Source organism: Aptenodytes patagonicus, chromosome 1, assembly GCF_965638725.1.
Source record: "Aptenodytes patagonicus chromosome 1, bAptPat1.pri.cur, whole genome shotgun sequence".
Classification (NCBI taxonomy): domain Eukaryota; kingdom Metazoa; phylum Chordata; class Aves; order Sphenisciformes; family Spheniscidae; genus Aptenodytes; species Aptenodytes patagonicus.
This window is the reverse complement of record NC_134949.1, coordinates 212,212,682-212,501,039: the sequence shown is the minus strand read 5'-3', so window position 1 is coordinate 212,501,039 and position 288,358 is coordinate 212,212,682. Positions and strand designations below refer to the sequence as shown.

Below are 288,358 nucleotides of genomic sequence, written 5' to 3'. Positions count from 1 at the left end.
GTCGGTCTCTGGCCCCTTGAATCTTTCCTTCCTCTCTGAACAGTGGCCCAGCCATGTCAGATCAAGGGATTTTGCCAAAAGAATGAAAGGTATGCAGCAGCAGGGCTAGACGTCCCTCAGGGTGACTCAGGAGTTCATCAGAATATTGTTCTACACAGTGACCTTATGAAGAATTTGAATAAATAATAGCAGGAGATAGCGTACCTCCACATGATCTTTACTGAGGGAATGATTAATTAATGAGAAGAATCATAGTAACAGATAGACATAACTATAGTAACAATTAAATTGTTATCTTAACAGATGCTGTATTTGTATCATTGGTGCACACATGCACTAAGAGTTTACTTCTAATTCCTTTGTGTGCAGTTGATTTTTACACTATGTCAGTATTATTCAAACATTTACACTAGAGATTTTTCCCACAGCATGCCTCCATTTCCTGTTTGAAGTCCAGTGACCTTAAATACTGAGTAACTCTTTAAATAGCTAGTGGTGAGCGACACAACCTCATGTTTTTATTTTAATGAGAAAAGAAGCATATCTAATGAGAACCATCTACTCATGCAATATGAATCACTGGGGCAAAAATGTTCCAATTTACCAGCAATACAAAATGAAGCGAGTCAGGTCTCATGTTAAGAAAGTAAATCCCTTTTTTATTGTGAGAAAAATGTCAAAATCTAACCTTGGTTTTCTTCATCCACTCTCTGTTAGCTACCAGAGCTCAAGATCTCTGGGTAGTACATATTAAGGCTTGCTTATTTTTTTATTTATTCTAATTGAAAAATCATTTCTATTTTTCCAGCTTTCTTTCCTTTATGCATAAAATTAATAACCATTTCTACACTAGTGTCTACCTATAGCGTTGAGATCTCATATCTGACAATTGTATCAAACAAATGGAAAGCAGGATCCCAATTTGCCAGTGAACAACATCAATCTTACATCAGTGTCTCTTCTTTGAAATTGGTGATGTGACACCAATGTAAGGTCACAATCAGATTCTCTCACTTCATCTGCTGAAAATTAATAACAACAGAAAATCACAGGAAAGATCAACTCCATTCCCATCACTAGGTGTGTGCTATGGAGGCAAATGGTGCCACCAGCACACGTGGAAAGTGAGAAACTGCTGCAAAACTGTCTTCTCACTAGTGAATTCAGCAATGCAATCTCTGGCCTGATTCTCTACTCCTTAAACAATGATGAAATCATAACTGTAGAGATTTTTTTATAAAAATACCCGTGGCCAGGCGAACCAGCCACCCATACTATCCTCCCCGTGCACCCACTGGTATCAGACACTGGGCTGAAGTTTCAGTAGAGCTAAAGAGTGATGAGAAAATGGGACAGGCATGTGTTAAATGATGCTGCAGTTTGCCTGAAGAGGACCATTGCCCCCACAAGAGTAAAAGGGAATAGGAAGTAAGTCCTTTAGTCAAACGTTAAATGATTGCCCTAAGTTCAGCTGCAGTTAAGGTACACCAGTGTGCCAACAAGGGAGAAATGCTGTGACCAGAAAAAAGGAAAAATGTGCTGTGTGTAGTAAAACCATAGCAAAATTCCTCACAACTCTCCCGCACCTGCCCTGTCCCTCTCTCTCCTTCCTTCCAGGGCCTTATCCCTTCCTTCATGTTTGACATATCATCTTCTTAAGGAAAATTCCTGTCTGGCTTTTTGGCCTCAGAGGTGGTGTCACTATTAGGTGGCTTACTCGGCTTTTGTTTTACACCCTTTTCTCCTCCTCTAGGTAGAGCTGTCCACCCAGGCAGGCGTTGCCACTGCTCCACCTTTGTGCCCTGCCGGAGGCCTGCCCTGGCTGGGCAGGTCTCCTGACTGGCCTTTACATCACACACTTTATTGGCAAGTCCGTAGATTCAAGTGATTCAATTCTCTCATTCTCTGTTCTTTATTTTACACAAAGGGCCAGATTCTTTTTCTGTTTTCTATCAAAAGTATGTTAAATGATAACAGTATATCAGATGGAAAGGGGCCATGTCAGCCCCAACAGGTATGACAGCTTGTGGTGTCTTACATAGGACAGTCCTACTAATGCCTACATTAGACCTCATAACAAGGCTTAATGCAGTGGTATCACGCTGTTAACTCGTATGTAGTTTGTTACTTCTTCTAAACAGTGCATCCTGTTCTGCAGCATTGGTGCACAGCCCTTCTTTGTACATGCACAGTATTTAACTGTCTAGACCTCTGTCATTTTGCCAGTCTTCTTCCCCTTTCTTCTCTCTCTGTCCTCCAAAAATTTTTAAACCCATTGGTCAACTTCAGTCAAATTCAACAGCAGTAAGAATCTCACAGGTATAATAAGTTTAAGCAGCCAGGGATATAAATTGTATTAAAACTCTCACTTCTATAAGAAAAAGTTCTAATCAAAACTTATTTGAATATTTTAGGACTTATTAGAGCTTACTATAATTCCCATTTCCCTCTGTTGAGGGAATGGCTACAGGCTCAGTCCCTCTTACAAATCTGAGGACTCACACAGGAGCTCAGCCTCCAGGCACAATTTTGCATCAGTTCCAGCATTCACGGAAGGACCTTTTTGTTTAAATCCAAGTGTATAAACCAAAATCTGCAAGTAAGCTGGATAAGGAACCTGGACCCAATGAAATTTTGTGAGTCTCCCCTTCTTTGGGGCAAAACTACGCCTGATGATCCAGTGATAAAGGTATGACAGTGAATCTGGAAAACAAAACTCCTGAGTCCTTATTGTTACCAAAAGTTTCTTATGAGATGGTAGTTAAGGGCCATAGTCAAACAGCTTCAATTCCCCATGACTAATTTTCTAGTTGTTTGGCTCTAGATGGCTTGATGGCCTTCAGAGACATCCAGTAGACAATATTAAGATCAGAGATCCAAGAGAAATTTAAGCCTTCTAAATCCCGTGTTTTCTTTTTCTCGTGGTTCAACTTCCCAGTTGGTAAATTGTAGACAACAGCATTCCTCTGTTTTACAGGTAAGGAAGAACATATTAAAAACTGCAAGGCATTCAGATGTTACCCTAGCGAGAAGGGCCATATAAATACCTATAAAACACAAGTAGTATTCCCAATACTAACACTGACTTAGTAGTTTGATTCACTGTTTTGTTCTTCTGCATTAAAATCTCCCACCCTTCCCCAAGAAAGAAAAAAAACAGTGTTTAAAAAATAATAGTAGATACCAAGTGCTAATATGTTTGTTGTTGCAACATCAATATTTTTCTATTTGTGATGTAAATACTGCTATCAATGTGTTATATTTTATCTGTATAGCATAGCCTCTGTGTGTTTGTTTGCATATATATATACACACACACATACACACATATATATTGCAAAGATTTCTGTCTTCAAGAATCAAAGCAATGTTACATAAGAGTTTACTCAGTTTAAACTCACTGGTAGTATAGTCTTAAAGAATAACAAGATGTGGATATAAATAAATTAAAGATGTCCTTCTGGAGCAATTTTTTCTTAAAAACTGAATTACTATCCAACATTCACTCAGGAGGAATCAAAGACATCTGTTAAGAACCACTATTTTTGTGTTGCTTCCAGCCTTATGTGTTGCTACTGTTCTGGGTGGAAACAAGAGAAAGCATGATACTTGTACAAATCATAAAGCAATTCACTGTAAATCAGAGTAGGTATATTATTATGCAGAGTCAGAAATTGCCCAGTTTACTGGGTATCAGTCTTCATAAAATTACACTATTGCTACTTTTGTCAGGAAGTGAAAGCAAAGAATAATGCTCTGTAGTACTTACTTGGTATATTCAGGAACTACTTAGCAAGAAATGGGGCCTCATTAAGGCATTGACCAAATTTGTAAGTGCAGTTTGTCACAATTATGATGAAATAGGATAGTGGTCAATCCAATATTGTTGATTGGTTAAGTAAAATTTACAGAAGTGTGAGACCACCAGAGTTACTCAAGAGTTATTTAGAACATGAATCTGATGAAGGTGACCTTGTAAAAGCTAAAAGCAAGTAAACAGTAGGGTGAACACAATGGATATTGTTGGAGAGAAAATCAAATTTTACCAGAGCACAAAAAAATTCTCAAGACATTACCAGTAATCAAATCCTACAATTTCCAGAGGTCCAGTAAATCTTTTGTAAACCTTTGGCAGCTTAGCCAGTAACACTAAGAACACCAAGAGTGGATCTTTCCTCCCCATTTTTTTAAGATTTAAACCCACCTCTTTTTTAACCTCCTTTTACAGTAAGAATAAGTAAGCAAAGGATAGGATCCCCTGGGTATTATTAATTCTTTTTTCTTATTCACACGATAGGAGGACTGTCGCAGCAACGCTAAGAACTGTGGACTTAAATCGCTGTAAAGCCAACAAAGTTCAGAATCGTGCCCTGTGTATTTCCACGGTGCACATTAGCAAACCATTACAGTAGGAGATCTATCCAGTATGGGTTACCCTCAGATGTTTCCTCCACCTAGTTCACAGTACAATATTAGGCAGGGCAAAAGCTGGATATGTCACATTTATTTTCATAGAAATCTTACTTAAAGCCCTCTCATTGAACATCTTATTGGTCTAAATGTGCTACTGATGTATTTACTGGGGAGTTGGTACTCTGTCCCTACAAGAACTGGCTTAGATTCTTACACAAGGAATTGGTATTTCATTTTCAGTTGGGCCAATTCAGCTGACCAAACACCAAATTCAAGTTTACATGTATGTTTATCACTGCTATTCCTTTAAATAAGTTACCAGGCTGAGTGAAATCACTCATACAGGATGCAACCAAAAGCTAAATGTCTGTCCCCACTGAATATCATCTATGTCGTCCCATTCTTCAGCAACAGAAAAGTAATCAAATGATGTAGCAAGTTGTTCCCAAAACTATTTGAATGGCAAGGTCCACACAGAGTTAATGATCAAGGATCTGACAAAGACCTGTGCTCCTGTTGTAGGCAGTAATGATGTGAGGCCCTAAGTAACTTGTAGCCGTAAGAACCTGGACAGCCACTGTCTCTGAATGCGTCCCACAGTGTTCCTGAATGGTCTCATCCATGTTTAGCGATGCTTATTAATGACTACAGTAACTTGCATTGATTTGATGATAGAGCAAAGTGCCTGACCCTGCACAGAGAGTGGAAGGGGTAAATGACTGCATCCCTGCATCAATTTACTGCTATGAGCAGGATTAAGGACCTGCACAGGTCGATCCTTTTACAGGTTCCAGATACAATGAACTGAACGTTATTGAACATTAAAGCAACCAGTCAGCAGCATCATTCCCAGACTGAATGCATGTGGATTTGCAGTCCATCTGTGTTACACATAGTTATCATGAGGCTGAAGCAGTTTACATAAATTGTTTATGTTTAGATTGAGTTAAAGAGCCCTCTTCTGCATTCCTTCTCTAAGTCTCTGTAGATGGCTGTCCGTTTTGCTAAGATACTGTCTCTCCTTACAAAGAACATCTTATATTGGTGAAATTTTAAATGAAGCTTCTTTCTTCTGTGACTACCATGCCCCAGCTCATCTTATGACTGTACTCACTCCTGGCATTTTCTTGGAAGCCGCATGGCTGCCATAGCCTCGCCGCAAAACTTGGCTTAGAGGGCTTTGTGTTCCTCTCATCTTCTACAGAAATCCCCTTGACATTCAACATTTTTGCTGCAAATACTATCTCCAGTGAAGCAGGATCCAGTATGAATAAATAATGTGTCATAAATTTCTTTGGGATATTTATAACCATCTCTCCTATTCTTTCTCATTTTTCTTTGTTTATTTCTTCCCCTCACCTCTCCCTACTTGTCTAGTCTGGTCTCTATTGTCTGATTTACCATACCCCTGGATTTTGTGTGTTGGAATAGTGATCAACTACTTTTCCAGGCACACAGACCTACACCGGCCTCAACTGGAGAATCACTATCATTATTATTATCACTGCCATAAGCAGCAGATATTCAAAGCAGGAACAATCTCTTGGGTGACTGAGTTCAAGCTGAAACAGAAGCTCTAATGAAATATGAAATGTTGCCTTTGGGTACATCATCACTTAATCATACGCCTAGTGGAAAACGGAAGCTTGATCCCTCTTAGGCTGGAGAGTGCAGCCTACTTTCTGGAGCTCTCCAGTCACTTGTTCCATCCTGTAAAAAGCATCTGCCATTCAGAAAACAAAGTATGAGCTAGTTGTCTACAGTTCAGAAGACAATTAAAGCACCCAAACCAGGGATAGGGTTGCAAGCTGTGACTCCCAGTCAGTCTCACATGAGAGAAGGAGAAATACTGAAGTCCTCCCCCTTTCCACCTCAACAACCCTTCCTCCTGGCTGCTCTAGATAGACTCTAGAGAGGGGACACCCTCTCTAAATGCACAGGAAGGAGATGGCACCAAGGCTGGGCCAGGGATGTGCAGTAGGAGCCCCTCCTGTTTCTAAGAGCTTGTCTCATGCACCGCAGATGCCGAGTGAGGAAAGGTAAAGCTGGTCTCAGAGATCAGCTCAATGATTGGTCTAAAAGACTGATTTATTCCTGAATCTGCCTCTGAATGCCAATTTGATTATGCATAACTAACTTAAGATAAGATTTTCATGAGGTGGAACTAAACTGCATGTTTCTTGTTTTCTGGATACCTGACAAGCAGCCCCTGGGTCTATTTTTCTGAAGCACTGAGTGTTTCAATGTGTTATATAATACAAAGTATTCTGAAAAGACTTCATATTTAGTAGACGTCTCTGTGTGCCTCAGTTCCCAACATGTGCAATGCAGATAAAAACAGTCCTTCATCTAACAGTATTTTTGTGAAATTAAATTAGTATGTTAGAAAGTCTTATATTCCACACAATGATTGCCATGGAAACACCACAAGGAAATTATTAGGTTTTATTTTCAGAGAAGCATATAGTAAATAAAGGACAAGGACATAGCTTGAACAATGAATACAAAACAAAATACTGGCCAGTGTAACACGGTCCATCTTGTGCACTGAAATGAGGCAGTGCACCTCTGCAAAAAGAATATGCAATCATGTCATGAAAAATTCAGTCATGCACAAATGTATTTTCAAGTGCTTTGCTCTGTAACTTCCCCACTCTTTGATTGACAAAATTGTTCATCTATATACACACTCTCATGCATACCTATATAGAAAAGTGCATGTGCATATATATAGGTACATATATATACACACACACATAACTTTCTATACATATATATAGGAATATTTCATAAAATCTTTGCATTAATGACTTTTAACAATAAAAACTACCTCCTTTTTTCCTGTCCTATAACATTGCTATTAGTATACCAAAAGCTTCCTCTGCTGGAACTCCTGGACGTGCAGTGGCATTTCCATTTTTATGCATCAGCTCTGCTTCTTTCCAGGTGAGTTCTGAAAGCATTTCTTTTATTTTTTCCTATAACATTTTAATAGTCAAGTGGTGAGAAATGAACCTCACAATTTTGCTGTTTAATGACACATAGCATATTGAGATAATCTTTTATTAAAGCACTGTTGAAAAAAAAGATTAATTATATATATTTGTGTCCTAATTTTTAAATGCAATAAAAAATAAAATTCCCATTTTTTAACTTGTTTGCTTCAGGGACCTGCTGCTTTTAAGTTTCACCAATCCTACCGCTGATGTTGCATTACTCATTTGAGTTAGGAGTGACTCACATAAGGTACAGGTATCTTCAAGTTATCACTGGCATTTCAACAAACCAGCGTTAGCTGGGATGTCTTTAACAAGATCCTCTGTTCACATGATCCTACTGTCTGGGGGGTTCTGGGATTTGATGACAGGTTTTGTTCAAGTAAATGAGTGAACATATAAAAGCTTTTATTCACAGCAGGCATAAATCTGGTGGACAGGGCAAAACAATCCCTCAGGGGAAAATGACAGCGGCAGGCAAATCCCTCCCATTTGTGCAAAGTCAAATAAGAACTCGTGAGGAATATTTTCCCAGTCTCAATAATTTTCAAAATGGCAACTTGTTTATCATACACTATAAGAAAAGCATAACAGGATATCATTTAACTCAGAGTGTGTACAACTGACACTACTGTATTGCTTAACCATCTTCATGGCAATGCATTCTTGCTAGCTAAGCTTTCTTGACAAAGACAAAATTTGGTTCTCTCTTTTCTGAAGCTCTGTGAAAACTTCAGTTTAGAAATCAAAACAACATCCTGCATCTATCTAACCATCTCCTGCCTTTTCCCATGCCTGCACTGGCATCCTCTCCATTTTTGCAACAGATTCAAACTTCCTGACCTCACCTTCTTAATTCTTCAAGGATGGTGCTTCCTGTAGTCTAGTTTCTAATTCTGCTTCATCCTCCACCTCTCTCCATCTCTACCTTCCGCTCAGTCCTCTCCTCGACTACCTCTGCACCTTCTCCTGTCCTTTGTACCTGTTTTCTGTCAACACATGGAACAGATTCCTAGCCCCTCTCCATTAGGTAATTTTCTGTTTCTGCATATTAGTTCCTTAAAAATTCACTGCCTCATGTCTCAAATTTACCTCATGACTCTCCTTGGACTCCCAGGGTCATGATAAGCCCCTTATGATGGTCTCACTTCTATCTGTTCAAATGAGATCATCATCAGCTCGGAGCTGTCATGACGTTAATCCCAAGGTGCACATCATCCAGAATTAGCCAATTTCTGGGCTACTCACTCTGAGAGGATACAGAAGAGTATCTGAGTATTGAGACTGGGGTCAGGTCAATAATCTTGGAAGGAAAAGCCTACCTTACCTCACTGACATAAATATACACAATTCTCCTGTGACTTGTTTCTCCAGATACCACTTCCATGCTCTCCCTTGAGCAGGGACTGGCTTTGGGGGTCAGGCTGAGATCAGAGATGAACTAGAAAGATTCGACAAGATAGCAAAGGCAAGAAGCAGAGCTAGCGACAAGCAGGAGATGTGCATCAGATGATTTCAACATTTGGCAGAGCAGGGGGCGGGGGGCACAGAAATGAAGAGGGCTCCTCCTGGGACAGAGATGTGCTAGGTATCTAGTGAACACATTTAGTTTCATGCCAATGCAAACATTTTAAGGGAGTATGCTTGGACAAAGATTAATATGACATATGTGAGGAAGCAGGATTCCCTGACCCTGTATGAATCAACAAACTGTCAACAGTTTTCCTTCCTTTTCCCCCTCCAGGTATCTCCGTGCCAAGCTCTAGCAAATCTTATCCTGCTCCGATTCAGCCTCTCCTCTCCAAATCCTCTTCCACAGGAAATGCTGGGGGTGGGAAGGACATGGGGTCAAATTAATTTGGAAAACAACTGCAAAGTCAGCATTTCAGAATATCCTGCTAGGGAAAGCTCTTTCTGCAGCAGGGACTGGGAAGGCTCGGAGGAGTGCTGGCTCCCTGAGCCCCCAGCCCCGGTGCTGCCAGGGGACAGGGACACACAGGGCTGGGGCTTGGCACAGGGTAGTGCGGCCACGCACGGGGAGCAGGGCTTTTGTTTGATCTCAGCTCTCAGCCAATTGCTCCTGGGATACAGCTAATTTCCTTGGAGCAGAAGGGGTGCTGCTGGGCCTGCTTGCTACTGCTGTGCTTTTGCCACCTCTCAGATAACTGCGGACTCCCGCTCCACACGCCAAAGGAGATTTTTGGATCTCCTGGGGGGTCCCAGACCTCAGGTCACACTGAGCTTCTGAAGAGCAACTGAAGAACCCAGCTGAAAAACTAGCAAATAAATAGAAACTGAGATAACAAACAAGCTTCCAACAGCTCCTAAAAATGGCATTTTTCAATAGAAAACTGTTGGTCAGAAAAACTTCTGACCAGCTCCACTAAATTTGCTTATTTATGTTTCCCCAGCTGTAAAAGAGAATTTGTTTTTTATTTCTCTAAGAACAATGTACAGAGGTTCAGCTAACAAGCAAACACCTTAAAATGCTTTCAGTACTTCTGGAGAAATCATTGCATAGGTGTGCAAATTCAGAAACAAGGAAACATCCTGCTACCTCAAGAATTTAATCAACTCATTATACTCACAGCTGTAAAGAACTCAAATGATGGATATTTCATAGAAATGCCTTCAAAAATTTACATAATATTTTTGGTGTTTTCTTTATATCTAAGGAACTTGAAATTTTCTAAAGATCAGTCCCTTCAAAAAAGCCTTATACAATGTACAAATATACCTGGTCCAAACGGATCAGCTGAGGTCTGCCTATCTAGCAACAAGAATAATCACATATTTCTACAGCAGACCTGATTCCAGAATAATCCCGACTATTATGAACTATAGAAAAACATTCTCTACTCCCAGTTAAAATGTTTTTTGAAGGTTTTCTTTCAAAAAAAAAAACCCAAACATTTCTTAATCTAAGATTCCATGCTTCAGTGCACTGCAAGGCTCTCTACTTTTCCATTCAGGAAGCACAATTTTTTTCTTTTTTTCTCTTTCCCAAGAGGATTTTCAGAAGGAGATCTGCATTGCTCTGCTTCACTTGTCCGTAATTACAAGTCTTCAGGAGTATCCTGTGAGATGAGAGCTTTAAACTAAGAGCGCCAGGGAAGGAAGACAACAAACCACTACCAAGTGAGGGCACGGTGGCCTGGCTTGGCAAGCAAAGGGGGCAGGTTGACATGGACAAGAGAGACCTCATAATTGGCAAAACAGGGCTGAAGGGGGCCCACCTCAAGCATATATACACAAATACAGAAGTGGTGAGAGGACAGGATGATGGGGGAAGCTCTCACATCTTTTCTGAGAAATCAAGAAGAGTGGGCACTTCTCCAAAATGCATGGATTTATGAAGGAGAAACCACACTTGACCAAGCTGGTAGCTTTCTACATGGAGATGACTGGCTCAGTGCATGAGGGAAGAGCCATGGATGTTGTTTATCTTGACTTCAGCAAGGCTTTGGGCAATCTTTCCCATCGCTGCTTCCTTCAAGACAAGCTGAGGAATTACAGACTAGATAAATGGACAACAGTGAGGTGGATTGAAAGTTGACTGAACTGCCAGGCTCACAAGGCTGTCAACAACCTGTTCCTGGATCTGCTGAACACACAAAGTGGTATTACACATACATACATTGTACACATATGGTATACAATAAATACATATATTATACATACACATGCAGACACAGAAAGAACTGTCCTTCCAATTTCCCAGTGCAGAAACAAATAAGCATCTGGGAGAAAATGTAGCTGGCTCCAGGTAAACCCAATAGGTGTATCACGGGAGGATGGCAAAATACGTTCTATCATTATTAACTGGAGAGGTAAAACAGCATTTATCAGGCAGCAGCATTTTATCAGGCAGCACAAAGGAACTCCAGCCAGTAAGACAGTTTCAGTGGGGGCCCAACTTAAATGCCTCTATGCAAACACACGTAGCATGGGGAATAAACAAGAGGAGTTAGAGACGTGCGCACGCCTGCAGGGCTACGACCTTATTGGCATCACGGAGATGTGGTGGGATGGCTCCTATGATTGGAGTGTTGGGATGGAAGGATACAGGCTCTTTAGGAAGGACAGGCAGGGGAGACAAGGAGGGGGTGTTGCCCTCTATGTCAATGACCAGGTGAAGTGCATGGAACTCTGCCTGGGGATGGATGAGGAGCCAACCGAGAGCTTGTGGGTCAGGATTAAAGGGAAGGCAGGGACAGGTGACATTACAGTGGGGGTCTGCTACAGGCCACCTGACCAGGAAGACTGAGTGGATGAGGACCTCTATAGACAGATAGGAGCAGCCTCATGCTCACAAGCCCTGGTCCTCATGGGGGACTTCAACCACCCCAACATCTGTTGGAGGGACAATACGGCAGGGCATAAGCAATCCGGAAGGTTCCTGGAATGTGTCGATAACTTCCTTCTCCAAGTGGTAGAGGAGCCATCGAGGAGAGGTGCTATGCTGGATCTTGTTCTCACCAACAAGGAGGGGCTGGTGGGGAATGTGAAGCTCAAGGGCAGCCTGGGCTGCAGGGACCACAAAATGGTGGAGTTCAAGATCCTTAGGGCACTGAGGAGGGCGCACAGCAAGCTCACTACCCTGGCCTTCAGGAGAGCAGACTTTGGCCTCTTCAGGGATCTGCTTGGCAGAGTGCCATGGGACAAAGCCCTGGAGGGAAGAGGGGCCCAAGGAAGCTGGGTAATATTCAAGGATCACCTCCTCCAAGCTCAGGAGCGATGCATCCCAACAAAGAGGAAGTCAGGCAAAAATGCCAGGAGGCCTGCATGGATGAACAAGGAGCTCCTGGACAGACTCAAACACAAAAAGGAAGCCTACAGAGGGTGGAAGCAAGGACAGGTAGCCTGGAAGGAATACAGAGAAATTGTCTGAGCAGCCAGGGATCGGGTTAGGAAAGCTAAAGCCCTGACAGAACTAAATCTGGCCAGGGATGTCAAGGGCAACAAGAAAAGGTTCTATAGGTATGTCGGGGATAAAAGGAAGACGAGGGAAAATGTGGGCCCTCTCCGGAATGAAACGGGAGACCTGGTTACCCGGGACACGGAGCAGGCGGAGATACTCAATGATTTTTTTGCCTCGGTCTTCACTGGCAAGTGCTTGAGCCTCACCGCCCAAGCCGCAGAAGGCAAAGGCAGGGACTGGGAGAATGAAGAGCTGCCCACCATGGGGAAACATCAGGTTCGAGACCATCTTAGGCACCTGAAGGTGCACAAGTCCATGGGACCCGATGAGATCCATCCGCACGTCCTGAAGGAACTGGCGGATGAAGTTGCTAAGCCACTATCCATCATATTTGAGAAGTCGTGGCAGTCCGAAGAAGTTCCCACTGACTGGAAAAGGGGAAACATAACCCCCACTTTTAAAAAGGGAAAAAAGGAAGACCCGGGGAACTACAGGCCAGTCAGTCTCACATCTGTGCCTGGGAAGATCACGGAACAGACCCTCCTGGAAGCTATGCTAAGGCACATGGAGGACAGGGAGGTGATTCAAGGCAGCCAGCATGGCTTCACCAAGGGCAAGTCCTGCCTGACCAACCTAGTGGCTTTCTGTGATGGAGGGACTACATCAGTGGACACGGGAAGGGCTACAGATGTTGTCTGTCTGGACCTCTGTAAGGCCTTTGACGTGGTCCCCCACAACATCCTTCTCTCTAAACTGGAGAGGTATGGATCTGATGGGTGGACTGTCCGGTGGGTGAGGAATTGGTTAGATGGCCACATCCAGAGGGTAGTGGTCAACGGCTCAATGTCCAGGTGGAGACTGGTGACGAGTGGTGTCCCACGGGGGTCCGTATTGGGACCAGCACTGTTTAATATCTTCATCAATGACATAGACAGTGGGATCGAGTGCACCCTCAGCAAGTTTGCAGATGACACCAAGCTGAGTGGTGTGGTTGACACGCCAGAAGGATGGGATGCCATCCAGAGGGACCTGGACAAGCTTGAGAAGTGGGCCCGTGTGAACCTCATGAGGTTCAACAAGGCCAAGGGCAAGGTCCTGCCCCTGGGTCGGGGCAACCCCCAATATCAATACAGGCTGGGGGATGAAGGGATTGAGAGCAGCCCTGCCGAGAAGGACTTGGGGGTACTGGGGGATGAAAAGCTGGACATGAGCCAGCAATGTGCGCTCGCAGCCCAGAAGGCCAATTGTATCCTGGGCTGCATCAAAAGAAGCGTGGCCAGTAGGTCGAGGGAGGTGATTCTGTCCCTCTCCTCTGCTCTGGTGAGACCCCACCTGGAGTACTGTGTCCAGCTCTGGAGCCCTCAGCAGAAGAAAGACAAGGACCTGTTGGAGTGGGTCAAGAAGAGGGCCATGAAAACGATCAGGGGGATGGAACACCTCTCCGGTGAAGAAAGGCTGAGAGAGTTGGGGTTGTTCAGCCTGGAGAAGAGAAGGCTTTGGGGAGACCTTCTTGCAGCCTATCAGTACTTAAAGGGGGCTTATAAAAAAGATGGCGGCAAACTTTTGAGCAGGGCCTGTTGCAACAGGACAAAGGGGAATGGCTTTAAACTAAAGGGGGGTAGATTTAGACTAAATAGAAGGAAGAAATTTTTTACGCTGAGGGTGGTGAAACACTGGCACAGGTTGCCCAGAGAGGTGGTGGATGCCCCATCCCTGGAAACATTCAAGGTCAAGTTGGACGGGGCTCTGAGCAACCTGATCTAGTTGAAGATGTCCCTGCCCATGGCAGGGGTGTTGGACTAGATGACCTTTAGAGGTCCCTTCCAACCCAAACTATTCTATGATTCTATGATTCTATGATTTTAAATCAACAGGATTCATTAATTTGCAATATGACTTACTGGTATTAAATTTTAATACATCTTGAAATATGAGGGGACTAAAGGTCTGCAAAAGTTGTACCAATGCTAAAAAAAGGGAAGCAGGTTGTCTGACAGAATTAGATGACAGTTTACCTGATGTTAATCCCAGGCAAAAAACTAGTAAGTTCTACAAGAGATATGATTAATACAGAAGTACAAGAATAGCAAAATACCAGCCTGCATGGCTTTAAAGGAACCAGATCTCATCAAATGAACTAGGTTTTCTTTCATGATCAGACTATGAACCTGATTTACACAGGCAGAAACAAAAATAAAAGAGTTTATAAGGCATCCATTTGCTACTATTTAATATTGCTAAATAAAAACTAGTACTCTAACATGTCAATTAAACAGTCTAGCTAAAAAGCGGGTGCAAAATCTGCTAGCTGATAACTGGAGAATCATTCCCAAATGTACATATTTCTGTAAAGCTTCCTCGGTGATTAATATTGATTCACAGATGTTCTTCATACCCAGTGAAAGGACAAGCACGAGCCCCACTTTATTCTTTGCCAACATCTTTCTGGAGAGGGTCCAGCCCATGGCTCAAAGCAGGTAATATGCCCTTGCCCTTCACTGTGATTCCAGGAAAGGCTGTGATTTTGGGTCTTCCTGTTGTCTAAGATCACATCAGCTATTTCTGTTTCTTTTCTGAGATGCCAATCTGTTCCCTAAACCATAATCCTTGCAACTCTGGCTATTAATATAGCTTCACCAAAGGAATTTATTTTTTATAGACTTGATTTTTTCGCTGACTTCAATAGGCTGTGGATTCACATCCAGTGCATTTCCTGGACATATACTGTCCTTTCTTGCCCTGCTTCTTCAACACACAGGTCACCGATGTCTGCAGCTGTACTTGCTGGCTGCACTTCCGTAGCAGGCATTGTCAAACGGCATCTCTGCTCTCAGCAAATGTAAACTCAAGAAAGTACTCTAAGAGAGATCCTGTCACAGTGTCACTCTGACTGACACACAGTCCCAGATAAATACTTGGCAGGTCAAAAGAAACCTGGTGACAAAATGTCTTCATCCACTCTATCCACTTCTTCTAAGAGATGAAGACACAAACCAGTGGAAGAGCTGTCTCATAAATACAGAAATTGTTTGGGTATAACATGTTCCTCCTTCTCTGCTTCTAAATCACAGGAAAGCTAATATCAGAAAACAGAGTTGGTTATATCAGAGTTGATAGGAGTTTCTGAAAACAACTTTGGGTTCAAGTTTGAGGAAACTATTAGATGTGTTACATCAGCATGACTAAATCAACATCTCCTCTCCACTGGCTGCACAATTTCACGGTTGTTTAAGCAACAGTTTACAGACAACTTTTCTGCCACCAAAGGTGTAACATTATCAGGGCATCTTAAACCATGACAGAAGCATACAGTGTGCTATAGACAGTGGACATAAGTGTGTTTTGCACAGTATTCAATGGCCTTTGAGAAAAGAAATGTCCCAAATCAGTCACTCCGTTGCATATTGTGCCATCAGTTTACTGCAAGTTCATCACGCATTGAGAGTCCATCCCAAAACAGAACTGTCACCAGTAGCTCATGGTAGGTAAACCCCAGCAGGAGCATGGAAAGCACTAGCTGACGCACCAGCCAGCCCCTGAATTAAATGTGCGATGGCGGATGAAGATTTAGGGTGGCAGAGGAAGAGGTGTTCATCGCCGCTGTGCCGTACCCAGCCATACGCACAGCCACAGCCACAGCCCCCAGCACGGCTGGTGTGGGGTGCTCTGGTGCATTCCTGAAGAAATCCAGATGCAGCTCTGAAGTTATTTAAAGAGGAAAAAAAAGCTCTGCAGCAGGGGTTTGGGCAGCGAGCGGTGTTTTCCTTCTGTCACCCCACCAATGCATTGCTCCACAGGTCTCTTCCCCTCTCTGCCCTAGTGCCAGCCTGCAGCTGCCGAACAATACCTCCCGCCCGCTCACCAAGCGGTCCGTCCCGCACCAAGTACAGCCGGCAAGGCCTGGGTCTGCCATGCAATGTGGCTTAGGCACAGCACCAGTGAGTGCCACAGCACTTGTCTGTAAGCTTCAGGTCCCTCTCTAAGATCCCACAGCCCTGAGTACCCTGCCTGCACGAAGCCCCAGCACAGCGGGATGCCTCCAACCCGACAGCGGGGAGCCAACCAAGGAAACCCTGCGAAAGAGGGCATGGCTTAAACCTGGCCCTCCCCTGGCTTTCCTTGTGATCCTGAAAGCATGTCCCCATTCTCCAGTTTTCACTCAGGAGTGGCTTCCCCAGGAGGCTTGCGAGTGGGGTCAGGGGGGCAGGTGGCCCCTGCTCAGTTTGGGGGCATTTCTATGGTAGCTAATTTACGTGCCTCTTTAGTTGATGTTTCTATTTTGTGGATGATGCACTCAGATACCTAATTTTTGCCAGACACCATGGAGCAAGCCTAAAGCAGACTCGGATATCCCTCCTTTGTATCCTTGTCTTAGAGAAATTCCTTACAAGGAAGAGTCCGAATTCCACAGAATTTTTTCCCATAACTCTAATCAGGAGTGATACATATTTGGCTTTAGGTAGTGATGCATATTTGTGAGCTTTCCTTGCTCCTGGCTGACTTCTAAAAAAGTCGAATCCAGAATTTGAGCACTTCTTTTTCTGATGTAATTTGAGAAAGCTCAAGTTTGTAAATAATTGGACTATATCTGCTGTCTTAATATATCTTAATCTCAATGACATTAACTACATCTGTTAGTGTAGTCATACATACAATGACTGTCTTCAGTAACTCTGTAAGTAGTGATGTAGGAAAAGATAGAGTTTTTCTAATGAACAGCATCAACTAGTCAATAAAAGTATATTTGATTGTCTCCGAATTAACTGTGGAATTTTCCTATCCTTTTAAATGTTCCTTCATTACAGACCAGAAAATAAATTAACCCGAGGCTTTCTCCAAGTAACACCTTAAAAGTTATCCACAAACTCACTAAATCAAAGTTTGTCATGTACATTCTTCAAAGTCAACACAAACATACAGCCTTTTAGGTTTAAAATTATTGTATAGTTACTTCTTTGAAGGAGCTTAACCACCGTTAATTCAATTCAATAGAGGTTTCAATTTATAACAAAGCAGAAGTACACTCTATAAATGCAACTCAAAGGAATGCCTTGCACCAATATGTCTGATACTAAATTTAATTAAAGATTTCAGCTAAAGATCTTTTGCCTTGATTGCCTAATCTTGGGTCCTAAACTGAGACTTCAGCTTCCAGAAAAACGCCACACACCGATTCTGGTAAATTAATAATTAACTCAACCTGCAGCTAGTTTGGGTAGGGGCACCCAAGCTGCAGGAGGACCAAGGAGCCCCTGGAGGATGCAGTCACTCCCACCCTCTGGTCCCAGTGGGGCCCTGGCTGTGCGGAGGGAAGATCCATTCCCGAGGCTCAAATAGGGAAAACCAGGGTGCACAAGTCCAGGTGTCCCCAAATTCCCAACATAGACATATCCAATGCAAGGAATGAGCATCTCCCCAGGTACCCACCTTCATCTGTCAGACCCCAGAGGACACCAGAAGGCTGGCTCTGCTTTACTGGCTGTGTTCTATCTCTTAATTTCACTCAGGTTTATACTTCATTTTAGGAGATTGGGGCTGTAACTGCAATATGGCAAAAAGACTCAACAATTGTCACACCACAAATTTACACCCCCTATTTTTTTGCCACACTAAAGATGAAGAGAAAAGCTTCACTCAATCAGGGAAATTAACAGTGAGCAGGATAGATTAAAATCTAAAAGTATAGGTATTTTGTCTCAAGACAGTAACATAAAAAAGTGATATTTATAGATCTCACCAAGGAATTTTTATATGTGTAAATCAAGAACTTACTTACATTCTCAGTGCAGCTGGCTGCAGGCTTTGACTATTTTATATGGCTAAATCACATTTGTCACAGAAATTAAACTGAGGCAACATGACTAAATTTCCACCTGCAGTTACAGCAAAATAACTACAAGAGAAAGTTTTTTTAACTCACTCTTTTTTACTATTTATTTATCTGTCATTTCCAATGCATTTCATATTCACATCCAGTTTTCTTAGTGGTATGGAAAACAAGTCCTGAGCCTGAAGCCATTTCTTTTATTCTCTTAAAAAATGTAACTTAAATGTAGGTATTAATATCCTATTAATCTATACTCTGAGATTGTTCTCCCCCACCTCCTCCGCCTTGATATCTTAAACTTTGCCTACGAATTATTATTTATTGCTGGGCCTGACCACACTGCAGGTGCTCCTCAGCCCACCACAGCAAAGGACAATCACTTTTGAGGTCAGAGACGGACGCCCCTTTGCAGAGCCTCTGCCCCATGTCTCACTCCAGGTATATGTCGGGGAAGGACACTGCTGAGAAACAAAATAATTCAACGGAGACGGTTTTGTGAAATCTGTTTACCTCATTGTGCTGCCTCTTTCTTTGACAATCAAAGTAAGTATTGCATGGGAATACAAACTGATGGAATCCACACACACCAGCACAAAATGGCCATAAATCCTCTCCATAATCACAGGGTAATGGGAAAGACGCTAAGAGGAGTTAAGACAGGGAACACTTCTGAGAAAACCTCTCATTAAAAAAATATCCAGCACTGGGAAAAAACAGACTTACTGGGAATTTACATAGATAAAATCTAAATTCAATTAGTATTTCTCTGGTTCCTCTCATTTTTGTGCTTTCAATAGCATTTTTAAATCCTATTATGGTTAAGAACCTTAACCATAAGGAAGGCTTCTACCTTCCAAACTTACCCAGTCTAGTCCAATGGAGAACCTGAAAGCAGACCTCTCTCTAGTCCTTACAAACACTTACAGAATTCTCCCTAAATGTTCTGACCATAGTCATATTTCATTTGAAGCCAGTGAGATTATATTAAATAGGAGAATGGGATTTGGTTACTGATTTTTACTCCTTTCGGAGTAAATAGGTTTACGGACTATCTCCCCCTTCACTTTAAAGTCCCCAAAAAATGCAGCTCATCTGCCCAGATGCTCCCCCAGACAGAGGGGAGCTTGATGGTCTGTAGGGGCAGCTTGGCATGTGGTGCAGGGGCACCACCTCACTAAGCTTTTGCACAGATGTGAGAGTGAGAGAAACCTCCAAAGGAAAAGAAATTTCATAGAATCATAGAATCATAGAATCATTGAGGTTGGAAAAGACCTCTAAGATCATCGAGTCCAACCGATTTCTTGAGAACACAACAAAATGATAAAGATGTGTAGAAGATTAAATCCACACTGATTTTTAAAATAAGAGTTCCAAACTAAAAAAGTTATAAATAAAAGGGTTCAAGCATCTCCTGTGTTTGGAGGTGGATTAAGCACAGCCTACCCCAACAGGCCCATTGTTACCATCTGGGTCTGGACAGACCCTGGGGAATTTCTCAGCTGAGAGGGAAACTCCTTCCACAAAGCCAGACCTGACAGCAAAGCCGCCCCCAGACCCGTGGCAGTTTGTCAGCAGCCCGATGGCTCAGAGACTGCAGGTTGCAGCATAGTCACAGCCTCATTCTGTACCCTCACATCCTTCTGGAGTGTGGGCTGCCCAAGCCCACCAAGCCAGCACTGAGACAGCAGGGCAGCAGCCTTTTGGGGCTCCGCGGGCTCCTGCGATGCCTGTCTGTTCAATCACATGTGAGGAGCACAGAGGAAGATGTTTCCCCAAAAATAAAACTCTGACTTTTTGTCAAAAAAAAAAATGGAAAACCTGAAAACTTTGGCTGAAGCCTCGGAGTCTACATTTTCTTTCATACAGCACTTTTGATACCTTTTTCCTGCCAGGCCTATTGATAAGCCAAGCTCTGATCCATCTGCTGTCATTAAAAATGTGACTGTTATTTTTAGATTAATTTGAGCACTAACCTCAACGTCCAGCAAGAGACGGTATTGTGCCCACCTACTGAAACCCCCAGTATTTTGTGCCTTATATGCCAGAGCCATTCCATCACAGGACTGACAGCTTCCACTTAGCCCGTAGAGTACTCCCTAATGACAGTGCCAGCTTTCCTATTTCCAGCACCTCCTAGAAATGTTATTTTTTGTACATAGAGGTTATGCCATTGCAGAGGGGTTTATGCACACCATCATTTCTAAAGCAGGGAGAGCATAAAGGCAACCCAGGAGGTGCTCTCTCTTATAAGACAGATCCCCGCTGAACACATTTGAAACCCCGTAGTATTTGCTAATCCTCATTGCCAGAGCCGAGCTGTTATAAAATGCTCTGGTGCACTGCCGGCTGCAAATCAGGTGCTGCCTACCTTGAATTACCAAAGTCAGGATCAGGCTACTGAGCAGACTGTTTTATGTCACCTCGATGGTATCTGTATCTCACTGGGAATTAAAGTGCTTGTTTGATACACACCATGCCAAAGCAGTGATTTGTACAATAGGTCACACATTAAAAATTTTTTTAGATCCTCTAAATAAAAGGTGGATTAGAATGATAAGCACGAATCAATCATTCATTTTCATTAGAATGAAGGAGTTATTTCTGCTTCTGCCTTTTAATTATTAATTAAAAAGGACAGAAAGGAAGTGGGGACAAATTGTTTAAGCATCTAAAAAGATAACAGCAAAAGGATGTAAAGCAAAATCTCAACAATTAGATAGCTGAATTCCTTCAAATGTTTCACTAGAAAATAGAGTGTGCTTTTTCTTCTGATTACAATTTTCTAGTAAGAAAAAAAGTTATTAAAATTGTAATATCTAACATGCTTTGTATCAAAATATTCTTTTATATTACTTGGACCTTCTCAGCTTTTGTACTCTGGTCTGCTGAATTCTGTTCTGTTTCTTTCTCAGCATTGTAGTGGACTGTCAATCTATGATCAGGATTAAATCAGAGCACTAGAAAGGTTTGCAATGTACTTAACCTTGCAATAATGCAGGACCTTATTGAATATGATGAGGCAAAAATAGCTGCAGGAGGCATACAAAATGAACCCTTTTTTTTTAAATACTTAGTTTTGTACTTGTGTGTCTGCGCTTTCTCAGTTTCATAACTCATGTATTTACTTTTACAACCAAAAAAACACAGAATAAAAAATAACTTCTATTTTATATCTGCTTGTTGTAGAAAATTAATTGGTTAGTAACATTTTTTATCTGCAGCTACATACCACAAAATAGCTGAGACCTGGAAACAACTGCATTTTCCTGTATATCTCATAGTTTCCCAATCCCTGGTTCTGTTTAACAGCTTTGTCAGAAGTTTGTTGTCAACTGAGTGTTGAAAGAAAATATGAAATTACAATCTGCAAGAAAGGTTAAGGGGAAAGCAGAAAAAGAAGTTGGGAAGAAATCATTTTATAAAGAAAATATCTTCTTGTGTCCATTTATAAATTCATATTTGCCATATTCAGAATACTCATGAAACAACTTCCTAAAGTGATCTCTTCTGGCACTGGCAATTAAACTGTTTCCTGATTTGCAGTTCAAAGGCAAAAAAAACCCCTATTAGCTGTTTCCTAAATTCCTAGCTGGTGAAAACTTACAAAAGGTTTTGCATAAGCCTAGTGCTGGCGGCTTGAACTGTGCTATAATATTAATGAAGATTCAGGGATTGCTGTCTCAGAATAATGTGTCCTGTGATAGTTTATGGGAAATGACACGGTTAAATACATCAGAAACAGAGATGACTCTCAGAAGTGCCAACTAACCTGATTACCGCTGCAGTCAACAGCATCCAGCCGTAAGGCTCGCCTGCAGGGAGAAGTTAGCACGCACAAAAAGGTACATCCTCATTCACAGCACACAGGCATCACATCCCACATCAGGGTTCCCCACACCATCTAGCTCAAGGTGAGCATCAAATGCCAGCTTGAACCGGAGCACCGAGGCACAAACCTATGTTTTTGTATGTGGTCCAGGAAAAGAGGAACAAGGAGGGAGAGGGTGATGCCTTCTCCCTCTGCGCTTACGTGTGGGTGCACAGTGAACTCTGAAGTCCTGGTCTGCCAAGTGCTCTGACCAGCACCTGCTCAAAGTGTGCTATAGCACCTGCCTAGGAAATGCCACGTGTTACTCCTGCATGAAAACCCGGGTGCATAAGAGGAAGAAGGGGCTGGCATGCACCCAAGCATGAGAGGAGTTAAGCGCAAGAGGTGTTAAGCCGCTGCCGAAGCTTACCTGCCCCACCCTAGGAAATGGGAAGTGCTTCCCATATCTATACTATAAATGCAGCTTATGAGCACTTACAGAAGGAGATTACCCACCCCACACATTCCTATTACGCAGTCTTCATCCAAAGGTCCACCTAAGCAACCCCCACATCTGATGGGAGCCAATGGCAGATGCCTGTGGAAGCTATAAAGATAAATCAAAACTCAGTCAGCCTCCAGAAACCTCTGGTGCAGGGGTTTCCTGATCTAGTGTCAATGTCTGTGAATGTAGCCGCATACATTCGACTTCCATGAATCTGTCCAAGTCCTTTTTGAATACATGCAAACTTTTACTGCCTTTTTAGCAAACTCCAAAGCTTCACTAGAAATTGTGTGCAGACGTACTACTTTTTGTTATTTTGAACTTGCCACCTGCTGATTTTATTTGCTAGGTCTTGGTTTGGAAGAAACCTGACAGCTGTTCCCTCTTCACCCTTTCCATGTCACTACAGATGCTATAGATCCCTTTTATATTCTCTGCTCCCCAAGAGGGTCAACTTATTTAAGAGTCTTAATCTCTTTATTTGCTCCCACACGGAAGCCATTCCCTAGTTTGAATCATCTTTGTCTTTTTGCTTTGTATCTTCTTTCTTTGTAGACATCCCACAATGTCAAACCAGACACATACCATATGCAGGCAGGCGACATACTTAACCCACACTAAAACAACGTCCATACTGCAAAAACGAGGGTTTAGCACCCTAAACCAAAAAAAGCAACTTGCCTTTGCCACTGCTTACTGTTTGCTTGGACTCGGAGTCTCTGCACTGCTCTTGCCGATTCTACATTTGAAATGTGTGCTGGCAAATGGACATATTTGGCTCTGTCCATGCTTTCCTACACCAGTGTTCCAATACACAGATGTCTCCCAGCTTGAGAATAGACTTGCACCCAGTTTCCCAGATCTTACTGGCTTACCCTGAGAGCATTGATGCAGGGAATTAGCAATGGAAGAGCTAAAGTGATGAAAATCCATACCCAAGTTTACACTGCCTGGCCTGTATAAATGGACTTTATGAGTCTGAATGGTAAGAAAATATCTAGAACTGTTTGACTGAGTCTTTCTTGTGCCATTTTGTTTATCTAATAACTCATTTCAGAACTGTCTACAATAGCTGTCACCACCATGAGTGGAAGAGGGTAAATTGGATGAACATTGAGGCTACTGGACTGCACAGCTTCCCATTCTTCCCTCTGCCTCACCACCAGGGGTTTTGCTTGGGCTCTGAGAAAGTTTAGCAGTGACTTTATTGTTTTCTTGTTTTGGTTTTTTTTTTTCTGGTTTCATTTGCCAGATTGCCTACAGAGAGGGGATCATTATTTTTTTCCCAGCCACTCCAGCATTCGCCCCCGAGATCCATCACCCACCCAGAAGCAGGTAGTAACCACAGCTGCCTCCATGCCATCCTGTAGATGGATGCTGTGAAGATGCCCCAGGGACTTTGGTTACCGCAGTTTGAACACCTTGGAAACATCCTGGGCAACTACACTTGTACCTTCTATTTTACTGTTTAACATTCCGTGCCTGCGCTATATCCTGCCCCCGTGCATCCTGGGCTGATGCAATGCAGGTAGGTAACAAGTGACATCAAAGCTGGAGGATATTGTGTGCCCAATACACTCAGGGTTAAAAATAATAATAATAAAAAAAAAACAAAATAAAATAAAAATAAAATAAGAAACATTTCTTGGAAAGCGGAACCAGGGTGGCTGGGAAGTACAACTCCTCCTCTGCCTCCCCGAGGGAGCCCCTCCCGGCGGGTCACCGCCTTCCCAGGGCGATGTCAGCGCCGCGGAGGCCCGGCCGTGTGAAGCGGGAGGCGGCGGGGCCGCCGTCCCGGGGGTGCAGCGGGGCCGGGGGCCGGGCCCGGCCGCCGCCGCTGCCGCCCCGCCGCGGGGGAGGAGACAGCGCCGCGACCGGCGCTCTGGCGCCCCCTGCCGGCCCGGCCCCCGCAACCGCAGCGCCCGCGGGCGCCGGCCCCGCGGCGCGCGCGTTACCACGGCAACGACGCAGGCAGCCCGCCCCCGCGGCGGCGGGTCCCGGCGGGGCCTCGGTCAGCGCGGTCCCGCCCGGGCGTGAGGGAGCGCACCCCCGGGGGCCCCGCGGGGTACCCAGGGCCTGCCGGGAGCCGATAATCCCCGGTTTCGCGGGAGTTAAGCCCCGGAGGCCGACCTGCGCGGTGGGAGAGAGCCGGCGGCCCTTTGGCGGGCGGCCCCGCGCCGCCCCGCCGCCGCCACCCGAGCCGGGCGGTCCCGCCTGTTTTGACTAAGACTTGAAACCAGTGGGTCAAAACCAGGCGGGCATTCCCTCCCGTCACACTCCTGGGCTTTGAAATCGAGTGGAATTTAGGCGCTTGGCAGTCCTCCGTAGTTGACAGAAGAGGTGTACCTGGAAAAACTCTCTTAAGTTTCGAATGTTTTTTATAACAAAGCTCTGCTGGCCTCAGAGCTGAGCCTGGTATTTGCTTCTGAGGGCTTGTTTTTGTTACACAGTCTTGTCCGCAAGCTACCTGCCAAGGACAGTCTTCTGCAAAAATAAAAAACAGAACTGTCAGACCATATGAGGCTGGGGAAAAGCTGAGGCAATGGAGAAAAGCACATGGAAAATAAATGCTTGCAAGCCCATTTTATACTGGTCTTACCAGACTTCTCTCTCACTGAGGATTGCATTAGAAATACATACCTGGGTATGTCTGCTCATGTGTGATTTCTACATACGCGCTCACACTCAAAAAGCTAAAATTTGAAATCATGGAGCAAAAAAGTTTTCTTTAATGAAAGGACTATTCCCTTGTTTATATGAGTTATATCTTTATACAATACTGCACAGTACAGTGTCGTTTGCACTGTTCTGTGTAACAAATATTTATTAGACCATGTTGTAAAGTAAGAACTTAACTTCTGGTTGATTAATATAGGACATGTCAGCAAAACCTGCATCCACTGAAAGCCAAGGATGCCTTTCTTTCCTCAATTTTAACTCATTTTACAATGAGTTGCAAAATGAAGTGCAGCCTGTCTTTACAGATTAGAACACATGGCAGATCAATACCCAGACTGGAAATGGGTGTGCATGTTTCCAGTACCACTTTTGTAAATAACTAACGTTCTCTGTACAGCCATGCAAACAGAAATGCCACAAAGCAGTTCTTCCATACCGATGGGTTATCTCTGCTGGCTTCTAGGTCAGTAATGGGGCTCCTGCAGGGCATGCTTCAGAGAGAGCAGTGCAAAACAAAACTAAAGTCACCAGAAAGGTTTCTGATTCACTGATTGTAACTGTAAAATAGCTCCTATTCCTCAGGTTTAGGTGTAGTAAATATAAACCTAGTTGCAGTGGCTGCATTTAGAAAGGATCTAAGTCAAAAGTAGAATTGATGTATGTGCAACACTTAGTAACTCCCTGATTATGTATGGCTCAATGCAGTTTGCCAGCTTGAAGCTCATCTCCAGTCACGACACCAAATACATCTGTGGCAGCATTTCTGGTATGAACCACCACTGCAGAGATTAAAACAGAGAACAGGTAACATCAGTGTGTATCTCATAAGAGCTCAGGGGGAGACAGTTTTACTCCCATGGAGACCTGTTTTATACTGACCTGCCCTGCCAGGATGTCACTATCAAAGTTATTTCTAACCTTTTTTCTGTCATTGCAGACAGCCAGACCTCTCCTGTTGGGAAGGGTTCAGGCATCTCAAGCCATCTGAGGTGTCCTTGGGTATCCCCTCTGGCCTCCACTGCAGCTCCAGGGCAGCCAGTGTCTCCTACAGGACCCGTGTGAGACACGTCGGATGTGCTAGGACATTTCCAAGGGCTCTGATGCCTCTCTGTAGGCAAATGAATCCCTTTCTAAAGGTCTCCATGCACCCAAGACTTGATTTGTCCTGCCAAGCTCCAGGTGCCCTTCAGGGGAGTTCAGGTAAGAAGTGCAGGTTTCCTTTGCTCCCTGTGTAATCAGTAGAGACAATTTGACTTTCCTTAGGGCCATTAAGATCTGGCTCAAGCTCTTGATGTGCATGCCTTCCACTGATGAGATGGGGAGCACTGAGTAACTACACTCCCAAGTTGAAAGTCTCAGCATGTCAGAATTTAAACTTTTTTAATTTTTGTTTTTATTCCAGTGATGAGGCCAGCATAAAATTCTGGCTGCTCAGATGGTTATTTGTTAAACCTGAGCACTGTTCACAAATTCAGAAAGTAAGCAACAAGGACTTCAGGGCACTTGCAGGTGGAAGCATCTGCATAAGCACAGGTTCAGTGCTGGAGGAGCACCACTCTGATGTAGATTCCTTATTTTACTGACTTATCACTAACACAAAATAACCTTGATCCATACAAAGTCATGAGCTATAAGCAATACTATCCTGTCCTGAGGTACGCAAGTTTAGAAAACTTGGTTAATTTATGTTAAGGCTGGCTTTCTGACTTTTGCATGTGGAAAGTATTGGTTTATTTCTCTCTTCTGCAACTTCTTATCTGCAGTATTTTCCAAGTCCTACTAATCTTACTAAAGCTAAGTTTAAAAAATGCTGCCTATTGTTATTCATATTGGGGGAGCAGCTGCTCAAAAGAGAACTATGTTACTATTTCCGATATCATTTTTCTGCAATAAAAGACTAAGTGATAGGCCTAACCAGGTCAGATTACTGTTTTGAGCAAAAAAGTAATGATTTTGTTCTCTGTTTTAATCTTGGAAAAATTCTGATTATATGGTCTCCAGATGTAATGAATGTGTGTTTATTTTATCTCACTTCTTCTTAGTGAATTCATTCTTTTTGCCTACAAGGAGAAGGACCCACACGTCAAAATTTCCTTATCCACTGCAATCTCCTCTTGGTGCCGAATGCCAGCTTTACACAGTGGCTTTATTTTTATTTTGATCAAGCAAGAACCTTCCAGCCTTCGCACGTCTCTTTCAGTTAAGCCACAGAATGTAGTGATTTGACTACTTAAGTGGTCTCTTCCCTTTGCATTTCATAATAAATTCCTTAGTGTGCACACTTACCCTTGCCACCCTCTCTACTTTCATTGGTTTCAGAGCAAAAAAAGCAATCAGTTTTCTCTTCCTCTGTCTTCTCCCTCACAGTATGTGTTCTTCTTATATCTGTAGTATCTTACTTATTCTTGATACTTTCAGGTCAAATTTCACTTCTTCCGAAGAAGTGCTTGGCAGCGTTGCTACCTACTTGTCCTTTTGAAATTTAATTCTTCTTTGTTAAAAAGAGGTCTTTCCCCTGCTGCAAGATAGAAAATCCATCACTGTTATGCACTGAGCACCAGACCCTATGCACAGCTCAGAGACATACCCAGCCTGATACCACATCTTCAACTTGGCCTGCAGTGGATGTTTCAGATGCTCCAGGAATCAGTGTGAGATGAGAGCAGTTAAAGAGTGATGTCTCCCTTATACCTTCCCACCTTCTGGAAGTTTGACGTTTAGGAACTTCCTGAACTGGATCTTAATTTGGAGTTTGCATCACGTTTAACAGTGCCTACAGAGTCATGATTATGCCTTGTCCCTTCTTGACCACAGTTGTATTTTTGGCCTTCACAATACATGATGGCAATGAATCCTACAATTTAATCACATATATGAAAAATATTTCCTCTGTATTAAGCCAGCTGCTCGCAGATTACCCTGGGAGCCACTTCACAATGAGCAAGGTTTCATCTTCTCCATGACATTAACAGTTAATCACAGATCTCCTAATCATACCCTTGTTTTATTAACCTAGAGAGTTTCTTTCCCTTTAGTTTATCTAACATGTGAGTCATTCTTGTCACAGTTCTTTGTACTTCTTCTTCTACTGTGACCTTTCATAGGTGGAGTGGCCAGAGCTGCATGCAGTGTTCAAGATGCAGGCACACCATTTGTATCTACATTATTTCTTGGTCCCATGAACTCTTTGGTAGGTTTCTTAGTAGTGATGTGTTTGAAAAGCTATTATTTGTTCTTTTATCTTTAGTACGTTTCTCCTGAAAGTTGCTTTTAAACATAAAGCTACAAGTTATCAAGCCAAGTCACTAGAGTTTGTATTCTGTCAATTTTCTTCATTGCAACACAACTTCAACCTTTATTTTTTATTGGATTCTTCTCTTAAATTTCAAAACAATTCAAAGAGAAGACAAGTGCCATGCACTTTATCTGCAGCTGGAGCGTGCCTTCAGTAATTAAAATAATTCTGCCAAGGAAAGAGGATGTCATTAAACATTTGTGGTTTATGCCTATAGTCTATTTTGCAGCATCTAGCAAGTTCAAAGCAGATATTATCTATCTTTCAAAATGTATTTGTCTGGGACTGTGTTGCACATCTAAATATTATAAACTGCAGAGTCAACAGAAAATTAGCCTCAGTTCTCAAAAATCGTGTCAAAGTATTCCATGACACCTAGGTTAGCTTTTTTAACGGTACTCATATCTTGATTCAGACTAGCAAAATGCTAGCAGATAGCATTCATTCTCACCTTCTTCATCCCATCAATCTCATTTACATCACAGGAGTTGGAAGCAGTTTGTCAGGGCCTATCACAGCGTTGCAGAGCCTCTGCACAGTTGTATTCTAAATGTCTGCTGAAGTGGTATAAATTTGAACTTTCTCCTTTATGCACTGGAGTCTCTTCAAGATTCAAAAGCATTTATTAGCAGGGAAGAGTGGCAAAGTTGGCAATCTTCTCTTTTTTTTTTCTCACATAGTCTAGCACAAGTATATTTTTTATTCTTCCAGTGTCATCTTTACAGTCTTACTCTTGAATATCTTTCATCTATGAGAATTCTGTAATTAGGCCTCTCACCCCTTTATCAACTTTCTTGTGTGACATTCCAACTACCATCATAGGAATGTTGCATACTAGAACTTTCCATGCACATAAATCTCTCCTTAAGTTTGAACAGTGATTCAATTACTGAATCATTACAAGACTTAGTCCAGTAATACTCGTCTTACCATCAGAAGCCAATTATATTTTTTCTCTGTAGGGAACACATAGTTTGAGTTCATTCTCTTTGCTTTTAGTTTAAGATATGGTGTTACAAAACCTAATTTTGTCTATTACTGGGAGTGAAATCACCTATTGTGGTTTAGAACTGTATTTCTCAAAATCTAGCTATGTTGTAGTGCCAGCTCAGAGACTATTGTTTCCTACCATTTTTTTAAAAGATTCATTGAAGCATTTTTATCATGACATGGCTTATCATGATGACAACTATCTTCTGCCTACCAGATCAGTGGTTAGAGTAGCCACCCATGAAATGGGACATCTAGTTTTAGGCAGTCTTCAGCCTGAAGTCCAGCAGAACCAAGTTCTATCTACTAGACTAGTTTCTAACTGAAAGCAATCTCTACCTCGTCCCTTGACTCTTATGTTCATGACTGTTGAGTGGCCAGTTCCAAAACCAGGTAGCCCTAGAGCTTATAGCCAACATAACCTCCTACGTACAGGTGATCTGATATAAACCCTAAGCTTCAAGTTGATCTAAACTCCTACTTCATGGCAAATATTGTAGACACTGAAAACTGTAAGCCATTATGCAAACAGGGAGCACTGCTATTATCTTTTTTTAATATAAAATCCAAATGTATCCTCACAAAAGGGGAGGAGTTAGGATCCTGAGTGAATGAGGGCACTAAAATGTCTTCTTTTTTACTGTATAGTCAATGAAGGGAATAAAACATTGGAACTGTCTCTGGAGGACTTCAAAAGGTGGATCTCTGGAAAGTGGAAAGCACTTTTTTACTGTGATGGTGGTTGAACACTGGAGCAGGTTGCCCAGAGAGGTTGTGGAGTCTCCATCTGTGGAGATATTCAGAATGCGACGAGATATAGTCCTGGTCTAGGTGACCCTGCTTGAGTACATGATGTCAAGAGTTCCCTTCCAACCTCAGCAATTCTGTAATTCTGTGACCTCTCCATTGATTTTATCAAAAGTTGCAACAGTACCCCCCCAAAAAAGTGTCATTGTCCTTGTTCAGGACTAGGCAGCTGAATTTCAAGTGCATCTGGGCCTACGCTGTGGACACTGGATCCTACCTTAAGTTCCTAGTTTAGGCAGAGATTCAGAAAAAAAACCACCACACTGCAATTTTAGTACTTATTTGAAGAACCTAACTTCTACCGGGTGGATATTTTGTATGACAAAGGCTTATGTTTTTGCCATTGTCACATTACTTTTCAGTTGCCTTTCAACTTTGGAAGTAGGGAAAAACAAAATTACGTGAAGAAGTTCTAAGGATTTTTTATTTTAAGTTTGAAGAAAACAATCCTATCCTCCTGCTTCATTACTGGCAAAGTAATTCAATTTACTATTATGACAGGAAGAGCTCACATGTATTTCCCTATGCATTAGAGACTTGCAGAAACTTGACTTTACAAAGAAAAATGATGTTACTGTTTGCTGTTGGTCTGTAGTTCTGTAACCGGGATGATGTCACCACTTTTGTAACAAGTAGTTGCACTGCAATGAACTTGGGGGGCTTTTTAATTGAAGACTTAGTATATACTATGCAGAGCCAGATTTTTCTCCAGAAAGGGGAGTAATCAATTCTTAGAAAAGTAGAGTTCTTGTAGGTGAAATGTAGTGATGCCCTCAGGCCCTGGTCCCTGCTCTGTTGTAATAATTGCTATAAAAAAACCCACACAATAAGAATGATGATCATTGGAGAGCTTTAGAATCTAGATGAACACCCCAAAATGCATACATGTGTTTATCCATTCCAAAGAACAGGAAGTCGAGCAAGCATGACAGAAGGCCAGCATGGATGAACGTGGAGCTCCTGACTGAGCTCAGACACAAAGAAGGACCCAGAAGGTGGAAGCAGCGACAGGCTATTTGAGAGGAACAAAAAGATTTTGCCTGCACGTGTCAGAGTAGAGTTTGCAAAGCCAAAGCTCAGCCAGAGGTGAAACTAGCAAGGGAGGTGAAGGGCGACAAGGAAGGGTTTTATAATTACACTGGCAGCAAAAGAAAAGGTAAGGAGAATATTGGGCCCATTGCTCAAGGGGGCAGGGGACCTCATGACCAGGAACATGAGAAAGTACAAGGTACTCAATGCTTTTTTTGCCTCAGTTTTCACTGGTAAGGCTTGTCCTTAGGCTCCCCTAGTCCCCCAAGCCTACTAGCACAGTCTGGGAGTGAAGCAGGACCCACAGTAGAGGAAGAGAGAGTTAGGGACCACTTCATCCACTTCAGACATACAGAAGTCAGTCAGTCGGTATAGGACAATAGGTAGCAGACACAAGATGGAACATGGGAAATTCCAATCAGGTATTAGAGGGAAAAAATCACCATGAGAGTGGTCAAATACTGGAACATGTTGCCCAGAGAGGTTGTGGGATCTTCATAGTTGGAGGTGTCCAAGATTCGAATAGAAGAGTCTCTGAGCAACCTGAGCTAATTAGATGTGCTGTTAGCAGGGGTCAGGACTAGATGAGCTCTGGAGGTCATGTATGATTCTATGAACTTTACCTTGGTTTATAGCCCCATATAATGAATACTTCTGTCTCTACGTTCTTTACATGCACCATGACAAAATGTAACTAGAACAGCTAGAACAGATGAGAGAGAATCAGCACTGTAGTGAAGGTTCCCAGAAAATACATGTTAAAGCATCAAAATCACACACACAAATCTTCTAAAGGACATAAGCTTTTTACGCTGGCTTTATATAAGCCTGAATGGAGTCTGGTCCCTTAAACAGACCCAGCAAGATTGTCTGACCACAGGAGTCACAAGGAGCTTCTAGTACCTATTTAGGTTTCTGTTAAAGGTAAAGGCTGATAAAAGGAAGTACCTGTTGGGACTGATATTTCTGGATGACTTGTACAAAACAGGATCACAATTTGCTCTGAACATCAGGACAAGTCAGGACTGTCTCTATTGTACTGGACCATCCAGCAACCTTGGTGAGGAAGAATGAGAGCCCATGCTTATTAGACTACCTATGGGCTTGGTTTGTATACTTTCAAGTAAGCCAGAAAACTAACCAGCTCTACACAGACCAGTCACTGAACAGAGTTTCCAGATGAAGCTGTGGGCATTTACATGATGAACTACATGTAATTGATAGTTGCAACCTTCATGAAAGGAATAGTGGGCTTGGACATTCAAAACAAGCAGCAGTGGGGAGATCTTGAATTTTAATCATCTGCCATTACTTCTTCTTTCTTGTCTTCAAAATGCAGTCATGTACAAGTTAAACTATAGGCCCAGTCTCATCTCACCTTTCATTCTTCCTTCCTTGCTCACTACAATGTTGAGTTCACGTTGAGCTCTGCATCCCAATGAGCTCATATTTACATTAAAATCACCTCAGGTTCTGTTCAAGGGAATCTACAGATATTAGGGTGAGGCTAAAGGGAACTTTACCATGTTACTGTATTTGGTGTTTTAGTGTTTTATCTTTTACGTATCAGATGGGGAGGAGGGAAAAGCAGATATTCCTTCAGTCTCAGAAACTTCTTCATATAGCTTTGTACTATCACATTGTGCATTGGCAGTGGAGTAGCGCACTCTGCTTTAACCCACTAGAGGCATGCATCAGAATTTCTTGGTATCATGCTTTTCAGGTTGCAGCATCTTCATGTCAGTGATCATGCTGCCAACATTGGCAGAACATCCAACATAATAGATTTCAAGAAAGAGTTCTTGAGATGGTAGTTTAAATAATTGCATGTTAATTGTGCATTACATTAGCGATCCTTAAATAATTGGGAAGACTTATGGAAACTGTTGCATGCAACCAACTAAAATTTAGAGTCAAACTATGAATCAAAGTTTCCTACTTGCAACTTGGAGTACTGCACGATGTACATAAACATGCTATGTATTTTGTAGTGAAGCATCAATACAATGTAGTGTTAGAGTATTTTTTCATAAATATGTTCCATAAGAGAGACCAGTAATAAAACCAAGATGTTTTTTCATGTTAATGAAACATGGCTGATTATAAAGTTTTAAATACATGCCAGAATTTACAATTTAAAAAAAAAAAGTAATCTAAGTAGTTTAGAGGATCTTTTACTGTCCAATTAAGGATTTTCCAAGTGGAAAGTAAAATGCCTTTGGTTGTACTGTTTTGTTATTTCCAGATGTCTAATGCACTGAACCCTGCACTGCCACGTCAGTAGTACTCAGGCTATGGAAACCATGTTGTCATTTATTTATATTACTGTAGCATCATAAACTGGGTCAGATAATTTGAGTTCACCAAACTGAGATTTACAAATTGAAGACATACTCTTGGAAAAAGAAAACAAAAGAAAGAAGTTTCATAACATCAGAGATTACATGTCCTTTAAAGACAATTTCTCATCGTCCGGAGTATCGTTCCTGGAATAGATATTAAGTGTGGTTTGACCAAGCTACTTTTTATTTGGAATACTCCATCGGTTTCTTTTAATATGCTACACCCTACAAGTTCCTTTTTATTTAGTTGAAACAAGACTGTTTGGGCAATAACCGGCTGATCACCAGTCCTAAATATATGGCCACAAAAATCTTATGTATGGTGGTTGGGAACCATCAGCTGTAAATATAGAACACAGGCCCCTGGAATCAGTTTAATGTCCTTGTAAATGTTCTGTGTTTAACTAAAAAATTATTTGTTTTCACAGTTGTTTTATTCTTAGAGAGGAAATGGAATGAACCTTTGAAGACAGTAGCCATCTATCACATGGAAAATGTTCTATTGTCATTGCTGCATTTCAGATTTGCACCAGGCAAGCTGCCAACTAATCTCTAGCACTCTGCTTTTCTAAGCATACGCTAAATTTTAAAACAAAACCAGACTATACCAATATTCACATTTCAGCACACTCAAATGATGATAAACTATGAGATTCCCATGCTCAAAAGCTTTTCATAGAAACCTTATTCAGATCCTCTCAGCTGCTAGACTCCATGAAAGGAAATAAAATCATGAAATGATATTAATTATTATATAATTACTTGTTTTGGTGCCACAGAAGCACTAAGTGTGATCATGACTAGTAGATAATATGGCAAATACAAGAGGAGAAATTCATAACAATCTCTCTTTTCATATATGGTTTCTAATCTGAAAAAGGAATAAAGCATTGTCCATCTTTTGCTTAAGAACACTATATTGAAAAATCGTACCTGAATGATTTAAAGGAGTGAAAACCTGACTAGTATTTGCAATTTGAACTTCGTCCCGTTTGCAGTTTACATTGCAGATCGAGCTCTCACAGCACAACTAAGACAGACACAAGGCAAGCCTGGGGCAAAATGAATTCATTTTACCTACAATCTAAGCCACAGAGAACACAGTATCTGTGACCTTGCTAGTAGAGCCATACTTAATGGTACTAAAGCATATGTATTGAGTTCAAAGCAGTCTCTGCAAGTAGTCTTGAAAATGCTTTTATCTTCCAAGGAACAGTAACTATTCCCATGTCCCCCCAGTACTGATACTGAGAATTCAATTCATTTTTTGTACAGGTTTACAATTTTACCTTAAGATCCAATGTCTATTGCAAGAATGATCCTTCAAGCTTTAGTTATCTTTTCAGGCCCATCTCCTCTGTGATTTGTTACTGCCAGCTAATCTAACCAACGCTGACAAAGGAGAAATTAAACCTGGTAATTAACTGTGGTAATATCTGCCAGTACAGATCTACAATCTTCATTTTCCACCTTCATTTTTAAGCAGGGATTCTAATAAAGCCAAAAGGAGCCTCAAGGTGTCAGTAGACTCTAGCTCTACACTCAGCATCCAGATTCCCTACTTAGACTCTTCCTTTCTGCTCACAGGCTTGCACCTGGTTGTCAGAGCAGAGGTCCCACCATCAAAGTTTGAGGCTTTCATCAAAGCCATTAAATTTCCGTGAAATTTAGCCACTGGCATTCTCCAGTAGCATTGTTGTACTGCAGCCTGGGGACTCTTTCTGACATAATAGCCCTAATACAGTGACAACATCCAGGCTTGCAGCCAGAATTAATACTCTTTAAACAATCACATACTGCTCTAATGCTTGTCTGACAACAAAATCCCCCCCACACTCAGAGAATTCAGTCTCCCCCAAGAGCGTTAGCTACCGCCTCTCTCACAATCCCTCTACAGGACCTGTGATCGCTCTCTAGCAGAGAGAAACCTTCTATTTTTAGCAACTTTTCACCTCCAATTGTTAAGGACTTGTCAAGCATCGAAGAAAAGAGGAAATTTTTCTCTCCCTTAACCTTGTAAGGGTATACATACCCTATCACAAGCTTCATTTCCTCCAATAGCTACATATATCTTTGGAAAGAAGTTCTAAAACATGGTGGTTCTGAACTGATGATGGTTTCTGCTCATTGTATTAATGTTTGGTCAAAGTGCGAGACAGCAAAGAGGAAACCCATAGAGTTTTTAACTGCTTTCATTCCACGTTACTACAGAGCTGATCCACTGAAACTGAAGCAGAGGTGAGAAATACCATGCCTAGTTGCTACAGAATAGATGCCAGGTTCCAGAAACACTGCTGTACTGACAATATTCACATTTTTATTGATACTATTCTATTTTTACTGACAGAAATTCAAACAATTCACACTACTTAATTTAAAATGTACTTATACAACTCAGATTGTTTTTGTTCATTACCACATGATCGTTCACAAAGTGAATGCCAATAAGAATGAAAAACATAAGATCAGGCCCATATATCCAAAAATTAAAACTCCAAAGGTTATATGAAATGTTGTACATTTTCTTTGGAAAAAAGTGTTCATTTGTAGTGAATTGTGAAATAGACAATGGTAGAGTAAAAATCTGATTATGAAACACATTGATTGCAAAAATTAAATACAAAACAGACCATAGTTCTTGCATGTCAGTATCTATCTTGTATAAAAATCAGGCCCTGAGAGTATACAGAACCTTACATACGTGTTGAAATAAGTCAGTGTTATCTAGCCTGATAAGGAATATAGAAAGAAGAGCTGATTCTGGAAAATTAACCTAAGGTGAAGAAAAGGTATTTTTCCAAAACAGAATGATGGAAATGGCAGGTATATGGCTTTTTAAAAGAAAATTTGCTGAAATTTCTTGGCAATTCAGATATGCAGAGAGCATAGAAAAAACACATTCAAAAGTCAGCATTACACTCCTTTTTATAATTTTTTCCGCTGGCTCTGAGATTGCATAAGAGTCAGTTGAATAAAAGCTGACAAACACTAAGCTTCATCCGTTTACTGAAAACCCTATTCTTCTTAGGACCTTCTTACTCAAGCAGGAACGCTACAAATGCTGACATTTCATAATAAAAATGAGCAACTGTATTATGGAAATATCAAATGAAGTTTTAAGACTGAACTGTTCAAGTGAAAATGAAAGGTATTTATGATACAGTGATACATTATCCTACATAATTGCAAGAAGAGATATATTTCTGTTTTCATAGGTTAATGGAAATACGGATTATAGGTTCTCCGAATTTTCATTGAAACTGATTTAATTTTGACTGGTTTATTGTTCATTGTCCATGTATCCCAGTGAATCTCAGTTGCAAGAAATCTACCTGTGTAGCGATGAACACCATTGAGATTTGCAAGGCCACACTGGTTGAACCACCATCCAGTGTTATCACTGAAGTTACTGCAGCTCTTTACAGGCTGTTCTTTAATAGTGCATGTTGGCCTGCATCCATCATTATCAACATCAAATGTGCTGAAAGGCATTGAATTCTGGTTATCTTCTTTCCTATATCCTCTAAATGCATCACCTAAGTACAACAGATAAAAAAGAAGGATGAGAGTTACTTATGGAGAAACATAACATTTCTTACTTGTTGCATACCTCACAAACTTTTCCTCTGAATTTATTAGAAAAATAGATTTCTTCAAAAGCGGTTCAGGAGCACCAAATGATGAGCTGGCAATGTGTTAAAGATGTAGGAAAGAAAAAGTATGAAATACTGAGAAGTATGGAAGCAGTAGAAATTTGATGAAACACCTTTATATTGTTGTTGCTTTTAGTGAACCACACCAGCTATGAAGGTAAAGGCTTCTGTCCTCAAAGACAGTGGAAGAAAAGATAAAAGAAACAAAAAGGTTGTTAACTTCAGATTTTCCAGTGATGTGCCCAAAGCCCCAGAGTGAGTCATGAGATAAAATGGAATTGTTAAAACACAAAGGTCAGCGATTACTGGTTCGGTTGTCTTACTAAAGAAATAATGTTTCTTACAAATACAGGTAGAGTAAAGCATCCACACATTTAGAGAATAACTATTACATTGGTAATAAGGAACATTCTTGCATATTAGTAAACGAGGCAAAAAAAAAGGAGTAAGACGGTGCAATACTTAACACAAATCTTTGCATATTTGGTATAGCTATGATATTAAGGGAGGTCTGGAATTGTAAATTAATTTGTGTCCATGTATCAGCCAGTAACTGTTATATACTGTAGACCTAATTTGTTCCAGTTGGTTTCTTTCTCTGTCCTTTGTATGCCACTGTCTGGGCACTTCTGAACTAACCAAAGCAACAACATCAGGAAGACTGCCGCTAACATCAGCAAATTTGGGATGAGATAGTGGACATCTAAAGAATTGGACCATTAGATAGATATACACAAACACACACAAAATCCCTTATGTATTATATATATATTCTGTGGACTTGAATCCGTTAAAGTTCCTTTATTTTGTTTATTAATTTTCTTTATTAAAGGAGTGTTTATTCAATTATTCCATTAAAGACCTTGAAGCAATAGAATAAAATGATTTCTTACTATGTAAAGATTGATGTTGGCATAACCAATCACTACATCATTAACCATTTATCTGCATACGTGTTCATTATGCACCAAATAGAGAAAAACAGGTTAGAAATAAACATTTTTAAAGTTATCTTAATTAAGTATTACTCTTTTGAATGCACTTTTTCACATTAAGAAAGGGAACAGGTATCTTTAAGTACTTTAAAGAAGGATGTTCTTACCAGCGTTTCCTGAATAACGCCCCAAATGGATCTTAAAAGAACATGCTTCATCCTCTATCCAAAATCCATCATATGATGCATAGGCATGCTTGTCATTTTCTGATTCCAAATCCACATAAAGACTGAAACTAGTGGCTTTTTGATTTACTATGTGAAAAATCTTCCTCAGTCCAAGCCAAAATTCCCCTAAAACAGAAATATATAGTCAATGAACTTCTAGAAACAGAAAGTGTAAAAGAAAAAATGGATTCCTCTGGTTTTTGTACTTTCCTTCCTGAACCAAGTGTAATAAAAGTTGTCTGATGTCTTTGAAAGACTAATGAAGGTACAGAGTAATCTTCCTACTTCATTGGGAAGTCCATGGAAAGAATTCCCATGTGTGCATCATCTTTTTTCTCTGTGACGTTTTTAGAAAATTGTCAACATGATAACTTTCAAGCATTCATCTTCAATATACCTTAGAAGACCACAAAAACTGGATGTGCTAAAGATCCACTTGATTAAACAGAATTCAGTAGTGTTCCTAAGGGCAGTACTGAGAAATGATAAGTTAGCAGTCTATGAAATGCAACAAAACTCAAACCCTATTCTCAAGATTTGCTGCCTCTGTAAATCACACTTTTTTTCCATGAAAGGTTGCTCCGTATGAGCTGCGCTTTCTTGTACAGTTGAAAAGTTGTGTGCTTCCATTGCAATCCCAGATAAACTTCTGAAAAAGCAACTGGTTTTAGACTTGCTGAATGAAAGGTGGCAGTAAAAAAGTAATATCACAGTTGTGTTGGTATTAGCTACTGAAATATTTCCATTCTGTTTCTAACTTCACATGCTCTATGATGAAATATTACTGATTTTTCTTGGCTTTAAGGAAATATTTTGTAAATGTGATTAAAACCAACTAAGGCTTTTTTTTTTAATCCGAAAAAAGGGGAAATACAATTTATACATTATTTCAGGAAGAAAATATCACAACATTTTAAACACCTCTTGTGAGACAGGATGCACAGTGGCTAAAGACTCTAGCAGGGTGATAGTCATTATTGAGAAGATCACACAATAGATTTGACGAAAAAAACCTCAGGTTTAAATAAGACTTTTAAGAAACAAGAACTTTACCCTCTATACTACTAAAAATCCCACACAATTTAGTGGAATGTAGCTCACATAAAGACAGCAGAAACGTTGGGTCCAAAGCACTTTAGAGTATTTAAAATTAATACCAGAAAGGTCACCAAATCCATCCAGATACTCAGACCATGTTCTCTGAAATGGAATGATTCCATCAGATCTTTTCTGAACCACAGTCCATCCACCTCCTTGAAAATCCATGTCACACAAAACCTAAAATAGACATCGATATGATTAAGCATTCTTGAAGCAGCTGTTATGAAGAAAACATTTTAATTAAATAAAGGTGGACTATTCAGAGTTTTGCTAAGCAACATACTTTTCAAATGTCTTAACAAAAAGCTCAAAGAAAATAAAAAATGAAGCTGCAGTATTTTCTTATATGTTCTTGTTGGACTGCTTGATTTGGGTATTTCCTCAACCAGTAGAAACTGTTGTGTGCAAATGTCTGCTCATTTATATGTCTGCTCAGATATAATAAATAAGCTTTGATAAATGTTACTCTGTATTAATAATAGCATGAAGTGGAAGCAACATGCAACGTTATGTATTAGTCATGCAAAATATTACAGATACAGGCACTAACACTGAATATACCTTTATTTCAGCAAAGCAAGATAGACACAACTTCTTACGTGTTCTCCCTCACCATCATACCTTCTTCCCCAGAAATACTGTGTTTGTGAAGCCTGGGAAATGTAGAGCCCTTAATAAAGGTGAGGAAATGGAAAAAGAGATAGCAATAGCCCAGTATATAATAATTTATGCTGGAGCCACAAAAAACTCTACATAAGAAGGGGCCCCAATCCAGGGAAGTCCCAATGTGAACATTTAACAGCCTGCAACTGAGCAGTCCCAACTGAATACGTAAGATCAACTCTCAAATTTATAAGTCTCTATGATTCTTTGCTAAAATTTGTGCCCAACGGCATGTCAAATGGCAGTGGTCCAGCTGCCCTCTGCTTTGCTATGGAATATCACATTATGTGGCACATTTTCTCTTCAGCCCATTTAACTTTAGACACGAAATTGAGTTCCCTAAGTTAGGCATCTTATTGCCCTTGTCTCCTCTGTAATCCCCCTTATACAAAGAAATGTGCATGCATAGCGTGGCTCTGGGAAACCAAGATCTAAATCACCCCCTGCAGATGTCAGTCACCTCCACTGTCTACAGAAAGGGCCCCTAGACCCTTGGTGCTCTCTAGGGATTTCAGCTAAGTGCTTAAAGTTAAGTGGAATGTATCCAGGTCACTCTGGTATTTTTCAAGTATGTCCCCGCTGCCAGTTCTAACAGGGATTAGAAAGTCTGTGCATCCTAATGTAGAAAGGTGCACATTGCATATTTAGACACTGTACCACCTAAGCTGTTCAAAGTAGCTCTAGGGGATACTATGCTTGATTAGTGTTTAAAAACAGAGGCTCATTTGTAAGTGTCTTCCAATGTGACTAAAGTCAGGAGAATTAACCTGGAAATTGCTTATAGCTATGGAGTCATTAAGCTACTTGTGATAACAAAAGTAAGTTCAGAATATAATGTTAGCTATCAGTAAATCATAACAGTAAGCAGATGCACAAGTGATGGAGTAAAGTAGGAATTTTTTGTTCATGTTACAGAGAATGTACACAATGAAACATGTTTCAGAAAAGAGAGATTTGCAATCTTAGCCAGCTGCTAAAAGTAGAGTCTAGGTGGAAGTCAGTTTAACCCTCAAAAAAATTGTGGCAGTCTGAGCTTTGTATGTTGCACCCCCATTGCCTGTACCAGCCAGATATTTTTCATGAAACCGAAGACTTGTTCCTTGGCAGGAACACATCAACATCATATTCAGAACCTCTGTGACTTAACAACATCTTCTCTATGAACGACAAGAAAGCAACAGGACAGAGCTGCGGTGTGATCTAATACAACCTGGGGAATCTTGGATCTTCAAGTAAGTCAATGCCATTGGATCCTTTGAGCAATCCTTACAACACAAATACTGAATGAATCATAGTAAGGGCCATGTGCATGAAAGAAAATTATGGGCTTTATTGCCTGGAGAATCACATGCTTATTGCAGTCACCCAAGGAGGGTGGAACTGGAATAAAAAGAAATACAGAAGATTCCAAAATGAGTATTTAGACGCAAATACCTAAAACTCATTAAAAATAATGCCATTGCCTCATCTGCCGTCTTGAGAAGATGACTGCATGCTTGGCTACTCCTCTCACTATGAGTCAGAAATACAAAGAGGAGCCCACTTGGTCACAACATCAATCTTCAGTCCAATATAAATCAGTGGGAGTGTGGATAATTCTCAGAAGGAGCAGATTTGGTTCTACGTGAAAGGTCATCAGCCAATTAGATATGGCACTAAAACATACACCAGCTAAGTAAAAATATGAGATAGATACAAAAAAGCCAGTCATCACTGTGTAGTTTCTTAATCCCTTATATGCTGGAAATGATGCAATTTTCTTTCTTAAAGCCTTATAATAGTTAATCCACTTTACAGCTTGTTCTATGTCTCATATTGTGCAAGGTACGAGGGGCATGACTGTGTCAGGTACAATTTACATTAAATGAGCAGGAAGATGCTTCTAGTGAATAGAATAAGTGTGAATAAGAGGTAATGTGAATAAGATGCCTCTCTGCCTCAGGACTGAGTTATAATGATGCTCAGACAAGAGCTAATAATAGTGAATAAGAGGTACATTCCAAACGACTGTTTAGTTTGTCTGACCCACCTTAGAAATATCATTGATCTAAATTTACTTATTGAAAAATGTATCAGAAAGTGATCATGATTCAGTTTTCCAGAAGTAAAATTGCCTCATGTTTGAAAGCTGAGACAAAAGCCCATTTGGGACTAGTTTTCTGAGATGACAAGAACCTGCCTCTACCACTGAAACTGGATATTCTTAGAGCTCCTGGAATTCAGGTTTCAACTGGCCTGAGTTAAGCATCAAAACCTATACTCGCTTTTGAAAACATGAGGTTTCAAACATGAAAACCTGAGAACAGGATCAAGTTGTCTAAATAGTTTTCTTCATTTATCTGGTATCTTTATGGAAATGATTCTAAAGACATTTTGGGTTAGTTTCAGTTACATTTTAAGGGCAGCTTATTACTGAGAAGGTCCTCATTGAAATAAATTGTTTCATGCTGGCTTTGTTTTCTGTTTTTTTAGTTTCTTACTATGGTTTTTTGCCTTTTTGTATTTTTCTTATTTTGCTAGTCTGCAGAACTTCCAGAACTCTTGGCTATTAGCCCCTTAAAATGCATTACAGTTTCTTGTTTATGTTTTAATGTCTTGACATTTTTGTTCGTCTATCATTTCTCTTGTACCCTTTTTATGCTTCAAAACATGGAATAATTTGCATTAAACAGTTTTCCTTAAAATAACATTCTTTATGAAACACACATATTTTAGATATTTTTCTCTGAGAACTTTTTGGCACTGTCTTTTCAGTTCTGTGTAACATCTACCAGACAAGAAATGAGACACTCATTTCATGAGTGCAGACATTTCTTCTCATTATTTATTGTTACCTTGTGCTTTTAATCAAATTATTATGATTTTTCCTTTTGTCTCTTGTTCTCCTTAAGGAACCTTTCCACTCATATAACTGATTCTCAGATTCTGGCAGTAACTTTAAATGTGGAAAAGTGTCAAAAATACTTTTGAAGTGAACGGAACTTTATCATTTCAGGTTTATTTGCCAAAAGCTACAAGTGAACTGAGAAATCACTTTTCTTGTATAGATAAGTCACACCATCTCTCAGGAAAAGTAATTTGGGTGAGGTACGAATATTTCCTCAATGGAATCCCCCTCAATCCAGAATAAATTCTGAAACAGATGCATTTTGTGCTACGGTTCATCCTGGGGTGAGGCAGAGAGCATTTTCTTCATACTATAAATGCGGTTGTTCTGTGAACACTTCTACCTGTCTTTGCCTTTCTTCTACCTGGAAGGAACTTGCCGATGAGTTACAGATCTTTTCCCTGAGCTCACTGCATTGTATAGAGAGAATGATGGTTTTTTCTATCAGGGGTCTGCAGAACCAAGTTCATTTTTTCTTTTGAGATCCCAGCATACTTCCGAAGCCTTTTCATAACCAGTTTGAGCTCTTTTTTGTAGCATTTTGTAGGGTTCCAATTGGCTAAAGATAAAGGGATTCATCCTTCCTTTGTTATATATAAAGGAAGACTATAAAGTTTGATATTAAATTTTGCTGTTTATTAGCTGGCTTAAACGCCATATTTTTTCTCCAAAAACTAATGACCCCAGCATGTACTGCAAAACTAAAGGTTTGAAAGTGCTGTATCTGTCTTTCCACTACGTGTAAAGACTTCCCTAAGTAGAACAGCCTGAAATGGAAATAAACAGACAAAACAAAGTATTCCTTGTGTTTGCATGGATCTGAATGTCCTGAGCCTGAGGAAAATAATCCAAAACTCTCTTCTCCTAGATGAGCACTCTAACTCCGAGCAATTACAGAAAATGCAGGTGGTGATAGGAAGCATGACTGCTGCAGTTCATGCTGAATTTCATCCTTTTTTCTTTGTCTTAAGAATGTATATCCTGCAAACTGGATATGAAGACTAAATGTTTAGATGCCTCTCTGCCTCAGGACTGAGTTATAATGATGCTCAGACAAGAGCTAAGCACCTGCTCCTCAAACTAATGTACATCTGCACCTGTATTTTGATGACTATGCAATATCATGGTCCAAGCTATAGGCATCAGCAGAGTCACCTCTCAAGAGAAGGCAATGGTATACAGTCATCCAGCAGAATAATTCAAAAAGCCAAAGGTCTCATTTTAGGAGCCAAATGGATCAGTCACTTGGCTCCTCAGTTTTCCATCTCTAAAATAGAAAAGAACAGCACTTCTCAGTGTCCAAAAGGGATGCTGGAAAATATCTTGGGTTTTCCTTTTTGGTACATTTTTCACTGTATATGAAAACTGATGATGGGATCTTATGACAGAGATTAAATTTCTTTGTAGAAAATGAGAAACTTGTCAAAATTATAGTAATGGCAGACACATTTGGATGATTTAATACATTTCTTATTCATCTGTTGAGAAATTGTCAAGGAAAACATTTTAAATCTATTAAATATATTCTAAGTGCATATTCTCAAGCAAATTGTGACTATCCTAAGAGATAAATTTATTACCTCAAAAGGATAATTTGATCCTTCTGGATGGATAATGTACAGACCAGTTGGAGTTTTTGAAACTGAACCAATGGTATCTTTAATATCAGTGCAATCCAACCCTAGAGAACAAAGTATTTGATGAAGTTCGTTAGCAAAATATGTTAAAAAAACCAAATACAGCTTAAGCACAGAATATTACTTTTCTTGGTGACATATGAATGATCTCAAATAGCATTTCCTTGTCATGCAAATTTTAAAATCATGTTTTGTCATGAATTTACCTTATAAATGAAAATTCTCTGAACTCCATTAAGCTCAGAAAGAAGCGTAAATTATATTGTATAGAGAAAGTTCTTTCTAATCTTAACGGGTATGATACAGAAATTAAAAATTATGTATCTGTGTCTTATTTTACAGATTTTATTTGGGTAACACTTGTACTGAGTAAAAAGACATATTATCTGGGGAAGGATGTCTTCTTCCTGCAAATATTTGTATGTATACTTGTAAAAGCATTTCTATCATATTGTATACATTAAAAACCCTTTGGTTCTAAGTCTTAAGCCAGGTTTGTGTTAAACACACTCAAGCAAGCAGTTTCTACGGCCAGTAGGACTGCTTAGAGGTAGTTTCCTTTAGTTGGGATGGACACTACAAAATAGATTAACTGTCCAGTGTTCAAGTGACTTCCATCTCATTTGAAGAAGAATATTGCAAATGCTGAGCACACTTTATTTCATTACAAAAGAAAGTGCCATTTAGCAACATCAGACCGCTTATGAACAGGATGCCCAGAATTATCAGTTGCAAATGATTTAAAGCAGTATTTATGACATTCTTAAACAGTTCACAAATTTTCCAGAGTTTATATGTGCATGCTGACACAGAATAAATACTGTAAATATTATAATTGCTTACCTTTGCTTTAATTAGTTTTTTGTCAAGATACAAAGATAAAAAGGGAATAGGTCAAGACTAAATGTGAAAAATACTTACCATGAGATTGAACTGCTTTGTAAGGAAGTGGATCCAAATGCTTTCTCAAAACTTCTGCATTCAAAAGAAGAAGTCTGTTCATGAGTTCATTTACCTGCAAATTCAAATAACAGATCTTTAAGTAGGTTGCAATGAGGAATTTTACATTCTGAAGTTGTTCTTTTTGACTCCTGGTCAAAATCTGAAGTTAATTTTTGTGATGTGCTAGTGATTCATACCTTCATTTTGTGAATTGGTCTGATTTTTTACTTTCTGCATCCAAAATCATTTGGCACAATTCCACTGAATTCAAGAAAAGTCCTTCATTTTGATTAAGGTTTTTTATCTGTACTGAATGAGTGCACAGTGTTTGTAAACTACTATCAGAGTTAATGATAATATAATATGTAGTCTACACAAATATGACAGGACTGCAGTTAGGAACCAACGTGGAGGAGTGGTCCGTCACTTGCCCTACTGCCATGTATGCCACTGAGTTATGGACCAGGTGGTGCTAATCACTCCTCGTAGAAATGGAACTCACACCTTACCCAAGGTACAAGGAATGGTGATAGAGACTGTAATGCAATGGTTTTAATGACAATATAAATGCTTAATTTTCCTCAGTTAGACAATACCCGTAGCACTAAATAATAAAAGTCTGTACGATGAATAAAAAAGTACCTGATTAGAAAGGTAATCCAAAGAAGACTGTTGATCATCCATCATGTTTCTTACCAGTTTTTTTGTACTTCTTGCATATTCAACAAGAGAGTTCTGCAAATTTCCTTTAAAAGAAATATGTTCATCTACTTTGTTATCATAAAGCTAGAAATATTCTTGACTGAATAATGACACATTTATTTATGATATCTAAGTGAATATTGAAGGTGTTTAACCTTAGGGTACCTAAAGTGAAATTAAAGTAGTACAGAGACCACAGATTAAATCCAAAGATGCTAAGAACCTCAGCCTCACTGGTTGCAGTGAAGACATCTTAAGAAGAGATGGCTCTTCGTAAGATTTGAAGAATTTAATCTTATCCTTGGGCAACTTGGATAACCAGTTAACGGATACCACAGAAATACAAATGCAAATGATAAAAGACAAATACATAATGTTTCCTGTCATCCTACATTTACTCATTCACTCTGCTACTTACTCATGCTCCTCTTTTTTGCCTAAATATAGGAAAAAATGCCAAAAATACAAAAATTAAACTTGTCAGGTAATTAATAATACATATTAAAAATCATATGGGAAAGACAAGAACATTGACAAATTTTTCTGAGGCTGATTACATCATTTGTTGTGTAGTTTGTCAAGGCAGTGAATAGAGAACGTCCTGTTCAGATAGCTCTAAAAGGCAAGCTGAAGTGTAGATTTCCTCCCACTTAACTAACTCCCACACACCTAACTATGATGTTTAAATGAGGGACAGGCACCCTACTCTTCCTCTCTGATGGAGAGAGCTACCGACATTGAGAGGGTAACAGAGACTTAGGTGGGCCGAGCTGCTGCCTGGATTTGCTTGTCCTCACCAGTCATTATGAAGAGAGACTAGCATGATTATACTCTAACTTTGTCACACCAGCTGCACCCCCAAAACACAGCACCCCAAATTTTCTGAACAATACTCAGCCTGGGCAGCAGGGACAAAGGCTGTCACATGTGCTCAAGAAGATTAAAAAATAAATTAGCACAGCATAGCGTAGCATAGCAGAGGATTGCATAGCATGGCATTGCACAGCTTGTCGCTGAGAGTATTCTTTATGAATACATACTGCACATGTAATGTTTTTCCCCTCGTAAAATTTTAGCTTGAACATCACATGGTACAAGGCATTGTTCTTTTTGTTTTGAAATATCTGCAGATTTATTTTTCTCTTCTGCCTTGAGTGGTTCCTCCACAGCTCCAACATTCCTTGTGCCCTGTTGTACCAAACAATGGAGGAGGAAATAAATTGATCATAAAGTTTATATAACATAGCTCAGTCTGCCAAAATGAAGTAGATTACTCCATGGATCTTCCTTCAAAACCTGCTTTTTTAAAGCTTTATCAAGCAATAATTGACAGAGCTGAGACCAAGGTCTGTTAGGTGTCTTCTGTTTAGCCATACCTCACGAGAGAGTGTCAGAGGTAAAGAATAACCTCTATAAATTTAAAGAATATCACCAACATTTCTGGCAAAGTATTCTACCTGTGAGCACTGTGAACTGGAGGCAAGAACTTGCAAATCTTGCATTTAAGAAGCTCACATTTTAGGAATCAGCACACCCAACAGACAACTCAAATGCTAACAAAGTTATTTTCACTGGAAAGGAGCAGGCTTTTGGATTTACTACATATTAGCAAAACACTTTCACTCTTCAAAGTCCCTAAATCAATTAATTAGACTCCGATCATGGAAATACTTGCACAAGTTATTAATCTATGCACACAAGCAATCCCAAGCAGATCTGCAGACAAACCCAACAATGAAAAAATATTTTAAATGCTCTTATAGAGGAAAGAATAAAGGGATACTATTCACAGGTATACAATTATCTGAAATAGTAACAATGAAAACATTGGTAAAAGTAGTTACACCTTTTAATGTTCTTTTAAAATAATAATTTCATATTTAATATTTTTTCTTCCATGGTGCCATTTGACATAAAATAAGGGAATGCCTCTGACTCATCACTTAAAGAAATGCTAAAAGTAATTCCTGAAATATCTGTCATTGTAAAAAGACTAAGAAACATATTTTCATTTCAGTCTTTGTTTTTTAATTCCATAATCTCAGCAAAGCATTGTAGTATGTTCATATACTGTATTTTCAAATGTAAATAGGACCCTTAGAAACGTAAAGATTTTAATGAAAAAGAAAACTTATTTAGACTTGAATATATCTTCAACATAATTTTCTCCTTTCCTGCTTCAGGTTTCTCTTTCTGGTATTGGCACTACACAGGAAAAGCACTGAACAGTTTTTTTCCTGATTTCTGCTTTTAAAAAGTGAAAGTAAAAATTACATAAAACTGTTAACAAGGAGATTTTTTAAAAAAAAAGGTTTCTGAATTATTAATGTAATTGCATTTTGTGTCTGGAGGTAAATGCTAGAGAACTAAAAGAACATGTTTCTTTAATTTTGAAATAAGCACAAAATAAAGAAAAATTCTGTAAGAGTTATAAATAGATCACTGGAAACTTATAAACAGGTCACTTGAAGCTATGATTTGTTCCATGGCTTTATCACAGCTACTCACCAGATGTCCAATTAAATACTGTCAAGCAAATATTTTTAATCAATATTTATTTTTAACAAAAGTCAACATGAAAACAGGCAATTAAATCTGACCTCAGCAATTCAAGCAAAAACCGTGACTCTGCCAAAAACAATAGTTACTCTGCATTTACAGTCATGCAGATGAGATTAGAAATTTGGCCTGACAACTGAGCTGTGATGAAGGACATTATGACAAAAATGTTCTAATATACTGAATTCCCACAATTTCAATGTAGTTTCTTTTCTCTATCTGAAAATACCTGATTCTTCTGTATTTTGGTATCTATCCTGAATAAAGCAATCTACATTTTAAAAACATCTGTCACTTTTCTGAGAAATCAGTTACATTCATTATCTTATCTAAGCAAAGTAATTGAAAATCTTACCTTAGATGAACAAGGCTTGACGTTACTTATGACAGTCTCTCCTAAACTGAACAAAAAAATATTAAGACAAATCAGAGAAGTTACCCTAAAGCAGTTCATCTTTTACTTGAAGAAATGCAAACGTTTTGACGGGTTTCAAATTTCCGTGGAAAGGATTGTACGCTATGAGGTCCTGAGCTAACTATTTGGGAATGTCTACAGCACAAAGAGCAGCCAACACATCACTCCTTTAATGCCTGAATTTAATAAACCACATTTCAATTGCACAGTAGATTTTATATACTACTGCTTGTATCCTGAGAGCAATTACTGCTTATCAACTTTACATGACACATCAAACATATATATTTTCATTGTGATAAAACTGTGACAGATTTTCTTATATGCTATTTTTCAGCATTGGTATATATTTGGTATTGAGTAGTCTGGGCTACTTGAAAGAAAAACAAATATTAATTGATGTTTTCATCTTTTTAGAAAGGTTTTTATCATTAAAATGAAGGTATTTACATTGGTGTGGTGGTAGCGCACTAGAACTGGCTGTGGAGGCAATTTTAGAATATGTCCTAAAAGCAAATTCTAAATAGAAAACTGAAAAATATTACTTTAAAATAATATTTTGTGTTACATTGAAAATTGTTTACCGGGAGGACAACAGCAGTCTCTTGGTCTCACTGGTAGCCCATCCTTAGGAACAGAAGTATTGAGAGTGGGACAATCACTCAAATACAATGATTTTTACCCCTGAAATATGTCAAAGTACAAGAGAATGTCCTGAAAAAGAAGATTAAATGTAGTCTACAGAAACTTAATTAAAGCTATATAGCAGGCACTTACAGTTTTCATTCACTCAGATCCACTATTTTTGTATCTTAAAAACTGGATCTGACATTTTAACTGAAAAGCAAATTATTTGGAAAGTTTACTTGGAAAGTTCATAAAGGTCCAACAGATTTTCAACTCCTCATGCACATTAGAGAATTTAAATTGTTTGTGATCTGGCTGAATAAATGAAACCTCAGCTTCTAACGTCCCCCTGGGAGATAGACTGTCTAAAGGATCGTCAGAATACACTGTTCAACATCACCTTATACTGGTACAGCCAATGTTCCAAATTTGTCTCAGAACTGTGGTTCATCTCCATCCCTGTCTGAAGTTGGCATACATTGGAAATAGCTTTTGCTACAAGGAGATCTGAAAGCAGTTGGGAGAGTGGAGTTAATACAGCTTTAAATCCAGATTTTAATCCATTTTTTTAATCCAATGTTTTCTTTCAAAATTAATAGCTAAAGGGCACTAAGAACCTGTACCTGGACTCTTCCTGAAAGGAGCACATTCAACTGCCTGTGAAATTTTTAACAACTTCGGTTCTTCAATATCTCTTAAAAAAACCCTTCTAATTTGTTCCAGAATACTGCATGGCACATTATCGTTTTCCAAGATAAGAGGTACTAGAATTTAACTAGTGCATCAGTTGGTGCTCTCTGAAAATGATGCAGGTTGTGACCCATAGTACAGCCTCAGGGAGGTAAGAGGGTTGAAAAGATTTTCATAGCTATCCATATGTGATGTTAAGGGGGAATGAACAGTTTTTATTCCTCTTCCTATGCACAGAAATAGGAAGAGGAGACAAATTTCAGGAAGGAATAGTTAAAATGGTCAGAACCTTGGCTGAACTCCTTCTCCCGTGCAGTCGCCTACACAGTTAAACTGAAGCTTGGAGGAAAGCTAAAGGGCATTAGCAGATTAATCCCCCCTGGAACAAGAAGGAAAGAAAAATGTGTTTCTGCAGCAGCATAGCTATGCTCCAGCCTTCAAATAAGATTTGTAATAAATTCAGAATCTGTCTCACAAAGATTTAAGAGCTGATCTTTACCCTTGACTGGAATATCAGTCTCCAGCCCACAGTAAAATTTATGAAACTTCTTTCAAACCAGCTGCCAGAGTGGGACCTTCCATTTTGCAACCACTTGAGATCAGGCTTCTTGCTGTCCTAGAGTAATCATACAGTTCTGAAATACACGGTCCTCAGCTAGTCATCTTCTCATCCCGCAGTCTGAAAGATGTGACGTTACTTACCAGGGCGAATTATCTAATAACCCTAAAGGAGGGCTATGAAGAAGTAAGAAAAAGGAAAAGGTAAAAAAGGGAAAGACAGGAAAATATATGAAGACTATTCTTAATTCTGAATTTCAGAAGGTATCTAAGGTGAAGCTGCAAGTTGCGCTGGATAAGATCAAAATTTGCAGTAACTCTAAAGAAGCTCAAATTCTGCCAGCATGAGTTGACCAAGAACTTCAATCTTCCCAGGTATGACATGGGCTCAAATTCTGCAGTTGTTTCCCAGCTCTGCTTCAGTCCTATTTGGGTGACTCAGTTCTCCATACTGATAAAGCCTTCCACTGCATCCTAAATGAAACACTGCATTTTATCAGGCAAACGGGGATTTTAAAAGTGTATGTGGGTTGAAAAGCACATGGTAGTAAAGTGACAACCGGTCTTCTACCTGCAACACAGAAGAGTTCAGATTGGGCAAAGAGGTGATGACTTTGGGGCTGGTATTCTGAACTAGGGGTGAAAGACTTCCATCTTAGCGTCATCTTCTCAACTGTGGTAACTGGGATATTATAAATATTAAGCACATTTGGCAACCTGAGCATCAGTGGTCTTTACTGTAAAATGGTAATAGTAACACCTACTTCACAAGCTGTGCTACAAATATGTGGGGGGTTCTGGGCAGAAAAGTATTTTACGAATGCTGAGTGCTATTTTTACCCTCCTAGTCAAAGACATAGAACAGCTGCACACTGAAAAAGAGAAGAATTGGTTTAAGCTCAAATACAACAGCCAAGAAATGTCTCGCCAGGAAATCACCAAGGCATTTAGCCTTCTGCTGACAACTCATCTGAGGCATGGCAATATCCCAAGACAACACACCCTGCTTTGCCTGAAAAAAAAATGAAGTTTTTCAGTCTTAAGAACAAATCACTTCTTTTTTTTACTTTGTGTAACTTTACTTTTTTATATACTTTTTATATTTTTGTATAACATTTTATACAATTTTACGGTTTGGGGTTTTTTTGCATTGCCATTTCTACACCCTGTGGTTAAAAAAACGTTTATCCTGTTAGCTCCAAGTCTTTACTGTCAACAGATTTAACAGACATCTGCAGAGCACTCTGTAAACCCACAAGCGGCAAACGGGCTCAGGGAGGTGTTTCGTTTGCCCTGCAAAACTAATGAGAAACGCGTTTGATCGGATACAGGTTTTTGGGGTTTTTTTTTAAAGAAAAAAAGCATCCTGTTATTTATAAAAGTGCGGAAAGGACGGATAGCCCGGAGAGAGCCAAGGACCGTGCCTTGGCGCGGAGTCCGGCAGCGGTGTCCCTGAAGAGACGGGCAGACACGGAGGGTGCCCGGCGGCGGAGCGAGGTGCCCACGCCTGGCTTCCACCCTCGGCCGGGGACCTCCGGTCCGGGCCCGGGCCAGGCCGCCGGCGGCGGCAGCAGCAGCAGCACTCCCTACCGGGCCCCACCCGCCCTGTCCCTCGCGCCTCGTTTGAAGTCTGGTAAAGGCAGCGCCAGCCAAACCGCCGCCTTCCCCTCAGCCGCGGCCCCGCCCCGTTGCGAAGGAAGCGGCGTCTCCGGTTGCTACGATGGCGGCGGCGCGGGCGGGCCGCACTGAGGAGCGGGCAGGGGCCCGGCACTGACGGCGGCGCGCTCCGGTATGGGGGCGGCAGGCCCGGGGCGCTGAATGGAGCCCAGCGGGAAGGGCGGCGGGGCAGCACGGGGGAAAAACCTCCCCGGCGGCCTCCAGGACTGCGTGTGTGGGAGGCGGCACACTGCTGCGTATCCTTCCGCGTATGCGTCCGCGGGCTCCGCCGGGGCCGAGGGGCTGGGGCGGGCTGTCGGGGCGGGTGGTGAAGCGGCCGTGAGGGCGGCCCTCAGGCGGCCTGCCTCGGGACTGGCCTCCCCGCAGAGAAGGCAGGGCCCGCGGGGCGCCCGGGGCCGTCCTGCGCCCTGCGAAGGAGGGGAATGGCGCCGCATGGGGCCCGTGTGGGGCGGGGACGGTGGGGTAGGGGCCGTGGTGGCACAGCCCCCGCCCTGCCCCGCAGTCAGGGATCGCCTCAGGAGTGGCTTGAAATAAAACTTGTACGTTGTTTTTTTAAACTGCTGTAGAAAAGTTGACTTCTCAGGCAACTTCGGTGTTTTCTTGTTTTCCCTCTTCTAAGAGATACTGCCACAGGGAATGTATTTTCCATCCTAACTTGGGGATCCTTATTTTCCTGAATTTAGGTAATAAGAGATACTGACACAAGTTCTAAGCTGCACCTGTACGGTGCTACTTAAATCATTACTTCAGTGAGGCAGGACTGGTCTTGCTCTGTGGACAGCTTTTACCTAGCTGTATTAATGAATTTCAGTGTAAACAACTAATCCTTTAGATTGGGACAGGGCTGTTTTCACTATTGAAGCATTTTCCCTGTGATAAATGTATCCCTGTGTTACAGATTTAGATAACAACATAAGATGTCTCTTCAAATAAACATAATAAAGGTGAGATTTTTCATCTGCTGTGATAGAAAGATGAGTGCAAAACCTCTGTTAAAATCCTGCAAACAGTAAAATGCAATTAAATTTTTTTTCTAGGTGAACATGAAGTTAGGTATGACCATAATATACACTTATGGGACCAACTGTTGCGTACTTTGTCAAAAGGCATATCAGCATTTTGTATGTCATGGGTAAAGTTTGCCCTTTCCCAAAAAGGTATGTAAAGTCAGTCAGACAGGCTATATCTTTTAATGAGCAGTTTGATACAGTTTCCATTGTCCTTAACGCAGTACTAGGGATAGAGATTTAACATTTCATTTTGAACGGGATTTAGAAGAAGAACGTCAGGCATTGAAAGAAGATCAAAAAATATGTCGGAGTAGGGCACAGAAATATTTGACAGAGACAAACAGAAGAAGAAGGTAAGTAACAAGGGTTTCTTTGGTGGGACATTGTAAAAAAAAAAAAAAAAGTCAAAACCTTGAGACGGCTCACTATATTTTTACTGTTTGTACGTTCACATAGTTAAATAGCCTCACTGCTTTGTTCTAGAGGAATCTGGGCTGAAAAGTTTCACCAATCCAGTTTCTTGCTATAGGACAAAAATATAAAAGGAACAATATTCTGAGTTACTCACTATTTTTTGGAAACTCACTGTAGTCACCTCTTATTGTATAAAGTAAAGGTAAGTGGTGCTTTCATTTTATGGATCTGCATTTCTAGTTTTGTTCTGGTTTTCATTAGCTTCAATGGATGTGTGAAAAACATTCAGTTGTACAGTGTGGGTCAGCAGGCAGGCAGTTGTTGTTGGCTTCTGAAGTGTATGCTTTTCTGTCTGCATGGCATAACAGCTGCACAGCCTTCCCTACGTGGTGGTGCTTTGTGCTCCCACCTCCCAATAAACACAGTGCAAAGTCTTTCTAGGATTATGTTTATAATAGTTACTCTGCACTGACATTTTAAACAGAGCTTTGAATATTCTGCCTTTCTGCATACGTGACAATGCAAAGTCATGAAGTATTCTGTGACAAATGGATTAAGTAAATTATACATTGAGATGTTTCAGTGAAGTGCTGTAAATAGTTTAATAGGCATAGGGGGCTTTTCCCTAGCATTGAGATCGTACTTGCACATACAGGATACTAGGCTCTGTATACTGTAGAGGCAGCTGGGTTCCTCCCTGAGACAATTCAGACCAGCTTCCTCTGCCTAGTGTTAACTCGTTAACACTCGTCTCCCATAGTTTCCGTATCAGATGATTTCTGTTGTACAATGTTTATTTATTGAAATATGTTGATAACTCATAAGAGAGGCAGTAGATATTGTTTATACTGCCATTTTAGCTTGACTGTCAGCGTATGTTTTGAAATATAAAGAAAAATGGAAGAGGAAGTGTAATCACCTGGGAGTGATTTAAGACAGCATGCGACCCACAACCTTTGCAGATAATAAACTGAGTCTCAGCTGCAAGATTAAATACCTTATTTAGTTTTCTGGAACAGTACCACTGTAACACTACGCATCTCAGATGAACACTGTTTATTGTATTACTGGTCTTGAAATATTATACTCTAATGTAAAAGCAAATACCAGACAGCCTGTGTATTTTTGATAGACTGGTATAGTTAAACTAATACTCATTGTTACATAAATACATTTCCATATGAATTCCATTGCAGCCTTAAGAAACACAGTATAAATCCAAGTTACTCAGGTGAGCCAGTTAAAAATTTAGGTACGATATTCATAAAATGAAATTGTTTCCATTTGTGATAACTGAGAATGGCATAACTGTAAGCATAATAAGCAGTTCAAATGGAAGTCTGTAGTGACAAGTCTTCCCTTAATAACTGAAAGGGAGTTAGTTGTCTAACATTAGGAAGGTAGTAAGTGCATACAGTATTAATAAGCTGTGAAATATAATTCAAAATTAAGGCTCATTGCATATATGGAGGAAAGTAATTTGGAAATAAAAAGTTCCTTGAAATTGAATAGGTTTTTCCTGACAGTTATGCAGGTAGGAAGTGATTTATGTTCTAATGGATCAACCAGCAGGTCATGTCTCAAATCCGTGTATGAGCCAAGCTTTGTATCCATTAGCTTTGTAACACATGTGAAGGTGTTAGCTATGATCATGGTTTCTCAAGGGTAGCATGACTTTCTTAAGCTCCACATTCTCACCTGGAAGCACCCTAAATTCTCCTTGACAGGGCTTACAGGCATGTGTCAGAAGTTATTCTTGGCACTGCTGTTTTATAATTTCAAAACTGAAATTGTTTCATATTTTTTTTTCTTTCAAGATATGGAGAGTAGACATGAGTGCACTGTGAAGTATGACAGTCTGTTTTCTACTTCTGTCCTTCACACAGAATGGTAGAAGTGGGAAGGGACCTCTCAAGGTCATCTGGTCCAACCCCCCTGCTACAGAAGGGCCACCTAGAGCTGGTTGCCCCAGACCATGTCCAGATGGCTTTTGAGTATCTCCAAGGATGGGGACTCCACCACCTCACTGGGCAACCTGTGCCAGCGCTCAGTCACTCTCACAGTAAAAAAAAGTGCTTCCTGATGTTCAGAGGGAACCTCCTGTGTTTCAGTTTGTGCCCATTGCCTCTGGTCCTGTCACTGGGCACTGCTGAAACGAGCCTGGCTCCGTCCTCTTTGAACCCTCCCTGCAGCTACTTATAAGATCCCCCATGGCCTTCTCTTCTCCAGGCTGAACAGTCCCAGCTCTCGCAGCCTTTCCTCATAAGAGAAGTGCTCCAGTCCCTTCATCATCTTTGTGGTCCTTTGTTGGGCTGTCTCCAGTCTGTCCATGTATCTCTTGTACTGAGGAGCCCAGAACTGGACACAGGACTCCAGGTGTGGCCTCACCAGTGCTGAGTAGAGGAAATGATCACCTCCCTCGACCTGCTGGCAATGCTTTGCCTAATGCAGCCCAGGATACCATTTGCCTTTTTTGCAGCAGGGGCCCATTGCTGGCTCATGTTCAACCTGGTGTCAACCAGGACCCCCAGGCCCTTTTCTGCAAGGCTGCTTTCCAGGGGGTGGCCCCCAGCATATGTTGGTGCATGGGGTTGTTCTTCCCCAGGTGCAGGACTTTGCACTTCCCCTTGTTGAACTTCATGAGGTTCCTGTCAGCCCATTTCTCCAGCCTATTGAGGTCTCTCTGGACGGCAGCACGACCTTCTGATGTATCAGCCACTCCTCCTGGTTTTGTGTCATCTGCAAACTTACTGAGGGTACACTCTGCCCTATCATCCAGATCATTAATGAAGGTGTTAAATAGGACTGGGCCCAGTATTGACCCCTGGGGTACATTGCCAGTTACTGGCCTCCAGCCAGGCTTCATGCCATTAATCACCACCCTCTGGGCCTGGCCATTCAGCCAGTTTTCAGTCCACCTGCCTGTCTACTAATCCAGCCTGTACATCAACAGCTTGTCTATGAGGATCTTATGGCAGACAGTATGAAGTGCCTTAGTGAAGTCCACATAGATGATATCCACTGCTCTCCCCTCATCTTCAAAGCCAGTCCTTTCATTGTAGAATTTTATGAAATTGGTCAAGCAGGACTGAATTTAATGTCAGCCTTGAATTTATAAAGCCTCTGCTAAAAAGTAATAGCAGTGAATTTCCTTTAGCAAATAGATCTAGGGAAGATACATCAGAGCTTCTGCTCTGTTCTCAATCTTGTGTCATTTAGGTTCATTCTTTTTGTGTTGCATTGTGAAGGAAAACTTTTCTGTGGGGTTTTTTTGGTGTTTTTTTAAAGAACCACCACCAGCCTACCTTTAAACAAGGTTATACCAAGGCCGAGTCTAAGTCTGATAGCCCCTAGTGCCCAGCACTTTTTAAGCTAATGAGAACTGCATATACAGAGAGCTTGTAGATTGAGGTCTTCTGTTTTTTCAACCTTTTCTAAATGTACTTGTAATGAAATTTTCCCTGACAGTGTTGTATTGATCTGTTGTCAATAACTCTAAAATGCAGCAAGTTCAGCATTAAAAATACTCAACTTCTGACAAGGTGTGCTCAGTTAATTGGTTTATTAGTAAAAGACAAAAACATCATTTGCACAGAAAAGAGCAAGTAATAGCTTTGCAAAGCAAAGTCTCAGTAACTTAAGTCACAGATCTTTTTCAAAATGAATACTTAAAGGAACTCATATTCCTATCCCATCTGATGCCATCAATTTATTTGCATCTCTGGTACTGACCAAGCTCCTTAGTTTTGTGTCAACAGCAGTGCTTCAACACAGTGAACAACCAGCCTACTGCTTATCTTTACACAAGTTGCATGAGTATCAAGGAAGTCATTCCTTTATTGAATCACTAATACATGAAGTTGTGATTTCAAGATCAGCTTAAGAATTAAATGTGCTCTGGGGCAGTAGCTGACAGATATTTTGTTTAAATAACAGTATTCCGGAAATAAGAGCTACTGACTAAACACATACTTGATGTAAATGAATAGGATATCATATTTTGTGTTTATATACCACAGTACTTTTTAAATACCAGCTGCCGATTTGCTGGGGACTGCAGCCATCCTGCTGTTACTGCTCAATGCAAAATGTGTATCCCATTTTACTGTGATGTTACTGGTTGCAGGTAGTTAGTTTGTTGTGGAAATAGAATATCTCCTCATGCAATTGTCTTATGTGCATTTTTAAATAAACGTTACAGTCAGCTGTCTTGGTTCAGCATTTTGAATTACCTTGAAATCTGAATAGCTAATCCATCTGTGTGTGTATATATATATATCTATATCTATATCTCAGTTTCCAATCTCTTCCCATTATTGCTGGTTTTTCAAAAATACTCTCTTTTCAACATATGCACAAGCTTTGTGCTCCACCTACTGGCTGATTATCATTGATTATTTAATAAAGCTCTAAATTATTCATCAGTGTTGTTGATACAGAACAAAAAGCTGTCTAGTGCCAGAAACGGGAGAAAAGTGTTAGCACTTGGTAAACAGAGAGTGCAAAGTGTTAAGAATTTAGTATTGCTTTCTACATCAGAAGGAAACTATGAAAAGTAGTGGTCACTGTAACCGTGTAGACCTGCAAACCAGTATTGCCACTGCTGGTAATGGGCCACAGGATTGTGCTGAATTTGCAAGGCCTCAGGACGGATGCTTGCCAAGCTTGCGCTCTCTGAACTTTTCTTGACCTGCCTGCAGCTTTGTTTTGCTTGGTTTAGCTGTAACAGCAATTTCTCTAATTGACCAGGTGTCTGTGGCTAATTTATTTTGCCTTCGTTTATCTTTTTATGGTATGACCATAGTTTTCTATAGATAGCAGTAACAAGCAGTTATTCTGTGTAGAGAATGAGATATTTATGACTGTAACATAATGATGTAGTGTAGGGAAATACAGGCCTGGTACGATAGCAGAGGCCCTGAGAACTGGAGGTGCAGTATGCGGCGTAGGGGAGTACAGGCAGGGGGTGATAAGAGATGGCGCACAGGGTTGGCACTGGAGACCCCATGGCTATAAACAACTCACCGATAGTCGGTTAAAGAAATGCAGACCTAGATCTGACAAACTGGCTTTAGGAGTAACAAAGAGAACAAAAGAATAGTATGTAGTATATGTAAAAGGCACCATGTATGGAATATTTGGAGGTAATGTGGAGCTGCAGGTTGATAAAGAAAGAGCAAAGGTGTAAAAGTGTATTAGCAAATATAAAAATGACTCCAAGTGTATCCTGAGGTGAGGAAGAAGAAAGCATTAACATGAACATCATATTGTTCCTGGTGAAGGGACTCCAGATGCTGACAGCTCACCATAACACCCCCGAACCACCAGAATGAAACTACCAGCCTTGGGATGCAGAAGAGCAATGGAAGCGTGAGCATCGGGAAAAGTGTAGAAACTCAATGTGTGAATAACAGTTCAAACTGTTTTATCACTATTATTGAGGCTTTCTCTGTATAGAAGTATTCTAACTATTATATTTTTCGGTAGCAATTATATCTGGATTAATAATGATTAGACTCTTAAGATTTGAATTACGCTAACAAAAAAATCCTTGGCTTTATATAAGGTGTGCTTACTTTTTGCCTATAAACAAGATTTGGAGTGTAACAACTGGTGGATAGTGCGGGCAGCCCTCCTGTGAACCTTTAGGGCATTTTGGAGGACAGCTCTCTGTAAGCCCTTACGGCACTGTAAGAGTCGGTCCTTCTGAAGTCCTTACAGCAATCTGGGGCTGTCCTTTTGTATTCAGCATACAATAATCAAAGAAGATGAGGGAATAGAGTTAATATGTGTTCCTATGGTCCTGGTAAGTATCGCACTTAAATAAAAAAATTTATTTATGGGCAACGTTCGCAGATCTTTTTAAGGCTGTAAGGCATGTTTCCTGTTTGCCCATGGAGGGGATTTTGAGTGTGACACCCCGTTCTAGCCTTTTCTTGATCTTGCTGTAGTCATCAAGTATACAAATACCCTCTTACCTCAGTTTTAAAATTACTGTGCACTGGTTTGCAAATGTGATATGGCAATGGATGAATAATATCAACTCGGTATCAAAAGGTTCATTTCATAGCATTCCATATGCGCTGTATATATTCCTTTTTTTATTTTCATCCAACGTAGTAGTAAGCATTTAGTCCACCTGGGAATGTGGCATCCATCACTTCACTGTGAAGATAATTTAATAAAATTAACCAGGAAATAGTTCCACCATCTAGTCATACTGTTTTTAACATAAAAATACCTTCTACATAATGTCTGTATATGTGAAACTGCTAAATATTTTAAGTTTCGTATTCCAAATTCACTATAAACATTTTGGCAGCCGTTTCAAAAATTGCTGCACCACTGGGTTGTTTATAGTAGACAGAAAAACTGGGTTAAAAAAACACTGGTCAGGAAATTCTTCTGCTAACTCTCCATCTTAAAGCCATACTCTTTTGCCAATGTTACATCTGTGATATGAACCTAAGCTGGTGCCTTAAGGAGAGTAGATGAACAAACATTTGCTTTAACTGTTTTTCTGTAAGATGTCAATGTGCATTTGTAAAATTATTTATTTTACATAATGCACCTGGGTGTCACAATTTACAGTCTGTGAGATCAAGAAGTTAATGATGCAGGCTTCACTGAATATCTTCAATGCATTTCCTTCATTTAAAATAAGATCCTTTTTCTCCCTCATGTCTTAATCCAAACCAAATAGTGATCATGATGAGCTGTGCTGAAAAAGCCCTCTTCCATCAGCATTTGGACTTGCCCATTTCCAGCTATATGGAACAACAGTCTTTTTTTAATGCGTGTTATTAGGAATGTGGAAAAGTTCAGCTAAGTCATACTCCAAAATCATTTAAAAAATAAATAAATAAAGACTCTGCAGAATTTACTCTTTCCTTTTTGGAGTTAGGCGCTGGAATTACTCCAGGTGCAAAGTTGTAGAATTTCCCACATATCTGAATTTAACAACTACAGTTCAACTAAAGGCCTTCTTGAGCAGCTTCTAGAAATATTAAGGGGATCAAGAAGAATGTGTTTAAAGTACTTACTAGGATAAGCAAGTCTGTTTCCTCTGTTGTGATTTTCCTATTTCTTTGGTCAGGATAAAGATGTAAAATATTGCAGATTTCTGTATCAGATTTTAACGTGAGTGAAATACAGGAATACTGAAAGTTGACAATGAACTCTAGTTCTACTTTTTTAGTTCTAACTTCTGACTTGTACGAACAGTTAAAGTTCCTATGAAATTTTAACCAAATTGCAGTAAGACATTTTATGTGGAGAGAGTTCTCTGCAGATTTTTTCTATTTTTGGATAACTGCTTGTCTGGCTTCACCTCATGCCTCAAGTGAAGCCATTCCTGCTTGCTGACAAACTGAAGTTTGCAAATGAAACTTGCAGTGTTGGGATCATATTTTAATTTAACTGTTTCTCTTTGCATAAGTCAATTTTCTGTCTTATCCTTCATTTGAAGCTGTAGAGTTTTATAACTTCATCTCTAGAAGAAGAGTTACCTTGAATTGTAGAAATTCACCTGGATTTTGAAAGTGTAACTATTAAGTGTCATTTGCAATAAACAGGTTGTTAAGATAAAATGTAAGCTACCATCTGTATACACTACAGAATGTAGTCTCAGCAGTTCTTGTGATCCAAGACAATGGTGAGGAATACTGCTGCTGGGAGATATGGAGCTTTCTGAGGGAAATGTACTTCCAAAGTAGAAGCAGTAATTGCTTATGTTGTTCACTGGCATTTTGATTTCTGACCTTGGAGAACATTAATCCAGAGTGCTACATACATTAGCAAAAGCAGTGGATCCTTTTGCATATTTTGTCTCTCTTCTTGCTTTTGGCTTTTCATATGCTCCACCGCTTTCTTTCTTGAGCTTAACATCGGTAGTACTGGAGGTGTAGTGTTGAAGACAGGAAGATTAGATGTTACACAACTTCTAGTTTCCCCTTATGATATGGGGAGGAGTTTTAAGGTGCACTCATAATGATGGCAGGAATGCAAGTACGTAGTCTTCGTGATTTAAGGTTTGAATAGCTGCATGGAATCTGTTTACAGTGCATTGCCACTTTAAACAAAATAGTATCTATTTTGTCTTCAGTTTCTATTAATGAAATGTTATAATTTGTCCATAAAACTAGGAAATCTCAGTTATTAGTTTCAGTATGTTTTGACAACCATGCATGTATGAATTTTCAAAATAGTGAAAGTTCCTTATGTCTCTCTCTGCTACGCTTCGGCTTCCAAGTGGATTAGAGTGGATATTTCTGTAAAAGTGTGTACTTGGGAATTAGTTGGCAGTTTTCCTATTTTTTACTATTGTGCAATTACAGCCTTTAGAATTTCTGAAATAAAAAGTACCTATTTCAAACTATTTTTCTGTTTGTTTTCACAGGTGATCAGTCAGCACTTTGAAGGGATACTAGGGAGGGTCATGTTGAATATTTGAGTTTGAACTTTTCCCCTGAAAAGCAAAGGGAAGAATAATTAAAATAGCTTGAGTTAAGGAGTAGCTCTGTTAAATAGCAGCTTTGCTCCATTAAGCAAGAAGATCTATGAAGCAACTGCAAGTGATTAAAGTTACGGGAAGGTATCTTATTGTGATGAGAGAAACAAAGAACATATGGCTAAACATTACTACCTTTCTTTCCACTAATGCTGGCTAGGAGTGGGACCCTACTTAGTGTACTAGTGACCTGTCCAATCACATTTCTAACACACAGAGAACTTAAAAGATGGGAAGCTACCAGTTGTAGTGATCCTTGCATGGCAGGCTTTAGAAGTTCAACTTGCAGAGTATTACTTTTACAGTATTACTGTATTTAGAATAGAATGTTTCCACAGATGGGGCATCTACCACCTCTCTGGGCAACCTGTTCCAGTGTTTCACCACTGTCATTGTAAAAAATTTCTTCCTTATATCTAGTCTGAATCTACCCTCTTTTAGTTTAAAACCATTATTTAAATATGACTTGCCTACATAGGCACTGTGCCAATAAATTTACTGGGTATATTTCACTCAAGGAGCTAGTTTAAGTTTGTCAGTAAAAGTTGATGATTTTGTCAGCAGAAATAAAAATTCCACATAGCTTCATCAAGCTTGTGCCTACTGAAGGAAAGCTTTGTGATGATGGTTGTTTTTGATTAGAGCCTGCTTTGCTTTCCAGCCAGTAGAAGGACACGTTTAACATATTTGATATTAACAACTGATTCTGTCAGTCATAGTTTCACATTACACTTCAATCCCATTTTGTGGTACTAATCTGATTGTCTTTCAGGAAGCTTCTCAACAACTAGAAGTTGATACTAACTGTTACATATTTGTAGGTAAAAGCTGTAGTTCCTTTGTGTTATTTCTGAATAACAACTTTTAAACTGTTACTATTTCCCCGACAGCTCGTGAAAGGCACACACAGAGAGTGTTTTCAGTTCACCTTCCTATTGATCTGCCCACTGTGATACATTTACATGGTAATGTAAAGACTGTGGTGAAAGTCACATTGGTGACAAGAACTGGTTGAGTCTGCATGTTAATTCATGTATAACAAAGAATCAAATCTCTGCTTGAGGCTAAAAAATAAAAAGATTATGGTGTGTCTCTTCTTCACCACCCACTGTCCCATTTACGTTCAGACAAACCATAAAAATCCAGCTGTGCTGAACTTTATAGCATTTCATTTATGGACAAGCAAGCTTTTGTACTAAAATTGCAAATGGATAAGTAAGTAACTAATATTTTGGTAAATGTAATTAGAAAACATAGGGATCATCTACTTTTGCTTCTTAAATACAGAGCCTTTGAAGAAAGACGGAAGCAAGAAGAAGAAAAAGAACAAAGGTTTAGAGAACGAGTTCTGCAGCAGAGGAAAATTAAACTTCAGGAAGCAACTGATAAGTTCCAGCGTGCTCATCTGCCTTTTTCTCAGCACAAGCAAATAGGTTTGTAAATTAAAATTTAATCATTATTCACAATACAAGTGTTTTTCTATTAGTAGAATATAATTGAGGCAGTGTCATGCACCGTATAGTACCAAAAGAAGGGGGGGGAAAATGACCACTACTCAGACTCCACAGTCAGGCGGGTACTATATGGTGACAGTTTATTGAGAGCCAGAATCCTTAAGCAAGCATACAGGTTCACGAAATAGTAACACATAACACGACACAATTACATACACAGGGAGGGTAATACGACCTGTCGATAAGGATCAAGCCAGTGGTCACAGACGGTTCGGGGATCTCAGTCCAGCTGACAGGGAGCTCTGAAGAGCCTCCTCCAGTCCGCATCCTTTATGCTTTGTTGCCACATGGTCTCGGTAGATAAGCCCTTGGTTGGGTCTTATCTTTTACTCAAATGTGTCGTCTTCTCCCCTTCCCTCTTATTTTGATAATGAGGAGCCATAACTGCTATATCACTAAACTAAGTGCTCAGTATCACAAGTTGGTTTTATTTCTAACTTTATGCAGGTGAGGTTCTCCTTTTACTTCCCTGCCTTAGGTTTTCTCTCTCAGTGGGTTCAAATATGTTTCAGAGCCTGGGTCTTTAGGCCCTTGACATAAGTTTAGGCCTCAGAACTGCGAGAGGTGTGGCAGAGGCAGACTTACCAAGGATGACAGTGTCCAAACAGGCGAGAGCTATGGGGCTTTCGCTCCATCATGTCCCCCGTTTCTGCACAGTCATTGCTCCCTTGTGTCCAGCTACATGGGGGCATGGGCATCACAAACAGAACAATTAACTTCACTCAAATGAATTGAATTCATATAAGCAAAACTTAACTGACAAGAAGTTCAGATCTGATACATATGACAAAATTGGGTAGAGGGAATCAAAAAAAACAACATTTTTTTTTCTAAAAACTGTATTGTGAAATATTTCATTATATTCCGGTCACAGTAAGTACATCACCTCCTTGGGATATTGTGGCTTCCTGGGTTTTCCCCACTTCTTTCACTGCTGTGTGCTTATTGCTTACAATACTGTGCTTTCACAGCTGGGGGTGAGGTGTTACAAGGCCACTGAAAGTTACTAGGATAACATGATCCGCTATTTGAATCCTTGAATATGAAATATTCAAGAATGTTCATTTTGTTTGTCATTAAGTAAAAGCAGTCCTAGCATATATTAATGTATTACATAATTTTTGCTGAATTAGTCAGCTTTTTAAGCTGTTCTCTAGCTGCTGAGAAGTAATGATCACTTCAACTCCGTTCCTGCTTTCTTGGAATCAGTGCAGATTGGCAGGAGCTTAACAGCATCAGCCAAGTCTGATTTCCAGTCAACTTTCCAGTGTTGAAACTCTTAAGATATGGTATATTACTTAGGTATTCTTTAACAGATTTACTCTCCCAACTGCAGTTGCGCCAACTGTGAGGTAATGTCTCTGACTTCAAGATCAAATGTCAGATTAAAATAACAAAATAGAACAGTACTGTTTTAGGGCTTCTTCATGGCTCTACTGACAGCCCAGACTGTGTAGCAGTATAATGAATCACAATTTTTTTTCTTGGGTTTTCCTTTATAGCAATTCTGCCTCTGCCAGTTTCTACCCTACTTTTACTTACTTGAAAGAGGCAATACCTTGTGCCTGTCTGGGCTCTTTCTTTCTCTGCTGATTCAATTATTAAGTTACAATTTGGCCTCTATAAAATATCTGCAAGCCATAACTTTGTCTTAGTGCATGAGCAGAATAATCATGATGTAAATACAAAGTTACTGCTGGATTTTTTAACCTCCTGTTTTTTCAGCAGTGCAGTCTAAAAACAAATAGCAAAACTATTGAATACGTGTTACTGTAAAGACTTAAATAGACTAGGGTTTTGTTTCAGAGGAACTAGAGATGCTCCAGCATGTCTAATGATGCTAAACCACTCAGTTTATTTTAACAGTCTGGATTTAGGCTTCCAAACTTCAGAAACTTAACCAAACCATATATGGTAAAATATTCCAATTTTTAAAATATTTTTTTCCATTGTGTTTTTTACTCTAATCCTTCTAGTCCAGACAAAAGCAGCTTTTCAGTTAGAAGAAGCTCTTGAACAAATTAAAGGATCAGTTTTAACACCAGGACTGTGCTTGCCCAGCAGAAACAAAACCAACTTCAGGTAAGCATTTCTGTTTACTCTGATGATCAAAGGAAGTAAATTGCTTAGTGTTTTCAATAAACAGCAGACAATTACTCTTTAAGAAATTGTAGGCCATTTCTCTCATGGCAAAGAAAGCATTTCTGTGAACTGTTCCAATGAAACATTATGAAACATCCTTGAGTTGGTTGTGTCCATTTGGTAAAACAGCAGAGGAGATGACACAAACCTTTTCCCTTCAGCAGAATTCTGGGAGTAGTTGGTGCTAATCCGGTCCCCATCCAGTTATAGCCTGACTCAGATTGCCATGGTTATCAAACCATCTGCTGTTCTATGAATAATAAAGTATTCTGTCTAGATGATTTCTTCTTCTCATGCAGATTTTTTCCTTTTGACATTCAAGGATAGTTTAGTCTGTATATTCATCCCATGATCTTATCTTCTTTCCAGCTGTCATTCCTTTAAATTTCTCATCCTCTATATGTATCTTGAGCATCCTGATAACAATTTCACCTGCATTTTCATTTGATATCACATACAATTTGAATTGCATACTTTTCACTCTACCCAAGCACTTTTTCTAAGATACCTTGACTTATCACGAATGTTTCTTCATGCATAGTTTATCTATATGCTGTATTTGATACTCCTTCCTGATTATCCCCTTCCTAATCTCTCATTTCTTTAATGTTTCAGTTCAGGGTTTTATTTTCGTTGTTGCTGCTTTTGTTATTACTATTATTATAATTATTTTCTGCATGCTGTAAATTGTGCAGATGTTCAGAATAGAGATAAATTCTGTCTAAAAGGGGTCTCCCTACTTTTGAGCTTCAGTGTGTTCTTCATTGTGATGTTAATATTCAGTTTGATTACATATCTATTGCTGATTAATACATGTTTGCAGGCGATAAACTGGGCAATTAAGAAAACATTTCATACCTCTTAGAGCTAAATACTCATGCTATCTGCCAGTCAACACACATACAGTTCTGCAGCTACTACACTGGATTGACATAATAAAGGACGATTGCAGCCATAAAAACAAAAAAAAACAAACAAAAAATCTACCTGCTAAATATAAGTTGAAAATACGGCAAAAAAATGTAGATGTTTCTAAACCCTGTCTCAGGGTTCCTGATCGTTTGTCTCGTTTCACTCATAGGCTCAATTAAGGACAGCAGCTCAGTGCCTCTTCCCCGTGCCTTTATCATTTCTTTCTTTATTTTTCATCTTTCTTCAAACTGCTCCTTGTGCCCTAGGGGCTCACATTTTTCTCTCAGGACCTCTTCAAATCACTTACCATTTCTTACAGTATAACATTGCTGTCACTCCATATTATATTTGGATAATTTTAAAAATTCCTGTAATAATGATAGTGTGTTCTTTTCCCGATTTTCATTTTTATAACCTGATTTCCTAACAGAATTAAATTTATACGTTCATATTCTTTTACAGTTTGTGTTCCCCTAGTAACCAAGTTTGAGAGAGCGCTAAGAATCTCAAAGATAATTATATTTCTACAAGTTTGAAATTCGCAATTGGGCAAGGAAGAAGTTATTCAAACAAGTGACCCCAGCATGAAAAAGGTTTAAAAGTTGAGTCCACATTGACCTATTGGCAGGTCACAAGCCAGTTAGTACGGATAAGACAGCATACAAATATCTTGGAACCTGCCACAGAATGTGCTGCTTCTTCCCCAGCTGGTAACTAGGAGGCCTGAGTAGGAGCCATATGGGGTGGGTGAGGGAGGATGTAGAGAAAATTGGCAGTGTGGTAATAAGGGAAAAAGAATTAAGTTATTAGAATCATAGAATAGTTTGGGTTGGAAGGGACCTCTAAAGGTCATCTAGTCCTACCCCCCTGCCATGGGCAGGGACATCTTCAACTAGATCAGGTTGCTCAGAGCCCCGTCCAACCTGACCTTGAATGTTTCCAGGGATGGGGCATCCACCACCTCTCTGGGCAACCTGTTTCAGTGTTTCACCACCCTCAGCGCAAAAAATTTCTTCCTTATTTCTAGTCTAAATCTACCCCACTTTAGTTTAAAGCCATTACTTGTAGTACAGGCTTCTGTATAGGGGCAAAGTATACAAATTAATATGAAATAAAGCTTTGCTTATTCTAATGCTAACAATTTGTCTTCCTTCCTTGTGACAGAAAATATTCTATGCATTTTTGTCTGCATCTCACACAATCCCTTACTAAGCACTGAGATTCAAACTGAACATGTGTTATGCAGCATGGTCTGCTGCTGAAGATGATAGTGCAGGGTTGTTCCCTTTAGTTTTGGTCTCGGAGCCATAGTTTGTGTGGGTCATAAAAGTGGCATTTCTGTGTTTTCAGCCTTAGTTCCAAAAATTGTGCAAAATTCTCTTAGAGGGCAAATAAATTTCTTGCAAATCAGTACAGCAAAGTAAGCTTTGGTACAGAAAAGCATTTTGAGAAAGTTCTCAAAGGTGAAGGTTCTTCAAAATGCACCAGTTCTGAGCTGTAAAGCTTTAAAAATGTGTTATAATCCCTTTAATTGGAAATTTTGGGACAGCTAATAACTAACTCAGATAAGGTAGTAGATCCCTTTCTGTATTTCTATCTCTTCTTACACTTCTATAAACACTCAAACCAAAAATCTCATATCATCTTTAGAATTTTCCCTTCCTCATAAATAGAATGTATAGAATTCATTGACAGTCCCCTTTTAAAGGAAGAAATGAATACTGCATTAAGTATTCAAGATAAGTATGGCTGCAGACCCAACTGGATATAGGTGAATTTTATAAGGTTCTAGAATTCTCAATGTCTATGTTTAAAAAGTTGTAAAAAATTGAATTAAGCAATGGAGACATATTACCTCCTCTTGGAGAAAAGCAAAAAATCCTGGAACACCTAATGATTGAAAGATTGTAGTCTGTGCTTGCAGTAGAGCTACTCTGCTTCTAGTAAGGTTTAGTTATTAAATGCTGAAGCAAAGATTTTGGTCAATTCATTAGCCACCAGGGATTGGGATGTGCGCACATGAGGGATGTAAATGGTGTGCTGCTCTTTGTACAAGATATATTTCCCTGTTTGTGTTTAAAAAGTTGTATTTGATTAGGTTCAGTCTTGGGATAGAAACTTGATTATGACAAATCAAAAATGTTCTCTGGAAAAAGTTGGAATGTAGGAACTTTTATGAATATAAATGGTCTAAACATCCAAATATATATCAAGAAACTTCCCCCCCCCAAAAAAAAACCCCAAAAAACCAACAGATTTTTTGGGGGCCAGGTGTATATCAGTCTGGTCCACAGTAACAAAGTCTTTAAAAGTGGATAGGTACAAAAAGTTTTTGGATAGGGAGGAATGATTCCCATTCAAAAGGATACAGAATGCAGTTTTCTGAGTTCTATAAATAAATATGAGAAGTTGTTCTCCCTTTTTGCTATCAGCCATCTCATCAGAAATAATAAATTCTTTTTTAGACTCTGCCAAATATATATCTCTGCTTAGGTCAGTGCAATTAAGCCAACCTTTTTGGAATATTGTATAAAATCTTCTGAAAAATAACAATAATCTTGATGGGATGAAAGTTTTCCGTTGTCCTAAAATTGTAAGTGTTATAATAAATACAGAAAAGGTCTCATTAGACTATTTACCCATTTGACACAGATGTACTAAAAAGAAAAGGGATTGATTTTAACAGGAAGTATAATTTCAGATACAGAAAGAGGATGAAACAGATGAAGGCTCAGAACAAGGAACTGTGGAAACTTAAACTGAAGAAATGGAGAGAAATTAAGGAAAGGGGTTATTGAGTTTCTGTACATATATTAGACATATGGTAGCCATCTCCAGCTAGGAGCAATACATGTTTCTTAATAATGCATCTCTGCTGGATAAGCAGCAGAGGAGGATGAGGTCTGTGTACGTATTGTGTGACTACACTGTTCAAATTTGCTCAATGGGGTGCCAGCTGTTAAGGAAGATAGCTTTGTGTGGCATGAAGTAGTCATATATTCTTACAAGTTCCTACACTGCATATTGCCCATATCTGAAAGGAACCATCATCTTCACCATCACCTTCACTGAAAATGAGGAAGGGTAAAATGTGAGTGGTGGTTCATCTTGTCAGGCCAGATTCTAATTATTTAAAAAAAGAGGGAAATATGTGGAAGTATGATTTTCATATTTAGTTGCATATAGACTAAAAGTTCATTTTTCCCACAAATTTCACTAAACACCTTCACCCAATTTAGTAATATTTAAGGGATTGTGTTGATGCCACTAAGGAACTATGTATCAGAAATGCATCCTGGGAATGTTGGAAAGTATCTGCATATTGAATGGACAATAAGGTTTGGTTTGTTACTCAAAATCCAAGGATTGCTGAGACAAAGTATCATTTCAAATATTGGACCTGATCAACCTGGTAAAATAAAAGCTGGATCTCCCCTTTTTAGTAACGGTATACATGTTTTACAAATAACTTCACTGAAAGTTTATACTGATAATCTGTTTCCAAGGTCTATTCTCCTTCTACCACCATTTGTAATCATTGTGGAGTACAACAAATACTTGATCCTAAAATAGTGAGACATAAGCTTGGCTTTCTAATCAATTGTAAGGGTTATGGCTCTACTGAACAGATGTGAGAACTTAAAGCATGGATCTGGTGAGAGATTTCTGTAAGTGCCACTTTGAATATGCCAGACTAAGGGCATTTAGGGCCCTGGAACCAAAAGGCAGGATCAGTGTCCTTCACTAAACTGTTCTACCTAGGCAGTGAAGCATAGCTGGCAACCGGGTAATAGTTATATTTCCAGAAGACTAAAGCTTGATTGACCTATGAGCTGGTGGGTTTTGGGGTGTGGGTTATTTTGGTTTTTGTTTAATGCCTACCTTTCTTGTTGGTTAAAGCTACTTGTTTCTTGTTTTTGTCATCCTTGATATCTACCTAGTTCTTGCTTCTTGTTTTCCGAAGCTTGGTTCCTATTCCTAGTGATCTTACCCAGCCTTGTTCCAGTTCTATCTGCTTTTTATTCTTGAACATATCTTGTTACGCAGTCCCTGCCTTCCTGGTCTCTGATTGCACATTTTCCTTGTCATTTGGCTTCACATGCTTCTTGGCTTCTTTGATTCCTGGGCGTCAACCAGCCTCATGGTTCTTGCTAATCGTCATCCTGTAGAAACCTGTGGTTTCCTCTATCTTAATTTGGGCTCACCGTGACCACAATACCCAGCTACAATAGCTACTCCAAAGTTTTTTTTCTCAGGTAGCAAATACAAATTCTTTAATGTACCACATTACTGCCATTACACATCATCAGTAGAATTGGGCTCTCTAGATACTACAAAGCCTTCCTGCTATTTGAAGTAAGGGAATATCTCACAGCATCAGTATATAGTTATCCTCTATAGAAGCCAACCTTATGGACAAATAAAGGCCATTTTGCTTGGTTTTTTTAAAAAAAACCCTCCGTGTTCTATTTCTGTAAATGACCAAACTGTTGGCTGACATTTTCCAGAATAATTCAGCCTGAGGCAGTCACCCAACAACCCAATCACAAAAGTCTGACTATTTATAAATAACAGAAGAGAAGGTTTAAAATGGAAAGTGTTGGACAGTTTTAGATAGTACTAACAGTACCACCTGTAGTTACATATAGTATAGCTGTCCTTCACTTGCCAGGCATTTATTGATGATGTATACTTTTGGAAAGGAATATGTTTAAAAGTGTACAGTTGATGCATAGAAATAAGCCAAAGTAATAAGTTATTTGCTTGCATCAAGAACCACAGATGACACTTCATCCTCATCAGCATCTAGAAATGGTTCTTTCCATCAGAAGCAGATTTCAGCAATGGTTGGCTGGGATGAAACAATACAAGAGAGCAGTAGAACAAATGTGGATAGTAAGCAACTTCTCTTCCAGAAAAATCTGAAAGAAATGCAACAACTCCTTGAAAAACAGCATCTCAGCAACTTGGAGGTATGATATTTTCATGTGATTCATTAAATGATGCTTCTTAAATGTAATAGAAAGTTTCTTGAATGTGATAAAAATGAAAGGTCTGTTAAGCACACTTTACCAAGTAGACAACTGAGGGCAGACTGCATTGTGCCTTACCAATAGATTATTTAAAGTAAAATTATACATATTTTTCAGTAAGAAATCAGAAATCTTTAAAAATGTTTGTAAGAATAGTTTCACAAATTCTTCAAAGATATCTGTTGTGTTGTCTTTCTTTCTGTGAACGTAAGATTTGTGTCTTGGAATTCTTGGCTCTGAAGTTGCTAGCCATTAGTCTATCACAAACTAGCTCGCTCCAAACTTAAATTAGCGGCTTGCAATTTGCAGTTAAGTTTCTGCTTTGCTGATTGCTACAGCTCAGCACAAAATGCTATAGCAGTATAATTATGATAGGTCAAATGTTGGGATTTTTTTGTTTCTTGGTTTTTTTCCCAAATGTGTGGTGATTTCTTGGGGATTGACTTCAAGTCTCTTGAGATCCTTTTTTGTTATCTTTGGAATAGATGCAGGTGTTCCAGTAACAAGCCCATTAACTTTCTGTCTAAACTAACTTTTGGACCCAAAATCAGTTTCAAAAGTCATCTTAGAAACACAGTGAAAATCAAGAAGAACTGAGCTCCAAAGTGATTTCTTATAACTATTTTTAAGTGTGATTTTAGGTCTGTCACTCTTGTCTTTGATTTTGGAAACATTGTCTTCAATATTACATCTTTTGGAAACAAGAGGACATAATTCTGGATTCATTCTTTTATTTTATGATATCTACTGGTATCTGGACTCGTGGTGTCTAAAATGACCTTGACACTATGAAGCACCATCCCTTTATATTGGTGATGGCTAGAGGCATGGGATCATTGGTGGCAGCAGAGCAAGGGCTTTTCCTTTTAATACATCTGTATGGATAACTTTTGAAAGACTGTATACAGTTCAGATATATTTTGAGTTCTTTGATATCGATGTTTTCAGGCACATTCATCTCTGTCTTAGTACCTCCTTTGTTCTGATGGGTATTCATGAGAATCTTGAGCAGCTGATGACTAACACAGAAAAATCTCACTCAACTGGAGTAAATTTCAAAAAGGTTGAGGAGATAGAAAGTACAGTTTGTACTGGCAAGGTTGTTGATTAGTGTTCAGTCTTATTTCCAAGCATAAAAGAAGGAAGAGCAAATGGCAATTTATAGAAGACAGCTGATAAAACCGATTTCTAGATAACCACTTTCAAAAAAAATACAAAAAGGTCTAAGCTTTTTTTTTTTTAATACCATGTTGTGCGTTTCATTGGTATAATGTTTGCAAATCCCTCCTTAAATGATGATGCTGAATTTTGCAGTAGCTGCATTAGGACATCTTAGAATTAGGAAAATAATGCAATCTTTTTGAGAAAAATGTATAAAAAGATTCTTCTTAATATATTGTAAGACATCTATGTTCTAGTGTATTTTATCAAACACAATTATCACATTCTAATTGAATTCTAGGGAAAAACTGCTGAGTCATGCATGATTTTTTACTTATAGTTTTTTCTAAATGTTCTCATCAGCTTTGGACACTGCATATAATACAGGAATTTGTGTTTACAAATTAATGTATTTTTGAAAATGCTTTGGTCCTGTAAAAAATTTTGCTTTTTTTTCCAGAATGTATTTTTCTGCTACCACTAGGGGTTGCTCAGCTTCTTCCCTCTGATAAATAGTTTCAAATTATAAATATTTATACTTCAAACATTTGGACTTTCTTTCTTGAAATTACATGCTTTGGACTCTGATTAGAAAAATAATCAAGAAAGCTATTGTCATTGTTCTAAAGCCTGAGTTTTGGAAGATTAATACTTGGATTGTGCTGCTGTGCATGTGCATTGTGATTTCCTGTGATGTGAAGTAGTATTTATAATACTAATAAAATTTATAATTTATAATTATTTAAAATACTGTTACTGACATGAATAGGCTTCAGTATTCTTGTTACTGTCTGTTGTCCAAAGTCATTTCAACAGTGCTTGCCTTTCTGAAACTAATGTCAAAGTATTTCACTGTGCACATGCTTTGCAGTCTAACCATCCATTGAGATCCCTTGACCTCTCTTTGTTTCTGTTTTTACAGGCCCAGCAGGATTATAAAGATTCCTAAAATTCTTTTCTTTGCTATGGGGTAATAAAGTTCTATGTAGGCCCTTACTGGTAGATACGGTGTGTTCCCTGCTTTCCATCCCTAAAAATTTGTATAGTTTCAGCAGTAAGCCAAGGTTTTTAGTGACCCTTCTACCATTCTCCAAAATTATTTTGCATAAAGTATTGAGAGCAGTAGATTTTATTTTGTGCAACAGTTACATCTAAGCCAGTACATCAAATTATTATTTGTTATGTGTCCATAAGTATGTTCCATTTTGAAGAAATTCATATTGTTAACTTCATTCGCAATCAAAGGTTTTGTTGCACAGTCCTTTCCTGGTTTTGTTGCAGGCATAAATAAAATCTTTAAGGTGGAGCTGGTAGCATGGTCTTTAGCTAAAGCTGCATGCAGCTTTTCACCAAAAGACATTACTCTCAAGTGTTTATCATTTTTCCAAATGTTAACTGTTTATGATGAAATTTTCCATTCTGGCACCTGCCTTGAACTGAATAATTTAGAAAACTTCCATTAAAATGGTTCAACTGTGACACAGAATAGTATTACTCATATATCTTTTTTTCTTTTCACCACTTCTTTAATTTGGTGGCCATACAAAATTGTTTTTGTCAGTGCGATATTTTTATGCTATTCCAGAAAAATACATTATGCTTAAATTAAACTGTTTGATTGATGTAACATTTTATTGTTTCACTTTTTAAACAAAATACTTGGAAGCAAGAGCTAATTCACAGACAAAACAGGTATAGATTACAACATGGAGACTGTAGTTTCCTCTTCCCTCATTTATATGACCTTAATTAGGTTATTCAAGTGGTATCTGTGAAATCCAAATTTAAATCCCTTTCCGATTTATTTGAAGCAGGAATTTTACCTTGGTTCTCCTTTTTTTCCAAGCATATTGTGCAGCCATTGAAGTACTCAGTATCAGTCTTTCTATGGATACTGTTCCCCTTGGCAAAAAAATGCTTCAATATTTATTGAAACAGGGACTGGAACACAGGTAGCATTTCTCAGAAATTGCAACCCAAACCATGAGGTCAGAAAGTTATTATCTCAAATACAATACAATTTTGTATCCTATTATACTGTGTGTAAGTTTATATATGTTACATATAGAATTAAGTCACTGAGAAATAATGAATAATATTTTCTAAGTGATGTTTCACTGAATGAAAGCAGGAGATGCTGCAAATACATAGACATGGACATAGCCTTACTTTCATGAGTGAGTTGACCTGTATGACCGTTAGCTGATTGTGTTACTATGCTTTTGAGGTTGGACTGTGTCTATGAAATGAAGATGTTTCAGGTAACTGATGGAAAAACTGAATTCATTTTCAAGTGCATTTGTAGTATGACTGGAATGAGTTAAACAAGGGTTCTTTCTGCAAGGTGTATTGTATCAGTCTAACTCTTCAGAGGCATAGACAAGACCAGTATGGAAAAAAGGAGTGCCCGTGTACAGTCTCTCCTGAGTGTCAAGAACGTGTAGAATGCTCAGGGCTAGTTAGTGGGAAAACAGACTCTTAAGGGGAGGGTTAGGATGAAATGGCATTGGAACTGAAGTCAGATCTGATTTTGAAGAGACCATTCAAAGACTTGAAATAGGTTTCTACGGTCACCTTAAATCTAGAAACGTTGGCCATTTTTTATGTATAACGGTGAACATTAACAGCTTTTATGTTGATCGCTTAAATTATATGACAAACTTGAGTGATTTCCCTTCTCATTTTCCTTTTGGCAAGATCAGGGGGGGTCAGTTTTTACTGGCTTTCAACCAATATTGCAACATACCACTATCCTCCATGTTATTTCACCAATCCAAAATTCACATTTGCTATAAAGGCAAATTGAAATGTATCGCCAGACTAAATTATTTTACCCAAATACTTGAACTTGTTTTGATTGTGTATTCCTCAAGAGTAGGGTTTTTTTATGTAAAATAGTGGTTTATTCCAAGCCTGTGCTGTATAAAATAGCATTACAATCTTCATATCTGGCAATCTGGATGTTCAGTCATTTGAAGAGTGTCTTGCCTCAATTCAAACCCCTACTTGAACAGGTGATAATGTAGGATTGAAGCTGAAACAGCATTTTCAGTACAAAATAGTTTGTTTCACAGGTAGATTAATACGTCAATAAGACTTTGCTTGTGGATAAGTTAGGATTGTTATACATACAGCATAGCTCACAAACCACAGAAACAGGGAAATTGAGAACTGTCATCTAATATATATCTGCTCCTCCTTTACAAGCATACATTTTTTCATAAGAATGGCCATACATATTAACATGACTCCATTTTTGGTTTTACATTCATACACATATATCCATATACATATATAAGTATCTATGAAATATTTATAGATAGCTATGCACTAAATTATTTCTGTCATACTTCATAGCTATTTTTAAGTTATTTGTTTTACTAGAACAGAATAAATTGTTTATAAATGTAGTTAAAGGAGAGGAACAGGGGAAAAAATAGCAGTATCTGATCTTTAGTTTACTGCAGTTATGGTAATAATAAAATGTTTGCTTGCAGGAAAGGAGTGGAAGATACAAAAGTTTGTGCGTACTGGTCTGTCAGGATGCTATATTATATTATAATAAATTGGCAATGTCAGAGATAGTATATATACTAATGTCTCAAGGGGTTGTTGGGAAGTCTATTGCTTTCTCATCAAGATTAAAGTGTCACTGTCCAGAATAATTCTACCCCCTTGAAGATGGCAGAGCTGTGTTTTGCTTTTTAAAGAGATAAACCTCTTTTTGTGAAGTGGAAAGCAAAACAGAATTTAACTACTTCTTTCTTCCGGTGTTCTGCTTCTGTCCTAGCAGGCTCATGGTGGCCTGGGTGCACAGAAACTTAGTCACTTTTTTCAATTTTGTACTGCATTAATTTTTATAAATCCCCAGTGGCACTTCTATGGGATTTAGTAGCTTGAGCTTTGCTGTGCAATTTATGCCCAATACTGGCATATCTCCATAAGGAAGTATGGCTCACCAACTGGGAAATAAAGCATTAAACCAGATGCCCAGAATTCCGAGGACAGGAATAAGCAGCGAATAACTGGGACCCAGGAGAGTGAAAGATCTTGTGACAAACAACTTAAAGAATTACACTGTTTCAAACAGTGGCAAGAAAAAAAAAAAACAAACCAGCCTTTAAATTCAGTAGGCTGTTTAGGGGAAGGTAGATGCTGAAATCTTGTACATGTTCTTATAAATCATGTCTGTAAAGTTCTTAAGAGGAATGTATGTCTTGAAAAATATCGGCTCGAAAAAATGGAATTTGTAAAACAGGTAACATGTAACAGTCACAAAATATTTTTTTCAAGACAAGTGATTATATTAATGAAGCATGCAGTGACTGTTGGCAATTACATGAAACTGTCTCATTAGAGAAACTTATTTCTAGAGAGGTATAAATATATATTATTCGACAACACTCTTGGATATATGGTTTAACTTTTAGGTTGCCCTGTGTGGAGTCAGGATTTGGACTCAATGATCTTCGTTGGTCCCTTCCAACTCAGGATATTCTATGATTCTTAAAGTATTTCTGTATCTGACCTTTAGGATTTCCTGATATAAATCCACCTTCTGCCTTGGTTGCTGCTGTGCAGTGCACAAGATAGAGTGGAAACATGTTAAAAACTGTTCCATCCTTGCAATGTGTTTACATTGCTAAAAGAAAATGTAATGCTCTTTACACTGCAAAAATGTATACTAATTTTTTAGCAAGTCAGAGAGACCTGGTAGGATAGTTCCTCAGCTGAACTATGGATTATTTTAAAAATTATATTCACACACTGTATAGTTGTGGGTCTTTTAGGAGGTGTGTACTGGTCAAATAGTATTAATAATTTTTTTCTGATGCTACAGCTCCAGTTCATTCAAATCTGTCAACCCTAATGCTTTGCCTTATTTGTGTATTTTACATCAAAATCTGAAGAAGAATAAACCAGAAAGACAGATTCTGAGTTTTCTAGAAGACGAAGAAATAGTTTCCTCCATCAGTTATTCTTTCCTTCTTTCCCCATAAATCAGACTTTGTTGGAAAGCTTTTCTGAAAAGAATAATTTCAGGACTTTGCGTCTCATCATTCAGACCTTAACCATCAGTGAGAGGGAGGATTATTTCTTTGCTTTAAAATGGAAAAAAATCTCTGAGAATTATTTCCCCTTCATTTCTGTCTCTAAAGTATTGTCTAGAAATAGCTGCATCTACTATTATTACATCATTACATCATTACTATCTAAAAATATAAAATATTTTTAAAAACATCATATCTCCTACAACCTGCAAATTCCAAAAAAGTGAAAATGGATAAGTTTTAGCTGATCTCCTTTATCCTTTTATGGGATAACCAAAATGACATTGAATATAACATAGATTGTAAATAACTTAATTTGCTCATTAAATTATGTCATTGCATTTTATATATAACGTTAAAATTATTATTAGTTAAGCAATTAAGAACTTCTAGAATTAATATTGCATATGCATGCCTAATTTTTCTCCATGTCTGTTTGCCTCATGATGGTTTTCAATTATGCAGTCCCATGTTATTTTTGCATGACCCCGTCTCTTAAATGTGCAGGGTGGATGGTGCCTGTTCAAAGCAAATTTATTAATGGGTTAGAAACAAAAAAGGGACTAATACATTGTGGTGCTCAGTGCCCCAACATTTAATAATTTAATGATTTTAATAGTATTTAAAAACTAGCATTATGAATTCTACTTCTGGAGCTGAATGACTAGGTTAGTTTGTGAGAGAGTTAGGCACCTGGAGTAAGGATCCTGAGAACCAGCACTCTGAGTACTGAGATGCTAAATTAATTAATAGAAAGCAACAGAGAGAAATGTTTAGCTGAAAACCTGTTTCCTACACAGTTATGTACATTTAGCTCAGGACTTCATTAAAAAAGGAAGTCAGAGTGAAACCCTGACACTCAGTGTTCAGATCACTTATTTTTAAAAATCCTTCATTACAGCTTACTGAAGTACTTGAGTGCCTAAGAAATTGGAAACTTGAGTTCTTTTTATCCCAAGGAGTTTGAACCTGTGTTTCTAGCATCCTGTAATAATTTTCAAAACAAGCAAATCGGGTACTTTTAAATAGTCAGGTTCATAGATAGCTAGTTTCTGTATCCTAGATAGCTTGGGGGGAAATCAGGCACCTAGGAGTTAGCCTAGGAAAGACAGGGGTGTTGGTAGAAAGCTTTATTCTCGTCATCCTACACCTCCGTAGCTTCTTTGGTGGGTTTGGCAGAGTATTCTGGATCTCTTGTGTAACATAAGCATCAAAATCCTGCCTCAGTGACATTTGCTTTCTTGGGTCTGCCCAGATCTCCTGTGAAATCAGTATTGTGTAGTGCCATGTACTTTATGTTTTCCAAACTTGCATAGGAAAGAGATTATTAATTTTCTAAAGGACTTGCCCATTCCATAGTTGGTAAACTCAAAACCAGTAAAGGTGTTTAGGTACCTCACTGGCTTTGAGAAGTAGCTTTGTATCTGTGTGAACATTGGTGTCTTTTACTTCACAATGAATGTGAAGTATCTCATTATATATACACACATATAACACACAAAGAAGTCCTGTAAATAAACCAGTCAAAATGATCAAAAAAAGCAAGTAGTGTGAGAGGTGAGGGGCCTGGGTTTTCAGAGTAGGTAGCATTTTTCTAGCATTTATCTTCAGAAGAGTGTTCCCATTCACCTCTTGGAATTGTGTACAGTCAGCAATTCGTTTGCAGAAAATGTCAAATATACATATACCAGCTCTTTAGTGTGATAGCGTTCTGACAGAGTCCTTTGGCAGAAAATTCACTTGTGAGGTTCTCTAAAATTTTACTTGTTTCAATGTTGTTCTTTCATTTGCTTCGTGAAAGATTTCTTAGGATCATGTTTTCTCTTTGTTTTAGTGCTTTACTGAAATGAAAGTGTTTGACACAGCTGTTCTAAGTCTGAAGACGTATAAGTGACCTCTTTAACTCCTCATAAGTATTTCCTTTTCCAGAGTACCAAGTATGTGGACAGGCTGGGTTTAGATTTCATGCACTAGGACATAAGATAATGCAGGCAACAGGCAATACAATAAATTGTACTTTTATAACAGAAACAATATGCAAATCCAGAAAATAAAAAGATAGTACACTCTATGAACATTTTTATTTCCTTATCATCCTGTAATATTCTCACAGATTACATCAAATTAAATCATTGGGATTTCCAGGTTTATTTCCCTGTAGCTATTGACCACTAAAAAAGAACAAATAATTGTTGAATGCTTTTTGAGGTCTGCATAAGTAGTTCTAGTTATGCATTTTTACAAGAAAATGAGACATTCACTTTTACTACAGAGTAGGCTAGAAAGGGAAATAAAATATTTAAATATTTTAGTGAGGATAAGCATCTTTAATGTGTGAAATGATGAAATTGTATGATGCAACAAAACAAATGTAAATTAACTAAACTTGCATGAACTAAGTAAAAGTTTGTATGTGTTTAAATGGGGAATCCTTCTTTATCCTTTAGTTCCCAACTTATTTCTGGAGGTTGCCTCAACTGAGATTTTGTGTTCCCATGAAGTTTTGTTTTACAAGGAGAGTAAAATTATGTATAATGCAGGATCAAGTCTACTTTCAACCTCTGGAGCACAACTGGATACAATTTTTTTTACCTTAATTTTTTTAAGTTGCAACTTTTCTTGCACCCTCCAGATTTACCAGTTTAAGCTAACCTGCTATCGGAACAGGTTTTTCAAAATCAATCCTTACAAAATTTTTCCTCTATTTAACTTAGTCATTTTAGAAACACATGTTTAGCTATACAGGTGCAGTTTCCAGATTAGACAAGAAGTAAGCCTGACACCTATAATTTCTTTGTACTGTTTTTTTCCCATCTGAAAATCTCAAAGTTATTTCTTAAATTTGGCCTAGTACAGAAAACTCTGAGCATATGCCTTTTCCTTGTTTGGTGAAGTTCAAACAGAGGTTAACAATATAATTTAGCCACACATAAAGGTTAATAAATAACTAACAAAGCATTATTTATTCTTTTCTATTAGAAAGACACCAGTTTGTATAGCTTTAGTTTGAAAATGTTCCCTAAAGGGATCTTTCCCCACTCTTTGTTCTTCTATTTAGTTTCTTTATCTCAGATCATAACTATAATGGAAGACTGTACCAACCTCTGAACATTTAGTGCAAGATAAGATTTAATTCAATCATAAAAAAACTTCCAGGACTCACTAAGCTTTTTTTGCTGCAATTTAAAATATTTATACAGCTATAAACTATGCAATATTATGGTATAACAATTTTATTAGAATAAACAAAGTTTTACTATAAAAATATGTTCTTATTCAGTAATTAATTTTATGCGTTCTTTAGTAAGTTTTCAAAATATTAATTCTATTGCATTTGCCAGGGGATATATAATCACTTACCTAGGTTAACAGATTTTGCTACTTGAAACATGTTCCATTTAAAGTCACTAATAAAAAAAAAAATCTTAATTGCATAAGATTACATATCTAATGCAGCTTCTTTTAGTTTTTCACCATGATTTTTTCCAACATATGATATAAAATCACTTAGCTGCTCAGTTGTGTGGAAGTGGCAGAGAGAGAGGGAGTGTATGGGAATGTGAAAATAGTTGATGTGCATGTTTTCCTTGATGTTTATGTGTATTTTCAAACCTTGAACTTAAAAAAAAACTATGTATTTAAAACCATGTCAGGCATCTCAGTGTTTGAGTGGAGAAGTATTAGTAAAGAAAATGCCTACATAGTGCATACATAAAGTTGTCTCACTGGCAATTCATGTGGTGCCTGTTGCTCTTATTCATCACTACATCAGTGTTTGACAGAGAAGTTGGGGGAGTGGATGAGGCCTTCCTATGCCCTTAGATCTGATCTGTCCTCATAGATCAGATGATATTTTCTTCTTTCTGAAAGATGAGAAGAGGGGCTTTCACAGGGGGGGTTGTTAATCACTGTGATTATCATAGCTGAGAGAGGTTTTCTGTGTTTGCCATGACAAAGTTTAAATCCTCATCACTCAAGGCACTTTGTATGAAAATAAACATATTAGTGGAAATTATGGAAAAATTCCAGTTTGGGGCAGATCCACTATCAAATCTGCATTTTTATGGATTCTCTTTAATTTTGTAAACTCCCTTACATGTTAGAGTACAAAACCCATCCTGTGCCATAGGGCAATCCAGAAACAGTAGTGTTGTTTAGACAAATCTTGTTCCTCTTTTGATATGTAGAATTGATATAAAACTATAGGATTAAATTTGTTGAACTATGCAGCTCTTTTCTCTGAATTTCATGCCCAAAGCACATCATTTTCTTTTGCAATTGAACACAGGTGAATTTTGACTTGATGGAAACATTCATGGTGCTACAACCCCAAGCTGTAAAAACACCAGGCTCAATATTGATTGCATTTTAGCCTAAGCTCTCATTAATGAAAAATTACCATCAGCAAAAAAACATTTCTGATAAATGTAACAGTCTAGTTTTATGCCTGTATTTCAGAATTTTCATCAAGAGGTCAAGAAAACAGATGATTCAGAAAGCTTGTCAAGCCTTGACAGTCTTGAGGCTGGAGAACAAAATAGAAATTACACAACACCAAGTGAATCATCTTTGACTACACAGTGTGACTGTGCCCTGTACAATCCAGAAAAATCACAGACCAGGAATAATGGTTTGCTTTATGCAGCTCAAAGTACTTCTAAAAATATGCATCTAAATAATTGTCTGAGAAATGTAGATTCCCAAAACAACAATAACTTACCTATTCGTGGTCTTTTAGCTGAACATAATGTTCTGACTCCTGCTGAACATGTAAACAATTCAGAAGAGGAATCATCTGTTTCTCACAGATCTGAAAAAAAACCTGCAGAGTTCTCTGCCTCTGGTAAGCAATCTCTAAATAATGCATTTAGTTTTCTGCAAAATATAAAAGAAGAAGGAAGCAAGCCATCTTCTGGAACGGCTAGCACATTAGCCACTGGTCATCCTGTTTTCAATCCTAGCAAAGCCTGGGCCAGCCCTGACTCTATTCCAGGAGAAAGAGTTCAGGATCTGATGCAAGATCAGAGTTTTAAAATGACCCTACAAAAAAGAACAGTATCTGTGCAAACCTCCAGTCAACCTATTGCAACATCTGTAATCTTATTTCCTAATCAGGGATGTTCCACTGGCATTCCCAGCACAGCTGATACATTACCAAAGGACAAAAACATCAGTATGGAGTTTTTAAAAAATACCTCAGGAAAAATGATTGAAACAAAAGAAAATATTAAATGTATTGATGACATTAATCCAGGATCATCTTTATTCCAGGACATACCAAACGCCTCAGTTCTGTGCGATGTTAAGCAACAGAGTAACAAAGAGGAAGAAAAGGGAAATATGGTAGAAACTATGTCACTGGTGTCTGATACGGAGTTAAATTCTGGCACTCCTGCACAACACAAAACCCTGAAAAACAATATTCTTGAAAGAAAAAGAGCACAATTATTCACAAGTATCTTAAAGGAATCTAAATATGAACCCGGTCGTTTCAAAGCTGTGGTTATGAATCACGGGATCAGTTTTGGAACTCGACCTGTGTCTTCTATAAGAGACAGTTTAGAACTGGCAAAAATAAAAAAGAAAATTGCAGAAAATGAAAAATACAATAGAAAGCTAAGATGGTGTGATCAAATTAACCAGATAATAATAGAAAATAATGAAAAATGCTATGAAAAAACCGCCAGTGAAATATCTTCTGAACAGCTGCAATATGTTCAAACTACAAATAATGCTCCTAAGACTAATTTAAGTATTGTTGCTCAACCTTCAAACCCCAAGTTCATGAAAAATCATCAGGAAAACTCTCATATATCAAAACCAAATGTTAATACTGGAGAATCAAATAAAGAATGCCCATCTCTGAATATGTTTATGTCTACTGGATCCTTTTCTGCTAAAAAAGCTTGGATGGTATCAAAAGACAAAGAAAGTAACCCCCCAGTATGTAGTAATAATTCTAAAATTAATGAAGTTAATCAACTCAAAAATAAGGCAAAAATAACTAGAAGACCAAGATCTGTAAGAGCCCAGCCAAGTTTTATGCCCAAGAAGAGAATAGGCACTACAATCCCACCACAGTCAGCCACTGAAGCCAGCAAAACTCTAAAAGCTCCAGGGAAATTGTTAGCGCCTCACCCACCATCCGCACCTCTGCTGGGAAACAGAAGTGGCAAAAACACAGCCAGCCCTGGGTGTCAGCCACTGCTGCCTTCAAGTCTTCAAGCTACCACTACCAGCGGGAATGATTTAAATGAAAGGCATGTTTTGTTAGCAGATCAGGTTTTAAATAGAAACAGTACAGAAAACAGTGAGAATATTACTTGTTGTTCGAACTTGGCCACTGTGATATCTACACCTGGCTGCAGCACAGCCAAATATGAACCTTGGGCAAAAAATACTTGTTCTGTAAATAGTGTTCAGACAAGCGCCTGTCAAGATTGTTCAGTAACCTGCACTGAAAGAAGACCTGCTAACGCAGAAAATGGATTACATCTCCATCATATTCCAGCAGCTGGAAAAACAAGTACCTCCTGGCAAGGAGTGCATACTGCCCGAGCTCCAAAAGACCCTGCTACTGGTAAGAGTCATGTTTCTGGGTTTGGGGTGGGGGCATGTTCAGAAAAAAGTCTTTTTCAATTACATCACAAATTTGGTTTCAGTTAAACACCCAGCCTTTCATCCATTCATACAATATAGCCAGTTTTAACAAGTTTTCACCATTTGTCACTGTCATTTCTATTCTAGCAGTGCCCAGAGGCCTCTCAAACGTCGATCCCCATTTTTAATAGCTCTCTGCAATAGTAAATGAAAAGGAAGTATTTTCCCTGAGATGATATTCCTGACTAATGAGCAGATGTGACAGGTGGTCTAAATAATGATATAGGAGGAAGTGAGTAAGTTTATATGAGCAAGTTTTACAAGGTAACTGGGAGTCACAGCTTGTTGTCCGTCACTGCCACCTGAGAGTGAAAGAAATGTAGATCTACCATGTTTTTAAATGCTGACACTGTAAATGCCTAAAATTATTAAGTTTTAGTCCCAGTAATACAGTTAATGTTCAGAAAAATTAAATTAAATTTAAAAATAAAGAGCTTCTACCAGACAAATTTTGCTGTGCTGCAGAATATGCCTGATTTATAAAGAATTTTAAGAAATTTTAGGACCAATCCTGCATTTTATTAAAAATTAACCTTGGGAACAATATGATGCAGAGGTTGATTGGTAAAATAGAGGAAAGATGCATAAGAAATTTTGGGAGAATAAACTTTAATCTCCTGTTATTTACATTTCAAAATATGTTTCATGTTTTTTGATTTGTCTTGTTTTTCCTCTGCAGCCTAGCTATATTCTGTGCCTTGGGCACTGATGGCATCCTTGTGCTTGTAATTTGTATGTTGTGTGCTGGTTTGCTTCCTATTGAGGGTTGCAGCTGGAGGCAGAGCTCCTGAACCTGTAGACCCTGCTTCAGGTACAAGCAGCACTCCAAACCACTTAACGTACTGAGATCACCCCGAGGATTGGCCATGCAGCTCAAAGATACTTTCTAGCAAAATAAGTAATTCCCATAACTTAAAAAACCCTAATTTTCTAGTTTTATCTACAGTAATACATAGTTTTAACTATGGAGTGATTCAGAACAGCTTTGTTGTGTAAAAGCAGAGGTAGGTGAATATTCTTGGCCTAAAGCAGGGGTGGGAAATGAGAAATGTTATCTGCTTGTCCATTCCAGTTCAAAGTCGAACAGATGAGCTTAAGATATGTGTGACTTCAGTTAACCTATTTGATTTTACATTGGAAATGAATGAAGTCTTGCATTACCATGCCTTGCCTCCAGCAGAGATACTTGCCTCTTGATGTCCTTATTTGCACATCAGATCAATGAATCGGGAAATTTACTGGGTCAAAGTTGTGTGCACTGCTAATACTGTCTTCACTGCAACTTTAAATGCTACATCCCCAGTGTCACATAGCTCCAGCTCCTTTAGAGGAAGAGCTGAGTAACCTCTTTTTAAAATTTGGGTGGGTGGCCCTCTCTCAGTATCTGCTTAGAATTTGTGTTTTGAAAGTCTTCATTTTAAATACTCTAGATAACACTTAATGACTTACTATTATTTGTTCTATTGCCTGCAAATGCACATAGATCACCATAGTCTTTGTCCTGAAGTGCTTGTTATGAGAGACTGAATACTGCATTGTTCTTGAGTAAAATATCTGCTGTGGCACTATTACAGAGTTCAGTGAGGTCTGTGAGGACAGTGTAGAAAATGTGATCTGTTGCAATGGTTGGCCAAATGTACAGAAAGAATAAGTGAGAACAAGATGAATAAAGAAAATTGTTGTCCATGAGGGTCTTCCTTTAATTGGGCTTCCAGGCTTCAAGTGGTACATCTTCTGGCTGACACATATTATACTGTAGCTGGATATTATCATTATTTTAAGTCCTTTGGTGTTCAGTCAGTAAAATGCTGTAAAAATGTGTTTAACATTTAGCCTGTGACAAATACGGGACTAATTCACATGCTTATAGTTAAACAGGGGTAGACTTCTCAGTATCTCATGCCCTTAAAGATACTATTGCTTATTGTATTTTTGTCTTACATTTCTCAAAGGAGTCTTTTCCTAGGCATAGATCTAGCATGTCTTGCAAACTAATTGAGTTGTTGATCTGTATCAATAAAGCAACTTTGGATTTTATTTTTCAGAAAACATTATGTGATTATTAATACAACAAGGCATTTCTTCTTTGCTTATTTTTAAATTTTCCCCCGTATTCAATGGGGGAACATGATCACATTTCCTTTTCTTTTCAGGTGCTATTCAGCACTATGTGTCACATTATAATAATTCACATAAAACTAAACGGCAACCTTTTAAAGCTAATGTGTCCCATGATACTATTGATGGCAGCATCCAGATGACTAGTTTCAAATCTGCCTCTAGGATCAATGAATTGGAATTCTGCTTTGTTAAATATCACTGTAATAACAACTAAAGAAATAAAACTCTGTTAAAATCACTGAAAGACCTCTTGGTCTAATCATGAACTGTACATTAAACTGCACATGTAAATATTTATTATGTAAATAAATAGGTAATTTATCTTCCCAAGTATAAATCAAGTAACTGCATTTACAAATGAGAATATAGTATCTCCTTGGATATGTAGATTCCTGACTTGCACATGAAAATGCTGATTTGCATCTCCAGTTTGTAGGCACGAAAGTGTAATTAAGAACTTAATTTTAATTTTGAAACTTGATGCTTTAATTTTGAAAATGTATTATTACACCAGACAAAACTGAGATAAATTTGAAGTACAGTGTCTACGTTAGGCCTCTCTAGCCAAGGGAAAATACTATACAGCAGTACTGTCATTAAAATTAGTATACAGATATATAATTTAGTAAGATTAGCTACAAAATCCCAAGCTGTAGAACTAAGGTTTTAAACCATGACTTTGCATTCGAATCACACCTGTGAGGCCACACCTGGAGTCCTGTGTCCAGTTCTGGGCTCCTCAGTACAAGAGAGACATGGACAGACTGGAGACAGCCCAACAAAGGACCACAAAGATGATGAAGGGACTGGAGCATCTCTCCTAGGAGGAAGGGCTGGGAGAGCTGGGACTGTTCAGCCTGGAGAAGAGAAGGCCATGGGGGACCTTATCAACATCTATAAATACCTGGAAGGAAGGTGCAAAGAGGACGGAGCCAGGCTCGTTTCAGCAGTGCCCAGTGACGGGACCAGAGGCAATGGGCACAAACTGAAACACAGGAGGTTCCTTCTGAACATCAGGAAACACTTTTTTTTACTGTGAGAGTGACCGAGCACTGGCACAGGTTGCCCAGTGAGGTGGTGGAGTCCCCATCTTTGGAGATACTCGAAAGCCATCTGGACATGGTCCTGGGCAACCAGCTACCTCTACCATTCTGTGATTCTGTGAATCAAATAAACTGTGTGAACTATTACATGTTTTCTGCATGGTGTTACGTAATCTTAACAAATGTTGAATCCACTAAGATATAAGATGAAGCATCTTGGCAACAGGCATTTACTGCGTTGGACAATTAAACTTTAGGATTATTCTCTAAATGCAACTTATTTTCTAAAACACTACTTTTTGGTACATTATTCGGTATTTGTTATATCATCGTTCACTGTCTGTTCATTCTCCCTCTTACTTGGTAAGGCCACCTTGTATCTTTGTACAGACCATCGTTATTATCTGGGATTCAAAGTGGGGCTTCGCTTAACCTGCTTATAAATGTCCACATACAATCCACATCTGTATCCTATAGTCCTATGCTAACATGAAATTAAATGTGCCTTAGAAGTGCCTGTTTCTCTCTTTTCACTGTAAGAAAATACATTTAGCAAGATCAGATGTAAACATGTACACAAGGTAAACATCTAAATTTGGACAGAGACATTTACTCACCATTACTAGTTTTACTACTACTGTCTTTATCATGGTTTTACACATTTTTGGTTTATTTTTGTATGCATGTCATTTAAGGTGTTGTTCCTGTTACAAAAGAAAAGCAGATTTTTGACAACCACAAAAATAAACACAGAGCTTTTTCAGAACACAGAAGACAAAGTGTAGCTTCTAAAAGATGGAAGCCTACTCATCATGCACAGGTAAATATTAAATACTATAAAAAATAAAAAGCTTATTTATCCTCAAAATGGAAAGAGTTTCAGGAACATCAAAGATTTGTTCAGTGTCACACAATTTTGAATCAATGTGCGTAGTCAGCTTGCAGTCACTGCTAATGAAAAGAATAAAACCAACTAGAATACATCACTGTATTAGTATACACTAATATTTTTGCACTTGAAAACATTTAGTAATATGAAATAATAAATAAAAATGTTCAGAAAGTAGTATAGTTACCTTAAATTACACTTAAAATATTCTTATAATATTTTTGATAGAATTCGTTAGGTACTGCCCAGCTGAGTCCTGTTCAATCTGCATTTGATCCAGTACAAAATATGAATAACACCTATAAGTCTGATGAAGGTATAGTAACACATCTCAATCCAATTCTTTGTTATACATAAAGTAGTGACCTAATATATCCACTGTGTAACATCACTTGTGTCTTTTGGCATCAGTGATTTTAAGAAAGAAAGGGTAGTTCGTTGTGTAGACCTGATTTTTTTTTCACAAAAATGTAAGATATAGCATCACATGTCATGATATTGATGGTTTTATAAATGCATTACAACTTATAGTCAAGTTTCATTCCATTCCTGTTTGTATTTAACTGTATGATAGCTGTATGTATCATACATAACTGTATGATATGGACAGGTATTGCTTGCTATATATTTCCAAAGTCTGTAGAACTTACTCTGGTGCCAATTGTAAGATGCATTAGTGATCTTAATTATGTCATTTTCTGACGTATTGTGCTTCTTGACTTTGCCACCTTTTTAATGTGAATTTTGTGCGTTTCGCAGACCTATAGTCATGAAAGCAAGCGGTATATTTAAATGTCATGCGCTCTTCTCATTTGAAGCTACCCCTGTAATCTCTTCAGTTTCAGAAAGTACTGTTCAGTTTCTTATGGCAGAAAAACTAGCAAGTACACCAGCTGCAGAAGATGAAATCCTGGCAGCTATGGAAAGTGTGCAACAAGCCAGACAGCCCTGGCTGCTTAACAGGGCTCCGTGTCTCGGCATGAGTGCACTTTCAATAGAAGAACAGAAGATTTTCCAGTCTCTTGGTCGTCTCAATCAAAGGCTACAAAGTAAGTTTGATAATAAATAGGATCCTACATCAAGTGATTACATAACTTTATATTTTGTTGTCATGGATTAATTTGCATTAAAAACATTAATCCTGTGATAGAAATATGTTTCTTATTTTCTTATTATTATTCTTTACTAAATGTAGCAAACAGGAGATCAAAATCGTGAAACCTTTCTTAGAGTCAATGAAATGAATTTAAAATAATGGTGACTGCCTTGGTCAAAAAAATTCAAAATACGACTGCAGGACACCTTCAGAACCTGTCTCAGCCCACCTGTAGCTGTTGTTTCTAACAGACGTTTGTCGAAACTGTTTAAAGTGTACAGATACAGATGTATCAGCCTCACTGAGGAACCGGTTCCAATGTTTATCCATCTTTTTTTTTGTAATTATTTTTGCAAATAATTACCCTTTATATTATACACCCTATATTTTTGCAAATATAACCCTTTATAATGAATGGCTTTTCATTTCCTTTCTTCTAGTCTTTTAGGGTGTTCCTCTTCTCCATGAATTCTTAAAGATCACAAATACAGTTCTGAGATTGCTGCAGCCAAATCTGAATGTTTATGTGAATATCACTTGCACAACTATTTTAAAAATCTCAAACTTACCTGAGCATTCTGTAACCTATTCTCTCTCTATGCCAGGCTGATTTCTTACCTGCTTTGTACAGGTGCTTTTATATGAGCTGTCCCATCGCAGCTGACATTTTATTGAAGAATGTGGGGAAAAAGTCTGTACTTGTTCTTGGTAATTTTTTCTCTCCAATGATTAGTTAGCCAACACTTTCATTCGTCATCCTATTATAACTAACATTCATAGAACAAACTTACTTTTGGGGTCTCTGGCTACTGTATGTAAAGGTTAGTATTTGCTTTGACCTACGTGATCATACAGGTCTTTCATAAAAATTCTCATTAGTTTGACATAGTTTCTGCATTTTGTGTGCTCCATCCTGTTTTTGAAATCAATGGGGACCTTGTGCCTTAGTCCACATGGTCTCTTCACTGGACTGCTTGGCTTTCCAAATCATTGGAATAACTTCTGCTTGCCATTTTTGCTGTTTATGGAACTGCCAACTCTTCTGAATTTTATGTTTTCCTTGGACATTTTTGATATAAAATTTTACATGCCAATTATTTGATTTTATAAGTCTGCTTTCTTGAAGTCCATTGATTTTATTTTACTATTCTACTTCTTTTGCTTGTGGACTGCACCATTTCATGGTCAGGTTACCCACGTTTACCTCTCTGTTGACTGGAATTAAACTAAACCAGGACTTGTTAAGCTCCTGCACGCTATCCATATGTGTCTACATCAGGTGGTGGATTGCTTGACTTTGAGGAAAAAGGCTTCAGTTTCCTGTAAACTGCAACAGCAGAATAAAAGATCTTTGCAACCGCTTAGAAACTTTCTGCGGCTGTAGCTTACAACTCCTGCTCCCATCAAAGAGTGGTTCAGAATTTCATTATATCGTACCTCATGGTTATTGCTTCCAGGCAAACAGAAGTGAAGAATTCCGTCTTTTGTCAGACAGGACTTTTAGTATGATGTGCTTGGGTTAAGAAAGTACATATGAAAAGAGAAATACAAAAAAACAGAAAATAAATTGCTGTATAAATAACAGAGAAATAACAAAGAAATAGAGGCAAAGGTAAATGCAGCAAAGCAACTGGGAGCAAGAAAGCTGAAGTTTGTAAAGTGTGAAAAGGAAAACTATGAAAACTATAAGAAAAGTACATAAGGAAATTAAACAATGAAAGAATCATAGGAGTTAACTGATTCCAAATGAAGTAACTGCGAGAATTAATGTAATACATACACATATATGTATCTTAGAAATGTAATTAGCTTGCCTAATTATTTGGGGGTTAAAATTGGTAATAAGAAGCTGTGAAATTTTACAGGTAGACTTATAGGACATGTAAGTACATGTAAGTACGTACCTGTAAGTAAGTAAGTAAAGTGTTGTAAGTACTTACATGTCGTGTAAGTACATTGCTTTTTTAAACCGTGACCTTTTTGAACCCCTTTTTTTGGCTTTGTTTTCACACGTTACCAAATTAAGTGACTAAAACTGTGTACCTTCATAGCGGTCTTTTTAATGAATAACAGTTAGTCACTAGCCAATCTAAGTCTGGAATTTTTGTTGCCAGCTTAGAGTAGCTGGCATTCTTTCCTCTAGCTTTAGATTTCTTTATTGACACTAAATTTTTTGTTCAGATAATAATATCTAGCTGCAAATTTTAAAAATACAGATACGGCATATCCTTCAGCAGCTGTTGGTAGGGGAAAAAAGAACAGTGCTACTAAACTACACTTCCACAACCTTTGGGAAGTTTTGTGTTGAATATTTGACTGTGAATCACATTTCTATTGTAGTAGTTGGTTTACATAATTTTTATTATATACTTTTATGCTATTTTTAGGTGTTCAAGAAGCCATTACCAGAAACCCATCTGCTTCAAATGTTTTGCAGATAATCACCCCTTTAGTAAGTATTTAATTTAAATATGTTCAGCCTTAATTCCTACAAACTGACATTATGGCTTATTTTATAGTAAAAATATAATTGAAAATATTGACATAAATCTGTTCAACTGGCTTGCCAGATTTTCAGATTTCTATTTATGTTAAAAAAAATACACATATGAACTTTATAGTACTGTAAACAGCTTTAACAGTTTATACCAGGCTGCCTCATCCTCTGGCTTCATTTTCCTATTGGAATCTGAAGATACTTGCAAAGTCCAGGAAGTTCCAAGAACTTTTAAGGACTAGTAATTTAGCAGGGTCCATTTGAGCTATATATAGCTCATAACTAATTTGTATTTCTTAATAATGTAGAGAGGAAAGGGGGAATGATGCATAGTAGTGCGTAAAATAATTGGTAATACAATGAATTCTTACTTTGACCTGCAGGTATGCCATGCTCTATAAGTGACAGGTATTACCTTTCTTCAAGAAGTGTTTGTATTTTGTTTCATATATTCCAGATCTTGTCAGTTTGAAACAAAATAATCATGATACCTGGAATATAAAGAAGTGAATAGGCAGATGAGTGTCCTAAGTACAAAATTTATGTTTCAAATGTTCAGTTTATAATGCAGGAGTTAATATTTATAATTCTGTATTATCAGTGTCCTCCTTTACTATATATGTACTGAGGAAAAAATATAGACAGATGAGTGTATACTTCACATACTTTCACATACTTCATATGCTTTACTGGATAAACTGTTACCAAAAGTGTTAGAGAAAATACGCTTTATTCAGAAGGCTTTTGCCACTTACTGAGTTTGAGACTGAAAAACCCCAGAAAGTATCCAGGCTCCTAAATTCAAAATGATTGCCTGGATTTGAAGTGGGACCGTGAAAAGAACACAGAGCACATCATTACTTCTCTTCTTGTGAATCCTAGCAGTAGGTGTGACTTGGAACCTCAGCTTCCTCTCTTCTGCCTCCTGTCTTACAAATTTAACTGTTTATGGCTAAACAACTTGTAAATTTTGTATTTTTCAGCAATTGATGTAGCATAGCTACCTTTATGGGATCTAACTGTGTTTTACTAAAGCATTTTTGAGCTTGTATGTTCTCTGGGGCTTTCTTCATAGGCTGTCCTACTTAAAGAAAAAAAAAAAGCTGTTCTCCCCACCAATCCATTTTCCTGGCTTTCAGTAGTCAGACTTCTTGGCTGGCTGGTCTGTGACAAAGCTTTCTCCCACTAATTCTTCATCTACAAGATTTTTGTTTCATGAGTTAGATATAAATACTAGACATTACTCAGGCTGTCCAGTCTCTGGAACTTTAAGTTCTCTGATGGACATTTAAGACCCTTCTTTCCCTACAAGTATATACTTAAGCATTTAAGCAGGTGCCCAGCTGTAGATATACATTCAGATCTCAGGCACTGGCTTGGAATTCTTCTTGATGATAAGAGTGAAAAACTGCCATACAAGTTCCCAGCTGCAGAAAAAGTATAGATGACTGAGATTTCATCAAATCTTCTGCTATGAGAAGTGATGGGATTTTAAATTTTTGCTTCACCAAGAGAACAACCTGCTTCAGCTCTCCTAGTTTCAGAGCATCCAAATAAAGTATGGATATTCACTCAGTAATTCATGTGAATGACACTGTACCCTGTAATACCAACCTCTAAATCCAGATGAAGGTTCACAGTTGTTTATATAATGGAAAACAGATAACATATCATCATCAGATTATGTTTCTTGAATGTTATATTATACATAATCACATTTCTGTTTATATGCATGTATATCTCATTATTCTCCATTTTATTATAGAGTATTCAGCAATGTATATCCTTCCCTTTGGTGAACACTACAATAGCCTCACAGCAGTACCAGAATACCTCAGCTAGCAATCGATTGCAATTGTACCGGAGATACTGACATTATCTGCTCCAGGACATTGCAGCTTTATGTACTTCATATGTAATGTATACACTATTTGACACTACAAAATTAGCAACAAAATAAAGATGAAAGCAGTAACTCAAATAATGAATGTCAATTGACTGGTAAGCATTTTTAGGATAATTAATTCTATTTTATTATGCACTTTATTGTAAAATTAAAAGAATGAAAATACTTCACATTTTTAGTGTGTGTTGGTTGTGTAAATTTCCTGTACCCCATAATTCAAGTGAAAGGAAAACAAATATTTTGCTACTTAGATTATGTGTAAACTACCTTCCTAACTTCTCATGTTTTTTAAGATTCACTAATAGATTCTATTACAACTGTAAGAGGTGTATTGTAAAAGTGATTTGATTATAAGTAAATAACACATGGAGTTTCACCTTTTATCTTTATATTGGTGGCTGTATTGCAAATTACTGCAGACCGTGTTTTGCCCTTATTCAGTTGCTACATCTGGTGACTCTAAAACTGACTGTGCTCCCAACGTCATACTTCTCCTAGCGTATGCTCCTGCAGTTCTTGTTGAAAATGTTGGAGATTCCTGTTCCAGATTTTCCCAACAACATTTATCAACACTTGCACTTAAAGAGGAATTCTTCCTCAGCTCCTCATGTAAAGAACCCCAGGCTGAAATTGTCAGGGAATTAGAAAGAAAGGTGCATCGGAAGGAAACGTACAACTAATGGTATGTAGATGCACTTTCACTGAAGCACATAGAGAAACCTCTCTACATCAATGTCAGCTTTAGGCTAAAACAATTATTCTAGAAACACAAAACCGTAAGCACCCAGCTAGCTCATCCGCAAAAGCTGGTTTCTGGTTTTCCTGATTGGCTTTACCTTTGTAATCTGTATTACACAATCTCTATGTAATGAGAGTTACAAGGAAGCAAAGTGGGGACAACAGGCCTGGAGATGAGGACTCCATTCCTGTGTTTAAGAGACCCAGATGGAGCCAAGTATTAATATGTTCTGCATAAGGGCGTATGTAGTCTAAGAACATGTCTGAGAGTCCTTCTGCAGAGCTAGATGCACTTGCAGTTGTCTTCGCAAGCGGTTATTTTGGAGGGACAGATTGGTTTTGGCAGTCTTGGATTGGCAGATTATACATTGATCCCTTGACTTTGAATTCGTCTGTAGCATGACGATTAACATGTCAACAGATTTGACATGTTTGGTGATAAACCTGTCTGCATTGTTATGTCAGTTCTAGATTAAAAGCCTTTTATTAGTTAATTAGCATGATACCTAAATCTGTGAAGTTAGTTAATTGCTAAGGAGCAATAACTTTTAAACTTCCTCTCTTCTGCTCTTCCTCTGCTGTTTCTGTACAAAGTAGATAAACATTACAACAAGCTGTAGAAGGTATATACAATGCACAGAACTGATCAAATCTAAGCTGGTAATTAGCTGCAAGAAGCAATAAAAGCAACTTACTAAATCTCTGGATTTTTAACTCCGTATTAGATGCCTGATTTTCCCTTTGTATCTATACAGTAAGAATTGTGGCGTTAGTCCAGGGGCTTAAGCACTAACATATATCCGCCAGAGATGTGCCTGAACCCCACACAGTGTCATTGCTAGCCTTTGTTAAAGTGTGTGGGAGCTTAGGAGAGTTGCGGTTCAGGAGTGGGCTCAGTGCCGTACCAGTGCAACCCTGGGAACATGCCCTCAGAAGGACACTGGCATTTCTCTGAATGGAATGGATCTTCCCAAAAGAAGCCATCAAATTATTATTTTGCAAAATTATTCTTAAAACACTGTTATTCCGCATCATAGCAAGATCATCATACCATTATCTGTAATAATTGCTTAGGAGGGAACCAGCCTGTAAACAGGAGAGAAGAGGAAAAGGTGCCCATCATAACAATGGACAACTTATCAGGGGATCCGAGCTACCTGCTGGTGCGTGGTGTCAGCCAAGACTAAGGCGAGCTTACTTATGTAGCAAATAGTTAGCAGATGAAACTTTACAAAGGAGGTTTAGGGAAAGACTGATTTTTTCAAAACAATGTTTTGAAGAATGGAATAATGATACCTTTCTCCTCTAGCTAGGCATTGCAACACCTTTGGAGGAAAAATCTGATAGCCTCGAAGGGGCTGACTTCAGTCTGGAGCCTGTTAGGATAAACTGTATTTAAACATCAAAATTGCAGAAACTTGGTGTCTTATGATCACTGTTGCAGTCTGTCCTGACACTGCTGCCAGAAAAGGGAAACTATAGCTGCAGTCCACATGCCTGAAGGATTCTGATGTGTGTCAGTACTTATTGGGTCTTTGGTGCTCAAATACATGTAAAATTCCCAGCAAAAGACCTGTGTGTATTCTCAGAGCAAACGAACAAAGGCCTTCTGAGTTGGAACTCAAAATTGGTTTGCACTGAAAATACTGAGCCCTTACATCTCTGTTTGTATGCAGTACACCGCGACATTCCAGTACGGCGAGGATTTAATATTTAAATATCGAGGGAAAGTTTCCCCACAGAGATTAAGAGAGGGGAGAGCAAATAATCCAAATACCAGAGGCCATGGATCAAAAACAACCCTGCTAGTCAGCAAGCCAGAGCACCAGCTTAACCAGGTTTCTTCTCCTGTTAATCGGTTTAGGTGGCAAAAGCACGGCCCATGAGTCAGCTTCCTCTCTTAATTACACGGAGAGATTTTTTTTTCAAAAACAGGTGCCTGCATTTAAGTTTCTAGGAAAATATTTTCAAATTAGTTATTTGATTTAGGGTTACAGGCTTCAACTCAAAGATAATAACCTTGTTTCCTAGACCACTTTGGCCCTTTTGACAATACTAAAGTATGGTTTTTGTTTAGGTGTCTAAACAGCGTGACTCTCAGACATCAGGAATGTGCACTACAAGTGGACCCAGAGGCAGCTGCTGGATTCTGAGCACTAGTGAAGAGCCAACAAGTTCTTTTGTTCCCATTAGCTGATGGTTATTCTTCAGATTGATGTTTCCAGGCTTTTCTAGTCATCACATAGAAATTAAAACAAAAAAAAAAGGCTTAATTTTAAGGCTTAATTTTATTTTTCAAGTATGAAGAAAAGTAACTATGTTAAAACCAAGAAGCTTGGTTTAGACATGAACGTATTAAAATTCGGGTACCTTAGATTTCTTTCCAAAACTCTTCACTCTGCTACCATTTTTGCTGCATTTTAAAGAAATTAGTCCATAGTCTTTTTACAATAAAATTTTAGTATGAAAAGAAAACATGAAAACCAGGTTAAAGTTATGGTTTCCAATACAAGCCTAAATTAAAACAAAAACCCAAACAGAACACAAACCTTCTTTAAACATGCACCTATGTGCCTGAATTTCAACTTGATTCAACACCCTGAGGGGTGGTTTCAGGTGCAACTGCACCTCAGTGCTTTTACAGAGAATGACGTGCAAATGGTCCCAAAAAATAGCCACGTGTCCGCAGTACATATCCTTTCCCATGTGATGAAGTATACTTTAAGCAAAAGGCTAAAGACCAACAGGTCACATGAAGTCATACAGGGGAGCCAGAGCACAAAATTAAATTTTCATTGATAAGACTAAACCTTCACATTTCACAAAAAGCAAACATGTCCCTCTTCTTGGAAATAAATTTGCTGCTTTAAACTCAGCTTCCCTCTTAGTCTAATTTGCTCCTTGAACCGCCACAACACTCTGAGTAAATTGGCCCATCATGGATTTATAAATTTATTATAAATCATGGATTTATAAGACAAATTAATTTCTTTATAACATTTTGCTTACATTACTGTGGCATAATATTTTCTTTATATTACTGCAATGCCCAGGCAAACCTGATTGTGATGAACACTCTACAAATCAGAGGTCTGCAAACAAGCTGAAGGCTCCAGGGTCAAATGAAGGCAAGATTTCAGCACGAGATGGCAGCTCCACAACCCCTCTGTGGCTGTATGGAGGGTGTAACGATGTAGACACAGCATTGTCTTCAGCCCATCAGCTAATACAAGGCAGCAGCCAGGGAGAATGTCCCAAATCCCACTCTCCATCATTTATCAGCGGTCCTGGTTAACGGGGGAGGTCCCGGACGACTGGAGGCTTGCCAATGTGACACCCATCTACAAGAAGGGCCGGAAGGAGGATCCGGGGAACTACAGGCCTGTCAGCCTGACCTTGGTGCCGGGGAAGATTACGGAGTGGTTCATCTTGAGGGCGCTCACAAGGCATGAGCGGGACAACCAGGGGATCCGGCCTAGCCAGCACGGGTTCATGAGAGGCAGGTCCTGCTTGACCAACCTGATCTCCTTCTATGACCAGGTGACCCGCCTAGTGGATGAGGGAAAGGCTGTGGATGTGGTCTACCTGGACTTCAGCAAGGCCTTTGACACCGTCTCCCACAGCATTCTCCTAGAGAAGCTGGCGGCTCACGGCTTAGACAGGTGGACTCTGCGCTGGGTCAAAAACTGGCTGGACGGCCGGGCCCAGAGAGTTGTGGTGAATGGAGTTACATCCAGTTGGCGGCCGGTCACGAGCGGTGTTCCCCAGGGCTCAGTACTGGGGCCAGTCTTGTTTAATATCTTTATCGATGATCTGGATGAGGGGATTGAGTGCTCCCTCAGTAAGTTTGCAGATGACACCAAGTTGGGCGGGCGTGTTGATCTGCTTGAGGGTAGAAAGGCTCTGCAGAGGGACCTGGACAGGCTGGATCGATGGGCCCAGACCAATTGTATGAGGTTCAACAAGGCCAAGTGCCGGTTCCTGCACTTCGGCCACAACAACCCCATGCAGCGCTACAGGCTTGGGGAAGAGTGGCTGGAAAGCTGCCTGGCGGAAAAGGACCTGGGGGTGTTGGTTGACAGCCAGCTGAACATGAGCCGGCAGTGTGCCCAGGCGGCCAAGAAGGCCAATGGCATCCTGGCCTGTATCAGAAATAGTGTGGCCAGCAGGAGTAGGGAAGTGATCGTGCCCCTGTACTCGGCCCTGGTGAGGCCGCACCTCGAATACTGTGTTCAGTTTTGGGCCCCTCACTACAAGAAGGACGTTGAGGTGCTGGAGCGTGTCCAGAGAAGGGCAACGAGGCTGGTGAGGGGTCTGGAGAACAAGTCTGATGAGGAGCGGCTGAGGGAACTGGGGTTGTTTAGCCTGGAGAAAAGGAGGCTGAGGGGAGACCTCATCACTCTCTACAACTACCTGAAAGGAGGTTGTAGCGAGGTGGGTGTCGGTCTCTTCTCCCAAGGAACTAGCGATAGGACAAGAGGAAATGGCCTCAAGTTGCGCCAGGGGAGGTTTAGATTGGATGTGAGGAAAAATTTCTTTACTGAAAGAGTGGTGAAACATTGGACCAGGCTGCCCAGGGAAGTGGTTGAGTCCCCATCCCTGGAGGTATTTAAAAGACGAGTAGATGAGGCACTTAGGGACATGGTTTAGTGGGCATGGTGGTGTTGGGTCGACGGTTGGACTCGATGATCTTAGAGGTCTTTTCCAACCTCAATGATTCTATGATTCTAAATGGGTTGCAAAGGCAGTGGAGCAGAGCCAGATGAGGGTGTCATCCACAAGCAGCCTCCTGAGCGCAGACATGGCCAGGAGAATGCCAGGGTTAGAAGAAGGGGGCTGAGATTAACACAATCTTTACACCCCATCAGGAGTTTGCAGGACATGAAAGCACGCCTGCCAAGGTCCACCTTCTCCTCCATCTCCTACGCAGCAGCCTCCACTGCCAGGAAGAAGATTATCTACCTCTACATCTGGGAGGGCACCACAGGCTAATAGCCACCACCCACAGCACCTGCAGCTAGGTTTCAGGGTGGCAGGAGGCAATGGACCTGAGGCCTCCTGGTCAGGGTGGGAAGGGTCCCTGCCTACTGTTGGCACTGGAGGCAGTGGTGACAGCCATGAAGGTGCTGTGGATGTGAGGGATGGGTGAAGCTGCAGCCACATGGGGACTATGCCATGTCCACAGTGCTGGTGGGGACAGGCAGGGTGACAGGGACTGGCTGGGCTGCAGCTGGAGCTGCCACAGCAGCCCGGGGTTTCTGAACAAGACTCTGATTCTCCATTCTCTTCTGGAGCTTTCTGCCAGCCAGGGGCATCAGGCAGCAGGGTCCTTGCCCGTGCTGGTTGATAAAGTCTTGGTGGTGGCAAGAACTGCAGTGGTAATGAGAGGGAAGAGGGGGCCTGGGAGAGGCCAGAGACCTTCTTCCTCCAGCTACTGTTCCTGGCCTATTTGCTTTCATGGGGAAAAAGTATTTTCTGTAGCTACCGGATTCACGGGAAAACAGAACTGCAGCCTTGTGAAGGGCTGAAGGCCTTTACAGAGCCACTATTGACAGCTGTACTCCATGTTTCAAACATTTTAAACACTGTGTTTTGCAGCCAAAAGGGGCACAAGTAAACCTTTACTTTATGACAGTGTTTGGAGGCAGCCAACTTTTGTGTAAAATTGCAGCAGTGAACACCGTTGTTCTATATAACCACAGGCTATTAGGACTGAGGGTACCTGAAAGCATTTGAGACTAAAAGGCACCCTTGAAATCTGCATTTTCCTGTATTAGGCCAGTATTTAGTACACAAGTCTTGTGTGGCAGAAGCTGTGGTAAAGCTCCTTCTGGAGAGGAGAACCTGACTGATGCTGTCAAATTCTGCAGACAAAATGGGAATGACAATGCACATTAGAAAAGAAATCAGCAAAATATGGGCAGAGTGAAATACGGTGAGCGACATCTAAAACGTGGCTGTTGGTGTGTGGGAATAATCAGACTCACTTGTCATCAGATACACTGAAACACCTAAATCTGCTAGATGAAGTAGATAGAAGGTTCCACATCCTTTAATCATCCTCATCAGAATATTCATAATAGTCTGGCTCATAATGATTCCTGCTTTAACACCACTGCTTTTATAAAAGAGAATTCACCCAGAGTGAATTTGACCCCATATAACTAGACATGACTCCACAATGTTTTTGGAATTGTATTTCAAATCGTAGCCACAGGATACCTTCAATATTGAATATAAATCCCAAGCCAGCAACAATGGTGGCAATGATCCAGGTGACAGAAGTGGCTATGGGTGACACAAATCTACATATAAATTCTCTATTACTGTATATATTAATTTTGTGTTTGTTTGGAGAAAGAAGGAAGAGTTCGATGGTTTTATTTAATCTATATCAAATAGTTCATGTTCTTTCAGAGTGGCAGAAAAAGAAAGGAGAGGAGAGGAGAGGAGAGGAGAGGAGAGAAAAGAGAAGAGAAGAGAAGAGAAGAGAAGAGAAGAGAAGAGAAGAGAAGAGAAGAGAAGAGAAGAGAAGAGAAGAGAAGAGAAGAGAAGAGAAGAGAAGAGAAGAGAAGAGAAGAGAAGAGAAGAGAAGAGAAGAGAAGAGAGGAGAAGAGAGGAGAGGAGAGGAGAGGAGAGGAGAGGAGAGGAGAGGAGAGGAGAGGAGAGGAGAGGAGAGGAGAGGAGAGGAGAGGAGAGGAGAGGAGAGGAGAGGAGAGGAGAGGAGAGGAGAGGAGAGGAGAGGAGAGGAGAGGAGAGGAGAGGAGAGGAGAGGAGAGAGGAGAAGAGAGGAGAAGAGAGGAGAAGAGAGGAGAAGAGAAGAGAAGAGAAGAGAAGAGAAGAGAAGAGAAGAGAAGAGAAGAGAAGAGAAGAGAAGAGAAGAGAAGAGAAGAGAAGAGAAGAGAAGAGAAGAGAAGAGAGGAGAAGACTTTCCTATGCCTTTTGTCCAATTTTCAGCAATGTCTGTTCATATTTAATCTTTCCTACCGGTGCTGAGACAAGACTCTAAAAGATGCTGAATCTCTTTAAGTTCGTGCTGTCATGCAGTTAGGTAAAAATGCCAATAGAAGGGACCATTGTCTGTAATTTGATGGTCGCTAAAGAACTGTGCCATTAAACAAACTAAAATAAATAGAAACATTTATTTCTAAAGAAGGAAATGCTCCTGAAATACTTCATATTCAGCAAAGAGTTTTGGTCAAAGGAAAAAAAAAATCAGTAAAGTTGAAATATTTCTGTTCATGTTTAGAAGTCTGACTTTTCACTTCAAGATAAGGTTTTGAGACTAAATTTAGCTTAAGCAGATTAGTCGAAAGCTATGTGAAATGTTTAATTTCAGGTCCATTTAAATATTTTGGTCATGTCTTGCCAGTGGAAATTATTTCCCCTTCTGATTTCCCAGTTTTGCCATCTAATTAAATTCAAAAAGTATTTGCATGATCTATTCAAGAGGTCTGAACTCTGTTCTCACCTGTAGGGAAAGGGTTTGGCACTAGAGAACATGGCCTTCAGAGACCATATGGTTGGTTTGCTGGAGTTATTTTCTCTTAGTTATTCACGTTGCAACACTTATCTCTGTGTTTTCTAGTCAGCCCATGCCCACAATCTCCCTTTGGAGAACAGAGCTATATGGCACTGCTTTGCACAGCTGCTGTGGCAGTACCAACACAGACGTTCTCAGTAGTTGAGAACAGCACCGGGAGGTTTCAGCTAGCAGGGCTATGGGGGGGAGGATGAGTATTTACACATACCTTTCATGATATTGCCCTTACCAGCAGACAGAACTAGGGAGACAGACCACAGGTTGCTACGGGTGAACTTCTTTCCCTTCCCGGAGTGCCTTCTTGGCCTGAGTCCTACCAAAAATTAAAGGTGACTTGGCTGACCCGAAAGATTGTATGTTTAGGTTAAGTGTATAACGACCTACATTTGGTGGAGCTGCAGAGTGATCTTGGGATTTCCTAGACAGCTCCTAAACCAGTAACAAATATAGTAAGTCTTTCCCCTTTTTCTTGGATTGTTAGAAAGCTGGATGAAAACATGAAAGCAATTATGTGCTTCAGACCTCTTGAAATTACTGTGCCATTTGCACCCTGTGATGAAGTCCCTCTCTGACTGTCTGAAGTGGTCAGAAGGGATCTGCTTTCTGAAGCAGAATGTGCTGTAAGGTCTTGTGGGACGGCAGAGGCTTTGCAGAGACAATGCGCCTTTGCAGGCACAACTAAACCTTCCTATTCAATGATCTTATTACACATGTGTGTCTGTTTTCTAGAGGGATGGACATATATAGGCCATATATAAACAAATTCTTAATCCTTAGTAATTAGCACTGCTTATGAGAGTGATAGACATAATAACTTTTTCTCTTTTGCTTTTAGATTTCAGGATGTGGCACACTATAATGCACGCTTCTGTGTTGTTGCTACAAAAATACCCTGCTGCAAGGGAGGGGGGACTCGTCTTCATTTGAGGGGGGGTTGTAGACCAAATATGTCCCCAGCCTGTTTGATAGTTCTCTTGTAAATGAAATGATGACAATCCTCTTGTGACTAGGAAACATTCCAGAGCCGGGGTGTAGGGTTACACAATGGTACAGTGTCTTGCCCCTGATTTATAATTTGAGAAGCAGATTGCGTTCAGACAGAATGTGAGCTGAACAATGAGGTTTCTAGTCCTGATCTCATTAACAGAGATTTATACCAAGAGGCTATTGTATCTCGTTCTTTTGGTTTGCCATGCCAGCAAACATTCATAAAGTTATTTAAAAAAGAAAGCTTCTGTCACACACTTAGGTCAGAAATTTCTCAGGAAAATAGCTAGTCAAATATAGAGTGGTCTTAATCTGCACTTACTATGGCTTATGTTTCTGGCCTTAATAAGTCTCAGAATGATTACTGGATCAAACGTCACACTCAAGCTTATTACATGTAAAGATTTGTGGAGACACGGCTTAAAATGCCTTTTCACGTATTTATGTTTGTTCACAGTTGAGTCACTCTAAGATAGCTTATTATTTGCAAGTCATACATAATCACCAAAAGAATGTTCTTCCAGTGCAGAAGAACCATTAGTAGGTGGAACAACAATAATATCCCGAGAGCTACTTTCCCTCCTGCTGCCCCCAGAGTCTCTGTGCTAAATGAAAAGTTTTAAAGACATGGCCTGGAACCTGCTCTTTGCTGAGAGTCAAGTAGTCATTGTGCACGCAGAAGAGGATGCACAGCACATTAATTAATGTTTCAATACTGCTGCCAGGCAATTTGGCCTGACCACCAGCAAAAAGAAAATGGAGGTCCTTTTCCAGTCTCACTGCACTAGAAAATAGACTGGCCCAGCCGCATGTGTTGACAATGCAGCTCTGAAGCCTGCAGACCAATTCTGCTACCTCAGCAGGAGGCTGTCTTGGAGTGTCACGGCAAGAGATGAAGTCACACAGAGCACAGCAAAAATCCAGCACGGCTCTTAGGAGATTAAAGGACAGCGTATCTGCAATACAGGAGGCATCTGGCTTCAAAGTAACTAAGCGCAACCCAGCCGTCACCACCACTGTTTCATACTCCTGTGAAACATGGGCAGTTTATCATTACCAAGGCATGTGACTTCCCAATTCCACCTGCACTGACTTCTGTGCTGTTGCTGGTATAAATAATCATCCAGTGCAATTACCCCATTATTCACAGTCCTGACACATATTGAGTGCTGTAGTAATACTCCCGTAAGCTATGTTCTCCCAGACAGCTGATGCACATGTCACATGAGAGGCCACTCAACCCCAAATCTGATGGCTAGTTTACATATATTAAACAGCTGAGAGTAGGTGAGGAGACAGGGCAGCAGAAACACATTAGGCAAATCTTCAGATGGCAGCCAGCTCCACATCATGGAAAACTGCTGCTGAATAGCATCTACTGTTGCAAAGAACATGGATCAGCCACATCATGTGTAGAAAGAGAGTAACGCTGCACAGTGCAGGGGCATGGGGGAAAGTGGGTGTTGAGGAGATCGACAGCAATGTCTGCGGTACATACAATTTGTACTGTGAAAATAGGACGTGTTTCTCCCCAGTAAAGGTGCAACAGCTGAGTCTTTACATGCTCAATCAGCAACAGAGATCATCCTTCCATCCTATTGTGGGACTGTAGCTAGATCTTCCTTTTGGTATCCTCTGCCTGAACTCCTAGTAGAGATTAAAAGAAATAATGCAACATCCTCTCAATCAGCTCCTGGCCTCACTGTTATAGAAGAGAGTTGCACAGTATTTTTAACCTTTAAACAGATTTTGAAATGGATTCAGGTTATCTCAGCTTCATATCGTGTACCTTTGCTCTCTGGTGAGCCTGGGGAAATAGGAACATCCTGCTCACTTTTTCTGTGCTATTCATTGTTTTGCAAGCTTTTTCCAGAAGCGTTCAGACTGTACTGCAATAGCAGCTTTTCTATCTTGTTAATGACTTGTCACTGAATGCCAGACAGCCCAAATATGGAATAATTAGGATAGTAAAGGATGACATTTTCTAGGCAATATGTGAATGATAAGCTTTAACTAACTTTGGCAGTCTTTGGCTTAACCCGTACCTTTTTTCCTTTGGCAGAACATTTGGTGTTAAGTGACAGAAAAATGTGAACTGTTCCTTCTTTTTTTCTCCCAAATATATCACCTATTCTTTATCTCCCACAATAGCCACACTTCCCATAAATCTTATTTTCCGTCAGGGAAGTTCTCCTTTACAAGCTTCCTATCCGAGTGCAATTGATTTCTAGCATTTTACACTTCCTTTAGCATGAAGAGCTGGAAAAGACAATCCAGAGAGTTTGTTCTACTCCAGCTACTAAAGCTCTGTCAAAGTGTAACAATCTGACAAGGCAATGCTCAAAGCAATGCATCCTTTGTTAAATCTTTGCAACCAAAAAACCTTTTCAAGTGTCCTCTGTGTTTCTCTTCTTGGAAAGCTCTCTCAGCGCCACTCACATCTTCTTATCGCAGTACCTACAGCAGGCTCACCCAGTCTTCCCTCTGAAAACTGCACTTTTCATGTTTCTGAGGATCTAGCCCCAGAGTGGGAAAAGCAGGGCTGGGTTTATGCAGGAGGACACTACGCAAAAGCTTCTGGCCTCAGCTTTGGAATCACACGGTGGATTCTTAAAATGTATTTTGTATTCACACACTCCATCAAAATGATAAAAGAGCCACATCTTTGGATCCACACACTTTGATTTTGAAAAAGATAACTTGACAGAAAGGCTCCTATTGGTAAAAGCAAATCCTTAATGCAAACTCACTGTCTGAGGGACTGCTCTGACCATTAGACCCCTACACAAAAGGTAACCAGGGCCACCTCCTCCACCCCTTACCTTGCTGTGATGTGTGCTCCATGGTACCTGCATCTTTTAGGTGTACTTTAAGGGTACCTCATTTTTTAGAGCACATATATTCAGGGACATGTAGATTTGGGCTCCCAAATGCCTTAGACCTAGGACTGATGCCCAGATAGTCTGTTAACCCGAGGTAATAGCATTTCCGTGCATGGGCGGGAACCCAACTTTGGGTATGGATTAGGCACTGGACCATTGCCCTAATCTTATTTATCCACTTAGATATGTGCATGTCATTCTGAATCTTCCCAGAGGTTAATATCCCTCAGAGAACTTCTAGTCACTCTAATATATATACCAATAATCATAGCAGTTGTGCTGTCTCATTATCGCAATTAATTAGGACAGAGCAGGGGAATATAAAAGACTTCTCAAACCTTACAGAGGTTACGTCCTACTCTAATAAACATACAGCTATCTCCAGAGTCTTCCTTTGCCATGGTCCAGCTGCATGGTTCAACCCCAGTGCTGTTGAACCCCTATTAGGCCCCTTGCTCGCAAGCTCTGATAACTCATGTTGGGCCACTTAAGGAGTCACCGCCCTCATCTGTCCATCCTCCCCATCTCTGGAGATTTGCATCCCCATGGCTCAGCTCCAGTTCACAGCCCAGAACGTGTCAGTTAACACCCGGGGCTGGGACCTGGGGCACCTCGGGGCTCTGACGCACAAGTCTCACCATGGATAGCACTGGAAGTAAAAACACTGACAACAGGGCTGTTGGCCAAGCTATCCTCCAGTGATATCAGACAGGGAACATTCAAAGAAGAAGTGATTGGATAAAAAATACGTACTTGCAAAAGAGAGAGCCCCTGTATGCTCACAATACCCACCCACCTTCCCCTCTTTGCAGGGACCTGGGAGATGTTTCATGCTCTTTCTGGCTGTGAGCGCATGACAGGAAAGGAGAGGAGATGGCACTATAATAAACAGTGCACAGAGACCATTTCCAACAAGGAAACTGCACCTGGCACTGCATGTCTTGACAGTGGCCACACAGATACATAGATGGTGGCTACATAGATTAATATCTCGAGGATTTCTGATTGCAGTTAAAATAAGCTTGGGCTTTTTTCAGTTTAGGCCTATTCTTTTTTTTTTCTTTTTTTTTCCTCTGTTATTTTCTTTAAATCCATTGCCAGATCAATACCTAAGGAGAATGGTTGCAGAGCCAGAGGCAGAGACTTCTAGATCCAAGCTTCGGCAGGCAGGGAAGGAGAAGAGGAAAGGAGGAGGAGTTGCAAACTGAGCTAACTATGGGCAGCACCGTTCCCAGGAGACCCTGCAGCAAGGTGCAGAGCTTGCCAAAAGCCCTTTGGGCACATGTGGTACTTTCAACAGCCAGATCTACTGAACTGCCTCCAGCACAGCTGTGGTCTAAATGTATTACTTTATTCACCATGTAGGGTCCAATGTAACATGTCCTTCATGCATAGAGAGAGCGTATTGTCCCTAGCTTTGTGCTACTTTTTATTGGCATTTATAGAAGACTCTGTCTCATCTCTTCTTTCACCTGATTCCTGAGAATGCTATGGGGTACATATTGTTTGAGAGATTCTGTACAAATATAATTGCATAGTTTTGCATTATAGCAACCCAAATGAGAACAGCACCAGGGCAAACTTTGCCTGAACAACGTACAGATAGTTATGCTGAAATTGTTTCAAGAGCGGCTCATCTCCATTCTTCATCCAGTACAAAAAGAAACTTTGAGACCAGTTCTAAGTTGTTCTGCATCTGCCGTTAGTGGAGGAACGGAGACCCCATACAGAAGAAAACCCCTGTACTTTCACCCCAACACCAGAACAGCATGAAGGAATGTCAGTACCACGTCTGTGCAGGAGGTGTCAAGGGTCTGTTTTCTAAGGTCCTATCTGGGCTCACTTATTCCAACAAGAGCCGTAAATACTAAGATTCTTTCACCTCTCTTTGCAAGTGACCTTTTCGGCTGGTAGCATTTACACAAACAGGCTGCTCCAGGAAAGCACTTTTCAAGTTCCCTATTGGTCATGTCAAAGGTTTTTAAATGAAACTGTATACAGGACAAAGTCTCTTGCTGAAAAGTTTAGATGAAGATGATTATTGGGAGACACTAAATCCTAATGGCCATTTGTTAAGTGTGATTATATTCTAGAATAAATTGGGTATAATAGATCAGATGCCATTTGGGGAGTCAGATATCCCTAGTAACTCAGCATGCTGATAGTTCAGAATCTGTTACTCACAGATTTTCAAAATGTTGGGGATCTACACCACAGGGAGGGGAAGAATTATAAAAGCTATTCTGCAATATTCTTATATTATTATATAAATATATATGTAGTATTACAGTGTATATACTATATTGTATACATATATTATTATATGTTGCTAATAATGTCACTACATACTTATTTTTATATTGGTGTCTTCAACAAAATGAGAAGCCAAGAAAAAGCTTGAGTTTTGTGGCTTGCTGCATGGAGCTAGGAATATAGAAAATATAGGAGAAGATTTCTTTTTAGTGTAAAAGCTAGATGATTCTGAAGAAAAGTGGCACTAGTCTCTGCAGAATACTTTCATTTGACTTTTGTGTTACTGATAAAAATTCAAATTCAAGACAAATATGTTGCCATGAAATCATCAAAAGAAGCACTTTTTTTTTCATTTTGAAAGAAGAGAAGGTGAAATAATGTATTCAGCATAATGAAATGAATAATTTTTGTACAATGTTATAATAGTCCAAGGCTTTAAAAGGCAGCTTCAGAAGCTTTTAGTGACATCTGAAGGGACAGGGTTCAAAGTTCCGTTCATTTTAATGAAAATTGGGTGTCCACATTTTTTGAAAGATTTGAAAATCTCAGGTATGATTTATAAACCAAGTAGAAACACAGCATTTGAACAGCACCCAAAAACAGCAATAAAGGTACAGAGCACATTGCAGCAGAACAAGGTGAATACAATGGAAATGCCTAGTCCAGTTCCTGAATACCTGTGCTGGTTTCGGCTGGGGTAGAGTCAATTTTCTTCATAGTAGCTGGTATGGGGCTATGTTTTGGATTTGTGCTGAAAACACTGGTGATAATAGAGGGATGTTTTCGTTACTGCTGAGCAGTGCTTACACAGAGCCAAGGCCTTTTCTGCTTCTCGCACCACCCCACCAGCAAGTAGGCTGGGGGTGCACAAGAAGTTGGGAGGGGACATGGCTGGGACAGCTGGCCCCAACTGACCAAAGGGATATCCCATACCATATGACGTCATGCTCAGCATATAAAGCTGGGGGAAGAAGAAGGAAGGGGGGACGTTCGGAGTGATGGCATTTGTCTTCCCAAGTAACCATTACGCCTGATGGAGCCCTGCTTTCCTGGAGATGGCTGAACACCTGCCTGCCGATGGGAAGGAGTGAGTGAATTCCTTGTTTTGCTTTGCTTGTGCGCACGGCTTTTGTTTTACCTGTTAAACTGTCTTTATCTCAACCCACGAGTTTTCTTATTTTCACTCTTCTGATTCTCTCCCCCATCCCACCAGGGGGAGTGAGCAAGCGGCTGTGTGGCGCTTAGTCGCCGGCTGGGGTTAAACCATGACAACACCAAAGTGTAAATCCTTTCCAGAAGTCATGTAGAAGAGACTCCAAAAAATAACATAATTCTTAAAATCATACAGATTTTCCCTGTCTGCGTGGATCAAAATTCTCTTTCAGGGGTACGTAGCTGCCAGCCATGTTACCCTTCCCCTGAGAGCTGACTACAAACACATAACTCTGTGGCACAGCACTTACAGCCCTGAACAGTCCTATCAATTTAGCCTGGCACCGTATACAACATCTGGCCCATAATTAATACAGCATTTTAAGATCCTTCTGGTACTATTAAATGCAAGGTATATTAAACCCAATGAGCCTAAAAGTTACTCTTATTTTTTTCTGGGGAAGAGAAAAACTGAAGGGTTAAGGAAGACAGAGTTATACTTTAAAAAGCAGGAGTACTACGTTTCACATCTCTGCGTGTTCCTCAGATCTCGTTTGTCATTAATAAGACAGTACTCACACATTAGCGTGTGGGGTATCAGATGGCCCTTTTGTGCTTATTCATTTCCTATAAAGAACATAACTACTGTGGCCGCTCATGTTTCCTTTGGCAGCTGAGTAGGCAGAGGTTTAACATGCTGTAAATCTGCAGCTGTAGCAGAGCCCAGGTCCCACCAGGTCCATGGCCGCTGTGTTTGCTGTAAGCTGAGGAGGGCCCCCAAGCTGCCCTACCAGGCCACCGTGTGTCACCCACATCCCACTGAGGTCTGTGCCCCTACCCTTCACTCCCTGGCCACTATGGGGGGATTGGACGTAAGCCGAAAGCTATCCCTTGGTGGCCTACTGCTGCTGCGTATGGATTTATTCAAGAAGTTTGAAGAAAATGTTAAAAAATAATTGTACGGTACCATTGTAGACTGAGGAATTAGAAGTTTCTTATGTCTCCTGTAGATGTGTAGAAATTATGTGTGAGATAATTGCCATGTGCTTCCTTTATAGCAACTGGAGAGAAACAGACAATTTTAAGGCACAGCTCATCTGTCCCTAAGGTATATATCTAAAATAGGTCAGATGAATCAGTCCCTAAAAGTACCTATTTGTCTCTAATGACTTGAAAGAGAGCTTAGAGACTAGCTCAGACATAAGCACTGTGTAGAAGGTAGATGATATGAATGCCATTGTAGACAGACCCAGAAGAGGTCTATTGACTTCTTTTCTTCACTTTTTCTTTTGGCATACTGTTTTTTGGTTTTTTTTTTTAACTAGATCTCAAGCTGAGATTACAAAAGTTAGCTACAAAAGGATGTATAACATGAGAACTTGATCATCACCAGTGCACCCTGTGGCACATTCTGGCCAAACTGGTCATGTCCCTGTAGATACAACTTTGCTCACTTGCAGTCAATTCTCCTTTATCCACATAACTGAAGAGTTGGGATTCCACAAGTAAATGAAAAAATGTGTTTCTAAACCTAACCCGAGGAAGTCTGAAATCTCTGCATCCTAATTCCTAACACATCCGGTGCAACTGGTACACTGGGTGTGCAGAAGCTAAGCTGACTCTCTATAGATCAGTTTGGCTGTATCTCTACCAGTAAATAAAATGGACCAGAGCCAATTCTCTAGCTCCAAAAGCAAGTGGCATGCTACAGCTTGCAACCACACAGCTAAACTCTCTTTCCACCTAGAGCAGGTGGCTTTGTTCATATTGCATTTGGGAAGAGTCCCAGGACTGTGCCAGGCCCTGAGCTGGGCTTGGACATTGGGAAAGTGCTAGCTGGCACAGGGCATACCATGCCAGGGACTGTGCCGCCAGTTAAACTGTATAGGCCATTAACAGGTCAGTGCCTAAACCCACCCCTGCGTTACTACATGCTCCTGGTGTAGCTATAGAGGTGGTTTAAGAGTCTAATAAAGTACATTGGCTCTGACATACTGCTGTGTGAATGCAGGTTATGGTTTCCATCAGGCAGCCAGATCATACATCTCTGTACCTAGGACATGGTTTAACTTCAACAAAGATAATCGGGCCATCAATATTGGACAATTGGCTGTATATTCAATATCATATCACTTTGTGAGCTTATCAAGGGAAAACAATGTATTGCAGTAGCATGCTCAATATTAAACTGGAGTGGAGTTTTGATATTACACCTCCCTAGTCTCTAGACTCAATCTTTCAAGGCAGAATTTTCAATGTTACCTAAATAATTTTCCCAATCCAACCTGACCAACTCTGCTATAAAGGTTTGAGTTACTCTAGATGGAAGACTTCACACATAGGAAAAAACCTATTTCAAATTTAGTAAACAAAAAGTACGTCTATAGTGTCTTGTTGGTATCTGCTAGAATTTTGTGCCCAAGTCTTATCTCCTGAATGTCCATGCTGCGTAAGTGTTAGTTCACTCTTAAGCTCCACTCTGGGGCAAGCTCAGTTGTTTCTGGGCTGGGAAGAACTAGGCAGAGATTAAGAGATGGTGTGTGCCAGTGTCCCACCCCCACACCGCATGAAGATACAGTATGAGTGTGACTCATGTTGGATTTGGCTTCTCCCAGACTAACCAGTATTTCAGCAGGCCTCTTGATGGCCTCATGTCCTAAGCCACCCTTGTTACAACAACAAAAAGATGTATCTGGCAGCCTGTGCAGCAGCTTCCCAACAGCAGCCCATGGAAACATCTTAAAAGGACCATACTCAAATCAATGGCTCATTGTCAGAAAGATTTCTTAGCAGCAATTTAAAATTATACTGAGTGTCATAGCACAGGCTGGTTTTATACAAACTGGAGAGCAGTGCTGGTTCTATTTCATATATCTATCTGTATATCTATGTATATGCATATGAATTTTGTCTCCCATATGTATATGTGTGTGTGTGTACATACATGCAGGAGGGGTCACCAGCCCTTGGGTGCAGGCAGGCATAGCTGCCTAGGTATATACCTATACCAAGGTACATGTGATCCTTGTAAGCACGGCCGCAGCAGAGTTCTTCATGATCCATGATTGCTGTGACCATGATCTTGAGAAGCAGGTCTCTGCTTTGCTTCTCCAGACACGAATATTACTGAGAATCCTCTTCCTAGGCTGTGACACGTACCCCCGTAGACTCACACATCTAATGGATTCATTGTCACTGTTGCTCTGGTTGCTTGTTTTTAAGTTTTCACAGCAACCAGATTTTTTTTTTCTTTAGGGCTAAACAAAAGAGGACCAGGTAATGAGCTCAGGCATTCACACTTATTGTCACACATCTTAATTCTTAGTGCTCTCCTTGACTCTGTTTTGGACCACTCCAGTTGTCACTAAGAGAAGTCAGTTGTAGAGGGAGTTGACCCTTTGGAGTGTGGACACAAGCCAGTCAGTGCTATTCAGCCTCAAGGCTTGAATCGACTCAGCAGTATAAACACAGCCAGTCTGTATGTTCAATGAGATGAAAAGGAGCAAACAATTCTGATTCCATTTAACGCCAGTTTAGGGCTCTTAACACTGCCTTTCCCACAAATCAAGCTATTGTATTGTCCAATGATAGGATGAGAGTTTGAGAAATCTGTCTGTTCTGATAATGTTGCAAGGAGTGGTCAGGTTTACTATCAATGCTTCACTAGGATGTAGTCAACATGTTGATTTTGGTAAAATAGAAGTCTGGAATAAGGAAGACATTCAAAATAAACAGGATTCTAGGAAGGGCATTCACTTTAATTTTATGTTTATTTTTCCCCAGAGGGGAAGAGGTAGAGCTTGCCAACCTTTTAAGTTGCTTGCTAACTGCATAATGAATGGGGATAAGTTAATTCTGACTATGTTTTCAATTTCCTTAGGGAACTAGATGCCAATGCATTTGAAGTTTTTCTGTCAACATCTGAATACTTCTATGCAGGGGCCACCTTACACATCTAACATGTTCTTCAGTGCTTCCAACTTAATCAAATTTATCTTATAGTCAGATGATTTGCCAGAATTACAGTTCACAGGATATTTGGCATCATTAATCTAATTTATAGCAAATAAGAGGATATAAATATATAGGTATAAAAAATTGATTCCTGAGACCCCTTCTTTATTCCTTGAATACTCTGCTGTTCCCTTATTAACTGTCAATGTGTGTTCTAAAGCTAACTTTCAAAAGTATGTTCTTTAAAATTATGTATTAAGATTGAAAACCTAATTATCCACTGAGTGGTATGTTTGCATCTCGAAATATTCACATATGAATAACATGTATGAATGACTCTAGTCCTTCTGCTGTTGAATTAAAAGGCAGAACTCAATAACTGTAGTGGGAATAGCATTGGAAACATTTTCAGGGACCTAAAATGGAGAAGAGAAATGGCTAGCAAGGAAAGAAAAAGGAAAAAAAAAAAAAAACAAACTCAAAAAAACCCCAGCACAACCAAAACCAAACAAAAAAACACAGTAGCAAATCTTGTTTATGAATTAACTTAAATTTACTTTAAAAAAAAGAAAAAAGACCTTACAGCCAATTCCAGGCTTGTCAGGCATAATAAGTTCTGTTAGAATAGTCTTTTGGAAAAATCTTTGTATCTCTTTGTGCTTATGGAATAAAGAAATGCTTACAAGCTCTCTAGAAAATTAAATAATGTTTTCTGAAATGTATGAAGATCTCTAGATAGAATTATAAACCATCAGATTGTGTACCACTCTGAATGCATTCAAAAGATGATTTTGCAAGCTCTGAAGGAAGTTATGGGTTCATTAAGAGCACCTTATCCTTTCCCTACTTGTTGTGTCTTGGGTACAGGCTTGAAAACCCTTAACACCTCTCCTTCAGATTACAAACTCTTTTATTGTACGCACATGTCTGGCACAACTAGTCTATTTTTTGGCAAGGATCTCTTGGTCTATTGTTATATAAATAACTTCTCTAAATGTTGCTTCCCTGATCCATTTTTTTGTTCTAAAAGGGTCTTAATACCCAAATATTTCCCACTCTAGTCTAAATATTCCTCAGCTGAACTACAACATGATTAGGAAGACAACTGCAACTTTAGAGAAAACGGCAATCATCCCAAATGGCTTCTGGGAGCCAGACCAGGCACTGTAAATTGTGCATCCTTCAGAAGGAAAAGACCTACCATCCTTCTGTCAGGACTTCTGATTTTTGTTTGTAAGTTGAAACCTTTAGCAATCACTTCTTAGCTCAAGCTTTAGCAAGGAGACTTTTAATTTAGACACTGAAATACAGAAAGTATTAAAATCAAAAGTAAAATGTTGCCACTTCTCTTTCAGACTCATCGCTACGGAATAAAAGCAGATTATCCATTCTTCATCATGTCAGCTAAACAGGAAGGACAATCCTGTCTCTTTTGCAGGGGATGGAACTGATTGGTTTCCATCAATTTTCATAGTTTCTGGCTCAATTTGGCTTCTTGTTATTCCAAGTAAAAGGTATATATTCTCAGAAACACTTTAACAAAGCATTTGCATATAATTTCATTCAAATGATACTGTGCAGAATAACAAAGAAGTGAGACTTTTACCTGGCCTGTATCTTAAAATGAGTTTGTCACTTCCTCATCAGGACAGTATTGCTTTAGTAACTGAGCCATATGCACTCATTTGGAAGGCTAAGAGGAAGCTCGTCTCTTTTATACTGATTCTTTCAGAATGGAGTCAAAGGGAAGATGGGATTGATGCTGATGCTCTAACTACACAGCGTGATTTGTAAGACCTGAGGACTGAAAGGAGGTGGAAACACCTGGCAGGGAAGACAATATAAGGACAGATTCTAAAAGAATTTTTTGCACTTGCAAAGTATTCTGTCCTGCTATACTTACTGTGGAGCTGTAGCAGCCTTTTTGTTCATTTTGCAGGTGCAAATTTATTCTCACCAGATAAATTACAGAAGCAAACTAGTGTACGTATCTCCTTATCTATTGGTATCTGTAGACAAAGTGGTGAGCGCTCTGATTTGGTTTTCCACTAGAGGACATGCACAAGATTTAGGCCACACATTTCATACCCATAAACAAGAGCTCCACACTCTCCTTGCAGTCTTGGACCTGCACTGGGGAGAGGAATTGCTTCCTTCAACATGGATTCTGAGGCATACTACTGTCAGGAGATCAGTATTTAACGCTGCACAGCAAATCACACAGCAGCTTAGAATAGAAAGCAGAGAAGAAAAACACCAACTGAACCAGGAGGAGGAGTTTGCAAAGATAACATAGCAATCGCATTCTCTGATGTGTTCTTTTATTCTGTTGTACAACTGGAGGTTTTGGATAAGCAGGCTTTCATTAGATAATCCCAATTTGTATGAATCAAAACCAACTTTACCAAAACTCATGCGGAGTTCTGAATAAAAACCTTCCTAGTTTCCTGCCACCAAAAAACCACTGCTTGGTAGGATAATCAAGAGCTTGGTCTTCCCTGGCCTGTGAATTCGAGACAGATCTATTGTGCAGATAGATATGGATTTCTAGACTCTATATTGTTGTTCCCAGAGCCTAAAATTTCTAACTCTAATGAGGGTTTCACCCTGGCACTGAGGAATAAGCCTGGACACTTGGTGATCTCCATCATAAGCTGTGGAACCCAAGTTTTAGACTTTCAGCTCTGCCCTGGGAGACTCCATGGGGTTTTCCTGACTACTAGAAACCCTGTAGACTTCTCCAACACTGACAAAAAGCCCCAGATTTGCCAACAGGTGAGAATTAACCATAGAATTCCTGGAACTCAAACCAAAATGGTTACCTATTTCCAAATCTATTTCCTGGTTCTTCTGTAAGAAATGTAGAAATGTCAAGTTTTTGTTCAAACCGGGTGACGGTTTTGTTTTGACACCACCAATGTTTCTTAAATTGACCCTATATTTGTTGACTTCAGGCTGTGCTGCCCTAATGCATCCAAAATAGATATCCTTGAAAGGCTACTGTCACTCTTCAATTAGTCCTATAGCCTGTCTCTTAGGTTGAGTAGAATAACAAGAACCTTTTGCTTCAGACTTTTACATGGGTGCCAATCTGCTTCCAGGTACTTATTATCCCTAGGTCCCTATACAATGTTTGTCTGTCCTAGAGTTGAATTTGCAGAGATGAACAAGGACAGTCATAGCACCTGGTGCTTAGCGAGGAACCCATTATCACCAGCTCTCTGTCAGAATCTTAATCTCACTTGGAGCAGGTCAAATTGCATGAAACATCTCTCTTACTCTGCCTTCTCTGTGACAGGAGGTACTGGCATTACCTCTAGAAATAAATGTCTTGGCTGATAGTCTATTGGCTGCTGTGGAAGTCATAATTGTGGAGGAAAACAGCAAAACAGTCGGTTGGAAAATTTCAAAGGAAAGAAAAAAAATTCCCCCCCAAAACAACTTTTCTTGTTATTTTCTTTATTTTTGTGGACAAGCCTACATCAGCCTTGATCTTGACTTTGTGGAACATCTCTCCTATACCTAAATAGCATCAGGATTCAAAGCGTAGACTTTCCTCTTTTATGTGACTTCCCAAGCCCAATTCAGTAAGCGTTCCCAGAGCTGTCCTGGTAGACAGAATCCCGCATAAAACAAGAGAGCCAGTGGCCGTGTTACCCTTATCCTTTCATCTGTGTGGGTAAAGCTGGATTTTACCCACAGGGAAAATGTTTATTCATGTATCGCCTTTTATAACTTCCAGATCAGAGGGCAGTATAGGACAGATCTCCATCAGTCTCGCTGTTGAAACTGTCTGTCTGTGTAGAAGCGTAATACTTGTTGGGCTGAAGAGAATAAAAATGACCGTAGAATTAGTGGCCAGAGTATTCAGCTGAAATCAGGGAGACTTCAATCCAAGGTCACGCCTCAGTTCTCATAATTGACATGAAACTTCTCCTTTTGTCAGATACTATTTCCTGTTGGCTAGTTTAGGCATCTTTTTGCTTAGAGTGGGGCTTTTGGGGGGATCTCTGTAACTATTCACATTTTGAAGTGGAAGCCCAGACATATAACTAAGAATCTGGATCTTGATGGGCATCTCAGCCCAACAACGCTACCTTCTATGTCCTTTGTGGGTCTAGTGCTAAATTACTTGCTTAAATTGCAGTAGAAGCTTTGTGGTCACATTGGGAACTGACTTCAGTTCTCCAAAGCCCAAAAGAAGCAATTCACAGTGGAGCCCATCTTTTCCTCCCCTTTCTAGGAAGAATAGAATAGACTAGTTTTCCTTACATGATTGAAAACAATAGCAAGAAAAAATCTGCACAGGAATTTAGACTCAGTAGTATAAAGTAAACCCCCAAACGTAAGGCATTTTATAAAGGTCAAAGCACAAATATTGCAGTTCAGCAAAAACCTCATCATTTTAGTAAACAAATTGGAAAACAGAGGAATTTCTCCACCCTCCCAGACTGGTTCAGGGTTTAGATTGCTAGCCTCTCAGATGGCCTAGGTTAAGATTCACGATTATGCAATGAAGGATGCTTGTCAGACTGAATGGAAGACGGGATTTGGGTACCTTATTATATAACACTTCATAAACTTTGTTTAAACAGTATAAACAGCAGACAAAGGAAACTGGATTTTGCAATAAAAGCTATTTTTATGAAAGCAAAAGTCACATGACCTCTTACCCAGCTTTTAAGAGAGCAATAGAACTTGCTTTGCCTGCCAGCCCTGAAAAAAGACTGAATTTAATGTCAAAGACAGAGGTCTTGTTAGGCAACAGTGCTACATTCCAAATCTTACATGTTTATAGCTTCTCCCCTTGCCTTAACCCCACCCTCTTGATGAGAAAAAACATTCAGTTAGGCTTAACCCTTCATAGCCTTTGACTTTTACAGCAGCTGAGACCACCCTGATTTTTCACTAGGTACATTTTTTGAAGCGATGTATATTGATGGGTAGCTTGCATACATGGAACATGTTTGTAAACAGTCAGCTCACATGCACTGCAGGAGAGAAATCAAGGTCTCTGTGGGTGCTAAATATCCTAATTTCAAACCATTCACATCAAGCTACATTGAGATTTGTCACTGATGTATCCCTCTCAGTGTAAAAATACTGTAGGCAAGCCCTTGCTTGTTGCTTGCTAATTTCAACACATACACATTTCTCCAAAGTCACTCTAACAATATTTTTAGTAAATATATCCTGCTGGAAAACCACACTCAGTTTCCTTTTGAAATGAAGCTTCCTTTTTCCTCACTGAAACCTTTTATAGACTCCTGAAATGCAGTGTCACTCCCTGTAAAGCCCTCACTACTGACTGAATTTTATATTTGATAACCCAAAAATGGAAACCCTATAAAATCCCATTTGATAAGAAGGAGAGCCAAGGAATATCAAGGTGAGTAAGTAACAGAATAAGCACCCAAGGAGGATACATTAGTGATATGCTTATAACATCTCTAATTCAGTAGTCCCACATAAAATATGCAAAAAGAATCTTTTTACATATAGTAATAATATCGTATATAGCCCTTTTCAGAGAAGAAAAAATGGTGGAAAAGACAGCGGTGATATTTCTGCCCACTATTTTTAATGAAAGTCAACAACTGGCTGGCTTTGGTATGTTTAGTGAAGGAGCTCTGAGTGAGACATGAATGCTACGGCACAGAGAGCGGCATAGGATGCAAAGATCCCTGAGGGTCAGTGGGAGGAGAAGGGACAAAGTAACCCAAGGTTGGGAGTGAGTGAAGGTGCACAGGAACTGGGATCCTGGAGATAGCTGTAATTTGCTCGTAGGTATGGGGGAGTGGGGCTAAACTGGGATGTACAAAATACTGGTGGGGAAGATAATGGTCTTAGATGCTTTACCAAGACTATAGGTGGAGAATAAGGTGTACAGAGCTAAGAGGGATCTTAAATACATTTACAACAGAAGGGACAGGTGTGCTTTTTCAGCCACTGAGCCGGCACCTCCACAGCTGGAATTCATCCCTGAATCCTAACTTTAGGTGCCTGTTGGGTAGATGTATACATATAACATGTACATTAGGTATACATGCAATCACAACATTCAACAGAGTTCAAGTATGGAGTTTAGGATGTTTTTGAGCTCACCTTATGGTAGACATCTCATCAGCTGAATAAATCTGTTGACTCTAAGGACAGTACTGACTTGGGACTCAATTCACATGCCTGCACATGGCCACCTAGTTCCATCTAAGACAAAGCAGAGTATTTCCTTTATAGATCTGGCAGATATATCATTGCTTAGAGTAGGCTCAGCCTCCAGCTGCCATTCCGAAAAATCAGAAAAGGGATATCTGGGGCAATCTGAAAGGTACCTTGGGCATCTGAAATGCCTCTCTATGCAATTAAATTGAGATCTTGATCTCCCCTGATAATAATGGAAGCTTAGCTGACCTGTAAACGTCTGTAAGTAGACACCTCAAATTAAGTCTCTGAAGCTGAAACACACCCCCAGGTCTCAGCTCTCACCTCTAGGTCTAGTGCCATTTGAAATGCCCACCTGACCTCCAGCCACCAGTCTGGAGGAGCACAGGTCTCCTCTAGGTCTTGTATCATATCCGACAGCCCCATGAAGATGTTGCAGTCCCCCGAGGGATCTTAAATGGCAGCAGACACCAACTGAATCAAGCCTCCAGCATCTAGGACTTCAGACACTCCCACAAATACCCTGATCACTGTCGAGAGAAAAACAGCACATCCTGTAGCCTGGTACTGCTGTACTCATGTACATAGAAGGGAGAGGAACTGTTAAATTTTAAAGGAATTTGTTTTCAACACAAGAGATGTGAGCATCAAAAATCAATGAAGACAAAAGCATGTCTATAGGCAAAATTTAGTTCTTAATGTACATGTAAAACTGTGCTGGGTAACTAACAGAACACCTTGCAGTACGGCTACACAATTGTCTACAAATAATAAGGGAAAAAAACAATTAATCAGAATCAGTAAAAAGCATTTAAAATAGGATTGCTGAAGAATGTGCATGCCTAAATCCAAGATTACTTCAATATTTCATATTAGCCAGGCAGTCACTGGATAAAAGTAATAAACAGTCTTTGGCACCTGAACGGCCCAGAGGTGCCCCCTCCCTCCTAAAGGCCCTAACCAAGAAGTTGTAGAGACAAATTCATGTTTATGTACTCCAACTACTATAGTAAAATGTTATTCTCTACATAGGGAAACAGTTTGTGAGATACAATTACCCAGATGCCTTGTAAGCTTTTGTATGTAAACTGTATATGAAAACTATGTATGTAAGCTGTGTGGTTTTGGCTTGTGGTCCTAGAAGAAAGCGAGTATAGTGCTGAACTCTCAAAGCATAGGGTGAATTTGAAACTGGGCATCTCAATTACTACTTGTGTAGACAAACAACTCATGTATTGCTTGAAAAAAGGAATAGTAGCTCAGTAACCCTTTTCTCTTCTGCTGGGCTTAAAAGAAACAGCAACCCCTATCTGATTTAGAGAAAGGTGTTTAGACACCAGCCTTCAAAGGAGAGCTTTAAGGCAGTGAATCTCCAGGGGAGTACATAAATTGTTTAAGAGAAACGAGACCTAAGTGCATGAATCCTCTTTGTTTCCCTCTTAGACAGGCCTGGATGATGTCACACACACTGTGTTGAGTTTCCTTGGCCTCACTCTAATTCTTACTGTGCATCTCCAGCATCTCATGTTTCTTTTTTGAGGACCAAAGGAAATTTAGGCATTCCAATGCTTTGATGCCTAAACTCACTTTTGGTATTTAGCCTCATATTTTCTTTGCTACTTATCTCTAAATACTTTCTATGATGCAAATTGTAAATTATCTGGTTTGGCATTGCTTTTTGAATTAAGCCTCATAATAGGCTGTAGCGCATGTATAAAGCAATATACCACAGGTCCTTTGGAAGCTGTGGTTATTAACGGAACAGTCACTCAGATATATTGAGTTGATTAAACTAAAACAGGCAACATGGACAAATCTAGCATAAACACAACCATCTTTCTACCACATACTGTGTGTCAGGCAGCAGCAAGAGGGGGCTGCTCTGTAAGATGGGGTGAGCTGGGAGCCGAGGGTGACAGCGAGGCCAGTCGGGCAGTGCCCTCCCCAGCCCTGTCCTGCAGCACCCCAACCAGAACAGCGAAACAGGTCTGATGACAGTGACAACATTCAACCACGAGTCCAGATCACCAGACCAGTCTGTAGTGATGAGACAGGTTGAGTCTGAGGTCAGGCTCAGGATCAGTGGGGTTCACGGCCAGGCACAGGCATGCTGTCCACACAGCTCCAGTGAGGAGCAGGGTCAACATCTGGGGCTGAAACACAGCTCCTAAAACAAGAGGATGAGGCTCCAATGAGGTGCCTCACAGCTCTGTTCCACCCAGCTCTTCTCACAGCCATCTGACCCAAGGTTATGGCAGAAGTGGCCTTGAGTGTAGGCAGCCACATCGCTGGGGAAATGTGGTTGCTGAGCCTCTGCAGGGCCCTGACACTGTGATCCAGAAATAAGTTTGCTAGGACAGTGGTAGGTTAACTCAGGGGACATGACACCAGCCCTAGTAGTCGAAGCACTTTAGATGTAAAAGCTGTGAGCTTTCTCATGCTGAAAGAGGCTAAAATCCAGATTTCCCTTTTCCTGGGTGAGGGCTCTAGGTGCATGGTATGAAGGTGGCCACCATGAGCTCTTTGGTTGTGTTTTAGAAGAAAACCTCTGGCACTTCTCTGCAAGCAGAGGTATTGGTGCCTGCCTTCACCTGAGGATCCAGAGCCCGGCTCTGGAGCAGACGGGGACTCCTGCCTTGCAGCCTTGGGTTACTGAAGAACAACATTTGGGGTGGAGGTGGAGAAAAGGGGGAATTCAGATATACCACAGTCTTTCCTATTTGTTAATTTAGAGATATTTTAAATTGGCTTCTGTCTCTCTCTCAGACTTAAATCTGGAGTCTTTTATCAGTGCAAGTGCCTAGAATTGGACGTTGATATCCCGTACGTCTTTTGCGGGAGCTGAGCTTCACCATAGTGTACAGTGCTTTCTATTCGGGGGGGTTCTAGTCCTCATTACAGACAAGATGCAGGACCTGGACTTTAATTTACTCTCCATCAGACTTTTTCTACAGTATTTTAACACTGGAAAGACTAATTTATTTCACAGATGTATACTGATAATTATTCTTTTCCTCCTCTGTTCAGCTAATTCATGCGGCTTAACTATCCCTCAGCGATGCTGAAGGCATCTGCAGGAGGGAGGGGGAGCTGCTCTTCAGGTTCTTCACTACCTCCCTACTGGAACGGGCTGCTGCTCCATCACCAACTGACCTTTGCCTTAAAGACTGATGCACTTCGCAAAGGTGCAACAGGGCTGGTCCTCTGTAATTTGATTTTTGTTTGCCATGGAAAAGCTGGTGTTTGCTTTGCACTTAAGGCCCACAGTTTATTCAGGACTGTAAAACTTCAAAATCACGTATAAGTAAATATGTGAAAAACAAACAATGCTGAAAATTAGCCTGGTAAAAAGTGAGGAACTACTATTGCTTAATAATATATACTTACAAGACTTCATTCTGCAGCAGAAAAATATTTTTTCCACCCTCCAAATATCTTCTGTGAGACCATAAAATCCTTAACTTTTTAAAAAACAAGTTAAATGTTTGTGTTTAAAAGAGTACTGCGCCTGACTTTCTACTTCAGGCTTGTTGTGAATGACATCAGAGGATAATGACGTCAGTGTTTAAACTGAAAGTCCCAGTTTAATTTTTATTATTGTAAACTGCTTAAAACTGGATATATTGAATTATAAAACGATGATAGGTAGATGGCACAACATTAAAGAAATTAATTCCTTAGTTTAGAGCTTCCTGTCCTGATCCTCCTGAGCCAGTCCTGAAGTCCTTACTCATTTCCTCACTCCTGATTCATCAAAGCATTTAAACACTCTAGATTTCATTGGGATTTAAGCATATGCTTGTTGATTCAACACTTTAATCAGAGAAAATCCTCACTGAAGTCAGTAGAAGTTTTTGCCCCAAAAGACCTAAAGTTTCACTTTTTTTTTTTAATCCTGTATTTGAGTCCACACAACTCAAAGTTGAGAATTTATGTGTTTGGTAATTGTTGCTACACATCACTCCCTGCCCAAACCAGTTCTTTCACTTTGGCTATTTAATCTCTGGCTAGCAATATTAGTGGCAAGAGGCATTTAACAGATGGGGTAGTGCTGGAGTGGGCGGAGAGGTGTTGAGAATAAGGTTATAATAATTTGTTTCAGGTGCCTCCTCTTTAGATCATAATTAAATACTAAGAAGAAAGGCACATTTTTTCTTTATCCCCTCTTGAACTGCCTCTACCATTTAAACATCTTGAAGTATGGCGTAGCTTTATTTTCTATCATTGTTTAGGTGTAAGTAAAGTTTTTTGGAAAAAAAAATGGAAGCGTGGGGGAAAACTCTTGGAGAGTACAGAATGGTGAAGATACAGGGGAATGGCTCCTTAAATGTCACATAGCTGCTACACAATAATTTGGTCTGCTGAACTGCAGCCTGCTGGTGTAAGCACTCTTCTACAAAATTTAGTAAGCATGTAGTGACCAATTAATTCTACTGAAATTATGTTAAAACAGGGTTTCTTAACAGGCTTATGATATCTGTTTCTTCTGGATTCCTTTGGTACGAGCCTGTTTGACTAACATGTCTTACAAGTTCAATCTGTAGGACATCTTTTAGAGGCCGATGAGACAAGGGAGTGCACGTCAGCAGTTTCAGCTTTGCTCCCCACCGTCGTGGCATGCTGCACCTTTCTCTTCTGCTTTCTAATCAAATCAAATGTGATTCAGCTTAATTTTTATTATTTTTTTAATTAGAAACAAAAACACTGCTAAACTTCTTAGAAACGGGGCTGCTGTTTAGCCTAAGCAGATTAATGGGAAAATTACATTTTTGGAGATTTGCAGCAAAGAGCTGGTTTTGGAGGGGGGTGGATTGCTACAGGATATAGCGTGAGATGTGCAGCAGCCTTAAACTCTTACTGCTTTCCCTGCAAAGGGCAGGAAATTCCCCAAATTTTGCAAGGTGTCTCTTGCTTTACTGGACTTTTTAAAATAACTTCCTTAAGTAAAAATGTACTTTCCTTAAATTGTCCACTGGGAAGAGCTTGAAAGCATGGCCTTGCTATTCCCAAATGGCTCAACACCCTGGGAAGCAAGAAGCAGCCCCGATTCATTAGAGCTTAATAGTTCATAACTTTGCACTTTTCATAATTCGTTTTGGCATTATGTTATTGGGGGTGGTGTTGATTAAATCAGCAATGGCAGTCCCTGCCTTTGTGTGCCGGTCTGCTAGGCTCTCCTTTGGCAAGCCTGAGTTTTCCCGGTGCATAGACAGGAGCAGAGGGGAGGGGGGAGAAGGCTGATGTTTAATTAGGGGATTTTATAGGTAAAAATCAAAGAAATCCTGTCAGAAGTGGGGCACCCATGCCTTTGCGGCCCTCACGGGGGAGGGGTGAGCGGCGGCCCCGTCGGGCGACGGAACGCTTGTGAGCGGGGTCGAGCCCCGCGGCGGGAGCGCGCCGGCGGCGCACCGCCTGCGCGGCGCCGTTTCCACGGCAACCGCCGAGCCGCCGCCGGCGCTGGAAGATGTCCGCCGGGGATCGGGGTTGCGCGGCGGGCTTCGTTTTCCGCTCCCTGCCCCAGAAAGCTTTCTCCTGCCTGGAGGACAGGGACATCGGGGACCGACTCCTCAAATGGTGGGAGGGGGAAAGCCCGCTGCGAGAGGCGCCTCCCTGGGAGTGGCGGGGAGCGATAAGAGGCGGGTGGGAGGGAGGGGAAAGGGCGGGCGGTGCTGAGGGCTGGGGCCGTCACCGCGCCTTCAGGGCTCCCGCTCTGGTAGCGGTGGGTCCGTGTCTCTCTCTTTTTTCTCTCTCCCCCCCCCCCCCCCCCCCGCTTTAATTGGAAGTCTCCCCGGTATTTTTCAGGCAGGTAAAACGCTTGTTCTGAGGTGCAAGGTATTTATCCTTTTCTTCCAGAGTTAGCCAAGATCTATTTCAGCTTCGCAGCGTTGCTCTGATGTGCAGCACAACCTCGCAGCGGTTGTGCTTCCCCCACCCCTCCAAGGAGGGTTATAAGTAAGAATGAAAAAAAGAAGAATAAAAAAGTATAACTATTGGTCAGAATAGGACTTTATGTAGTGTACCTAGGCAAATTTGCAGAGTGAGTAAGTACCTAGTATGTCTGCAGAATAGTTAATCTCATTTTTCCATTTCAGGTCCATGCAAGGCAGGATCACAGCACAAGCATTCAGTTTTGACCAGCAGTTTAAGCCCTATCAAAAGGATGAATTTGTTATGGTAGTTCTAAGTCCTTTATATTTTAAGTTGACTTTTTTCCATGAAATCATAGCTATTGGAAAACTGCATAATGGCAAACATTGCAGTAGTGTTAGCATGCTATTCGCCTGCTCACTGTCTCCTTGAAAGTAGGTGATTTAGGTGTGGTGCTCAAGTCTTACTTTGTGGGTGGACTGTATTGTCCAGTAAAAATATTTTAGTCTGTACTAATGTTACTCTTTTTTAAGAGGGAACAATTCAGTCATTCAAGATTCCCAAGAATGGGAATCTGAACTGGATGCTGATCTTGGCCACCATATTTAATGTTGGGAAGTCCACCCGGTTGGCACCCTTGCTCACAGCTATTACTGCTTTGTCACAGTAAAAACACTGTGCAATTAGACGTGCATATGCACCATATATCTGAAAATACAAGATTTTAAATTTTATTGGATCCTGTTGCTTTATACTGGAATTTTGGGCTCTCAGCTTTTTGAGACTCAAGTCTCTTGCTGATTTTGTGTCCTTTGCTTTTGTTGTCTGCAAAGTCAAATCTGTTCATCTATTTGCAGACAGGAAAAAAAAAAATCTGTGGTTTTAAAAACAGTGTGGTTTTTACATCTGTTGTTTTAAAAACAACTTTTTAATTTGTTGTATGTCTACTTTATATTGTTATCCTGGATAAAGAATTCAGCCTCTTTGTATTTTAAAGAAATTCACAAAGAAATACACCAATATTTCATCTGCCACTGATAAACATTTCAAATGATTGAAGTTTAAAAAAATATGCATTTACCTTCTCAATGCTTGTCTCTTTTGAATTAAAAATGTAAAAATACCACTATGAAATGATGAATTCTGAGTAGCTGTGAATGAATTGAGAACAAAGGGACTGTTACGTTATATAGTCTGATCTCTCTGTATCTGAAAGAGGTGGTAAAGAGATTTATTTGGTGATGCAGAGACTGAAAAATCCACCATTTTCTTAGCAGCTTCTTCAGTGATTATTCACTCTGCTTGTATGCATATACATAAGTGTGGGTTTTCTTAATTGGCTTATCTATCATTTAAACTTGTCAGCTACCAACATTACTATGCATGTCTCCTCTTTTTAATTGATAAATCAATAAGATTGAATACTTCAGATCTTACTGTGGAACATCTCCATCCCTTCAATAACTTATGGATTTCTTCTGTACCTGTTCAATAAGTTTTGTGTGTCTCTACACTTCTCCAAGCTTCAAATTTATTTACAAAATATAAATTTTACAGTCTGCTTAGCATTTCATTTTTGACTTCAACAACATTGCATGCAGAGATACAATTGTTTCATCTCTTCTTCCATTTTCTGTACCTCTAAGGATTTCATACAACCTTTTTGTGTGTTCTTGGACTAAAAGTGCTTTACTGTAAAACCTTAATACTGCATATATAAATATGTACATGAAGATATCTTGAATATATAAAAGACATTGGCTACACAAAGTTACAAAACCACGTATTTGATGGTGTGATATTTAGTACCCAAACTGAAAGATCATACAGAATCTACTTACTAATTGGGTCCTTATAATTTGCTTTGAAGGTATCCAAGGCACTATAGATGATGATTTTATGTTTCATTTCATTAACTTGTATTCTCTTATTTGAATATTATAGGCATTTTTTAATGATCAAAATGTGAGCTCCAGTTTAAAGTTGCTCTCAGCTTCAGGACAATGGACTACATTGGGTAAATTTAGAATAAATTAATCTTAAATAAAAAAGTCTGTGTTGTAACTATTTTCCTCTAATTTACCATTTTGTAATAATGACATTTCATATATGTGTATCTTCACCTGGTTGAAATATCTTAAAGAATGAGTTCTTTTGCTAAATAATAAGAAAAGATTCTTACCTAGTTTGTTACTAAATTGTCACATTTTACACTTTTTTTCCCTTGACCCCTGCATCAATCCATAAACCAAGCTACTAGAAGTGTTTTTAAATGGTCTGTGACATCCAGTTGTCCTGATGGTGTATCCAGACATAATAAACTGCATTAATTGTGGAATTATAGTACTACCTTATTCAGAGAATATTTGGGGAAAGACACTCTTCTATAGGTCACGAGCGGTGTTCCCCAGGGCTCAGTACTGGGGCCGGTCTTGTTTAGTATCTTTATTGATGATCTGGATGAGGGGATTGAGTGCACCCTCAGTAAGTTTGCAGACGACACCAAGTTGGGCGGGAGTGTTGATCTGCTCGAGGGTAGGAAGGCTCTGCAGAGGGACCTGGACAGGCTGGATGGATGGGCCCAGGCCAACTGTATGAGGTTCAACAAGGCCAAGTGCCGGGTCCTGCACTTCGGCCACAACAACCCCATGCAGCGCTACAGGCTTGGGGAAGAGTGGCTGGAAAGCTGCCCAGCAGAGAAGGACCTGGGGGTGTTGGTCGACAGCCGGCTGAACATGAGCCGGCAGTGTGCCCAGGCGGCCAAGAAGGCCAATGGCATCCTGGCCTGTATCAGAAATAGTGTGGCCAGTAGGAGTAGGGAAGTGATTGTGCCCCTGTACTTGGCCCTGGTGAGGCCGCACCTCGAATACTGTGTTCAGTTTTGGGCCCCTCACTACAAGAAGGACGTTGAGGTGCTGGAGCGTGTCCAGAGAAGGGCAACGAGGCTGGTGAGGGGTCTGGAGAACAAGTCTTATGAGGAGCGGCTGAGGGAACTGGGACTGTTCAGCCTGGAGAAAAGGAGGCTGAGGGGAGACCTCATCGCTCTCTACAACTACCTGAAAGGAGGTTGTAGCGAGGTGGGTGTTGGTCTTTTCTCCGAAGTAACAAGCGATAGGACGAGAGGAAATGGCCTCAAGTTGCGGCAGGGGAGGTTTAGATTGGATGTAAGGAAAAATTTCTTTACTGAAAGAGTGGTGAAACATTGGAACAGGCTGCCCAGGGAAGTGGTGGAGTCCCCATCCCTGGAGGTATTTAAAAGACGTGTAGATGAGGCGCTTAGGGACATGGTTTAGTGGGCCTGGTGGTGTTGGGTTGACGGTTGGACTCGATGATCTTAGAGGTCTTTTCCAACCTCAATGATTCTATGATTCTATGATTCTATAGATGCAACCACCTTACTTAGGACAGATCCGAGATTATTGCTCTGTTACAAATTAAAGTTGAGAGAGCAGATTAGATAGAGCACACCCCTGAGCTTGTGTAAATACACTATCTGCACAACAAAAGGGATCTGGGCGCAGAAAGAGAGCCATGTGATAGGTTGCTCTAGTTGCAACCATGGCATAAGGTTGACTTCTAGTTTGTTGCCGTATCATTAGCTGCTTATAACACTTGATCATGTCTGTAGATGGAGATGAGACATTAAAGGAGAAAGACCAAAAGTGAATAGCACATGGCACCACTTTGAAATTGTATTTTTGATTATGTAAATAACACACAAAATTTCATGGAAATTGCATGTGATAATGTAATGGGATTTTATGCATAATGTGAACTCTGATATCGCCAAAGTGATTTTCCTTAATAGGAATATTTTAAAAGGGGGTAGTGGGAAGTCCTCAGTTCTTTTGGTTTGTCTGCAAATACTTTACTGTGTGTAAATATTTAATGGAGCTTTGGGAATTTTCTACCTTTTCCATTTCAACTCTCTGGAATTGGCATAGGTTTTCCCCACTATATACAGTGACACTAGTCATTGCCACCTTTTTGTCAGCAAAATCCATTTTCCAAACACTATCTGGCTGTTAAAACAATTGAGATATATAAGATGCAAAAAATATCTCGAGTCCCCCTTCAGGTACCTCTTTTTCACTCTGGCAAGCAGAAAGAAAATAAATATATTTCAAACCATGGGTAAACCTTTTCCTGCTTTAGGCAAGAATTTTTTTAGGCTATCTGTCTAGCCTATGACTTGCCAGTCCCTGTAGTGAAGGTCAGTAGGTTACATACCTTGTGTTAAGAGTGGAGGGTCACTTGCCAAGTATCCCAGCTTAACTCCTGATTCTGCTCAATCTTCCTCAGCACAGAAGTAATTCATTTTGTTCTGAGGACTGGAAGGGTTCCCCTTCTAAATCCTGAACAGCTGGTATACCCCATTTGCTCTTAAAATTTCATCTTCCCATTCTTTGCCTATTTTTGGTGAGGAATGTTGGCACATTTTTCTATACTTAGTCTTCATGCGCATTTTTTGAAAATATAGTAAGAATTAGCTTTGAGTGGGAGGAGGTAAAAAATCATCTTCTAGTATTTTCTTCTTCAGACATGCTGATATATTAATCCAGATATATCATTTACTTATCACTGTGGAGTAACTCTTTTAAAAATAAGTTCCTGTTCTTGAAAGAAAATGCTGGAAATGGGCTTATTTTGCTTGTTAGAAAATATGAAGAAAATGACATAATCTGGGTTGATTCAAATACTGTATTTATTCTCTTGCAAACAAAAATGTTAGGGTTTTTTTGCAGGGGGGAAATATTTTGGCTGCATAATATAAGCAGGGTTTAGATAGGTTCTTAGAAACCTCCCTCCCCACCCCCGCCATGGCTTGGGCAGAAAGTATCTATGGACCCACAGAAAGATGTCAGCATTATATAAAACATTAATATAATATTACTTTACAAGAGTGTTTGTTTTCGTAATCCTTTTGTCTTTTTCCAGGCTGTGGTGCCCTTTTACCTTCTCACTAAGAATTTATTTTTCTTTTTAATTCAGTGGGCATGGTTTCACATTCATATTTATGTCTACCTCTTCTCTGTTACTTGCCTATCTCCTTTTCCTAAAATCTGTTTCTAAAAGTTCATTACTTTTTTTTCTGTGTCCAATCTCATTTTTTATTTCTCTTGACTGCTTTTCATCCTCACCTTAATATTATCAGACCGTAATATCCTCAGTCTCCATCTGTTAGATCAAAAGGTGTCATAAAACATGGGGTCCCCAAGGAATGCAACATGTACCTCTCTTCTCAGCTCCCCCACGTGTTGGGATTCCTGGTAGAATCCCACAATAGTACATTGTCTCAAGGACTCCAGCTTTAACATTACTTGAAATATAACATTTTAGGTAAACAATACACAAGGATATTCTCTAGTCTGCTTCATAGGATCAAACAGATACTTAATTACCTATTCTCACACCACACTTTTTTGCGTGTTGTAGTAGGGATATTTTTTCCCCTCTTCCTGGCTGCACGGCAGAGTACCTGATAGTTCTGTCATGTGTTACTCTCATATTTCTAAAATAGAAGCAGCAAAAGGAACAAATTTGATGCATACCAGCTTATGTCTTGAGTCTTGTATTTTTAAATAGCTGCAATGAAAACTAAATAGTAGTTTTTCTTTGGACCCGTTACTGGCCTTGCACCTGTCAGCAGTCTTGGGGAGGCAGGACTGTATCTGCTTAAGCTCAATTAACACTTGAAAAGTTATCTTTAAAGGGATAGGGTTACTGTCTTCTTGTGTAAATAAAAATTTAGATTTGCCCAAGAAAGATTCTTGAGTTGCCGTATGTACTTCAAGCTCTAACGATTCTTGTCTTTGGAATGGGTTTTTAAAATCTGGAAGGTAATCTTAAATCAGCAATTTTTTAGACTGCTGTTACAGGTTATCATTTGCAAAAATTTTAGATGTCATTTGAACTTATAAATCATCAACCTGCACCTTTTACTTTTGAAATACCATCTTTTTAGTATAGAGCACTGAACTTGAATTATGTATGTTCTATATAAACTGTTTTGTAAATAGTAAGTTGCAAGATGTTTCCCTGAGGTAAGAATCTTTCTTAAACTTTGGAGGAGTTCTAAATATACCTAACCTGGGGTGTATGTACCCAATACTAGATATGCAACGTGTTCATTTAAAAGTATATTGGCAGCACTTTACAGATATTCCAGAGCTAGCAGTTATAAGAAGCTTAATCTGTTTCAGTACTTCTCAGCTTTGTTTTCCACTTGCAGAGTTGTCAAGGCATTTCTTCTTCATATTTTATTGCTCACTTTTACAGTGTTATTAAAACTGGGTCACTCTTTTCCAGGAAATTCTGAATCTCCAATTTCAAATCTCACCTCTCAAACAGGAGCTTCCAGTATATTTAAACTTTTCCATTTATAGGTTGGTTTTCTGAACTACTGAATAGATTACAAAGCTCCTGATTTTTTTTTTCTGATGGAAGTTTTCATAAAATCTTGTTTCAGAGCAGAAGTGTGTCTCCTTTCCTCCCCCTCCCCCAATAAAATCCTAGCAATTTGAAGGCCTATAAATAGCTCAATTTCTTATACTTTGAGCTCAATAACTGGGAAAATGTAAGATGTCTCTTTTTTCTCAAGTCATTTAACGTCTGATTTTTATTAGTCTTGACTCAGTTTTTGATTCATAGGTCTTTACAAAATAATTTCTATGTTAGAGGCTGTTTTAGCTCTTATTAAATATCTCATAAAATAAATATTCTATCCCTGTGAAAGGAAGCTGGAGAATTAGAAGTCAGAGGATTCTGGAGGTGAGGGGGTGGGAGGAAGCATAAATAAATAAATTTTTAAAACTCTCTTTTTTTTCTTAGGTTGTGAGGCTGTAAGTCATGTTTTTCTGACTTGTGATTTTGGTTACATAATTTGATTATTTTTTGATAGTTTACTATGTGGACAGGTAGGAGAATGTCCTAAACCTTTTTTCTTTAATAAAAGGTACCCTTTTTCATAACCATATCTGTAGACGTGAAGCCAAGCAATTAAATGCTGAGCTTTTCTCTGTAGCCGATTTTCTTTACATCACATGGGTCCAATAAAATAATTATAAAATTTCATGCCAGTATTTTTAGCCTAAGTAGACACATTTTCAAGCCATCAACTTATAACTTCTCTTTAATTTTTTTCTTAGTGTTGATCAGGTAGGTGGTACAGTTTACCTGGGTTTAGATACCAAAATGCCAGTCCTACTTAACCTATAAATAAATAATCTTAGTGTAATAATATACGGGAGAAATCCCAAGGACTTTTTGAAAGTGTGTGGGCAAGAGAAATTTTAGGTTATGCTACGCTTGTGAAGATTAGGATCAGAATGAAGTGACAGGTGCTCTTGGAAGCATCATGGTTCATACATCCCTTTTTGGCCTGTTTCTGTTCCTGAAATACTGTCATCTAGAGTGAAATTTGGACATTTCCTAAATACTAGTCTTTAGTGATCCTTTAGGTCAGCTTGTCAGGACACCACTTAATTTTATCTTTAACTGTATGGTCAAAAGCCTTTTGACATTGTGTCATTGTTGACCGACTCCTATCAAGGGAACCTACAGAGGGGAAATGATACAAATAAACTCATGGAAAGCTGGAATGCTGTGACTATTATCTCTGCCGAGACACATTGCCCTTGTGTTGCGTGCTCACTCGTGCTCTCCCCTCTCCTGTTCAGAAGCACTTTGAAGGGTGTTCAGGGGGACCTGGAGATGAGTAGAGAATATGTTCTAACATTTGGTCTGAACACTTGGACCGTAGAGAGCAGATGGAACTGCTCTTTTGAGTCCAAAGCTTCTTAAACATGGAGTCTAATGTTATTTGAGATGCTGTAAGTTATCCAACACCACACATACAGATTGGTAGATGTATATAAAGATATGTGCCCTTATGGACCAATACCTCATTAAGGAAAACACTGTAGGGCATCTCAAATGGCACTAGATGTCTATAAGCAACACGATCAAGCCTTGGATGACTTGCAAGCACAGAAAACAGAAAAATTACAGAAAAATGTACTCTGCACTTCATGATTACAGAGATAATACTCCAGATTCATAGAGGAAGTGCTGACAGTACCTTTTTCATCTTCTCAAATAGCTGGTTAGTAAAGTTTACAGTAGCTACAAAGTAACTTTTCAAAAAGTTGAGATATAATACTTAACAAATTCATCAGGGCTGTGTTAATTTTGATTTTTGCTTTGTGGGGTGCTGTTAGCAGCTGTTGACTTTTGTCATGTACTTCATCACGCCAAATTTGGTATTTGTCCTCAGATTCTTTAAGGCTTAAGCTGTGGCATATGATTTTCTAAGGGTGTGATCTAACGTGATGTTGAGTTCACATGGTGTTTCATCTATTACTTGTTTCGGTTGATAGTATTACCAACAGGGGGAGCAGACACATGAGCCTTAATGGAAGGTAGCATTCGGATGAATTTAATGTTTTCTTTATGCTTGCTTCTTTCTTAGCTTGCTTTGTTTTTTGAGGGACTGTGTGATTGAGTCATACTTATATGATCTGTATTTTTTTTAAAGAATATGCCACACACAACCATTTAGAGAAGTTGATTATTTCCACACTGTGTCAAATTACTTGTTACTGCAAAACCATTAGTACATGGAAATTCTCCTATTTTATTTATTGCAAGAGACTTGGAGTGAAGCCTTCCTATATATTCCAGGTTCCAAAGTGACAAAAGTTGAAGCTACAGCGCTGCCCTGTACACAGATTTCCATGTCATTTTTTGATCGGCTATACTCTGAAGGAGTTGTTAGAGAAACTGGAGATATTGTGAAATGTTATGATGACTGTTACGATGATATTCTCATCTCTGATGAATTAAGAAAGGTCAGTATAGCAATGAATAATTTCTTATAATTTTTCATACTCTATTAGGTACTGTAAGGACACATTTTTCAGTTGGTTTTTTTTTGAGAATACATACTTTCCATGGTAAAAATAGGCATCGATAGCCATGTGATAGAAACGACTGAGGCACTGCAGTGCCTGAATGTGTGAAAGCAATGGCTGTTTTCCAGGTGGGCCCTCTTTCCTTTTTAGGTGGGAGAAGAAGGTAAAACTTTCTTCTACCCACCCTTGTCTCAAGTAGTCAGTGCTTGGGGGTGTGTGGGGGGTAAATGCAGCTACTCATTTGCCTAGGAGGGGAAAACAAGTGGTGCTAATGTAGAGGTCCCATGATATCCAGAGCTGAGGGTTCACCCAACCTTCCAGGTAGTTGATGAAATCAAATGTGCTCAATAGCTACATCCTGAAGCATTCCTGGCCAGGAATGCTGACCATATCATATGTGAAGACATTTAAGGAAAGGCATCTTCATGTATTTTCACTGAAAAAGAGAGGAAACGGTGAAAAGGGAAATTATTTTTCAGTGTAACACTGGAAAAGGACTAAATATAACTCCTGAACAGGCCTGCAAGGTAAAAACTGTTTGTTATACTCCAGTGCAGGTGTTAGAGAGCAGATTATTTTGAAAAAGAATCTCGTTAACAGTGGTACCTTGTTAATCGATGTATGTCTTCACTGTAAGTGTTTCTTTTGACTTCATAAGCTAAACCAATTTTTTTTAGTTATGCTTGTTTAGCATTAGCAAAGCATAGTGTGGGAGAACTGGATTTTGCTCTTCCTTGTATATATAATCATCATAAGTACTTAATAATTATAGAGTTGCACTCATTTGCACTTGGCAAATCCTTTGAAGGCAATGTATTTGAACCAGTGACACTGGTTACAGGATGTGGCCTGAAATACTGGTCTGTCTTGTAAAGTTCTGGGAAAAGGAGAGAACTTAGGCTCATGTTTGAATTTCAGATGTGGTTTGTAGCCTAGCAGTTCAAAATACTATGTATTTATTTATAAGTCGGATACGTGTGAAATGTTTTTTGAAAATTAAGTATATTGGATGTAGGAAAGTTAGTGGCAACATTTAAAATAAGAAATCATTGGAGTTTCAGTCTCTTTCCATTTTCCTTCCCTTGGAAGGGATGTGTGTGTCTGCATTTGCAAGTTGAAGGACTCACATTTGTTTGAAATGAACGTGATTCCTACTTGTAAGACCTAAGATGGCAGAAAGAATTAAGAGTCAAAATCTTCCAGGAACGACGTCAAAACTTCAGATTAAATTAGTCAGCACCGGTAGACTGTAGGGGGCAGCAAACCGTCTAGCTCCTGGTGCCTGAGGGTGGCCCTCGGTGCAAAGCTCCATGTTTCTTTCCTACCTGCCACATCTTCTCTTGCTTCAACCAAGAAGGGGGTTGGGATACGTATGAGGTGGCCATCAACAACAGTTGCTGCCCTGACCCCTTTTTACTCAGGTTGTGCAGTGATGTTATAAAGAGGGCCAGAGAGCGGTAAGCTCATGTCTAGCTTTGACCAGTTTGCCTGGGTTGGCATCTGCAGTTTGGCTGATGTGACTCAAACATCTTGTAGCCATACTGAGTTACAATTCCTGTCCACCCTTACAGTGCGCAGTGTTGGGACTAATCTAGAAAGTCCTCTGCGGTCACATAATATTGCAGCAAAAGGCAGGTGAGACGCATGGAGGCAGCTGGATAGCATGTCTGGTTTATCCAGGCTACAGATAAAGGCTCGCTAGAGTCTGCAGTAAAGAATGATGTGAATTTGAGTGATCTCCTCTGGGAGATCCTTGGGATTCCTTTACAAATGTGAGATAACTGTGTGAACTTAGAGTAAAAAAAGCAAATGTAGGCAAAGTTACCAAAGACAAACTAATTGGCAGTGATCGACACACCAAATATAGCTACATTATTTTCAGATTATTGATTGTTTCATTAGTGTGATGAGCAATTAACCGGTGAATAACAAGACTCTTGAAAAATCTTCCCTTATGTCTTGTGGGCACAAATCTGACAGTGATTCTGCTTTATATTGTATCTATAAATTTTGAACATAATTGCATCATTGGAAGAAGGATTTAGAGAAAAGTACTTAAGTATTTATTTATTTCTATCCCTAGTTCATATGTTTTACATGGAAGTAAACTCTGTGTGACATACAACAAAGTAGTTGCATTGTTTATAAACTTAATCTCAAATAAGAAATTTTCATCTGTTTGACTTGTTATTTTCTTGTTCCACAAGGTCTTGCTTCTGGAAGATTCAGACCATTATGACTTATTCAGTCAATTGGATCGCAAGGAATTTCTGTTCTGTCTTTTTAAGCATCTTTGCATTGGAGGAACTCTTTGCCAGTTTGAAGATGTAGTTGGCCCATACTTAGAAACTACAAAAGCTTTATATAAAGACTTGGTGAGGTAAGTGTTTTCTGGTTTATGCAATTGTATATGTATGTGCTGTGCATAGATACTTTGTGTTGATTTTTGTAAATTTATTGTGCATTGCTGGTTCAAAAATGGGGCTGTTATTTGATCAATCTGCAAGCTTATTTGTCTTTTAACTATCAACATACCATGTAACAATGGTAGTAATTCAATGGCAAAATATATGCAATTTTAATGGCATCTGTCCCACATAAAACATATGGACATTGATGTTTTATAATTCACTCCCATTTTAAAGAATTTTTTCTCTAATCATCTATGAAAACATGGCATGGCACTGGAACCAGATTGTGTTCCCACTGTCATTGACAAAATATCAACAATTAAGTCTTGGATGTATAGTCCTGGACTACTTTCAAGCTGCTTTTGGCTTAGGACTTAAAAATGGAAATATTTAGTTGAAATTTTTAGTTCTGTATATATTTTATTCCAGCTGATTACTATTTTTTTTTAAATACAGTTGGATTTTGGCATTCTTAATTCCACAAATACACTTCTCGCAGTGCACAGCTAAGGGTGATAGAATCTCACTGTTAACATGACACAGTGGGCTAACACACATTTTTTGCCAGGTCTGGTGTATGGAATTGTTTGGAATTTTATCTATTTTTTTTCTTGAGATTAGAGGTGATTGATCAGAGGTTCAAGTTCAGGGAAAAAAAGGCAATTTTTTTGCCCTGTTTTGATATATCCATATGCTGACTTCTCCAATTGACAAAATTTCTTATTTCCTGGTTAGTGGGAAATAATGGAATGTAGTTATCGGTTATGCAAAGACTCATTCCTAGCTAAGCTAATGGGAATATGAAGATTGTCAATGATATTACTAAAATTTTATATTATACTTTGCCACTCATAATAAATATTTGTGGGATAGTATAAAGAACAATATTAAGCTGAACAACGGAAAACAACTGCAGACCTCTGAAATGAGAGATAGTACAAGAACTCTGATAATGTGGATATTAAGTAATGCGCTACAATGTACACTACAAAGGCTTCAACTTCCTTAAAGTAGGAATTGATATTTTTCTTCTTTCTCAGCTCTGTTTGGAATGGTGTGATGAGCAATTGTTATTTCATCTCCTATTTTAAGATTATACACAAGCATATTAGGAAAAAAATTGTGTAAGATGTATTCCTCGTTAAGTCTGTTCTTAAAATGTCTTTGGATAAACTTAAGAGTAAAATTTACATGTCTGAACGAAGATACAGTGAAAGGATTAGATCCAGTGATTCTTAATCACCTGAATATTTCTTTACTTCTGTAGCACTTGTGTATAGATTGCTGTATCCAAACAAAATATTTAAAACAAAATATTTGGCTGGTTTTGGGGATTTTTTGTAATACTTAACCAAAGCAGCTTACAAATCTTTAATAACTTCTAAGCAGCTTTCAGATTTTCTAATGGTCAGTACTTTTCAGGGTGCAAGTTGATTTAGTCATGTGCTGTTTCCCAGGGTCATCTAAAATAAATTATTAAAGTAGCAGTGGAAGAGTTGATACTTCTAGAGAAACTACCGAAACAGAGAAACTAAGCGTTATCAATATTCCAAGAAGATTTTTTAGAAATAATGAACTTAGATTGCTGCATGTATTAATTTGAATACTGTGATTAGTCACCAGAGCTTTCTTATTAGTGTCATTAGTTTTGATATTTTCAAATCATACGTAGATGGAAATCAAGTGGGTTCTTCAGAAATACAGACTATGATATAAAAGGATCCATCAATGCTTCACCTCTACCCTCCCTTTTCTGTTAAATCGTTCACTCTGCACTTGAAACAAGCTGTTTGTTACTCTAATCCTTGGCCTTAGTTGACTGCATTGACTACAGCTGTTTCTGCTCTTGTGTTGTTGAACTGACCTAGGACAAAGCGCAAATCCAATCAGTTCCTTCACTTTATTGCTTCCCTTTGCTGTTGAGTTGTTTTCTCCTAAACATGTTCAAGTTTTGTTCTAAGCCACTCCTTTTCTTCACCTTCCTATCTCCTAAAACCTTTTCCCCTTCTTTTTCCTTTTCCTGCTCTAAAATTGGATGAGGATGTCAAGTAGTTCTTGTTACTTAAAAAAAAAAAAAAAAAAGCATCTGCCAAAATCTTCCCAATTGCATCCTGCTTTCAAGGTTTGCTTTTTCTATACTCTCCACCTGTTCCCTATTGGCCCTTTATATATTTCTGTGATTTTTCTCATGTGCTACTTCTGTCCTTTATACAATATCAGGAGAAAACCTTTCAAGATCCATTCCTCTGTTTTTTGGTGTTTGGTGGTTTGTTTTTTTTTTTCCAGTTGGCAGCTTGCTTTCTATCCTCCAAAGTTTTGAAGTACATCTACTCAGTTCATGTGACATAACTGATCTTCAATATTTATCTACCATGTGTCTCTCCATTTCTGTGCCTATAAATGTCTGCTGGTTTCTCACTGCCAGCGGAGCTGGCACTAACACTGACAAGCAGTTGAAAAAAACTCACAATTTAACTAAATCTTTTATCTTGCTCCTTTGATATTAAGTTCTCTGTCGGTCCCATGAGAAAAGCTTTTGATCTTGACATTTCAGACTTTCCCTCCCCTTTCACAATCACGGTTGTCTCCTGCTTTGTCTTATTTCCCCCTGCCCCCAGTTTATTCAAAATGATGTTGCTGGTTTGTTACCGCCATCTTAAGAGAGAAAAAGCCAGTGAAAGGATAAGCAATGCAACTCTGAAGAGGGACACTCATGCCACAGTCTTGACTTAATTTCTGATTTCTAGTCCATGCAGTGCACTGTGTTACTTAAGTCATTTTTGCACAAATTACACCAGAAAATAAAGCAATGAAAATTACTTTCTTATGGCCTCTTATTTTCAGTAGACAATTGCTAATGAGAGTAGTGGTCTCTTAAATTCTGTTTACCAAACAGTTCACCTTCAAATTCCTGTTGAAAACCAACTATTCTTTAAATTCTTCTTTTCTAGACTGCTATCCTCTGTCTGGTTTCTTTTCATCTTGGATTGCAGTTGCATTGGATACTTTCTACTCTTTGTAAAGTGATACTAAAAACTTTTTGTGGTATTAAAAAATTCTGTAAACTGTACTTCTCTTAAGCTTTAATTTTTATGTCTTGAGGGCGCAGAAGGCTTGGTGAGAAACAAATGGATAGTACAATAATTATTAGCTGCTAGCTGATGTGCATTGAAAAATTAGCCCCCACAGATGAACTTAGTCTAATCTTGAAATGCTTATAGAGGTATAAACCACCACTTTTTGGTCCTGTAACAGTTTTTCTTATGGAAAAAAGCCTTGGCATGAAGAGTTCCACAAAAGTGTCTTTAGTGCCGGGAGTGGTAGACCTATTACGAGCTTTTCCCCACTTCTTTTTCTTACAGCCTTTCTTCTGGCCTTTCCTGAGTTCTAACTCCAAGGCACTAGTGTTCAAAATAGTGTCAAAAGGTTTGAGATTTCATTTTATTAAAGCATTTCCACGTATCTTGCTTTATTACAAGAGAATGCAATAATCTTTTGAACTTAATGGCTCTAGATATTTTACAAGCACAGCTAGGGACTTCCAAATACAACTATTAAATGGCAGACATTTTCTCCTTTGTAAAGACTAATAATTACTTCCTAATGAATTAATGCACAACTTGTTGTCTGTTACTAATCCAGCAGTAATTAGTCTGTGACCAGTTGAATCCATCCAAAATTTTAGCATTGTGTCATACCCTGTGTAACCTAAATAATTTCAAAACCCTTGTTGTAGTATTTCTGGTTTAGTTAAAGAATACATTTACGTGACAAAAACTTGTTAATTAAAATATGATCTATGAATCTTTGTTGATAAATCTTGTCTTCCGTACTTAACCCCTGATTTTTCTGACTGTGTCTCTCCATGGTGACAGCTGCTGTAGTATCCTATAGTCACCGTTCTCTTCTCCTTCCTTCTGTGCCATCTCCATGCCCTTTCCCCCATAATAAATGAATTTATGTGAAAGCATTGAGTTGTTGTCTTTTAATGTTTGGAAAGCTTAGCAAAATATTGCCAGTGAGCTGAGGATACAAACAGAACCCAAAGTGAGTTGAGAGACGATGAAGTTTGCTCTTTATAAAAAGAAAATAGATGCACATTAAAATGATGAAGGAACTACCATATTCAATGAATAGTTTAGAAGTTAACAATTTGAAAGAACCAAGGAGGGTATTAAGACTATTTTTAAGGAAATACTATCCTCTTCAAGAAGACAAGGTAGTTTTTTCTAAAACCTTTTAGGGGGGAAAAAAAAAAAAAGGAAAGCGAGCAAACGGGCTTGTCAAAGGCAACCTCCTGCTTTCTTTCAAATCAGCAAGGGAAGAATCTCATCTGATTTTGGCAGATATATTATTTTGCCTTAAAAATTAACCAAACTACTAGAAATAAACACTCAGTCTGAAAAATGACTTACAGGAAGCTAACCACAAGGAGAAAATTTCTCAAAGCAGTGGAATGAATAGGAAGACTATTTCTCTGTCACCCCTTACTTTGGTATCCTAGATATATATAACATAAAAATTAAGAAACCAGAAATTGAAAGCATTACTTTCAGACACAAGAATATGAAGCCAGAGTAACTTAAATACAGCAGTAACTTTTGGGGGTGGTAATCTATGGTAGAAAGTGCTAACCCCACTAACCCTCTATACCTTGTTCTGAAAGTCGTCACTCTTTCAGCAGAGATGGTTAAACAGTTTCTGAACTGCTGCAGTTTGCAGCCCAGTACGTTAGCATAAACTGACATCCATGTTAGTTTATCTTAATATGCTGGTCTGTAAACTGCAGTGGTTCAGAAGCTGAGTCACGAACCAGTTGAGCTGTCCCTGCCGGGAAGGCAGTAATCTCTAGAGGGGTGGTAAGGCAGACAACTGGGGCCAGTACCAGTTTCAGCAATGCTGTCTTAATCCGCTGTTGAGTATATCAACATGTCAGTTGCAACAAAAAATTCTGAGAAAGCCTCGTTACTGACTCACCACAGGAAAGATCAACTTCACAGTACAGGCTTAATTCATACATGACTGTGTTATTACTCTACAGATGAAATCAGTTAATCAGAGAGTCAATTTCTTTTATTGGTTGGAGAGATTGAATCAACAAAGATGATGTTGGTGGATTTGGGGTTTGTTTGTTCTTATAAAAAGAAGCTTTGCGAAAGCAGTGGTAACATGCTGTCACAGACAGCTTGGAGCTGGTGCGGTGTACAACTGGGCTGTGTTTAACACACATCCTCTAGCAACTTGGCTATGCTGGGACCTTTCCCGGGAACTGAACCTGTTTGTGACACAGCAGGTTTTGAGCTATGCATTTCTTGGAACTGTGTAAGTATGGAATTTATAAGGCTCAACTGCTCCACAGTGAGTTAATGTAAATAGGAATCTGTGAAATTAGATAAATTAATAGAAGTTACATGATCTAATTTATGAAGAGATGTAAGCATCACTTAAAGCAGACCTGAGGAAAAATGACACATTTAAAAATACTTAAATTTAAAATATGTTGAGATGCCTGGATGCTTTGCAATAATATCTTAGTGTTATTAGTAATTGTGGTGGAAGAAATGGCAGTCTTCACAACAAACACAGTCTAGAAATATAAAAATTCAGAACTAATACCGTCCTAAGTTGCATAGCTGTCTATATATACAACATTCCAAAGGAGAAAAAATGAACCTAAACTATAATTATATAGTAATTAAAAATGAGCTAAAGTCTGCATTTCTTCACTGGTACTGCTGCTACTTCTTGTAGTCTATATTAAGATGCAGTTCACTTCTCACGTTTTTTTCTCAAAGAATACGTGAAAAGATTTTTACAAACTGTTTAGCTGAATAACTTTTCATAGCTATCAAAATGCAAACTTTGTATTAGAGTCATCTAGGCCTGGGTAATATTGCTGTGGTTTAGTAGCTGAAAACAGTGAAACCAACTCAGATGACTAGATACGTTCATTAGTTTTCAGTAAAATATCATAATATCCATGTTCTCTAACAATGGTCAACATACCTTTTCATGGTCAATGTGACATGAGTTGAATTTTAACTATTAATTTGAACTTGATCAAATTCGAGTGAGAACACAGTGCATATGTTAAAAATGTATTTAGTAAATGAAGGACTCCAATAACCAGTGCTTACTGTACGCATTAAGTATGTATTTTATTCCCCTGTATTTCAGTGTTCAAAAGAATCCTGAAACAAAAGAAATACGTATTATTTCTACAGTCTTCAGAGTGTCTGCATATGTAAGTATTGATAATTTTTTTGGTGCAGGATTTTACTGGAAGTAACATGCGTAACATGAAAATAATGAATTGACATTTACACAAAGAAAGCATAATATTCCATTTTAAAGGGTTATTTTTCCATAGTTGTTGTCATTTTTTATTCATGAACTCTTTCCCTGATCTCATCCTGCTTTCTCGTCCTCTTTACTAACTCTTCATCAATAACCACTAACTAAAGTTTTATTTGGTAGCTCACTAAAAATAGGTTTACTGGATTACACTTGAAGTCATTAATAGTCATCCAGAAACTAGTTTATGAAGAAAACATATCTTTAGATCTGAGTAATTCTGGTTTTAGATCTACTTGAGATAGCAGTAAGGATTAAGAATCCACTCTTGACTTTGTATAGTTCTGTTTTTAGAAATGTTGCTCAAGCTTTCTGAATAGCTCGTATTGCATGTTTCTGTAAAGACTGCAAGGAAGTTTAGTACAGAAAAAGGCTGGGGCGGTGAGATGACTGCTAACCTCTTTTCCCCTCCCTTGTCAAGTCTCATTCCTATCTGTTTCTCTTGCAAAATCATACATTTACCATCAAGATAAGTTTGAGAACGGGCTGTGTGTTTACTAGATTCAGCATATCTGTCATTTAATTGTTACACTAGGATGAACTACTCCAAATTCTTCTTGAGTAACCAGAATATGTGATAATTAAATGTCAGATAATGCACCCACTTTCAAAAGAACCAGCTGATGTCATTTCAGACTGCACAAACTTCCCTGTAAGTTGCCAATAGCCCAGTTGTTCATCTGTGGGTCATCATCTTTTAAGTACCATGTGATTCATAAAAGGCTTTTGAAAGGTTTTTGAAAATAAGCACTTTATGGGTGTATCAAAATTTACCTTTCTACCGGGCTGCAGACTGTAATAAATATAAAATAAAAAAGCGAAACCCTGATAACTTGATCTTCTGTTATTACTGTTTCCTCCCCATCTCTGAATCAAATGTATTGATGTGAACTTTGCAGATTTCTATGTTTAGGTAGACGCATGATATTTAAGAGCTCCCCTAACTGTGTTTGCCATATGGTAAATATCATCAGTATTAAAAAAAAAAAGAAAAGAAAAAAAAGACAAACTTCAGCAACTTTTTGAAAACAAAAAAGTGGATGGACAAAAGAAAATCCAGTGTAAATACAGAGCAAGCTATCCTCCCTATAGCCTTGGGGGAAAATTGGGCTTTACTGGACATTCTGAAAATTTGTGAGGTGAAGGAGAATTCTGAAATTCTGGTTTCCATTAAAGAACATCCCGAAGAATTTTCTCTCAGAATAGAGGAAGGCTTAAACAGGTATGTCTAGATTGTTTGATGGCTCTGTGGATCAAAACTCTTTAAACTCTACTTGGAAATTACAGGAAGGGCACCTACTGGAGTACAAATGTCTTGTGCTTGTGACGAAAAGTTTCTCTCAAGGAGACAACTACATTTCTGCAGTAGATTTAGATTCTGAATTAATTTGGTAAATAACTGTAGAGTGTGTTATTATAATCTTAATGCTGAGCTGACAATTTTTAAGCCATGCTTTCTTGGTTTGTGTCTAAAAGAAATGGACATACCGTCTTAGCCTGATTTCAATAAAAAAAAGCTGTTCTGGTAAAAGTGACTTGAAGAGCAGCTGAGAGCTAGAAGAACACACATTTTTGCAATCTGGATTAATAAATGGACAAATAACTGTACTTGTATATTTGCACAAGTACAAATGGAACCACGAATTAAGAACTTCATGTAACAGCATCCTGACACCATCCTTTCCTTTTTATTTGGTTTTTATGCTATGGCTAAGAAGCCCTTGTTTTGGAAACAATATTTAAAAAAGCACACTATTAGAGATGTAAATATTTCAAGGTATTAAGGTGTAGTTATAAATGTCTGTAGATCTGTTTAGCATCAAAACTCAATAGACCTGGGCATCACAAGAGAACTAATTTTAAATCTTGTGACCAAGTACTCTGTTGAACTCCAAATACCCCTGAGAGCTTTGGGGCTTGCATACACTGACACGTTCTTACAGCTATTTGGATGCTAACTGGTATTTTAGAACTTTCTTTACCTGAACCCGAACTATGGCAGTGTTAGAAATCAGTGTAATGCATAGTTTATTCAAAAAGTGTTTTAAAAAAAAAAGTTGATGAAATGATGCAGTTTTGAGAGATGTTCAGCAGTATCTTTATTTCTGTATTATGCTATGCATTATGCTATGTATATGTACTCTTAAATCATCAGCTGATTATCTGTGTTCCTACAAAGAAAAAATAAAATGATCCTACTCTAACATCAGTAAATCAATCCTTACACCCCCTGCATGTCTGAACTGAAGTCCACACTGCAGGTGGAATTGGTATGATTCTTAATTCGTGTACATGCACCCTATTGCTCTAAAATCCAGAGTAAGTCTGTGTAAATTCCAGAGCCTTTATGCTCAAGTATTTTAGGGGTTTTATGACCTCTTTTACTAATTAAAATTTTTTAAGAACCCTTTTCATTTAATTAGATTATATTTATTATTTTCCTGATACCAGGTTTAGTATATTCTGGAGTTTCTTGAAATGCCTCATCACCAGAACTTAACTCATTTTTGTTCTTGAGTTGTTGAACAAATTTTTAGTGTGCTAACACCACCTTTAAACAGTCAAAACCTCAACTGACATCAGTCGATTCCATAAGGACTGCAGGAGTGGGATCTTCAGTAGCAATGGGAAAAAAGTTTAATTAGCAATTACATCTTGATGTTGGTCTTCTCTTGCTATTTTTGGTTTCGTGCATGAGTTTAGGTTATTTTTGGATCAAACTCCAAAGGCATTGTGATGCCGAGTACTGTAAAATCTTAAAGCTTGCTCTCCTTACTGCAATTGAGAATCCAGTATTTGATACACATATATCCCTAAAAAACACCTGAAGACAGCTAGGCATCTTAAAATTGGAACTACAGAGCTTGTATGCTCTGTTGCTTAAAAATAGAATGCTATTTTTAGCTTGCGGCATTTGACTACCATTGGAAAATGCTGTGAATAAACATTATCAAATCTCTACCTGTCTTAAACAATGCTTTTATGGTGGTGCTTATCTTAATTTAAGATTTATGGTCTTGAATAATCCCCCAAAGGAAGACACCAGAACATATCGTAGGGGGTTCATCCTCTTTGAAATAACAGGAGAGAAAATGGGGTGCCAGTAACAGCTACTGGATAAGATTCACAAGTGGTCCTTGGAGCAGGAATTGGAACCCAGACCTTTTCCTTCTAAGCTGACTGCCTTAACCACTGAGAGAGGTTGCAGTTTTCATCTTTACTTGGTCCAAAAAAAGATGGATTATTTTATGCAAAGGAAGACAGCTTCAACAAAAGAGTGTGAGAGACGTGCCTCTAATCTGGAATAGTTTGTAGTCCGGGAGTTTAAAATTTTCCTGGAGAAAATGGACAATATATGCAATATAGCAATTTCCCTCAGGCAAAATGGAACAGAACCTTCATCTCTTCAACTGTTGTATAAAGGTGTTGGGGAGCAGGAGGAAACCGTTACGTGTTTTAAAAGAAAGGAGATGTCAGCTAACATATTTGTTGATCTTTTAGATGTTCAATTACCAGACTGAATGAATGAAAAAAAACCCCAGCCCTCCAAAAATCCCCCCATCTAGTTTCTGGATCCCTACTGGATTTGAAGCGTGTGTCAGGCTGTGATGCCCTGTCAACGCTGAAGCTTTTACGGACATGTGCAGATGTAGGATGTTAAATTGAAGAGCCCCGTTCTTGTGTTGGTTGTCAGCTGAACGTGTTTTTTCAGAATGAGGATTTTGGAGCTAGGTGCCTAGATTCCCTTCAAACCCTTTCTGAGGATTGGCACACAAGCTGTTTTCAGTAACAGTTCAAAGTTGTTAACAAGAGCTCTGATGAGGGTTTTCCTTAAATGTAAATATTTGAAACTGAACAGATGCATTAGCAAATGTTAAGTGGAAAAGAATTACTGAACAAGCTTTATGTATTAATATAGCTTTATGTATTAATATAGAGTCTCTAAATATTTTTCCGTTTCAAAGGAAACATGATGGGACTGTTATATATTGAATCATCTGTATTTTAGGCTCCAATTGTGTGAACACATGCTTACATGTTTAATTTTACATTTTATATTAGTATTACATTTACCTCAAGGTTATTGGAACTAGTCAGACAGAACTACTGTGCATTTTGTCATGTCAGGATCCTCATGGTGCTTAAATAAACTATAGTGTATTTATTCTGTTTTGCCATGAAATAAACTGTTACAGTTGGAAGAAAATTATACATTTCATTCAAATTTTATGAATTCTCTCATGGGTATCCATGTTGTTGCTAACGCTGTTTGGTTTTTTTTTTACTTCATTTCAGGATGATAATGGCCTATGTTACCCTTCAAGCAAAAGCCACGAACAGACTTTCGCCTACTTGATTGTGGATCCTTGCAAGCGACATGTGCATACTCTGTATCACTGTTTTGGTGGAAGCTTATTTACTAACTAGTTATAAACCTGGCTGTTCTCGTTTTATAATGGAGGCAGCCTTCTCTCTGCATGAATTCAGGTAGAAATTGCCTAGATTTTAAACGGGGAAGGATGTGCTCCTTGATTACACGCTCTGAATGGCTACACGTTCACATAGCTGTTACGACGTGGTTAGTGACAAAAGTTTTTCTATATTTAAAAGGCGTACTTCTTGAAGCTGTTTTCTTGGCAGTTTTGTGTGTGTGTGTGTGTGTGTCCCGTTTTAGCTAATAAAAGGTATTTCTCTAGATGTCTTGTCTCTTTATGAACCAGCTTTTCAGATCCGCGACGCATAAATGCAGGGGGAGGCTCCCGAGCCAGAGAAATCTCTGCGGAATCGGGGGAAAGTGCGTCAGGCGGCCCGGCCCGCGCCGACCGACCTCCATCCCTCTCCCCCGCCCCTCCATTGCCCCTCGCCCCCAGCCCCCGCTTCGTCCCGCGCGGTAACAGCCCCGGGAGGCCGGTCCCGCCCTGGGCGCGGCCGCCCCGCCACCGCCAGGTGAGGCGGGGGCCGAGGGCCGGCAGGACGGGCCCAGCCTCCTCCTCACCCCGAGGAGGGCCGGGCCCCACAGCCCCAGCCCCGCGGCTGCCCTCGCTGCGGGAGGGGGCTGGCCGGGGGGGGGGGGGGAGGGTGCGTCCCGAGCCGAGCCCCGCCTCACGCCCCGCGGACGGGACGCGTGTGGGGGTGCACCCCCTGCCCGGCGGCGGCTCCCCGGCGGGCGCGGGGGCGACGGGGGCGCCCGCCCCCCTTCCGGGCCGGCGGGGGAGGGGAGCGCGGCCGCCCCTCCCCACCCCCTTGCGGAGCGGCCGCCTGGAAGTTGGGATAGAAGTTCGGGGAGGAAAAAAAAAGTTCTGTTTGGCGACGCTGCTCTGCGGCAGCCGAGGGCGGGCGGGCGGGAGCCGGGAGAGGTGCGGACGGGCGCGCAAAGAGAGGGCGGTGGGGCGGCGGGCGAGCCGAGGCGTGAGGCGACTGCGGGCCGCGCGCGACGGGGGGTCTGGGGGGGGCGGGCAGCGCCCCCCGCGCCGGGCGCCCCTCGAGCAGGAGGCGGTGCGGGCGGGCGCGCGCAGGAGGGTTGCTCGGCACAGGCTGCCTCGGTCGGATACGGTGCGGGCGGGCTCAGGAGGGGCGGAGCCGGCGGCGGCGAGTGATTCGGGCGGGCGTAACTCCGAACTTTTGTTTGGTGTGTTGTGTGAGTTAGTTTCCGCCGCCGGGACAGAGGCGCCGGCCGGGCTGGGCCGGGCTCGGGGAAGCGCCGCACGGTCAGAGTTGTTTTGCCAGTTGCTGCGGCCGGGTCGGTTTCCCTGCCGAGGGGTGAGAAGCACCGGCGACAGCAGGACGAGCCCCGGCCCGGGGAGCGGGGCATGCGGGGCTGGGAATCCGGGCTCTGAGCCGCCGAGCCCCGCCAGGGAAGCGCCGGGGGGTCCCGACGGAGCCATGGATCCTGGGCAGCCTCAACCGCAGCAGCCGCCGGCGGCAACGCAGCCGCCGGCCTCGCAACAGCAGCCGCCGCCGCAGCCTCCGGGCGCGGTGTCGGGAGCACCGGCCGGCGCGGCGCAGCCCCCGGGCGCGGGGCCTCCTCCGGCGGGGCACCAGATCGTCCATGTGCGGGGCGACTCGGAGACCGACTTGGAGGCGCTGTTCAACGCTGTGATGAACCCCAAGGGCGCCAACGTGCCGCACACGCTGCCCATGCGGCTTCGAAAGCTGCCCGACTCCTTCTTCAAGCCGCCCGAGCCTAAGGCCCACTCCCGCCAGGTGAGGGGGAGGGGGCGGCCGCGCCGCGGGCGGGAGGGAGGCGGGGGGCGGCCCGGCCCGGCCGTGCGCTCGCCCTCCCTCCCCGCCGCCGAGCTCCTCCCGGGGGAGGCGTGTGGGGGAGGGGGCCGAGGCGGGAATCCGCCCTCCGCGGGGCTGAGCGGGGCGGGGGGCGCCCGGCCGGGGCTGCCGGGGCGCTCGCCGCCTTTCTTCCTCCTCCGCCTGGCGGGGGAGTCCGCCCTCTTCCCCCCCCCCCCCCATTCCCCCCTTCATTTGTTCTTCCCTAGGGGCGGGGGCGCTGCGCGGCCCCTCGCCTCCCGCGCCTCGGGGCGCCTCGGGGAGTCGGCGCCGCGGCGGGAGGGCGGGCGGCCGCTCGTTGGCCCCGGCCCGGTCTCCGGCGGGGCCTCGGACTCCACATCCGCTCCTTGGCGAGACCCGCGGCCGCTTTCTCGGCCTCGCCGGGAAGGCGGCGGTGGGGGGGAGCCCCTAAAACTTAGGTGAAAACGCTTTGCTTGGAAGACGGGGAGGATTTCGCTTTGGGGTCTAATCCTCCTGCGTCGTGGGGCTGCCCGTCTGTTGAGAGGGGTAATGAGGTTGTGATAAACTCCCCCCCGCCCCCCCCCCCGTCAAACAATATGGATGTAGCTTTTCCACCATTTCATCACTGCGCTGGGTCCAGTAGGATTAACACCCCCCCCCCACACACACACACACGCTTCAGAAGTCAATTCCCGAGCCGCCCTTCACGTCTGACGGCGTCGAGGGTCCGCCGAGTTAACCGCCTGCACCCTGGGCAGGAGCGGTTTGAAATGCGAAGTCTCGGGGCCTGGAGGCAGGGCTGGGGGCTGCCGAGGCCTCGGCGGTGCCGGCCGAGGGGGGGATGCGGGGCAGGGCCGGCGTTCGGCCTCCGGCAGCGTTTGGTCTTTAAGCAGAGTGACTTTTGTGCCAAGACCGAAGTGTTGGTGCAGGTACGACTGAAAGTTAATGTTTAGGCTGCTGTTACCAACTTTTTGGAAGGAGGCTATGCCTATTCGAGTGTTCTATTAAGTAATGAACTTTGTTGCTAAGCTATAAAATAGGTTTTATTGTTGGCTATTGTCACTTTATCTGTGTAGCCAGTAGGAGTGAAACTTGCTCTGTGTAGTGGTGCCTGGTACTCTTGTTGTTAAGGGTCTGTCAACATTTCCATTATTAAACTTCTGTTTCGAAGGATTTATAACTTGGCTTCAGAAGTTCACTCCAGGCTGAACCTTGGCATGTACTCTCTCGCCTAGGAGTTAATTCATTTTCCAAATACTCGAAAAATCAGTCTGGCCTTCATACTGCAAGACTGAAAAGAAAATAGAAAGGGGTGGGGCTGAGTTGCTTCTGTAGTTTTGCTTGCTTCTGACTTGAGGACCTTTAATAACATACTGAAATCCAGTGAGGAATAAGGTTATTACGTATGTTTTTTTCTAAGTTGTGCAAATCCTATCGCGGTTCCATTGTGCACATATGTGAACTGGTATACATTCAGCTAACACTTGGTGCTGTGTCTTGTTAAATACAGTAACTGCAATTAAATAGCTATCGCGTTTGAAATGCGCTTAACACGTGTGACGTTCATACAACTTGTACTCTTAAGCTTAGCGTTATCTTGCTTGTGTATGTTACTCTTCATCTGTCACGCATATTTAGTTGCATCAGTGTTCCTTGTGCCAGTCGGTGGTTCCTAAAACATAAACTTGAAATTCAGCTGAAGCCAGAGAATCATTTGCTTCATTGTGGACTGTCTTTTAAAATAAAATTTTCCTTTTTGTTTAGTTGTGCTACAAAAATACTCTGTTTAACAGATAAGGTCTTTAAGTTTCTGTAATTCTCCCCGTTTCTCAAGAATTAAAACGCCTCAAATCCAGTTGATTTGCAACTTGTGTATTTTGTTTAAATGTAAGCTAATTCGTTTCCAATTTAATATGTGAAACTTCATATGTGCTTGCATACAGATGTAGTGAAACAGAATTGCCAGTCTCCATAAGAGTATATAAATGGGGCCTCATGTATGGTGCAACACCTTGTGTAGAGAGGTGTGGCAAGGGCTGATACATGCATCTTATTATAGGTGTCCATGTTGTTCTGGTGTATCTACAAAATTTAATTGGTAAATATATATATATAAAAGTCAATATTACTTTAATCCAGTTTTCAGAGCTGCTTTTTCTGTTTCACGGTGGACACGTATTTACTACTGGCAAAGAAGTTCTATGTACTTATGACTGGTAACTCTGGTGAATGGTTTTGTGAGTCACTTCTGACTGACTGGTTCAACAGTTGGTGGAAGCTTTGCTTTGGGTAAAGCATGGGCAGAGTCTTTATAAGCTCCTGATACCCTTAAAGTGTGGTTTAGGAAATTTTGTGTTCAGTCTTGTTGTATAGGGTTTTTTTTATGGTTGAGTTCAGGAGTGCTCAGTTGAGCTCCCTTGGAACTCACTGCTGTCAGCTGGCATTTCTTTGTTGCTTTTCTCCTTGTGCAATCATTTAAACCCCTGCAGAGGGTGTATGTGTGGGTGTCCTTGCACCCCCACACCCCCATTTCAAAAGAAGAGTGGGAAATTAACTCCTCCAGCAGAAAGCGGGTGCGATGGTAATGGGTGGGTGCAGTCCCGTAATGAACCATGCAATATGCTGTATGAGGTCTGCTGACTGTGGGCATGTTTTTTTTTTCTTAACCCTGTACCAAGGAGTAAGAACTTTTAGTTTTCAAAATAAAACTAAAGGCACTTAACACGTACTTGTAGTTAATATTTCTTGACTTACACAAGGGCTTTTGTGATGCTAATTAACCATCCTACTTGGAGGCTCTCTTGTACAGTAACAACTGGAAAATAAGTGGAACTTTGAAATGACTAACTTAAGAATTTCTTCTGAACAATTCATTTAAAGTGAAATGCCTTCTGACAGCTGCATTTCTGCTGAAATACAAGAATCTTAATGGGAATAATTTCACTCCTGGCAGGCCAGCACTGATGCAGGGACAGCAGGTGCCCTGACCCCTCAGCATGTCCGAGCTCATTCCTCTCCAGCATCACTGCAGCTGGGAGCTGTTTCTCCAGGGACGCTTACACCCTCTGGAGTAGTGACTGGACCCGGAGCTCCATCTTCTCAACATCTCCGCCAGTCTTCATTTGAGATCCCTGATGATGTACCTTTGCCACCAGGTTGGGAGATGGCTAAGACACCATCTGGACAGAGATACTTTCTTAAGTAAGTAAAACTTGTTTTCAGTTAGCTGTATCTCTGGTGGGGTTTTTTTGTTGTTTTTTTTTGGTTTTTTTAACAGTCTTTGAATTTTAGTGAATTTCATTGTGTTTAAAATACATATTTTTAAAAACATGCTCCTGATTTTAAGTAAGAGATCCTACCACTTCAGTATTTCTCCCATATCAACTCTGCTGTTTCTGAAAACTGCATGGTACTCTGTGACTATTTATCCTATCTTAATCTTAGCTGAAGAATGTTATCCATTATATTGTATATCAGTGATATATCAGTGATACTGTAAAAATCAGTGAAATGTGCATAGTGATTTTTAAACAATGTGACTTTTGGATTTGCTGAATCTTGCCAGAGTTCTCATGCAGGTCAAAATACATTTTGCCTCATTTCTATGATACAGATAGAGTAACTAAACTATTGTAGTGAGAATATATCAGGACTTCTTATTTTTTGAATAAGGACAATTGTGTAAGTACACAATCAAAACATTTTTGTCTACTCTTTAATCATGAGGAAATTAATATGTATGTTTGATTGCAGTATTTGGGTCTGTAACTCTTAACTCCTCTATGTTCCCTACAGTGAAAGGGAAATTGCAGAACTTCTAACATTGTTTCTTGTTCTTACAGCTGTAGCTTTTTCACACAGTGAAATTAGTATCACCTTTTCTATAACTGAAGAGAGGTTACACATGCCAGCCATCCGACACCTAATCCATCAGGGAGCATTTTCTTTTATGCTGTGTAGTTTTCTAAAACAGCAGGAGCTTGTCCTTCTTTCTGAAAGTGTGCCCACCAAGACACATAATTGGCCCTCAAATATTTTTACTATATCTTGAACATTTTATTTAACTGCAAGTCTCTAAATAACCCATTATATGTCATTTTCAGGGCCGGGAGAGGGGAGGGGCAGCACAGTGTGTTATTTATGTAAAACTTGTTTCAGCCAAGAAAAACATCTTTATCCTTACCTTTCTTGCTAAAACATTGTCATTAATCTGTGCATTTGATTGAAGTAGTTGAGTTTGTAGCTTCAAAAACAAATTTACATTGTCCGCAATGAAAGACAGAACTTCTTAAAACTGTTTCTTGTTCCTATAGCGATGGTGTTTCCATACAGAGAAATTGGCATCACTTTTTTTAACCGAAAAGAGCTTACAGCAGTTGTCTGACATTATTTGAGCCTAAAGGTTACTTTTTGAAAACAATCATTCTGTATTAGGAATGCGAAAATGAGCTTTAGCTATAGATCTTGAAGATGTGATATTTTCTTTGGTGGAGTTTAACAAATTAGCGTATTCTAGAATGTGAGCTCTTTAGTGGGCACAAATAGAATTCTTTTGGAACTGTGTAAGTTTATGCCATTTGAGAACTGTAGCTCATTGGACCTTGAGGAAAGCACAGACTGAGTTTTGAAATGAAAAGCAAACTTTGTTTTGACTGTGCTAGTGAGAACTCTTAAAGAGCAGCTTATGAAGCATGAAAAATAGATATTTGATTTTTAAGCTTTGCTGTCACAGGTGTTTTTGATAACACTCAGTTTTACAGAAAACAACAGTTTAAGAGGTGCAAAATGTCTTCACGCTCTTATAATTGATTTTTTAAAAATTATGCTCATTCAGGTGAAATCAGAGTGAAAGATCTGTTCTTGGAAAGCTTTTCTGCAGTTTCATTATTACCACAAAAAATCTTTTCCTTTTTTTCTGCAAGTTTTTTTTTGTCCTTTCTTGGTGTCCTGGTATCCATTTCAAAGGGTCAGGTTTCAGCAAGAACAATAAAGAGCCTGAGACTGGAAAGTACACACAAGTCTGGCAAACTCATCTGCATGAGCAAGATCGTTTGTTCTCAAGCAGACATCCAAAGTAAATGATTGAAAGAGCTGCTAGCTGTGAAGGATGTGTCTTGATGGGGAAAGGAGTGGAAACAAACCAGGTTGTTAGGAAGAAAAATAAAGGCTGTACTTTTTGAACCTCTCCCTGCTGGGTCACATGCTGACCTTGGGAGATTTTAAACAGCTTAATGGGCTGTTTTCTTTTGGCTTTCCTTGGGTGATGCTGTGGTATGGGAGACTCTAATGAGGACAGTTCTGAAGGCTCTGTTCACACTTGAAGAACATTTGTTGTTCCTAAAACCTTTAATACTATCTACAGGTGAGATCCACCAACTTCATTGGAGTTCATGAAGATTTGTAAAAAACATTCCAAGTACTAGCAAAACGTTTGCTTTGTATGTTCAGGAAATCCAAAGAAATGTAAGAATTATTTCTGAGTAGCAAGTTTGTATTTCAGAAGCTTTTTTCAGTGTTGAGTGATAAGTTCTATCTCATACCTACAAGCCCGTTAAAACTCACATCTTGTCTAGTTATACCTTAAACATTTGCTTGAAGCATGACTACTAAGATTCCTGGTGCTAAATACATTTAACGTGGTTCCTTGTACCGTATGCAGATTTTTTGGTGTCTCTTCCAAGTATTCAGCTTTTTTGTTGGATTGGTTGCATTGCTCTTTGTTTCCATTTGCTCTGTTTTGTAGCCACTCCATGAACAGTCTGGTAATCAAGCTCTAGAAAGATCTTTGCAGAATAGGTAACAGTATTAGATTTTTTCCAGATGTCAGTAAGCCTTATGGTTATAGTTATCATAATATACTACAGTGCAAACAGAATAATATAAATTTGAGTACTGTACTAAATACAGTCTGGAATATAGTCACTTCCACTAATCGACGGGTCAAGCACTGCAAGCGTAGTAGTTTGCACAAAGAAATAAAAATAGTGTGTATGGGAGAGAAAATACTTGTCTGTATGTATAGATACATGCACAGAGTTTTTTGGCCAGATATTTTATATACACACCATACGTGTCCATACATATTAAAAGAGGGTGAGAGTGGTAGTGTAGGGTCTAAACCAGAACTACTCTTGTAAATCAGTCTGTCATCTAGATAGATAGACCCCTTTATGTATGAATGCCCAACATATGATCTGCCAGAATTCGACTCATTGGCATTCATCTCGCTGTTGAGAGTAGGACTCCTGAGTATAACTTTCTGTTAGTGAAAATGCAGATGATTTTGGCCAGTGAGTTAGGACATGCTTGCTGTACAGCTGGTAAAACTAATACTATTTATTACTGAAATTGCTACTTAAATAGAACTTACAAGTTAAGACTTGCCTGGTTAGTAAGTGGTCACGTCTGAGTCATCTCAGCATTGCTGTGTGGTACGCTTTAGCCCATTCTTAAACATGCAGTAAAAAAGACTCACTTGGTTTGTGTGGCGATGTCAACTGCATTGCTTTTTAACCACTTCCTGTTAGCCAGCTGCTGGTTGACATTTCAGTGAACTATGGAGAAAGATAGGGGACCACTCTCTAGGCAAAAGATAATATGCCATGGGAGCAGCAGACAACAACTTGCAGGAAAAAAAAAGTTTTGCTCAATTTTAGAATTACTCTTGTATCGTTTTAACTTAGTGTTATGTTTTTATTTCTTACAAAGCTTGTGTAATACCTCTTTCCATTTTGTAGTGTGAGGAAAAGTTAACTGATTGTCCAGCAAACAAGTCTTGTAATTATTTTTCCTACAGGAAGTAGTTCTTGCAAGCAGTTTATCAACAACTTCCTTTTTTTTTTTCTGTGAAGTGTTGAATGACTTCCTGAAGGAGGCCAAGGTGGTTTTCATTAGTATCTGTGGGTGTGTTCAAGGTGTTTACCCATCTGGCAGAAACCTTAAAAATAGATTGCTGTTACACATTTCTTATGTGCTCTATACAGAGGTATGGCTTTGGATGTTATGAAACCAAATTGTTTTAAGATAACAGGGAAGTTTGTTGCTATGCTTTTGTTTTCTCATGTCACACATGAAGAATATCCGGCAATGCTGTTAAATTTCTCTCGCGTCCCATTTTTGCACCTGACTGGAACCACCCACTACACCAATATCATCTGCTCCCTTCCTTCTCCTTTCCTCCCCACCCCACCAAAGTAATCTTAGTCTTCCAGGGCAGAAGATACTTATTGGAAAAACTGCTGCCACAGTTGCATATTTTATTGACTACCTTAATTTACTGGGGAAATGCATATTCAGAATCATGAGTTAATGTGAGTTCTTGTGTTTATAGTTCTATAGTTCAGGCTAATTTGTCATTAAAAGAGCTGTATTGCTGGAAACCAAAACTGCGACCACTGCTTTTGATGGGTTTGTCACTTTTTCATGCTTTTTGTACTAAAAAGCAGTTGAAGATTTTTCTGTTTGCTAAATTTTATTTGTAATATGTCAAATTAATTTCATTTTTATATTGATGATTTCTGACTGTGTATGAAAATATTCATAAGATCGATGATCTACAAAAAAAAAGCTATGAGATTTGTGCAGGGGAAAATGGGCACTGTCAGTTTCAGAACATAGCTGGAGGAAAGAAATATTAGTTAATATGCTTTTAGAGTAAAACATGCTGTGGTATGTTTTTGGCAACTCAAGATTTTTTTTGTCTTGGAAGACAGTCATAGTACTACTAAGTGTGTATCTTTCCTTCTGCCTCTTACTTGAAGAGTCCTGTGAAAGAACAATGATACAAGCTATTTTGAATTTGCAGTTGTACTAAAGATTTCTGTATCTTTACAAGGGCCCAGGAGGAATAAGGGCAAACCTTATTTGTGTTAGCACTGAGACTGAGCTGGGAGGAGGATGAAAGTACATCTTCAGCCCTCTGAATTCAGAGAACTTGCAGGCAGCTTAGTGGGTGGGCATCAGTGAAAGCAATGGCACGGTGCTTTTCTTGTGTTTGGTTTTGTTTTGCTTAAGAAAAATTGCAAGTGATGATATCCGTGCATTCAGTACCCTGCCATACAAGGTAATTTTATAAGACTATTCCAAAAACAGTTTAATAGATGTGAGTTCAAGTAAACCAAAAACATACCCTGTGGTTTTCACTAATGTATTTTCCTTTTATTTATAAGCATATTGGCATTTATTAGCTTCAGAAGAAAATAGAACTGGGGAAAAATACAGGATCTGTGGCAGTTGGTTGTAAATTAATAATTAAATTATCTCTGAGGATTTTCTTTTTTATTTTCCCCTTTTTTTTTTTTAAATTGGCTGTTGATCTGTACCTTTCTTGCTCCCACAGGTTTTGTCTTTCAATATATCTCTCATAAAAATAATCTTTGTGCTTTATAGTGTCTGATTTGCTGCCTATTGAAATCTTTCCATAAACTCTAAAAAGGACTGGATTAAACCTCTGCTGAGAGCTTCTAATACTGTAGAGGAGCATGCGCCAGATGTAGAAAATCTAATGTGAATATAATTCTTACAAATCTATATAGGATCTGAATATACATGCAATGGAGAGAGAAAGCAATGGCATGCTTGGAAAAATAAGGTTGTATTAACACAGTGTTCATTAAGGAGGAAAAATACGGTTGTTTCAAGCAGCAAACATATAAAACTAAACCTTCCAACTTCCCTTATGGAATTGGTCAAAATTACTTCTGGTTTAGCTGTTGAGAACACTGGTGTAGTTTTGGTTTATATGCTTTAAATGCCTAATACTGTTTTATAGCAGTGCTTTCCTATCTCCTGAATCAAATTTGAGATCAGTTTTATCTTATTGTGGTCTGAAAACCTTGTATTATTTTGAAAGCTATAATTGTGACTGAGATCTTTATTTACTAGTCTTTTATAATGAGAACTCTTAGATTCTTTCTGATCAGTAATAAGAAGAGGCTTCTGATACAGGTTTAATCAGAATTTCATGTTTAAAAAAGGTAATTCTGCAATTCTGCTTATTAAACATTTTGTCAGGTTGTATTTGGTTAAAAGTAGTAGCATCAAGCTCTGTGGGAGCAATTATACTGCTATGGAACCACTTCTGTTTTCTCAGGTCTTGACCTCTTCTAAAGACAAACAAGAATTTGATATAAATCAAGATGAGTGTCTTCTGGACTCTCTTATCCTTTTGCCTTTCTTCTTGTGTATGTTGAAGATGGCAAAGAATTATAGTTGTGGTTTTTTTAGTAGTCATCTGGTTTGTAGCATAGGGTAATCTGTAACCCATCAGTCACATCATGGAAATTCCCACTCGATAGAAAGCAGTAAAATAATAAGAGGATGTTAATTTGAAAGTTCCCATGAAAGTAAGACAGGCGCTACCCCACCAGTTTTTGCAAAAAATACTTCTAATGGGTAAACGTAATTGAACTGATCAGTGGCATATGTGGGTGAAATCATACCTACTTTTGCCAGATTCATCTCTTATCTTTCCTCTTTCGGAAATGAAAAAAAATCACTACCTTTAAAATTCCGAATATAAAACCTGCATTTAGTTTGCTCAGTTTCCTTCTGCAATTACAGCACAATAGCTGCAAATTTTTAAAAGCTGACACAGAGCAAGCAAAGTGGATTTTTCACTCAGTTTATCCGTTTTTACAGTAGACTTCCAGAGAAACTTACTAGCACTGGGAATGCTGAAATATTTACCTGCAGGACCTAAACTGGGTCACATGTAAAATTAAAGCAGAGTTCCTAGTTTGCTCCCAAATAAACATTTTCACTTATCAGACATAAGCAGTTACTGGATGATGCCCAGGAGAGCAAGATGTGTTACTCAGGGTTGAGATACAAGATTAACTGTTAAAACTAGTCTGATATTAACTACAAGCAATTTCTGTCAGGCTCTGGATTAAGATTAGGCACCTCCGTCCGCAGCCAACCAAAGTAAAAAAAACAAAAATGAGGTAAACAGCTATAGCGAGCCGTCAGCCAAAACTAGAGATGTTTCTCTTCTTTTTATATGTGGCCAGACCACTGCATGTGTTTGTCTTCATAGCTGGGAACAAATTCAGATGATGTAATTAGACTTAGTTTAACCTTTTGAAACTGATAGCTACTCAGTTCTCCTATTAATTTTGTATCCTTGTGTTTTTATAAATTCCAACATCTTTGCATTTATTGTTTGTACAACCCAAACACACATATGCAGTAAAACTCATTAATGGTGGAACGCACTGTCTTTCACTATTTGTGTAAACGTTGTCCCTTCTTTTAAGGCTTTTTCTTTTTTTTTTCTTTCCCACAAACAAGCTGTGCATGATTATGTAAACCCTAATATTTAAATAACTCCGTTTCCCTTGTAAATTCTAAACAAAATTTCACTTGGTAGAATGCAGGAAATTTACAGGAGTTTTCTGTGAGTAGCAGTCCTCTGGCAGGTGCCCCTAGGACATGGTCAGGATACTGTGTAGTTGATCCAAGAGAAAGACAGAATTGTCTGTAGGGGAAATTTGACAGTCTGGGGGTTAGCATAATGTGAAACAAAATTCTTGGAAGGAGGCTGTGTATTGGAATGTTAACAGAGAGATACCATGTAATGGCAGGATGTACTCTCACGAACAGCTTGCTAAACCTCATTTTGATGTAAGGTTATATTGGGAAATTTACCAGCTAAACCATATTTTTTGTTAAGCTTTTAAGTAGGAATCTAGGGCATGGGGGAGATTTGTCTTTATTTTGGTAAGTAAAACTGGAGTTTTATTTGGAGAACAGGAGTTTTTGAAAGGCGTGACTAGGCTGCGTCGCTGTTTCGTGGCCTCCTGAAGTACTTCTTGGAGTCTGTTTTCTGGGATTCACTGTGCTGGTGTTTTGGCTTTTAACTAAGTTACTTCAGGCTGTGTTTCAGGCAAGTATAGCTATGTTTTCTAAATTGCTGGTTAAGTCAAGCTAATAATATAAAGCTGCCTTGTAAAGTAAGACTTTTACCAGTGTACTGCCTGTCAGTCACGCCAGTTGCTACAGAAACAAAGCTGTCTTGAAAACAATCTTGGACTTTGCTTTAATTTCACTAATGAGACTTTGCTGTGTCATAGTGAAAGACCAGATCCTTTTTGTTGAGTATCTGACATGCTGTTTGGTAACTTAGATCAGTGTTAGTGGTTAAGTTTAGTTATTGATTATTACGTTGAGGTTGTGAAGCCAGTTTTTTTCTGCTGATCTGTTTTATAGGAAAGTCAAGTAAAGGTCATTTACCATTGCTAGTTTATCTCCAGTGGGTTCTGATTTATGGAGAGCTTTGTTGGAAGCCTGTCTGCACTACACAAGTTTATTTAAATAGTGTTACAGCTTTAAGTATGCCTTTCCCTTTCTAATTACCTGTTATAACTGAAATGTTAAGTAAACTTTTTGCCTTTTCTGGATATGTTGTAAAATTAGACATTTATGACATAATAAACCATTATCTGAAAGCAAACAAGTGTAGGTTGTATAGGCAAAATGGAATTCTTTGGGTAAAGGAAAGAAGCACAACTCACTCAGGTATATTTTCTCACAGGATCTCACTTTTCAAAATTTTTTTTTCTAATTTGTTGTTCCTATTTGAAAAGCTTGGTTGGCAAGTCCTCTGCAATTACTTTCATTCCAACATTTATATAGTCTCTTTAGAATGGTGAGAAATAGAGTAAAAGGGAAATTTCTTTCCATATTTACTAACTGTGTTGATGGTATAGTTAATATAGTTGGTAGACCTAAATATCCAATGCACACATAATTCAGTGGTGATTTTTATTTTTTTACTTAAAAAACCTTTGTCATTGTCAGAGCAACCAGCTTTGCACGAGTTAAGGATATGAAATGAGATATACTTAAAAAGGTGTAATCTGACGTATGAAAGGCTGTTACAAAGAAAAGGTGAAAGGACTTGGAAGGATGTTCTATGCCCAACTTTATAGGCTGTTTTTGTATATATATGAAAAACATATAGAAGAAAAAAAAGTAATATTGTGCTTTAATTGGAGTTTAGGTGTCCATTGACTTCTGTGCTGGTCTTTCGGTCAGGATGAATTATACTCATTTAACAATAAAAAGTTTTAAATACTTCCAGTCTTCAGTGAAAACCGTTAATAGCACATTCCATGGTTACAGGGCTTTGTACGCCTGAGCCTGACTAAGCTAAAACTGCCTGTGTTCTAGTTTGGGTATGGATAGATTTTTGAGAGCTTTTTGTTATGCTGCTGTTGACATAATTATACATGTGTTATCATCAGTGTAGAGCTGTGTTCCGTTTTCTTACCTTCTGTCCCTAAACACATGCATGCTAAACTTCCATCTGTGTATGTCACTTAAACTCTACTAGCCAGTGAGTTTAACATTTGGACTGAAGTAAGTGTTCCCTTTCATAACTGGTCTTTCAGGTTTTCACTTTTTACAGGAATCTTATTCTGAAACTATTCTAAAGCAGGCCTGAGATATTGGGACCAAATAATTACTAGGTAACAGAGGATAGGAACTTTCAGATTTGTAGTATTAGGAGAACTGTTATGATCTGTATGCTTGTGAGCTTTTGTTTTGGTTTTGTTTGTTTGTTACCGTAATGACTAATAACTGGAAAAACTCTATTGGATATTTCACAATATCCTGATAATTTAGTCACTGGCTAGGCATAAAGAAGAGAAAATGTGAAACAGACCTTAGCATAAACAGTTAAGAATTAATATTTAGCATCCCTATTAACAAGGTCAAAGGAAGTCTTAATTATATCCTAAAATAGTTTGCAATTCAAATTTGTGCCCATTTTTTTATTACAGTTAGATGGGTCTTGACATGATCAGCTTTGTATTATAGAGATTTGTTAAGGAACGTGGACAGTTCATTGTTTTCTTAATGAATTAAATGTCAGTTGTATGTGGTAATGTCTCCAGGAAAAATGAATCTTAATTCAGTTTCATAGTTGTGGTACCCATTGTCCAACTTCTGCTTTTAAGGTTGCATTGGAATAGGGAGGGGGGAAGCAGAAGGGGGACTTCTTTTCTTCTGGTGCAACTATTTGTGTGGCTTTTGCTCAGGGCTACAATTTGACTCCTGTTAATGCTGTGATGGTGAGCAACGCGGAGATTGCGTGTGAACTTTAGTTGATTCCTCCACTCTGCAATCCTATTGAAGTAGGAGAGTAGACCCTGGTCTGTGCCAAGTTTTGCCCTTTTAAAATGGCCTCAAATGCTTGCTCTGTGAAACTGAAAGGGGAGAATTTTAAGTGCTTCCTAAGTGAAGGTAACAGCTAACTTACCAAATAGTTGAGGGAGTTGCAATAAAGTGAAAATTGCTGGCTTTTGTAATGGATAAATTTTATGTAAATAATTCTACTGGAAGAAGTCTTTTATTCTCACAAGAAGCCATTGAACTCTTGTGCATGCGGAACAAGTTTGTACGGAATTTATTTGAAATGCAGGAGATTCTGGTGCTGATGCTTCTTGCTTTGCCAGGATCTGCACATAATCTGTGTATAACTTTGTAAAATTCTGTGTATGAAAGATACAAGCAAACTTACGATTTTGCTGATGCATGATGCTTTTACTTCATAAGCAGCTGAAATAACTAGCTTCTATCCAGTTTCTACAGATAAATATATTTGATCGGTATTGCCCTTACCTGTAGTTGTGATATGAAGTTACAAGAGCTTAGAATACTAACCATTCAGTTACATACCCACTGTTGATTAAGATATTCCAGCCCACCTACCATGTGTAGGTAGATATGCATATACTTTGTTTCTCTTCATGTAGTCAAACTGCAAGATACACCTTCTGTAAATGAAGTAGATGCACATGTTCTTTTATTGTATAGGATGCTGTTCAGTTCTTGACTTCCAGCTAAAAATCTTTTGTCTGTTTTGCAAGCTGCAGAAAATAAATAAGATGCAAATTCTTGTTAGCAATTACTTTATCAAACTGATGAGTCCAGAAAGAAAGTTTTATTAAATGAAGATATACAGACTGCAGTGCGATAGCAACTGGTGCTGTCACATTGTGTTTCATAAAACTGTCTTTTTATTTGCACTTCGTTAGGACTAGTAGCTTTTCATTTAGGTTAGTATATCACTTGCATACCGTTTGAGGCAATATTTCTGCTAAAGAAAAAACATTTATTTGTCAAAGCTATTAGGCTGTTTAGCTCATGCTCCTGCCCAGTGTTTTGGATCAGCTGAGAATTGCCTGGCTGTTACCCCTGTAGCGGATCCTACCAAGCCAATATTGGGCTTTTGGCGGACATAGCAAGGCTGAACTGCAGAATCAGATGATAATGTTGTGTTGTTTCATATAGGTATCTCTTTGTGTGATACATCTAAGGTATACTTACAATGATTGGGAGAAGGCAAAAATTCAGATGATGATGTGTGGTTGAAGTGGAGATAAAAAATAGGAATACTGGCAGTAGGGAAGCAGTAGAAGTAGCTATACCGTTCTCCCTAAGTCTTCATCTGCTGTTCTTGATAAGATGTTCAATTTTAAAAACTAGCAACTGCTGGGCCCTGCCAGCTTTGCTCTTGCAAGAGAGCTTGTTAGCAGCATTTCTTCAAACTGTCCATATTGATTCAAACCAAGTGCCTGTCCAGATCAGTATCTTGTTGCCAGTAGTGGTCATGAGTGGATTTCTTGGAAAGACTAAGAACAGGGCAAGCATATGTGATACTCTCTGAGAACTGTCCTAGCTTCCAACTGTCCTCCAAGACTTGTGCTGTCTCCCCTTAGGGCCATAGAAACTTTTAGCATCTGCTACATGCTTTGGCAAGGAGTCTCGCTGGTGGTCTATCCACTGCATGAAGAAACGCCTTCGTTCTTTTTTAAGCTTGGCTCCCATCAGCTTCATTCAGTGGTGCTCAGTTCTTATTTTGGAAGTGACAATGAACAGTTCATGCATATTTGTTCTGCTCAAGATTGATATCTTTTTTCTCTGGAAATTATGTCTTTTGAAACTTGAAGAGTCCTAACCTGCTGGGTCTTCCTGGGATAGAAGCTTTTTTTGGTGATCTCTGCAGCCCTTCTGTAAGCCTTTTCCAGTTTTTGTTGTTTTTCAGGTGAAAGGTTAAGAATGTTTTACAACATCCACTATTCTGAACCTTTCATCTAAAAAAATAAAATTTTAAAAAATCAATTTATTCCTTCTGCTGCTTGTTCTTTCACTCTATATATGTTTTTTTGCAGTTCTTTGCAGTTAGCAGTTGACCAAGAGTAAATTGGTGTCATTGGGAAACTTTGTGATGCTGCTGCTCTTTTTGCATAGATCCTAGTGTATAGGCCCCTGTGGAAGTTGATCAGAGGCCTACCTCTGGTGCAAAAGCTGCTGATTCTTCCCTCCTGTTTTTGGGGGGGTTTTTTGTTTGTTTGTTTTTAATTTCTTACTGGTAATTATTTGTTCATGTCATATCAGGACCTAGTCTTATCCTGTAGCTGCTCTTTGTTTTGGTTTTTGTTTTGTTGTTTTTTTTTTAAATACAACATTTGCTGTTCCTAATCAGATCTTCTAGTTATTGGTTTCTGCAACTTAATGCCTGCTATGATTGCTGTGTCTCCAGAAGTTGAGTATTCCATATGAACTTTGGGATGCAAATACTTCTGTTGGTGCATTCACCTTGAAAGGGAAAGGTCGTCTGCACTTGCTTCTGGCTTATGTCTGGGAGCTGCTCCAACAAAACAGAAGTGTGCTGGTGTGATAAAATGATGCTTGTGTATGTCATTTAAAAAAAAAATCCAAGTGAGATTCATTTCTAGAATAAAATATCTATCTTGTGGCTGATATTACACATGTATGTAGGTTTTTAATTGAATGGAACGTTAGAGAAGTAATCAGCGCTGGGGTATTTGGAAGACAGGTTATGTTTCTTCATATACTCAGTTCCAGCAGTGCTGAAAGAATGCTGATCTCAACCTTGTTTTGGAACTGTCATTTCATATTCTACTTTTAAGTTCAGTTACAAAATAGCTTCTGTCAATACTGTGCCTTACTTCCTAGTATCTCAGTACCAGATGCCTACACCGTATCTTTCTGTGTCATACAGTATGTCTACATATCACGACAGTTCAGTAACCAAAAGAAAAATATTTGGCTCTCCAAATTTGTGAGTTTAAGATTGTCAACCAGCTGTAACTGATTTTGTGATATCGAATATGTTGTTTCAAATGTGGCAATCAGTAAATAATTGGATAATAAGGGACAATTGTCTGAGTCTAAAAAAAACTTGAGTGCTTCAGATGGAAGCTTTCTTCTCCCAGTGGTGAAGGCTGATTAATTCTGCATAGGAGCTTCAGGACTGTTAGGATCTTAAGTTGACTGGAAGATTCAAAGAGCCATGAATTTACCAGGTGATCTAGGCATGGTTTTTTTCAAAGTTCAAAAACACAGCCGTTAGTGTCAGGTTGTTATCTAGCCAACCTAGTATTTAGTGAAGGTTGGTCATCCATCCAACCTTCTGCTGAAAGCATGAATGTTGCTAAAAGCTAAATCAGGTCAGAAGTGACTGTTTAGCCAAGTGTGGAAAACCTCCAAGGCTGGAGATCCCCCAACCTCCCTTCTTCCTATTTATATGCTCCTTCAGAAAATGGTTCTCTGCAGCAGAGCAAAATGTCTAGTATAACTCCTGATGGACAGCTCACACCTAATGACTTTTTAAATGGGCTGTAGTTTCTCTACTAGCCAAAAAAATGAAATTACAGGCTTTAGGTAGGATTTTCTTAGGATTTTAAAAAAATAAAAGAGAGGTTAAGAAACTTGCTCAGTCTGTTTCATACACATAAGATAGTCATGTGTGGTGACATCCCATGTCCCATCTTACATCGAATAAGTTGTCCAAATGACTGTGCTGTACTCTACAGTCTTGTACGTGTTCAGTAATTCATACAGGGACTTCCCTTCCTGGGATGCCTGGTTGACATATATCGGTTTTCTAGGTTACTGCTTACTCTTGTGATCATATTTATGCAATTTCTTTTTAACTTGCTTGAAGCTCTGATAGGTTACTGGATGTGTAATATAGTAATCGCATTTCAGCTAGCACATGACATGGCTTCTTAAATGATCTGTATGCTGTGTGTTAAGTCATAATAGCAGGGAAATCTATTCAAAATAGAAGAAATTGCTGCTTCTCTATGAAATCATCCTCCATATTTGTACTCTTGGTGTTCTGTAATTATGGGTTTCTGAACAAGATAGAACAGAGAAGAGAGAACTAGATAGAATAGAGAAAAACTTATTTCCATTGGGAAAGTGTCTCTTTTACTTTTAATGTCGTTTGATTCTTGAAAAAGTCTTACAACTCTAACTTCACAGCTGATTCCAGGAGTGGGCGTATGATGCAAGGTAGCCACATCTATATACAGATATGGTCGTTTCATCAGCAATGGTACTTGGTCTGTTTTGGGTCCTACTCCCTGGTTCTTATTGCTACAGTTACACTTAATTTTTCCCTGCAAGTCAGTTGTTGGAGAACTTGTCATGGCACATGGGATGGGAATAAGGAAGCTGATGGGAAGACGGCAGAGCATAATGAGGTTATCCTTATGTTAGGATAGGTTGGGTTTGAAGAGTGAAAGTAAGCTTTGTTTGTAGATTTTTGAGGCAGCCTCTCATGAGTTTCATAGTTGTTGCTGTGCTGGCGTAGTTACTTGTGTAGTTATGTTATGAGCCATATACCAATTTTTTTCTGCAATGATATTTTTTTTTCAGCTGGATCAGTTCTCTGATCCAGTTCATGGTGTGATTTGCTTAGAGGAGGAAGTAGAGAGAGATGCTGCATGAGAGTAAATTAAGCCTTAAATCAGTGATGCCACTAGAGATGCATGTGGAGTCATTCCATCTGACACCAGAATCCAGTTTTACTTTTTAGTCAAACAAAGCCACTACTCTGTAAAGTATTGCTGATGGATTTTAGTATTGTTAATCTAATATTCAATATAATCATAAACCAAATATTTTATGTTCTTAGAGCTTTTAAAAGGCACCAACGCTGTACAAATTATTTTATCAGAACTGTAGTAAATGATGCAATCAATTTTTTAAAAAATTATTTATTTATTTATTTATTTTCCCCTCCACATTTATAATGATCTTTTCCTAGAAGACCAAATGAAATTTTGGAGCCAGTAAAACAGTTTTGATTTACTCTTTGGGATGCGCTGAATGGATTTGGGGGTTTAGAGGAGGGGCTTCTTGGTTGTGTAGGTTTGGGTTTGTTTGTTTGTTTTTTACTTTGCTTATTTTTTAGAATTACTGTCAATACTATTCTCTGCAATATAAAATCATATTGTTGCCATTTCCTATGGACAAATAGATGGATTCTACATTGCTCTATCCTGGGCAGCTTCAGACAGGATTTGATCCATTTTGTATTGTCTGCAATAAATATTTTAGATTTAACTGAAGCCTGTTTTTACTCTCTTTTACCCTGTGATGTGACTCAAATAATATTTTGATCAAACTTATAATGGCCGAGTTGAATGATAAAACTACATTTGCAGGAGAGATGATGTAAATATTTTTAAAAAGCTTTACTGAAGTGTTACTTTTTAATTCATGACTTAAGTTTCTAAGCAATATTCTTCAGTTGCTAGTTGCAAACAAATTCATTGTGAATATTAAAGTCATTCCAAGAGTAGGCCAGTAATAAGGCATAACATTTATTCTTGTCTTCCTTGAATTCAAATTCTGTTATGAACCTCCAGAAAAGAGATCCTTTTGGTTTTTCAGTTAATCTCTACCCACATCCTAGCAGCTATGGCGATGCTCAAGAAAACTAGCTAGTCTGAATCTAAAATTCAGAGAGCTTATTGACTGCAATCCTCCAGAAAATTAGCTTAAAAAGTCTACGGAATTTCACTCTTAAAATTGTATTTTGAGATATTTGGTTAAAAAAACAAAACAAAAAACTTGTGTTTGAGATCCTGTAGATATGTGATCAGCATCTTCTTCTGTTGTGGAATTTGCATTCCCATGCTGTTTATAGAAGCACAGATTTCATTGAATGGAGTAATCTGAAACATGGTGTAAGATGGTCTATTTCAGTGTCTTTAACAGAAAATGTCAGTCTTCTGCTAGGAGTATGTGGTACATCAATGGGGGACAGTGGAAATGGTACCGATAAACTGGTGTAACAAATCATTGGTTTGGATAGATTTTGGGGGGGGGGATGGTGGTGGTTGTTGGGGTTTTTAGTAAATAAACCATGCATTAATATGTAGCTTAATAGGAATTTCAAAAACAGCAAATAAAATACTGAGGAAAAACAGTTTTTAATGAGCCATATGGAGGGGAAAAAAAACATTAAAAAGCATTGGTGTTTGTCTGGCTTGTAAACTGAAATTGAAGAAGTTTTTATTGCAGACATCTGTGTAGAGTTACTACCTTCCTGTTGCGCAGAAAGTCAACTAGGGTGACACAATGGTTCTTCCAATCCCACCAATACACATCTTAGTTACTTAGGACTGGCAATTAAAAAGACAGAAAAAACCCATACTTTAATGCTGGATAAGTGTAATAGTTCGCTGTGGTCCAGTATGTATTCTGTAGCTGATACTCTGAGGTCTGAGCTTGGTTTTAAAAAGTTCTAACAATATGTGTAAACTTGGCTTTGCTGCGGTTAAAAATTTGATGTGAACTAAATTCAGCTGAAGTCAACAAGGAGGGTGTGTGTATGGTGGTTTTGTGGTTGGTTTTCTTGGGGTTGGTTTTTTTGGTGGTTTTTTTTTTGGTTTGGGTTTTGGTTTTTTGGGTTTGGTTTGGTTGTTTTGTTGTTTTTAAATTAAAAAAAACTGTCTTGGCCATTGAATTGAGCTGTTAGCCAGCACGATGTGTTATGCTATCATGGACAATATGCTAATAAAGCTGTTTTGAAGCCGAATTTTGTTACCTTTGTATAGAATCTTTTTTTTCCTTGTAATTTATCGGAGTGAAAAACCTCTAGCTAAACTGGAAAACCTGAAATACTGTGGGTTTTGGGAAGAGTGTTGGGAGAAAGACAGCTTGGATTTTTGTCACTGCATAGAAGTGTTTAATTTTTAAGCCTACAAGCGTTCAACAGAATTTCAGCCTGTTCAAGCCTTTAACAGCATTTAAAATCTGCACAAAATCAACATTTAGTGTAGACAACTTTTAAGGAGGGATCAGAATATTAATTTTAGTTTATTAACAGTGTAAATTTTGTACACCTGGTATTCAAAAGTTACTACAAGAAAAACATACTGAGCTCAATTAACGACTGACCTATGAGTGACATTTAATATTCCCACGAAATCATTCACAGTAATAATTTCATCAAAGCATGCTAAAAATAAAATGGAGAAAAAAAAAACGCTTTTACAAAAGCAGAGTGGTTTAGATCTAAAGTGGGATATTGATAAATATTCTGAGTTCTATTTTTAAGTGGGATATTTAACACTGAAACTAGTGTACTTATGCAGCACAACTTATGCAGCTCCACAAGAAGCAGAGGATCCCCTGCCCTCTTGCCACCAGGCAGAAGGAGGGGACCTAAGTGACGGGGGCGAATGGAAACAGGTCCCTGCTTGGGGTGCCAGGCGAACCCCCGCCCGGCCTCCCTCACCTTCCTTGTTGCCCTTACAGAACAGATATGGGGCCCTGGAACTTGAGGGCGAGGCAAACGAGGATGTAGAGGAAGGTCCATCCAGGAGGTTCCCTAGGGTGAGGCAGTCAGCCCCACGCATTATGACTGCCGCTGCTAAGAAAGAAAGGAGGGTAATTGTCGTAGGCGATTCCCTTCTGAGGGGAACAGAGGGCCCAGTATGCCGACCGGACCCGTCCCACAGGGAAGTCTGCTGCCTCCCTGGGGCCCGGGTCAGAGACATCACTAGGAAGCTCCCTGGCCTGGTACGGCCTTCTGACTACTACCTGCTGTTGGTTATACAGGCTGGCAGTGATGAGGTTGCAGAGAGAAGTCCTGCAGTGATCAAAAGGGACTTCAGGGCGCTGGGGCGACTGGTTGAAGGATCAGGAGCACAGGTAGTGTTTTCCTCAATCCCTACAGTGGCAGGGAAGGATACTGAAAGGAGCAGGAAAACACACCTGATCAACACGTGGCTCAGGGGCTGGTGCCATCGGAGGAATTTCAGCTTTTTTGATCATGGGGAGGTTTACATGGCACCGGGCCTGCTGGCGACAGATGGAGTCCAGCTATCTCACAGGGGGAAAAGGATCATTGCTCATGAATTGGCGGGGCTCATTGAGAGGGCTTTAAACTAGGTTTGAAGGGGGAAGGGGATAAAACCAGGCTCACTAGAGATGAGCCTAGGGGTAGCATGCCAATGCTGGGGGCGAAATCGATAGCCCAGCTCAAGTGCATCTACACCGATGCACGCAGCATGGGCGGCAAACAGGAGGAGCTGGAAGCCATTGTGCAGCAGGAGAGATATGACTTAGTCGCCATCACAGAAACATGGTGGGGTGACTCCCACAACTGGAGTGCTGCAATGGATGGCTATAGACTCTTCAGAAGGGACAGGTGAGGAAGGAGAGGTGGTGGGGTGGCCCTGTATGTTAGGGAGTGTTTCGATTGTCTAGAGCTCAACAATGGTGATGATGATACGGTTGAGTGTTTATGGGTAAGGATGAGGGGGAAGGCCAACAAGGCAGATATCCTGCTGGGAGTCTGTTATAGACCACCCAACCAGGATGAAGAGGCGGATGAAGCGTTCTACAAGCGGCTGGCAGAAGTCTCTCAATCGCTAGCCCTTGTTCTCGTGGGGACTTCAACTTCCCGGACGTCTGCTGGAAATACAACACGGCAGAGAGGAAGCAGTCTAGGAGGTTCCTGGAGTGTGTGGAAGACAACTTCCTGACACAGCTGGTAAGGGAGCCTACCAGGGGAGGTGCCTCGCTCGACCTGCTGTTTACAAACAGAGAAGGACTGGTGGGAGATGCGGTGGTCGGAGGCCATCTTGGGCTTAGCAACCATGAAATGGTAGAATTCCCCATTCTCGGTGAAGTAAGGAGGGGGGCCAGCAAAACCACGACCATGGACTTCCGGAGGGCGGACTTTGGCCTGTTCAGGACGCTGGTTGAGAGAGTCCCGTGGGAGACAGTCCTGAAGGGCAAAGGGGTCCAGGAAGGCTGGACGTTCTTCAAGAAGGAAGTCTTAAAGGCACAGGAGCAGGCTGTCCCCATACGCCGTAAGAAGAATGGGTGGGGAAGACGACCGGCCTGGCTGAACGGGGAGCTCTTGCTGGGACTCAGGAAAAAAAGGAGAGCTTACTGCTTGTGGAAGAAGGGGCAGGCGACTCAAGAAGAGTACAGGGATCTCGGTAGGTCGTGCAGAGAGGAAATGAGAAAGGCAAAAGCCCAGCTAGAACGCAATCTGGCCGCTGTCGTTAAAGACAACAAAAAAAGTTTTTACAAATATATTAATGACAAGAAGAGAGCCAAGGAGAATCTCCATCCTTTATTGGATGCGGGGGGGGAACATTGTCACCGAGGATGAGGAAAAGGCTGAGGTACTCAATGCCGCCTTTGCCTCAGTCTTTAACAGGCAGACCAGTTATCCTCAGGGTACTCGGCCCCCCGAGCTGGAAGACAGGGACGGCGAGCAGGATGAACCCTCCCATAATCCAAGAGGAAGCAGTCAACGACCTGCTACGCCACCTGGATGCTCACAAGTCTATGGGGCCGGACGGGATCCACCCGACAGTGCTGAGGGAGCTGGCGGAGGAGCTTGCCAAGCCACTCTCCATCAATTATCAGCAGTCCTGGTTAATGGGGGAGGTCCCGGACTACTGGAGGCTTGCCAATGTGACGCCCATCTACAAGAAGGGCCGGAAGGAGGATCTGGGGAACTACAGGCCTGTCAGCCTGACCTTGGTGCCGGGGAAGATTACGGAGCGGTTCATCTTGAGGGCGCTCACAAGGCATGTGCAGGACAACCAGGGGATCAGGCCCAGCCAGCACGGGTTCATGAGAGGCAGGTCCTGCTTGACCAACCTGATCTCCTTCTATGACCAGGTGACCCGCCTAGTGGATGAGGGAAAGGCTGTGGATGTGGTCTACCTGGACTTCAGTAAGGCCTTTGACACCGTCTCCCACAGCATTCTCCTAGAGAAGCTGGCAGCTCACGGCTTAGACAGGTGGACTCTGCGCTGGGTCAAAAACTGTCTGGACGGCCGGGCCCAGAGAGTTGTGGTGAATGGAGTCAAATCCAGTTGGCGGCCGGTCACGAGCGGTGTTCCCCAGGGCTCAGTTTTGGGGCCGGTCTTGTTCAATACCTTTATCGATGATCTGGATGACGGGATCGAGTGCACCCTCAGTAAGTTTGCAGACGACACCAAGTTGGGCGGGCGTGTTGATCTGCTCGAGGGTAGGAAGGCTCTGCAGAGGGACCTGGACAGGCTGGATCGATGGGCCGAGGCCAACTGTATGAGGTTCAACAAGGCCAAGTGCCGGTTCCTGCACTTTGGCCACAACAACCCCATGCAGCGCTACAGGCTTGGGGAAGAGTGGCTGGAAAGCTGCCTGTCGGAAAAGGACCTGGGGGTGCTGGTTGACAGCCGGCAGAACGTGAGCCGGCAGCGTGGCCAAGCGGCCAAGAAGGCCAATGGCATCCTGGCCTGTATCAGCAATAGTGTGGCCAGCAGGAGTAGGGAAGTGATCGTGCCCCTGTACTCGGCCCTGGTGAGGCCGCACCTCGAATACTGTGTTCAGTTTTGGGCCCCTCACTACAAGAAGGACGTTGAGGTGCTGGAGCGTGTCCAGAGAAGGGCAACGAGGCTGGTGAGGGGTCTGGAGAACAAGTCTGATGAGGAGCGTCTGAGGGAACTGGGGTTGTTTAGCCTGGAGAAAAGGAGGCTGAGGGGAGACCTCATTGCTCTCTACAACTCCCTGAAAGGAGGCTGTAGCGAGGTGGGTGTTGGTGTCTTCTCCCAAGTAACAAGCGATAGGACGAGAGGAAATGGCCTCAAGTTGCGCCAGGGGAGTTTTAGATTGGACATGAGGGAAAATTTCTTTACTGAAAGAGTGGTGAAACATTGGACCAGGCTGCCCAGGGAAGTGGTTGAGTCCCCACCTCTGGAAGTATTTAAAAGACGTGTAGATGTGGTGCTTTGGGACATGGTTTAGTGGGCATGGTGGTGTTAGGTTGACGGCTGGACTCGATGATCTTAGAGGTCTTTTCCAACCTTAATGATTCTATGATTCTATGAATGCTTGAGTACTAGGTCTGTTTTGACTCTGTTACTGGTCCAGGTAAAATCAGAGTAAGTACTTGTCCTCAAAAGTTTTGTAAGTACAGATGTGCAAGCAAAAATCTCAGATGTTCTGATGATCTACATCAGTAGAATAAATCGTAAAAACTGCAAGCTTTAAGAAAAGGGTAATCACATAATTTTGTTCATAACTGTATCCACAGCACAATTTTGGTGGGTTTGGGGGGGGGGGGGGGGTTGGGTGGTTTTGTTTTTGTTGAACAACTTGCAAGTTCTTGAAGCACAGATACCAGCAAAATTGAAATGTAGAGCAAGGTACAAATTCATACAACAGTTAATGTGAGGGAAGGCTTATAGGGAGGCTGAAATAGAAAGGAACCGAAAAATAATGCAGAATTGGCATTTCTTCATTTCTCCCTTGTGTTGAAGCAAAGCAATAAAACAGATAATGATTTAGCTTAGTTTTAAGTACTAATGACAGTTTGAAATGATAGTTGCATGCCTATACAGTACGGTGTACTATGCTTTTCAGTCACAGAACTAGCACGTTACTGCTTTATTTCCTATAGTCAAGTTAGGCTTGATATAAAAGCCTAAGAGGAGGGATAGGCTTGTTTTGCACTGTATTTTTTGCTCAGGAAATACAGGTGACTGTTTTGTTTGCCATAGGCAAAGCAGGATGATGAAGAATACTGAGTGTCTGACCAACAGGAATTGATGTGGGGAAACAAGAAAACAAGAAACATGTAGGTGCAGGTCTGCTAGTAAAGGCATTTGTCATGGTTTATTCTTGGAGAAGCTGATACTAGCAAAGAATTCAAGCCTCTGCCATTGTCTGTCTTCAGATATTCTACTAGACATTTAGAAGTGTGAATAAACTGTAGTATTTTACAACCTTTCTAAAGTTCAATGCTTTTTTTTAATCTCTTCTTCTCTGTTCCTTATGTAAATAGTTACTGCAGTTACGGTTCCTCTGTAACACCAGAATAAAAAATGAAGTTGTTCCTTGCTACACACAGTTCCTTTTTGATTTATGACTTGTTCTTCCAGTTGACCAGCTTGGTTTAACTGCTGTGCTGTGTAAAACTAAAGCAAACTTTGAATGCTTTAATTAACTTTCCTACTATATGGTGATAGAGCAAATAGTTTCAGCATGTGTGTTCATTACAGAAAGATGTATTCAACTCGCCTGTGAACCTTTTATTTGCCCATATTTGTACAATCGGATACATAAATCAAAATGTGTATGATTTTATTCTAATCAGAAGTCAGAATTATAACACACAAACACTTTTTAAGAAATAAATGCCATTAAAATTCTCAGGGTTCAATATAGAATTTCAACGATTGACACATCCATGGAATGAAAAGGTATAGCAGTGTTAGACTTAGATGTTTTGTGTAAATCCAGTCAAGGACTTTGTATAGCATGAAATTTCTATTCGTTCAAAGTAGAAATTATCAGGTGTGCCTGAGATCTAAGGGTTGTAGTTCTGATTCTGGAAATTTTTGTGTTTGAAGTTATTTCATGTGTTTTTTAATAGTCTTTACAGAGTAACTTTATGCAGCTTAGCCAGTGTGATAAAAATCATAGAGAGGGAAGAAATCTCGGTCATGTGTTACATACTTTTTTTTATTCTCTAGGTTGTGACCCATTTTTTCATTCTAGTAGCACTAGATATGCCATTGGTGATAATGTCACCCAGTAGCAACAGGAGAGAGACAGTAAAAATTAATGACTGTAATTTCCTTTTTTAATACTGCTCAGTATCAAGATACAAGCTTTTTGATTGTACAGTTAATTGAAGCCAATTTACAGGTTTTTAGAGACTGAATACTTCCTCCTTTAGTGAATGACTCGGTATTAATAGTATTAAGATTGATTACCAGAAGTCTAGTGTTTCAGCTCTTTATTCAGTCTGCTTCTGTTTGATGAATCCATTTTCATTCCAAGGTTATGTTTTGCTTCATTCCGAGAAACGTATTGGGAACTGAGTAGCACAGTCAGGCTTCTCCTTAAAGAAAAGGGGAAGGGTCAAAAGGATAATTTCTTTAATCAATGCTTACACCATGCTGTTCAGAGGCAACCAGGGGATTTCTATTGATTGTGGCAATTCAACCACTTATAAGGAAAGCCTCTGTGCTTAACATCTTTATTTTTGGTTTGGCTTTGACCTCTCTGATTAAGTCCATCAGTAGTTACTTGCTGGGCAAATATGTCAGTTGTGTAGAAGAAACAGGCAGTTAAGATTGCAAAAGCTCAAAGTTGTGGTAGGTTTGCTTCAAAAAATAATTACACATACACAATTCCATTGTTTGCATGTATGTGAGTGGTCTAATGTCTGTTAAGCTGTTTAAATAGAGCTCATACTAAATAACTTCATTTTCTGTGATGTTGCAAGCCTTAGAACTCTTCCACAGGTTGCTTTTGCAAATCAAAATCACACAACTTGGAGTTCAACCTGCTGTTGTTTTTACTAGTTCATCAGATTTTAGGCTTCACGAACAAGTCCAACCTGGCTAAAAAATTCAAGTGGTGCCCTTTTAGACAGATGCACCTTCCAGCAACAGCAGGAGAATTTGGAAACAGTAGAGATGGCTGTCACCTAGTTTGACCTTCTTGATAAAGGCCAGATAATGTAATCCATGAATTTCACTGTTGACAATACATTTATTCTTACCAAATACTGTTCTATTTAAATGTTTGCTTTCAGTGAAGTCATGCAAAGACCGTGCATGAGAAACTGAAGATTGTTTCTGCATGAAATGGGGATAGGATTCTGAAATTAATTTCTCTTTTGAGAGAACAGGCAGAATGTTGGATTAATTTTATTAGAGAAGTAAAAAGTAATGGAAAATAAATGGAAATAATTTTTAATGTTGACTCCTCTCTGTGTTGAAGGTATAAACTTACTATTGCTTTTAGTGCTCGAGCACTTTGGGGAACTGAGTCTACTAAAATATAGACACCACTTTAAAAAAAAAAAAAAAAAAACAAAACAACCCACTAAAAGCATGTATCAACTATTTGAAAAGCAGACAGACGTGTGTGCCGGTTCCTGAAAGTGAAACTGGGACTCATGTTTAAAAGGAAATTTTGGTTCTCTTGTGGCTGTGCCAGTCTGATAGGCACATAATGTTCCTTTCTTCTCAAGGGAAGCAGAGGAAAACAATCATACGAAGACATGTTTTAACAGTGTCTTGCTAGGCACAGCAGTGTTTAGCCATGTTTTGAAGAATTCTGGGAAGTAAGGCTTGGGCATTATCTATGAGGCTGAATGATGAGAAATTTTGAATAAATGGTGTGGGGAAATACATGCTACATACTGAAATTGTTATAAAACTTATTACTGCCTGAGGGTACACTTCACAACAAAAGCATTAATTAAAAGCAGTATTATCCTGGCAAGACGTGGAGAACAAGATCTGTTCTTGTAACAGAAGCATAATTGCAGTCTTGTCAAAATATCATTAGACCTTGTGGCAATTGAAAGAACATCTTTCCAACGTGGCTTGACTTTTTGGAGTCCATTTTTTATGCTTTAAGTAATTTAGCAGTTTTCTATCTACAACTTTTTCTTTTAATTTTTGCAGTCAGGTTGAATAATGGTGGTTTTGTGAAGATGAGAAAAAAGTGAAACAAATGGGACCAGATGCCCTTCAGCATATTATTAAAGGGAGTAATACATTGTTTTTGCAAAGCTGTTTTATCCCCCTACAATATAAACCTGACGGCTGCTTGGTATGGAAAATTAGAAAGGGGAGATGCATTATAGAGGAAAGACATAATGGTTGTTAATTTAACCCTCCTTTGTTTTAGAAGGTTGTTTTCAACTTGAGTTAATAAAGCACGAGATATGGCAGACTATCTGAAATAGGTTTTATCAGCAGTGTGCTGGATGCAACATGCTCAGTGACGTCATGACTGCTATATTCAAGAAATGTTGCATGTACTTGAATACATCCTTTTGAAGGCTGTCTTTACAGTGAGGCATTGCCGTTTAAAAGGGGAAGACTGTTTTTGTTGTTGAGTGCTATCTTGTCGAGATACTAGCAACAAAAAGAGTGAGTTCAAATACAGTCTTCATTATTTTAACTATAAAAATTTGAACTGTAAACTCATTAAACAACCAGTCTGAACAGAAAAACATATGTACATCCATACATGGATGTCTTTAATTTTTACCTTGACTTTTAGACTCTGTATGTTTGGTAAATGTTTGGTGTATTTAGTTGTGTGGTTTATAGGCATTTAGACCAGCTGATCACAATTAACTTTCAGGTTCTTAAAGAACTCAAGTGCCGTTGTCAGAGCTGCTTGGCAGTATTATGAAGACTTCAGTTCTGCTAGTTGCTTACATCTGGCAATAGTTTGAGAAGGCATAGTTTAGTTTTCTTCTTTATTTGTTATTTTGTCCTAAAGCTTCTGAAGAGCTTTTGAGATTTAATAGTGTTAATTCTCTAAGGTGTTTCTTTTCATCAGTTTTGGGGGGGGCAGGAGGAATATTAAAAAAACAAAATTGCTTGGTTGATCCTAAGATACTGAACTTCAGCTTTCTGAAGCCGGTTTTAGAAGAGATTGAGCCAGTTTGCTGTTTTAAATAAATAGTAATTGAATCACTTCAATTCCTAAAATTCAGCAGTTATTTTGATAGTTGGTATACAAATGTTGAAAAACTTAAGTTCTATTTCACTGTTGAATTACTTCATGAAACCTGTTTACTGTGTAAAACTTCATATCTTCTGCTCTCTTTTTTCCTAAATGTGCTTTTTTTTCCTGAAAGCATTTTTCATCAATATGAATAAAAAGTAGTCTGCAGGAGTTGGCAATTCAGTCTGTCTGCAGCATTCAAGGTAATCTTTGTTTAAATGAGTTCTTAATTGACAACTTCTCAGACTTTAAACTAATTGGAAGTAGATTTCTTTCTTCCTAAAACCTTACTCTTGGGAAGTAACTTGAAACAAATACTTTATAAGGTGGCTTAGTCAAAATCTAGTTTGATGTGAGAGCTGCTGCTCCATACATCACATGGTGTATATTGGTGACATGAATCTGTTGGCAGGCTTTTTCTTAGTCCCTTCTGTCTTGAATATCTGAAATAGGTACTTAAAGAACCTGATGGCTCCCATGTTCTTTAAAATGCTTGGATTTTCTGACTCAATTTGCACATGGATATGTGAATTTTAGTGGTAGTCAATATAATACCTACCCAAATACATACTGTGTGTGTGTATTTTGCAGTTTTCTGGTTTTGGAACTGCTAAGAAAATGAAAACATATAAAAGTTTTCATGGTTTAGAAACTGTAGCCTGTAGGAAAAGATTAGTCTTGACAATGCAGCATTGTCTACTGAGTCAATTAAGAATGTAGGTTTAAGTAGCTTGGGAACAAGTTCCAGCATGTGACATTATAAATAGCACTCTCACATAACAAATATAGGCTTAGGAAGTGGACCATAATTTCCCCTGCCACTTCACCAGGTTTTGGGTTTGGTTTTTTTTTTTGAGTCAACTGTACTGATGCAGAATTTGAGTCTTTCTGATGACTGTCTTGAGGTGCTACTGCTATGTGCTTGGGGAGTGTTGGATCAAAATAAGGTGAAGTTGGTCAAAGTGTTGTGTCTCTTGGTTTCCTGGGCACGTGCTTTTTTTCTGTTTAACCATATGTAGAAATGGAACCTTGTGGCCCAATGACTCAAAAATCCTTAAGAGTAGTGCTGAATCTCCAACCTGTCCCACTTATCATTAGCTTGAATGCATTCTGAACACCTAATCATTCGGTCTAGCAAAAAGTAATACCATTTAGAAGAAATAAATACCTGTATAGATTGTCATAGCTCTGTTTTCTTAATAGAGCATCCTTCAGGCTAACGTCAGCATCCTCTGAGGTAGTAGTTTTCAAAAGGTGATCAATGACTAGCTGGTCGCCCTTTAGATGTGAGTTGGTGATAGTAAAATTGTGGCAAATTAAAGGATTCCTTCCCTGCAGCAAGCAGCGAATGGGGGAAACCTTGTCCTTGTGTAGCTTGTGCCTTTTATGTCAGGCCTGGCTTCGTTGCTCACTATGATTTTTGTTTTGTCTTCTGGATTTGGACTTGGCTTTTTACTAAAACAACCTTTTTTTTCTCTCCTTTCACCCCTTCTCCCAATCCTGTTGTATTTGATGGAAAGTTATTAGGGCTGGATCTCCTTCAGCATGAACTCCAGGTCAGATTTCTCTTTGCATTTATGAAAATAGGCAACAGAAATTCTACTAGCTTTCGGTGTGAGACTCCTAATTTCAGGTAGTATTCGTAATGTGCCTAAATGGATTTCCCAGTTGGAAAGATGAAACTATGTAATCTCTTGTAAAATAATATTTTGCAGTGTTAAATGCTGCCAGCTTTGCCTTGTCTCCTCCCTACACCACTAGAAGAAGTCTCAACAACTTTTGGTGGAATGTAACGAATATGATCCCTGTTAAAAATAAGTCTGTTACAAACAAAACATATATGTTTTTAGCCTTGATTTAAAGTATAGATCTCATCTGCCTTACCAATAGTTGTACAACAAACATATAAGAGCAATGTGGTCAACCAGCATAACTTACTTTAGAAACAATTTAATTGTATTTTTGGCTACTTTAGGGGAAATCATGTTCCAAGTTCTGAAATTGAGTGCATTTCAGAAGGATGACATTCACCTCTTAGACAGTCTAAGCCAGTGGTCTCCGATCTGGGGTGCGTGCATCCCAGGCGGTGTGCAGGACAGTCTGTTGGGGTGGGGGAAGAAAATGTTTTTTGTACCATTAATAAATAAATTTTAAAAAGTGTTCAGTTCATCTTTAGATCATTCTTTTTTGCTTTCTATTTTTGTGTATGTGTTATAACGTACATAATATGTAGTACATTTATATAATATATAAATATATTGGGGGTACATACTCAAAAATTTTTTACTGGTCGGGTTCGTGGTCAAAGAAGTTTGGAGACCACTGGTCTAAGCTACAAGCATTTTGGCATGTGTAATTTTGTTTGGTTCTTTGTCCTGCTTCCCTTTCCTATTGGAAAACCTGTATTCTCATGTAACTTTATATTTAAAACTTCAGGAACAAAGCATTTTGCAGTTTTGTTTTTAGTTCATCAGGTTTACCTGCATGGGTGTACATGAGGTTGTCTGGTGTGAACAACTAAATTGTGGTAAGATTGCTTTGATTCAGTTATTCTGGTGTAAAAAACTTTAGGAGTTGCATTTTTATATGATGTCTGAATTGATATTTCCAAGAAATACTGGCCGCTTTTAAGCAACATAATGTTAGGTTTACTGATGTTCATAGGCTGAATAAAAAAAAATAAAGCTTGTCATAGTTTTAAGCTAAAAACCTGACTTTGGAGGTCAGATGTGATATCTGATGGGTTGAGTCATCCATATTGCTGAAATAGAAAGTGTGAAACTAGCTGATTTTGATCTGCATCCTTGTTTTGTCCTTACTCCTGTCCTTTCATGTTCTGTGTGATCAATTTATGTAATTTTTCTGTTAATTTAGAAATTATGAGCTTATTGACCCATTAGTTACATTATAAGTCATAAAACTGAAAGAAACTGAGGTATCTAATTAAATGTTTAAGCTTTTTGCCATACATGAAACTCTTTTCAGGACAGATTTTGAGAAAGATAGGTGTTCAGGCTGTTTTTAGTAATTTTCCTGTAATTTTAACTTGCTCAAAAAAAGGCAGTAGCTCTGGACATTTTTTTTTTTCTGTACGGTTTCAGGATTGATGTGGGGCACTTTGTACTACATCCACTTGACAGATTCTTGTATTGCTTGAGTCTTGTATTGGGGAAGTACTCAGCGTTTTCTTCAAAATGTCTTTTTGAAGGGGGTTGCTTTCCAAAGCTCTCTTGGAAGTTTCTCCTGCATTACATACAGCAGAAAGAAGGGGCTGGTTACAGTGTGTCTGTTCCTTGGCCCAGTTGTGTCATCATTAAAGAATTACAGCAATCTGAACCTTTACATAAAAACTTACAAAACCATAGCTCTAAACTTTAGCCTTCTCCCATGTTACAGGTTCGGGTGGGGTCTTGGTCTCGTTGCTTATGGAGGCTTATTGTGTTCATTTATTAGTGTCTTCTGTTGGTTTTGATATTCTTGGATATTTTAAGTATTTTTTGTTTTGTTTTTTCCTTCCTCTTAGCCGTGGTGTATGTAAGAATACAGGAGTTGCAGTAAGGAGATGTTGCTCCATCTTTTCCAGATACTGAATTTAATTCCTTAGATAGGAGTGGGTTAATGTAGTCATGAAGTAAGTATGTCTCAGAAAATGTGATAACATCAGCAGAGCCCCCTGGTGTGGATTCAGTAGGTGATGGCAAAAAACTTCCTTTTGCCATGTACTTCTGTCATCTGAGTAACAAAGGCAGGGCCAGAAGTGCTTTAATCTTGGCACAGCATATACCGTGGGAGACTTTTTGCCTGCATAGCAACATCAGCCAGAAGGATAAGAATTTTTGTCCCATACTGAGGTGGTCAAGGATGTGCCTGCTAGCAAAACAGTATGTGTTACTGTCTCAATTCTTTATTCTCTTGGGTTTTATTGTCATGGCAAGTTTGAAAGATAAGTGATCTGTTGGCATTGTAAATGTTTCAGGTAATCTGGTGACTGGTGACGGTGTCTTCTGCTGGCCAGCACATTGTGCACCTGTCGTTTGTGTGGGAGCTGAGGAGGGCTTGAGTTTGGTAGGTGTTAGATATGCTGTCCTTTGTAGCGACCCCGAAAGAGGCTTGAGAAGTTTGGTAAGGTTTTCAGGCAGAAGTGCTATCTCTTATTACACCAGCTGAAAAAAGGCAAGCATTGGTCATAAAAGCTCTCCTGCAAAAGAGGAAAAGAGGAATTTAGTATTGTGTTTTTGTGGTGTGTTTTTTTTTTTTTAATTTCTCCAATAAATATTAATGATGACCAGGTGCAGTTCTTTCCTATATATACCTTTTGCTTTCTGTTACAGTATGGCTATCGCGTGGATTTCTCCCTGCTCTCCTGATAATTCTGCATTTGGATCTGGACTTGTAGGTGAAGCAGCTCTGGAGACCCCTTGAGGTGTCTGTACTTTTTGCTATACATTTTTACAGGTGAATAGATCAAAGTAACTGGGTCAAAATCCCACTTAGGCTTCTGTGCTTTCATATGAACTATGATATTCCTTCTTCTTTAATGATGTATTTTATTGTTTTCAGCTTAGTTTTCTTAAGATTCTGGCATTGTCAGTCATTTATTGCTGTCTCCCAATATAGAGGGTTTGTTTTCCTAGGTGTTTTGTGAACAGAGGTGACTGGGTAGGAAGAGGAAGCCTGTTGATTCCTCTTAGGAAGAAAAGGCTGTAGTATGAGCCTCTAGGTTACTGGATATTGTTAAATCTTGAGAGTACTTAAACAGATTGAAATACCTAGTTAGTGGGGCTGTACAACTTGACTTCTGGAAGTACTTTTGACTCCTGGTAACATAAAAGAACTCAAAACAGCTGTAGAGGTGGGTTCAGCATCAAACACACTGATGGCTGAGTTTTAATTAGCTTCACATGTCCAAACATATGGGTGATGGCACTGGAGACAGAACTTGACACCTACAGTTATATAGAGAGGAAGGAGCCTGGCTTGACTTTCAGGGTGGTAAGAAAGCTTTTTGAGTAATGCTGAGAATCAAGGTTTTATTTGTAAAGCTATATGAAATTGTGCTCCCAAAATACAAAGTCTCAAAAAGCTCCTTCTTCAATATACAAAATTTATGCTACTTTCCCCTACTTAGACCAACATTGAATCTGTTTCCTAGGAGTAGATGCTTTGAAGTGGCTAGAGCTTTCAGTGTGTACACTACAGGTTAGGTTTTTTATGTTTAAGAAAAACCTAAATAGTTGTGGCTGCCTGTGGATTTAGAGGTTTGAATTTATAGAAAATGGGGAGTGTATTTAATCAACCATCTGAAATGTAATGATTGTTTTGCTGGGTGTTCCAAGATATCTTCATTACTTAACTGTAGGACCTAAAAGTAATTGGGGTCTGATGCCTATAAATAAGCTTTCTTATATCCTGTAAGATTTTAAAAATGTCTCTGGTGTGATACTGCTCAGGAGCTGGAAGGTGCTACAAATCTGAATCTTGATTAGTTGGCTTCACTTCAGTCCTCATTAAGAGGGTGTGACCTGTGGGTTCCAGTTGATTAAATCCAGGGATGGGGCAAGTAAACATCTTAAGAAATAACTTTTTCCAGACCAAGGCAGAGCAGTTTGCATTTGCTTGTATTCTAAGAAAAAGCAAACTCTTTTTTTCCTTTCGAATTTTTGTTAAGGGGGGTGTGTCTGCATGCTGAAATTTTTATTTTGAGTTTTCCAGAAAGAAATCAAATGTTTTAGAATGCTAGATTTTCAGACTGCTCAAACAATTAGAACTTCTGAGTGTTTTTGACTGTGTCTCCATAGAAATTCTTTCCTCCCCCACCATGTTCTTTCATATTTAGTTTCCATAACCAGCGTACTATTGTGAAGGAGGGGAAATGCAGGGTAACTGCAGGGAAGCCAGCCAATCACTCCAGCATTGGAGCAGACTCCAGGGCTTGTGGAGCTAACCTTTGTGACCTTCACAAGGGGCCTCGTTTTTCCTGCCTTGTAATGGTAAAGAAAAAACTTGGCAACTCCTTTGATCAGCAAAGCAAAAACAGGGAGAGCAAGGAGCAAATGGGCAGCTTTGTGCAAAAAACTGCTAAGTCAGTGCTGGCTTTCTCTGCGCTGAGAATGGCGTTACCACCTTACATAGAATACGTGCACATTTCTGTAGGGTCTTGGGATATTTGTTGCATGGTTTTAGAAAATTCTTCTGTTCAAAATTAAGGGAAAATCTTGGTTGTTACCAGTTACGGTGAAGTGAAAATGTTTCATCTAGTAATTCCCAATGTGAGAGTGAGGGAACTTTTTCCTTTCTTTTTTTTTTGGGCAAGATTTTCAAAAGAGAAGAAGGAATTGCACAACACTTTTAAAAATAATTCTAGCATCGAGAAGTGGACATTCCTTGTATGCAGCTGGCATATATTTTTTTTTTTTACTGTAAGACTGCTTTGCAGCTTTTGATGATGTTTTTCTTTTCTCAGTTGATGCCTACAATGCATTTCAGATGCTTAATAGAAGGGACAGTGGTTTTACTTTGCAAGTACATAAAGTTTTATTTTGACTTGTACAGATTTAAAAACAAACATCATCTGTTCTTATATTGGGAAAATTTTATATCAGCTTTTAGCTTCTCCTTCATTATGTTCTTTTTACTGTTCTTCAGCTGGTGACTTCAAATGCAGCTGTATCTGTCTGTTACAGTCGCTAGTCTGTTACAGTTCCTAGTCTCTCTGGTAAGTTGTGTTGCTCCTGTGTGATAGTTTTCTGCTCAACAAATTGAGTTAATTCTTCCACCTGAGCTGAAGTGCTGTGTATTCCTCCTCTGCCTGAGAGTAGGAGAGGTTTTATACTGTTTTTATTCAGTACTTCTTTCCATTCCCGTGAGAGTCTGCCTCCCAGTTTAATCTCCCAGACCAATATATTTCTGTCCGGTGAACTTAGTTTGTTCATTCTCGGCAAGAATTCTTCCTGTGCTTTGTAAACTTGCAGATTTTAACCTTCTTCCTTGGCTACTTCAGCTTCTCTTCATGAAGCTTGGCTCCTTAGAAGATGTTGATATTACCACATTGCCAGATTCCTCTGCAAGTCATGTTTCCTCTTTTAGACTTCCACTATTCACTTTCTTTTGATGTTTCATCCTTTCCTCTGCCACTCCCTAATTAATCACCCCTAGTACTGTGCTGAAGTGGTTCACAGTGATTTTCTTCTTTCTTACATGACTGAAAATAAATAATCAGCTTCACAGTTATGGAGCCAGGTAAACCATGTTTCCAGATCTGCATTGTTTTGGAGTAGTGCCCTTCAATTTTATGAAAGTGCAGAAATTTAAATGAGTTTGATTGTCTCACAAAATAGCTACAAGTTTTCAGTAATTAAACAGTTTATTAGATCTTTGCACAGTTCTGGATAGGATGCAAATTAATTTTCCATGGACATGATTTATTTTTGTGCAAACTGTTCTTCAGCAGCTTTCACCTGCAGGACACCTGTTACTCCAACATATAAAGTGATTTTCAGATAAGATACTTAGCATCTGATGAAGATATCCAGGAAATTGATTTGCTTGGTGATGGTCCCTCATCACCAATGAATTTCTAAGTAAATTGTAGCAGAGTGACTCCATCAGCAGATTAATGTCTTGTGTGTACTGATAGTGTGATATGGTCTTACTGCAGTTACTGTATTTAAGGGACAAAATCCAACATCTGCCTACTACCTCCCCTGTTGATTGCATTGACAAAATCAGCAAAGAGCAGTTCCTGGCCTGCTCTGTGAGTAGGAGGAGGACGACAGTGCCTCTGGGTGGTCCTCCTCCTTCTCTCATACAGAAGCAGCATTGGCAGCAGCAGCTTCCAGCCAGCTCTGTGCATGCTCCAGCACAGAAGGTGGTATTTGGCTGCCTGGATGATGTTTGCTGTCCAAGCAGCTGTTCCCTGTGGTAGAGTACGTGAGTTACCAGATAGACTGCTAGATTACAGGACTACTGCAATCAAGGTCCATTTAGTTAGTCAAGTAAGATTGCAATCCTGGAGAACTCAGAATATAAGTAGTCAAGTCAGAGATGAGGAGAAATGGAGCACAAAGAAATAGGGACTCTGAAATAGAGCAACTCAACTCCAGGGCCTTGCCCACTTTCTCAGTTTCATACTGGATATTTTGTCTGTCTTCTGCAGCGTATTCTTTGCCCTTGTTATGCTGTTACATTCGTTCTTCTTGATATATATGAAAATGCAAGTAGGTTTCTTGTAGAGAAGAACATGATATTGTCAGATCTGTAACAGTCCTTTTCAGTTCTCATTTGAACATAAATATTTTGTAACAATTTTCTGAAGAAATAGATTTCTGAAAATAGATTTAAAGGATAACAAGATATCGGAGAAGAGTGACTAGGTAATGTGCCAATTTATAGAACTGGAGTCACAGTATCTAGAAATAGATTTATTTCTTTTTAATGTACAGTTTACTTTTAAAAGGTTTTGAGATAAAGGTTAAAATTATGATCTGTGTAGTGATATAAAGTGATTGCAGAATAAATGTTAAAGATAACACTAAACAGCGCATGTTTGCTGCTGAACTTTGAGTGATAAATTCTGGAAGGAAGTTGCTGGGTAAGTACCTGGAACTATAAAGTGTTAAACCGCAGCTCAGAAAGCATTAATGAAGTGAATGTTTACTTTTTTGGTTTATTCAAGCCTCCCAGTTCAAAACTAAGAAACTGGGAGCTGAAGAGCAGAGTGGTTTGTTTCCTTCTTCCATAATTCTGAATACAAAATTGGTGTGAAAAAATGACATCTGTTTTAAAAAGCTTTCAGTACATGGTGGCTAGAAGCAATTGATTCAGGTAACTAAATACAGATCTGACGTTTTATGAGAATGTTGAAAACTACTGGAGCAGGGCAGACCAAAGGGATTATATTAGCTCAGTGTTAGGTTTTAGGAGGCTAATGGTGGATGTCTATGTAGGAATATTATTTAAAAAAAGATATTGGGGGTTTCATTCTCCTCTCGATATATCCTCCTTTTTTTGTCTGCAGGTACTGGTTTACATCTTCTGATCTGAAGATTACAATCTAGATTACTGAGTTTAAAGGGCAAGAGTGGATATATTCTGAAGTTTGCTGTGACAGTGAGTCCCTATGATGGAGCCATGTTGTAACCGTGTGTTCATTTGCAGTTCATGCAGCTTGTCCCAGCAGGTGTATATCGGGTAGCCTATATAAGGACTTGCTTTGTGAGAAGTTGATATGGAATTGGGATGAATATTGTTCCATTAAGTGTGTTCTCTAATTTACTGCTTAAAATTCAGAAAAGTTGTGTCCTGTTACTTAGCTGTTGAAATTACTCATATGTGATAGTACCTATTGGCACTTCTGAGATCAGTAGTAGTATATCTTCCAAACGCAGGTTATGAAACAAATTTTGTTTGAAATAAGTTTTGCCTCTGGAATTTTATACACTAGCTACTGAATGAGCGAAACCCAAGCAAATAATAAAACCTAAACAACCTTCAGAGCTTGCCCTTGCAGTTTTGTTTGAATTGAAGCATTTAAAACAATTTTGGCTGTCTGGTTGGTGGGCAAAAGTAGCCCTGTAGAATGGTGATAAGAAGACTTTTGGCTATAGAAAGCCTATCTTATAGAAGAGATTAAAGGAGCTCAGTTTGTCCAAGAGTTCAAAGTGACTTAATACTGATTGAAAAAAGCTTCTTCACCGTCAAGGGAATTTTTAAAATAGTTTGTGAATTTTGCAGGCATAAAAGGAAAAGCTGAAAGTTGATAATGGCGGCATTTGGAACTGAAGGGGAGTGGAGGAAAGGGATGGGTCATAGGGAAGTGCTGACTAATAGTCAACAAACACTGTAAGGGAGTTCTTGTGTTAAGAGCTGGCCTCACTTCCTAAAAGGAAAATAAACCCCATACTGTTCAAGCATAAAGCTTGGGTTGGGGAAGTCTCTAAGCTGGACTATTAGAAAGTGGGGAGGGACTGTGCTGGAAGGAGAGCTTGATTATAATGATGTTCTTAGCTGTTAAAAAAGACACACAACTAACTTTTGGTGTGACCTGTATTCTGATCTCTTATGTGGGTAGGATGTATTCATATCTTTATTGTATGAGAGGCCTGTTACTAGTAAGCATGATTTTAAATGCTGGACATACATTTAATGAGTACATGTTTTTTAAAAAATGTATGCCAATGAGTAAATATAATGTTCTTCCCCCTTCTCCCATTGCAGCAGCACACTCCCCCCCTCGCTCCCCAGTGGCCAAATGCTGATTTTCATAACTAGTAGATGAAGACTGCAGGGATTCTAAATTTGGAATTAACTTATACTAAGTTAAGGTGGTAATTTTAAGTTATTTAGGATTTATTGGGAACTTCAACTCTTATTATAAATCTCTCACTGAAATTTAGTGAAAGTTGGAGATATGTGATTTTTGTATTTTGTGATCTGTTTTGCATCTAAGGCTAGGGTTGAATAGTTCCTAAATAAGTACTTCACTATGTTTATTGCTAAAACCATGGTAATTGCTAATTTTGGCAAAGACTAAACTGTTATGTATCTCTAATTGAAATTTGTACTTTAAGAACTGTTAGTATTTTAAGTGATGTGCTTTTAAACAAAATCCTGTGCTTAACACAGGACTATAATCACTATTTTTAATTCCCTCTATACCAAAAGATACTCAGAAAGCAAATCAAATTACTGCAAATCAAATACATAAAAGCTGAGGTATTGGTGTTTTATTATGTTGATTTCATGGAATAAATTAAAACTTAAGACCACTTTTAAATAATACATGGGTCTTTATTTTTTGTTTCTAGAAAGAAAGTTTGTTTTGCTGCTGGTGATTTCACTGTCAAACTTTAAGTTTTTCTGTTACTTCCCCAAATTCTTAATAATAAAAAAAAAGAAAATTTCCATTTGATAACTTCTGAAACTTGCAATGAAATTTGAGTTAGAAATTAGTTTTACTTCGCATTTTTTTATTTAACAGTGGGCTTCTGAAATATTTTTTAAACTGGTGCTCTTTAAACTCTTCGTGACTGATGAAGGGAAATGTAGAACCTGGAACTTGAAAATTCTCAGGTTGAAAACATTTTTTAGGTCACTTTTAAAAATAAATAAAATAGCTATTATATTTAAGTATACTATACATTTAATTATTATAGCTATCACTTAAAATGATATAATCTAAGTAGCTTAATCTCTTATGCTTTTGCTCTGTATTGTCTTTGCCACCCTAGGTTAAATGGGTAAATAAAAATAACTTTTCAAAGCATAGCCTTCAGACAATGTCTTGTAACTGGGTGCTGAGAAATCTGTTGCTTCTGGTGCATTGCAACTTGGGAAATCTGTCTCCGGGGGGCTGAAGCGTGGGGGATGAAAAAGAATAATTTGCTGTCGAAAAATAGAGTATGGAAGATTGCCTAGAGTTGGCTGAGCAGGTAGCTCACAAGTACTGACTCAGGCAGCAACTTGCTGTTGGAAGATTTTTGTCTTCGTTTTACGTGGCAATCTGCAAAGTCTTCAGGGACATGAATAATTGCCTCCAACCTCAGCAGCACGTACTGTTTCTTTGAATTGTAAAAGTAAAAAGCTCTCCCTGAGACACGGTCATAAGGAGGAGTCAAAAAGGGATGAAAAAACCTGTAATACAGGAAGTGGAAGTGAAAAAGGAAAAAAAATAAAAAAAGAAAAACACTAAAAACATGTAAGTATAGAGAAAGGAAATAGAGGAGTTGTTTTTTTGCTAAGCTGCAGTCTCAAATGAGGGAAAAGATAGTCCATAAGACCATTTGTATAACTATAACTGAGAACATCTAAACAGCTGATTGATTTAAGGTGTGAAGTGTCAGTTCTGAAGCATACATTAAAAATAGTTATCAGTATTAATGATTTTAATGGCAAGAAAAACAGATTCACTTATTCTTTGTAGCAGAAAGCTATGCATTCATTTCCAGTAGGTCCTACCTAATGGTTTCTTAGTCAGCTCATCCTGTCAAAGCCATCTGGGAGTGATCATTGAACACTCAAGCAACCAGTTTGAACTGCCCTCTGAGACTTCCTACTTAGAGCAATAAGGAAGCAACCTAAAGAATCTTTTTATCTTAATATTTTGTTTTCCTTGGTGGTGGTTAGCCTCAGGGTTATTCAACAGGATTGCTAGGAACCCCCTTTAGATACTAAGGCAGCTGGCTATAGCAGCTTTTATTGCAGCATGCTTAGGCAAGCCTCCCTGACTTGAAAACCTTCAGGCAACCGAAAATAGGGTATGTAGCAAGGGGCGTAAAATTGCCTGGCTCCTGTTCATGCAAAGAGGCATTTGATTTCCCTCTTGCTTTCTTTGTCTCCTTTTAAGAGCTAACTAGGGAGAGAGAAATGAGATAGAATCTCAGAGATAAAAGGACAAGAAAGTGATAAAGGATTCTGTGGCCCATCACTTCTGAAAATCATCTGCCCTTCCCTTAAAAATGTGAAAGTTAGTGTTTGTGTAATCTTGTCTTTAGTGTTACAGAAGACAAAATGGTTGCATCTTGAGAAGGTCTTCTCTTTGTTTGGTAAGCAGGGGCCTAAGAGGGTATCTGTAAAGTTAAACGAATCCCGTAATTTCACTTGAAATAGCAGCGGAGATAGTTCTTCCTTCAGATTTGCCCTTCTTGGTGATATTTCTTTATCTCTTTCATTTAAAATTAAGGAGAGAGAGAAAGATGAATTCTGAGTATGCTGAGTGACTTAGCCACGGGAAACAAACTTCTTACCTTTGGGGGCAGGGTGGAGAGAAGGGGTAGGTTTTCTTTAAATACATACTTTTTTTTCTGCTGTGGAACTGAGAGGGCAAGTTTAAAATTAAATACATCTGGTGATACAGAATGTCATCACACAGCATTTACTCCTTTATGGAGTTTGGGAAGGGATTGAACTGGTACAAGGACTGTAAGAGCAAGGACTTTTCTTCTTAGTCTCTGTAATACTGCTGTTTCTTACAGTTTTCAAAGTAATGGAAAGAGCCTTGGAAATGAAAATGCCCTCATACTCCCTTTTTTCTGAAACTCAGAAAATAAGCTTACTTTATTTGGGAAATCCACAGAGGAATCCAAGAATCATATTTTTGAGACTAAATTTAAAATGCTTCTAAGCGTTGTGATACTAGCCCTATTTTTCTAGATGAGGTCCTTGAGTGCAGGGCAGGAAGAGGGACCGGAGGAAAAGGAATAATAAATGCAAAAGTAAGCATGCTATTACTTCCATTTTTGCTTTGACAAATGGCAGTTGTTTCAAGAGTACATTATAATAAAAGTGGTGCTACCTTGGCAGGCCTTTGAACATCATGTCATGCCTTCATCTCTTCTATTAGTCATGCATTTATGGTTAGGCTGCCTACTGCCCACTGTCCATTTTAGCGTTATACACTCTGAAGTGAGGACCTTTCTGTGAGTGCTTTCCTAAGAAGAGCAGTGCTGTTCTGCAACTCCAGCACAGCAAGATGTTTATAATCAGAACAGTAAGCTTAGTACTAAGTCCTTGGTGTATGTGTTGTGCACTGTCTGCATGCAGGCCAGTGCTAATGAAGGCTGCCTTTGAATACCTTGATGCTAAATACTGTATTTTGTGTTTCTGTAAAAACTCTATTTTGTGTATCAGTTCCACAGCTTTATGGGCCATGCTTTCAGGAATTTCTGGTAGCTCTTAGCATCTTGCAAGCTGCAACCACTTTAGGAATAAATTCCAGAGGGATTTATAGAAGAACTTGCCTGACTCTTGGTGACTGGGTGCAAAATCTAATTCTGCACCAGTTAGACTTTGTCAGAGACATTTAAGGTATTTAAGTTCCTCTTCCTGCTTTGTTCTAGTTCAGATTCAAACCATTAATTTGCTGAACGAATTTCTGCTGCCTAAGACTGTAATTATGTAGGATAGCATATATGGTTCTATTTCATACTTTGATTAAGGGGCTAGAGCTCTGATGTCTCTCTTCCCACCTGGTCAACAGGATGTTCGTGCCCACCATTCTCATACATTTTACTTGTGTTCTTTCCCAAAGTTAATGAAATCACAGCTATAGCACAACACATGATTGCCCACTGAACAACTGCATGTTGATTTTAAGGTATGCTTTTGCAAGCTGAAAGTAGGATAGAGCTGTCTATTGTCATATCACCAGTATGCTCTCTGTCATCATATGGCTGTGGTATGCTTTGGTGAGGACATCATCAGTAGTGAGATGGAGTAGGTCCAACACAAGCTATGTCTGGTTAATGCATAAAGACCTGTCAAGCAGAGGAAAGAGTATGGAAAATACATAATATGGCTGTATTTTTGAATTGCAGCAATACTCAGAAATTTTTATCTATGTTTCTATTTCTTTGAGGCAGCTAGGCCATGGCTGAAGACATTATTGTCCTTAAGAGACAAACTGTGTTACGAATTTTAGGGGTTTTTTTCTGACCTTTTTGGTAAAAGGTCAGATTAAGAAGTTATGAATTTTACTGCTGTGTGCTTTTATATGTATTAGGCTGTAATAATCCTGAAACCTAAGGGAATATTGCAAGTTAATATGGAGAGGAAACAGTGCTTTCCCAAGCAACAGGTGGAATATCATCTCTCAGCAGATGAGATTTTCATTGCTGTGTGACCAACAGCTTTTCCTTTTGTTGGATTTGTTATTTACAAAGACAGTTGGAAAGTCCTTAAAGGACCTTCAGCCACTTTAAGTGTGTCTCCTTGTCTAATGGTGCAAATATAGGGAAGTGTTTATGGAGGACTGAACTGGGGGTAGAGATAATTACTAACAGAGCTGTCTCATTTCCCCTTCAGGCTTTTCTCTTTACTGTTGCTGCTTGGAATTGAAATTTGTGTCATCTCAAACAATGTATTAATGCTACTTAATGTATAAATCTGAAACTTTGTTACACCATTTGCAAAGAAATGTCAAAGTTTTTGCAAACTCCACTTTTAAGTCAGCGCCTGATTAAAAATGGCCAATACAGCTGAAGACTTAGTTTCACATTTTAATTTTTTCCAATTCTTGAAATCCCCTGAATAGGGTAAAAAAAAGGGTGCACAAAGAATGTCACAGCTTCTACCCTCAGGCAAAGCTGAATCCACTCCATTGTGTGTAATATCCTAAGAGCATCATCACCCATAACCCAGAAATCTCTGCATGCTACACTCCAGTTTTTGAGAGTGGTAATGGGAGCAGTTCATGCCAAGGCTGTTTCTACTCTAAACTTTTTTTTTCATCCCATGTCTAAATTGAACTGTGGAACAAATTCACCTGTGTGGTCCCCTAGACCATCTGCCATGTCAGACTGATCTTGGCCTTCTAGCTATTGCCACCCTTAGGAATTTGCATCTAGCTCTGTTCTTGAATTAATAGATACTGTCACTTTCACAGCTGCCCTATGGTCAGACCACCACATTTGTGGTCTCCTGTAGGAGTTAGGCCTCCGCAGAAGTAGGTATTCTGGTTTCTTCTCTGCCTGCTAGAATGATATGTAGGTGGGTATCTTGCAGGTAGCCTACACTGCCTATGCACAGGACGAGTTCATATAAGATTTTGCAAAGGGGTTAGTTTGACGTTGATTTCCTTTTTTGAGACAATTTATGGCAGTTTAAAGAGCAGAAATACTCAGTTTCTCCTAGTGTCACCAGGAGAACTAACTTTCAGGATATATATCAAGTCCTGATGCACTAAAATGTACTGGTGATGGCTCTAAAATAATTCAGTAATGGCATTTATGAGGAGAAACTTACTCTGGTCATGATCCATTTAATCTTTAAAGTTCTTAGATGAAAAGAAATAAAAAGGGAAAACCTTTCAGAAAGTCGTGCATTATGTGGATTGAGGAAGCCAGCTGGTTAGGGAGACAAAGGAAAAAATATGAAAGAATAGAATCTGTAGCTTAGTCATTTAAGGTAAAACAGAATCATAGGTGACATGCTTGTCAATGGAGCAGTTCACATTTGGAATATAATGAAAAGTTGAGATTTCACACCAAGTTTAGAAAATAATTAGGTTTAGCTTCATTTGTGCACTTGCTTGTATTACACAGAGACTTTCCTATCCATCCCAAATACAAAAAGTACACAATGCCAAGTCAACAGTTTTGGTAGGTCTTTCATGATGTGGTCAGTCGTGTGTGTTCATGTTTTGCTTTTAATAAAATAGGATTTCCAGTGAATTCCTAAAACAGTCCCAAAAATCTGAAAACCAAAATCCAAGTTAGTCATCTCAACTTCACTAGAGACTGGCAATAATTTTCTCACAGGTGTAAAATACAAGTCTCGTCTACATTGTAAAACACAAGCATTACTTTATTGAGAGATGTTCGCGTTGTTTTTTATGGTGATGCTTTTATACAGAAGAACAACTTGTCATTCTGAATGTTTGTGACTATTTTTTTGAAATGTCCTTTTATAAAGGATCATGTCCAAATGCAAAGAGAAGCGATGGATCATTTATTCTGCCTTGTTTGTATTCTTTTATATGTAGATCAGACCTCTTCAGTTTTTTGCTCTTGCAGAAATTTTATATGATATGTTCATCTGGTACCTAAGACTAAAATATCTCTTCGCTGTCTTTTTGCTTTTCTTCCTAATGGCACATTTCTGTTACACATTTTAGTAAAATAATCTGGCAATTTCTGACCTGCTTATGTTAATAATATCTCTTCTGAGAAAATCCTTTCTTGTGAAAGGAAAGTTCTCACTACAAATGACATAGCAGATATGCACTTTATGCTAATAAAGGCAAAAAAGAGGAAGAAAGAATCATGGTTTTGTAAGGACTGAGAATTCTGTCACACGAATGAAGTTCTCAACATACCTTGAAAAGTGTACCTACGAACAAGGACACTATAGTTGTAATCAATACTACGGAATATCAAAACTGAAGGCCTCTTAGATAAGCCTTTCTCGAAGGATTTAAGTAATTTTTTGAGTGTCCTTTGTGTGTTAGTACATTTCTGACATGGCTTTCAATAATACAGTTCATGTCTTTCAGTGCAGCAACTGGAGTACAAATGTGAAGGTGTATCACACTGTCGTGGTTTAACCTCAGTCGGCAACTGAGCACCACACAACTGCTCACTCACTCCCCACCCCTCTCCGGTGGGATGGGGGAGAGAATCGGAAGAGTGAAAGTGAGAAAACTCGTGGGTTGAGATAAAAACAGTTTAATAATTGAAATAGAATAAAATCCTAATAATAATAATACACAAAGCAAGTGATGCACAGTGCAGTTGCTCACCACCCACCGACCGATGCCGAGCCAGTCCCCGAGCAGTGGCCCTCCCAGCCAGCTTTCCCCAGTTTATGTACTGAGCATGACATCACATGGTATGGAATATCCCTTTGGCCAGTTTGGGTCAGCTGTCCTGGCTGTGCCCCCTCCCAGCTTCTTGTGCACCTCCAGCCTTCTCAGTTGGTAGAGCATGGGAAGCTGAAAAGTCCTTGACTAGTGTAAGCACTACCTAGCAACAACTAAAACATTGGTGTGTTATCAACATTATTCTCATACTAGAATCATAGAATCATAGAATCATTAAGGTTGGAAGAGACCTCTAAGATCATCGAGTCCAACCGTCAACCCAACACCACCATGCCCACTAAACCATGTCCCTAAGTGCCTCACCTACACGTCTTTTAAATACTTCCAGGGATGGGGACTCAACCACTTCCCTGGGCAGCCTGTTCCAATGTTTCACCACTCTTTCAGTAAAGAAATTTTTCCTCATGTCCATTCTAAATCTCCCCTGGCGCAACTTGAGGCCATTTCCTCTCGTCCTATCACTAGTTACTTGGGAGAAGAGACTGACACCCACCTCGCTACAGCCTCCTTGCAAGTAGTTGTAGAAAGCAATGAGGTCTCCCCTCAGCCTCCTTTTCTCCAGGCTAAACAACCCCAGTTCCCTCAGCTGCTCCTCATCAGACTTGTTCTCCAGACCCTTCACCAGCTTCGTTGCCCTTCTCTGGACACGCTCGAGCACCTTGATGTCCTTCTTGTAGTGAGGGGCCCAAAACTGAACACAGTATTCGAGGTGCGGCCTCACCAGGGCCGAGTACAGGGGCACGATCACTTCCCTACTCCTGCTGGCCACACTATTTCTGATACAGGCCAGGATGCCATTGGCCTTCTTGGCCGCCTGGGCACACTGACGGCTCATGTTCAGCCGGCTGTCAACCAGCACCCCCAGGTCCTTTTCCGACAGGCAGCTTTCCAGCCACTCTTCCCCAAGCCTGTAGCGCTGCATGGGGTTGTTGTGGCCGAAGTGCAGGACCCGGCACTTGGCCTTGTTGAACCTCATACAGTTGGCCTCGGCCCATCGATCCAGCCTGTCCAGGTCCCTCTGCAGAGCCTTCCTACCCTCGAGCAGATCAACACTCCCGCCCAACTTGGTGTCGTCTGCAAACTTACTGAGGGTGCACTCGATCCCGTCATCCAGATCATCAATAAAGGTATTGAACAAGACCGGCCCCAGTACTGAGCCCTGGGGAACACCGCTCGTGACTGGCCGCCAACTGCGTTGAACTCCATTCACCACAACTCTCTGGGCCCGGCCGTCCAGCCAGTTTTTGACCCAGCGCAGAGTCCACCTGTCTAAGCCGTGAGCTGCCAGCTTCTCTAGGAGAATGCTGTGGGAGACGGTGTCAAAGGCCTTACTGAAGTCCAGGTAGACCACATCCACAGCCTTTCCCTCATCCACTAGGCGGGTCACCTGGTCATAGAAGGAGATCAGGTTGGTCAAGCAGGACCTGCCTCTCATGAACCCGTGCTGGCTGGGCCTGATCCCCTGGTTGTCCTGCACATGCCTTGTGAGCGCCCTCAAGATGAACCGCTCCGTAATCTTCCCCGGCACCAAGGTCAGGCTGACAGGCCTGTAGTTCCCCGGATCCTCCTTCCGGCCCTTCTTGTAGATGGGCGTCACATTGGCAAGCCTCCAGTCGTCCGGGACCTCCCCCATTAACCAGGACTGCTGATAATTGATGGAGAGTGGCTTGGCAAGCTCCTCCGCCAGCTCCCTCAGCACTGTCGGGTGGATCCCGTCCGGCCCCATAGACTTGTGAGCATCCAGGTGGCGTAGCAGGTCGTTGACTGCTTCCTCTTGGATTATGGGAGGGTTCATCCTGCTCGCCGTCCCTGTCTTCCAGCTCGGGGGGCCGAGTACCCTGAGGATAACTGGTCTGCCTGTTAAAGACTGAGGCAAAGGCGGCATTGAGTACCTCAGCCTTTTCCTCATCCTCGGTGACAATGTTCCCCCCCCGCATCCAATAAAGGATGGAGATTCTCCTTGGCTCTCTTCTTGTCATTAATATATTTGTAAAAACTTTTTTTGTTGTCTTTAACGACAGCGGCCAGATTGCGTTCTAGCTGGGCTTTTGCCTTTCTCATTTCCTCTCTGCACGACCTACCGAGATCCCTGTACTCTTCTTGAGTCGCCTGCCCCTTCTTCCACAAGCAGTAAGCTCTCCTTTTTTTCCTGAGTCCCAGCAAGAGCTCCCCGTTCAGCCAGGCCGGTCGTCTTCCCCACCCATTCTTCTTACGGCGTATGGGGACAGCCTGCTCCTGTGCCTTTAAGACTTCCTTCTTGAAGAACGTCCAGCCTTCCTGGACCCCTTTGCCCTTCAGGACTGTCTCCCACGGGACTCTCTCAACCAGCGTCCTGAACAGGCCAAAGTCCGCCCTCCGGAAGTCCATGGTCGTGGTTTTGCTGGCCCCCCTCCTTACTTCACCGAGAATGGGGAATTCTACCATTTCATGGTTGCTAAGCCCAAGATGGCCTCCGACCACCGCATCTCCCACCAGTCCTTCTCTGTTTGTAAACAGCAGGTCGAGCGAGGCACCTCCCCTGGTAGGCTCCCTTACCAGCTGTGTCAGGAAGTTGTCTTCCACACACTCCAGGAACCTCCTAGACTGCTTCCTCTCTGCCGTGTTGTATTTCCAGCAGACGTCCGGGAAGTTGAAGTCCCCACGAGAACAAGGGCTAGCGATTGAGAGACTTCTGCCAGCCGCTTGTAGAACGCTTCATCCGCCTCTTCATCCTGGTTGGGTGGTCTATAACAGACTCCCAGCAGGATATCTGCCTTGTTGGCCTTCCCCCTCATCCTTACCCATAAACACTCAACCGTATCATCATCACCATTGTTGAGCTCTAGACAATCGAAACACTCCCTAACATACAGGGCCACCCCACCACCTCTCCTTCCTCACCTGTCCCTTCTGAAGAGTCTATAGCCATCCATTGCAGCACTCCAGTTGTGGGAGTCACCCCACCATGTTTCTGTGATGGCGACTAAGTCATATCTCTCCTGCTGCACAATGGCTTCCAGCTCCTCCTGTTTGCCGCCCATGCTGCGTGCATCGGTGTAGATGCACTTGAGCTGGGCTATCGATTTCGCCCCCAGCATTGGCATGCTACCCCTAGGCTCATCTCTAGTGAGCCTGGTTTTATCCCCTTCCCCCTTCAAACCTAGTTTAAAGCCCTCTCAATGAGCCCCGCCAATTCATGAGCAATGATCCTTTTCCCCCTGTGAGATAGCTGGACTCCATCTGTCGCCAGCAGGCCCGGTGCCATGTAAACCTCCCCATGATCAAAAAAGCTGAAATTCCTCCGATGGCACCAGCCCCTGAGCCACGTGTTGATCAGGTGTGTTTTCCTGCTCCTTTCAGTATCCTTCCCTGCCACTGTAGGGATTGAGGAAAACACTACCTGTGCTCCTGATCCTTCAACCAGTCGCCCCAGCGCCCTGAAGTCCCTTTTGATCACTGCAGGACTTCTCTCTGCAACCTCATCACTGCCAGCCTGTATAACCAACAGCAGGTAGTAGTCAGAAGGCCGTACCAGGCCAGGGAGCTTCCTAGTGATGTCTCTGACCCGGGCCCCAGGGAGGCAGCAGACTTCCCTGTGGGACGGGTCCGGTCGGCATACTGGGCCCTCTGTTCCCCTCAGAAGGGAATCGCCTACGACAATTACCCTCCTTTCTTTCTTAGCAGCGGCAGTCATAATGCGTGGGGCTGACTGCCTCACCCTAGGGAACCTCCTGGATGGACCTTCCTCTACATCCTCGTTTGCCTGGCCCTCAAGTTCCAGGGCCCCATATCTGTTCTGTAAGGGCAACTAAATCCAAAACACAGCACTGTACCAGCTACTAGGAAGAAAATTAACTCTATCCCAGCCGAAACCAGGACGCACACCTTGTGCAAAGGCAGATCAGTTCTCTGGTTTTAGGATTGGTTTTATTTTATTAGTCTATTAGCGTCTAAAGGTTATTTTCAATAAAAAGTAATGAATATGATTTTTTTGGTCTCTGGATCTCCTACTTCTTTTCCATTGTACTTTAAGAAAAAAAAAAAACCAACAAACAAACCACCACCCCACCCCCAAAAAAAAAACAAAACAAAAAACCAACAAACCACCAACTCTTTAAAACCAGGTTAGAAATTGAATCTGACAAATCTTCAGGCATGTGATAGTGTTTAATGGCAATAAAGATTTCTTTCAATTAGAAATTCCGATTCTTAGTAACTGCAGAAATGCTCTTTGCGTGTGTAAAATGAGAACATTTTTCTTTTCTTTAAAGTTGTTCTTGTCAATGTGTAAATAATTTGTGTATGACTGTAAAACTTGGAGATGGGTGGGGAGAGGCGGCTTAATTTTCTTCATAATGCACAGCACTTTGCAAGTGCTTTTTGGTGGAGGATGAGGGGGTGGTGTGGCTTGAACAGTCACTCTTCTTGATAGCAGAATTGACATAAGTTTGCTAACAAATATTTAGTATGTTCTGGGTGGTTTAGCTTTGTTTTTCTGAGGCCTGTTACCATAGACCTACATTTATGGTACAGTTTAAGTTGACTTTCTTACTTTATATAACATTTGTCTGATTTAACAAGGATTTGCTCTACCTGGACGTAAATGAACAATAAGAGATAGTGTCAGATAGCTAGCTGTTGGATTTGAGAATTTATTCTATGAGGTAAAATGTCTTATGTTCCTTGATTGTCCTAGAGATGTTGATTTTAATTCCAAGACTGTTTACTCGTTTTGTTCTGTGCACACAGTACAGAGCTGTGATTCTAGTTCATGAGTAGGTAGAATTTAAGTTTAATTTGATAGTACTGTACTAAACATAATGGCTGATTTATGGGTTTCATTGATTTGCTATAATTTGCTAATATTTTTTAAAAATTTTGAGGTTGACAGTAGTGCTTTATCAAGATGTGGCTCAGGTCACGTAAAATAGAAGATACTGAATGTAAGGATTGGGGCAGTTGTCATGTAATGCAGCTACTATGGGGGGAAAAAATTAGTGCAGGGAAAGATAATGTAGTGTTGGTGTCAGAGTTCTTGTTACGTCCATTTAGACCTTTTCTGTGCTGCTATTCAAAACAGGGAAAGATCTTTACCTGTGGAGAATGTCTTGTTTCCATACTTAAATTGATAATGAGAAATACGTAGTGTTTATAGTAAGTTACCCTGGTGCACATGCTGCAGATACCAAACAAAATGAAGACCTATATTCCTTCCTATAGTACTAGGATTTATTTAAACATTTCATCCGTGTAAGTGGGGGTTTGCCTGCTTTGTATTCCGTAAATTGATGAGCATGATTTGGAAGTTGTGGAAAAGAACTCATCTGTTGTGATGTGTTTTGAGTGGTTTCTTAGTATATAGCATTCACAAACTCAGGATATGGAGCAGGTAAGATACGTGTAAGGACTGTGGTTTGAGGGAGGTTGAAGAGAGAGATTTTGAGGGAAGGTGTGGGGTAAATGGATATGTAGGTCAGGAAGCACAGAGCTGAGTGGGAGGGGACAGTTTGCCTTATTGAACCAACCTTATGATTAGTATGATTTTAATGTAATCAGCTTGCTTACTTTGAGACTTTTCTTCTGTGGCTGTTTGCTCTGAGAAGACTACTGGTAGGAGTTTAGTTGGTAAAGTAAGGAACATGCTGACTCTTCTCAAGTGATACTCAGCTAGGGAAAAGTTGGAAGCTGCTGCCTAAAAGAGCTATGCATGTTAACAACTCCATATGAACATTAACTATACTTTGCGTGGTATGCTTAAGCAGTCTTGAGGAATTGATAATGCTGTCTTTGTGCTCCAAATTGGAGGTACTTTTAGAATTGCTTCTTCCATAGTCCCTTCATCTATCCCATATTCAGATATGTTTGGAAAAGCTGGTGAATGTTGTTTCAGTGCGTTCCTACAGTTAACTGCAAAAATGGTTCTGTAACTCAGTGAGACAACGTTTTTCCTTCTGTTTTTTACTCTATGCTCAAATAGCATATAAAAACAAAGGCTATATAAAATGTCTACTGAAGGTACATATTTTAAATTCATAGTATTGCATGGGTTTTTATAGGAGTTAAATGGAAATAAATGAATGTGTAATCATGGGTACAGTGGTGTTTTCCCAGTTTCCACTGTTACCAGAACTGCGTTGAGTAAATATAACAAATCAGAAATAGAAGGGAGGAGTAGCACGTGCTGGTACTGTAATTTAAACACAGTCTGTGAAGCATTACTGTGCAGTGTTTTTACATCTGTATTATCTTTACCTGCTTTCATTGCTTTGCAAAACTGACCAGCAGAAAAGTGGAAAAAATAAACCTTCATACTGGAGAATATGTATAGTCCAGTATATATAGGGCAGTCTTTACTATGTTGTGCCCTGTTTTACAAATAAATAGGCTAAAAAGGAAATAAAGAAGTCTTGCTGCATGTGGCATGTTTCTCAGTGGAGCTGAATATTGGAAAACATAGGCAACCAAAGATGCAGTGTGCTTAATAGTACCTGTATTAAATGAGCTGTATCGTGGAAACTAACATGGCAGTGACACCATTTTAATTAATGCTGTAGTAACGGGGGGGTTCCTGTACACAAGGGAAAATTGGCACTAGTTGCCACATACAGACAGATTAGAGCTTCGTTTACTATTATATTTTTCTACAAATAACATTCCTGCCTATTTAGTGACCCTGCTACAGTGTGTCTGTAACTCTTTGACCTGGAATTGTTTGTGTGTATGTTTAGAGAGGGTAAAATATACATATCTTAAACCAAAACTTTTTAATAAGCCACTTTGTGATACCTTCTACCTTATAACAGAAAGTTCCTTCAATGATTAGAAGGTGATAACTAATTCTACATAAGTAATTATTTTGGTGACTACTGCCCCATTTTATGATCTTCTGAATTTGTATCTACTCATTCTCACTTGTTTTAAATGAAGTAGTTACAAAATTTAGTATTTGGGGGGAAAATACCAGCTTTCTGAGTGTCAAAGAACATGTTAAAAACATTTACTAATTCAGTGGAGCACATTTTTATTAATTAGAGTCAAGGGTTTAATTAGTAAGTTTCTAGGCATAGCAATTAGTTGCTTGGGGCAGGGAGAAAATAATACTGTTTTGTTCATCCAGTTTGACCTATGATGAGGTCTTAATTTATGACCAGAGCTCTTGGATGTTGTGGTCATGCAAATACATAAACAAAGTTTGGGATTCATCTCTTCTAATGTCAATGTATTTGACCTAGTTAACTTACGTTCCCTTCTTCTTGAAGGAGAAAATAGGCCTGATTCACCTTCAATAAGTTCCTTAAATTGATCAAATGAATTGCATCCTAACAGTGCTTATTTAGGTTCCTTTATCGTTGGTGGAGAGCAGGGTGACAAGGTCAGATGTCAGTGTCCACAAAGATGCTGGTGTTGAGGTGACCCAACTCTGAATTATTTATCCCTTTAGGATGTCTAAAATAATACAGTACCAGCCCCTAAACTTGAATATGCCTTAAAATAAGAGAAACTGTGAATTGGGAACATTACTGCACAATTATTATTTAGTCCCAACAAGAAGATGGAAAATTTACAGCCTGATTGATAGTTCAGTACAAATACGCATTGATCCGCCAAGATACATACAAAACACAGTGCAAGACATGGGTACAAAGTAGAGGTATCAGTTGGAGTACCTAGTTTTGAACTCAGATCACCAATAGAATTTATATTGCAGCTTTAAATGTTGTGTTTTTGCTGAAGGAAACGAAAAAGGGCATTCCATGTAACCTAGAAAAAAGTAACTTTAAGGATTATTAATGTAAGGAAAGAATGGTACCAAGTTAATGATGCGTTGGATCCTAATTGATAACAGTACTACTTGAATATGAATTTTAATTGATACCAGTTCCAAATGAATCAATAACAAGCTTTGTTGTCAACGCTCAGTGTGTATTAGTAGTTTTATTTTTGTCCATGTGTACTTCTTGGAGCAGTGTTGCTTAATGGCATCAAGATAATGTTGATGCTTGTTATGAATAGCCTGCATTTGTTATTCATTAGCAAAACATGCTAATCATACTCAAAAGGTGAAGTAATCATTCATTACACTTTTGTATTTTCATTGAATTGAATACTTTTGTGAATGACAGTGCTGAATGTACTTCCCAGGTTTTCAAAACAGATAAATCTAAGCTCCCAAAGTTTTGTAGTTAGGGTCTGCAGAGAGCTAGTTGAGGTGCTTGACAGTCCAGCTGTCCTCATCTTCTCACGTGAAGTTGAAAGGCAGCTGCACATCACTTTCATATTACTGCTCTAGTGTGACTGGTTACTTAAATTACCACAGAGAGATTGTTTGATTGTCAGTGGTGAGGGGAGCAGTCCATCAAATAATCTGAGGATGTGGTCTATGCACAGAAAGTCTGGGAACACTAATGATTACTCACTAGCTAGTTCATTACAACTCCCTAGGCACTGAATATGAACTCATCATGCCAAGTTACTGGACCGTGCTTGAGATTCCAGACATAACTGGCTTGGTTTGAAAGGCTCTGAAGTCACATTTAAAAATGACAAGTAACTAATCAATGAGAAAAGGAAGAGAATGTTTTGTTCAAGGGTACAACTTCTAGTTATGGAACAACAGTCTAGGTTACAATATTCATGTTGAGCCTTATCTCACCATTGCTCTAGCTCTTATCACTGTAGCTGTTTGTTGGGGAAGTGGTAGTGGCTAGAGTAAGGGTTTGAGAATCTGACATACTGTAATGCTTGGAAAGAATCCAAGCAGTTCTTGCTTGGTTTTGAATGTGGCTGTTGTTGGCAGGCTTAACCTTTTGCTGTTAAACTTTGTGTGCTAGCAGGTCATTGTTGTGAATGCATGACTGTCCTAACTCTTGCTTTGTTTTGTCTTAGTCACATTGATCAAACAACAACATGGCAAGATCCTAGGAAGGCCATGCTTTCCCAGATGAATGTTACAGCTCCCACCAGTCCTTCCGTGCAGCAGAACATCATGAACTCGGCATCAGGTAAGCAAAATTTGTATTTATCAAAAAGATAATACAAACGAAGATACCACTAGCTATTTTAATGGGGGTGGGAAGTCCAAATCTCACAATTGCCCTTCTAGTTATCCTGGTTTTAAACTTTAAATTTGTTGATGCTTGATGCGTCAAGCAAGAGACTGATACTTAAGGTAAGAGAATTTGTATATTTATGATGTCAACAGAAAGTATCCTGTAGTTCTTTGGTTTGTATTCTTATTTTTTCAAATGGATGATTCAAACATTTAAAGAAGGAGAATTTTTGTCTAATTTCTTCTGACTGAAAATGCTGTTAAATTGATGAAGACCAGAATTTCCATTAAATTAGTGTCAATTTACATTAAAGCTCTTGTGTTTCTGCAGTGTTCTTCTGCCTCCCCTTGCTCACTTACTAGACTTGGTAAACTCCCATTCAGTTACATTTCCTACATTTCTTATGAACATCTCATTTTTTCTGTCTTCCCTAAATGGATAAAGCAAACACTTGGAACATCTTGTTTAGAAGGAGAGACGTTTTAGTTTTCCTCTTATTTTCCTATCACTTCGAAAATCCTGTATCATGATGATTATTCCTCTAGCTGAGGAAGTCTGATATCTTTTCATGGAATGTAGAATTGTTTTTCAGCTAGTCTGGGAGGGCCGTCACTAGACAGCAGTAAAGTGTGCTTGTTCTTGCTATAGAATCCGCTGTATGTTTTCAGAGCTCTCTTGTCCAGATGGTGCAAAAAGCAAGCAGATAAATTTGGTGCCGTGCTAGTCTGACTGCTGCGCTCTTCCCTATGCTTTGTCACCTTTTGTCTGTCGCTGAGGTTCATGTTTTACTTCTTTTCTCACAGTCTGATTGTATTTTGTGTATGTCTGCTGTTCCTGTATTTCACAAAGGTTATTCTCTGGTGCTGCTTTTTGTTGTCCATTTAGACAGCTTTGTTTCATGCTGCAATTCATATGCTGCGGACAATACCAAAAGATTAACAGGCATGACAAACTGTGCTTTTCATGACTGAGTATTGGAGGGGAAGCTAATCAAACTTTTTGCTGGCTAGGCCAGGAGGTTGGATTATCCTGGAACAAATGAGAGTCCTGTTCAAGTTCAGGAAGTTGTGATTCGGGGCAATTAAGGTCTCAGGCTCTGATGTGAAAATATAATATCTGTGATTATTTTTTCTGTAAATATATCCCAGGAAACCTGCAGCAATAGAGACGACATGTTTTTGCAGGGACACTTCTGAAGAACAGGGAATAGGAGAAAGGAAACAATTCCCTCGATCCGTCTTGCCTTTTGGCATATCTGATTTGTGCTAAAACTAGATGCTTGCTGTTTGAATATTGATATAAATTCTGTGTTTAAAGATAACTCCTCAAAACTTCTGTTGTATCAAGAATTAACAGGAAAAAAATATTGATGGTGAAGTAGGATTCATGTTATGTACTTAGAAAGAAATGAAGGGTCCTTAGCAGAAAAATAAACTGGTTAGTTGTAAGTGGTAAAAATCTAAAAGAGAATCTAGCAATCGGTACATGAGGATTATTTTAAAAAGAAAATTAAGAATTTACGTGTCATTCACTGACATAAGTGTGTGAGCAAGTGATCGTGTATAGATCTTGTTGCTCATGCAATAGAGTTGAGATGTTTAAGTGGGTTGTCTTGTGACTTGAGAAAGCACTTGTTTGAATACAAGTTCATTAAGCATTTATTTTTAATTTCACAGATGATACTGTATTGAATATGAACTGAAAATATCGTAAAGTTTTTTTTCCCCAGTGCTCTGAATTTGATAAAGTGCATGAAGAAATCAGAACTTCTGTGTATATTAAGTTACGAGTTTACATGGCATTGCTTTTTTTGAGCTTAAATCAGTTGAAGGTAGTATGACTTGGAACTGGCTCTTGGGATGCACCTGCTTACTCTTAACTTACTTGCATTTAATGAAAGTCTGTTTTGAATTAAATAATATTGAACCTGTATTTATTGTATATGATTCTGTTTCTGATACCTGATTTGGCAAATCTTTATGTATTAACTTTAAGTTATGACTGTATATTTGTTTTTACTAAAGTTTCTTATATCTGGTTCTGTTACTTTTTACTGCTGAATTCATGGTAACTTATGCTTTCTTGGTGGCCTCATAAAGAATGAGAGAAATGGAAAAATCAAGTAACCACTTCAGCACAGTGGAACTTAAATCTGAGTGCTAACGTCATAAATATGACTACTTAATGTTCTAATTAGGATATTCATCCTCAAGAACTGGGAAATAAAGTTGAGACCTTTAAGACAGAAGTTTCCTGTTATGAAATACTGCTGGCAATGAAACATGCCCCTGTGCTTTGAGAGCCTTTCATGAAAGATATTGGGAAAAACCAAGTGCAAGTATTGTGACAGCTGGAGGTCACTGACTTGCAAAAAAATGTTTGAAATGCCACAAGGGAGAATGTTTTCCTTTCTGTACGGTTCATCCTTGTACAGCGCTCAGTAATTGTAACTTCTGATTAAGGGCTACTGTCCAAGTTTTAGTATATTTAATTGCAGACTGCCATAGGAGCTTGTGAGTAAAGTTGCTGTGGTAAAACGTAAGAGAGATTTTCAGGAGCTGTCTTGAAAGCCATTGGAAGCTTCCACTATTTAGAATTAAGAACAGGAAAACAAACTGAAGAGGGAGAGAGAAAAGAGAAAGCTGCTGTCTGCATATTGAAGATAAACCTGTTGTCTTTTCTGGATAAATAGGATAAGTGGAGCTCAGGGGAAATGGGAAGAAAGCAAAACTAGAAGGTGTGGTAAGGCTGAAGGCAAGTCAGAAGAGTGTTTAAAATCAAAACTGGCATAGGGAAGATGTAGTTTAGCATGAGGTTGAGATTTTTAAGTTGTTTTTCTTAAGAAATCCCACCTCTTGAGGCAGCTAAGACTGGATGAGAATCCAGGTATTTTGCTGCAAGTTATGTTTCTTTAAGGAAATTAATAGGCATCTGAACCAGCTTCATCTGTTCCTGGCATGAATTTGTGAATGAACTATTTTATGAGTGTTAGTAAGCATACATCCTTTACAGGAGGGCATCAGTATGTGGAAAGTGAGGTTGGTTTTTTTTTCCTGCTTGTTTTGGTTCTTTGATTTTTTTTTTTTTTTTTTTTTGGTCTCAGTCTTGCTGAACTTAGCTTGCTACATGTAAAAAACTAAAATGGTTTGGGCCATATGTATGCAGAGAAACACAGTGCTTTGCTAGATGGCATTTGTTGGTTAATCTTCTGTGAAATAGGACTGCATCTTCACATCAATAATGGAAATAAAACAGGCCTGTTACTTCTAAATATACAACATGTATATAAAAATTAGTCTTGACTGTTGTGATTTTTTGTGTGTGTTTCTAACCATTTTTTCCCTAAAGGTATTACAGGAAAAATTATGTTGTTCTGTCTTGATTAAAACAAAAACAAAACAAAAAACCAACAAAAAAAACCCCAAAACAAATGGTACGTTGTTCTTCTGAGGAACCTCTCCTATTCATTTCTTACTGAGGTAAAGTTATAAATTTGAAAGTAAACAATGCCTGTTTCTTATACAATTACAGTTGATATAACAGAGATGGGATAGTAATTATATTTATATACATCCAGTCTTCAGATACTATTACTTCCTGAATCACGCTTGACAGCACTGCTTACTTTAGCCTCTTCTGCTTGTGCATAGACATTAGATAATTAGCTTTGGAGCAGATTACCTGTCTTTGTCCTCTTTTGTCTTCCCTCTTACATTGCAGTTTTGAATTGGGCTTCCTGGTGAAAGTTTGTAGACCTACTGTAATTCCGTTGCCTCTTAGGGGAAGGCTATAGTGCCATCTTAAAGGTTGGTAGGAACACGGGACACTCGAATTCATAACTCTTGAGGGTTTTTTTTTCCCCCTTGGTGGGCAGGAGGGTAAGGAGGAACATGCCAATAACTAAAACAAGTTCTAGCTCTTCTCTTAATTCTTGCTCACTTCAGTTGCAGGTTTCTCTTCTATGTAACCAGTCATACTACAAATTCTGCTTTGTGTACAGTCAACACTACATACAATCTGTTGTGAAACTCAAGTTTATAAGTATCTGCATGACAGTAATGTTCCTTTCTTTCTCCATCTGCAAAAAACCCACCCCTTTTTTAATAGTGTTTTTTGTAAGTTTTACTGATTTGACAGAATAAAGATGGACTTCAGGTAAATTTTGTAGACTTTTATATAATTTTTAAAAGTTTTGGAATCACAGTGACAGTGATTGAAGGGAAAAATTTCAGCTTTCACAGAGGAAGATTAGGAAGGTTCTTAGAGATCAGTGTTTGTATTAGGTGAAGGTGATTCCTCCTGCTGAACATAGGTGTTCCAGTTCCTAGGTTGTCCATGCATATTCTTTTAATATCTATATACAGATGCCCTCTTAATATGCATTAACCTTGTGATAAAATACAGCTTTATTTACATTTATTTTACAATTATGTATTTTACAATTATGTATCAGAAACTGTAGGGACTTGCAAGATTTACTTTGCAAGTAATGTATCCCAGCATAGCTGAGATACATTTTTGCTTTTGTTACTCTTTCTGTTGCTTTCTATCTGCCAGCAGTGAGCTATGCTTTGCGTTCAAGACTCTGTTTCATGGCAAAAATGGTATATTGAGAAAGTAAAAACTCACAAAAAATGGAGACACGCACCAGAGACATGCACACAGACTTTTAAAATTACATGTATTTATGTTAAGTTACAGCATTATATAAATATTTAGTTACAGAGGTATGCCTTATCAGTAGTTCTGTAACCATCCGGCTTACATTTGGAAATTGGAATCTAATTTTTGGATAACCTTATCTTTTAAAAGTACTGCAGTAAGTGGTGAGTTCCCTAGAAGGGTTGTCTCTCCCTGTGCAAATAATTTCATAGAATTGTAAGCTTATGGTTGTGGTTATAGTCAATTGACCTAGGAGGCATCAAACAAAACTAGTAGGAGACCATGCCACAAGGGTATTGTTGGTGCTAAATGTTTACAAAGGTTCAAGGGGAGACTGGAAAAGTACTTGAAAGAGAGATGCTTTGGCACCTAGTAAGTAGACAGAATCTGGCTCAAGAAATCACCTGAGGTAGTTGGAGGCCAAGTGACTATTCATAGCCACTGTATATACTTTTTGGGTCTATATGTGTATCCAGTGCTTTATTTAAAAGTTTATAGAGTCCGACAGTGACTAAATGGTCTGCTTTCAGCAATAAGATCTGTCCATCACCCCAGGCTAGGTGCCTGGGCTAAATGGTTAGACCCAGCATGGCTGGTTTTGTACAACATGGGCTACAGTAACTATGGAAATGTTAGTGAGAAGGTCTGAAGAGCAGCAATATAGAGCTGATATAACTTAAGTCACTTAAAAACATAAGCTAATGCTGGGAATTCTGTTCCTATTGAGCCTTTTGGGGGAAAAGGACATGTAATTGCACAGGAATTTTCCTAGATACTCTGAGTGAATGTCTGCTATTCTTCACCATGGTTTTCCATTTTTCCTCTGTTACTTGCCTCTAATACAGAGTTTGTCAGACAGCCAGTTACAAAATCAGACTTGACAGTCTTCTGGTTTCACAACTGCTCACAAAACCAAGTAGGAATTACAGAAAGCAGTACTAATCAATTTTTGAACTAACATTTCGACATGTAGGGCTGACAGCAGAAACACGAGAACAGTTTACTGGCCAAGTAAGAAAGCAACGTCATGATTAATGTCAAAAGTTTCTAGAGAGAAAAGTTCTGTTTCTGCAGCCATTGATGGCACTTAGCAAGGAAGACTTGCTACTGTGACAGCCAGGTGACCAGACAGACCTTTACTGTCCTGTCCACAGCTGTGCATTTTATTTAGAAAGACAACCTTGCCTAGCTTTGTCTCTAGTAAGCTAGTACTCATCGGATCACTGAATCTAATAAGCAGTATTCTTCCACCAGGTAGGTGGACTGATCAGCTCCTGGCATCCTGCTTCAAAGGCGTTTTGGTTCTTATTTACTACAGAGGAACATGCTGGACCAGTATATGCTTTACTCAGTGTTCAGCAGGACTGACACCCCAAGGCTAGTTTTGTTATTCCTAGAGCCAGCTGGGTTTTTTGGGTTTGCAGTTCAAAAGATAAATTTCTTGCTGAGTTTCATCTCTGAGCGATGTGTGGCTTAGAAGGACTCTGAGGAGAATGGCAGCAAGAAGGTCTGCCCACAAGGCTAGGGTGTTGGCTTAGCAGTCAAGGAACATTTTTGGTTCTTCATTGGCTTCTCCACTTGGATGATGTGGGGCATGTCACTGTGCTCGTGCCCCAGTCTTACAAAATAGCATCTCACTGATGAGCTGGCTGGTCTTTGGGTATGGTAACAAAGTACAGGGTTCTTTGCACTGGAGCTTTCAATACTGCATAGAAGTGCTGTGAATATGTTAGGATTTATGAATGTTTTGCGGTGTTGTCACTCTTTCTTGCCTGTTCTGTTCACTAGCCTCTGATAAAAGCTGAGGTACTCTTGTTACTTGTATGCAGCATTTAAAGCTTGTGAGTGTTAAGGATGGGAAGGAAATGTCCGATGGTTAGATCACTGTTTTTCCTCACTCGAAAACCTGTAGCTCTAGTGGTGGAGTAGTGAGGTTGCTAGAGAAAGGCACAGTTTTCTGAGCCAAAATGCAAGAATTTAAATTAGAAATGGGGTTTGCAGGGGATCTTCAAAGACCCCAGTAAGAAATTCTTGTCCTGGTTATGCCTTGGGATATTACTGGAATGCAATTGAATGATTATTTTACTCTTTTTGACATTTCTTCAAGAACATCTTTTGAGATTAAGCAAACTAATCTATCCATGATAAGCATGACTTTAGGACAAAATGACAGGCAAAGAGCTAATGTACTTTGAACATGGATATAGTAGGTACTTCAGGTATTTATCAGATACACACACATATTTTTGTGTGTATATCTGAATCTCATGTGAAATGATGATGTTTGTGCATACTTAATGTATCTTACATTATACAGAATGGTCTGTTAGTCCAAGTCAGATGGCTTTTGCTAGTGTATTACTACATTACACTGAGGAAGAGTGGAAGTGAAATATGATGGCTTCCGGCAGCAGGCCTTGTTCTAATTTCTTTTACATTCTTAACATTTGTAGTGGATCTTTTGCTATATCATCTTAGGTTTGTACTTAAATCTAAAGCAATACAGGCAAGATCTTCCTGTATCTAATTTAGATATTTTTAAAAGTCCGTATCTATGTGAGTATAAGAATTCAAAAACTTACATTTGTAAAGCACTTGCCAGATGAGATGAATGTAACTTTAAGAATAGTTTTCAGTAAGCAAAATACAGATGAATGTACATGATCATATAGAGATGGGAATGAGTGGTTTATGAACTGTATAGCGATGAAAGGTGGTTTTCTTGAAAGCTGCGATTTGGAGCATAAGGGAAACACACCTCAAGACTCTGTGTTCAGACATTATCTCTGGACTCCAGAACACCATCACCTACCTCCCTTGTACCATTTCCTAAATGTAGGTTTCCCTGCCTGTGCCTTCTTGCTCATAGAGGCGTAGCACTGCTGTTCGTAGCACTGTGTCTCTATGTCTGCTCCTGGTGTTTTCTTACTTTTACTTTTTCATTGCTTGTTTGCCTCCTGTTCTTCAGGTTTGTGTTTTTGCTTGCTTAAGCCTTTAACGCTTTCACAGAAGGTTACGGTATGAGGTAAAGGGAAAACGAGTTTTGTCACTTTTGAAATTGTTTGTGAAAGATAGAGGAATATTTCAGGATCTCGTCAGTGTTACCTTGTTGCTGCTGCTGGGCCTTAATCACTAGATGAACTTTCCCATGAAAGGTAGAATATTTCTATGCTTATTCTTTTTCCTGGTGCTCATGCTGGTTTCATTCTGGCAGGCTTGACTTATTGCTGGTTTTGTACTATAGTGCTGTAGCAAAAGGTAGTGTCAAAAGTATATGAAAGGATGCAAACAAGTTATAAAATTAAACTCCAAAACCTAAATCAAAATGATAGAAGTGCTTTCTGTTCTTTGATTTCCCACCCGCCACTTCTTTGCCCTTATCCCAGAAATGTTAGGCATGAGCTTGAAACTCTTCTGTTTCATGTATTGTTATATATGTAAAATGTTGGAATTTTTTTTAGATCAATTTCAGCTGGAGCAAACAAGAGCCCGCCATCAACTCCTTCCTTCTATATTGCAGGCCCACTCCCCGATGGATGGGAACAAGCTATGACCCAGGATGGAGAAATTTACTACATAAACCATAAGAACAAGACCACATCTTGGCTAGACCCAAGGCTTGACCCACGCTTTGGTAAAAGTTCATCTCACTTCAGAATTTTTGATTCGCTTCAGTTCACTTAGCTTTAATTTTGCAGGCATATTTTGAAAACTTTTTATAGTACGATTAAAATATATTTTCATTTGAATTATGGAGACCTTATTTAAATCATTATTTAAAAAAAAAAAGGATTAGCATATATCCTGTAGGAGTGTATGTCACCAAAGTTTCTAATGCTAGGGGTTGGGATTTTGCCATATGATCCATACAGTTCCCAAAATTGGTGGCATTCAGAAATTACTTACCTAGAGACAGCCAAGCTCATTCTTCCCTTTAAAATTGCAAAACTTTACCACAGAAGAATCTTTTAATTCCCAAACAAATATTTACTTTCCTTGGCTCTATCCTAAAGAGGGCATTGTCAAATAATAATTTATGCTGTTTAAATACACTTGAAACATATACCAGCTTATAATTCCAGCTTGTCATAGTGATGATCATGACAAAACTTTTGTTTTAAACTATATGGAGAGAAATGATTAGTTTTGTTGTTTCTACTTTAATAATCTTTTTGAGGGGTAAAGACTATCTAATACTGGAAATAGAAATAGTAAAGTAGGGATCACAAAGTCTACATGTAAAAATTTAACAAAATAGAACTGATATTTTTTACAGTGTTTTTGATCTATATGGAAAGCAGAGCTGCAAACATTTAAATAAAATATTGGCACTGATGACTATGAATAGCAATAGCATATAATATTAAGACACTCTAAACTAGTTTTAGATTGACCAGGTGATTGTTCTGATGTATTTAAGGTGGTATTACAGCTTTAGTTTTTGTGTAAAGCCATGACCTGTGTGTGTAAGCTTTATTAGCTGTATTAATTTGCCCTTGATTTGTTTCCCCAATAACTTACTATTTTCAACTCCTTTGGATTTTAGTTATTTTTCCAGAGCCATGGAAAAAACAGTAGGGGTAAAAAAAAGAAGAGATCATTGTGGTTTTCAGGCTTTAGTTTTGGACTCGGTGCAACTAAATGAAAACAGTGTGCAGATCACTGAGTAGGTCAGGCTGAGGGGATACAAAGCCTTTGAAGCTTTACAGGGGTTGACCTAACAACAACTGTGGGCCCCTTTTGGGAGAGGCATTAACTCCATGAATGCCATATAAACACATAGCTGCAAAACTCAACAGTCGCTGTTCTGTTTTCTTTTTCTGAAATGGCTGTTGGAAATTTCAGCATTTTTGTTTTGTAGGTTTGAGTGCTTACTTTAAACACCCATTTGCTCTTATGGAGAACACCGGATTGTCACACACTGTTTATAAACTGCTCACCAGTTTGTACACAGGTTGAACCACTGTGCAACTTGAGCCCAAAGGTGGGGCGTATATTGAAGGTTGTCAGCTTTGGCAAATGTCCATGCTGGCTTTAACACCAGCCAGAGTGGCAGACCTGTTTGTGTGTTGCAAGAGGAGTGTGTGGGTAACTTGCAACTTCACAATTACTTAATATGTGAGTAAGGCTGAAAAGGAAGCAGTCATTTTGAAAATCGGTGTTTCCTTTTGCAGTTAAAAGAGGCAAGTCAGTTATATTTACTTAAGTAATCTTGCAGGGTATGTATTTTTCTTTTCTTTGTATTACTTTATAATTCCCAATGATGAGCTGGAATTATAAAGGAGTGTGGAAAAGGCTTTAATTGACAGAGGTCGTGAGTGAGATGAATCTTGTTTCTCAGAACTATTTTGTACTCCTGTAAATAGTATGGTCTAACTGTAAGGGCAAAAACTATTTATCTTGTGCATACTGAAACTCCACCAAATGTTAAGGTTGTGCAGTTAAACTGAAAGAAGTTAGAAATGTCCAAAAGACTGCATAAGGGTTTCTTGCTGCATAGCTTCCCTTTTTGGGCCCACTGCGTATGTGTATCCCAGACAGGCTTGAGTACATGCCAAGGCTCTTTATTTTGTGGTCGGACTTTTAATCTGTTCCAGACCTTTTCAGTCAAAGAGCTCAAGTGTAACTGAAAGGGGCAGGAAAAGGAAAAAAAAAAAGCATGTGGGCTCTTCTGATCTAGAGTGATGGCAAATAGAGACAAGCTGCTAGCTGCTGTTGAGCTTGAAGGAGTTTTCCTTGAAATCTTAAGTTGTACACATTGTATTGTGGTTTATGTTTTTATCATTTGAGCCAAGAAAATACAAAATCTTATTCCTGTTGCTTTCTCACTTGTGACCTCCTTAAGTCACTCCAGTAAAGAAGAAAAAAATCTGTTTGACAGAGCTAACTTACTGAGCCTTGCATTTATTTATCATGTGGAGATCCTCAACAAATATGTGCTGTGACCCTAAATAGCATGTGAATGACTCAGAAGTTTACCTTTCTGTGCTTAATATAGGTTGAAAATCCTGTTGGGTTTTTCCCCCCTGAGGATCACCATGCTCTTTTCTATTCCTGTGTTTTAACATAAGGGCTTAGTCTTCACTATTTTTTTGACTACTAACACTTTCAGAAGCAATCCTAGGTAAATTCATCTTTGCAATGTTGAAGCTTTTGATTATTACAGTGATACTAATGTTGATTGAAAATGAAGGAGAAATTAATTTCTTCCTTGATACTGCCACTTTCACTGATCTGAAGAACCACTGAAAACAATAAAGCTCTTGAATGGTATGTGCAAACATACTCTTCTGTTCCAGTATTCAGAAACAGAAGGTTTGAAGAGTCTTTGCCCTTGCTGCTTCTGAACTCCCAGCTACCAGGGAGACAGCCCTTACGGCTCTGTGTTCCTCATCAGATGGAAGCTTTGCATTCACCTTTATTTTCTCTAGTAGGTGTGCATATACCTCTCTTCTTTTCTTTTTTTCTTTTTTCTTTTTTTTTTTTTAAAGTAGTGCTGGGAATTTTTCATTAATGTGGCTAGAAAAGAGAGAGGAAGGAGTATCAGTTTGAAGAAATTGTTTTAGACGGACACACCTACTGACTTACTTGGTAAGGGGAATTTGGGTATTGCATTCATGCTTTTAAATGGACAATTAAAGGATGCAGTTAATATGGATTCTTTCTTGGAGCAGGCTTTTAAGACTAATGCATCAGATAAGAGTCCCTGTCAGAATACCCGGCTGTGGACTAGGCTGAGTCTAAAACCTGAGTGCTCCAAGTTGAAGATAAGAACTTGTTCCAAGACTCAGATCTAACATCTTTGAAGTGGGCTTGAGGTCTTCAGCTACACCACTTAAACAGCAGTGAAGTCTTGTTGTGGCTCAGATGTTGATCCTTCAAGTCTGCGTATTTGACTTTAGAACAGCTTTGCATTAGGAGAATTCACAAACTTTAAAATCTAGGAAAGAACTAAGTATGTATGAAAGGAGGGTCTTCTCATGCCAAGCACAGGCAATCATAAAAGATGACATGGGATCAAAGGAATGGGGATGGGGGGGAGGGGGGGTCCTTAGGCCTGTGTCGGCAGGATTCTTTGTCTAGTGGAGCATCTGGTACAAACATGCTGTCCTACCTTCTCAGTGCCTTTGCAAGCCTCATAGTAAGGGGCTTCAAATTACCTTTTTTTTTTTTTTTTGGAAGGTTATTTCTTTAAGAGAATTGGACTGTCAGGTTGAGCTTGTGTTTTGGACAGTTTTGTCTTTTACTAGCTTCTGCTATTGTCCATTGGTCATTCTTCACAGATCCTACTGTTTTTCTTAAGCCTTCCAGATAAGTTAATATGTTTTCTTGATAGTCAAAGAACGTCTGGGTAGGAAGCAGGTCAGCTGTGCATGCTGAGTGGCTGGAGTTGGTGAAGTTAGAACATCATCTGCATTTTCAATAAAATTAAATTTCCTAGAACCAGTTGAAGTTTGGAATCATTCAAATTTATTGCTACAAGTTTCCAATAATAGGCTTTTGTATCAAATACCATTAAAGGGATTTTAACTGTTGTTTAAGTTTGCAGATGATAGGACTTGTTTTTGAAATGCAACTTAAAATAATTTGCGTTTTGAGGATACTTAATTTGTTAAATTCCAAGATGGGATGGTGAACTTGAAGTGGGAAAATACTGGCAACTAGCAGTTGATTTCTGTGTCTCTATTGGGTTAATGTAAGTCTTATGTTTAAACAGTACTACTCCATTAGAGTAGTCAGACAAGTCTGTCTGCAGGAATTGGGGTAAAACAAGATAGTGCTTCAGTTTTCTTGTTATTTTATTCCAGACTTCAGTTTTATAGGCTTGTTACTAGTCGTCATACCGGCGTTACACACGCCCAGTCTTTTTCCTTCTGTTCTTTCAAATATTGGAGCTGCCATATGGGGTATGAAGCAAAAGATGTGACCTCGGATTGAAATCATTGCCACAACTTTATTTTTATCACTCCCACTTAGAGATTATGTTAATGTTTTTTGAAGTTCTGTATGAATTTTGGATGAGGGGGAAGGCAAGGCAAGACAGTGTTTAATATCATTATGGAAAGTGCCATAGGGGCTTTGTGTACAGTAGCTGCTTGAACTACACAAATAGGAAAAGGAATAAAAGCAATGATAACAGTAGGAGTACAGAGAATGCACGTCAGGATTTTCTGCTTTTTTTTGTAATGTAAGAACATTATACCTTTGAAACAATGAAAAGGGCTTGTTCAGAAATACTGAAGTAAAAAGTACCTGTAGACTTCACTGAAACATGTATTTATCATTTCCATTTAAAAAAACCACTAAAACCAACCACACAGGAAACTTGAAATGCACTTAACCTTTGGAGTATCTGCTAATTTTTAAGTATGGGAAATTAAGAGGAAGTATTCCATAGTATTGCTTTCTTATCCCTTACCTGTCTAGCACTTTGTTTAATATGTCTTTCTTCAAGTTAGTTTGTAGGAGCCTTGCCAGAGGCAGATTTGTGGACAAGATAAAACTAGAACCCTAGACTGGAAAACTTTTTTTTGGCCTTTGTCTGGTCAAAAAAAAGCCCAGACCTTATGTCTGGTCACAGTGGCGTTTCAGATGTTTTAAGTTCCAGATCTGCCTTCTCTTTTTGCACAAAAGCAGAGCATGAGCCACAGTTGGTTTTGATCTCAAAGTTCAATGGAATATCTTCTTTATGTGCTCTCTAAAACAAAGTGTACTTGACTCATCTGAAAGGTCTATTGGTATTAGACTTGCCACTTCCCTGTCTCTGTTTTTCCAGAAGACAACTTTCAGGAGATCACTTAAGATGGGAAAAAGACTTCTGTATTTTGGTACATGTGTCAGAGAACATGTACAGGTGGAGCAGCATCACTTTTCAGTGAACCAGTGACTCGTGTCAAAGTGAGCTCATTGCAAATCTGCAAGAGGCAGATGAAATTTCACTGGTAAGCATCCCTTTGTAATAGGGGATGCTGCCCTTATGGTAGTGATAATAAATGCTTATTAGTTGTTCATCATCATATCAGAAAATGAAATCTTGTTTTGCTCGAAAGCAGGATATATTTAGACCTTTTTACTGAACAGAGTTCACTGAAGAAATCGTTAAATCTGTCCACAAGTATTGTGTAAGGATGTAGTTATCTACTTTATGTGGAATATTTGTATACTAATAAAAAGGGGGGGAACCCCCCCACTTTTATTAAGAAATTGTCAGGGTAGTAGGCTTATATAAATTTATACCTGTTTTGGGTTTGGTTTGGTTTTGTTTTCAGAATAATTTAATCCTGTTTGAGAAAGGAGATTTGTTGGTAATAGTGTCTTTATGCCAGTAAAAATAATGCATACTTCCAGTGTTGTGCTAGAACAGCTGTGACAGTGAAAGAAAACTGCACTCCTAATAGGGTAATTTTTTCCACCATATCCGTCTAACACTGCAGTTTGCATGTCTCTGTTAATGAGCATACTACATTAAAAATTGAAGGTGCATCTCTTTAAACACATTATTCATTATCTGTAATCTAAATATATATACACACACAATAATTATATACTCTAATCCTTGAACTCAGTCATGTTGAAACACTATTTCAGTTTTATATACAGAAAACAATTTTGCTCTGTTTCTTGACAGTATACTGTTGCTTTTTATTTCTTTTAATTACAGTAGTTTTTACTGGATTTTGTAATTCCTGTTTAATCATTTCTAATGGGCTTATGACAGATTAAAAAAAAGATGCAGATGTGCACATGCATATACACAGGGTTTGTTCCCCTCAAATAAATTGAAGGAAACCTGCATTTAAAAAAAAAAAAGTTTTTGTATTATTTTATAAGAAATTATACAGAAGCATGTGCTTTGGCCTAATTAACCCAGGAAGTACTATGTGGTGATTAAGCAGTGTTTGCAGCTGTTTGCAGCTAATACCCTTATGTAGACTCTTTGCTGATTAAACTTTGGTCTAAAATGCAGACTAGCTTTGATTAAATATATTTTGCCAGATATTTGGTGGACAGATATGGGGCCTTGATGAGCTCAGTCCTGCACTTTCTGTAGTCTTCAGTGTTTCATACATACACTTTAAACTTAGATGACATTAGTTGAGATTTCTTCTCATAATCTGTCCTATACAGCGTGTCCTGCGTAGTTCTTCTGTAGCACTAATACTTACACTGTCAGTTCCATTCTGTATGAAGATTTAAAAATAAAGACAAATATTTTAAAAATTGTTTAGACTTGCAAAATTAAAATTTATTTCTTTTTAAAGAATGGAAAATGTTCTGGTTTATATGCATGCACTGAGCAGAAGTTTCTTATGGCTATTTACACTACTGCTGAATCTCATTTATATTTGCTTTTCTGGCTGGCCAGAATATTTCAGTTCTTCTGAAACTGGCATACACTGAGTGAAAGTGCTTTATAAATATTGCTATTGACTTCTATGGGGAAAAAAGTTAGATCCACGAACAACTGCATCAGCATTTTACTCCAGTTTAGTTTCCAGTGTGTTAAGAGTCTGTCTGTGGATGCTGGTGGTGGTCAATCAATCCAGCTGTTGCACCTCTGCATTTTAGGATACAGAAAGACTTTTAAAAACAATGGTGGCTTTATCAAAGAAAACAAAGAACTGTTTAAATTAATTTATATTGTTTTAACCAGCAGGTGCCGTAGTGATAGAAGAACAAAAATACGAATTTCATTTGAATACAAGTAATTGATAAATACAGAGTAATCAATCTGTAGTTTGGACATGCTTCTGTAATAGATAGCATTTTCATTGGATATATCTTTTTTTAACCAGGAGTCCAGCTCAGGAGTGTGTGAATATTTCTTTTTACCTGACTAAGACATTGAGTTGCTTGTACACTTAAGACAGCAAAATGAGCCCAGACCCCAGTCTGTTTCAGGTTTCCCCCTTACTCTAAGCTCCAGGATTCTCAGATTAATTGGAGACTGAAAACAATGGAATATTTTATTGTGCTAATTTTTAGGTTGTTTTATAACAGCAGCATTATGAAACTGCAACTGGGATTTCCTTAAAGTAATATAGCAATGCATTGTAAAGAATGCAATCCAGAAACATGACTTGTATCCTGATTAAACAACAAATTGTTGTACCAAGTCTCTCTAAAAAAGCCACTTGGAACAAGTTTTTATTACTTCCGAGACTCATTCTTTCAAATCCTGCTGGTATTTTTTTTTTTTCTTCACAGCTCTCTTCAGTTTAATCAAAGAGGATTTTTGCCTTTGCAGTGCTGCAGACTAGCACCATTCAAAAACCTGGCCATAGCCAAAAATTATGCATAAAAACTGTTTAGTTTCCAAATGAAGCTGAAGGGGACAAGTACTCTTTTTCAGTTCCCTCAATGAAAACATTGATTCTTATTATTAAGAACAGTAAGTTATAGTATGCTCAGATCCTGAGCTTTTTTGCTGTTGTTTGTTCAAATAAATAACATCTTTAAATTTGCAGATTAAAATCAGTTTTAGTTTTGAAGGGTGAAATGATAAATACAAAAGAAAACCCATCAAACGTTCAGTTGTGTCTGTTAATCATTAAGGGAGTTCTACAGCAATCTTTGCATGTAATTCTGCATAGGGGAAAGGTACTGTGTTACTGCAAACTGTCAGTGCCCTGGGACGTGTGATTTAAATTGGCATAGAATCTTGGGAGAGAATTAGCCTTTTATGTTTGAGGAGTTAACAATCTGCTGGCCTTTTCTCTCCAGCACCAATGACTGGTAATTGTTCCTCTTTCTTGGTTTGTGGTTTTTGTATGGTGGGTTGGTTTTTTTTTTCCATTAAGGATGTAGACAGCAGTCTAAACTTTTTTCAGTAACTGTCAAGTATTATCTGCTACAGTACAGAACAGGCATTTTGCTGTTGAGTTTGGACAGTCAAACATTTAATGTGTAATATTTGAAGACCACTAATTCTCTGTTCTCAGAAGCATATTGCAGCTGTTACAATTGACTGTATTCTGCAGATTGTGAAGCTAAGCCATATTATAGGACGGCAAGATCTTTTTTTATTGTCTTACGTTGCCCGTGTTTTTTAACTTGTCTGCCCCTCCTCCTACACCCTTAAATCCCCCTCTTCTAGAAACAAAGACTTTTTTGTGTGCCTTCTCTGCCTGTGAGGTCTTTGCAGCCTCCGCTGTGTGGGTTCAGAGCCCCTTATTTAAATGCTTTCCATACCCATGGAAGGTAAGGAACAGGATGCATCAGAAAACAGATAAGTCCTAACTCTAATAGATAAATGAAGCTCTTTGCCTTTGAATTCAAAGTACTTAAAGAGCTGTGCGTGTCAGGATCATCACAAGCCCATGAGGTGTAGAAAAAATAAAATGTGCTTATCTGAGATCACATTGATAAGAATATTCTTTAGAGTGCAGATTTCTGTAGTCACGTCCTCGGTAAGAAATGGAGAATTGAGAATTAAAAAAACCAAACCACCAAACTACAAAACAACCCAAACCTAAAACAAACAAAAGAACCAAAGCAACAACAAAAGAACTTTAAAACCCTCTGTTTTTTCCTGTCACTTAAAACAAGATGTGTTTTCTCTCTTTTCATTAAATATTGTGTTGGAAATTATAGAAAATTACTTTCTTCTTTCTGTTTCCCTTGAAGATAGCACACTTGTGTAATCAGCCAAGATGGCTGAAAATCATTCAGTGTTATTACTGTTGGTTTTCTTCCACTGGTTCTTCATTTGGGTATGTTGTTGAGTCAGTAAAATTCAGTTAGCAATATTTTCTCTTAATGCCAAACTTTTAGTTTAATTTCACAGTTAAAAATAGTTCCCTTACATGAAAAACATGTCCATGGTCTGTTCTGACGACAGTTTAAAATCTTGTAAATTTTAAGTCTTTTGCACTTGCGTTCTTGAAATAGTAAAATGCTCAGAAAAATCCTTTTAATGGATACCTGAATAAGAATTCAGAAACTAGATTTTTAGATTCGGTTTCTGAAGAGTTACCAAATCAATGTAATTAAATTTTCTCCCAATATTTATTGATGAATAATCAAGTATACACTGAAGTCTCAGTATCTTATGATATTCCTATTTTAGATACACTTTTAGTTAGAAACAATACTTTCAAAATGGACATTAGAAGGCATTTGAGGGATCTAGGATGGTGGAATAAAATGAAAAACATCAGACAAACATGATTTGTTTCTTACAGTTTTAATTGCAAAGTCAGTAGATTAGAAGAATGGAGCAAACTGTGGTCAGAGAGAACAGGAATAATACAAGCAGGTGTCAGAAAGATACAGGTGTATATAATATGAAGAACTTGGCACGAGAGGGAAATTATTTCCAAAGCTGCATATTAATGGAAAAGAGACCTGGGGAATTAATACTTCTATGGTGCACGCAGGAAAAACAAATTCATAACATGTTGAAGAGATGTTAGTGATATTGCACTTAAGTGTTTAAGTAAGGTTAGAAACTGTTAAATTTTTATGAGGTTATCTGTAACATGACTTGGCTATGAACTGCATGAGGCAGGGACTCCGAAACCATGGTTATATAATTGAAGACTAGACCATAAAGGCGGCCTTTTTAACATAAAGAAAATTGACATTCTTCAGCTTTGGGTACTTAATTTTTACAAGCTAGGTAGTTTGCTTTTAATTTAGATGTGCTTCTTTCAGGTGATTGTAGTTTTCTAACCTTTGTCCCTCTTTACTTTCCACTGTAATTGACCTTCCATCTTGTTTAATAACAGGGTTTAAATCCTGGAAGTTCTGAAGGGTAGTACAGACTTCTGCTTGAGTTGCAGAATTAGCTAACAGCAGGAGAAGGCTGTTGTTTTCTGTTGTCCCCTACTAACCCCTTCATTGTCTGCTTTCAGGGTGAAAGAGGGTAAGATACAAAAGCAAAAGGCATAGTTCTGGTTCCAGACTTAATAGGATTCTGGGTAAAAAGAGAGAAAGGAGCAGATATATTCCCCACTCCAGCAGTGTCATGTCCAGCTCGTCTAGAGCTGCTAGGTGTGCTGCCTTTCTTTTGCATTGCTCTCTCTAGCTTCAAATTTGCCCTAATTTGGTAAATGTAGGTAGTCTAACTGCTGTCAGTCTTCCGGCAGAGATAGCCCAGTGGAGGTCCTGGAGCTTGTAATTACGGTTCGCTGCTCACATCCTTGCAGGACAGCTGTTGGTGCTGTTGAAACTTTTGCTTAACAGTTTCTGGTGTCTTGGGGCACATGAACATTCATCTTCTGTGTCTGTTCAGCAGAGGAACAAGCTGTCCTGTCTCTTCCTGTTGCTGGCCTAGGGACCACAGCTCACATTACAAAGCTGGTTGATTGGCTTATCCTGGTCACATTCTTCCTGAAGTTCAGTTTTGATGGTGAAGTGGTGCTGGATGTCTCATAAGATTAACTGCTTCATTTTAAGCTTTAATCCACAGTAATGTCATCTTCCACTATTTTTTTTTTTTTCCCTGCTGGGTCAGGATGGGACTTGCAGGTTGGAGTTTAACCTCCAGTCCTTTGTATTCACTCTGTTGTTTCTACTTGGTATTGGCATTCAGTTTCTATTCCTACTTCACCTGTTCACTTACCTTTACAGGAAGTTTTATCTTATTTGTGATCATATGTATGAAGCTCTCTCACGAGTAACTACATAAAAGATTATTTCGAATTACTTCAAGCTGTTTGACACTTCATTTTATTTTGACTTGACGCATGAAAATGTGACCCGCCTGTCCATTAGACTATTGACTCTGTGCTGGACCTATGGAATAGTTGAAGCGTAGACTAGAGAGTTGAGTCTGTAACTGGTTTTGACTTTTTTCTCTTTTCTGTTCTCACTCCAGTGAGCATATGGCATTTCTTCTTCATACGTTACCTCTCAATGGAAAGATGAGCTGTGGCAAGGGGAAAAGGGAGCAAGGCTGTGAAGCAACAGTCATTTTTACTGCTATTATGAGATAAATATATTTAGGCTTTCTTGGAACAGAAGAAAAAGCACTACTGTACCTTAAGTTGAACACACAAAAGATAGTGGAGACTGAAGGGCTTTTCAGAGTAAAGGTGATACAGATTCTTTATGAGATAATTCTCCTTATAGTAGTTAGAAGTGTTAGTGTTCCAGGAACCCTTTTATATATGATGAAAACATTAATTCAAACTAATACAACAGATGGTTTTCTTTGCACCAAATCAGCCTGTCATCCTAAAAGAAGCTCACTCCCTTTTTTTTCTTAGTTCCCATAAACCATAATCCTTATTCCCAGGGAAAAAAAAATCCCTACCACTATTCCATCACTGCTTCGGCAAATACATTCTGCAGCATATTGTAAATATTAACAAATTCAAGCTGTTCCAGACAACAAGATGGAGAGCTAATTCCAAAACTGAAAGCCTCTGAAAATAGTGCCCTTGTAATACATTCGGCCTTTCCCAGCCCTCTCTTTCACTATGGGAACTCCAGTGCTTCTGTTGACTTTAACCATACTGGTCTCATGTACGGGGAAAAATCAGGCCTGTCAAGTAGATGCATCCCAGTCATGCATTATTTTATAAAATAAAATTGTCTTAGGTCTTGCTTTTATCAGGGAAGGGAAGATGGGTTCTCATTGTGCATTACGCATATAAGATGACGCTTTTTCTTCTCCACACCCCAGAAAAGATGCATCACATACTTCTGTGGGGTAAAAGAAAAAAAAGCACTAGCAAAATGTTTCCTATGTTGATGGCAGTATTTTTGGCTGTGTAATTCATCTGCCATTTCTGTACCAGCTCTAATTTTGCATGTCAGGATGCCCTAAATGTAGTCTGTAACACTCAAAACTTGATGTGACAAGGATGTGAATGATTGTTGTATGGCCTGTACCACATTGGGAAGAATGGTAGCCTTTAACCAAATGTGGTTTGATGTAAGTGAGATCATCTGTTTTGTTGTTCTGTGTGTTCTTGAGTTTAATGATTCTAAGATTTCACATGAATAAGAAAAATGATTTTGTATTATTTGGGTCTAAATTGAGAATAGTTTATTAGGAAGAAGAGAGAGAGATCCTTCTAACTAAACTTGAAATATTTTACTACCACTTACAAATTTTTCACCAACTTACACATTTAACTTGCTTTTAGAACAAGTATGTACTCTTAAACATGAGAGACTGTTGCATTGATTTCACAGGAATAACACACGTGAACATACATTTCTCACTCTGAACATTAGTGTAGCTGCATGTTTTGTACCGTCGTGCCTTGTAATTTTATAAAGTTTTTAATACATGCCTTCCAAGGATAATACTTTCCTTGCATGTATTTGTCTGAATTTCATTTTTAAACGTTTATTGTTTTGGTTCCTTAGCCATGAATCAGCGAATCAGCCAAAGCGCTCCAGTGAAACAGCCACCCCCTCTGGCTCCTCAGAGTCCTCAAGGTGGTGTGATGGGTGGGAGTAGCTCCAATCAGCAACAACAGATGAGACTTCAGCAGCTACAGATGGAGAAGGAAAGGCTGAGACTGAAGCATCAAGAACTGCTTCGGCAGGTGAGGCCACAGGTTAGACACCTAATTCCACTATTTCTTTTGTATGTTATGTTTTGTTTTGGCTAAGTTGTTGTTTCAGTGAGTCTTAAAGACCGGTGACTGTACAAAAAGCTTTGAGATCTAAAAAAGTCTGAATTCATTCTGTTACTGATATCAGCTTAGTAGTGAAAGCGTCTGACTTATCAGACTGAAGGATTTTGCTTTCTTCCCTTGTTCCTCTCTCTAACAAAACTCTTGGAGAACAGGCTTCTTTACTATTAGGATGACATCATGCACTGTTGATATGATTGGATATTCCTCTTGAGAATATATTTCATATTCATTGAGTTCTGAGTCATGCAAAAAGACAAGAAGTTGGTTCCCACAGCTGTTTCAGTTCTCCCTTTTAAGTGGAGGAAAGTCTTTCACTTTTAGAACCTGTCGCAGTCTGTAGGATTTCAAAGTACTTTTAAAGTTTATATAATATTCATTGAGGAGACACCTTGTTGCTAAAATCTTATCTGTTAAACAGTGGAGCGGAGCATGGAACAACTGAATCACTTGTGCTGCATTTTGAACCTGTGGTTTTCTTATGCTGAAGAATTTCAAACTTCATAATGAGGCTGCAAGCTATTCCTTTCAGTATTTTTCTACTCTATGAATATAGCTGTAGCAAATGTTAAAGTGTAGGACTGGACATTGGAATCTGGATTTTTAATTCGGGCTTGACTTCCTTTTGACTTTAAGCCTTCTGCTTCCATTTTTCCATCTGAATGTTTTAAGAGTTACTACCATCTGTGCTAGATACTTAGGATATTCTTTGGTTTTTTGACACTACCAGAGAAAGCACTAATCGTTTCTTTGAGGAAAGCCGTCTAAAAATCTTACCCTGTTCCCTTTTCACTTTGGGTGACGGGCCTTGTATCAGGAGAGGATAATATCTTAATGTCCTCAAAGACTGCTTTTCTCTTTCTTCATCACCTGCAGTATTCTGTCCTGGAATCTGACTCCCCTTATCCCCTTTGTAGTCAAGGCCTGTTTTGTAGGAATCTTCAGCATCTCTTGGTGTAAGATGGGTCATCTTTACAGCCATTACTTTTTATAGTACTCTAGGTAAGAATACATTGCAAAGGTGGCATCAGGACTTTCTCTCCGCTTAAGCATCTGGGCTTCTGCTGTTCCTGCTTTGCTATTAATCCACCAACAAACATTTTACCCTGTGCTAGCATGCTTCTAGGTAGGCCTTCTAATTGTCTTCTTGCCTTAGTTGTCATTGAGAACCTGACTAACTTTGGACCAGGTGACAGCCAGTTTCCTTCATGTTGTTCTCCCTGGTCATTAAGCTTATCTGTCAAATACGCATCCTTGATAAATCTGTGAGTTTTGTTTCACTGTGTCATGATTTTTCATAGTTTCTTAACTCCTTTATCCTGTCTCATCTGGCCTGTCTTGGGGGCTTGATACTACAAGATGGTGTTTATAAGACAGCCTGCATAGGCAAACCATGCAGCTAAAGTAATTTTTATCCATCTTATTTTTACTCTTAGGCATTGCGGAATATCAATCCCAGCACAGCAAATTCTCCAAAACATCAGGTAGGCTCTTAACTGATGTTTCAGCATAATTAGAAAAATGAAAGCATTAAATTAGGCTAGCAGAGGAACTTTTTGCTACATAAAGACATTCTAAAAAAGAAAAAATAATTAAAAAAACCCCAAGCTCTGCCATACACATTTTTGAACCACTTCTCTGGTCATGACCCTAACATTGTTTTTAAGTGCTGCATTACCACAACTTTATATCAATATTTAAAAGCAAATGAGGAATTCATTGCACGTTTTTCTACATTGAAAACAACCTTCTTGTTTAGCATTCTTGAGGATACTGCCGTTCCAGTCCTGATGTCATCAAGATGTGTATTTAAAGCAAACCTCCCATTGTATCTAAGGTAGTAGTTTGTGACTTTTACGTACTGTTCATATGAATGTTCTTATCAGTTTGTTTAAACAGGTATGATCTTAAAGAAGGATATCTGTAATCAGTTAATAAAAAGTCACTTGAAATATTTATGATTTTCAAGCATGTACAGTGTAACAATTATTTAATAGATTAGACTAACAAAATAATTGCTATGGGGATATAATATGTAATTATTCCATTTTGACATTTAACAGGCTCCTGCACAGATACATTTTCTGTATAGGAAACAACAATTCTGAAAAGCCTCCCAAGCTCAGACCAAAAGAAAATTGGTCAAAATGTGAAGCTTAATAAACAGTTTAATGTGGACTTCTTTTAGGCTCTTAAGAACTTGAATATGGAATGAATCTCTGAAAGGGTGGATTTACAGATATATTCAGAGAGCTTCTTGCTTGCTATTGCTAACAGCGTTCTTAATCTACCGGTTCTTAGGACAATATTTATATTGGCTTGTATTGTACTTCACTTTTCTAAGAAAAACACTATACGTACTAGGCAAGAAAAACAGAATAAAATAAAGTATCCTGTGTTTGGAAGCCATGAGTAGTGGTGTACTATTGCATTCTGAAGAGTACCACAAAATTTGTATGTTACCAGTTCTCCTGGGAAGATCATCTTCAAAATAGAAACCTCAGACCTTAGAAACAGTACTGACACCCTGGAAAAAAATACTTTCTTGTTTGGCAATATCAGCACAGCTCTAAAACTGAGGTATTTTAATTGAGGTGTAGTAATTTGATTCATTTACAGAGCATTAACCACATAATGATCTTATCAATCAATATTAGATCCTATTATGAAGGAAGAGAAAAAATTTCCTTAAGAATTGCTGGTATACAAGGGATTAAACAGAGAAGCTCACTCCTTCACACCAGTTGTGGAAACACCTTATCTTCTGCCACAATTAGGTCATTCAGAAGGGATGTTTTTCTTACTGAATGCCAAAAGTGTATTCTATGTTTTCTTGTATGCCTGAAGTCCTGTCATACAATTGTTTGCTCTTCCACAGTAACTCCTTCCTGTTGCCAACTCAGAAATATGCAGCAAATGGAGAACTTTGGGATCAGTTTCATACTTAGTAAGATCAGATTTTGGAACTTCGTTAAATTCTGGCTTAAAACACTGAAGAGCTGCAAAAACTCAAAGGGACCTTACTGATAATTCATTAAATGTATATGTAGTGGTCACTCTGCTTTATTTGGGATGGAAACTGATGAAAGGATTTATGCAAAAATCAGGATTCCAGTTACATTTAAACTGGCTTCATACCAGGCTTACTTGTATACTCACCTGCCTGGGATCAGTTTTATTAGTCTGCACTTGCTAATGAGTCAAGCTGTGTTTGAGTGATCTGGTGGATAGAAAAGTAGGCAATCGTGTCAACTTAAAAGTTCTATAATACTAGATTATTCATGTTGTATCATCTGAATGTATTTTCTGTGTTTTCATGTGTCACTTCAAAATGTAGCGAGCAACCACATGTGGAAGAAGGTGCTTAGAGAACTGCTTCTGGAAATTGTTCTCTAAATACTTCTTGAGGCCTTGTACTATAGAGGCAAATGTTGTCTGTCTTCTCCAATGATGCTGCTACTGAAGTCCCAATCTGTACATCCTATCAGGTCATAGTCAACCTAAGGAATCTGTGAAAAATGTGTAGAAAGAACGAACATTTCTTTGGTCAACTTTTTCTTTTTGACAGATCCTTTCTTTCCTTTATGAATAAAATTAATGAAATTTAGAGGAATTTCTGCTTTCATGATGATAAAGCTGTGCTTGGGGGAAGAATAATAGCTTCTCTTGCTAAATTTTAGATGTTCTTTTAAGAAATACTGAAAATAAAATCTTCAAATGTTCAGTGCTCTTAATTCTGGGAAGACTAAGTCTATTTTAGAGAGGGATGGTAAAGGTCTTCCTTTTGTAAAGAAATTATTACACCAGCATTCTTGAAGCTTGCCTGTAATGAAGTATCTCTTTTATATGGATAAAAAAAGCTGAGAAATGTTCCTTTACTTTTAACTGGGTCTCTGAGCTTTTCTTAGTCACAGAATTAAATAGATTGTAAGGGACTGGTGGAGGTCATCTAGTCCGACATCCGGCATCCAGCCCAACCTCCTCTTCCTTCTTGACATTTTTGTCCACATAACCTGGATACAGTGCCATGGCTGTATTGATATCTTTGGTCAGTTTTTTTTGGTACTGGGCAAACATTGTGTCCTTGCCAGTTTTTATCTCTCTGCCATGATACTGTAGTATCCTGCAGTGATACTAACACTCAAAGCGTTATGTATGGAGGCCTTAGCACTTAAGTACCTCCTAGAAAGATTAAACAATTGCTCAGCTTCATCTTTTGTAGCAAGTACTGTAAAAGACTCTTCTTGTTTGAATGAGGATGTATTTTATTATAACTCTAAAAACATCCAAGTCAAAGGTATTTGAAGCAAAAATTATAATTTCCGTATTTACTGTGTATAAACAAGAGCTATTGATACATCCAGGGAATTTGAAAACACCAAGCATCTGTCCAGTTACTTATGGTCATCATCATCAATTATCTGCGAACACTTTAAAGATGCCTACCTGTCTCAGTTAAGAGATTGAGCGACTTGACTTTCTCTCCATCCCCAGTAGCTCTCCTTCCATTTTCCTGCAATTAGCATCCGGTTGTCAACAATGTCTCACCTAAAGTAGATGTCAGTCAACTTTTGTATAAATCATAACATTGGCTAGATGTTAGGTAACGGATTTCTTGCCTTCCAATGGAAAGGGATAGACGCAAATAATGTTGAGGTACTGATGGCATTATTCTTGGATGTTGTGCTGTGCAGACTACTTTCTTGTGCTAAGACTGGAAGATTCCTTATTTGTCTGCCACTAATATTAGGGTATTTGCTGGTAAGATCAGCATACTACACAGCTGTTTACATGATAGGTTCCTCTGTATATGCTTGCTCATTCCGTATCTGCTGCTTGTTTCTAGCACTGAATGGAGATCCCTGTCTGAGAACCAGATACAGCCCTGCTTCCTTGCTACTCTGCTCAGTTGTGCTTTCCAGCTTACCTTTCTGTTATCTCTGTGCTGCTTTCTTGGTAGTTCTGCATACCTTGAATGTGCTCTCTGTTCATTGTCTCCGTTCTTTTATCCTTTTTATTTTATGAAGTATCTCTCATATTCACTGTCCTGTTGCACTGGACTTACTTCTTAGCAACTTTTGAGTGACATTCTGGAAACTCCCCTACTCAGTGAAGAATATGCAAAGATATATGGCCAGTCTGTCACTGTTTGCTGAATCACTTGGTTTTGTTTCATATTTTTTCATATTTGCTCTTATTGCATAAAATAAAGCACTTAGAGTACTGAATAGTTACTGGGTTTGAAATATTATTTTAGTTTCCTATGATTCCTTTTTTTAAAAAGTTCTTTTTAGCTGATGTTTGACACCTTTCATCAGCTTAGTCGAGAAGACTTCCAGTGTTCCAGGAAAGCATTAGTTTCCTAGGACACTATTGCTATTTTTTCAATAAAAGATTTTTTTCAGTCAATTTGCATGTACACCAATACAAAGCTGTGTTACTGTCAGATTTGTGACATTTTCTAGAAAGTAAAGAAGACATCATTAAAAACCAGTACAGTCTTGAATTCTGTACTCTTGAACTTCCGTGATGTTAGTAAAGCTGGAAGTTTTACTGAGGACTTAGGTTTTGGGTTTCTTTTTTCCTCCCCTGTAATATGTCTTTAAACAACAAGATACACTTGTGTTCAAATCTTAGTGGAAATGGTGGGCAATAGTTACTTAAGTTTCTTAGTGAATCCCAAACAGTGTTGCCCCTTGAATCTCTCGCTTCCTATCCCTCCATGTGTTATCTGAAACTGACCTAGATTAAAAAGATAAATGACTTGTCTTGGTTGCATCAAGGGTGTTCTTGTTGGGGGGGTGGGGGGTCGTGTTGGGTTTTGGTTGGGTTTTTTTTGTTGTTTTGGGGGTTTTTTTAACAGAGAGAAGGTACTGAAGCCAGCCATTTGGTCTTTGAACATGGCTTTTTTGACCAGTGAAGATATGACCACTGGTATACAGAAACATTTTTGAAAACTATTTTTACAAGATGCAGGAAGAAAATAACAAGTCACTTGCTGTAAATGCATTGCTGTGTTGTCCCTTGGTTTTAATTTGCCTTATTGCTTGATGTTTGATAAAGAAAATGGTCTGTGATATGTCTTACTCTAAGAGATCCATTATGTGAAAAGTTTTGAGGAGGGCTAGCTAAGACACAGTGAAGAGTCCTTCCAACAAAGTTTTTTCCCATTTAAAAATTGTACTTCTGATTGAACTTTTTTTAATCAAGTCACAAATAATACCTGAAACTTTTCATTTTATTGGAAGTAAATATTGTATCCCTCCTTTTGTTGTGTTTTACTCATGTGATAGCTCTTTATTAGTATTAAGTTTTGCTTTGTCCCTCATGGTTTAAGTTTTCTGTTAGATGTTTCTTTTTGCACAATGAACAGAAATTGTTAGTGGCTTTTTACTCTCCAAAGTCAATAACAAAATGTTACTGGAGAACTGTCACGCAGATAAGGGAGCTGAGCATCATGTACGATATCGTAAGTAACTTGGAAGATTCCAAGTAGGCAGAAATCAATTTTATATGCGTTTATCTCAGTTTTCATTGAACTGTTGATATGTTACTGTTAGCAGGAATATTTTACTTCATTAGGTAACAAACCGCTGTTACTCAATGGACTGCCTTCCAAAATTCTTTGTAATTAATGAACTGACTTCTTTAGTCTGTGGCAGTAAATTCAGCATATAATAACAAATCTTAGCATATTGCCTCTATTTATATAGGCATCTGTTTCTAGGAAAGCACTTGTATTTTAGGTAGCTAAAGGTTAGCTCAGATAATCTGTCAAGTACCTGTCATTTACTCTGCATCAGTTACACAGAGCTTTGTTACAGAGTACCATGAGGCTTACAGGTAAGGCAGCACACCTATGCAGTGCCATGGCTTTAGAAATTAATTCAGGAGAAGACTTAACCAGCTGTCTAGAGCCATCCGAAGCTGGGGAGCTGTGTGGTATTTTTTTAAGCAAAATACTTGCTTCTTAATAAAATGACTTCTGATGAGAGGTCTGGTGGACATGCTCTGGCAAACTGAACTGCAGTAGTTGAAGACATTAAACTCAGCTGTCTGCCAAAGATTGCCTTAATAATAAGGCAGCAGAACAGGATATGTCTAACATTGTTTTTTCATAATCTAGTAGCTGAAACATTGGTGTGGCTACACTGCAAGACAGATCAGGCACCTGATCTATGAGAAAAATTATTTTTCAGCTAGGTCGGTTTTCTGACTTGTCTTAGGGTATGGCCATACAAATGCTAGTTCCAGCTGAAGGGAGGGGTAAGAATATGCAGTCAAAGGCCATCTGTAACTGTCAGTAAAAGTCTCTGTGGAATTGTCCCTGGGTTGTGACCTACAATGATTAAGAGATCATGGCACACATCTTCCTCTGCCCTAGCTAACAAACTATGCTTCTTCTAAACACTATTAAATAAAACAAGGTTTTGTCAAAGCATCAGGAATTTCAGCTTGGAGTTGAACATCCTGTGGAGAAGTTACCTGACCTAATTATTATTTAAGTCTTTTGTATTTCTGATGAGCAGTACACTAAAGTACTATTTTAAAGACTGCCTAGAAAATGCAAGCATGATTGGACATAAATAGGCAAGTGTTATTAAAAGGGAGTCCTGTGTGCCTAGATTTGGGGGGGAGGAGGGAGGGTATGTTGGCTGCCATCAAAATATACAAAATGTGGAATTCAGCTAGTTTAACTGCAAAATTTACATTGCTGTTCAGCCATCTTGGGAACTAAGTGCTTTCAATGTTCTTCGGCTTCTGAAATAGTATAGCTTCATTCCTTATTGAAAACCATAGATCTAGGTGAAACTTTGTTTATTAGTTTGTGTGGCAAGAGCTGTAGAATTTGTTTCACACTCTGTTGGCTTAAGTCGGAAATGCTGAGCATCAATAGCTAGAAGTTACCCAGTAGGAAAGATACTTGTGTTACACGAGTAACTCAAAAATTCAAAAGCTCTGATTCCACTTGCAGCACCTAAGCTTTACAGATTAACAAAATAATTTTATTGCTTGCTTGGGAATGTAGATCTTTATGGATACAATACCCTGTCTAAAAGTCAGATCTGCACTTGTTGCCTTTGGTTTTTTATGCCCCTAATTGCTTCAGGACACGTTTTGTGTCTGTATAGGAGTTGTAGCTCACTGCAGTGGATTTCCTGGAGTCACTGGTGCTGCTTGCAGTTGCAAAACTTAATCACAGAAGTACTGCTAAAGCAATTGGACAGCAGAAGATACGAGTCATGTTGACCTGAGTACAAGATGGCCGTGAATAACAGCTTTTGCTAGAAGCAAACAAAAATTGGTAGAGGGAGGCCATCCAGCTCTGCATGGCCTTCATGATAGCTGACTCCTGCTGACATGTACCTGCCTTACTGGTGCACTGAGACACTCCGGCTGGGCAGGTGCAGTACTGGAGCCATGTGCAGACAGATAGCAAGAGGAGTATGAAGCAGTGGCACAGTGAAGGACTGCAAAACCAGACGTGAAGCCAGACTTTATTTACAAACGTCTGTTCCAATTTATGCTGCCCTAGCTGCTCTTGCAAAGGAGTTGCTTAAAGGCTGTTGTTCACAGAATGTTTATGCAGAAGACAGTATGTAGCATTGAGTTCTTTGCCAAGTGTATACAATACAATTAACTATCACTCTATCAGTATCACCTCTTAAATTAATTTTGCTGGTTTTCATGATTGCAACACTGAATGATTTATGTTTCCCCCTTACTCTTAACTAATTGCATAACTCCTCATTGCTGAATTCATTTGTCTTCAACTGCCCGTGTGTTTTCCCTGTTTCTTTTGTACCTTTGCTGTAACTTTGTGGCCCTCAAACAAGAACATAAATACTTAGTCTAAGAAATAAGTGGTGCTGAAAGTCTGCCCAGAAGTGTCGTGGTCTTCTCTTTCCCCTAACACTTCTTTCCCATCCCAGTGAAGCCTGTGGATCATTTGATAGTTGAGCAGTGTTTGGGGGCAGAAATGTTACAATTAGCCCTTTTAAAGTAAATTTACCAAAAATACCCCCAATAATAAGGATATATCAATTCAAGTTGAGTAGCATATCATATGTTTAATACAGTAGGAATATGATACGTGAGTTGCACAAGGGAGTCTTCTACCTTTCCTCAAAAGCACGATGAAGATAAAAATAAAAATGCTCTGGAAAGAGTAATTTTGTGAAGTTAATTTGGACATGTTGTGAATGACCTGGAACTTCATGTAAAACTTAATCTGTATGCAATTATTAAAAAAAAAAAAAAAAAAAAAAGATAAGGTCAGCCAGATAAATTACACAATGCTGACCTTATTTTTAAAATTACTTTGCTTAAGGAAATGACAGATCATTTTGGTCTTTTATGCAATAACCAAAATTCAGCTTTTGTGTTAACAATAGGAATGCTAAGCTTTTATTTTCCCAGAGGTACTTAAAAAAAAGTTTGACATACATACAAAAATAGGATGCGATCAAGTTATAGAAATTTAAGCCAGGATTTTGTCATGGTTTTATTTTTGCCTCCAGACTTTAAATACTTCTAATAAAGGATATATTTTAAAGTGTGAACTAAAAGCCTAGAGTTCACATTGCTCTCTTTGGAGCTGGGAGAGGCTTGTACACTCCCATACTTTTTTTAAGTATAGGAAACACATAACTTTTTTCATTGAAAATCAGTTATAAGGAAGAAGAAATAAAAGGGTCATTCTTCAAGCAACACAACTTTAGCTTCCATTACATGCACCTTTTAGGAAAAAATAGTCAATACACTCTTTAGGGCTTGTAGAAAACTTTGCTTATCTTATGAAATGATTAAAAATTGCTCTGTATTTGTTTCTGAATAGCTTGTCTTTTTTGGTAATTCCTTTCTCTTTCGGACTCCCAGATTGACATAAATTTATTACTTGAAGGAGTAATGGAATAGCATTCTTTCTAGGGGGAAGTGCTGTAGTTCTGCCTCCTGAATAAGTAGCATTAATGCTACTTATAAATAGTTAAAAATAGTTGTAGTTTTGCACTTTTAGCACTGTTGTTGTTGAAACAAGCATAAAAGTAGTACTAATATTAAAAAGACTTCTTTCACTACGTTGTATGTGCCAAAGAATAGGCAAAATACAGTTCTCTCTCTTGGTTTAATAAATTTCTTTTTAGTGGGCCTTCAGTGAAACGTGATTTTTCTTTTTTAGCTGGCTAGTATCTGAGCTACATTTATTTTTACCATACTCTTTAAGTTCATAAATTGATGAAACTTCAATCTCACCTACCCTCTAAGGATTTAGAAAATACAAAGGTAACTTTCCCATTTTTCCAAATTGCTTATTTCTTTGTATTGATGTTTTTCTTAAGGTACAGAAGAGAAAATTTCTGGTGTCAGTAGCTCTTGAAAAGGGGAACCCATATGGATTCCTCTTCTCTCTTCCCCCCCCCCCCCCCCTTTTTTTTTTTTTTAAACTATTGCATCATGAGGCAGTGCTGATTGGAAAGACCAGGCCTACCACACAATGAGATATAATGTCACTTTAGTGTTTTATATACAGAAATGACTCCGTGTTGGTTTTGCTTTGTCGTCACTCTTTGGGGCACTGGTGTGTGATTAAGCTTCTTCTGCAGGCTACTGGCACTTTTGGCCCCTCCTCTTCACCCTAGTTGGGGACTGCAGTCCAAGGAAATAAAAATGCAACACACAGATCAAAGCAAGAGGGAAGGGGAAAAGGAAAGAGCATTCTTGCCACAGCCAGGAAGCTGTAGCTACGTAAGAGCAGAGCACTCATTGATTGGCAGCTCTGCTATCAGAGTGGGGAAGGAAGGTGTGCTGTATTCCAGGTATGAACCCAAGGCTGAAGAGATTCTAGAAGTAGTGGTGCAAAATCAAGTGATCTCCCCCCCCCTCCTTTTTCATTGGATAAATAGCAAGATAGGCTTAGTTAAAAGTAACTACATCACATGAAGGCAGTTTCTCAGAGAAGGGAAGACTCAGGTGACATTTGGAAGAATTCTGGTCTCCAGAGGAAGGGCATAAAGACTGTAATGTGAGCAAGCAGTTCTTGAGCCATCTCTGGGATGGCTGCTCTAAGACCGTCTGCCTTCTTCAGATCACCATTTGGGAAGCATTCCAGGAAAGAAAACCTTTTTTTCTTTTTTCCTTTTTTTTTTTTTAAAACGGATTGAGTCCACCTGTATATCAACCTTCTTGTATCAAGGCTGATGTGACTGACAGAAGTTTGTAAACTTAGCTGTGAAGTAAGACCTCATATAGTCTTTGCACTTGTTTTTATTACACAAGCAAATGAAAATCATATGGATAAGCCTATAGAATTGCTTAAAAGGTGTCTACCATCCTGTGATCTGAAAATGAGGAGAAGGAGTATTATTACTATTTATTAGAACAGTGGCCAAGTAAGTGGTGGTGAGCAGAGGACTGGATTTACTTGGAGTAGGCAATTGGGTGTGACAAACACAAAAAACAATGTTATGTTCGTACACTTTCTGCAAAGGTCTAATCAACTGGAGTGAGAAGACCTTCTAGTACAAGACATGAAACTTGGTTTTAAAGGAATATGTAGAATAACAATCCACAGGAATGGGAGTGAAGCATATGCAGATTAGAAAAGGAAAACAACCAGGTGGTAGGGAAGCATTCGGTATTTGGCACAATCTGCTGCAAAATAAAATAACCTTAGACTTTTTTTAAAAGAAATCACTTTGAAGAAGAATTGGAGAAAGATTATTTTTATATAGTAAAACAATAGTCCTTAGGCTCATAATTGAGAAAGGATGAAGAACTCTCATTTTACAAGTGAGAAATACTGAGTATTGTCAGGACTGACAAGATTGGTTTTGCCTGAGATTAGCTTCCCAGGCACAGTCTGGAAATCACATAGTACTACTAATGGTAACAAGATAGTCAATAGATTTCTTGACCAGTCTCTACATTAACAAAGCACAGACTTGGTGAGCCATTGATGATGTTTTAGGAGAGGTGCTTGAAGAAAATTATTGTATTTTTCACATGTATAACTCATGGATTACCTGTTTAAAAAGGCACTGGAAATTACATAAAATGCTGCTTATCTCCACCCACCTTTAATTTTGTGTATTTTATATTAAAACTTATTTTCATTAAATAGTAATGACAAGCTTTATGGATGGATTGATTCAAGTTGGTGCACAGTCAGATGCGTACAACTGTATATGTAATCTAGGTTCATAACTTCAGAAGTGCAGTTTTAAGTAAGAAATTGCTAGGGATTTGAAGAGCTTTAAGATTTATGTATGGGGCGAATCACTGATTTGATCAATCAAATTTCAAAATGCGTGCCTCAAACAGGAGTAGTGAATGGGAACTTGCAGGGAAAGACTTTAAACTTTGCTGAATGAAACAAGCAAGGTAAAAAGGAAACCAGGGACTAAATCAGAACTTAAAAGAAATAGGGAAAAAGTGCTAGTCAGCAGAGCTAGACAGATGTATCTTAGGAGTCAGGTGGTGTTAACAATTCTTTTTTTGATCTTAATAATAGACTTAGCAAAAGGATATTGAAGTGAACTAAAAAAGATTTATGTAAACATACAGATATTTATATCCATAAATACATTTACAGTGAAGTCTCTGTAATACTGGGCTTGACTGGTGGAACTTCAATTATCATTGAAGCCAGTAAAAATTCTTGCTTTGTCTTCAGAAACGTAATTTCATTTAAATCTTGTGACTGAAAACAGTAAAAGCATCAATTACCTGTAATGTCATGTGTTTATGTATCTGAAAAGTGCATTCAAATGCCTAACATGATCTTTCTTTCTCCCCCTCCACCTGTTCTAGGAATTGGCTCTCCGTAGCCAGCTTCCAACAATGGAACAAGACAGTGGATCTCAAAACCCCGTGTCATCTCCTGGAATGTCTCAGGAACTGAGAACAATGACTACAAATAGTTCTGATCCCTTTCTTAACAGGTTTGTAGGAGTAGCTACTAGAGGGAAAAAAATCGATTTAGAATTCTGTTTGGTACATGTAACAGTTTATTTTGAACATCTGTCTGTTCCAAAAGCCACAGCTGTAAATGAATCTTTCCTTAAATGGCAAGTCTAGTAAAAGTTGAGGATTAAAAACTGTCTCCTGTGGGAGGAAGTAGTCTGTTCAGACTTGTAGGAAGGTTTTTTATTCAAAGTCATAACATGTTTGCCTCTGCACAATCTGTTGACTAACAGTCATTTCAAATTACTGACTCAGAAGAATTTGTGAATAGCTTGCTATGAGATCAGATGAACTGTGAGGCACATTTAGAATTACACCTTGAGGTTCATTTTAAGGTTTCTCCATTCACCCCTCCTCTCCACTTCAGGTATTTAATTTAGCAGTATTTTTACTCTGTTAATGTTAGGTCTGCAAATAGCGGCATGTTTCATTTTAAATGCTGTATTATTTTGAAGTGGGTCTTTTAATTCAAGATTTAGAATTTTACAGTATAGACTATTTTTTTTTTATAACTTTTTCCTTAATCCCTCTGATTTGGAACGCTTGTTTTGTTGGAAATACTGTTCTAATTACAGCTTGCAAATGCTTCATACTAACCATTACAACTTTGGAGAAACTGCTGCAGCTTGAGATAAGTCTTGTCTGTATTTTTTGCTTAGCATGCTGGAAAGAAAAGATGAAAACGGTAAAACAGTCAAATCTCCAAGCCACATAAACTTTTAATTAATGGAGTAAAAATCTATTAACATTTCAGCAGTATCAAGTAGTTGATCTTAAGTTGGAGTAGTTAATTTTGTAGTTCTTCTAGACTATATTTTGTCAGCATTCTAAACTGATACCAACTCAGTATCCCCTACCATAAAAGAAAAATTACGTGTTCTGTCAGAGTTCATCACTACTTTTCTGCATTACCTTGAAATGCTAGCCTAACTTTAGAATGCTTACTGTAAATGCTCATGAAGTATAACAACATGCTTGTCCTTCTCTTTAATAGTACATTATTATACTCGTGGAAAACCCCATAAAATTAATCTTGATTCTTTCAGTGTAAGTCTTAACTTCCATGCTTTTTGCCACCAATACAGTTTCAAACCTGTTTGTAAGGTAAGAAGTCCACATCATGTTACAACTGGCATGATTTTGGAGTAGGGCAAGCTTAAATACCTGCTGTAATTTTAGATACTGAAAACTGTTAAAATCTTTGTAAACCTTTGCTGCAATTATAAATCCCTTCCCATATTCTTTTGAATAACTTAATGTTGCTGATATCTCACACTTAGGTTCTTCATCCCTAAAGATGTACTGTCATTGTATGTAACTTTTCCAGTTATTGATATTCCATCAGTTTAGCTTAAGTTTGTTTCATTTTCTGCCTTTTCCAGGAGACTTCTCTGTCATTTCATATACTCTGTCCTTACTCTAATTCTCAAAATTAGTCATGTTCAGTGTAGATGGTGCAAGAACATACCCTCCATCTTGCCAGTGGAATCTGTTGTCATTCATATAGTTTAGGTTATGTAAATAACGTCTGTTGCTCTTAAGCTTTTTCTCCTACTGCATGAAGTATTGTCTGTGCTAGTGGTGTGTGTGCTACTGTGAGAGTGGGAGAAAAATTTCTGTCTCAAGGTACACAGTGCTTTGTATATATTGGAGAAAAGCAATTTAAAAAAAAGAAAAGGCCTTGCATGTGGAGACGAAAGTAGTGGTGTTTTGTTGTTAAACTCCCTAAGGAAGTAAGTGGTATTTCCAAGTTTTGGGTAAGCCCTTCAGGAAGACTTATCTCTACACAGATAAATCTGATTAGAAAACTTCATTTTTTTGTTGGAGGGAGGGATTGTCCTCCATGGAATTCATTCTGGAATCTGGTGTGAACCTTAACTGTGCTCGCCCTGTCACAAGACACAAAAAGGACAAGAAATCTTAAAACTGACCTGCTTTCCTATGAGAAGCCTCTGTAGGTAGATGATGGCCTTGATCTGTTATAGTAACATACTAGCTTGAATTTCTGGAAGGCTGTTGCCATCATAGATTGAGCCCAGGTATATTTTTAAATTTGTTCTTAAATGATGTAGAATCCTCACATCTTCAAAACCTGTTTTCTGACCTGAAGGAAATGCATCTTTAGGTTTCAAATGGCCGTGGCAATGCACTAATGCAGTTTATCCATTTTGTGTCTACGCACATGCAATGTAAAATGATGGATCTTTACCTTTAATTAGAAACAGGAAAAAAGCTAGAAAGGGCAAATTCATGTTGTTTGTAATTTTTTGGCAGGTTGATAATTAGAAAGGACTATTTACTGTAAAGTGCAAAAAGATACTACTTGCCTAGTTGCAAATATGTTTAACTGGGCTTTTTTTGCAGCTCTTACCCCACGCAAAATACTGAAAATCTGTACTTGACTTAAGTGCAGAATATCTTAATTTGCATTTTGGTCAGAGCATTGTCCCCTTCTAGGTAATTTTATGTACCTCACCGCACTTAATTCTGGCATATGAGTAAGGGAAAGGGATTTTAAAAAAGGACATTTTTGTATATGCGTTGCTGTCTCTGAATTAGATACAGGAGTCCAATAGTTTTGCCCTAAAGATCTCCTTGATGTCCCTTACGTTAAAGTTCAGACTTACAGAAATGCTTCTTTCTATCTTTGTAGGGTGTATATATAAAGCTTCTAACTTTAGGTACTAAAGTTGGATATCCAAAGTTTAGGTAGTTGAATATTTCCCACTGCCTACATAATCAGAACATCCAAAAATCTCAGAAAATAATTGCTACATTGGGGCAATTTGAGAAAATGTACAGTAGTGTTTTCATTTACATAGCCAATCTTCTGCTTGCTGTCTTCAGTACTGACTGTCATTGTGGTATATTTTATTTTTTAAATGGGACATCCAGCAATGCAGACTTTATTAGATGATTTCACCTTTTGGTTTGCCACTCTGTTTATATATTTTTGTCTATTAGATTTATATTGGTAGTGACTGTAATTCTCTGTTTAACTCCTAAATTGGGATTTCTTCTTTGTATACATGTATTTTAACAAGTATTGAAGAAGCATCCACTCTATTTTGGGTAATGCAGTTGAGTTGCATGCAGTAATTTTGGGTGGTGTGACTACTAAACGAAGAAAGCCTTGTTGAAGAAAGAGGAAATATGTATTAAGGAGTGATGTGAAGAGAAGGACTGCACATTCCAAGTGTGAGAGCAGCAGCAAAAAAGCCTTCGCAACCAGAGTGATTTAGTTCAGCATAGTCTCAGTTCTGTTTTTAGTATTTTGTCCCACAAAGTAAACCAGCATTTTTTTCACAGAAGTTTTAACAATCCTAATAATTAAGCTGTTTATCAAATGTGTGGTGATACTATTTTTAAATCTAAAAAAAAAAAAAAAATTTATGATTTAGCTGTAAAGAAATGTTAGGTTTCTTTCTTGTATGGCAAAGATGTCTTCGTGAAATCTAGTATGTATATATTCATGGCTGATGGCATTCTACTTGAACCCAATGTTGAATAGCTAGCTGTTCAACCATCATCTTTTTCATTCTTCATAATTGACAAAAAGGCATACGCTATATATTTAATGAGCACATTATGAGAAGGATCAGTATGTCTTCAAATGCTAATTTGAATAGTAAGTCAAGTTGATCTTCATTTAGTATTCAAGCTGGAAAATCAGTAGGGATTCTCAGTGAATGCTACCACAACCTGAAGAAATAGAGATTTTGAAAATATTTTGTGAAACTTGGATATTAGGAGATGCAGGGGGAGGGAGGTAATGGTGTATTTCTACAGCTGCTTATGCAGGCAAGTTCCTGCCAGAAAACCTGCTGCTGCTTGGGCTCTTCTCCACGGGTCACAGTTCCTGCCAGGAACCTGCTCCTGCATGGACTGTCCACAGGCTGCAGCTTCCTTCAGGGCACATCCACCTGCAGCGCGGGGTCCTCCACAGGCTGCAGGGTGGGTATCTGCTCCACTATGGTCCTCCATGGGCTGCAGGGAGACAACCTGTGTCACCATGATTTTCTCCATGGGCTGCAGGGGAATCTCTGCTCCGGTGCCTGGAGCACCTCCTCCCCCTCCTTCCTCACTGACCTTGGTGTCTGCAGGGCTGTTTCTCTCACGTTTTCTCACTCCTCTCTCACAGCTGCTGCACAGTGGGGTTTTTTTACCCTTTCTTAAATACGTTATCACAGAGGTACCACCACTGTCACTGATGGGCTCAGCTTTGGGCAGCAGCAGGACCATTTTGGAGCCAGCTGGAATCAGCTGTGTCTGACATGGGGTCAGCTCCTGTTGTCTTCTCATAGAGGCCACCGCTGCAGCTCCCCTGCTATGAAAGCCTTGCTGCGTAAACTCAATACACTGGCCTACTTGCCTCCCATCCCATCCCGAATTTCCCACTGAAGCTTTCTTGGTCTTGCTCGCTCCGCTGGCAGTAAGAAAGCGAATGCATGTAAGGCCCTGTGCCATCACTTTTGTTAACTGTTCTGTCAACAAGATCGTTCTGAACAGGGTTTGTTTACAGGATGGCTTCTGTACCAGTATTTGATTTATATTAGGGCGCTCTCTTGCCATGACATGTATGACTGAACTAGTAGTAACGCAACAGTGGGAAGCAATTGAAGGATCGCTAAAGGAGTTCCAACTATAGCTCCTATTTATAACAGTAGTGACCTAAAAATAGACTTCAGTGGTTGATTAAACGAGGGGACATCAGTAGTTAGAAATATTTTTTTTTTAATCCTTATAGAAGTGTGAAAGGGTATGCCATTATTATTATTATTTTTATAATCATTAGGGACTATCTGTGATATGCTTCTAATGGTTTTTAGCTGTGGGTGGGTGTGAGAAGTTTAAAACTATGTAGAACAGTCATTTTTTTTAAAGCTGCTTATGTATGCTCTCATCAAGTTAAATTGAATCTAAATAATATGGTTTTAATCAAAAAGGTCTGCATAAAATAAAACCCAGGTGTCTCACAAAGGCGTCAGTTTTTGATTAGAATAGAGCATTTCTTGTGACAGAATGTTTTCAAAGCCCTTGAATTGGTTCAAAAACAAGCATTTATTTGAATTTCTTCAGTACTCTACCCTCATTTTTTGCTCCTTTTCTTCTGTTACAGTGGAACATATCACTCCAGAGATGAAAGCACAGATAGTGGACTTAGCATGAGCAGTTATAGCGTACCCAGAACCCCCGATGACTTCCTGAACAGTGTTGATGAGATGGATACAGGTTTGTTTTTGTGTATATCCTTAATGCATGATTTCCAAATATACTTGTGTCCATCAAATGCTCAGCCCCTTTGTAATGAAAATAAGCAACTCTGAGAAGCTGTGATACTTTCCGCATTGTTCTACCTTCTTCTATTTCTATAATAGAAATATTATAGTTAGATTTGTGAAAAAAGTATTTGTAATCAACTCCATCAGGAGGATGTGGGATTGCTCATAAATAGTATCACTCCTGTTGTTATATGGGATTTGAGTGTCCATTTGCTTTTTTAAGTAATATTTTTTGTTCAGAGCTAAGAATAGTACCTCATCCAGTGTTGCTAATACTGCTCCAAAACAATATTTGACTCAGTATTGTCTTTTTCCTTTAAGCATAAAAATTAAAGTATGCTAAATGACAAAGATCTGTAGAGATTTGGGTCAGGAGGTGAAAAGGTTGAAACAAAGGCATGTTCTTTGTACAACTGCATGCAGTCAAGTCATCTTTGGTTTTTGTGATGGATTTCTATGAATCATGTTGCTTGTATGATGCAAGAGATACAGGATTAACCTTTAACCAGTTGTCCTGATAAATTGTGGGTTTGGTACTTCCAGTATATTTAATATCCATCTTGCTTTGTGTTATAACTAGGTGACAGTATCAGCCAAAGTAACATACCGTCCCATCAGAACCGTTTCCCAGACTACCTTGAAGCCATTCCAGGGACAAATGTGGACCTTGGGACACTGGAAGGAGATGGGATGAATATAGAAGGAGAAGAACTGATGCCAAGTCTGCAAGAGGCTTTGAGCTCTGACATCCTTAATGACATGGAATCTGTCTTGGCAGCCACCAAGCTAGATAAAGAGAGTTTTCTTACTTGGTTATAGGGGCCTCAGGGAGACTGAATTCTAAATCTGTGAAGGATCTAAGGAGAATAGGACATCTGTATCCGAAGTTCAGAACAAGCCAGTGTGGCACACTTTGGCTTGTGTTCAGAAAAAGTAAATGAACAAATATTCAACAAGATTCTTTCGTTTTGCTCTTCCTTGTCCATCGCTGCTGTTATATATTGCTGACTTTTTTCCACAGTTGACTCTGAAGAACAGACATCTTCTTGATCTTTTTCTATTGCTGTTGCAACTACTGTTCAAGGGGGGTAGGGAGGGATGATGAGCCTATTTGGATGACGAATGCCATTCCTTTTGTCCTAGCGTGCGCTTGCATATCATTTTATCCAAGTACTCAGATTTGAGAGTTAATTTCTGCATGTCACTGCTTGTAGTTTGCTCAGCTAGTTGTCTCCTGCTGCTTGTGGCAAGTGGTAAAACATGACATACTGGGGTGACAAGCCAAAAATGATGTATCTGGTCAAAAGAAGTCAATACTGATTTGGAGATATGATTTAAAGGAGGGCTGAAGACTGTTTGGCATTAAGTGTTTCTACTAGTAGCTCTTTCATTAGTCACAAAGTGCTCTTCTTGTTCATATTTTATGTTATAGTAAATCATGAGTCATTTTACATAGAAACATATATGAACTTTGATTGTTGCCACATATTCTAGCCTAACTTTTGTTTGTCAAAAATAGTTCGATTATTTTTGTTAGTTGGTTTAACTGTAGCTGTAGGATGGGAAGTAATTATAGGTGTTCTTTTTTTTAAAATAGTGAAATCTAAGGGTTTTTTCTGATTTCACATAGTCTTATTTAAATCTGAATTGTCTGCTTTTTTATACTTAAAACATGCCTATTTTAGCCTGATAAGCTAGTGAGTACATAAACCAGTATGTTTTGCCTGTAACTTTTTAATTTTTTTTAAAGGCTAGCTTTGAATGTAATCATTAGAATTCATGACCAGTGGCTTATTTTTCATGTTTATTTGCAAGATTTTGAATTAGAATCTGACTGCAGCAATATAAAAGTTAGAATCCTAAGTGTTGTATGTACAATTTTCAAATGCATTTTAAAGTAGCAGAAACCATTTTAAAATTACAGATGCACCTAATCTCTCTTCTGGTTTTCAGTTTTGATATCTAAGCGAGTTTAGATTTTAAAATCCTTAATGGGAAAAAACTTTATGAAAAGTTTCTCTTAAGTTAGCATGGAAAAAGTCTGAACTATTAATATCACTCTAAGTTGCAATGAAAAGGCTAGAACACCAAAAAAAAAAAAATCCTCAAGAAAAACTCCTAAGTGTAATAGTTATCAAATTCTGTTTGGTGAAAAATAAGCCCTGGACACTATATGTAGAAGAATGTAAAGATATGTGTTAGATGGTGACATGAGCAGGTAATGAAGTGTATATTAGTAGTAGAGCTTAGCATGGGGTAGAGGTGAATATGAATTATCTTTATTTTAACAGGAAAAGATGTATCACTAAGTTGTCTGCAGGAGTTGACACAGTTTCCAAAGAGTATTTTTAAATGAACAAAATGAGCATGAATCAAACTTTCAGTATAAGCTATGAAGTTTTGTGGGGCTTTTGTTTTTTTTCTGATGAAAAATAGTGTCACCTGTTAACACCTCTATAATTAAGGGCCTGTCACCATTCTCAACATGAGCCTTTATTTTCAAGGGTGTATAACATGTCTATAAAGATACTGTAAGCATGAAACTTGGTTTTGAAAAAAATCTCAGCTAGCAGGGACTTCTCCTGGGGAGAGATTTTTGGGTTTTTTTTGTTTTGCGTTTTTTTAAAGACATTGATTATTTTTCAAGTTAGGAATGAATTAGCAAAACAAAACAGAAAAGCACCCCATATTAGTATTATCATTTGGATTCTTTAATGCTTCAGAAATAGTTATGTTTTAGGATAATGTAAAGAATGAAAACTCTGAACCAAGTCTCATTTTAAAAACTGAAGCAGCAGAGGCAGAGATTTGAAATTTGCCACTATAAATGTACATTTACTACTTTACATAAGGATATTAGTGTTCAGAATACACAAAATTGTTTGTGGCTTGTTATGGCCAGGTTTTAAAATACCAGTTTTCAAAACACGTCCACAATGGCAAATATATTCTGTTACACCAATAATTCAGCGATTAATAGGCCACTTATATTGTGCAATGACACAATAGCTCCTAAAGCAGTATATTGTGTCCAAGATAGGGATTTTAGTAGCATTTTTACAATTTCGTTATGAATTCTTCTCTCTTCTTCCCTTCAGGAAAAAAAGACACTAAGTTGTTGTAACTTGAATGGTCTGACATAAAACCACAACAGCAAGGAAATTTCAGAGTTGATTCTATTCCAGTTGTCTTCCACAGTTGTATCCAGGTATAATAGCACATACGATGCACTGAGTGCAAACTCCTGACATGCTGTACCTTGCTACAACAGGGATGAGTACAGAACAAATTTTTCTTTCCTTGCTTTTGTGTGTTTGTCACAGCTTTAATATTTGAATGTTTTCTTCTCATTGTAGAAACACTAAATGGCTTATACTGTATTTGGGTAGCACTGCTTAGGGTAGATACTGACAAGCTGGGAATCCTTGAACTGCTCTAACATTAATTCTGTTTTGTGATACTTATTTTAATTGATTTTAATACATTTCCGTTCTCTCATTTATTAGGAAACATACCACAGAGATGCTGTACTGTTGGCAATCAACATTAATTTGGATTTTTTTTTTTTTTTAATTCTGCAAATGCATTGTTTGATGAAGTGGTTAAAATTGTTTGAAATGCGAAAGTGTTTTGGGTAGTATTTTATACTGATGTATATATTGAAACAGAAATCATTGTAATAATTGTAATAGCTTTTAGTTATAAATACACTACATGCAGACAGATGGGGCTGTACAGTACTGTGCTGTTCAACACCTGGGCAGGGCTACTGCTTGGAAACAGGTTGCAGTGTCAGTAAACCATATGGATCAAATATTGTACCATTCAGTGTTGGCGCTCACCAATGCAAAAGGAGAAGAGACGATTGCAACATGATTAACACTACATAGCTTTCACACATCTGGTAAATTAGTACTAAAGTGACCTTTTCACTTACAAGCATGTTTTTTATACAAATTAACAGGTGTGCCTGTGTAAAATAATTTGTTTTCTGTATCTTGGAAAAAATACTCTCCACATTTAGAATGTTGTATGTTAGAGAACTCTTAAATGCACCCTTGTCAAAAATTATATATATTAGTTACCAATGTTACTTTTAGATATGAGCATGACTGTAAGTTAGGTACTTAAGTACATTCTGTTACATTATTTTTCTTTATGTAATACTTTTTCAGTTGTTTTATTTGGTATAAATATATACTTTGTGCTTAAACATCTTTGTTTGTTTTTAACATTCAATAGTATGTAAAGATACTGATTTCCTTCAGTAAGATGAATGCATTGAATTGTTGGAATTCCTATTGCAGTATGTCTGTTCTCGTCCCCCTTGTCACAGCTTTTGTGGTCATAAACTCTCCAGTCCTGCAAACATTGTGTACAAACTCACCTAAGAGACAAAGGAGTCCCACTGAAGTCAGTGAAGGCTTAACATTAACGAATACATCTCTGTGTGTTTGCAATAATGAAGAGACAGTGACTTTACTGAGCCTCATACAGTTCGTGTAAAACAATACTTTAACTGCATATGGCACTATAGTGAGAGCTGGTAACAGAACGTCTGTTACCTACTATAAGAAAGCGTCCACTTTTTGCAGATACGCTTGCAATGTTCAGGATCTTCCCATGTAGCAGATACGTTTTTGGCTAACTCTACATTTATACAATAATTTGTGGCAGACTATCAATAAAGACGCGCTATTTTCATTTCCAAGTTTTGACTTATGAATTGTGAAATACATAATGACATACCTTGAAAGTGTCTGAAGATTTTTAGTTTAAAAAATCTTGACAGGATTCATTAATTTTGACCTTCTGTAAAACAGAAATTTTGAAAGGTGTTTTTCTTAATGTAATGCAATTTGTGATGGCTGAAGTCACACACTATTTGTGTTTCAGCAGCTCCAGAGCTACTACTATTCAGCACTGAAATGCCTCAACCCTGTGAAATTCGGTGCAGTTGTGTGTTTTCTTAGTTAAAGGTCCAGGGCTCAATGCTTCTATCAGTTTGTCTTTTACTCAGGAGTTCATAGCTAGGTTTAGTCACTCAGATCCTTTGAATTTAAACCTGACATCACACCTTGCACCTGGGAGTAGAAAGCCGGTGCCAGGGCACGACAAGGCACCAATATCTTGCTGATACTCCTCTCTCCCATTTGTAAGGTGGTGACATACTGCAGTAGCTGAAGCATGAGTGACCTTCCGAGGCAGCCCTAAATAGACTGTATTACAGCAAAGCAGGATATCTGGTCCAGGTGTTCCAGGCTCGCTTGGCAATTCTTTTTGAAATATTTTCAACACTTAGTTAAAAATAAAAAGTGCTTGTTTCAATAAGCCAGAAATAGTATGCTTCCAAGGAAGCTTTGAGTCTTCCCTATGCTAATGTGCAAGTTATCAGCAAAAAAAGCATTTCTCACCTAGGATCATTAACAAAATAATTATTTGAGATCAGGCTATGATCTGTCTTAGCATCTCCTGTTCTGGAGGTTCATTCGGAGATAAAGTGGGGCCATCAATTTTATTTACAGCATCAGTATCCATAGTTTATATGTTCCTGTTGAAGAGTAAAGGTGTGCTTCTTGCCCCTTGTCGTCACTGCTTATTATTGCTAACAGTAGTTATCTGCACCTTCTAAATTTAGATGTCATCAAAGCAGGAAGACATCTGTACAGCATGAAAAATCTTGGCTTACGTGAAATGGTAAAACCAACACTAACTGAAGAACCAAATTGTCTTTAGAATATTGGGTAGAGCTTTGTACCAACTACTATATCCAGCACATAATGTCTCTTAAACAAAAAAGCCAGTATGTTTTTCTCTAAAGAAAAAAAATGGAGGAAGTGTGTGGAATAAGAAACCACATGGTATAAATGCCAATACATCTGACAAAGCTGCCTAATGGTTTTTGTGGAAAACTCATGATTTTTACTTTTCCTGACATATTCCTCTCTTTAATGCAGAGGTTGTAACAGTGAATGCTACAGATGTAGGCTGTTACTGACTGGTATTATTTTCTCTATATGGGCATGAAGTTGGTCACTGATTATAGGGTTTTTTAATATTAAAGTGGTTTGTATTAGAACATGAGAGGCAAAGTAATTTTATTGGATTTTCCTGTCTTTATTAGCAAATGATTTAAAAAAAAAAAGGGGGGGGAGAAGTCAAGAGCAGCCCGAGGCTTTTTCTTCGATGTTATTGCAGCAACAAAATAGAGCTCCATAAAAACGGTATGTTAGATCTCACCTGAAATGCCCTTTCTCCCTTATATGTTATTTCTGAGCTACTCTAGTGTTTTTTAAATTATTTATTGTATTTACCATCTGCAAGTTTTGCTTGCCTGACACCTAAAGACTGGGACTGTAGTGCTATAGGTGCTGTTCATCCCCAAAGGAGAGCAGAGTTCCTCCTCTCCAGAATTCAGCTGTCATCCTGTTTGAAGTCTAATGCAGAAATTACAGTCGGGCTCCAAACATGCTGCCCAACCACTGTTACAGGATGGTTATTGGCAAGCATGATTTTTTTGAACAATGGTGGATTTCTGTTCTGCTTCGACTTCCCAAAGACTGGAAAAAGTTCAGCTTTCCTATTTCATTACTTTGATTTCTGCGGCTGGTTGTCACAGCCGGGGCATGGAGTCCTCCCTACGCCAGTGCCGCCATGCCTGCTGGAGGACTCCTTAACCAGCACTTCAACCTGATGTTAACAGTGATTTTTTTTAAAAGCTGACAGTTTTATTCAGTCTTTCACTCACAGTTTCATTGTTAGGCATGCAAATACAATTGTCTCGGCTCTCTTGACTGACAAGTGGCCCTTTTCAGACTTCACCAAGTGATAAAATCCTTTCATACCCATCATCCGCTGTTGAAGAGTGTGACCCGAAGGCCTCTGAGAGGTCCAGCTGTAATTCTGGACTTTCAAAATCTACCATTAAAACAAGATACTGGTTGTGTGGATGTATGACAAAATCCCAGACCCACACTTCTAAGAAACTGCATGATGTAGGTGGCGATATCTCAGCAAATGGCAGTAACTGCCTTCTGGTTAGACCATTGGTCTTCAGCCTGTGGTCTGCAGGCTGCAAAGGGCTATGGATGTCTGTTTAGTCCAAGAAGTTGCTAGCAAAAGCAAAGCCTGTTGGGCAGCCTTACGCTTTCTGTACAGGAGAGATTCGGACTGCTGCTGAGAAAAGTTTCAGTGCCTACAAAAGGTGACAACTGCTGGACTGGTTAAAGCTCCCCTGCTGCTGCAGCCTGTACCTGCCCACCACCTTCATCCCCACCCACAGGTGATTCTAGCAACTGCTTTAAAGCCCTGGCTTTTAGATTTATATACACTGCTATGTAAAACTGTGTGACTTCCTTTATTTCTTAATTTTGATTTTTCGCTTAAGACACGACTCTCCTTTTAAAAGTCTTTGTTCCTGTTAACAGCCTTTCAGGATCTTTCTTGAATGCAAGATTAAAATAGCCTTTTGAGCATGAAGTAGTGTTCAGGGAAAGCTGAGCTTACAATGAGAAGTACCCTAGAGTTTTCCCTAAAAGCATATTTATTGACACTGAAACATGTACCTGGTTCCAGTTCAAAATAGCAAGAGAGACGGAGATCATTCCTCTTAGCATTCTCTGCATTCTTATTCAAGTAGCAAGGAGTTTGACCCACAGGCATTTAACTCAGTCCTTTGAGGCACTTGACAAATCAATTTGGTAATCTTTATATAGATACAGATTCCTCTAAGGATTATCTGAATGTAATATGCACCAACAGATCACTGAGAAATAGAAATTTCTCTTTGCATCTTAGTGGCAAGAATGCTAGAAAACCTGTCAGCCAAACAGTAATATTGGTATCCAAGTTCTCTTATCTGTATGCTAGCCCTGGCTTGGAAAATAAGCTGGTTTTATGTGAAAATCCATTATTGCAGTAAGGCTCAGGTTCCTTACAACTGTGGTCTCTGCCGGTGAAGTCTACTGTTGCGATACGTGGATTTTGCTTTATCGTCACCTTGAGAATAAAATAGTGAAGTCTGGTGAGGTCCATGAAGAGGACGGAAGCGGACCAGACCTGTACTGCTGTACGAGGCCAGAGTTTCTCAGCTGCTTTTAGAAATGTCTCGCTTCTAATGAAGTGAAGACATCTGGTGGACTAGTCTCTTTGTGGCAACTGGCTTCACATTTGCTTGCATTTTATTTTTAATGTCACTAACATCTAACAGATGGCCACGTTATTGAAGTGAGTGCATTGGTGACAATTGAAACAAAGGATAAAGATGTTTTAAAAAACGCAGTGAGGTACACTCTAGCTGGGTACACATTGCTGTGGATAAAGAGGACTCCCAGCTTGTAGTGGCACAGCTGACTTTCTGCTTAGCCTTTAAGTGAGGCATTTTCCCATTTCCCAGGAAAGCTGTGTGGCATGGTTTTACTTGTGTCCTGGGAGCACTGAAACATTAACGTTTGCAAAATGCTTTGAGGCTAAAGCAGTATTTAAGTGCTTCCTATTAATTCATTCTCAAACCATGCTATTTTAAGGGTCTGTTACTGAGTGGCATCACCACATAGGAATATAATTTTTGCAAAGTAATATAAGGTATGCATCTGATTCTACTAGATAAAACCCACAAATATGTTACAGAAAGGTAATATGTAAGTGCCTATCAAGTGATAGTTTTCACTGACGTGTGGACACTCAGTAGGAAGGGTGAGCTGATTCAAGTTAGCCCTCCTCTGCTGCTCCCCAGTTAACTTGAATTACCTTGTATTTGGTGGAAGACAAGAGTGCACAGTTACCACTGACAGATTAATGTGCACCAGTTCTTCCTTCTCTGAAAACTTTGTGCCTAAGTCCTTAGGTTTTTAGCTATTTTTTCAGATTCAGCTTTCCTGTTGAGTTTTATCCAGTCTTCTTTCTGGGAAGCCAAAGTAATCTTTTAGGTGTAAAAGTATATTGATTAATTATGAGTGTGAGGGGGAAAAAATCTTGCATCATTATACATATATACACATAGAGTAATGCTGCATGCATTTGTGTGTGTATCTATATATAGACACACTACATATAAACACTAATTTCCTGCCTAAAGACAACTCGGGTTCTCATGAGCATTATGATGATTGGTCTAGGCTCATAAGGAAAAAAAAAAAACAATAGAAGTGCCATCCCAGTTATAAAGTCTATATGGTTGTTGCTTATTTTTAAATCTTCAGGTTTTTAGGTGTGATGTAGGAGCATTTCAATTACAAAACCAAAATGAATGAGAGAGAACATGAATGCACATGTTATTCAGCTATGCTGCCTCTCAAGAAACCAGTCTCGAGCAGTTACAGCACACATATGTAAGTTAGTTTAGCTTTTGGGGACTTAAAGGCACCTTGAACAAAAAAAAAAATCCCAAAACAAAGCCCCAAAGCCAAAGGGGTGGGGTAAAAGACGATGGGTTGCCAGTCACTCCCCTCCTGTGAGTGTGCATTTGTTGCTTTTAATCTGGGACAGAAGGGCAGTTGGCTTCAGATAAGATTTGTCTGCACTGAAGTTTACCTTCAAGTTTAATGCATAATCCATGCTATGCATCTTAGTATATGCGCATTCTGTAATTGCGTAGTCATATTCGCGCGCGCACACAAACGCAGAGCTGTGTGTGTGTGGCTAAGGAGATAGAGAACTGGTACGTTATGGAGCAAAATGTTTACTTACGGCAGGGGTTAAACCCTTAATGGGTGCCTAATACAACCGAGTCCCATGTTCCACTGATACATAGCACATACTATGCTACTTGCCTAAGTTACTCTTTTTAAATAGAGGTTAAGATGTTTTTGGATTACTTCCCCATCCCCAAGATCCCATGACAGTTGCTGGAGTTTCTTTTGGTTTTGAAGATTTAAGCTACCTCCGTGAGTGGGTCTAGACCATTTAAAAATGCATTAACATGTAGATTTATTCCAGACTTGAGTATAACTATTCCTGTACCACAATTCTTGTTCCTAGGTATTTCTTTGGTAAAACAGTAGCACTGGAATATAAGATGACAAGCTGATGTCCAGGCATTTGAAGCTGATTCAGCATGCTTTTGAAGTCAGAAGTCTTTGACCTTAGGTTTTGAATCAGCCCTTTGGACTGCGTGTTGTGCTTGCACAGGATCTAGCCTGCTACTGGAACAAAAAGGAGATTTTTATATCCCATAATAGGCAAACTGAGTGTTCTAACTAACTGCTTCTAGCACTGACTCCAGTGGCCACTCTCTTAGGCTTTTCTTTTTTTTCTTTTTTCCATCGTGTCATCTGTAAAAATGTATGATACACTTTCTATGTTATTAAAATACTCGGATCTCAGCAGGAATGTTTGCATTTTATGCATTTATATGTATTAATACATTCGCATATATTTGTGAATTATATTTAGAAATACACACACAAAATTTGGAGGGGCTCCAAGTGTGCTATAAGACAAGATCAGACAGTGAAGTGTGGCCTTTTGGGTACAGCGTTTGATGAAAGACATGGACTGAAGATGGTGCAGAGGAGAGCAGTGATGATGAGGAAAGTGTGAGAGAGGAAGATTACAGTAGTTGGGCGGTTTATCAAGAGAAAAGCTGATTAAATAGTTAAAGATGATCTTCATGTAGAAAGCAACTGCTACTAAGAATGTTATCTGCAGTGCACAGGTTTTTTGTTTCCAAACATTGGTTCTTTCTCTGCTTAAGAAGTCCTTTAGTACCTGCTCTTTTCTTCTATTGAAAATGTTTACTTAATTACTTTAATTAAGCTTGGCTGCTTTAATAAACTGGACAAAATGTTTCTACTGTGGTAAAGGGCACTTTAGTGCTATCTGTCTTCTAACTAAATGTACTGCATGTGTTCAATTTGTCTGTGAATTAACCCAGCTAGTCAAGTTTGAGTGTGGCCAAGATACAATAGATTGAGCACAGCTCCCACTTAGTAGGAGAAAGACCTCCTGCGGAGAAGTAAAATCATCCTGAAAAACATCCAGCCTTTGTGGAAAAGATGTATTTTTGGCTGAAACTCTAAGGGAACTACTGATGAGCTTGAAGCTAAGCCCAGATACCAGTCTTGGCAAAAACAAAAGCATCAAACTGGGTAAGAGGGGAAAAAAATCCAGCAGAAGTAGTGTGTGGTCTTTTCTAATGGGACAGTCTTTTGCACATTCTCTGGTGCAGAGCAGTGTGGTAAAAATGATGGCCTGCAGACTTATACATCATTTGTTTACTGGTACATATTTCCCTTAAGGGAGTGGCACGTATCCTGCCCCCTTTCACCTCAAAACTTTCTCTTTATGATAATTTTTTTTCTCTTTTTCCTATTGAGGAAGGTCTTCCTTGTAGTTGACTTTCTGCTGTTTGCAATTCTGCCCTTGAATAAATAAGTTTCATGAGACTTGAAAGAGAATATTTTGGAATATAAACCTGTTTGGGACTCTGGAGCACTTTCAGTAAGTTAAGATGAAATGCTCTGTGTTTGGCTCGGGGTCATTAAATAATTCACTGTACTTACTGCCAAGCAAGGACTATTTCATATGCTGTTTTCCTGCCTAATTCATGTGCCCACCTAAATTCCTCCTGCGTGTTTGAATAGAGGAGATGATAGTCTTCACTTGTCTCTTTAAAATGCTTGTGCCCCATCTGGCTTGTGCAGCCTGCCTTCCACAGGTGCCTGTTTCATGGGTGGGTAGGTGATAACTCCTATTATGTAAAATACTTCAGGCTCTCTCAGGATGAAAGGTGCTAAATGTATGCAAGTCATGTATTATTTTGCTCAGAGCCTGCCAGTTCTGCCTGAGCTGGAGACATGCACGACCTGTTCTGACTTTTCCAAAACAGGTTTTAATGTGCACTAAACCCATTCGCCAGTGCTGCTGTGCTGCCTTTTGTTTCTAAATTTACCCTGTTGCACAGCTGATTAGGGAGACGGGAAGCAATATATCTTGAAGCTTTCAGGAGACAGCCCCTCCCTGAAGATGTACTTTATGAACTAAATGTACAGCGAACAACATGCAAGAGGTGGAGTTTCAAGCCCAGGCATGCCAATTTAGGTGATACCATCAAAGAGTTCGTCACTTCCTTCAGAAGTTCACTAGCATTTTTTTTTTCCCCTCAAATGATTTTATTTTAAAATGCAGACAAGATGGTATCTGCCCCACATTGAAGGGATAGGACTTTGGGCAGTTTGGGATCAGCAGAATCGGCACTGGAGTAGGTGAAGCAGCATTTTGGTGAGCTTAAACTAGAGCTTTGGAGACAGGAATGGTTTTTGTTCGTCTCCCTTATCATTTTGGCAAATGCCTGAGGAAGTATTGTCTCTCTTCTATTTTTGGATAGAGGGATGGGAACACTTTGTTCTCTTCAAGTAGTATTTGAGTCCAGTTAGCAGAGATCTTGCACCTTTCTGAGGTTATTAACAGTACGATACCCAGCCTGCACCTGATGCCAGCAATCAAGATGCCAGATATACAAAATGCACCGATTCTCTTGATTCCTTGATATGGAAAAGATGAGATTAAAAATATAGTCATTTTATACAAGCAAGCTTTTCTAGTTTGCTTTGCATGGAAAGGCAAATGGCAAAACCAGGAATTTGATACTTCTGACTCGTGAAGTAGTCACTCGTGAGTGGATGGGTAGGGGTATTGCACAGGATCACAAGCCAAACCCTGAACTGTAATAGAGCACAGACTTCTGGCCAACCTCTTCCCTTCACGTGCCTCACCTGTGAAATGGGTATAGTTAATTTGCCACTATGAAGAGAACTTGCTTTATCAAGTAATTTCAAGTGTTTTTTTTCCCTTTGCTAGCAAGTCATTCTTGAAAGGCATTCACACAAAAAAGTAGCATTAAGAACTACCCAAATATTTTCTGAAAGTGCGAAAACCTGGCCCAGAAAGGCTTCCTTGGGAGCCAAGGTGCACTTGCCCTGCTGTTCTCCAGAGGTATTTCAAGTGCCTTCTCTTGGAGCCTGGCTCACCAACGGTGTCACGTTCGTAGGCTTGGCAACGCTTGCATCTGCCACAAAACTCTGGCATGCCAGAAAACTGCCCTGGCAAGCCTGGTATCTCTCGTTTTGTACCAATGGGTACCTTGACTCTGTGGTGCATTAGATACTGCGTAGCTTTTTCTATGAAAAGCAGGAGCAAAATGCTACTAAGTCAAATCACAGGTGTAGAAATGAATTATCACAGGTAGTACAGTCCCTGGAAAATTCTCCCTGGGACGTTCTTCAACTGTGTTTGCTGTTCAGTATAAACTTGTTAATGCTATTCTGTCTAGCAAGGTGAGGGAAACAGAAATCTGTAGTCAGTCTCAGTACTGAAAAAAATGGTTGCAAAAGTGTAAGTAAGCATGTAGTCATGCCCAGTACAGTTACATCAACGAGAGCACAGTCATTTGTCTGTTATTTCCCATGAATTTTACTAATCCTGTAAAGCTACCTTAAAATGTTTTTGCTGAAAAGTAAGTTGCTTGATTCTTCCATTCAGTCAGTGTGTGGAGTCTCTACGTCATTTACAAAAAAATCATTATGTTAACTTGCAGTGATTTTTTAGTGGAGGGTGTGATGGCTAGGTGTCAGAAATATATATAAATCCCATTCCCAGGATATAGTTTAATTATCAGAGCATGACCATAGTAAAAACGTAAGGAACACTGAATTAAATGCATCATTCCAGAATATGGACAGAAAAAAGCAAACACAGAGCCAGCTAACCCAGCATCCTTTTGGATAGCTGTTGCTATGCCATAAATTGCAAGTTAATAATGCAATTGTTGGTTTAGGTCCTATTTTATTTTTCTGTCTGGGGGAAAAAGAAAGTTTACCTTGAAGCACAGCTGAGGGGGAGTTGGAGGTGCATCCTCTAAAAACGATTTCACCATTTAGCTGGATTTTTTCCCCCTGATTTATAGTAGTAATTCATTTACATCTATTACTTTCAAATTGCTCCTTGTTTTTGGCTTTAAATAATGTAAGGGATTAGCTGAAGCTGATACCAGCAGAGCCCCCTCTCAGCAGACCTCGAGCTGTACCCCTGCCAGTGCAGGCCACAGTTTTTCGTGTGGCTGAGTGAATCACCCTGCTCCTAAACATGCAAATTATACTTGTCTGCTACAATTTTAAATAAGCTTGGAGCTCTGCACAACATAATTAAGAGCTGTGACAGGGAACTCTAAACGTTGCTCCCAGCCTAAAGTAAATCACAGATCTGTGTATGGGACCTCCAACAAACTGAATCCAGTTTTGCTTGATGAATACTTCCATGGTTTTAACCTTCCCTTTGCAGTGTAAATTCCACCTTTGCGTTAAAAGATCCGGGAGGAATTGAAAAGTAATCCGAATGCTACAATGCTGGTCTGCTTTGAACTATCCATGTTCCTGCCAGCGTGCCAGATACTCCAACAGCCCCCCATGCACTGTACTCCTCTCAGCAGAGACCCCCCAAAACATAAGAGATTATATATAAAAGCCTGGGGTCTCCTGCCCCACCAGTGATTCGGTGACTCAGGCCCCAGCGTCCTTCCCCGAGAAAGCCTTCGGAAACCCGCATGTCTGAAAGATCCCGTGCCGATGGGATTAACCCATTAAATCCAGTAACAACAGGGATCCCCCAACAAGCTGGTCTTCTGTGGCAGTGCTGTATCTGGGCACGGGAAATTTTTTTTTTTTTTTTTAAAGATATCCATATAGCTTTAGGAAGATCTGAAAAGAAGTGTGCACTGAGAGCTTTGGCTTGACGGGTTTGGAGAAGCCACCAACTAACTCCTGCTGGTGAGATGGTCTTTATGACACCACCGCTGCTGAAATAGGCTATGACAGTGATTGCTCTCCAGCTGAAGCTGAATTCTGATAGTTTGTGGCATTTGTGTAGCAGCTTTTAAGTTCATGGCTGGCTGGGGGAGAGGCAGGAAGAGTTCATAAACGTCAGACTCGGGGTGAATTTTGCTGTGTTACGAGCTGGGATAATCTCAGTTACTTACTGATGGACAGAAAAAGCTAAGAATCCATCTCCTCTTCTCATTCACAATAAATGGAACAGTCTACAAATTATAAAAGATTTTTCTTGAGCTTTTTGGCCCTTCCATTTTTTCTTCTGGCCTAACACTGGTGCTTTTTCCAAACCAAAGGGATCTGAAATGGATGCAGCCAGTCCTATCCTAAACAGTAGTCTTTTCCCTTCTTCCCCCAAATAAATGGCCCCCTCGACCCACCTTTATGGCAAATTATGAGATAAATAAAAGCTGTCTCCCAGGAAAGAAGATTGAAAATACTTGACACATCGTAATTTTGAGGGAGATGGAGTTTGCATCAGCTGCTTACATAAAAAAGAAAAAGGAAATGTATCCTACATAGCAGCGGTAGCTAATGCATCCACCAAACTATAGACCTCCAGGTAAATAAGACCAACCCAAAAGCAATTCAGAAACTTTGGTGCTTTTCAGAGGGGTATCGGTAGCAACCACATTAATTTTGAAAATGTAATACATGAGCATGGGCCCAAAATGTACAACCTGAATATCCTCTTGCTGATGTTTTGAAAACCAGAAGAGATTTTCATCAAAGATTACATTTACCTGTGTGCTTGAATGCTAGTTTTACTAAGGGAGAAGTAAATGGGAGTATATGCTTCCTAGTTTTGTTTTAAAATTTCATTATTCAATGAAAATTCTCGTATGCAGAGCGGGCTCAACTTTTGACCCGATTACCCCTTAAACTGAAGAATTTCCTTTGTCCTCAATCCTTTGCCTCCTAGAAAATAATCCAGCCATAATAGTCAATTGGGAATGTCCATTTCTAAATGCTTAATTGCTTCATAAATGCCCAATGTAAAACACTTGTAAAGGCCAGAACCTCAAACAGAAGAAAATATATAGATAAGGCATCCAAAAAACCCCAGCTCAGTATAAATCCGAATAGTGTTTATGACCCTGAAATAACTTTTTAAAGAGTCAGAGCAAAGTGTTTTTTTTTTTAGTTTAAGATTTCCTGGATCTTAATATATTTGATTTCTGTTAAATTTAACTTTAGCTTCATTATTTTTAGGTTGTGTTTGCTTTGGAATGATTCTAGCATCCTAAGCTATTTTTATTTTGTTCATGGTGCATACTTACAAATTTAATGTGGTTACTTTAGCTTTTTTTAAATTTGTTAAAACTTTCATGCCACCAGTGTTGAAACAGCAAATGGATGTGTCATTTGTAGTGATATAAACAAAAGCATCAGCCTTCTAGGTCAATCAACTTTTTTTTTTATGATAGATTAACCAATCCTTGGTAATTGTATTTTGTTCTGCAGTAGTAAATAAAGAAGAAATCTCTCTGGCAGCTTAAACTGGATCTTCAGCTGCTGCATCCCCAGAAGTGGGCTCAGTTTCCTCCTTCCCTCCCCCTATTCACTTGTATACGAAGAAAAAGGAGGGAATGAACTGCTGGAGATCTGCTCCCCTCCCAACTCCCAGGCAAACCACCACCTGCCCATATACAAAGGGGAGAAAAAGGCTTTGAAAGCACCTTGGAAGGCGGCCGATGTGCATTAAGGAGTAATATTCCTCCATTACAATGAGTCGATGCTGAGACGCCATGAAGAGTTACCATGCTTGGTGTTGCTGAAGATGCACGCTGAGAGGAACTGGCAGAGCCTCTGCTTTCAGGTGGTGCTCTTGCACAGGGACCTTCGGGCTCTTGGCTACGTGACGTGCTTGTTGCAGCTCTCGTTGGGCACCATGTCACCTACTAAACCACCAGACTGAAAGAGAAAGGCTCAAGAGATGATAAGGTCCTCTGTCAGCCTCCAGAGAGGCTGTTGCTGGATGTGACTCAGTGCACCTCAACAGCATTGTCTCTCTGTGGAAATTTTCAGGAGACCTTGAAAAGTTTCAATAGTTTTTGATATCTTCATGAAAACCATTGCCCCAATCATCATGAGAGATGTGACAGCTCCAGTTTAAACTAAACAAAGAAGATTTGCAGTATGAAAAATCGTATTGACTGAAACTTTGGCACTCTGACAGCACTTGGGACTTGAATGGAATTGAAAAATAAATACATTCAGCACCGTGTAGGCAATGAAAGCCTTACCTCAGGATTATTTGGTTTATAATTTGTCCCACACAAAGAGCTATGTTAAGATTGCCAAGTTAGCAGTCATGGGAATGACAGATTGAAGGCTGCCAGGCAATCCTACCCTGCCTTCTCATGTACATTATTTACGTTTATTCATTGTAATACAGTCTTCAAATAAATATGGTTACAAATCATTTTCCCTACAGAAACACGTAATGAAAATATTCAGTGAAAGAGCAACCAACCTATACTATGTAAAAGGAACTTGGAGCCAAGATTAATTTTTGAAAGATGATGTTACTTCAGATTTTCTTGTTTCAATGCACAATAAAAAATCATTTTTAGTTTTTCTATTGTAAAACTTTGAAAACAACTGTTCAAGATCAACTGAAAAAAAATCTTAGATATGTTTACCTATATCTTTGCACACTGTGTTTTTGCTTCTGAATGTTGTTTCATACTTAAACACATTTTTTTTTTCCCTAGGAACATCTCCACTTCCTGGAGCAAAGCTCTGCTGAGGCAGGTACCCCATCGCCAGGGCTGTAAGCACAGGAAGACATGCGTGTATATATATCTGTTTGAAATCCAGGGTCTAGAATTATTGTCACAGACTGCACTCTGTGAGTATGGTGTAGAAGCCCTGAAGGTGGTAAGAAGTCCTGACAGGTGGTAAGCATTTCAGTATTCACTACATCATGTGGCAGTGTTACACAGTTCTCTGCCTAATTAACTGTTGTACAAATAGCCATTGAATCTTACTTGTCTTGAACCTGGTCCCTGCTAATTTCATTTGATGTCGTCTGATTTTTGTGTCAGAAGAGAGGGTGAGGAGTAGTTTCCTGTTCACTTTCTTCCTATTTATATTTCATCTTTTTCTCCTTAGTCCTCTCTATTTTTGAGATGGAAAACTGTAGCTTGTTCAAGTACTCTCTGTGTGAAATTGGTCCCAAACCTCTGTGCCCTTGAAGCCCTTCTTGGAGCCTTTCGATTTCTACAGTATCATTTTCAATGGAGAAAACTGCCCAGAGATTTCCAGACGCGAGCACACCCTGGATTTCCCCCCGAGTGTAATCTCCTCTGTTGTCTAGTCTCTACAGCTTTCAACCCATTCTGGTCAAGCTGATCAAACTGGAACATACTGACCTGAACAAGATATCACTGACATTTATTCTAAACAATGCCTAGCTGAGAACAGCACCTTCTAGGATCAAGAATGGAAATGGTGGAAAAAGCATTTCTGGAACCGTCCCTTATTTCTGCTTTTCAATAATGCTTAACGCTGGGGCATTTCTGTGCCCGTGTTATGAATTTTTTTCTACACCATGCTTTGAGATCCAAGCTCTTACCACTAGTGGTGTGGTGTGCTGATGGCATCAATCAGCCAAGGGTGCTGCTGCTGAGCCACCCCTTGCTGGGCAAGCTCATGATGCAGGACACTCCCCTGGAAACTTGAAAGGCTGTTTTGAAGGAAAATAAAGATCATCGCTTACAACGAATTAAGAAATAAGGGTAAATATGCAATGTTGTTTGGGGTGCAATCATCTCAACAAACTTTGTAAGTCAACAAGGGACATATCTAAACTGAGCTAATCCTTATCTCCACTTACAGTGATTAGAGAGAGAATGGTGCTTTTGGGGCAGCCAAAGCAAATGTCTAAGCTGAGTTAGATCAACGGTGCCCTAAAAGTGTCCAATTATCTCCATTCACTGTAAAGGAAACTGATGCTCACTTGGTTGGATGTAGGTGTCTAAGGTTAGCTGGGAGGAACCCCAACCCTCGGGACCAAGTCAACAGTATCTAGAAAAGACAAGAAAGTGTTGTGCTGTTTTGCTGGTGAGGTCTCTGTGCCCAGCTCCCCTCGCATGGAGAGGAGGAGGCAGCTGGAGAAGGCGTTCAGGATGACACTGGGAACTAGACCTTGGAGACTCAGGCAGCACCAGGGATGAGGGAGTTGTTGTAGGAATAGTCATTTGGGATGATATGGATAAATCTGAAGGTGAGCAGGGTCTTCGTGATGTGGGGATGACTGGGGTGTGAGGGCTACAGAATAACAGGGTTTAATGCAAGAGCTAGAAGGGCTCCAGGGTGCTGTCACTGGGGTTGAGTTATTGGGAGGATGCTGGGATATTCAGATGATACTGGGGCTAAGAGGCCTGAGGGATAATGGTCACGGGGGGCAATGGTATTGGGAAGATGCTGAGGTGCAGAACGAGGATATGCTGGCATGACTGGGGCAGAGGTTTAGTTTTATGGGGATTGAAAATATTGGGGTGAGGAGCTGATGGGGGTGTGAGGGGAGACTGCCTGTTGGCTGGGGAAGAAAGAGATCATTAGGACATATGAGTAAGGATACGGCTAATGGCCATTGCTTCTTGCCTTTCTTCAAGTTCTTCCTCTGTAACTGTTCTGTGTTACTCTTCAGAGCTGCAGCAACATGTGGTACCAGGGCCTTTATCATCTCCGTGCAGCCCAGCCTGGCAACAGCTGCTCTTTCTCCCTGCCTCAAGCAGCAAGGAAGGGAGCACAGACAGCTAGTCTGGCTGTGCACCATGTCTCACTTCTCATCTGCCCCACAGCATTAGGGGAGAGTGTGCACGACAGATGGCAGAGAAGTTTGCCCTGACCCCAAGCTGAGGCGCTCCAGCAAGGAGAAGTGCTAATGCATCTCCCTGGTGGAGAATCGAAGCTTTAGACCTAACCAAGGAACAGGAGTAACAGGTTTTCAGCCAGTGCAGGAAGCCCCTGCAAGCAGGAAGAACTGCAAGTGCCAGTCGACTTCCAGATTTCTGCTGGTAAAAGAGGAAGCGGGTGACCTCAGCTCTGCTCTGGACTCTGGAAAGGACATGGTAGCTATCACCAAGATGGTTTTCTTCCCTCTCCCTTCCATTCTCCTTCCTCCTCCTCCTGACCACCCTGCTCCTCTTGTCCCACCAGTCACCCCGCTTCAGGTCCTGGGCTCTTTGCTAGGCTGGGGTGGTAGTATTTACCTTTCCAGTTCCTTATGTCATCACGGTTTTATTCTCACTGGTTTGTAATCAAGTGCCTTTTTACCTTGCTAACTCAGCCCCACTTCCCTGCTCCCACCCACCTTCAACCTTGAGCCTCCCTAGCGCAGCTGCAGCCTGGGTACCCAGAAGCAGGCAGCTGCCCCTGCCTAGGGCCGGTGGCAGCACTGGGTGCAGGTAGCATCCAGTTCTGCTGCCCGCCAGGGACAGTCCTGCCAGGGCCTGGAAGCTGGCAAGGGACACAGCATGCCCTGTGCTGACACAACCCTCTGCAAATTCATCTGCCAAGCTGACAAGTCTCTGCTAAAGTACGTGAGCTGATACTTTTTAAAATCACACTTATAACTTGACTATGTCTTCTGGCATCGGGGTGGCCTCCCTGCCTTTTGCCAAATTTCAAGCTCTTACTCAAATGAACGGTTGCCTAATCTTGCCCTGAAAACCACAGAACCATTTTTACCGAAACTGCCCTCCCCTCTCCTCCTCCTAAAAGAAAATGGAGGGGGAAAGAATCAGCCTGAGGCCAAGTCTGGGCAGAAGACATTTCAGCCTGGATGAGTAACATCTAACAAACTTACCAGCAACCGAAAGCAGGATCTTATAATGAGAACTGTCAGGTGGTGGTAATTACAAGCAGTGCTACCAACTCTACCTGCAATGTGCATCACCCAGAAAAGGAGGGAAGTGCGTAAATGGTAAAGATAATTTTACGTAACCTGAAGAATTGGATGCATGCCTTGGAGCGTCTGTTTCTCATCCTACTTCATCTATCGTTAGCTTCCCTGTGTTGCTTCTTGCAGTCATGCTCTTCCTCCTCTGCAGTTCCTGCCATCTGGAACAACGTTCTTGTATTCTTCTATCAACTCTTTAATATCAGCTTTCGGGTAAATACATATCTGGGATCCCTTGTCTTTTGCTCTTACTTTTCTCCTCATTCTGCTAATATTAATCGTTGAAATGGTTTACTCAACTCAGCTGAGAATATTTGGGGTTGGTTTTAAAAAGGATTATAAAAAGGAGGCAAATCTACAAATACATGAGATCCTGAATACATTAACATTTGATACTGACTTTCACTGCACTATTTATGTAGAGCTATTTCCTGATCATGAACCATTATTTAAATTAGAAGAAGGCATAAAATCAGTGTGCAAAAGCCATGGACATCTTAGATTAGATTAGCTCCATCTTAAAAAGACACCTTTAGTAAAATCTAGTCTGTTCCTAAAATCAGAAATATTAATAGATGCTTCATTTCACTCACTGCCTATTTTTAAATTATTTTTTAAACTGCTGATGCTGGAAAAAAATCTCCATGTGAGAAGCAAGGAAGAAGTATTAACTTACAATTTAGCATAGGAATCAGATTCAGATAAAGTCAACTAAAAAAGCTGATAGTCTATAACCTCCATCTGTGGACACTGTTTGAATCTCATTTATATGATCTCCAGATATAAGCTTGAAAATAAGCTAATAGATATGAGTGGCACACTTAGGAGAGTATGTTGTTCACCAACCACCCAGGATAAACTATCCACAGGTCAACCTGCCCAGCCAGCTCTTGCTTGGATTCACAGAGGGTTAAAATTCTGCCCAGTCAGTTGTAGGAAGGATTCATTGTTTCACAGCTGTAAATCCAGGAGACAGGTTTGTTATCTAATGTAATATCTTGCATAACATGGGCTGCGGGGTTTCCCTGGATTGACATTTACTCAATTAGACCATAATCTTCTTGAAAAAGCAATACCCAGGCACAATTTTATGGTAGCTCTAGGTACTTCACACACTGATCCCCTAGTTATAAGCCCTCAGGTTTTGCATCTGTAATGCTTTCAGGTTAACTATGGGTGTAACTTGTGAGCACTTAAAGTTACCTAAATAGTTGGCACCTTCTTAATGGTGATGAATCCCTGTGATGTGGAGTTACCCAACTGCTAGGTAACACCAGCAGTTTAATCACGGTCATACTAATAGACACCTCTGTTACCCAATAGGAAAACTTTTTTCCTCGCTGGGATGAGAACTGTTCCACCAGCTGCAGATGTTAAACAGGAACATTTGTTTTGAAAATAGTCTATTAAATTTCAATAGCAGGCTCGTTTACATAATTTGCTGTTAAACTAATTTACAATATACTAATCAATGCAATTACCTGGGTTTTCTATTAGTGAAAAATCTCTTTTCCCACTAACTTGGAGCAAAGGGACCATACTGCACTGAGGAGGCATTTGCCTTTGCACAGCTGTTGAGTCCTGCTCTGGAGAAGTTTGCAGACATCATCGGAAGGGTGACTGAGACAGAACGATCAGAATTGCAGGAAATTAACATTTTTCTTTATTTATAGTTTTTTTGATTCAAAACTCTCTTTACATGCTTTACCTTTCTGGTTTCTTCATTCACTGTCTTCTGGAGAAGGCACATGTAATCAGGTGGTCTGGTAGGCGGTACCGTGGATTAGAGGGGTGTGGTGTGGTGGGATGTGTGGGGAGCTGTCGGCTGGGTCTCATCCCGTTTCATTTCCATGTCTGTTTTCTGTCACCCAATTATTGGGTGGTGCTTGTGAGAAACAAGCTCAGGAGGAGAATGGTTAATTGCTCATTGGTGCCTCCTGGGGAGGATCAGAGCCCAGAGAGGGTCAGGAGGGGACAGGGTGACAAGCTGGTCCCTAGAGGCAGGGAAGGGGCAAGGAGATGGTGGGTGCTACTGAGCCAGCTGGGTTTATCTCCCTAGGCTGTATTTCCATCGAAGTTCAGCTGGGAATTAAAACACATTGCTACACCTCTGAAAAGCACTGCAGTAGGTAAGTCAGGCTGAGGGCTTGAGCCAGCCACATGGCAAGAGGGGTAAGAGAGACCTGAGCAATATACTGTATCTGCGCTTTTTAAAGTCTTTGCACTCCTAGTATGAAAATCATAGCACAAACTCTTTGGTTTCCTTAATGTCATTGCCACAGCTGGGCGAGCTGGAACAATATTTTCATTGTATTCAAATGCATACATGGTCCTAGGTTTCTGTATCCCTTTTCCCATTGCTGTTAGGTACCGGGACAGCTGTGGGGTAGTACAAGCTCTCCTTTAATCAGCCTTGTTCCAAAGGAGGCCTGGGAATTGCAAGGTCACAGATGCCGGCTTATGAAACTGCTGAATGAATCAGGCAGGAGCAGGTTTGTTTACACAGCAAGCTGGTACACAAACAGCTGGGCAACGCAGAACGAGGAGAGACAAAATGCAGAAGCTCTGCTCCAGCCAGAACTGAGATCAAATATACTTTCTAAACAAGCTCAGTAATAGATCTTCCAGATGTTGAGAACCAGATGTGAAAGATGATTTATGTGCTTACAAATTGAACGTTGCAAAGCTGGACTTTAAAGAGCTTCCCATGTGGAATGGAAGCTGGACCCCACGTTAGGCACCCACCTTCCCAGCATGCAACATTTAGAAGGACTCAGATGATCTCAAAGGGATCCAAAACACCAACATGTAGAGCAAGAGCCACCTGATACTAAGCTGTTTTGTGGGAAGCTACTTGGAATGAACCAGCAAGAAGTTCTGGGGACAAGCATAGATTAAAATTTTGCCTTTCAGGGTTTTCATTGCCTTGCTATACTTAGGGTACCTAGCTCAGAGGTTTCCCTTGAGCCCAGCTGTCTTTGCAATTCATTTCTTTCGTGGAAGAAAGGCTCAAGCTTATATTAGAAGAGAGAAGGTGGTTGAGGTTGTTGTGGTAGGGAATATTGCATGAGATCTAACATGTTTATTCCATATCCCTGCTGATTTTGAGTAATTTCTGTGTCCCTATGTGTTCAGGTCTCCAGTCCCATGAGTTGCTGCAGTGCCCATGAGCAAGTAGAGCTTGTGCTCTTGTGACTGCAAATCGGTGCCATCAGCTGAAGGAGGTGACCCAGCCCTGGCACCTGGGCCATTGCGCTGGCCCACATGACCGAAGTAGCCAGCTGCACACCTCATGTGCCCAGGACGTGGAGGACCTGTTGTGAATTCCCTCCTTACTCTCAAGGGTTAAACCAGTACAACCAGCATGTCCGGGTTATAGATAACTTGAAATAATGCCACAATTTGCCGATCTTCCTATAGATGCTTGGGTTATCAAGCAGCCAAGGACTTGAGAGTGCTGGGCTGAAGATGTGAGTGCCTCCTCTGGTGTGGGAGAGTGGCAGGCAGGTTGGAGATGGATTCTCCTCCACCAAACGAGCTTAATATCAAACACAGGAACAGCCATCAGGTACGACAGAAATAGTCTTGAGGGCAGGGAATCAAATTCAAGCCTCAAGGATAAATGCTGGACATATTAGGCTAATAACAAGCAAAATAGAAGTCAGGCTCCTTCTTGCTTTCTTTAGACCCGTGGCTAGTTGTCTTTGGCTGCATTATTTTGGACTTAGGTGCTCTGATGTCTTATAAACAACTGAGAAATCTACTGCCAGACCTAGCTCTGAGCGTTCACTCGACCTTCAGAGGTGTGTGGGTGGGATGAAGGAGAAGTACATGACAAAGGTTAGCAATAACTAGAATTTGTAGCCTTTGAATCTCTGAAGGGGATATTTTTTTCTCCTTCATTCAAAGCTGAGAGGACCTAAGACGTCAGCTGTCTCTTAAATGATTCTATTTTCAGCAGGCTGTATGTGATAAGCAAGCAGCAAACATGCTGCTAAATGTGGAATTTGCAGAAAGGGTGTACATAGTCTGCCCTGTGCTGGTTCCAGGAGAGCTCTCTTGGCTGCAGCGGTGCGGTCAAGTGTCCCAAAGGATACTCACCAGTCATCCAAGTGTTAACCTTTTATAGGATATATTTCAGGAGTGTTACCTCTCCTTGTCTCTGTCTCCTACACCAATACGTAGATCCCCTCTTGGAAAGGAGCCATCTCTGCCTGCTTTCCACCAACTTGGTGAGGGAGGTCACCGAGACCCCTTGCACGGTGCAGGCCATAGCGGCCGTCCTGCTGTGGAGCTGCTGCGAAAGCAGCCCATGGTTTTTTGTTTTCTCCCTGGCTTATCTTGGCTGATGGTAAATGCTTTGGTACAGAGACAGCGCGTGCTTTTGTGGAGTAGCACATAGGGCTCTCTAGGCTGTAGTGTAATCCAAATAATAGATCCATAACAGATAAGTCACAGGATACAGAGCTGGCCAAAGCTTTAGGCAGAAGTATGCCAATAAAGTACAGAGAATATAGGTGGGGGGGATGAGTGCAGTTTTATCTAATTCAACAAACTATCTTATCTGGTGCCAGGGGAAAGCAGTTCTTACATAGCTACAGCTGCTACATGTCTTCATATATCTTCTGTGAACAGCGTTAAAAGCCGTCCAAGTCCAGCCACCCACAAGAGTTACTGTCCAAAGCCCCACAGAACAGTTGGGGTATTTTGAAACATTACATTAAGTATTTTTTTCCCCGTGATTTAGGGAACGACCCGCTCATTTACCTAATGGGGCATTGATTTCAAGGGAGGCACAGAACTGGCAGAAAATACTGAGAAGTGTCTGAGCTATTTCTGAGGCAACTGAAATTCTGTATTACAAATTACACATTTTGTTTGTTTTTATGTTATGGTTATAGTTATTACAGATAATGTTTGTATTTACAGACCTAATGTTTTCTGGAGTGACTTTCCAGACTCTGGCACCACGTGCAGTGTGACAAAAAAGCCTGATTTGGTGACGAGGTGTATGAAAGCTTCCCGAGATACTTGTCGGTAAGAAGAAGAACCTGGGTGAGGGTGGAGCAGTGCTCGGGGCTCCAGCCCCACGGCGGGACCATTGCCTGCCTGGGGCCTGCCCATGACACCCACGCATCCAGTGTCAAAAATGAACTTTTTTTCCATAGTTGTCCACTCGGTGGTGCTAAAACAACACCAGCCCTTTTTTGGCATTTTCTCACCGCCGAGTCTCAGGCGGAGGGTGTCTGCACTCTTTAGGGGATGTTCAAGTCACCGCTTTAAAGAACCACCTCTGCAAATCCAATAGCCAGGAAACCTAATTAGCTTCCTGGGTCACTGCTGTGTACCCTGGCTCTTCATTTCCAATGGACTAGGAAATGAACGGGTCTTCAGAGCGACAGGTTGAGCTTTTCATTCTACCTGAATGCCAGTGCTGTGTCCAGGCTTCTCGGTCAGGACTCAGGCTCCCAGAGGGGAATTCAGCCTGCCCAAAATCTGAATTGACTTGTGTGCTGCCTCTGGGTATTTACAGGCAGGTGAGATGAACCCGAGCCTCAGCATCCAGCGCAGAGCCCGTCTGGAGCTGTGCACAGCAAGAAGAATCAGTATTTGAGCAGCCAGAAATGTTTCCTAACCCTAATTCTCAGAGTCAACATGCACAAAATGTCAGGTGGCTCAGTATGTCTGAAGGGGAGGATTCTCTGAAATTAAAATCAGTGAGAAAAACCTATATAGCATGTGATGTGATTACATTTATTGTATTAATTCTTGCAGTGTAACTCTGTGCGGACAGTTGCAATAGTATCTCTGAACTCTGGTTTTATGAAAAAACTCCAGGCATCCCCAGCACTCACTGGCACACCGGCAGTTAAATCCTTGCAGACAAGGATTTAACAAGTACTGTGTTCTCCCTCTTCATACCAGTTTTTAGCTTATTAACTTCCTATGACCAGAAGCAGTGCTGGGGGTTAGTGGCCTAGTTTATAGCTTATGACCTGCTGAGGCACATAGACCTGTTAACCGTCTAAATTCTGCGTCAAGAGCCCAAGAACCAGCTCATGCTCCAGGAGTGTGGCCATGTGCCAGGGACATGACCAGGTTGTCCTCCGCACTGGGTACCACACCAGATGCGTGTGGGTGACACTGATTCAGGCAGTGCCTGTGCTCTGCCAGGGCTGGACCTCTTCTGGTTCACAGGCTGCCCAGGAAATACGGGTTTACCCGAATCCTGGGTTCTCTTGTGCTGCGAGTCAACAAGACCCTGTAACTTCTCCTCTTTCAGGGACAGAGACGGCTGTTTGTGGCTCCCTAGTGGGGCACTGATGGGGGAAGCATGGCCTCGTGGGCTCTGTGGTGGCTGGGTGCAGGAGGTGGTGGGGTGAGGGCTTCAGGGGTAAGGAGAACGCCAAGGGGAAAGGAAAGGAGCGAGTGTCTGGCCATGTCGCTGCTCCCTCTTTGCAGCGGCTTTCCATAGAGGTAGCGCTTGTGATGACTGTAGCTACCCCGAGGAACCGCAGGGATGGACTTCCCCTGACGAATACACTTCTGCTGGAAAAGCAGATGTTCACCACAGAAACACTCTGGCTCTGCAGCAGTGGTGTGCCTCTGTCCTCTGAGTCCTTGGCTCCACAGGCTGGGGAGATCCATCTTCAGTCCACAAACTCTCACATCCCTTCAGCCTCAAAGATGATTCCCACAAACTCTGAGGGGAATCCTGCCAAATTTCCTGCTTCCCCCCCAGAAAGCTCATTCCCCAGAAAGCAATCTGAAAACTCACTGAGGATTCTGCTGAAGCCTCTTTGGCAATAAAATCCCACTGTCACACTGTGTGATAGATCATACTCTGGAAAACGCAGCCCTTGGTGGGAACAGCCAGATCATTTTGATTAGCTTGATTACTTGTCTTGTGAAATTTGGCACTTTGTAAGCGTGTCGAAAGTTAAAAGTTTCTATGTGTCTGAACCCACCCGTAGACTGCTCAGCTTTCCAAAATCCTGATGTGTGAAACACACTGTTCTGCTCTTCTGCAGGACCACCCTCCTGATGAGCAGTTTATCACTATGCCCTCTCTCCCTGTCTGGCTACCAAAACAGCAGGCATCTTCTGCATTTCACTTGTTGGACATACAGAATGAAGACGAGATGGCAGAACTGCTGCTAATGTGTGAGATGCAGCTGCCATGACTGGTGGGTACCTGGATTTTCACACTCAGAAGCAGTAGTGGGGACAGTGGTGCCCTGAGCCTCGTGGAGGAGCAGCCCAACCCAAGAGAAGGTGCCCTCTGCTGAGAAGAGGCTCTTTGGGACCAGTGCACGTGGCTACCCAGCCTGCGCCTTCTGGGCTGGTGTTTTATGAGCTCAGGCCTGCCAAATGGACATCTACAGATAGTTTTTAGTGTCCTACTAGGAATGTGTTATTGTCATAGCTCATTCTGTGTAATTATTCCAGTAAAACAATGACCATTTCCTGATTATCTTCTAAAAAAACCACTCCAAAGCAATGCATTTAAAAAAAACCCCCAAGCTTATGGGTTCTGATCCCTTGCCTCAGAAGGGAACGTTTGTTTCATTTCTCTGCAGTTCTATCAAATCCTGTCCTTGATGAAACAAAAGTGAAAATGGACAGAAACAAAAAGACAAATATATTTGAAGGTCTGCTGTGTTTACCTAGAACTTCCTGCTGTAGAATTTCTTGTACCTTCTGCTGCTCCTAGAAACGGCAGCAGAGTGCCCCAGCCAGACCACAGGTCCAGTTTGTGGGAACAACTGTTGGGCTCCTGCCTTTGATACATAAACCACACACTGAAAAGCATGTAGATCTGGAGAAACCATTGACTTATTTATCATTTTCCCTCATCCACTGATTTTAGTTACATTAGCCTCCTATGATGTTACAGAAACGTAAGATTAAAACCAGATTTGTTTTCTGTTATCTGTCCTAATAGCCTCGGAACAGGCTCGCTAGCAACTTAACACTCACCTCCTTAACAATTAACAGAGAGAAAAAGGCATTTCAGGGTGGTGCATGTAATCCATTTTAAATGTCTATTTCAGGATTTAATAAAAACCACATCCTAAAAGCACCTGTTTCCTTTTATTCGACTATAAAGACTGACCAGCTCAGATACATATCTCTCTATCCTACAGCTTTTCTACATTTTACTAGATGATTCTCTCTTGCTAATTGCATCATTGTAACCTTTGTCCTTCTCTTGCCTGACATTCAAATTCTGCACCCTTTTTTGGTGTTTCCTAAGAGTTTTGCTGGTCAGCAGCTCTTTTTGTTTTCAGAGCTGCCGTAGCATGCCTGCCTTCTATAGCTTTCTGTAGTGCCTGTTATAGTGTTATATTACAGAAGACAAACACGCATTGCTTTGCAGAGGCTTGTCTTTTGTTCTGCTATTTATTGAACAGAAGAAATTGGTTTACAATGAATTTTGTAGCTTATCTTTGTCTATGAAAAAGCCATAGCCTTTCTTGCTGGGGCTGGGCAAATATACTGTAATGTGGGAGGCCTGACAACCTGCAAACAATGTAGCTGACAACTTGTCAGCTGAAGAATACTTGTGTGTAATAACTAAAGGGACAAAACAACGTTTGAAAAAACAGGATATTGTATAAATGTGCTCATTTTCTGTGTGCAGAAGATTAGCATTGGCTAGAAAGGAACTGACTGGAGGGGGAAAGAGATTTGAAAGGCCAGAAACAAAAGAATAGCACTCACAATGTATATGTATTTCAATCTACAAAGCCTTGGCCCGTAGGTCTTCATGTCTGGATGCAGGATTGAGCAGCTTCGTATGTACATGCAACGTTTCACTTCAAAACAAATTAATTTTTTAATTACTTCATAGGAGCCAGCAGAAGGGAAATCACTGTGGTAACAGTGAATGCGCTAAGGTCTGAAGTATGCTGCATCTTTTATAGTGATTGCTGCATATTGAGAAATGCAGCTTCAGAAGCGGTAACCTCATGAACTGCCTAGGCATGAATACCACTATTGTTTCCAAGTAAGAAAAACAGACCCGCAGAAAACAGAGAAACTCCTACAGTCCTGGGCCGATGCCAAATTGTTGTATATTCTTTCAGAGGAAGATAACCTGCTTAATTTTGGGTATGTTCTCACAGTAGCTTAATTTATGCTTATAACTGTGTGGCCAAGTGAAGGAGACAGCGTTCTGGAGACCTACAGCATGTGTTTGACAAAGCTCAGACACAAACCAGGTTCATAGATATCCATTGAAAACTGGATAGGAAAAGCTTTGAGATAGGGTAAAAGTTAACTTTCTCTAAAATAAAACCAAAGAAGTCATAAGGAAGTGGCAAGAAGGCTAGTATCAAACCCCAAGATGTTGGTACTTTATTCAGACCTTTACATTTGTACTTCGCAACGTGCAGGTGGTGCTAGAAATGATGCTGTGTGCTTAAGGCTTTGAAACATTTGATATTGAGACATGCAGACTTTTCCATGCCAGCCCTTAGACAGCAATTTAATCTCCACTATTACCAGAGCCTGAAGAGAGCACAGCACCTTGAATCTCAGAACTGGTGGTCTTGTCTTTCTTAAATATGTGCATTACTCTCAGAGCAGGATAAAATCCATCTCATGTCTACTTATGACACATGACAGTGTTTTCTAAAATAATGACTTCTTAAAAGTCTCAGAGGCTGGGGCTTCATTTTCCAGATGATGTACAAGCGTATTTTACCAGGTTTTCCTTTTTGTTGAAAACACACTCTCATTGCCTTTGTGTGTTAGCAATAGGGTGTTTTATTTTGTTTCTTAATCTTGCATAATGGAAGGACAGGAGAATCTTACTGTGTCCTTTCTCTTCAAGTTCTTTGATCCCAGTGGTCTTTAGGACAGTGCTTTTCCAGCTGAAAATGGTCTCCCTCTGCTGAAATTACTCAACACAGTAACAAAGGACCCTTTGCTCCTCCAAGGCTGCTGTATCTTCTGTCTTGGCAGCACCATGGGATAATGAACTCAGCATCTAGCTCCCGCTCCCCGAGCCAGCTGCACTCACTGGCGCTCTGAATTGCTGGCCCAAGAATGTTTCTATTTGGATGCAAACTTTTTTTCCCCAAAAAAGCTTTGTTTGTAAAATAAGGACTTGAGTGACCTTTTGGATTATCACAATTAGTAACACTGAACTTCAGATAATAGGCCCAGATTATCGTCTTAGAGGTCCAGATGGCTGCCATTGCATAAACAGATTATGTGCTACCTGGGATGGCTGGTACTGGGATAGATGGATTTTAGATCAGTGCAGCCACTGTTTGATGCTAACTTAAGCCCTGTCAGTATGTTCTTTGTTTTCTGAGGTGGTCCTTCTGAATGTGTGCACCAGGAACGGAGCAATTTTCCTTCCTACTCCACTAAAAAAAAAAAAGAAGCGAGTATGCAGCATGACATCTAGGGTGTGTTGTGTGGTTTTTAGCCTGATTTTGGCATCTTGTTTATGCAATCACTTTTTGTATAAGAATGTATCTGTTTGTCCACTCTACCCCAATAACTTTTCAATTGTTTGACCGATTTAACAGCAAATTTGTCAAAATTTGACAGCAAACTCAAGCCGTTGGAAACCCGGTCTTCTAATCTTTTCACTAAATAGCTATTTATATTCACTCAATTAGCACTTGTTGTCTCTTCCTCCCCACCCCCACCCCCGTTATGTGTATCTAATGGGTATTGGTATGTCGGTTAATATTCGATTTGTAGCTGCTAGCCAAAAAATACTAGCTTAATCCCTTATCAAAGGCTCATCACCCTTTTTCCTGTTTTCATTATGTTTTTCCTTCTAATGTACTCTCATGGAAATATTACAAATTTAACAAAGTCTAAAGGAAAACTTTTTTTTTTCAGTAGTATACATTAGATTACTTTTCATTTATTTACTCCCATAAGTGCTAAAAAGACAAAGGGTATTCAGTACAACTATGATTCCTCTTATTTCTCAAAATATTCTTAAGAAACACAGTATTGCGCAGCAGAATACAAAAAGGAAAAGCCCAGCTTCTCTTAGGCTGCAGTTTTACTACCATTTGGCAGCAGGATTAATCTAAGCAGCCCCCCGCTCCTGTGACTGAATCCCGTGTCTGCTACAAATGTTTGTGCCATCATTGTTCAAGCAGAGCTGATTTATGGCTTGTTCAGTTTGTGCACAGGGTTTGTGTTTTTTTTTTTTGGTTTTGCTGTAAACCATGGATCGGTTCCCCATTAGCTGCATGGGGAACTCAGGCACAGAGCTCAGATTTCTGGTTTTGCTTCCGGAATTAGGACCTTATTTTGCATGTGGCAACATAAGACTTAAGCTCCTCTTTGCACGCAGGTTTTTGGAAGTTAGTTAATTCCCATGTGCTTATGTGCCATTTGAAACTGTGATGTAGATACTTTGGGGAACTTCACCTTGTATCTACAACCTCTGAATGGATGATTTAATTTCTGAGGTAGTTGGCCTTTTAAATGGAACATTGCTTCATCACGGCAATGACCCAGTTCCTCGGTAAAGTGTGACGCAATCACACTTAGCATGATTCACAAACCACTTGTATCTTCCTGAATCTAACAGTAGTCTTAGCAGCAAACCTCCAGTGTAATCCTCAGGAAATCAAACAGTGCCACATCTGATTCTCTTTCAATTGAAGGAGTATTGACATAAAAGATTCCTCAAGAACGTGAATAGCAACAGCTAGTTCAACTAAAGCAAATTAAACACCTTAGGAAGGATCTAAAATTTGCAGAGAGATGATGGGGAATAAATGAGGGAAATAAGATCTAGAGAAATTTTCTTACTATGACAGCAGGAAGTAACTTGGAGTCAAAGTGGACAACCTGCTGTTTAGAAAGACAACACCTTTGGAAGAACCAGCAATGTGGAACTCCAAATTTACACAATTTGATGCAGCTGAATAACAGCCTTTTGATTTCCTTGATATATAGGTGGTCATCTTCCCACCTAAATGTGGCTTATTTTAGTCCAATCATCTCTGTTTTGGCATTCTTCATGTTCCTATCTCCTGCTGAATGTAATGTTTATTATACCAGCAGGAGAACAAAATTGTGTTCCTACAAGCAAAGAATAAAACTTAGAAAAGTGAGCAGATTCTCAAATCTAAAAAGGGAATTGAACTCAAAACTTACCAAGATCTTCCTGCTTATTCCAACTCTGTTTTATCCTCCAAGCAAATAACAATGAAAGAGAGTTTCTGATTGATTTAAAAGCCTCAACTTATTCAGTGTGGCTTTGATATGTTCTTGAGACTACTTAGGGCTTACAGGAGAATTTATCTGAGCACTAAATGTGAGAAAAGAAAACCCACAACTGATTTAGGTAAACTTTAACATTTGTACTTGTGATCCTTTGTGTAGGAGGATGTGGAAAACAAAACTCTGTCTGGGTGCAAAGGGAATAGAAACTTTCCAAATTGTGAATGTACTGACCTTCAGTAAGGGAGCAGCAAGATGTACGCTCTGGCTTTTGGGTTTTTTTTCTTGAACATTTGAGGTTATTACAATGAGTCATTGATGCCCTTAATGTCTAGATATGATATTTGTCCCTTGTGAGCTTTTTACTCATTTTTTTGCTATATGCCCAAATGCAATTAAAAAAGTCTTATTAAAAAAAAAACAAAGTAATAATTATTGCTGGTCTAGACATAGGTGCCCTGTTGCTGTGTTTAGTCAAAACAAAGCAGGCAGTTTGTATCCACCTAGATTATCAAAACATAGTTTGTGTGATCTCATGTTTACAGGATGTCAGAACTACTCTGCTTTTGGCTTCATTTGTAAATTAAATAGTGCAACTTTATCTACAATTAATATTTTCTGTCTCAAGTTGGGTTTTCCTAAGTTTTCCTTAATATCTATTTTTTTCCTATTTCTCTCATCATTATCCTCCTCTTATGTCCTGAAGAAGTTGATGAGCCACATCTTCCAAAGAAAATGTGGTCAGTAGTTTTTTGTGGAATGCTAATTGCCATCTTAGATCAGTTTAACAGATGAAACCTACCTCTTTACTGCTGGAAAGGGGGGTTGATGCTCACAATGAAGCTAATGCTCCAGAGTTCAAAATAAGTAGATCATGTTCCATGGAGGCATTTGATACCTTTGGGAAGCTGAAAAATGTGGGCACTAGCCAGCGATAACTGTTTTTATTTATTAATACAGGTTTTATAGGTGGGTTTAGATTTATGGGAGAGTGGATACAGGAGTCTCCTTCCATCTCTCAGTTCACTAGCTGAGTTGCATGACTCCCTGATGAAGCCTTGTGAGGCCTTGGAGAAATGCCTTGTTTCTCACTCCTAAAAGCAGCTTGGAATTAAGATAGTTTCTGTTATTTCTATATATCAACAGTCAGGCAGGCTATAGATACAGTTGAAGTAATACATTTAATGTTCTAGGGAGTACTTTTTCTTCACCTAACTGAATGCTTGTCCCTAAGACAAAAAAGTAACTATGGGTTACGTTCTTGGCTAGGATTAAAGACCAGAGCAGTGTTACTGAAACTGCAGATTATGTTGTATCTTACCCTCAGTAGCACTGACATGATGAATTTGGTACTTTGAGCTGGTTGCATCGCCAGAAAACGTCTAAGACAAAAATCATGGTTAATATTTGTGCATGTCAGGTTGTTAAGGTTGTGCGTGTGTTATTGGTAAGGTTGAAATCAGAGTGAGATATTCTGACAGTCACTTATGGTGGTGAGAAACCAGGTAACTATTTTTTCTGTGATTTATGGGAAAGAGCAATAGCAATGGAAAGGCAAGTAACAGTGCCTTTTCTCCCTCTCTCCCGCTCACAGATGTTTAGGGGTGTGTTACAGAGGTGCCATTAAAGCCAGATGTTTTAATGCTGTGGAAAATGGTAAACTGGAGAAGGCATCAGAGAAGGATGACAGCATGGGGAGACTGACATTCATCAGGCCTCTCGGAGAAGACTTCTGGACACATGGTTACATCAGGTACTTCAAGGGCTGTCTGTGCTACTTCATGTTGGCATTGATAATGCACTCATGCTGCAGGGTCACTGCATTCCACCTCCAGAAATTTGCTGTGTCACCTTTGCTGTTTCAGTCAACACTGCCATTAGGTTTATTTTCATAAACACTGGTAATGTGGCAGCCACACTTTTATTAGCACTTCAACCTCTATGATTAGATGGGGCTCCTTAAGAAAGCAGTTTCCCTTGGTTAAGGACAGCTTTGTCTGAATGCAGCATTCTTCCCCCCTCTCCAGAGCCAAGAGTCTGCAAAGTAGAGTGCGTTGTTTCAGTTTATCAACCCTACTGTTTTTTAGGTCAAGGTTGTGATCTTGGAAGTTTGCTGCAGCAGGTGAAAGGGCTGGAATAAGGATCAGTCCCACTGTGATGTGCCCCAGCCTGAGAACCAAAGCCAAAACCTGCATTTAGCTTGGGTAGGACTTAAGCACCATTGCTCTCCTCTCTCTCTCTGCCTCTGGAGAGTTACCTTGGTCCCAGATTGAAGCCAGACTCAGGATGCTGATGATAATGCACTATTCCTCAGGAAATTCAGTCCTTCCTAAGAAGAAACCTTTAGTTATGTTCTTACTTCATGTCCTTTGGGGAAAGGACTATCCATCATTGCAGCTAAGTAGGTGGGGAAAGTTCCCTCTTCTGTCTTACTCTGAAAATCAAAGGAATTACTGAGAATGGAGAACTGGGGGAGCTGCTACAATACTCAGAGACAAAGCAAGCAGAAAGAGCCTGGCAGCTCAGAGCAGCTACACCTCTTTTTCTGCTATTACAAGCATTTTAGCCTGCTTTTTTGTTCCTCCCCCTCCCTTCCTCCTCATTGCGACATGAGGCTTGCCAAGCAGAAAGAGAGAGCCTGAAACTGCTCGCCTTGAGGCCTGGGAGGGGAGGAAAGAGCAGCTTATATTGCCAGATTAGAAGGAAGCTGAAGGGTACAGAGGGGCAAAGGGCAGATACATGGCTGGGGGTGGAGTGCCACAAGGGAGGGAGGGATGCAGGCTGCAGAGAGTTAAGGAGGAACACTGGATTAATTAACCTTGGGAGAATGTATGGTAAAAAGTCAAGAATCTGTTAGAATAGATTCAATGTAACTTCATTTGGGGAGTCCTGCTTCAAGTCCCCAAACTGGGAGCATCCCCAGCTTGCTCTGTGAAAGTAAATCTTTAAGCAGTTGCAATTAAAGCCACACACACATACATATACGGAGCTTGGTTCCCTATGTGACATTAAACAGTTCCCTATGTCCAATAAAACTCTAAATCCCGCACCCCATCACTCTTCAGATATGGTATTTGGAAAGCTGACTCAATTTTTGAGCCTGTAGCCTTGTCTTCTCCATGTCAGCAGCTTCCTTAAAATGACACATCGATGATCTGATAACCATTTTAAACTTTTAAAAGGAGTTTTTAAACTGTTTTTTTTGTGCAACTGCTGAAACAGCAAACGTTTCTATGTCTATAATTATGCTAAGTTAAATGGTGTTACAGTAGTAGCTATACTATACTGTCACCGCAGCTACAAGTTTGAAATTTGACATAGTATTGTTATATATGATGTCATCACTTATAACAGGAAATTTGAAACAGTTTTAGAAATTATATGAATGAGTCTCTTGCAAATTCATCTTACTGGAACTCTGTTACAGAAAATTACCTGCTAGTGTCATAACGCTCTGTTCAGTTATGCTTCCTTTATTTTTACTCTTCAGTTCTCAGTTGTGTAAACACCCTACTACCATTCTGTCATCACAAAATGGGGTTTTTTTGTAAACTTGTATCTGCTGTTTCTTTATAGGAAATGCCAGACCATGATTCTGCTGGGAGATTTTGAGCTTCGGTCAGTGTTCTGGTACCTGCTGTGGAAGTTTTTCAAATTTCTATATGCAGAGATACTGTCTTAAACCCCTCCAGTGGAAATTTACATTCTATTTTGTCTTCCTTCTGTTCTTCCCCTGTGACATTCAGCGACTGAAGTCTTTCATCGGTCATGTTATTCCCCCTCTTGCAGTCTGCAGAGCTGCCTATATTAGGAAATGTGGCCAAGCAACTGTGTTTTACGCTGGTGTCAAGGAGAAAAGGTAAAACTGCGGGGTTTGCAGCAAGTCCCGTCCTCGCCACCCCCTCAGGACAGCAAAACTGTACGAGCGGGCAGTGTCTGCGGCCGACTGCTGTGGGGAGAGCAGTGCTAGCGAGAGCCAAGCTGCAATCCGAGGCACCCGAAAAGGCCGTCCCTGCAGCAGCCGTGCTTGCTTCCGTCAGTGCTAGTACGAGGTCCCGCAGGGAAAGCCGTGGGCCTGGGCCGCTGCCAGAGGCGCTGCCCCTCCGGCCGTTTCCCTTCCCGGCGGCGGGGAGCACGGGCCGCCGGGGCCCCGCACGGCGCCGCGCCCGCGGGGCCGGAAATCCCCGCCCTGGGCCGCGCCGGGTCGCTGGGGAAGCACGCTCTCCTGGCGGGTTTCCCCGGCCGGGAGGAAAGTACCTAACGTCCCTGCTGACGCCGGCGGGACCGGGGCCTCCCTCCTCCCCTCAGTGCAGCTACTTGAACGGGCGAGAGGGCGGCGAGGCCGAACGGAGAAGCCGGCTGGCCGGAGCCCCCAGGGCCGAGGGGCACACACAGCCCAGGGGAACGCTCCTCCCGCCGGCGGCCGCCACACGAAGGCGCTCGCTAAGGAGGGGGCCTGGAGGGACAACCCCACAGGCCGGCAGCTCTCCCCTGCCCGGCGGGAGGGACCGAAGGAAGGGAAGCACCGCCCGCCCTTCCCGTCTGGGCGCGCATGCGCCCGGCGGCCGCCGGGGCTTTCCCGGCGCGGCGCCTCCGCTCTCAGTTTCCCGGGCAGGGGCGGTGCCGGTCGGGGGCACCTCTCCCCCCCCGCCCCCTTGACAGGCACCGTATATAGGCTGGGGCGCGCACCAGGCCCGCCCGCTGTGGGGGGCCCCTACCGGAGACCGTGAGTACGGGGGTTGCGGGTGGGGGCCAGGCCGCGGCCTGGTGGGGCCCTGCCGGGAGGGCGCTGCTGTTGCTACGTGGGCCGCGTCGGGTCTCCGCGCCCGGCTGAGGGAGCGGCGAGCCCCCGGGGGTGCGCCGTGTCAGGGGGCGGCTGCGCCTGTCACCAGCCTCGCGGCGCCGGCCAGTGGCCGCCGGGCTTGGCCGGCGGCAGGGTAGACCCGGGGCGGGCTGAGGGGCCTGCTCTGCCCCAGGCCGTGGCCTCCGGCGCTGGAGGGGAGCGCGGCAGCCCTGCTGGATGGCCGCTTGGGGAGCGGGGCTTGGGCCCTGCGGGAGGCCCGGGACGGCTCCCAGCAACGGGCGGTAGCGTGAGGGTGGAGGAGCGGTGAGCGAGGCCCTGCCGTGTCGGGGAGGGACCGCGGGGGGCTGGCAGGGGTGGGCATGGGACCGCGCACAAACCCCGCCAGGTGGATTTCGGTGCTCAAGATCTGTAAACTTTGCGAAGGGTGCTTAGAAGGTAAAGTTGTTTTGCCTGGCTTATAACGCAAGAGCAGAAGAATATTAAATTGAGTTTTGAGGTTGCTGTATTTTAAATATCACTACTCTGGGCTTAAATAACTTCTTAGTGTCGCTGCAGGATAATGGAAGAAAAAAACCCATGAGATTCAGAGCAGTTGGGTGACTCTGGAAATCAAGGGTACTCAGGGCTATAGAGGAGGATAATATTAGAAGAGCAGAAGGGCAGAAAATGGCCATAGGACCTCAGGTTTAAGTGATCCGAAATGTTTTAGGATTATCGGGTTCTCAGTTTACTCTGATATTTCTAGCATTTACTCTGAGGTATTTGACTTTCTCCAGTACAGAAACTGGCTTAACTTCTTGGACTAGCATCGTTCACGTATGTTGATAGCTTAGTCCCACCGTCTGTGTTAAAGGAGTGGATTGGTGTAAGGCATTTGTAACTCATGTCCTCAGTGATTAAGAAGCTAGTAGTAGTAATAGTGTGACCATATTAAGAACAAATCTACTAAGAGCTACTGAGATGAGTAGGAAGTGCTCTGCTGTTTTCCAGTAGGTGATTTTTCTAGGGCTGTGTCATCATAACAAGTATATGTTTTGAGCTTTTCCTGGAAGAACTTTTTAGGATGTGATACTGTAAAACAGACTGCTATATAAGTACGTATGAATAAATATAAAATTATATAGTTAAAAACTTTGGAACTTTGTCTTTGCTCTTACCGGAAATTTTTGGTGAAGTTCAGTTTTGCTGATGTCCTATGCTTCAAGTATCATCGGATTTACCTAAACAAGAAATTCCAGTACTCTTAACTTGTCTGTATAATAAAACTGGATCTTCATTGTTTGAGAATCTGCAGGCTTAAACCAATCTAAATGGATGCAACTTCTTTAGTACAAGATCTTACCTTTAGTTATACAGCTTGTGATCAAGCAGCCTGATTTATCTATCTGCCAAAAAAGTTCTGCTTGTGGATTAAACAGTTTTGCATACATGTCAGTAATAGGGAAACTAACTCCATATGACAGTATGTAAAGCTGACTCCCTGAAACTTTCTAGCTAACATCACAAAAAAGCTTACGCTGAGATTTTAGTCTTTCAATTTGTGTAGTTTCTGTTTGTATAGACATTACATGCACCTCATTTTGTATATTTTGAAACACTCCTCTCTTTATTCCTTACAGGTTTTGTTCCGCCCGAAAGAATTAAATGATTGAAACTATAGATACTTACAATTTCTTCCTGCGAACAGTCAATATCAATATGGAGGCGTAGGCACCTTAGAAGGGACTTTAGTCTGAACTCTGGGAGGTAGTTCTGTGCACAAATAAAGAAACTAAGGCTTCAAAAATTTTTTTTTTTTAATCTGGGGATTCTGTTTTTTTCTGTATGCCATAAACATGGCATACAGAAAAAACTTAATTCAACAGTATAAAGCATTAGAATGTCCCGACACAAGGCAATTCATTTATGTTAAATTTGATAACTGTATACTTGTAACTAAGGCACCAGGTTAAAACTGAAATGCTCTGTTCAGTCTGTGCTGACAGTGTTATAGACGCAAAAGCCTGGGGCTATTCCAGGCTTGTTAATTAAGACAGTTCATCCTTGTCAGAGACAGTGTATAGGATTTGTTTATCTCATAGCTGAATATTTGATATATGTGAAGTTGAGTATAAACTTACTACTTTAGTCTTAACAATTATTACAATAATATGCAGAAGTTGAGGGGTTTTTTTTGAAGTCTAATAGTAGCAAATATACCATATCACTTCAGTAATGTCAGTTCAGGGGCTCTTTTTTCATATGCCTTTTGAGCTTGATAAACCATTATTTTCAGCCTCCTAATGAGCTTTACAAACTAAAATCTTTACATGTATATAAGCTGCATATTTATCAGCTGTCTAGGGTGAAATAGTTCTTAAATCACTTAACGTATGTTCTGGTTAAAAATGATGTCACTTTAGTTGCCCCCCATTTTAGTTTCTTTATTGACAAAGGAGTTTGATAAACCCATTTGAAGTTTTTCCCCTCTGGATCCCACCTCCACTAGCCTGACAAATTGATACTGCTCTCCCACATACACAGTACAAGGAAAGCCTATATGATTCAAGGGAAAGTCCTTTTTGACATGCTTTCTTCAATTGTCATAATGGGATGGGGCAGCTTTTGCACTGAAAGCAGTTGTGTAAACTAAAGTTCAAGAACTTCCCAAATGTTTAAAGGCTGTTTATCATGAGGCTAATTCTATTCACATACGCATTCAAAGTTGCACAATAAAGTATTTCATTTTCAGGTTCTTTCTTTTGTACAGGCAGGGGTTATTCCGAATTGCCTTTAATGCACACAACTACCTCCCAGAGGAAGACTTGTCCCATTCTTCCAAAAATAGTCCATTATGAACATAATGGAAAATAGCCCTTTCTTGGCTAGCCTCATGAAGCAGAGTGCTTTGTGTGGTGAACTGAAGTATGACTTATCCTGTGAACTCTACAGAATGTCGACGTTTTCTACTTTTCCCATTAACGTGCCGGTGTCAGAACGGAGTCTTGCCCGGGCTGGGTTTTATTACACTGGTATGCAAGATAAAGTGAAGTGCTTCAGTTGTGGCTTAACATTGGACAGCTGGCAACCAGGAGATAATGCTATGGAAAAACATAAACAGCTGTATCCTAGCTGCAGTTTTGTTCAAAACATGCTTTCAGTTAACAACCTCGGACTGTCCTCTCATTCTGCCTTTTCACCTCTGGTCGCAAACAGTCTCTCACCATCTCTACATTCCATAACGCTTTCTCCAAGTTTAGAACAAGTTGGATATTTCAGTGGCTCTTTTTCCAGTTTTCCTCAAGACCCAATAACTACTAGGGCAGTTGAAGACCTTTCATTCTTGAGACCTAAACTTCACAATCCTTCTATGAGTACAGAAGATGCTAGACTACGCACTTTTCACTCATGGCCACTGACGTTTCTGTCGCCCACTGATCTGGCAAAGGCTGGACTTTATTACTTGGGGGCAGCAGACAAAGTTGCTTGTTTCACCTGTGGTGGTCAGCTGAGTAACTGGGAACCAAAAGATAATGCTATGTCAGAGCATCGGAGACACTTTCCTAACTGCCCTTTTGTAGAAAACCTTACCCGAGACCAGCCAAGTTTCAATGTTTCAAATGTGAGCATGCAAACCCATGAAGCACGTGTTAAAACATTCATAAATTGGCCAACTAGAATTCCAGTTCAGCCTGAACAGCTTGCGGATGCTGGCTTTTACTATGTAGGTAAGAAAAACTGATGTCTCTGGTTTTATTCATATTTCTATGTCAGCATTTACTTTAAAGTAAATTGTGTGAATGTTTGCTAGATATTTGCCTTGTTTTTTTAAAGGCCGCAATGATGATGTCAAGTGTTTTTGCTGTGATGGTGGGTTACGGTGCTGGGAATCTGGAGATGATCCATGGATTGAGCATGCAAAGTGGTTTCCAAGGTAACTTGCAAAATCTTTGTCATAATTTGTGCACATACTTACTGCTTAAATACTTTTAATTTTGGCAGATACGTACTGCACTTGAAATGTTTTAGTTAACTATTATTAAGCATGATATTTAATGCTTTCCACTTCATAATTAAAAGCTGTGTGCATCCCCAAATCACTATTAGCAAGTGAGGCTGCATTGTTAGTGAGCATACTTATCAAAGAGAAGCAGTCAGAAACCAGACTGAGGAGAGCAAAAGCTGCTGAGAAATGAAGAGAAGGAACATCTGACTCCCTTGGTCTAGTTCTGTGCCCGTGCTGGGTGTTCTTGAACCAGTTTTTCAGCAGGTGTGGTTTAGTTTCTTAGGTGTGGAAAGGGCTTGTGAAGGTTTCAGTAGTTGTTTAACGTGTCTCTCTTGGAAAAATGACAGAAATAGCTTTTTAAAATGTCCCTCATAATTAAGTGGCAATTGCATACCTAATTGCTGTCTGTGCCTGTGGAAATCTCCACCTACATTAATGACAGAAATAGCTTTCCTGAAATGAAATGCCACTAATAATAATTCTTCACATCATAGATCTCCAACTAGTCTTTCATGGGCAGTTTACCAGCTACTGTTGGATTACACAATGTACATAGATTTAAATGACACCTTTGTTTCCTTCCTGTCAGTAAATACTTAAGAGATATAACTCTGCATTAGTGAAGCAGATCTGGCTTTGTAGTGGTGTTAAATTTTGTTAACTTCTTTGGAATGATTTGAGAAGAAGATAAGAATGGTGAGATGCGAGACAGAAACAGTTTATCACTGCACTTTGTAGTGACGCTGACATGGTATCATTTCTCATGACGTGCCATTTTGATTAGAAGTGGTAGCAGAATGTAAACCTGCTGCATTTATGTACCTAAGCCTGCTAACTGCTGAACATCATGGAAAAGCTTTATCAAAGTGTCACCAGACACTAGGCTATATCAAGCTTCCAATTAAAAGAACTCTTTCCCTTCTGAAGGAAGAGAAACGTGTATTTAAGTTATGCTGTGTTATTGTAAACTGTCTTAGTCTTCTGAATTTTTTTCCTTTGGCAAGTAGAAAGTATATTTTAGTACACTTTTGTCAATGTTTCAGGTGTGAGTATCTGCTTCGTGTAAAAGGAGGAGAGTTTGTAAGTCAAATTCAGGCCAGGTTCCCCCATCTTCTTGAACAGGTAAACTTTACTGTTCTGTAACTTTGGTTTTCCCTTGTTGAAGAGTACCATGTTCTTTTTGGGAGTTTGGTCCATCCTTCTGCCTCATTTCTGCATATACTTCTACTAGGTTTCTAACATGATAAATGCTCTTCATGAGCACAAAAATGAAACCAATGCTGAACCGTGGCTAGTGGACTTGGACTAGTGGAGTTTAACCTGTACAGGTTACGTATGGAAAGTGTTATGAGGCAGTGAGCTCCTTCGTGTCAGGAGAGGGAAATTCTGATCATGTAAGTTTCAGTGAATAATGCAGATCAGGAATTGTTATTTCAGAAATCAGTCATGGACTGCCTGAATTATTTCTATGCATAATGCTTCTGGCAAGAGTAAGCCAAACTTCTCTTCATGGAAGTGGTCGGCACTAACTTTGTTGGTTATATGGTTGCACAAATATAAAATGTAAAATACTTAACAGGTACCATTCAGATAAAAAGTTTGATGAGGGAAGAATGTGTTAGAAAGGTATGTAGGGGGAAAAGCGATATTTTCATACT

General features: G+C 39.7%; 5 protein-coding genes across 12 annotated transcripts in view; 4 read left to right on the top strand and 1 right to left on the bottom strand.

The window, feature by feature from the left end:
* Nucleotides 1–36,759: 36,759 nt before the first annotated feature.
* On the bottom strand, nt 36,760–49,372 carry ANGPTL5 (angiopoietin like 5). Its single transcript, XM_076329747.1, has 8 exons — nt 49,274–49,372; nt 47,400–47,547; nt 46,300–46,403; nt 45,637–45,730; nt 44,659–44,759; nt 39,585–39,705; nt 38,368–38,553; nt 36,760–37,148 (listed from the first exon to the last, which is right to left on the bottom strand). Exons 1-8 carry the CDS (start codon nt 49,370–49,372, stop codon nt 36,829–36,831), a joined length of 1,173 nt encoding a protein of 390 aa, XP_076185862.1. The 3' UTR covers nt 36,760–36,828.
* Nucleotides 49,373–53,025: 3,653 nt separating this feature from the next.
* CEP126 (centrosomal protein 126) lies at nt 53,026–94,996 on the top strand. Its single transcript, XM_076328241.1, has 11 exons — nt 53,026–53,121; nt 54,123–54,248; nt 64,106–64,251; nt 66,309–66,414; nt 72,161–72,359; nt 83,090–85,211; nt 89,151–89,275; nt 89,573–89,660; nt 90,184–90,393; nt 92,828–92,892; nt 94,703–94,996. Exons 1-11 carry the CDS (start codon nt 53,027–53,029, stop codon nt 94,808–94,810), a joined length of 3,390 nt encoding a protein of 1,129 aa, XP_076184356.1. The 5' UTR covers nt 53,026; the 3' UTR covers nt 94,811–94,996.
* Nucleotides 94,997–125,969: 30,973 nt separating this feature from the next.
* On the top strand, nt 125,970–148,755 carry CFAP300 (cilia and flagella associated protein 300). The gene is made up of 7 exons (XM_076329619.1): nt 125,970–126,088; nt 126,607–126,688; nt 128,327–128,399; nt 135,065–135,231; nt 137,502–137,674; nt 143,883–143,949; nt 148,356–148,755. The coding sequence occupies exons 1-7, from the start codon at nt 125,979–125,981 to the stop codon at nt 148,485–148,487; spliced, it is 804 nt and encodes a 267-aa protein (XP_076185734.1). The 5' UTR covers nt 125,970–125,978; the 3' UTR covers nt 148,488–148,755.
* Nucleotides 148,756–149,663: 908 nt separating this feature from the next.
* On the top strand, nt 149,664–249,679 carry YAP1 (Yes1 associated transcriptional regulator). 8 transcript variants are annotated; one of them, XM_076328233.1, is made up of 9 exons: nt 149,664–150,263; nt 153,253–153,500; nt 205,303–205,418; nt 213,649–213,762; nt 226,452–226,633; nt 228,160–228,207; nt 239,534–239,664; nt 244,806–244,918; nt 245,549–249,679. In XM_076328233.1, the coding sequence occupies exons 1-9, from the start codon at nt 149,943–149,945 to the stop codon at nt 245,785–245,787; spliced, it is 1,512 nt and encodes a 503-aa protein (XP_076184348.1). In that variant the 5' UTR covers nt 149,664–149,942; the 3' UTR covers nt 245,788–249,679. The 8 variants fall into 8 exon arrangements, with proteins under 8 accessions (XP_076184348.1, XP_076184347.1, XP_076184353.1 ...); XM_076328232.1 differs by having other exon boundaries at nt 226,452–226,645; XM_076328238.1 differs by lacking the exon at nt 213,649–213,762.
* Nucleotides 249,680–282,477: 32,798 nt separating this feature from the next.
* Nucleotides 282,478–288,358, top strand: part of BIRC2 (baculoviral IAP repeat containing 2) — a 10,639-nt gene continuing 4,758 nt past the window's right edge. The window contains exons 1-4 of the mRNA XM_076328231.1: nt 282,478–282,637; nt 284,335–286,422; nt 286,529–286,628; nt 287,744–287,822. Of these exons, the coding sequence (XP_076184346.1) occupies nt 285,549–286,422; nt 286,529–286,628; nt 287,744–287,822 (1,053 nt within the window). The 5' untranslated portion in view covers nt 282,478–282,637; nt 284,335–285,548. The remainder of the gene's footprint in view (nt 282,638–284,334; nt 286,423–286,528; nt 286,629–287,743; nt 287,823–288,358) is intronic.

What these genes read in the sequence shown, in the direction of transcription:
- ANGPTL5 (XM_076329747.1), bottom strand. Translation starts at nt 49,372, where the DNA reads ATGAACTGCTTTAGGGTAACTTCTCTGATTTGTCTTAATATTTTTTTG. An exon ending in TCAAGCCTTGTTCATCTAAG is followed by an intron (nt 47,548 to 49,273) that starts GTAAGATTTTCA and finishes TTGGTACAACAG; the next exon opens with GGCACAAGGAATGTTGGAGC. An exon ending in GATCAAATTATCCTTTTGAG is followed by an intron (nt 39,706 to 44,658) that starts GTAATAAATTTA and finishes TGTCTATTTTAG; the next exon opens with GTTTTGTGTGACATGGATTT.
- CEP126 (XM_076328241.1), top strand. Translation starts at nt 53,027, where the DNA reads ATGGAGCCCAGCGGGAAGGGCGGCGGGGCAGCACGGGGGAAAAACCTC. An exon ending in GAGACAAACAGAAGAAGAAG is followed by an intron (nt 54,249 to 64,105) that starts GTAAGTAACAAG and finishes TCTTAAATACAG; the next exon opens with AGCCTTTGAAGAAAGACGGA. An exon ending in TGCAGATAATCACCCCTTTA is followed by an intron (nt 92,893 to 94,702) that starts GTAAGTATTTAA and finishes ATTTTATTATAG; the next exon opens with AGTATTCAGCAATGTATATC.
- CFAP300 (XM_076329619.1), top strand. Translation starts at nt 125,979, where the DNA reads ATGTCCGCCGGGGATCGGGGTTGCGCGGCGGGCTTCGTTTTCCGCTCC. An exon ending in GGGGACCGACTCCTCAAATG is followed by an intron (nt 126,089 to 126,606) that starts GTGGGAGGGGGA and finishes TTTCCATTTCAG; the next exon opens with GTCCATGCAAGGCAGGATCA. An exon ending in AAAAGGATGAATTTGTTATG is followed by an intron (nt 126,689 to 128,326) that starts GTAGTTCTAAGT and finishes TGAATATTATAG; the next exon opens with GCATTTTTTAATGATCAAAA.
- YAP1 (XM_076328232.1), top strand. Translation starts at nt 149,943, where the DNA reads ATGGATCCTGGGCAGCCTCAACCGCAGCAGCCGCCGGCGGCAACGCAG. An exon ending in CATCATGAACTCGGCATCAG is followed by an intron (nt 205,419 to 213,648) that starts GTAAGCAAAATT and finishes TCTATATTGCAG; the next exon opens with GCCCACTCCCCGATGGATGG. An exon ending in TCTGATCCCTTTCTTAACAG is followed by an intron (nt 239,665 to 244,805) that starts GTTTGTAGGAGT and finishes CTTCTGTTACAG; the next exon opens with TGGAACATATCACTCCAGAG.